This window comes from Chrysoperla carnea, chromosome 3, assembly GCF_905475395.1.
Source record: "Chrysoperla carnea chromosome 3, inChrCarn1.1, whole genome shotgun sequence".
NCBI lineage: Eukaryota > Metazoa > Arthropoda > Insecta > Neuroptera > Chrysopidae > Chrysoperla > Chrysoperla carnea.
The window spans coordinates 34,119,898-34,408,255 of record NC_058339.1 but is presented as its reverse complement, the minus strand read 5'-3'; the positions used below and the strand labels follow the sequence as shown (position 1 = coordinate 34,408,255).

The window sequence follows — 288,358 nt, the reverse complement described above, 5'->3', positions numbered from 1 at the left end:
ATTGATAATGCTTTTTCGAAATTTTATTATTTTATACACTTTAAAAGCCCAATAAATTTGTAAAACTAAGATTTGATAAACCTCTTGTAGATAATACAAATTTTTGATGATAGAACATCTTATGTAGCGAAATATTTTTCGTTGTTCAAACATTCATTTCATTGATTTTATTTTTTTTATATATATTAAAAGCAGTATCCCATGAACTTAGCATTATTCCCGATAGAAAAATTAGTGAAAACAAACCAATTAACTGCATTAATTTTTTAAATATCCTGTATAGAAGATAGTGTTAAATGCAAGTTCTTACATTATTTTTAATAAATTAAAAAATTTTAATAACCCAAACAATAAGGGCGGATATTTTAGTTTTCCGGGTTTTTCGAGTTTTTCGAAATTTTGTCCTAATTTTCTCCCTCATGGGTCAACAATGAGGTTTACGAAAAAATGTTTTTAACAAAAGCTGTTGTTCGTAACATCACTATTTTTAAGCGTTACAATCATGGGGCTAAAATTAATATACTTTGACATTTATTTCATATAAACATGGTATAAAAACATGCAACAAACAAAGCTGTTAATTTTTTTCGTATGGATCATACTTGAACGCCTGAACTATAGGAATTCATAGCATACTTATTCAACATGTAAATTTACTACCACATACATACAGTAATATATCTGATTACATCTTCTTGAAAGTGTTGAATACTCCTTTGCAATATACATGGATTCGATATACTCTACACATAGAAAAACATTTTATACATGTACGAACATAGATGAGTCTCATAAGGTTTGACCGTTCGATGTCGTTGTTATCCTCGGGGAATGTAAAACGTGCCATGTCACCAACAACTATCTCACCATATCGCATACCTCGTCTATACACATACTCAAGTTCTTCTCGGTCGGTTGAGTTTAAGCTAAAACACTCTTCACTGTGATAATAGTAGTCTAAAAGCACGGGGTGTGTATATCATAGAGATTATTCATAAGACTTAAGAAACATGAACATGTGAATATGACTTATTTTTTTTCTCTTTTCTATAAACATTTTTTTTTTGAACTTGTAGGCAATCATCTCTTTCTTAGATCATCATTCGTTTTATCTTAAACAAATCTGACACATATGTTTCTTATAAATTTTCCTAGGTCATCTGGAGTTACTCTTCGACCACCTGTCATTACTTTACGGGCAATATGTCAGACCAGATTCAATTACTTACTTTTATATTAAATACTTTTGTATTAAACAAATATAACAAAGTTTTCAAATAATTCACCTGGAAGTGTTTTATTGCATCCAACCTACGGGATGTAGAACGTTATCTCCCCATTTTATTATTCAAGTTAAGTTGGTGGACTTGAAATTTCGCAAGGAGGAATAGGAGAAAGGTTTAGTTTCTCCCGAAAAAAAAGAAAGCTTCGTGTCAAATTTCTAGTCTTGAAATGGTTGTCAAATGCCAGTCCTCTTTGATTCTATAACAAAGACAAAAAGTTTATAAATACTATCATTTTTTTTTTTAGTATCTCTTTTGTCAATACACAACCAGTACTTTTATAGTACACACAACTATGCAATGATTGTGTTTTGGTTATATTATCGCATGGTAGTAACCCATTGACTATGATCGTCCAACTTACGACCATGGTAATAGTAACCAACAACAACGTTTAGCTTTGTAAACGACCAAACACCGTATATATACCCTAGACCAGACCAGATATATATTATAAATGGTATTACTTGTGAACTGTTGCACTAGGTTAGTATTACAATAATATTATATACCCTGATGATGATCTTTGTATATCTGTTTCTGTATACATCCAACATACAAACATCGTCTTCATGCTTATTATTAAATGTCTATTTATGTTATTTCATAAGAGTTTTGAAGATGATTGTCGTTTAGTTTTTATTTTAAATAATATAAAATGGTATCATTTTGTAGCAAACATAAACGTTTTATTTTGTTTGTACATATTTAATTCATAAGAATCTTCAACTGAACATGAAAGAAGAATAAAGAAAGCTTATTGTTTTATAAATAATGAAACTTATGTACAATACTCAAAACGATAGGGCTTTTCTTGTATTAACGTGGTTGTCTTGCTACAATATTGTCCAAAATTTTTGTATTATATATGCAGTACGAGTAATATATAAGCTTGCAGTGAAACGAGTTATAATTTTGTAACTGAAGTTAACACATAGACTGACTGATTTATACAATTTCTAGGGGGCTTCTAGACATGATGTAAGAATGCAGTTTTCGGCATTCGACGCAAAAGTGCTCAAAGCTAATGGAAAAAATCGAAAAACTTCGGAGGTTGAAACAATTTTTTCATTTCAACCTCCCGGCTTTTTATTTTTAGTCATTTTATTTTTCAACAGTTTTAAAACATTGCGTATGAAGCAATTATTATGATTTAAATTCAAATTGATTCAATCCTTATCACGGAAAAAAACTTAAACTTACAGAAGAAACAGTTAAAACAGATCATATAATATTATATAAGGCACATACATTTATATAATAATGTATGATAGTGTGAAAAGACTTAAATGCCTTTAAACGATTGAGAATAAATACATACAAAGCATACACGCTATTTTATATATGTACTAGCTTGATACCCGCCCGCTTCACTGGACTTTCAAGTAAAAACCACCGCTTCATAGCCTTCACCTCTCTTGATCTTATTTATCTCTCTTCCATAACATTTAAAGATTGTTTTACGCAGCTAAAAGGTATGCACAGTTTTCAATTTTTTTATTTTCATAATTCATGGAGTATATTAGAAAAGATGGTCTTGAATTGTCTGACATTTACCATTTTAAATTTTTACAGAGTTCTTTAATTTATGGTTCAAAAAGATTATCATAGATCTGTTCCATCTATAATCATCATTTTGAACCATAAATTAAAGATTTCTGTAAAAATTTAAAATAGTAAATGTCAAATTATAGATAGTTTTTTTTTTTAAATTATTATATTAATATATCTTTATAAATTAAAGCACATGTGTTATTCTGATGTATGGGCTATTTTACTGTACAGTTTCATTAAAAACCATTGTCTCGTTTTAGCGTGATAGCGTATCAAACAGACAAACAAACTAACAAACATCCTTACTTTCACATTTATAATATATAGGGAAGGGATAAACTACATATTACTATAAACATTTACAAAAGAGTGTATATATTAGTACTACAATCCTATACCACATGACTGTCTCTGTAGTATTAAAGCTTATTTCCTCCTTTTAAATGGATTTCATGATTTTATTTTTCAATTTACACATTTCTAATTCATATTTTTACGTCTTCCTGAAACTAAAATGAACGTACTTTGTTATGTAAACTACGTATAGTCTGTTGTTGATATTTTTCGAAAGATCTTGACAAATTATCTTTTTGGTCATAATTCATCAAAATCCGTTAATGGTAATAAAATAAGTAGCTTATTTTTAATATGCCGAGAAAATAGGTTAAAATATTGTATGGCGGTCTCCAATTTAGAGCCGTAAAGGTCATATTAAACTAACTTGTTCATTGCTTTTGCACATTTAACTAGAAAATGATCAAGGTTTTTGGTATTTTTACAAGACTAAGATAATTTTATCAAAGCCGAGTCCTTGTTGTTAAGGTCCAAAAGTTAAGGTCCCTGTTGTTAAGGTCGACACGAAACATAAAGACGGAAGAAAAGCTAATTTTATATAAATGAACCATCCGTTATCAATAAATACTCAGTAATCCTACAAATATTCGTTTAGAGTCTTGAAAGTTAAATATTTGATTTGTTCTTTAATAATAAAATGGTTGCTTGATTTAAGCCACTGTTTAGTTTGTTTAGATCGATCAAAACTTTTTTTATATAACATTTTTATAAATTAAAGTCGTTTTATACATTTAAATATTCGTAGGGAAAAAATTTAGAAGGGAAAAACTTTTTTTAGAAAATACATGTTATTACAGTTGTAGCATTACGTGAATGAATACGTAAATCGCTTCATATAACTAACATCCATAAATAATACAACAACAACAACAAAATATACATCCACAAGAAATATAATAAATTCATATAAAACTTTTTTTTATTGAATATACATAAAAAAAATTGATGTGTACACTATATAACTTCCTTGTACGCAGTCCAATTGAATTAAGTGCCGCGAGGTGCAACTAGAGGCTACAGCAATCCTAAATACATAGTCAACTGAATTTTAAAACTATAAATGATACTAGCTGTATACGGCCGTGCTTCGCTGTTGTACATTATGGATGCATGGAAGAAGTTGAGAAGTTTTTTTTATGTTGCCACCTTTTATACCAATAAAGTTCCAATAATGTTTAAATATTCTATGGCTAATTTTGACGTTTGACGTCAGTATCGGTGTGAACGCCATGCTGTAGACTGTATTGACGGAATAGTAACATTAGCAATAGTTATGACGGACGAATCAATACAGTATGGGCGTCCGGTTTATACTGGTTGATGACACCCACAATACTTCTGGTGGATAGCACTATTCAATATTGTAATATTACTTATGCTGACATAGATACTATGTGTATATGTTCTGCCCCTATAAAATCATCATTTCTTACCATGTAGATTAAATAAGAGGCTTAAATCAAAATTTTAACATTCTGCAACAAATACCTTTGAGTAATACTTGCGTAGACAAAACGCCCAAATAGGAAAAAGTAAATACTTCAGGAATGCTCATCAGGAATGATAAGTGGCATTGAAAATGAAAGTTAAAGAGATGTCGAAAATTTAGGAAGGAAATACAAAGGTGGGGGTGTACAAATACATGTAACAACAGTCGTGAATCTAAAATTCCTTAGGTTAATGGATTCAAGCATGCTCAAAATGAATATTTTCATCGAAAACACACCACAAATTTTTCGTGATTGCTATACTTCCTTTACACAAGGAAGTAAACAAAAAAAAAGATTGTACAAGAATTTATTTTCATAAGACTACCGAAACAGCAACAACAAAAACTGAAAGAAATATTGTAATAAAACTAGAAAACGAAAACAAATCACGTTTCATACAAAGTTTTTCTTGAATTTGTTCATAAAGTGCCCTGAAGACGAGAAGTAGAACTTCTCGCTTTGTACATAAAATTATAGTACTAGATGTTCCAGGATAATTAATATCTCTTTTATTAACATTTGTATACAAAAATTGCAAGGGGTATAAGAGTACTGCCACTTGTATTCGAAAACGTCACTGTAATATATTGTGTTAAAAGCCTGTTTAACTGTTTAAAGCTTCTCTTTGTAATATTAAACATTTTTGGAGATGCTTACTGAATCTAATATCTATTTACGTATTACCTCTTTAGCTCCGTTCATTTAGAAACATCGTCATTCCTCAATTTACTTGGACGGCAGCTACGATCGATCATTTATGGAGCCTAATTATGATAGCAGATTCCTGGTTTTTTCTATTGTTCTGCAGACTACGTGCTTCCTATGATTTTCCTTTTATCGATAATGTACTATCGTGTTTGATTAGTGATAAGAGAGAGTCTTAAATCTTCATGTAATCCATTCCTGCATCGAACCTTTTAATCTAGTTTCAAGTTTATCGACATAAACGCGGTAATGATCTGTAATTATCATAAATGAGTCTTTTGCACGGATCTTTCATATAAATTGATTGATTTTTTTTCTTGTGAAGGATACATGAGGTTGACATCTATCTGGAAACGGTTTTGAGAATATTCTTTCAGGTGCTCTGATTTTCGCTACTGAAGTAGAAATGAATAACGTCTTCCATCTGAGGACACTTGCGTTAACTAACGGTGAATTCGCGCTTTTAAAGTAACCGAATTTCTATCTCGCAAATTAAAATAACATTATTTAATTATAAAACTAAATGATTTAAACTGATCATCAAATAGTAAACGGAGTGAGCACCATGGTCTTCACTAGCTTGAAATACTTCATTCTTCCTAATTTCAATAAGAAATGAAATATGAATAGTCCATCCTATTTGAAATCCAAGTCGCTATCCAAATGTGATCTGAGTATAGTACTTTTGTTGTTATTTAATCGAATACTCTTCTAATCAAATAAATAAATACTTTAATTGCCAGACAAAAAAATCGGAAAATAAAAAATTTCGCTGGTCAAATCCAGATTATTTTCTTATAATCTGAGAACAAGCCTGTTGATTGTTTGTTCTTCATGTTTGGCTTTTTGAAAACAAAGCTGAAATGGATTAATGTATTTTAAAATCCAGTTTAGCGTAAATGATATTTTCGCCTAGAACATGGTGTATAACAAATATTATAGTTGGTTGTTCAAACCAAGTAATGTAACCTTGTCCAATTTCAACTAACTATATTTGTTGCTATAAAACGTTTTGTCTACAATAAGAGAAGAGGTCTATTATATTTGCTGTCCTCTCCAACTCTCAATGTAGTGTTATTTTTTTATGATCGTGTCATTCAAATAAAAACAGAAAAACACATAGAAATATGTTTTGATACAAAAACTATGGTAGGTAGGTGTGGGTATAGTTTTTCAAAATCATTTCATTTTATACTAGAATTTTTACAACTTTATTCATATTTTCATATCAAATACTATAAAATCAGGTGACCTCAAATATTATACAGTAAAAATTGGTTATAACGATGAAACGGAAAGGTCCAAACCAAATCCCTTTTATATAAACCCGTAAGTCACATGTATAAGCAAACAAATAAACGTCAGCATTCAAAATAAGATGAGCATAGTTTTTGAAATAAATACCACGATACTCGAAATCAAATTGTTGAATTAAAATTGATTTTGCTAAATATTGATTTCGATTGCAACGCAACCATCGTCAGTAGCTACGCTAAATTTATTCAAGTAAGTTAAGTTAAAAGTAAATATGTAAAGCATTATCAACAAATTACAGTAACACTTATAGAAATAAAATTATCACAAAACTGAAAAATAAATTTTTCAAAACCGCCAAACTTTTTAAAACATTTCACAACAAATTATTTAACATTTCTGTGAGTTGTATTATGCATTTTGTTAAAATATATCCCCTTAAGGACCAACAAAAAATTTTATTGTGGATCCTCTTTCATTATGGGGCCTGAAGGGGATACATTTTAACAAAATATAGTATGAATATGTTTGACAACTATCTTTTTCTACATGCAGATAATTTTTTGACACAGAATATACATACTTTTTTAGTTAAACAAAACATAATACAATTAGAACCTTTTATGGTTTATTTAAGTCTTATTAACTTGCATATACGACTAATTGTCATTGGAATTAGTAAACATAGATCATAAAAATGTACATATCCCTTATAACTAACGACTTACTGTTATTACGACAACATAGCTGTTGATCCCATTAACATCGTCATTATCGATTTTGAATATAGACAAGGACATGGTTCTTAGAATTTATAGAAAGTTTTCTATTTTGATTATTTCTTTCAGTAAATTTATAGCCCTTATAGCGTCTTTATAAGGCCTAAATTCATATGAATACTTTTAATATTCTGTTTCAAGTCTTTCTTGATAGCTCGAAATACTGTGGAATTTACTATTTCATTTTCCATTTGAAAAATTTTTGAAAAAGTAATTCACCATCAGAAACTATGCAGAATCAAATGAAAATTCCAATAAATTAATTTTTTTTTTTTTAATTATACTGTATTTGAAACAACTTGGTCATTTATACAGTAATTATACACAAGTTTTAAATTATTAATAAGTGATATAAAAATCACTCTATATAGATATTTGTACTGTTAATTTGCTATAGTTTGTTCACTAGTTTTGTTTGGTGAAGAAAGGTAAGTAGATTTTGAATTTTCTTGTGATCGTTGGAAAGAACATCTTCGATGGTATTTGTTAGTTTGGTACCATTTCTTTCTTTTTGATATATTATGTGTTTTTCGGTGATGGGCTGATTGCACGCGCAGCTTATAACCTGATCGATTAAATCCAAAAGTTTTCTAAAAGTTACATTTTGTTTTAGGAGACATTTGTTGCTTGGCTGCTTCCATCATATTGATTGTAGCTGGTCTTGTGTTTTAAACGTTATCCATGGCATGCCCCTTCAAAAAAACTGTTGCTGATCCAGCAGAGTATTTAGAAAATGGTTCTTCTTTTTTCTTGTGGGTAAGTGAGTGATCATGATCTTTAGGAATTGCTTTTTCGAACATTCTGAACGGTTCCTGTCTTACATTTTATATAAGAGGAAGTATGTAGTCAAAAAAAATTCCCTGAGATGAAGAACACTTTATAACAAAAAAATTCCGTAAATTTCTAGCTTCAAAGCACAAATAATTTTTTAGTTATTGAAATTTTTTAGTTATTGAAATCAAAATATTTTCGTTTAATGATTATTACGAACAATTAATAGTCTAACTAATATTTACTGACCTCGCTGAATTTATTTGGAAAAAAATATACATATATAAAAATTCGAATAATTAAATTAAAAACTACGATAGTCAGCCATCATTGAACAAAATAATACCCCTATTTTTTCCAATCCAGTCTATTTATTACACTTTAAAAAAAAAAAAAAAAAACTAAAAAAAAGAAAATAAAACACACATACATAGAATACGTACTCATGTACAAAAGGACATTTTGAAAATCGATGTTACAAAAAAAAAAAAAAAAAAACGATATAAAATTACTGACTGTTCATCCATTACACAACATCCACTAGGTTGGAGAGAACTTTAAAATTCTAGGAGTATGATGATAGTAGCAACACCTCCTAAAGAGAATGCATGCACAATATATGCATCTATGCACGATATGTGTGTATATGTGTGTAAAGGGTGGTAGGGGGAGGTGCATCCATACACAATTTGTGTTAAGAGAGAGATGTCGATGTGAACATGAAAGCTTTTAAATATTTTTCCTCTTTATTTTTCACCTATTAATGTTCGGTATGAAGTCAGACAGATAGACTGGTGTAGAATATACTCACACTCTGATATTCGAGATTGGTAGATTCGTATGGCTGTAAGAGTGATTGATTTGGAGTTTTGCGGCACTAGAAAGAAATGAGATTACTACTATACACTATTACTGTTTTAATATAATGTTGTTCGAGTTGCCTACAATAAAGAGATGTAACATTATAACGTACATATAGTTTTGTGGATGAAATTTTTTTCACCACAAGGTCTTTAATTTAATTATGGAAATGGAAGGTTTTAAATATATTATAGAAATTAAAAAATGACTAGGTATCAACTTAAGTTTTATCAAAATTGGAGAAAAAAAAATTTCGATTTTTTGCAATTTTTTTTCGGATACCCCTGCGAAAAAATCGAGAAAAACGCAAAAAAAAATTTCGTTTTGGAATTTGTTGAAACCCGATGGATGGGGTAACTTTGATCCAAAAATTATAAAAATCAGATTAATTTAATGCTTCGATGCAAAGTTTCTGAGATAGCGCAATATTTGAATCGATTTTAGTCCGTATCTCAAAAACCATTCGACCTGTCAACAAATGCACCCGATTTTTGTGCTTTTTGGGTCAAAATTACCTTATATACTGAGTTTTATCGAAATAGAAGAATTTTTTTTCGATTTTTTGCAATTTTTTTAAGGGGTACGTACCCCTTCGAAAAAATCGTGAAAATCGGAAAAAAAAATATGTTTCTGAATTTGTTGAAACTCGGTGGATGGGATAATTCTGATCCAAAAAGTATAAAAATCAGGTTAATTTATTGATTGGATGTAGAGTTTCTGAGATATCCCAATATTTTGATCGATTTTAGTCCGTATCTCAAAAAATATTCGACCAGTCAACAAATTCACTCGATTTTTGTACTTTTTGGGTCAAAATTACCTTATATACTGAGTATTATCGAAATTTTAGGTAACAAATTTTTTCGACTTTTTGCAATTTTTTTAAAGGGTACCTTTTCGAAAAAATCGAGAAACACGCAATAAAAAATGTATCTTATATTGTTGATTTTTTACTGTGAAAGGCATTGTATCACAAAATTTTTCTTCGTGTATATTAGATATTATCCAATGAATTCCTAATGGGTAATGTTCCCGATTAAATGGAATAGTTAAGGTTTATGGTTTATTAATTTTAGAAATCTTATTCAACTGTTACAATATGACGTTTAGCTTTTCTCTGGTATTTTTATAATACTGTGGTGGTTTAAGAAAGCGTTTCGTAACAACTTTAAGTAATTTGTTTGTATCCAAACTATTAAAAAATAATAGTCTTTCTATAATTAACAAAGCCCACCTTTTTCAATATTTCCACACCTAAAAAAATTACATAAAATGTTGAAGAATGTGAAAAAATGGGAAAAATTAACAAACCATTAAAGATAATGATCACTTCCATAATCATTCGTTTTTCCAACTCGTTATTTAAAAAAACATTAAATTTATGAGAGATATTCGGTCTATTAGTTTATGAAAACGTGTAAATTGAGTGACTATTTTACGTGTAGGGTTGTGCAGAGAAGTGTGCAATATTAAAAATGCTTTAAAACAACGCGATAAGCGCTGTAAATAAAAAACCAACTTTTCCAGATAATTTTTTACTATCTTAAATACATACCTAACCTATTCGAAAAGAAAATTATCTCAGTTGTTTCCTATTAATTATTAGTTTTCCAATGAATCAATTATTGTACTTTAACTAAGTCAAGAAAATTGTTTTTTTCACTCAATTGAGTAAATTGTGTGTCTAACAACATCAATTGAGTGATTACATAAAAAATCATGTAAAATGTAAATATCATGTAAAAAATCTGAGTTCTTAAAATAGCTCCACTAAGGTGAACATTCTTTTAGGCCATTACAATCTTCAAGCGAACAAATTATTTATCATATTCCTCAGGATTTGAACCATCTTTACCGTTTTTTCTGTGCCTCAATTGTGTTGCTGGTCAATTATCATGGTACAGTTTCAATTCTTCTTGAAATAAATTCATAGAAAAGTCGCAAGTTGAAGGTAAATTGAAAACTTATTGAATTAACTTTCTAAAGACACAATTTTCAATTTACTTAAAAATTAAATTTGATTTTCATTAATAATTTTTCATCATCACCTTTGGAAAAATCGATTGGTTTTTATTTTACAGCATTTTCAAAATCGCGCACTTCTCTCCCTTACCTTGTATTTATTGCAAAGAAGATCTATATATATTAGTACCATATGGATTGATTGGTGATAGTGATGGGTTCATTAATCAAGTTTAAACACGATAAATTTTTTTAGTATATAATTCTCTCTACCGTAATTTAGGTATGTTTCTAGACTGTATTCTGGAAAATGTTATATATAAATTTTATATTAGTCTCATTTAATATATATTTATTTTATGTTTAAATTGTTCCTATATTACAATTCAGTTTATTTTAAAACCATTTTTAGAATATTGATGAATATTCAAAAATAATAATTAAAATAAATCTAGGATATGAATATAATGAAATTATTTACTATTATTTTTAAAATGTTATATATTATAAATACCGCGACTTAAAATTGTGCGAATACGTAGAAAATGGATGTCTTTATCTTACAATTACTATTTGACTAACGCCGTTCTTTTTCAGAAGGTGGGGATTTTCAAAAGCATTCAAATAAAAAACCACATTGACATAGGTGCTTGTGACGGTAAAATGAAACTTAAATAGAGACAAATTTTTTGAAACTGAGTAATTTATTGTTTATTAGGTATTATAATAACATTACCAAAATCTGTGGCCTGTACCAATATGAGCAAAATTTAAAAATCGCTTGAATAACAAATTCTGAAACATTGTCAAAATTTGTATGCAAAGAGAGTGCTTTCTAATCGAATATGTCCTAAATAATTTAAGTTTAAATTAATTTGCATAAGGTGAACGCCAAAAACTTGGTTTCACCTTAATTAATGGGCTACACAATATTAGAATTTTTGAAGACACTCTCAAATTTTGGTTATTTTCATTAAGTAAATTGTCGTAGTACATAGTCGGTGTGGTACTGAAGTCGTATGAATGCGACAACTGTAGTCCACACGACTAACTTCCCAGAGGAGAAAAAAACATTAAAAAAGGTCTTGTTACCCTTCATAGATTATTCTTCAAATATGTACTGCAGCTAGTGCTGGAACGATCATTATCTCCATAGATAAATTATGTATTTTTTCCACTTTTCAAATTCTGTTTATTCAATTTTTTCAAGTCTTTTTATTATCATTAAAAAACGGGCAAAGTAATTCTGCTGAAAACTCTTTCAGTTCTTAAATACGCGATATTGTGTCGAATAAGCCAAATCATGTGTTAATGTCATAACTGGTTCTCGAGATAATCGACACGAAAGAATCCGAACGAACATACGCAAATACGTATCTCACTGTCAAAAAAATGGCACAGTTAAAACATTCTAAGCGTACTCATCATATGTTATGTTATAATAGTAAACCTTAGAATGTTTTAAAACGAGCATTTTTTGTGACATTGAGTGTACATACACACACACACAGACACCGCATTGAAAAGGTTTGATTCGGATATTGCAGCCTTGAAACAGCGGAAATATGTAAGACTGACGAAAAAAAACACTAGCCATATTAATACATATAAATATTATACCTATCTAGAAAGAATATTTTTGAAATTGAATGCATGCATTAATGACATTTTCTGATCCGTGCCAAACTTTTAACCCATTTTTTTTATGGTGGTTTAAAATAAAGCAGACTGAGTGAGATAATTAGCCACTTAATCAGCCTTTATTTTTGGAAATTTCATTCACTACAGTTTTCATATTGCTTTTGTTTTGTAGGTCTGGACTTGAATACCAAATGGTTTTTGAAGTAGATTTAAATAATAGTAATAATAATGTAACCGGATATTACTAATAAAACAACAAAAAATCTGAAACCAATTATAAATTAATAACAACTATTGTTGTTACAGCCCTTGAGAATTGTTATATTGTTTTAAATAAGCAAACAACAAATAAAAAAAGCGATCAAGTATGAAATTATTTTACTGTTCTGTAGATATCGCTCGTGTGTGCTTTTATGTATTTGGAACAGTGAATAATTATTGGCTGATTTTGAGGATTAAAAACAGTGAGTCATTTAAAAAACAAAATCTGTTCACTTTAAAATGTTAAATATGTGGATGAGCGATCTTTGCTCGGTATTTTTTTTAGTTATAAAGACACAAAGTTTTGAATATAAATACCAATTTGAATGTCCCAGTAATGTACTTTATTTTGTTAACTACGATATACACCAATAGATGTCAGAAAGAGTCCTAATTTTCAGTGTATGTTTCAGTTTTTCAGGAAAATGAAACCTAATTAGATCGACTCTTCGCCCCAAAAAACCCCTGCACACCCATTTTTATGACATAATTTTTGAATGTTTAGCTAGGTAACAGTTTCAAATTATGGTGGCATCAATTATAAGCGGTAGTTGACCATACCTGAACAAAATAAGAATCCCATATTTATAAATTGTTAGCCTGCCCCTTTTGAGAAGATTTTCAATATAGGAAAATTTGATTGCTTAATTAATTACTCATCGCAAGAATTTTTGAGGTGTATTATATATAAAGTGTAAGTATATAAATAAAACGTACTATACTAATACCTTCAAAACTGTAGTTATAACGCTCTCGACTATAAGAGGAACTGGTTATAACGACCAAACTGACAGATGCCGACCGAATTTCTGTATAAACATATATTAAAATGTATTGACTATATCAACATCGGTTATAAATTGGCTATACCGACTTATATTCATTGGAATTATAAGCCGACATATTGGCTTTAATGACCAACATATGTACAATCACGAACATAGTATTTCAGTTAAACAAAACTACATCACGGTACTATTTTGAACATTAGAAAATTTATTTTCGGCCTTATTTATATAAATACCAGTAATAACGTCTAATTGGACTGTATCGAAATTAAATACCTGCTGGTTTAGTAATAAGTGTAAAAATATATTTCTTCTTTTAGCTTCTTTAAGCGTTTTATTATTGGTCTAGTTAATATATCGATACTGAATCCTATATTTTAAAGCATATTAATAACATAGTTAATTTAAAATATCATGTTTGGTTTAAATTTAATTTTAAATTATTAACAAGACATAATGATTTATGATTGCTTGTATTAAATCATTTTATGGCATTTTTCATATTATATTTGCATGTGTCTATTAGACCGTGAGCCCATAATGAAGGGAAATTTTTATTCTTTTTTCTACTAAGAATTGTAAAAGATGAGTTTGGTTTTAAAGAAAATTTGGACAGTCAGAATTTTCACCCGGGAGAATTTACTACCAATTTACTCAGTACAACACGTGAACCATGCGGCTTAAAGTTTGCAAAAAGGCAGCCAAAGTTTAAAAGGGTTTAAAAATGGGTTTATGTATTGCTAATAACTTTTTTTAACGAATACTGCAGAAAATCTGATAACTCGATACCATAAATTTAATACAACAAATTTTTATACCAATACAACAGTTAAAACTTCAAATATCTTTATACCAAAACATATGAATCTTCAAACGGACAGACAAAAAGAAATTTCATTTCATTATGGGCTCACAGACTGCATCATGTACGTATGTATGAGTATATGTAAAATTCGAATATTATTTACTGACTATTAAGTTCTCGCGAGATAGAATGATATACGTACAATAGACAAGGAGTTATTAGCAAAAAAAACTGACAAATTGCATTCCAATTTGAAAGATTTTATGGCAATGATTGCAGGGATTGTACGGAAAAATGTAGTATGAAAAACAAAATTGGAATGTGTGTATTTAAGATAGACTGTACACATATACTTCTCAGAATCATCCTAAATCTCCCTAATCCTAAACTAAATCAAATAAGATATATATACAAAGAATATATACAAAGAATACCAATTTTAAGTTATGGGAAATCCATGTTTTTTCGATTACTGGACGTTTAAGATTATCGAGTGTTATCTGATTACAATTTGAATATTAATTTAGAAATTTCCAAAATTGTATTTCTTTCCCTCTTAGTAACGACCTTAATCCTTAAACACCAAAACCCGCTTACATATTAAATTTCGATCCAATCACTCTCAAAATTAAAGTAAAATAAGTGCGTGCATAAATAGGCGTATGTCTATCTCTTTAATGCAATTTCCGACATAGATTTCCGTCAATATGCTTACATTTAAGAAAGTTTGATCAATATGCCATTTAGTTGCAGTATATTTTTTCCACTCGCACTTGGTCTATATTATTACATCAATTGTGCAGTACTAGCTAGTTAGTGTTCGATGCACTGTATTCTAATAAAAATATTTTAATGATTTTATTAGAGAACAATTAATCCATAATTAAATAATTTGATACTTTCAATATTGAATGAAGTAATACATATTTAATTTTATAGTATTATGTACATGGATTTTTAATTTAAAAAATGATGGAATGACTGTTTACTGAATTACTCATTCATTATTTAATGAGCTGAATTGATTATTTCTGGATTATAATTGAAAAAAAATTGAATTAACTATGGATTTGTACGTAGTAAAAACGCAAGTACGTGCTCCCGCCTTGATTAACACACTCACTCTAAGATACAAAAGTATTTCATACCTGCATAAGTTCAATAAAGAAAGAAATGTCCTCAAATCAGCCGTTGTAAAATAAACTCTCGAAGACGTTGCCAATTCTCGTACAAATGTGGGGAAATTTAGTGTACACGTATCAGACGGATAACGTTTAATGGCTTCAGATCAAAGATTCTAGTGGCATCAATTGTCTTGGAGCCTAAAAAAGAATTCACATTTTGGAAGATGGAGTTCATCCTATTTTGAATATATAAAATATGTGATACCATAAAGAATGTTATAGAAAATTCTTCCTGCCACAAGAACGAACATTTTTTTTCTTTTTACATCAAAATATAATAAAGAAATACAAACCTTCTTACTTCAATCATAACTGCCACTATGCACTGTCGTTCGTCGTATATTTTTATCCTTTCGACTTTCCTAACTATGTTTTATACGTTCGAAAAACTCTTACTCAAACTGATATTGCCATCGCGCATACATACACATATTATGCATACATACTAATACCAAACAAACAGTTGCGGATGTGATCAATAAAGATTAGACCAATTAATTCTTCTTATTTTCGGAATAACTTATGTATTTTTAATTTTAAAAACAGTTTTTTTGACGTGGAAGGATTTTGACCTCACGGCCTTCCTTATGAGGGGCGGGTATCGTGACCACAAGTCCACGACCTCATTATGCATAATACTATCATGTCAAGACAATAAACTATAAATAAAAGTAGGTCGGTCGGTCGGTGTCAGATGCTCTTTTTTGTCTAACCGCCATCCACCAAACCAGCGATAAAGAACGTATTTCCAATAATAAATTGTTAGTTACTGAACTTTTCTTCCAAAATTTTTTGTTGATATATTTTGGAAGAATTCAAACTGCCTCTTGGGGTTTTTCCTAAAAATTGTAAATATTTCTTTAAATATCAAATATTCAACAAGTGTATATTAAGCAAATGGCTTGATGAGCTTAAGCTAATCCCAAACATATTATAATTTTTAAATTAGTCGATATGGTAAATGTTACAGTCAAAGCTTTTTGCCGTTTAAAAATACTAATAAAGTTTCAAATAATTACGAGTGAAATTTACAAAATATAAAAAAGCGCCGCTAAAATACTCTCCAAATCGGTTTATCCGTTCAGACAGACACTCAGACAGACAGATAGACACGCATAGCGGTCAAACTTATAACAATCTTAAACATATAAATTCAATTAAAGAATTCGTTCACGATTTATTCGCGATGTTCGATAAGCTTTATTGGATGAGCTTATTTGGATTGAAAGATTTTGATAGTTGACTGAAATCAATCTCAAGCTATCATCATAAACTCACTTTAAGTAGAGGTTGTTACGATTTTGAGATCGCTTACAAAAACTTTCCATCAGACATTTAATACTAAGAGCAGCACAGCACTGAACAGTGTCGTGAAGTATTTTCGTTAAAGTTTGTTTAGATTCGCATATTTAAATATTCATTTTTCAGATAAATTTACATACATATGGGACACAAAATGATATTCCGTATTTACTTTGAATTTTAAATTATGTTGTAATCATATTCAAGAATTAAATCAGAATTTTCTCTATACTTAATATATATTTATTATATGATGTGTATAATATTATATAATGAAAAAAAAATGTATAAAATAAAAGTTTAAATAAAAATTTTAACCTCTAGAAATTATTTATTAAATTAATAATATACTTCAATTAAAAAAGTACGTATCTTCTGGCCACATTTCACTTCAGAAAGAACAACTTTTGCCACTTGTTTGTTTTGTAGAATAGCAACAATTTTTAAAATTGTAAGAACGATTTAAAAAAAAAAAAAAAAATTCATACTTGCGGTTTGTTGCAACTACTTTTACAGCGCCACCTTGTTGGTATGATTTGAACCTGCTTAACCTTACAAAGTTATTTTTTATAGGTAGAAAATACTGTGTACTGAGCTTTCGACTAATAATCGAGGAAACAAAACCGAAAAAACAGTCTAACCGAGGAATTGACTCCTCGTCAGTTGATTTTTATGTGAGCCAGTGGAAAATGTTTGTCTGACTGTACTCAACAAAGTCACACACATGCGTAAATTGGGCTTTTTCGATTTACCCATAAAGGGTGTGACAAAAGTACCATACTTCCAAAAAACCACAATCCCTCTATTTAAAATTAAAAAAGACGATTGGATTTCTTCATATTTTTGACAATTTTCAGCTTTTTTTTATCCTTGACTTTATTTACTTAACGTTTTTGGCGAAAGTAAAGATTATTTTGTGGTTGCGGTCAAAAATTTTATGTGAAATCCATTAGAAATTATGTTTTGGACGACTATATGTATTTTTTATTCGTGACAATTTTCACTAAAACCGTTATTGATATATAATCTTTTTTTTTTTTTTTTTTGGACGGATTTTTGCCGAAAATTCCATACTGACGAAAATGAAAATTATTTTGAAGTTTTGGTCACTACTTTGATTTGAAAACCATAGGAAAATATTTTTGACGTGTGTGACACACACGATAAGGCCGCCAACATTCTGACCTAGTGTCGTTATATACTATTTATATTAAGAATATTAATTTCTTCTGGAATATTGAGTAACCATTAGTGATGGCGCGATAGACAACAGAATCGAGAATACGCCAATGAGAAGTGTGACAAAAATAAGAAACATCATTGTTTCTAATTCGACAAACAGGCAATAGATATTCGAGAGACAGACACGATAATCTATCTCGATAAAACTTCTTCTCGATAAAAGTACTTTTCACAAAAAAGGTGAAGTGCAAAGATCCGAACTTCCATATCCCAATTCCTATTCCTATTCCTAATACCAATGTATAATACCATCAAATTACTATCGTAAAACACACTCTAGACAACTACAATAAAATAGACAATAATGATAGTAATAGAGGAAAATGGGTTAAGGTAGTTCCTCCGCGACCGTCCAGTCAAAAAGTTTTGGACTAATACTATCATTCAGTGCATTAACTGTGCTATGACTATTATACATATACCATATATTATTTTCAAAAGACTGTAGTTCCTCACTACTGATTCTAGTATACATATAAACACACACACTATGACATATGCCTTTAACATTAGTCTTCATATCTTTTCCACAAAAATCATCGCTAAAACGAGTTATTTATTTAAGTTTTTTATCGAAACTATATGGTAAATAATTTTTATTTTTATTTATATATTTTCTAAATATAGTATTCTACATTATATTAGTTTTTCATAGAGATGGTGGACGTCATTCATTGGTAAATAAATATAATATTTGTAAATTTGTGTATTTTTATACACTTCTCCCATGTACACGTACAAATTGCGTCACTTTTAATTGCTAATATCTCATGTATGGCATGGTAAATCATCTTCTAATTTTAACAGCAAGTGTATTATGAATTAAATATTTTATATTCTGAGTTTTGAGAAATTCTTGGAATATCACTTTCGTGTAGGTACTACCTTAATAAGACTTAACGTAGGTGGTAATGGAAGCTTCTAAAATTGGCACGCATAAGTTGGTGCCTACATTCGAGAACTATAAAATTTACATCATGGTCACCGGTCGCCGTTCGCTTTTGTGGAGATGAAGAGAAGAAGTTTAATTCCTGAGTCGTTGTTTAATAATTCCAATTTTTCACCCACAATAATTATTAAGTAGTACTTTAATTATTCTGCTATTAATTGAATGTAAATGTATAATGTATTTCATAAATTTTACGATAGTTACCTACTTGACTCCTATTATTCCAGGTATAATTTTGTTGTTAGAAATTAGTAGCTATTAATGTATATATATATATATATATATATATACATATATATATGTGGCTAATACACAGATAATGAAATATTTAAGTGTCCAATAAAATAGAAGTATACAACAAAAACTAACGTTTTTTCTCATAAGTTTTCCTGATATGCCTTCAATTTTTCCATCCTCCCCTAATAATAATAATACAATATATGTGTTCTGTATGCAAAAATAAAAATAAAAAAGAATCATATAATATTTTCATTCATAAATCATAAATTACAGAAGTAATACACATTAAATATTTACTTATCTAAATGCAAATACGATGTAACAGAGAAATATTACAGTAGACAATCAGTTATATAAATAACGAATATTTTTTTTACCATAGTACAATCATTTTAGAAGTTTAGTTCACCAAAAAACAAATTATGCTTCTTCTTAGTCATAAATAAGTATATTGGCCGTTAATATAATGTCTCCATATATACCTACTTTACTGTTCCAAGTGGGATTTCTAAAACACATTAGTAAAAGACCTTTTGCAATTTATTATTTTGTGTAGGTTTAGTATATTCTGTCAGCCATATCCACATTCAACGCCACTGTCATATCTAAAATAAAACTTCGGGAAACCCGAACTTGTTCTCAAAAAGAGCGGTTATGGATTGAGCGTAAAATAGCTTCAAATTTTTAGAAATTTTTCTGTATTGTACAAATATGTTTCCTGACCTCTCAATTTCATTCTTTGAGCTCGCGATTGAGCCAAAAATGGCAAATAATAATATTTTGGTCCTCGTTTGCAAATGATAAACTTATTTTTAGAAGATGTTATTAGTATTTATTTTACTAAGCGGGATTAAAAAATTCCAATACAATGTATTTAAATGCTGTAATTGTGTTGGTTTTGCAAACTCTTTCTATACAGGATATTTCAACAATTAAGGCAGTCAATTTTTTGTTTCACTTGTTTTTTATTATTTATAGTTTTTGTGTTTTTTGTTTTTTAATTTATAAAACAGTAACACATAATTGTTTTGCATCTAAAAATAGGTATGATATTAATTTTGTGTAGGTGGAGCAAATGAATGTGTGTCTATGTATGGTCTATGTATAACACAGGTGAATGTTATATATGTACGAAAATCTTATAGTCCACATATTCAACTTTCTAGATGATAAAACTCCTTTCTATAACTGCCTTAAACACTTCAATATTAATTATTGTTCTGCAACAGAGCTGTGTGGCTAAAAGGTAAACTACTCGCTTTATATGTCAGAAATGCAACCCAAAAAGCAAAATCCAGCCCTTGAAAAAAAATTTTTTTTCATGTTATAACAAATTCATAAAATTTATTATCGTAAGTATTTCTGCAAATATTATTTTTACAGTGATTTTCTTTAACTATTATTATCCAAATTTCCAGTTTTTAAATACTAATAGCATAAATTTCAATTTTTATTTTGCTAATAAAAAGGTTCGAGTTTTCAAGGACTACCGTGTGAAAGTTCTTCAAAATCACTCTTACATAAAACGTTACTTCCGAATGAAATGAATAGAATGTCTCGATTTTCATTGCCGGGTAGGACCTTTTTTAATAAACTTAAAAACATGTATATTCAAAATTTGTCTAGTTTCTTTCGAAGTGTTTTGTAAAATATATCCCCTCCTCACACTAAAGATACTGAAATCAAAGACGTAAAAAGTTTCAGGTGTCTAGTTTCGATTTCAGATTTTTGCGTTGGAAGCGTATATATTGGATTGAATCAACTAAACCTTTCAAATTATTATAGAAAGATGTTGAATATAGATATACAAACTTTCATTTCCAAGAAACAATAAACTTTTGTTTTATGCTGGAGTGAAGATCTCAAGCAACGAACACATACCTTTTAATTTTATCATATTTCTTTCACAGAAGATCGGCTTGTTAAGTCTCCTTTATACTCTCGCGAAAAAGCCCAAAGTTGAGTGAGATACTTATGACGTCTCGCCTGTCCTCACCTCGCCATGTGTGACTTTACTAAAAAGGCTTTTATTGTACCCGAATCATAGGCAACGCGAAGCAGCTAGATGAGTACAGGGAGTTAGCTATATCTCAATATTGTCGTGATTAATTGGACAAGTACAAAATTTTGAATTTATACAAAATAAAAACCATTTTTTTATTTTTTGATAAGTTTTAAGGCAAACCGTACGCTTGTCTAGGAAATAAAAATTCTTGAAAAATGAAAAATGAAATATACGATTTTAAGATAAATGTGTTTTTTTTCAACCTCTGAGGGAATTCGCTTAGCTAACGCAGCTTCTGCGCTACGAATTTTTTTTCTTGTAATAACATGAAGATAATTACTAGCTACACGCATAGCGTCCTACCGAAGCAGTTATTGCCACTTCGATGTCAGCTACAGCAATCAGATTTAAAGAAAGTAAGACGAGAATATGGTAATGAGGGGTTAGGTTTTGCATTTAAAAAATTTAAAAAATAATAATAATGTTCACCCCATATAAATCAGCACAGTACCTTAAAATTATAATGATGAATATTATTAAAACCATAATAATTATGCAATGATGTAACTAACCTAAAGTTTGTGTGTATCCGTGTTTGGTGTATATGTGTGTATAGCTGCATGCAATTTCTCATAAATAAACTTTTAAACAAAAGTTATTGTTGTTCATGAACTTTAATTAAAACCACATGTACATATATACATATATGCATATATATACGCATATAGGGTGCCCTAAAAATACCATACAATTAAAATCTACATCATTTCTGCGGTAGAATGTTGGCAACGAAAAAACAAAGATATCGTGATAGTTGACAGTTAAGAATTATGAAAATGCAAGGTATCGAAAACAACCCGATTTCATTTATAGAAAGATCTCTATAGCTACATACTTTCTGAAAATAGATCACCGAGATTATACAACTTGTACACGGGTGGATTTTTGGATCACAAAATCAATGTTAATAGTGGGTGAGAGAGTGAGCGAAGTTTGCGTATAGTGTTGTATATAAATATTCATTCTTTTTCATTCATTTTTCGCCCTATTAGCTCAGTTGGTTAAGGCGTAACCAATTCCGGGTTCGATTCCCGCCGTCGCAACAAAATTAATTTAATTAATATTTGTTATGGGCTGATGTAGTGCATGGTAAATGCATGAAGGAGGTACAATCAGTTTCTGAGGAGGTAATGAATGAAATTATCAGCGAAAAGATGGTAAAACACATATATGGTATCACAATGGGCTCTATAGCCTAAATATAACCTAACCTAACCTAACCTTTTCATTCATTTTACACTAAAAGATAATGTTTTTGAAGAGTATCAGTAATTAATTATAATATTTCTGTCAACACACAGTATATAAAGAATTACAATTATAATCTGACATAGATTTCGAAACTTATATGTGCAAGTGGGATAAACAATATAATGAGGTACAAAAGTAATTCTAACTATTAATAATTACGATTATAAAAAAAATTATTGCCTTCTTACATTAATGGTTAAAAGTCTATAAAGAAGGTTATTTTATATTTTTAAGGTTTTACTTATCTACCATCAGTTTATTCTGAGTAACTTATCTTTGACCACCTCAACCGTAAACAAAAAGAAGGGTTTCACCCCGAAAAATGAGATTGAAAAATCTAGGATGATTATACTATGGATCGAAAAATTATATGAAAAAGTTTTATATCCCAGAAGAAATCTGATGACTTAGTCTGAAAAAAAATTATGATATTTTAGAGAATCAACATGAGTTTTAAAGATTAAAGTGAACCCGTTAAACAAACAGGGATTTTTACAAGCCTTGAAAAGTCACAATGCAGACATTTGAAACTAGCAAGATTTGTAGGCTACCATTGTAGACCTTGGAACATGGGTGTTGATACAAATACTGCTATGTATTTTTTTTATAAGTTTAAATGTTAAAATACTAGCGTATATAACCATCATTGAAGTTTCAGTAATTTAGTTTCCAATTGACTAACATACAGAGCGTCGAAATGAGCACAAGAAACTATAGTTTCAAATAATGACAAAAATAAATGAAAATATTATAAAAAATATGACAGTTGCATAATTTTAAACTTATCTTCAACAAAAAAACTATATGGTTTTATATAGTGCAACGAGAAGTTACATGCTATAATGAAAAAGAAAAAAAAATTGAAAAATTTTAATTACAATGTCATAAAAACAAACCTTCATAAAAAGTTTATGTTGATATTTGTTTTTCATAAAAAATAAATTTAATATACCTACCTCAAAATTTTATGAGACACATGTGAAAATGGAGACACACTGGTTTAATATCCCTGAAGACTCGTATAATTTTTGTACCAGGTGTATACCATGTAGGTCATAATAAAATTACTTTATGTTAAAAACTTTCGTATTTAATAAAATAATTTAGAATATTATTATTAAAAATTTATTTTACCCTGTTTTCAACAGTTCACATTTTTACTTCATTAATAACAAGATAGAGAAAATATGGAACAGAAGAAAATTTGGACAAAATATAGTTCTCGTCAGAACCAGGAGGTTTATAATAATTGTGAAATATCCATTAGTATACGTCATTATGGCTTTCAAATAGTATAATCTCGATGTGGCGTTCAAAATCCGTTTTATAAGTGAAATAGAAAATAAATTTTGAATTTTTTATTATTTCAAAATGCTTTATTTAACAATGCTCCCATATTTGAATTAGGTATCATAATTTTTGAAACCTTAAGAACCTTGCATTAGTTTCAATTTCTCGAATTTTAAAATGTTAACAATTCAATTTATTCCTATCTTTGTTTATTTTTATTTTTTTCAATTTAAGAAAAACTAATTTTTTATAGAGACTTTTCATAGAAACAAAGTTTTCATGGAAAACATAATGTATAATATGGTGTTTGTTAATATACTAAGGACACTTACGTTGGAAAATTAGGTCGTTAAATTATTAATTACTCATTATATTTTATACTAATATTTAAACACATAAGTATTCATCATATATTTTAATTATTAATTTAAATTAGGAAGTTAACTATTTTATATAAAAATTATTAATGGATTTATAAATTAAATATTATTATATTATTTACTCTCTAATAATATTTTATATAAAGTCTATAAAATTTTGCACTTGTTGTTAATTACAATTTTAATATCTAAGGTATATCATAGATAGTTGTTTAAATATCTTGAACATCCAATGTATTCATACTGCGAAAACGATTGAAATGGAATATGTTTTTAAACTAGTATTTTTAAACACATTTCAATTAGTTTACACATATTTTCTTAAATTTTATTTAAATACTTCTAACCTTTAAGGAAAACAGTTTGGACAGGAAAAATTAAGGAACTAGTGAACAAAATTTTATAATTACTAAAATTATATAAAATTTATTTTATTCGGTCGTAAATATAATGAATTTCAATAATTATTTTAAAACTAAATATTTTTATGATTGAACGAGCTATGAAATTTTACAAAATTTTTCCCAATGCGGGAAGTTTTGAAAGGTATTTTGTGTGTGCGTGTGTGTGTGTGTGTGTGTGTGTGCTGTAGTAGATTGGTAAAGCTAAGTTTGGTAATTACCAAGTAATTACCAAATGTTCCATGTTTATTTTGTCTACTGCTTATCTCAAAGGAAATTCGTTGGCAACATATTATGATCATACTTTAAATCTATTCACTAGTATGAAACTTGACATGTTTCACAGATTTTGATTTCAAACAGATTCTTTTGAAAAAGAAGGTGGTCAGCTACGGGAACTGCTAACGGAAATAAGTTACTATATATAAGTTATAAGAACTGCTAAAAAAGTTACCAGATATCGGAATCACTTTGTTAAAAGATAATTGCACAGCTTTAGTTATTATAAAAGAGGTGTCGTCTTTTCGATTAAAAAGTTTTGGTTTTTTAGGTTACGGTGTTATATCTCTAGCTATATTTATAGCATGTTGATGAAGCGAAACCATAAGACTTTATCCTACAAATCGTCTAGCGAAGTTTTCACTTCAAAACTATTTCCGTTAATTCAACGCTTAGAACATGAGTAAAGATTTTAATTTTTTCGTTGAATTTTCACTCTGCTCGCTTTCTACTATATTTAAAAAAAAAAGAGAAAATGAATCGCTTAAAAACAATATTAAATTAAATCAGAATTTTTAAAAATTTATTTTTTAATATTAATTAAAAAGTTATTAACATATATAATTGAAGTCATTCTACATTGTCTATATATATACTAAAACAGAAAACTTTCTATTGAATAGAAAGCACGAAAAGAGAATTTGGCACAATTATATATATAGATGCTTTGAAAATAGTTGATAGTCAGCTAATTTGTTTGAATAGTTTTCTACAATAATAATAGCTGTATAATAGAAATAAGGCGATATGGTATATATAGGTATATATAAACTATCTAGTGAGTCAGACGAATCAGAAAATAGCTTGTATAAGAGATCTCACTTTCACAACTGTTGAACATAATGAATCTTATTATATTCTATCAAAAGTTAGCTGTTGTATTATGCTTTTAAAAGCTTTATACTACTTTAGCATATTTATTATTGTACAACTAATGTTGTTATATTATTTTTGTAAGTATGTTTGTGTATGTATGTATGGAATAATATGCAAAAAAAAATGTATATTATATCACAATTGTATATGGAACTTATAAAAACTTGGTTTTAGTTATGTATCAGGTTGGCGAAAGAAAAATCAGATGAACCATCAGTGGTATAAAGTATGTCTCAGAAGTTCTTAGCCACCCTAAAGTGAGATCTTAGTGTGAGATTCCTTGGAGCTATGCCAGGTACAGAAAAGTATTTCCAGTAAGAAGAGTTTGTATGTGCGGTTCAAAGCTCTTCATCATAATTTCTGTAAGAGCTTTTTTGAATACTTTATTTAAAACTTTAGGCTTTCATATAAAACCCAAAATTTTATTCTTAAGCCAAAATTTTATACTTTATATAAGTTTGGAAAACCTTATAATTTAGAGGCTTGCAAAGGATTATAATATCAAAATTTATTGAGACGTAAATCTGTTACACCACTAAAAATATTATTGTTTAAAAAGTTTAAACTTATTTTCCAACATTTAAAGGAGTAAATTAGTTGAAATTTAATATTAATAATAATAAGAGAAAACATTTTACAATCATTTTTCACTCGAAAAATATTTTTCTTTTATTTTAATTCATTCTAAATCGTTAAAATAAAAACTTGAAAACAATTTTAATGTGAAATTCCAATTACCAGAATAACGCTACGTTTCAGTAAGTTCAACCGGGAACAATTTCGTGGACTAGTAGAAAAAAATTGAAAATTCTGCTACTTAAGCTGTAGCATTGAAAATCAAGCCAAAATGTCGCAAATTTTCCATGTAATCGGATGAATCCTATTCTAACTTTTTGAGCTTCGGGACACTTAAAGATATATTCTCAAAAACTCTCGTTTATTGTTTTTTCTTAAGTTTTTATTGCTTCCCTCATTTTAAGATAAAATTCCCGCCGTTGATTTGAATTTTCTAAACATTTTATGTTTAAGTTTCGAGATTATTACTGCACAAACAAATAAAAGTATAGTTGGAAATTGAATTATTGGAAAATAGAAAAATTGAAAATAACTAGCAACCAAAAAAGCAATATCAACTACTTTAATTGAAATGATTTTATAATTCCAAATATTGAAAACTTTTTTTTGATTTATTGAGTATAAATCGGATTACCTAAAAATTAAAGCACTTATTTTGGAAAAGGCATACATGGAAATTGATTGCAGTTTTTAATAATACATCAACAGAAAAAAAATTGTTGGAAATCATTTTTTGATTATTACATATTAAAAATTACTATAGAGAATATTAGATTAAAAGCAAACCGTAACAACAGGTAAACGTTTATCTTGAAAATACGCTTGTAGTTTAATTTGTCACTTGTTTCATTCACAGGGAAGTATTCATTAGAGAAGGAAATTGTTTGATACATTTTTAGGAAATAGAAAAGCTTTTTATTTCATTCATAGTCAACCGGACAAAATATAGACATTGGAAATTATAAATAAATCTATAAACTTGTTACTCAAAAATTTATCGACTTTTGTATCCTCAACACAAAAGGGAAAGATGTTGCACCTTGAGTCAAACGTACCTGAACCGATCGGTAGTTTCAAACATTCATTTCTTTTTACTGGATTCCATATTAAAATGAGGGTATTTTATCAGAATACAGGTAGGCTGAAGACTGGCTGTCAATGCGAAGCAAGGGAAAAGTGGTCATAGGGACTGCCGATAGAAGTGAAAACTTAGAACTTTTAGTATAAAATTTTAAATTTCATAATATTTGAATTAAAATTATCAACATTAATCTGGTTTTCACACTCCGAGCAACAATTATATTTATGTTTATATGGTCTTTGATTATTTAAATATATTACGGGCTATACAAGATTATGACAAAATATAAATACAATATCCCAATGAGTTTTAGATTACTCGTGGAAAATTTTAGTATAAAACTATTTCTTTAAAAAAACTTAAATGTTCATAATTTTCGAGAAAATTCTAATAAACAAGAAGATACTTGTAATACAAAACAGAAAGTGAGTGTAATCTTCAAAAGAATTGTTAATGGATTATTATTGGCCAAAGTGGATTTTCACTCACCAATGACTGGTCAAAGTGAATTCAAGTGAATTAAAAATCTTTTATAACATATTATTTATTAATCGAAATGAAAGCTCAATTACATTTTGATACTAATATAATAAAATTTTCATCCAATAAATTCGAGACCATTTACATGTTATCGTGCGAAAATTATTTCTCAAGTAATTTTGTTCTTCTTAACTATAAACTTTATTAGCTGTTTTATTATATTACGGCAGATAAAGCCCGTGACCTTCAATCTGCAGTGTTTTAAAATGATTATTTGTTTTAGAATATATGTCAAACTAACTTAAAGCTAACGAGTACCGGTTTCTATTCAATTTTTTGTCAAGAAAGACAGGAGATTCAGGTTTGTGATTGAATAATTATACATATAGTTTTTATTTGCCCTTGTAACTTGACACTCCACCCGAAATTTGTATCTATGCTTAACGAAACTTTTTTCAGCTCAATTTAAAAATTTATCAGAGATAAATCTTTTTATCTAGATGTCAGCATAGATAACTGCACTGAAGACATCTCCAATGAAAATGTGAACATTCGCAACGCGTCCACCAAAATTATACTTAAATAAGTTCTCAATAATACCTTATCTCTATATTTGTACTTGGCATCGTATCTCCCAAACGGGTGAATCAATCGTAACATGGTTTTGTGAATTTGAAGCCCGGTAATATCAGAAATATTATTTGAGACGCGTAATCAAACGTAGAGTGGATAAAAAAACACAAGCTTTTTTTCCAGTAATTGTGAAAATTTCAGCTAAGGAAAGGTTATTATTATAATTACCAAAAATATTTGTAATAATGCCAAAGTCAACCCTAGTAGCTAGTTTTAAGTTATAAGCTTGTAAGCTTAAAAATTTTCCGAAATATTTTCACTAAAAACAGCACTGCGATGAATTGAAATTTACCTTATATGACGCAGTTGAGTTACTTTATTAAATGTACTCAAGTAGGCCTACACACTTTTCACAATTTAAACCATACCATCCGCTTGGACACATATATTGAAACATTTTTAAATACTCTAACATGTAAATACACATTTTCGATAAATTATTGGAACACATGTAGTACTATACATTTTATCCAATAAATTTTAAGTATATGCGTTTAAAATCATATATAAACCAAACATGCGTTTATTTATGATAATTGAATGTTTTGTTTTGTTACAAACATATATGAATATATGGTACAACAATGTTTTAAATACACTAATCTCAAAGATACGCCTCAATTCACAGTTAATTTAATTTATTACTTTCTACAAGAAGAACCAACTCAAGGAAGAAAAGTGGTGCGTTGTTTGTTATAGTAGCGAAACAAAGTAGATTATATCAAAGTAACTAGTTTATTATCCGATAATAAAAAAGGTAATGTGTTGTACCTACCCTCAGATACAATGTATTTTAAATAAGTTTACGAATTGCATTTGCATTGAGTGGATTTATTTTTAAGTAAATAAGATCTAACATTTTGTAATGTTTTATGTTAATAGTAGTTTGATAACCACCCGCTTCACTGGGCTTAAAAGTAAAAATCACCGTTTTATAGCCTCCAACTCTCTTGATCTCACTTATCGCACTTCCAAAGCACTCGAACGGATTGTTTTACACAGCTAAAATATATGCACAGTTTTCAATTTTTTTAGGTGTAAAATAATCATAATTCATTGAGTATATCAAAAAAGATGGCCTTGAATTGTTTTGAAGACTTTAGAAGAAATCTATCAAGCCTCAAGAAAATTTTTGTTAATATATATATATTATAATATTCTTGATTCAAACAAAATATTTTTCTGTTGTGTGTTGTTTCCTAGTGGGAACTGTAAAGACTAGTTGTGAATAGAGTAAATATTGGAAAATACGAAAATTGAAACTACACTCTACCCTATACATTAAAATTACTTAAACATTTTCTAAGTATATTAAATTTTGTATAGGCGATTTAACCGAAAATTAAGTTTTCCGGGTTTATGAGATCGTTGTACTTTGGTTTTCTTAGCGGTATATGTATGTTATATAAGACATTAACTTTATATCTTAAAGGATCAATGAAAATCATTTTCCAATGCTTCAAACAATTTGTGGTTTATTATAATACATATTAATGTTTTGCTTAGAAAAGTTTAATTGTTATTATTTTTTATTGTTTTGGAAAAAAATAATATTCAGTTTTACGAAAAATAGCTTAGTGATAAGCCAGTAACAAAAGCAGTTGTTTTAGAACAGCTCCTTTATAATGGTGCTTTTATTTTTTAGTTGTATTCGACAAATTAACATTGAAAATAAATTAAACGTTTTGAAAATTGATATTCCAGCAAAAATTATTTTTAAAAAAATTTCAAGTTAAGATGTAGGTAACAGACGACAATCAATACGATTTACCATCAACATTTTGGAAATCAATATTTATTGGTCAAAGGATCGGTAAATTAAATTCTGTTTATCTCTTGAATTAAAACAAAAGTTTAGAAAAGTTATATAATTCTAAAAGAAAAGAAAAGAAAAAAGATGTTGTAATAAATAATAACGAAATAATGTTTCTTTTTTTTAATATTGACAAATTTTAAAAGAAAATGGTTTATCATTTTGCTTTGTGTGTTAAAAATTATAATATTTTTAAAGTAAAAATCTAAATATCTCTTTTCAACAAAGTTTCTACGAAAATAAGAAAAGATCTGATACTATTCCAACGATTGATTAAGTTTTCATCGAACTTGGCGTTCATCCTCTTGGATATCATGTTCTAATTCGAATGTGAAGAGTAAAACATTTTCAGCGCTTCTTTTTTTAAACTATTATAATTTGGAAAGTCCGACGATAAATATCTTAAGTCGTCAGCGTTGTGCCTTTTTCTGGGTAAGTTTATTAAAAAATATACTCATTTTACATATAGTTTCCCAAAATTTTTTTGCTTTTTCTAATGCTTGGAAAAAACAACAAAACAGATACAGTATTATACAGTATTAAGAGCGCCAAGGCAAGTTTAGACTTGTGGTTGAAATTATTTGTACCTTTTTGTTTTTACTTTGATGATTAATTTTGTTATAACTTCATGAATGTAAACGAAAAATAAGAATAAAATTTTTCGATATCTGCCTTGGTTTTCGAGCTAAATAATAAGTTTTTGATATTTTGAAAATTACTCCAGATATTGAACAATTTTTTTCTAACTTTTCCTCTTATATTGTTAAGTTATAAAATAATTCACCACCAAAATTGTATATATATATATTTTTTTTAATTTGTGTATCCAATACCGTGCTCATACATCCTTAATTAGTCGAGCACAACGGGTTTTTGTTTTCAATAGTTTACTAAGATTTTAACTTTAATTTAAATAGGTTTTAATTTCCACCGATTAGTTTTGGAGAAATGTATGAAAACATATCATCCATCTATCGTTTTCCCCTAACATAATGTTAAGTGTGCCTACTTTTGAATTGATTTATTTATTTTAATAATCGGTCAACCCCTTAAAATTTTCAAATTTAGTTAAATTTTTTTTTTCAGATTTAGACTGTTCATATAAACTGTCCAAGTTCATATAAAACAAATCAAGCCTCTCATCCAAAATGAATGTGCACCCGTACTTAATGACAGAACAACCTTAAGTTCCTAATAATATTAGTACATGATCATATAAATAATGATATTTTAATAATAATTAATAATGATATATTATAATTCATGTGAACTAATTTACTCTACACATATTTAGTTCCCAACTCAAGTGTATGTGAGTTTATTAATTAATTTTCAATGTATAGTGACGATATAACTTATACCAAAACTTATCACTATTAATAAATATACTTCTCAATCGATACATAATAATATATGTAAGGATTTTCGACGTTTTCGAGAATTTAATAACGTAGGTATAGAAAGTGGCTCCTCTGCCAGCACATGTAAGCTGAATTTTACATCAAGAGTTCTAAATTTTTTGTACAGAATTTTCGGGCTTATATAAAAGACTTGGGCCACTTTTTAAGTCTTGATGATATTGTCTTTTATTAAAAAAGTTAAGATTATTTGTATCTCCTATATATGAAATATGTTGGAAGGTGTTTAGTTATTTTAGTTAGTAACGTTTAGAAAAATTAATGCTTCAAGGAAAATTGTGGTATAGGTGTTCACAAAATAACCTAATTGGTTTATTTCCGCTTGTCAGTCGACCTGCACCCCTATTCATGAGCACGATAACTCAATAACAAAAAGAGTTAGCAAGTAGAAATTTAATAAGGTATTCGGGATGTAAAAATTGACTTTGAGATCGTAACTCAGAGATATAGCTTAGTTGGGTCCTAAGTTCGATGGGTCCTAAGGATCCGTAATAAAAAATGTATCTCAAAATTCCCTTATCCAAAATTAAGCCAATTTTTTAAAATATTTTTTGGTAAATATCTTTTTTTTCCAGCAAGGCATTGAATTAGGGCCAAATTTAAGCTGACATTTTCTCAAAAACTATACATAGTTGAAACTTATAGGTAGAAAGATAGAGAGTGGAAAATTTATAGGTAGCTTCAAACGTTGAGCCTAATGATTCTAATATGATATTAAGCCCATCCAATTGTCAAGGTCAATTTTTGGTGATGAATTTGGTTTGTTAAAGAATTCATTTCAAAGCTTGTAGATTCAAAAAAAAAAACATTAACGAGGGAAATGGGGACCATTTTAGCACTGACATTAATACTGTATATATACGGTATTATAACAATTAACTCAGTCAATTGTGTATTTTCACTTGCTTAATTATTTTCCGACTTTATACGAGTCTTAATTTTAGTAGGTCGATCAATAGATGCTTTCTTTGATTTCGTTGAAAAATTTGATAAATCAAAACGAAAGAAATATCAAAACTGAAGAAACAAACTATTATCTAGACACTTTCGCCTCGTCCTTTGTGAATATGTTTGATTGTTTGAATAGAAAATTAAGACTTTATCTGCGTAAAATACATTTCCGAAAAATGAAATACTCCTATATCAGCAATCAAATTTTCTATATGCTTCTGCGAATAAATGGAATCATTCCATTGTGAAATAACGTATATATTAAGTCTTTGTGGCCACCCGTTGTCATTTTCCCAATTTATTTGAAAGATAACGTTCTACACGGTCATCAAGTTATTAATCGGGCTGGACGACAAAAATGTTTGCTAACGTCGTGACGCCGGCTTTGAACCATCTTTCTTCATTCTAGCATGTATATAAATGTATTCGTATTAGTGTAGTATGTGAGAAGTAATAAGTCGAAGTGATATTTACGACGCCATATATTCATTCAACTGTTATATATAATATTTAAATAGTAATTTATGTTATTGTTTGTAATTTAAATTAAGTTAAATTGTCGATAGAGCTTATATAAGATTAAATAATTAATATAATAATAATAATTTTAAATAGTTGTTCTTGTTTATTTGTAGTTGCAAAAAATTTTGTTTATCTATAGGCACTTATCCACAATCGTTAAGAAAACAGCTTGGTAGGCCATTACGAAAAGACAAAGATTTCATTAAAAAGGCTAAGTTTAATTTTGTAACTACTTTCCGACTTAAATTTAGTAACTAGATTAATTGTAGTGATGAATTAAAAATTACTAGCGACCCGCCCCGGCTTTGCACAGGTGCAATGCTAATACTAAATACACTATAGAAAAACTGTGAACATTGTATATAAAAACATAGCGTTTGCAATGTATGCGGAAAAAATGTAATTATTTACGACATCACATTAGAAACCTCAAAAATAGCAGTACTTCTCCACTATTTAATGGATGTTATTATACATATAAATCTTCCTCTTGAATCACTCTATCTATTAAAAAAACCGCATCAAAATCCGTTGCGTAGTTTCAAAGATTTAAGCACACACAGGGACATAGGGACAGAGAAAGCGACTTTGTTTTATACTATGTAGTGATTATGTGTTCGACTGAAATAAACGAAAGCATTACTTCTGTTAAAAGGTAGAAACAAAACTATTCAACTATTTTAATGCACGAAAAAATTCATTGTACAGGGTTGTTCAGTAAGATGTTACCACATGTACCTACGTATTATTATTTAATTGTTTGCAAACGAAAATCTAATGCAAGCAGCCGCAGTATTAGTCAAAAAATATAATAGTTAAAGAAAAGAGGTGAAAATAAGCCCTACAAAATTTGTCTTTTACTGCGCAGACTAGCCCCCCATATACATTTTAAGGTAAGCTCAAGAGCAATAAAAATATTGACCCGCCCTATCATAAATTATAAAGTACTACCCATTTATAACGTATTATCTTATTACAAGCAGTGGCTCTCAAATAAGTTCGCTTGGTGTTTTTATTATGCGTGTAAAATATAATATTTTGTATTGGATTTACTTTAATTTACATTGGCGAATAAACTGCATGTTGTTCGTTTATTTTTCATTTATCTTTTGAATGTTTTGCTTGATTCTATTTTGATTTTTTTATTTTGGTTTTAAGTATTTAATGCTACACAAGAGAATTGCTAAAGCAAGCGATCGGTCTAGCTAATAATTTTTTAATAGTACAACAGTTATTAGCTTAATAGGTACATTTGAATCTCAAAATTATATTTAATTCAAAATAAATCTAGTCTAGTGTAGTTACAATATGTTTTTTTGCCGTTGGTTTGTCGTAGGTGTATGTAAAACTAATCATAAATATTTCAAACTAATCATAAATATTTTATGTTTTTCCTAACCATATTATTATAATTTAAGTGCCATAAAACTCACGGTACATCCTTTTCGTAATAATTTCTTTTTTTTACAAATTTTTATTGGTTTAAGGATGATGCATAATAATTATTGGATATTAAATAAAACTCCCCACTCAATTTCATTTTTCGAGGATATCCTGTGCTAAGGGCCAATAATTTTTGTAATCACTATACAAAATAATTTTGTTTTTATTCCATCAAAATTTTTCTTATTACAACAAATAAAAAAAATTATTTATATTACAAGTAACAAAACAAAGAAACAAAACATTTTGTTTACAAATTAAAAAACTTTTATTTATTGCATATAAAATTAAATTAAATAAGTTTTATGTAGAAAACGAGAAAAGAATGTCTAGAAGGGAATATATGGTAGGGATGAATTCTGTTGATAAGCCATTAAAAAAATTGTATTAAAATAAAAGAAACAAAACAAAGAATAAAATAAAATGTATGCACAAAAGTTTTATTAAATCTTAATTTGGTTTTGGAATAAATTAAATGGAGTATTTCTATAATATTCGAATTGAAGTAGATTTGCTAATATAAGAGACGCACTAGTTTTTTTTTGCCAGGACACCAAGTATTTGATAGAAAATGCTTTGAATTTACCCAAGTCAAAAAAATTTGTTTTGAAACTTAATTGTTACCATCATATTCAAATTTTACCCACATTTTAACGATAATTTTCGCAACAATCCACCTAATCATTCGAACTTATGAACAATACTAGCGTGATACTCACCCGATTTGCTGGACTTAAAAGTAAACATTGATAAAGAACACCGTGTTATAGCCTCCACCTCTCTTTCTCTCACTTATTCCTTTTCTATATCCCTCGAAAAAACGGTAGGGATTGTTTTACACAGGTAAGGTTATCAATTTTTTAAAATAGTCATAATTGATTGAGTATATCAGAAAAGATGGCCATGAAATGGTTAATATTGACTATTTTTACGGAAATCTGTAATTTATGGTAATATCAAATTAAATTAAATTTTTTAATTTTTGTTTTAAAATATATATTTTTTATAAATTAGAGCTCATGTGTTATTCTGATGTATAAGCTATATTATTGTTAAGTTTCATTCAAATCCATTCATTAGTTAACAACAAACATCCTTACTTTCACATTTATAATATATAGGGATAGGGATACCAAGAACTAATTGTGATAATTTGCGATGTACAGCAAAATATTCCTTTTCTTCAGCACGTGCAATGTTTTCATAATATACTTGAATTTCCCAAATAGATTCTGATCCGAGGTCAAAAATCAACAGTGTTGCTGAGCTTAAACAACTCATGCACCTAATTTTTTCCAGAAATAATGGATCAGTTGGAAAACAGAAAATGCAACTCGATTATATTAAAAGATTTATTAAATATGTCATGTTAATATCTTAAACAGTTTTGTTTTCATTTCCTTCACAGTTTTAAAAAAATTTATAGCTCTTATTTGCACAACCTTTAGTTACATCACAGTTTCACATATAAAAAATGATATTTGTTTTATGAAAATTGTGCTCGATGAATTTTTTTTTTTCGTATAGGCACCATATGATTGCTTGTGTACCAACTCGAAGCACTAGACTGAATAAATGAATGAAAATTCATTTTGTGAAAAAAAAAAAATGATTTGCAAAGCACCATCAATTCTGTTGTAAATGATGAGGTTGTCGGGGCTTGTTGCTCTTTGTGCTCGTATGACGACTTCGTCGTTTAAACACAACAACATAACACACTTTTTATCGTTTGTTCACAACGTCATTTTAGTTGTTTTATTATACCATGTATATATGAAATATACATAGTATATTAAGTTTAGTCCCAAGTTTGTAACGCTTAAAAATAATTATGCTAGGAAAAAAATTTTGTCGTAGGTGTTCATAAAATCACCTAATTAGTCCATTTCCGGTTGTCCGTCCGCCCGTCTGTGGACACGATAACTCAAAAAGGAAAAAGGATATCGAGCTGAAATTTTTACAGCGTACTCAGGACGTCAAAAGTGAGGTCAAGTTCGTAAATGAGCATCATAGGTTAATTGGGTCTTGGGTCCGCAGGACCCATCTTGTAAACCGTTAGAGATAGAACAAACGTTTAAATGTAAAAAATGTTCCTTATATAAAATTAAACAACTTTTGTTTGAAACATTTTTTCGTAAACCTCACAGTTTACCCGTGAGGGCGCCAATTGGGCGGAAATTTTATAATATGTACTATACTTGATTATCAGTTATGAATGTGTCACATGTTTGTATGTGTAATGTGATAAAGAAATCAACACTGACTATGCATGGTATTTCAACAATTAACCCAGTCAATTGTATGTTTTCACTTGTTTTTCGTTTTGTTTTGGTATAAATGCCAATATTGTAGTCGACTATGTAATTATTCTTGATACTTTAAAAATGTTTTCAAACCAATATTTTTTATTGCTCATACAAGCATAACAAATGAAATTTACAAAATTTAAAAAACCCCCCGACAAATCTTTCGGTTACATAACCCTTAGCTCGCACTTGAACTGTATATAAAAGAATACTCTCCATTAAATAACCTTTCAAACGAAACACATACCCACAGACACACACATATAGCAGTCAAACTTATAACACTCCTTTCTTTTAATTCGGGGTTAAATAGGGAATAATTTCATTGTGAATGCATCGATTGAACGACTCAGCTAAATATCAAAAGTAGGTTCAGTAGGTGAAGAAGAAAACAAAAAGATTATCAAAAAGGTAGCCATCTTAAAACGTCCCAACCAAAATGTAAACCCAACCAAAAATGTGTCAGTAAATATCTTAAACACGCTGAGAAATTAGGTCTATTCCTTCATTTCTATGAACGGAAAGATGAAAAAATTTTCTCATTTTTGTCACAGTTCAGTAAAGAGAAAAATACCACAAATTACAGGCCAAAAACAATAATCAGTAGGTAAACATTTTGTTTCTGTTCAATCATTTTGCTTTGTCTTCGCTATTATATAACCCATGACAAACTGATAATATTCCGTTATTTGAAAAGTGTTTTTAGCATTCATTTCATATTAATATTAAAGTAGAAAATGAGGACAATTCGCCCTTAATATTACAAAACAGTATGCGATATATATGTGCAACAAATTTTTTTTCGTATGGTTTTATCTGTATTAAAAATATGTTAAAAATTGAATATTTTTTATCGTTGCATATAATTTTATTTATTTATTTATTTTATTTTTTTTGTAAAACATGTACCATAATAGAAATAGTCCCTCTTTTAATTATGAATTGTATTTATGTGTATCTATGATCATTCAACCCGTATATAAAATGCTTTATTGTAATCAGAATTTATTTAGAGACCTTTTGTAACAAAAGTTTTTTTAAATAAAAAACTCGCTTAAACCGACCAGGCTTTTCTGTTGCTTTTTCCTATAATAATTATTAAGAGAGGAAATAAAATAGGTCTGGCAACTAAAGATTGCCCGAAAAAACTATCTTTATTTGCGTTTTTTTACCGACCATCTTTTATTATGACAACGGTTACCAGGACGAAAGTTTAACCATAATGGATTCATGCAAAATTCTATATTTTTTTTGAGTTTAATATTTCCCGTGAAAACGAGATGCAAGGTATTGATAGAGAGTCTTCGGTAAATATGCAACGACCTGTTTTGCAGCCACAAATATAAGGAATATAAATTTTTATATATAAGATTGTTACTGTAGTATCGTTTAATCAGACCAAGTTTTACTATCATATCTAGAATAGTGACAATAAAATATGTCAAATATGTTTTTGAATGTTAATTATTGGTCTTCAAAAAGACACTTTTAACTTCCAAGGTCCTTGTTTAAACAAAAAATTTATGGTCCGGTTAAACCTTTTCAGATAGCGATTAAATTCTAGAGTTCAAAATATAGCTAAAGTTTTTAAAAGTTTCAGTCAGATCTTTAACAGTCTTAGAAACAACTGGAAGTCTTTGAATTCCTAAATTGATTTCCCACACTTCAATTTTCGAAAAATTAAATTTTACCTAAATTACTGCAATTATGCATCCCCTAAAAACAAAATACTCCTTAAACTCTGAAACTGCAATAAAAGTGAGCAATATCTATAGTTCACTCAAAACCTACCTATTCTCTTTTTCCTCTTGGCAAGCCTTATCCATTTTTTTAAATCCTTAGTTTTCATATTTTTTTAAGGAAGAAGCATTTTTTTAATATCACAGATTCATTTAAGTGCTCAAACTATCTAAAATCTCTGTCCATCTCTCTATTCGAACAATAACTAATGACATCAAATATTCACTATGCCGGTTTAAACATTAATACATAAAAAAGTTATTTTTTACTAGTTCACTCATACAGTTGAACAGTTTTGTCGTAAATAATTATGTATCATAAATATCCTTCTATCCATTAAACATCAACTTCTATTTTTAGCCACCAGTTGTCGCATGACAAAATGATTTTCCCAATAGAAACTATAACCTCAAGTTCTTGAACGAATATGTTTTTGATTATGAGGCTGCAATTATCTTGATATGTATTTGCCTGTTGATCAAATATGAAAATTCTTCGAGCCTTACACTTCTATTTGGACCTTAATTATACAACATGAATTAAATTCAAAAATGCATTTCTATTTACACTCATGTAATCTAGACTACCAAACTCAACATGTCTGTGGTTAACAACCCAGAAATGCAGTTCTAGAATATATAATAAATATATGCATACATACACACAAACAAACATACATATTATACATTATTATTATAAATAAATCATTGAATTGCTGTTTTTGACAACAAAATAAATGATTTGTACTGTTACAAATCTTATTTATAACATATTATTATTTACTGTACTGTATATACAATCAAACAAATATATACAGGATGATTTTCTATAAAAAAGGTCATTAGTTTTTATATGGACCAATTATAGTACAGGACTCATCTGCTTACCGAATGAAAGTTATTTTTTATGATCCATGTCAAAAAAATATGGTCAGGACTACCTCATAAAATAAATTGGCAGTGCATAGTCGGTATGGTACTGAAGTCGTGTGAGTGCGACCCCTGTAGTCCACACGACTAACTTCCCAGAAGGGGGGAAAATATTTAAAAAAAAGATCTTGTTAGCCTGCTAAACGTGCTGTGCCACAGAAAGGTACATGATAATCGAAACACTCTAGATCATATAATTATTTTGTTATTTGTAAGCATGTTGAAGTTAGCGCAGCAAAAGTGAGAAAAAAAACTGCTTTTCACCCTGGAACAAAAAATACCAGATTCATATGATGTGCTAAGAGAAAATGATTTCTCTAAGAGAAGCTTTTGAAGTTTTCAATATTTTGATCGCATACATGTTATTACTAGGAGATACCCGTCGGCTTGCTGGGCAATTTCTCCTCTAGACTATCACGTTATAGCTCTCATTTATCCACCCTTTTGTTCACAATTTTATGAATTTTAATTTTTTTGGTGAGGAACTCTACTCTTTTGAAAATGAAGTTTTCCCCATGAAACTCAGACAATGTAACTTTCTATCGGTCCAATCATTAAATTAACCTGTTGAATAGTCTAAAAGTTTTTGAGATTCGGACTAAAATCGATCCAAATATCCATCTCTCGGTCCAAATCGAGAAATTTTTTGTATATTCAATTTTGATAAAACTCAGTAAATAAGGTAATTTTGACCCAAAAATACAAAAATCGGTGTGCATTAACATAGGTTTCCCATATACAAAATTCACATCCCCTGTTTAATCCCTTAAGGGATGAATTTCCAAAATTCCCTTCTTAGTGCTCATTTACGTCATTCAAGGTACGTGTGTACAAAGTTTCAGGCTTCTAGACCCAGCGGTTTGAGCTGTACGTTGATCGATCAGTCAACTTGAATAATTAGAATACAATTATAATAAATTAGATACAATTATCATTACTCCTACAGTTAAAGATGACGAACAGTTTTTTTGGAATCCGAGGAAGATAATTTAGATGAAATAGTGCTGGAGCAACTCTAAAGTACCATTGCAAGCAAATTGATTGAACTACGATTGAACTTAGCCTCCTTGTATTACTATGTTTATACAATTGCTTAAATTTTCATATTTTTAATATCATTTAAAATTACAATCTAGTTATTTGAGTATTAAACTATTATTACTTGTTCTTTACTATTATAAAAATTAACCATATCCTCAGTTATTTGGTTTATTGGTTTCTAGCGAGCACCCACTATATATGTTTAGTTAAATAATTCATTGTTATATGTGTGTTTGATGGTTAGTGATTATGGTGGTGTGTGTGTATTAGTATTAAATGGTATGTTGTGAAAAACTTTACACAATTTGGTAATCCAGATTAGCTCGAGAGAACAAAATTAAGTTCGAACGTAAATTTCACCCAGTTTTCACATGTGAGAAGCTCTATGACTATTCAAAAATAAAACTCTTGAAAAAAGGCCTGCAGATTGTTTATAACGTGACGTTGAAATTAAACAGGCCATAAACTAAACCCATGATTCGGAAACATTCATATAAAAAATGCCCATTTCTAGAACATACAAAGATTAAAGCAAGCACAAAATCAGGGAGAAGGCTTCGAAATTCGGCTTTTAAAACCATCAGTAGGTCGTTTATATCTAAAGCTTATCGGAACGCTTCAGTTGCTTAAACATCAAATATGAATAATATTTAACTAACTAACTTTTTATTTACATTTTTCGTTCTCATCACAGGTTTGATCTTATACCAGTAAATGTAGGAAGTTCAAAAATAGGAAGGCTGTTTTTTAAACATCAATGGCAATATTTTATAAAAGTTTGGAAAGAAGATTGGAATTTCAGCTTGCAGAATTTCAGCTCTATTTCGTTGACATCACTGATTGACGAAATTTTCCTAAAGTAAAAATAACATACTTATCCATTGATACGATGCGAAAATAATTTACTTGCATAAAATTTCCTCGAAAATATATATTAGAAACAAAAATTATACGAAATTTTAATTAAATTTTAAAATATGTGAAATACAACATAGATATTATGCTAATTATTATTCCGAAAAAATTATCATATTTTAAATTAGAAAATATATGAAATTAGTTATTTATTTATTTTTATTTTATTTTTTTTTAATATCATACTAAAATAAAATATGAAATGTTTATTTACACGCTAACTTTCATATTAATGATAATGATAAACACGTCCTTCAGATATATTAGTTTCTTCAACATTATTATATGTCCTACATAAATTAAGAAGCATTCTTGTATGCAAATTCTATCATTTTATTCATCAATCTTGTTTGAAAGAAACAAATGTTGAACTATTGACAATTTTAAGAGTTTTGTATTTGAAAAAAAAAACAAACAACTAAGCAAAATCATGATCTTTATCTTTATCTAAAACGGTCTAACGATAGTAATAAAAATGTTCAGTTATTGGAACTTTTAATGCTTGTAACATAAAACTGAAAAAAGTGATTTTTTGTCGAAAATAGGGAATTTTGCATAAGGTTTTATACCGAAAACAACCAATGGATATGAAAAGAAAAGTCGAGAATACTTATTTACTAGTCTATATGCATTAAACTATAGGTTAAACCTTTTTCACAGTATGACAAAAGTCCTGTAAAATAGACATGTTCGAGCAAATAATTTATGAGCAATGTTAGGTTGCACAATCTATGTATATAAAAGAAAATTTAACAAATGATGATAAAAGAAAATCTGAAATGATCTGAAAAATTAACTCACAACACAAACTGCTCTAGGTGAACAATCATCAATTTTTGCCATACCCCTATTTCCGAAATTAGGCCTCAGATCCAAATTTAGAAAATAATTTTTCTGTTGGTCTCGATTAGCTTATTTTCCGAAGGTAGATTTCTGCAGTCAATAACAGAACACGTTGTAAACAATATATTTTGTTAACGTGTAAATATCAATGGCTTTAAAGGCGAATAAAATAATCTCCATAATACGACATACTCTACATTTGGTGCTCAACAACATTGAAGCAACGAGCAAGAGCACACAAGCTTAGAGGCAGTGTGTGGTCTCATAGTATAATATGCGGTGGTGTGTATATATATATATATATATGCATAGTGAAAATGTAATGAATATCATATCACATTTTCACTTTAATGAACTTTGATCCTGGTTTGATAACACTAATTAAGTTTCAACCAGACGTGACAAAATTGGAATTTAGAGTGTAGAAAAAAAACTAATTTTTATTTTTTATATTTATTTTTTTTATAAATAAAAATAAATGAAGATGTATTTTGAATATTATGGCACATATCAAATATTAATGATGGAAATATGTAGTATTACATTATTCCATCAATAATAATCCACATGCCGACACAACAGTCCGTGTGATAGTCGTCAGTCAGTCAGTAACAGTCAGAGGTTGTCTGTTTTATATGTGTCGTAGTTGAATATTAGAGTAATAGAACATATAACGTACAAATCTTCACCGAATAGTACGATGGCCAAAAGAGGAAAAACCAAATGGGTCGCGACATTTAAGAGACAAGAATATGTAAATGTATCTTTTTTGAGTCAACTTGACCACGAATGTCTTTCGAAATCTGAAAATATCCGATGTTGCTTCGTGTAAGGAAATACAAAATGGCCATTTATTACTTGCTGTTAGTCCTAAATTCAATATTTTCATAAATAATAGCTAATGGTTTTTGATATGTGAGATTGAAAAACACAGACGTCACGCCAAAACTATTCCATATAGAAAGAAAGATGTTAAAAAAGATATGATGATGTAATCCTTAAAAATTCAAACGGGATTTTTCCGGGTTAGTAAACTTTCTTTACTTTGTACGAGCAATTAAACAAGGAATGTTTTGCTTAGACAACAAGAATATGTTAAAGAAAATATATTAAGCAAAATTTAAAACGTTTACAAAAGAAGAAAAGTTGATTTAAGAGTTGTCAACGGATAAGTACAGGAATGAAGATAATTTGTTTCAAAAAATAATCTTTAAATCGGTAAAAGTGATTACGATCCTCTTCGCTCGGCTTTTAAAAAACTTTTATTCGTTTTTAATAAACAAACTCTTGTTTGAAAGTAAAAAAAAAAATTTTGGAACAAAACAAAAATGGAAACAAACAGTGAAATTATATAAACAGGTATATCTAAAAGGTTTTCGATACTTTGAGAAAACAACATAAAAGTTGTTTCTTAGGCACCGTACTACATAACCCAAACCCAATTGTATGATCCAGTTTGGTACACTACATGTGATGCTTGCCCCATTGCTGCTGTGCTATTACTAAAAGTTCTCTCTATTCTCTCCTCATATAGTATGTGTTATATGTGTGTGCACATACCTCAGACTCATTGCTGCATGGCGTAGATAACTAATGACGCAATATTAAAATTCCTTTTTTGACGAAGTCGACCCCAGAGTAATTAGTTTTTCCTGTTATATTGTTTTACATATAACAATGAACTATATTTACAAAAAACGATTTGGGGATTATTATGTAATCAGTACCCGTTACAATCGTATCGGTACGTTACTAGTTACTTTTGATACATATTACCTAATAAAATTTCAATTGCTAAGATATTCGTCAGTTATATATTATATTCTAAATAAAAAACTTGAGTAAAAAAACTCGGAAAGTGGGAGTAACGAGATAAATTCGTGAGTAACGTTTCAGTACTCGTACTAGATGGCGTACCCATTACTTGGTATTCGGTAGGTACATATGGTTCGCTATGGTTTGCTACAGGATCTTGGCCAATTTCACGCACTGAGGACCGTATATAATGCTTTAAAAGTTTTTATCTTTTAAATGTACGATGTTTTTCAAGTTACAGTTTGAAAATGGAATTAGAGTCCGCCACATGTCATAACAAATGTAAGAGGAAAAATCAAATAAAAAGAATTCCAAGTTTTATTTATATTTTCATCCAAATGGATTTCCATACATTAAAGCTCTCTGTAATAAATAATTTCAAGTTCAGTGTACAATTCGTATATAATATAATACATATATATATATATATATTATTACTGAGTGAGATAAATGTATAATTTAGAAATAGGGAGAAAACAAGACACAAGAATTCCATTATAAATTTATAGATTTTTATAGTAATTAATTGAAAATGTCATAGAATTTTTATGAAAATAAAAACTTTAGTTGAAATTTAATTATTTATTTGAAGTAAAAATAATATACATAATAATATATATGAATGAATTTATTTGCAAAAATATTATTATTCAACTAAAGAAGCTAATGATTTTTTATGCTTTGTATGAAGGTGTTTCCGATTTGGGCGCTAACCAACGTGAGGGTCAATTCTGAAATATAATCAGTATCGTGTATAGTGATTTCAAAAATTTTCTTAGCTTAGAACATAGTTCTGCTTATAAAGTTTTGTATAGTATTACTCGTACAACTTGTGAAAATTCCTTGACATTTAGCGAAAAACAATCCAATTTTGATTTTTGTTTGTTTGATAGGTATTTTGATCGAAGGTGTTCTTAGCTGTATTTCAAAAAAAATCTTCTCAGCTGTTTAAAGACCACCACCCCTTTTCTTGTGGCTATCTAATTACTTAATAAAAAAAGACAAAATCGGTTTAGCGGCTTAGGATCTCCGAAAAACATAAATACACAGACACCCTAAACTTATAACACATCTTACATGGCATGCCAGTGTTTTCTTTCTGTGCTAAGTGATTGTGAGATGTGAATTTTTCTCCGTTTCATACTTTTTTGGTTATTTTTGTCTATTTCTATTTGCATATTTTATTTGGGCGCTAGCTTTTTTTGAAGAGTTTAAAATCATTCAGCGATGCTTATAACAATTATAATCATTTATTTATTGACAAAGAACATATTCTTGGCTTTAAAATTCCGGCAGAATAATCTATGACCTAAGAACACAACAGGTAATATAATAAAATTAACGCCCAAATAAGATATAAATACCCGTCTATCAGTCTGTCTACTTTAGAATCCCCACTCATCATGGTGAGTAGTTAATAAAATATATTTTATTAAATAGAATTAGATTATTTTTATCTATTCATGATGGATAGATATAATATTACATGACTTGAAAATGTATATTATATTTATTGTTATAACATAATTAAAAATGGAGCAAATCGAAAAAAGAATGTTTCTTATTTATTAACTGTCTTATTAATAATTTATTACGTTTTTAGTTGAAACAAATAAATTACTTTCAACACCCTCTCTCATGTTTTTACAACATAACAACTAAAACAGTAAATGAATTGTTCTCTATTTAACAAAAAAGATAAGCGTTTTTAAAAAAAAAATTTAATTTATTTATAACAAAAAGAAAATAACAAAAATTATTTTTCTAGAGGCTTCTACTATCTAGTATTTTTCAAAGCAATTTCAGAACTACATAAACTGCTAGATTTTTTTGCTGTTTTACAGTAAATAAAAGTTTCCCAATGAATGCTATTATTGTGTTATAATTTATAATTCATATTTTATTCTACTCACACTAAGGAATACCACAAGTTCTTTACACAATTACAGACAGGAACTATGATCTTATTTTATTATAGAAATTTTTAGAATATGGAAGTTTCCTGATGTGAAATTTGCCACATTACCCCTAAAATTGTAAAAGTAGACTTGAAAATTTGAAAGTTAAATTAAAATTGATAAACAAGAGAAGAAGACACAAAATTTCGAAGATTTTTGTCTGTCTCTCTTTTGAAAATCAAAGTTTTATATTTTATCTCTATGGTGATACCGTGCAATAACGTCAGTAGTCGATATTTTCGTCTTTGTTTAATAAGGAGTATTAAACGTTCATATTTTACGCATTTCTAAAGATTTTCGAAAATCAACTTCACTTTTCTCTCCGTGAAGTGAGAATTCTTTATCTGAAGTGATAAAAAAAATTAATTCAACATACTCATTGCACAAATTTGAAGTAAAACCGAACAGAATTGTGCAAGTTCAAAATGCTATTCCTCTCTCAAAATTTACAATAAAGTAATTCACACAATCACCAAATGATGTCAGATATTATACTGTTCCGAAAAATTTTGAAAATTATAAATATAACGATTCCCGGGATGGTAAATATTTACCCAAGCAGAAACTTTCAAAAAGATTTTTACTCACGTTAAATTAAAACGTTATATTAGATCCAAGTGGTTGAAAACTACATGCTCTGTCGAAGAATTATTGATTTCTTAACAGGTACGCATAAATCAAAAAATTTAAAAAAATGTAACCAACCTGTCTGTATTTCTTAAAGTAGCGGAATACATGGTCCCTTGACGCTGATCATAAAACAAGGAAGGTTCTTCAAAGTTTTAAGGACGACAACTATCGAACTTATAGCCAAAATATAGTGATAATTTTGGTTTTGTTATTTATGTTAAAGAAAAAATCCGTTAATTTTAATTGGATAGTTATTAAAATTTCAAGTTTTCAAGTAATCCCTCGATATCGAAAAAACCCTCAACTTAATCTTTTTTATTCATTGACAATTTTAATTAATAAATACAAAGAATACTTTTATTTTTTTTTAGGAAATTCTCTCCTTGATAAATTGAATATTTTACAAGAAACGATTTTCTATGGTATTCATTAGTGGCGTTCCAAATATTTAGAGAAAATGAGGGTTAGATAACACAACAGAATGCTGCTGAAACACACACATACTCACTTAAAGAAGAATGATAATAAAGATTTTCTTACAAATGGATTAATTTTAATTTGGGGGTTGGGAATGAATATTTAAACTACCCTGTTTAGCAATAAGGGAGTTATTTAAAACCGTTTTGCTTATTCATAAGAAATTTCTCGATTTTTTTTTTTCTAAATGGAAAATATAAAAATTGAAGTATAAACAATTCTTATATAAATTAGGCTTGTTGTTGAATACAAGAATAATACCAATTTGAATATCTCAAGTGACATGCATCTGATGTTTAAGAAAGATAATATGGTATTATTAAATCCGTATGAAAATAAATAAGGGGTTTAATTTTTCTGGAATATCTCATTTCTGTCGACAAAAGTTACAAAGCCCTAGAGCAGAAAAACAAAATATTAGTAAATAACAAAATTTCTTCATCTTTATAAATTTTTATTTTTATTAATGATTTTGATGTGTAAAAGAGTTGTTTTATGTATCAAACTTTGTGATAGTAAATATATCATTAATTTTAAAAATCTTTTTAACAGAAAATTGATTTTGAACCGCCCAAAACGATTTCAAACTGAAATCAGAGTCAACAAAAATTTCAAAATGAAAAACATAATTTTTAGACTATATTTTAAAAAATTTGTTAAGAATGTTTAAGAATAATTCCTCAAAATTTAATTTAATGTTTTTTTTCTGTAGCGCCGCAACTAACCTTAAATATAATGCCAAGGTATAAAGTGGAAATTGATATATTTCTGCCGTCAAAAAAGTTTTCAGCGAATCGTTTATTACTTACCTTCGAGGATTTACAAAACAATTACCTTAAATGTCAAACTAACAACAAAAAATCCTTAAATGCCCTTTCTTTTTATAGGAATTCAAATATGTTAAATGTACCCTGCCTCAAATAAATACTTTTCTGCCTTTTATGTACGAAGGTAGAAAAAGAATACTTTGTAATTTACAAGTAATCATAATATTTGTTTTTTTTCCTTTCCATCGAAGGTATTTCGTTATACAAATATGTACGAGGTATTGAGGTAATAAGAAAATGAAACATATATAATCCAAATATACATACATCTACAGGCACATTACGACACGGTTATTTGGAAAATGCTTATAGCCTAGGATATATTGGCACATTCGTAAAACATAACGCTGGTCGTACAGGAAGTGACTCTAGTTTTACCAATTTTTAGCGGATTTTATACAACTGACATTCATCCGACATGGATTTTATACTTTGTAATATTATTTAATCATGAATTGCTTGAGTCGGAAACTCCCATTAAAAATATTAGCATTCTTGAAACGTTTTGGAGATACGTTTAGAAATTTCTATGGTCATTTCTGAATAATGAATGCATTTTTGGTAGTTGATCCTTAACTTATGATAAAACTGGGTTGAAGTTAACGCGTTTATTTGGCTGTAAATGTACTTTTATATTTATTGAGTGAACGATTTCAATACTTTATTCAAGAAAATAAGTAGATAACTAACTCCTTAAAAATTTACTTGAATTAAGAAAATATTTACTGGCTACCATATTTAGCCCATATTTTTGTGCAACTAGAACTTTTATTTTACAGTGTATTAATTATGCAACTCATAAGATGGACAGGATATGGGAGGTAATGACCCCTATCACAGACTACTCCTGGCGTAGATTAAAGCGATAATATTGTGTAGTCGAAATCGATACTGTAGTATATATAAGAAATCACCAAAACTAAACCAAAACGAATAAATTGATTACACCAAAATTTATCTAGCTTCTACTTCTGGGGAAAAAAATGTTATACCATCAACCACAAGCCGTGAATTTAAAAATTTGTATTGTTATGATTTTTTTGATCTCCTTGAAAATTTAACACTTTCATGTATATTATATTAAGCGTGAAGCTTTATTTTACTTAAATTTAACATTCAAGACACTGAAGAACCATTGCTTTAAAGTAATGTTTGAATGTTTACGCCAGTAAACTCTAGACTTGGTTGAATACTACAATAACAAAAATAAAATATCTAAAAAAATTACTAAATTGAATTTTAAATGTAATTTTGTTTTTATTACTTTATTAAACAATTATTTTTTAATGATTTATGTGCAATTTTTATTTATATTTATTTTGTACCCATGTTTTGATTTGTTTTTGAAGTCATGTTATAAAATGAGATATTTTAATTGGAATGCATAAATAAACATGCTGATTATTTTATACTTTCTTTTGATAATTTAATTAAACGTAAAATTATTAAGCTAGTTTTAATTATTTAAGCAATTTAGTTTTGGAAAATGATCCTAATAGACAGGCAAATCACTGTGTAATTTTTGTACGGTTTATACTACCATTTTAAGATAAAATTTGAGGCAATATAGTGACTTTAAAAGGAGTTTAAAAACACTAGAGAATTTTTTTCTTGTCTCTGATTAGAAAAAATCTTAGCCATTTTGCAAGTGAAGTTTTGGTGATAATGATTAAAATATTACTTATACGGCGGGTAATATTCGAACACAAAATAATCCCAATTTCGTGTTTTTAGATTATTTAAGATATTAAGGACCCGAAAAATATAAAATCGATTTACGATTTTATATTTTTATTTAACAATTATACAAGTATTGTCCGAATTTTTTCCAGAATCTATTCAACAAGAAAGCTTTCGTAAAGGATTTTAGGCGATATCTCATAACCCACACTCTCAAACATTAAAGAAACAAAATTTTTGGGTCAAACTTATCCTGCAAGGTTAATCAAATTTATAGTAAAATATTTTTATGCTATCTTCTTGAATATTCAAAGGGTCGAATATTGTACTGTAAATAGCCATATATAATTCGAAAGTAAAACCATATTGTTAAGGTAGATCTTCAAACTACCTACATTTGAATAAAATATTTCAATATTGGTTCGGCCCAGTGAATATCTCTCAAGGGACAACAAAATTCAACATACATGACATTTTATATTCTAGATCCTTTGCCTTACTCTACTGGTTATATTAATTTGTATTATTTTCCAGAGCTTTTAAAAAACGCAAAAATGTTTGCTGTTTTACTTATTTTGACTAGCCAATCAGTTTGCAAGTTTTCACTTTCTATGCATAAAATCAACCCATCAATGAGTTGCGTCCCATCTTTGATGAGTTGCGTATAGTTTTGTTAATCATTTTCATTTTTAAATTAAACATGGTTGTATTATAATCAACATTTCTTTGAATTTCATAATAATAAAATGAATTAACAATCTGACAAGAAGTTGATATTATACACACACATATACATGGATTATATTATATGACTCCCTTGTGAGTTATTAAATTGGTTAGTTGTAAGTAATATATCAAGATTATTAATGAACTGTCCAAATATTTATTTAATTAATTTTATAAAGGGTAAGAGTCTAATGTACCTTGAATCATTCTGTGTTTCCCAGCCGATATTGATTCTAATTTGTATTGAAATGAAAATTTTTTTTTGTGATAACAACAATCTAATAAAAAAATAAAAAACCCGACTGAATTAAATATAAACTGAATAATCTTCAGTAGCTCTTGCAGGGTTAAAAAAAATCGATTGAAGTCTGAATCATTAAAATCGGCCCACGCGGTTTGTCTCTAGTGTGCCATATAGACACATCTATAAATATATAGGAGACTTTCTATAGATATAGATAGATAGATAGATAGATAGTCACTCATCACGATATCTCTGGAACTATAAGACCTAGAGACTTGAAATTTGGGAGGAATATTCCTTTTGCCAAGTAGAGGTCAGCTAAGAACGGATTTTACGAAATTCCACCCACAAGGGGGGTTGCGGGGGTGTTCATGAATAAAAAATTCATATTTTTCAATTATGGCTTTTAATAGTTTTAGTAGTTTTAATAACTTGGTCAGAATGTTTTAAATTACATTTAGAAATTTTTTTAACCTTCGGAGGGTAGAAAGGTGTAGCGAGAAAGTGGGAAGGAAATATCGAATATTTACAAATATACCTAAGTGGGGTATCAAATAAAAAAGCATGACGTGTACATTACAAAAATGTTATCCAACGCAAGGAAATGTGGAGGGAGGGGTGCAAGTGGGGATGTTGCCCAGCAAAGCGGGCGGGTAACAGCTAGTTAGATATATAGACTGATAAATACATTACCACTCTCTTGCGTTGCTCAGTCAGGTAAAAATTGGCGTGAAATGACTTATTTTCAGCGTTAAATTTAAATTATAAATAAGGAAGATCGACCAGTAAGTGGAGGTTTTATATTGGAAATTTCCCCTTCTCTAAAAATCTATTTTTTTTTTCTTAAATATTAATATTTTATGAAATATTGGTGAATAACTTTAACAATTTATGTGGTGAAAAACGCTTCTGACACATTTTTCGATACATCATGCCAAATCCAACGAGCTATCACACGTTTTTACGGCCAGTATTTCTAAATATTAACAATATGAACTTGTCGACTAGACTAGTGAGTATACCGTTGATTTTTGGGCAAGATGTATGTGATCTTAAATAAATGCTATGCCCAATGCTAAGTATTAGTAATTTGATCGAAATTTCAATTATTTATAATTATTAATTTGATCGAAATTTTCAAAAGAAGAGTTATTCAAAATTATAAAATAAAGCACTTAGTAATGTAACTACTTGCATTGGATTAAAATTATAAAAAATAAAACCAGATATAAATCTAAAAATATTCTTGAGCCAGCCGCAGAGCTCCATCAATAAACTTACATTTCGCCCTCATTATATATTTTTTAGATGTGTTTTTTATTGAAATTGGATTAATAGATGTCTTTTTCAATTTTTTTTTTGAAAAAAATGTAATATCTATATAAAAAGGACGGGATGGAAAATTGAAACGGCACTTTCAAAAAGGTAAATGGGACATCCTTAAAATTAATCCACTTTCAATTTTCTAACTTAATTTGAAGATGCTGATTAGATGCCTAAACTGCTTTACTTTAGAATTTAGATCAATCTGCAAACTTATATTCAACTTTCTAGCTCAACTTGGCTCAATTTTCAAGCACTATTATGATTGACAACAGTGGTTTTTCCGCTGGGACCCTTTCTCCAGTTTCTGAAATCAGTCTTCGTTTTTATGACGAAACCCGAGAAGTATCGAGAAAAAAATATATCTGACACCTGTAAAAACCCATAAATGGTTGTGATTATAAAATGCATCCATAACACACCCTCATAATTTCCCGTTGACTTACGATATAGTGCTTAAGTCTATATTTTCGAGGGGAATACGATTAAAAAATGTACAAAAACTAACTTAGATTTACTAAATGTTAAGTGGCGTATGTTATATGCATAATGAAAAACTTTAAATTATAGCATTCATTATAAGTTTTTAATTTTCCACTTAAAACGTAGGTTCGTTCTATTACCTAGTAGGTACTCAAACCTAATTATATCACATATAAGGACTAACAATAAAAGTGAATACATGATGTTGTGTAATATTTCTAGTTTCTCTTTCTGAAATAGTTGTCTTATACAAAGTTGTCCAAAAAGATGTTACCACGTAAATGGGAGAAAGAAATATTGTACAAATTATAGTGAAATGAAAATGCATACTTAAAAGGAATTTTTTTTAAATATTTTGTTGTAAAATATTCAAAGTAAAAAAAAGCAACAAAACGCTATCCTAGCAGTAAGCATGACACATCCTAGCATAAATAATGTAAATAACAATACTTATAGCTTTATTTAATTATATAAAATGGTTGATAACTTGAAGCCAAACTTTCTTGAAATGTAGACCGAATTGATTCAGTAGCTCATAAACAAGAAATTATCATGTATTATTTTACAAAACATTGCTAAGAAACAATTCTGTTCAAAATTTAAACCCTTGTTATAAATTAGTTATTATTCGCAACACGCTTTATTTCAAGAATTTCGACGGGATGTAATGACATACTACTTTATAAACACTTATAATTTTATGGATGGGCATAAGCCCATCTCTAAAATCAAATAAAATATACTAGACTATTTTCTAACAAGTTTAAATAAGTTATTATGTTAATTTACTATAAATATTATCGAAGATAATAAATGAGAACTCTTTCGATTTGTGCACCAATTTCCTAGACCTGTGTTTTGTATTTTATAAATATGTATTTCGACTAACAAGTAGTCATCATCAGTAAGAATTAGCTAGTCGTGATTACTCTTATTATGAATGTTACTCTTTGCTAATTTGGTGGCGGACTGCAGTGATGATGATGATTCTATACTGATGATTACTACTTGGTAATCGAAATACGTATTTATAAAATACAAAAAACAGATCTAGGAAATTGGGGCAAAAGTCAAAATTTATGTTAATTTGCATTTAAACAAGTGAAAACAAATAAGTGACTGAGTTAATTGTTGAAATACCATACATAGACAGTGTTGATTACTCTATCACACTATCATACATACATGGCACACCTATATAACTGATATGCCCATATAATACATACTATAAAGTTTACACCTAATTTGTGCCCTCACGGTAAGCTGTCATGTTTACGAAAAAAAGTTTCAAACAAAAGTTGGTTATTTTTTTATAAGGAATATTTTTTACATTTAAACTTTTGTTCTATCTTTAATGGTTTACAAGATCCAGTTGAAATATGTTGCTCATTTACGAACTCGAGCTCACTCATTACGTCTTGAGTACGCTATAAAATTTTTATCTTGATATCTCTTTTCGTTTTTGAGTAATCGTGATGACAGACGGACAGACGACAGACAGATGAGACAGGCAGACAGACAACCGGAAATGGACTTATTAGGTGATTCTATGAACACCTATACCAAAATTTTTTTCGTAGCAATATTCATAAACGTTACAAACTTGGGACTAAACTTAATATACCTTGCATATTACATATATGCATGGTATAAATATATTATTTATGTCATTTCGTCTTTTATTTTTCATTTTCTAATTCAGCAAGTTATTATTAATACAATTATAATTATTAATATTCAATAATTTTTATTTTTCATTTACAATACCAATTACATGTAAACAATTGAATCATAATCATATTTTAAATAAAACATGTGATTTATTGCCCAATTCCACTTAAAGTTTACACATAGTTTTAGAACAATCATTAAATTTGAAATGCGCATTTTAAAAGTAATCAGAGTTTATTTTAAGTTTTGTGTTTTAGTACTTCTCTCTTCGTTATAATGATATTTTAACATGTTTCGATTCTGGGAAAGCAATTCTAAGAACTATATTCGTTCGAGTATTTACTAATCTGAAGTGAAGGCATGTGTTAAAAAATTCAAAATCCAAATGAAACATTTTTGTTTCCAATTCATCAGTGTACAATAGATCATACAGATAACATTTGAATAAAGTTATTATTAGTACATAATGATTTTGTCAAATGATAAGCTAGAAATGAATGAGTGAATGAATAAATATTTCAATAATATAAAGCTATTGTATGTATGGAGTAAGAACAAGCAAGATAGACTTTGTGGAGGAAAATATAAACCAGCACGAATACGATTATTAGGATCATTTATTTTCTGTATACTTCATTATGTCCCCTAAAATACCAGCCAAGATACTGTGCTAGAACTTGGACAACTGAGACTCCGTCGACACGAGTTAATGAGGTCATAATGTTTTATTATTGACCACTGTTGCCACATACAATTATATATGTATCCATACAATTCTATAATTAGAGTAGTGTATCGTTACTGTGGAAACGCCTGCAATAAAACTCACGCACGGTGCGAATACCAACAAGAAAGTAAATACAGTAAAACACAGAATGGTGGAAGCGCAATTAAAATATGAAGTGTACGGTGTATTAATATGTACAACGTACTTATTTGCGCTCCCACCATAATTACTAAACTGTCTTTTTTAAGGCATTGTTTTATAAATAGTAAAATTTTTAATAATAGCATTGGAAATTTACAAAAATATTTTTTTCGGCTGCATGGGATATTTATGGTAGATGTTTTTTAATCTTATAAACATACCAAACTTATTAAAACTGATGGTATTGTCAATCCAATCCATAATTATCCATTTCATTCTATCATGTCATATTTTCTAGCAAAACTCATTTTGAAAAAATTGGACATTCAACGACTTGAAAAGAGGCTGGTAAAAATGATACTGACTCATTATACTGAAGATCGCGAGATCTTGGATATTTCAAATTATCAGTTTAACTTTATTGTATTTGAAATATGTTTATTTTAATCTTTGAAACATATTTTTCCTCTGTAAAATGGTCTTCCGAGCAAGTTTTCGCTTTTCATAATCTATATCTTTCAGGGGTTATCACAAAATAATAACGTATCGTTAGTTTGTTGGGATATGATCAACTGACAATTTCCGAGACTGCGACGTTCCCTTGGGAGTGATTTTTCCTGAATTCCGATAGTTTATTATTTTTTAAATGAATTTTGTAAGAAAACTTAATGTATAAGAAGTTTTTTAATATGTTACCCAGTATCAGTGGTACAGACCTGGATAATTGCTCTATTTTGTTCTACAATACCAACTTATCCGACCATGTTCCTATCATCAATACGAATATTGTTTAATATTGTTTCATTCAAACAAATATCAATGATTTGAGAGTATATATATGTGATTATTATTATTACTATATTTATGGTAATAATTTTTGATTGTTGACAATTTATGAATATATATGATGTAATTAATTCAATTACATTCCAATACATATTAATTTCAAATAAACTTCTCTGTAGTATGTACCTATCTAACTTTACAAAGATACAAACAGGTATGTTATGAATGAATTTAATGGAATATGTGATGAAACTTAACTCTCGAATCTTCGATTGACCTTATTCGCAAAAATTCTTATAAAAAATCAAATACAATTAAGAGAGAGCATCCTCAGAGTCGTGCATATCTGAAATTCTAATTTCTGAGCGAAAAATGTCTTATCTATAGATATAAGAATTCAAGCTAACTGATAGATCAATACACAGCTCAAACCGCTGGGTCTTGAAGCCTGAAATTTTGTACACACGTTCCTTGAATTATTAAAGTGAGTACTATGGTGATACCAATTTTTTATAATTTTTGAAGGGGTACCCTTTAGAAAAAATGGAGAAAAACGCATAAAAATTTTTGTTTTGGAATTTGATGAAACTCGGTGGATGGGGTAATTTTGATCTAAAAAGTATAAAAATCAAGTTAATTTAATGATTGGATGTATAGTTTCTGAGATATCGCAATATTTCGATCAAGTTCAGTCCATATCTCAAAAACTATTCGACCAGTCGTCAAATTCACCCGATTTTTGTACTTTTTGGGTCAAAATTACCTTATATAGTGAGTTTTATCGAAATTGGAGATACAAAAAATTTTTCGGTTTTTTGCAATTATTTTAAGGGAAAGAAAAAATTGAGAAAAACAAAATCAAGTTTTTCTTTTGGAATTTGATTAAACTCGGTGGATGGGGTAATTTTGATCCAAAAAGTATACCAATTACGTTAATTTAATGATTGGACCTATAGAAAGTTACAATGTCAGCGAGTAACATGGGCAAGACTTCTTTTTCAAAAAAGTTTAAGTTCCCCACCAAAAAATTAAAATCCATAAAATTGTGAACAAAAGGATGGATAGGTGAGAGCTATAACGTAATCGTCTAAAGGAGAAATTTCCCAGCAAAGCGGGCGGGTATCTGCTAGTCTGAATATAAATGTCAATTGAATTATTTTATGCTGGGCATTCTAAAAATATCAAATTCTTGTTGACCATACATGTTAAACTTAATTATGAAGTGTCTACCATTTTCTCACTTTAACATTTAAGTAATATTTTTAACAATAAGAATGTTATTGAAAAATTAAGTGATTTTTGACGTGTGATATAAATAAATAGGTTTCGAAAGATATTGGAGTTATGACTTTCAATATAAGTGACCAGCAATTCAACTGGGTCATACGTTGTTTAACAAGATTTATTTTACACGAGCATTTCTAGATGATTTGAAATATAAAATTTGACCTAAATAATATGACGGATGATGGCACCATAATCTTAATATTTAAAGTCATAGATTTTTTATATCATCTTTTACTTACTATATGTCTGTGTAATACATAAATTGAAGGAAACCGGAATAAATTTAAATGAGAAAATATATTCGGAATTGAAAGCATTGTAAGAGGGTGGTAATATATTCGTATTAAAATTTATTAGAAATATTTTGAATTGAATGTTTTTGTATACATACGAATTTGGATCGAATACATAGGTATCGTTACTTTTCTACCTTTACTATCATAAATTTTGGGTGTGTTTATATATTAATTAAATTCCATTAATTTAAATAAAGCACCTCTAAATTCTACTTTAATGCTCTATTTTAATGTCTTTTTCTACATACTATTCCAATATATACAGCCTGTCTTTTAAATTATTTTGTAAACAATAATGCATTACATTATATAACCAATATTATACAAAAATCAAATTGGATAACTGCCCGCTTCGCTAGACAGTGACAGTAAAGACTGATAAAAACCACCGTGCTACAGCCTCTACCTCTCTTGCTCTCACTTACCCCCCTTCCATAACGCTCGAAATATGGATAGTGATTGTTTAAAACAGGAAAACTATATTACAGTTTTAATTTCTTTTAAGTCTAAAATTGTCATTATCCATTGAGCATATCCGAACAGATGGCCATGAATTGTAGTTTTACCATTTTTACAGAATTCTTTAATTTATGATTCAAAATGATGCTCAACGTTGGCGCCCAGTGAGCGCCAGACTAAATATAATTCATTAATATTTTTTTTTGTAAATATATCTTTATAAATTATAGCCCATGTGCTAGTCTGATCAAAACCATTCAGTAGTTTTTCGTCAAAACGCCACAAACAAACATACTTTCTTTCACATTTATAATATATAGGATACGTAACACAGAGTATACATGGAGATATTCAAATCTAATAATATGTATGTTTAAAATTGTAATATTAATATTTTGTATTGATTCTCTTGAGAATATGAAACTATTTTTATCCTTGTTTGGTTTTAAAAACATACATACCAGACAGGTTTTTTATTATATTTAATGTTATTTTATTTTCCATATAAAGAAAAGAAGGAAAAATTATATATATTTTTCAAGTTCAAGTTCTTAATTTAAAATCTTGATACTAGTAATTTATTATTGATTGTATTTTTTTATGTCTTTGAATAAAATAACGTTTGGTTTTTTGGGTCAATGAAGTATACTAAGGGCAAGAATTAGAAGTTAATGATATTGTAACGCTGTAAAAGAACGCTTATGGTTGAGGTTATATAATACACAAAGTACACAAAAAAGTAATTTAAGTAAAACGCCAGTAAATGTAAGCGCCAATTTATTCTTAAAGAGTGAGAGCGCCCATAAGGAATAGAGATAGTGTAATAAGATTACATTTTCCTACTTAAGTACCCTTTGGGTAAAAGTGTGTATATATTATTGCAAAAAATACATAGCTTCATACAATTATTCTGCTTTGAATTCGGAACTTTCGTTAAACCGCTTTTTGTCAATATAAATTTCTTGATTTTTTTATTAATCTCGTACAAAACTTTTTGGATTAAAAAGTGAACAAAAGAACTTTAACTTGGGCCTTTCTTTTAATATTACCAACTAAATTTAAATTGATTTTTCAAATTGTATATTAAATTTTTTAGAAATGTTTATCCCAATGATTTTATACCCAAGATATGGTGTACGATCATTGTACACCATGATCACCCCATCAATCTGGTAATAAAAAATGAACACCTGGATTTTTTAACTTATTAACCTGAGATCATCTTTTTTTTAAAGTTCGATAATTGCTATACATGTCAAATATTTTAATTCAATTTTAATCATTTGCAATATGAAATTTTAATTATTTAATTTTAACTATTTGTACAGACAACGCGCCCAGTTTTTTTTATATGCAAATCAGGGGCCATCACACCATATACTACTACCCAGAATAATAATAATAATAATAATAAAATAAAAAAATAAACACATAAAACAAATTTTATAAATTAAAATTAATATTTACATACAAAGGATTATGATTAAACAATACATTTTTTTATATATTTTCATCTCTGTTTAGGTTCCCATCAAACAGACAACTCCTATATATGAACATATATTGTCCAACCCTGTTGTCCCACCACCGTCCACCAAACAACTGCTTGAAAAAAAGAACTAAAAAAAATTTTAAAAACGCTGTTTGTCTTTACACGCTAACCTTTAAATTAATTTTGAAAGAATTGTAGTCAAAGTACTGTTGATGCTTGAGTATGAAATAAGGGTAGATAAAAACAAAGTATTATTTCACAGATCCGTGAATCACTGACAATATTTTTTTCGAGTAAAATGTTGTTGTAAAAAAGTTGTTGGAACATTTGAATTTTTTAAATAAGTTAACTTTCAGAATGGATAGCTTCTTGTCATAGAAAGGCTACTTATCAATGAATAGATGATCACTTATTGAACCAATGATATTTGTTCAAATTGAAATGCAGTTGGTTACCCGTTCATTGATCGATCACAGTCTTGGATCTGGATGTAACAAAATTGTGACTATCACAAGTTACTATGCAATGATTTTTTTACAAAAATCTATTTCAGTCGAAGTTATTTTTTTTACTTCCAGTGACTGGTACCAAATTGGGAGAAAGTAACCTATCTATTAGTTAAAGAGCTTTAACTTGGAAACTAGAATTCGCGCATGCAGTTATGAAGCATATTTCTTGATACGCAAATTATCTGAGCGTTAGCATGTAACTAGGCATTTTATTTTAAAATAAATATTTAAAAAAACCAATTGATAGTACACATCACAAGTAACTTCCATGAATTATATGCTAAAGTAAATGAAGAAAATCATGCTGATGGATTACTTTAAATGGCTTTGCTCAAAAGTTCCACGAAATTATCGAAGTACGATGTAATTCAAACATGTTAAGTACGTAATGGCGTCTTAAGTATACGTAATAAAATTAATTTATGCGCTGTAAGACATTGGGTCTTTCAAGTATCAAAAATAAGGGTATTATAGTAATAAAAATCTTATGCCTAATTAACTTTTTTTTAAACAAACAATTGACTGTTGAGTTAATTGTTGAAATATCATGTATAGACAATGTTGATTACGGATTCTTTTGTTTGTCTACGTCATGTTAGTAAAAAAAGATAGCCACTCTAAGATAGCCACACAGAACTGATATTCCCATATAATGCATACAATATAATTTGCGCCTGATTAGGGCCCTCAAGGGTAAACAGTGATGTTTACGAAAAAATGTTTCATACAAAAGTTTTTATATTTAAACTTTTCTATATTTACGTTGAGTGAGTAGTTGGCATAGCAGCTAAAATCATGTACGGAAAGCTGTAAAATCGGAGCATTAATCTAATATATAAGTTGTATTCGTTAAATTAGCTGTTAATAAAATGTCCTTAAAACTCCAAAAGCAATAATTGAAGGGCAAGTTTCTGAAGTGCTTACTTCTAATCTTCTAGTCTTTAACGGGACCTATTTTTGGAATTTTTGAATCAAAATTATTCGAAAATGACTTTTTTCTAAATTGGGTAGAAACCAACGTTTCCAATTTTTTAAACTTGTATAGGGTTTTCACCCATTGAAAAAAATTGTGGAAATACCGAAAAAATCTACGAACTATCTAATTGTATTATGTATATGCATAATGTAAGTTACTTGATAAATTAAAATAGTTAATTTGAAACTTTATCGATCCATGCAACCGCGCTTGGTATGTTTGGAATATGCAATAAGTTGGAATAAATAATTTAAAGCTCGGAAAATTTCATATGCCTAACGCAAAAGAATCTATTGCAACAGTAATTTTATGACAAAACATTTATGGGAGTCAAAAAAAATTCAAAAAAAGAAAAAAAATTTTTAATAGAAAATATTAATTTTCCTCTATATAAATAGGGGTACAATGGTGTACCTCCTATACCACCGAATGCATATAGTAGTAGACTTTCAGTCGTGTGCGTCAAATATATACAGCTATATACAGTATGTACCCTCATATCCTACGCTCTCCTTAACCCCTACTTCTTTCATATGACGTATGCTGCCATGGAAACAGCCCAAATGACGTATCGATCGAGTGTATCTCACTTTGGTGTATAATAATAATAATAATGTTTTCTTTATTTAACATCAACATCACATATTATTACTTTTAACATCTCTCCACTACTTCTTTCTATCACTCAAACTCCTTTCAAAATCTAGAGCCCTCTTCCTTCTCCCTCCTGCGCTTCCTAATTCTTCTTCTCATTCCATCTGACTATGATATGCATGTATGTGTGTGTTTTTCTTTTCACAATTTTCGTAGGTTAGGTGGTAAGTTAACAACAACAACGTACATAATAAATACAAAAGATAGAAAAAGAAAAAAAGTGTTGCCGTGAAATATTCACATGACCTCTATGCAGGCCTTGGGATGTACTTATCTTAAACTATGTTAATAATTAGAGTGGCGTTTATTTAGCAAAAGGTCAGAGACTGGTCAGAAATTTGCGTTCACGAAACACACAAGACAAAAGAAATTATATTTGCCAGTATAAAAATTATCGTATCTCTATCACTAGTGAAATCGACTCAATTAAAAATTTGTAATACTCTCTGTTGAAATCCATCGCGCTTATATTCGAAAGGATATTTGGTGCCTAATATCGAATAGAGCTTTCTTGATTAGTGCCAAAGCAGACCATGCAATTGTGAGAATATTTAATAGAATAGAGCTTCCTTGAAGATACCTACTGATATTTACGGAGATCAGAAAGGTAAATGATTTTGAGGGCTCACTTGCTGACAGTATGCCTGCTTATCTTTGACTTAGACTAATATCGAAGTTCATATAATCACCAAAATATAGAATTCCCAATAGTCACGCATATACATTGACATAAGGTAGGAGAACAACATATTTTTGATATTAAGAAATCTTAGTAAGAAAACTTACAAAGAAAATATGAATTATTATATTTTGAAATGCCTAATAAATTGAACCAAACTAGCGTACCTTTGCTGAAAACAAATTGGTTCTTATACTCTGTATATATGTAATATACAATATCAAGGTATACTAGGTTTAGTCCCAAGCTTAAAAATATTGATGGTACGAACTAAATTTTGGTATAGGTGAAAATAAAGTCATATAAAATCCATTTCCGGCTACCTGTCTGTCCGTCCGTCTGAAATTTTAAAGCGTGCTCAGGATTTAAAAATTGAGGATAAGTTCATAAACGACCCACATTGGGTCTTGGATCCTGTAAACCGTTAGAGATAGGACAAAAGTTTATATGTAAAAGATGTTTCTTATAAAAAAATGAACAGCTTTTGTAAGAAACATTTGTTCGCCAAAATCAAAGTTTATCCATGAAGCCGCAAATTAGGACAAAATTTTGTTGTTCATTTTCTACAAAACTATTGAGTTGAAGATTTGCAGGTGGCTTCAACTAGTAGTCTTGTAAAATATTTCGTGAAAAAGTCTGTGACATCTCAAGTTTTCGAGCATTCATTTTTAAAGACGGCCAGGCCCAACACCGTATATTTTTTTACTTATTGAACTTAAATGGTACATGTGAAGCACGTTGAAACGACAAAATGGATTGGGATGAAATTTGGCATACAGATAGTTAAAAATCTGGATTAACATATAGAATACTTTATTTTTTCCTGCGTTCAACTCTAACGTCTATGCAGACTGACACTATCAGTTTCCGTCTGAATAGACGCTTGTTTCCATGAAATGGCAATAAATATAAATCTAAAAAATATTTTGATTGTAACCACTTAGGTAATATATTATAGGTATTATATTCTTGGTAATAGACTGATTTCTGCAAGTAGAATGAACAAAAAGTTTTTGCGCCCAAATCAGACTCAGTTTCTTACTTGGTTTCTATATCTACATCTTAGCATTTACATAGAGGTAGAAGAGAATGAATTTTCTGTATAGAAAAAAAAAAACAAAAAATAAAATATTCGCATTTCTTTTGAGAGAAAACTTACTCAAGGCTCTTTTAATATTCTGTTTCTCATTTCCTATATACCAATTTTATTAGTTGTGTGTATAAAAACAAAAAATTATTTTTTGTATATAAGACAATATGAGATAGATGAGACTTGTTTATGTGCTTAGTTGGTTTATTTGTTGTGTGTCTATCTCTATCATAAATGTACCAATTTTACATCATCATGGTTTTTATCTACTTTTTTTTTGTCTTAACCATTTACATAATACACATTAAATATTTAAGACTTTTTTTTTTGTTAGGTGCAATTGATATGCCTTATACACTCTCTTGTAAAGCAATAAAAATACCTAGGACCGGATTCACTTGAATCCTTAATCATATTTGATGCTATAGTGACATTTTGTGTAAAGGTTTAAATAAATTTCATACAAATAAAAAGTTCAATGAACTGAAAAGTTTCTTCCAAATATTTATAAAGTATTTTCAACACCGTTCTCGCCTCTCAAAATTAATATTGTTTGTTTGTATATACATGTAATATGATTTCATTGTTTCATGATTTAGGAAACACAATAGCGTCACAATAACACTCGCTTAAATGCATACATTCTAATGCTGTTTTTGCAAAGCTTTATTTTATTTATAAAAAATTATTCCATACAATCATCGAAATTGAAACAAATTCGATAATTGGATTAAATCCAGATATCGATACACCCGACTATCGAGACTCAATTGCATATGTAGATTTGCATAAATGAAATTTAGCTGGATCTTGGATAGGAATTTTGATTCGATCTCAATGAAGACATGGTTCCTGTTCAGAATCCAACCAGATTGAATCCAAATGAATGTGTAAGAATATGCGCTTGATCGATGTCCCGAAATATTTTTTGTAATCCAAGTTACATAGCTAAGGAATTAAAGCTCCGGTATGCTCGCAGTGTGACACTATATTTCTAAGCAATCCGATGATTTTTAAATTATATTTAATAAACAATGCAGTAGGTATAGCTGAATAGGAACATAAAAGTGCACCCAAGCATTAATCACGATCACATCATCTTGTATTTGGGATCAATGATCTAACCAAATAAACTAGCGAAGTAAACGAAATTTTGGTTTTAAAGAGCAGGCTAAGCACAGTATAGGTATTAATGAACTGGAGTTACGTTTCCCCAGAACAACGTCTGTCGGATATTCTAGTAGGGATATAAAATAATTTTCTACAATTTATTTCGTGCACTTCGACAAGAGGATTGTATAGCTATCTGGAATCCCACTGCATATGCATAGTATACGAATCATTTAAGTTGGTCTGTAAAAGTTTTTTTTGAAATTATTTCTATTCACAATAGTTCGTTCTACTTTAAATTGTTCCTTATTTATTCCAATATAAGGTTTTACTTCTCGATGCGTTCGTTATATGGTTTATAATGACAAAACTGATAAAAATGCGAGTGGAATATTTTGAAAGGAAAATGAAGTTTTATTATTTTTTTTTTATGATGCCATTATGTCTGATAGAATTGTAAATGTCTAACATAGAATACCTTGTGACTTTATTATTTTATATTTATAAATATATATACAATACACAGACATTCATTCAGTGTAATAGACATAAACTACCAATAAAATTAGCATTAAGTGAAAATAGAGATGGTTTTATATCATTAAAAATTATTTTTATTAAAATTAAAGTGGATTAAAAACTTAATAAATATGTATCCGAGCATCCCAACTGCTGAAAAAATAACTAAACTACCCGCTGGAGCCCTTTCAAACATATTTCTAACCTACGCCAATAATTTCGATTCGGTTTTACTTTAAAATATAACAATATGTTTTTTTTTTCTAAAATCTCATCGCCATTTCTGTCAGAACAAAGGCGAAAGTTCTTGATAAAAGGCTCATGAATTCTTAAAAACGCAGAAGTTCTTAAAGAAATCCAAACGCAATTTATCAGTTTTATTTCTGTTTTCTTTATCGGTTGTGTAAACGATGACCAGATCCTATTTGTGTCTGTTTTAAAAGGATTCTACGATTAATATGAGTGGGGTCAGAATCGGAGTCCTGATTAATTTTTCTGACTAGGGACATGTTTCGAACTATATTTAGTAATTGCTGAACTATATACCTGTCGTAAGAAGGGATTATCTGTCTTATTTAAAAATTTAAATTTAAATTACACACCCATAACTTAAAATGCTCCAGATTTATCTCGATTTATTTACCGATAAACTTATTTACCTTTGTCTTTTTATCATTCGTATCTGTCGTAATAATCTTCTCCTTCATAATCCCGATTTTTTGAAAAACTTTAATTTTCTAGAGATTTTGAATGTTCTGAAGTCTTTACAGTCTTTACAGGGATCTCTTAGCTCCCTAGAGAAACTAGATATTTTTCTTCCATTAAAAAAAATTACTATGGCAGGTTAACTAAATGGAAGACCTCAAAATGTCTCTTACAAATATTCGCAGACTTATTGAAATTGTTACCATTTGCAATATTTTTCAAAAGAGGTAGTTTTTTATATTTCTTCGATATATTATTTTATCTTGATTTCTTCAATCATTTTTACAGGTTCCGAATAAAAAAAATCTAGTCAGACGGTGGCGTGATAGTATAGTTATTATTTTTCTTCAGTAATTACATTCACTATCCATTAGTGGGAAAACAGACGTTAGTTCATAAAACAATGGAAAAATAGGCAAGTCGAAAATAAAAATACTTAAATTAATTGATATCAAGATTACCTTTTTTTTATATATACTATACCATACAGAGTGATGTCAGAGTCCATGTTACTAGAAGCTGCGGATTCAATTGCCGCGAATGCAACAGATCAAGTTCATCTTCCCCAAGTTATTCTTATTAAATTTTCTAGTGAGAAAAACAAATTGTTATGAGGCTAGCGTGTGATTGTACCATTTATTTTATAAATATAGCTACAGAGCCAAATTCTGGTGCCTAGTATTCTAGTGTTGTTTCAATATGTAGTATTTATATTGTAATGCACAAAATAACATTTGTGAAACAACTGATAGTTGAAATAAAAATTCCTTTAGGGATAAAACAATATTTATATAACATTTTTCCACAACCAAGTTATTTTTATTTTTCCTACATCGCTCAAGCGAGATGGCACTGCACAAACATACATTCTCCGTATACGGGAAGATGTAGTACCTAGAATCAAATTTCTCTTAATATGTTTTTTTAAAACCCATTATTTAGAATATAACAAAATGAATTGCTTCTTTTTGCTACAAAGTTATTCCTCAAGGCTATGTATTTTTGCCGAGAGTTTAAACATTGAACAACTCTCAATAAGAATGTATGAACAAAGGTACAAGATGTGTCAGCCATATTACATCGTCGTAATGTACCTATAATCATTTCTTCTCATAAGAACTCCTTTATACAGTCTTAGTGTTTGAAATATTGAAAATCTTACAAGTTTTGAATACAGAACTCCTCTCGCCTGAGAGTCTAATATCGGTTTCAACGCGTATTTTTGTTTATATTGACTGAATGAGACTACTTTTTCTCACCTTCACCACGTTAACCCAAAATTTAGTGCGTATTTATTGTTAATGTATGTACACTCTGTGTAACAAAAAATGCACGTGTTTTACCATTCTAACCGTTATAGCTATAACATTATATGTGAATTACATGTACTGTTATAGTAATATTACTAATTCTAAGAATGGTTCATCTTTGATTGCGTTTATTTTAACTTAAAGTGTAAGTCTTTTTAAGTTTTACCTTCTCACCGTTTTACGTTATTTTCAAATTGAAATTCAGCATAACAAGATATTCACCAATAAATATAATAGTAATTTAGTCAGAAAAATGTTATCGTACTTTACCTGAAAACAAGTCGACATGATAGTGATTCTCTACACTGCTTTCCTGCTAGTAACTAACTTTGTCCAAGTGTCAAGGTTCATTTATTTTATTCTTGGTACTATATTTTCCCTATATACAGATAGAAACACAGTAATTTATTTCAAATTTAAATTCAATTTTATAGAAAAAAAAAAATCATTGAGTAGATAGATACACAGAACAAACCGTGATGAGTATGACCTTGTGAAACTAGGCTGTCAACTTCTTAGTGAATTTAACTGTACTATTTCATTTCTTTTTTTATTCACCAAAAATTACAAAAGTTGGCACTTAGAATATATTATATTGTGAACTTGTTAACTTGTCTAAAAACTTTTGCGTGTTTTGTAGGTTTCATTTTCGTAAAATGTAGATTTTTATGGGGATCAACTTCCTTATTTAAAATTTTATTGTATCTCGTACCTTTTTGGACCTGAATTGACATTTAATGCAACCCGGAAAAGTAGGTTTAATCTGATGTCAGATTGGAACTATCTCATCAAACTCTGTAGCTTTTGTTTAAGTTATTTTTTGATTGGTTAACTACAAAACGAACTATTAGCCATAATAGATTAAAATGATCCCTCCTTTATATAGTGATCTTGCAGAAAATATTATAAAAAGTTCAAATGCAGCCTATTTTCTACGCCTGCATGCAAAAATTTTTATTTTGGACTGCATTTTTCTAGTGAAAGTTTTTTATCACTCTTCAATTTGACAGGAAATCTAAGGAAATTGATATCTCAGAAACAAAAGGGCCATCAAATCACAAAATTTTTCTATGGTTTACATTAAGTGAAAAGCAGCAACATAACAAAAAAAATTTTTAATGGGTATTATAACCTTGTAGACTGTTTAAAACATCGATTTGATTTTCAGGACACATGAAATTCTTTCTACCCAAGTGTTAAAATGAATATTTTCTCTTTTCAGTTAGTAAACGAAAAATTTTGAATGTTTACAATGCATACAAACGACTGGGTACTATTATTTACTGGGATGTGTGACTGTTCTCGTGTGTAATATTTATGAAATATTATTATTAGTCTCTTGGCAATTTTATTTTGAGATTTTTGATATATGAAATGAATCAATTATGATGATTTTTGAATATATCATACATTTATTTGGACGTACCTAATAGTTGATGAATTTTCATCGAAGTTTGGCAAAAGTAAATATAAAACCATACATTTTTATTCCATATACAGGGTGTGTTAAACATGATCTACGATTAAAAAAGTATAGCCTTAAATCAGACAGTTTAATGGCTTCTCATGAGAAAAATGCCGAAAGCATGAGTAGAAACTTAACAATATATTTATGGAAATGAGTTAAACCTTTATTAATGCTATCAAACGTGCTCATTTGAGGTGCAGAAGAAGAGTTTTATGTACCTAAATCAATTATTATTGACGTCAAAAGATTATTCTTAGGAGTTTAACTCGTTTTGGGGCAGGATTACTGGCTTCTCCTTCCGTAGAAATTTAAGCAGATTTGACTTAAAAAACGTAACACTTTAGCTTATATAAGAATATTTGAGGATTCTTGCAACGATTTTGTCATTTGAGGGAGGAAAAAGAAAATTAGAGAGCATCTCTTTTAGAAAAGAAAAGTCAATACTTCGCATGTGAGTAGAAATTTAAGTAGGAGTAGAAATTATTTAAATTAAAGAGGCTATATATGAGAATGAATGAGAGTGCTTTTAAATTGGACCATTTCGGATATGCAAAGAAATTCCATGTAGTTCAATCCTGAAGAGCTTTCAGACTGTTATCTCAGTATAGGATAAAGTTAAATGACCGCAAATATATAAAAAAAGCTCTTGTACTGTCGTTAAAGGATTTTTTTAAGGTTTTACTCTAGAAGGTGTGGGGATACTAATAAATTAATCCTTACAGGGGAAGTGGCCCGACTTCCTTCTAAATGTGAAATTTGATTTTAAAAAGTATTGAATGCAAAAAAGTATCATTTTATCATTTAAGGGTGAGTAGATTTTTTGGAAAGATCAAGCGATCACGATATTTTTATCCATGATTAAACGAAGTTTTGTTCTATTCATAAAAAGTTACTCTTTCTATTTATAAATTAAAAAATTATTGAAATTATAAAACAATAAATATATTTATTATCCTTACAGGCATATTAAATACAGTATCTATGTTTTATTTATATCCATCTCCCTTAAATACTTCTCATTCATATAAAAAGGAAAAAAAAAATTAAAATATGGCATACGATATATACAATTAAGTAGCAATTTATAATATTTGTGTCATAAAAACTTTATGCTATTAAAACTTGTGTAAGTTTAATAGTTTAGAGAAATGAGAGGAAAATAAATGAAGAAAAATATAATAATAATAATAACTACAGAAGAAAATTGTAGGAGAAGTTTTGACATCTCTTCTTATAAAATATACACATACATATGCATGTTATATGATTGTGGACAGAGCATGAATTCCGACATTAAGTAAAATAATATTACTCTCCTCTCACTTCTTGCAAGTTATACTTTTGGTGTAGCCAGTAAAATCTAATTAATAAAACATCTGACATCTGGAAATTTTGATTAACAAAAAGTTTGGACCTTTCCAACAGTATTCGTGGAAAGTGGAATCAAAGACTCGTATATATTTTTGTATATCAAGACGGTAAACTTCAAGTTTTTAGCAAATTGCCGAAGGAAATTCTAGCTAATGCTTTTGTACTGATGGTGGAATTTTGTTTGAAAAAATTTCTTCAAACAAATGTTCATCGATCTTACCTTCTAGATGTCAAGAATGGCCATCGTTAAAATGTATATATATATATATATATATATATATATATATATATATATATATATGTTTATGTGTCTGTAAACTCTCTAGCAGCAATTTAAGTACAATTTGAATAAAATTTGGTATCAAGAAGGGCTTTCATATTTGAAAGGTCAAGCTCGTTAATGAGAAAAATCGATCGGTAAACAGCTCCTGCGCTACTAATTTTATTTTTTAATGTTTGTGCGCTCACCGTTTACAAAGACACCCATCTTGCAAGTAGTAATGAATACGAGATCGGACTAAATTTTCTGTATCACGTCAGATGAAAAATTCTCACTTCACCATATCGCTATAGAGATTACATATAAAACTTTATTGTGCTAAAAAGAGATAGGTGATCTTTGATTGCTTATAACTTCGTTTTTTAATCAATTTTAATTTCACTTTCGAATTTCTCATGGTATCAAGTCCAGTTTTACAATTTTATGAAAATAAAAATATTTTTTGTCTTCAACTTTAAAAGCAGTTTTCATTCTGCACAAATCAAATCTTAGTATATCTTTTGATTAGTATAGAATTGTCATTAATATTTTATGGATAGGAATATTTTTACAGTAATTTACAAAAATTTCCATGATATATGTAAAATTTAACTAGGAAACAATAAAAGAGAATTTTTGTATGAAAATTAGTTTTCGTCATGTACTTGGTTTATATTTTATTCCTGTCAATTTTTATTATTTTCAAGCTTTTAGACGTCTTAAAGATACAAAAACACAAAAATATTTTATCCCGTTTCCCTTGGATCTTATGAAAATACGAAAATTGAACCATTTGTTCAGTAATCAATGATCTTATTTCCAATTGTAAAATAAAAGGCTTCTAGAATAGCTTCACTGCATTGTTTGCTTTTTTATTCAATGCTTTTTCTTTAGATCTTTGCCTGATTTCATATTTATACAGAACAAAATGCCTAAAAAATCCAAGTAGATTTCACTTTTCGTCGCCAATACACAAATATAGGGGGTGAGCACATACACATATAAACTTTATAATATACTTGCTAAAGTTAGTATTATCATGGTAGTGAATTGCTCGGGATATTTTCTGTTCAGTTTCATATCATTTGTTAAAGAAAACTTACTTATTATTATATATATTTATGTAGGTTTTCAAATAAGAGTAAAAGTTCTTTATTTTTCTTGATTATTCTTTACTCCTTGTGTTGTTCAACTGTTACACATTTTATTCAACATATGATCAAATTTTCATTTTGTTCTTTTTAGTTCTAATTTATTATTATTTTCACCAGTTGCAATTTTCATTATAAATCCAATAAAAGTGTTCTGATACTTCTTAATATATTTCGTGAAAAATTTACTTAGAACAAGATATTTAATAATTATTGCAGGCAGATATCTAATAAATATCCTATGAAAATGAGATTGGCTTTTTGCGATAAAGAGTAGGCTCTGTAAGTCTATGCACCAAAGCGGTGTGCAGCAAAATTACTTTAATTAAACAGAAGTTCCGTTTTCTCGTGAGCGAAAGAAATAAACAAGCTTCTTTTGTGAAACCATTTTAAGATATTCATATTGATAAAAGAAAATTTTTTTTTCATGTGCCAATTTTATTTACACTTTTTTTTTCTTCTTAATTTAAATTAATAAATGCTTTTATTTAAATTTTTATGATTGTTAAATTCATGAATATCTTATAATAATTTTAATATTCCCATTCTATAAAATAATAAAATTTAGTATATAAAATATTATAGTCGGGTAAAGTGTAGTACCAAGAAGCAAAATTTACAATGGTGTGATTCTTGTGATTATTATATATTAATTTTATATTTCCTATGTTTGAAACACTGTTATTCCTCAATACTTTGTGTATTTTTGATACTGTTGATAAAAACGACCACCAAATTTTGCAATATCATAACGTGGTGAGAACCATGGACACCTTTATGTGCCTAGAATGGCCCCTCTGGTACTTGAAGGTGGTCTCTTTAACGTGTAATCTTTACAATTCATTCTAATGAACACAATCATATTTATGTGATATTTATGTGATGTTTCCCACTGCGTTAAGCTAAATATGGTAACCAATAAAAAATATGAAAGAATAGTAAAATTGCGTGACACTTTGCTTGATCCTCTTTTCAAGTATGGCATACCAAAGTACTCACCAATAAGATTTAATTTAGATAGTACCGATGCACAAAATAATAACTCGTAAATAAACGAATAGATAAAATCTAATTTTGTGGCTAATGCATATGGGTAATCATTATCTACGTTTTTTATTTTCAGGTGCGTAAACTTTATCTACATATAACTGCTATTGTAACGGTATTGTATAAATCAAAGTATCCTATATAACAAATGCATAATTGGAAACCTAGGTAACTTCTATGAAAACTTGAATCAATGAAATCAGCTGGATAATTTTAACCTACCATCCAATTCTAGTATAAAAAATGTTTTTAATAAATTATTTAAATACATATAGATAGTGACCTTACAGTATCTCATAGACTGAAATATCTGTCGAGAAATTAGATCAATCCAAGCTACATTATATCCTTAGTACTTACATCTTACCCTAAAATACTAATAAATTTTAATTCAGTTTTATAATATATATTAATAAAAGTTTAAATATAGTAATATAAACATTACAAACGGCTTACACAAGAATATACAATTTTTGCACAACACATGAACATAATTTATGGACTAGCAATAACTGTCGATCACAGGATTCTGCTTAAGAATTGTTAGTGTGTATATGTACACACTAAGATACAATCAGTTTTAAAATTTCATGTAAAGTTGCCGCTAGGAAGCAAGGAACGATCTCTCTGATCTCAGATTTGTCAAATAAGTATTGTAAACTATAAAATATTTACTTCGTTAAGAGTGCAATTTTATCAAATTATTTCAATATTTTTTAGTAAAAATAATAATTTATTACGATTAGCAAATACTGTGTCAATCTTGATATTTTTGTGACTTTCATTTTTGGTCCAACCATCACCTATTCAACCTCATTTGTTTGTGTGACTACGTTAGCATAGCTGTATTACTTTTGTACAAAGACTACATCATTGTTTTCAAATAAAAAGTCTTGTATTTGAGCGTTGATAATTACCTTAAAATAATAGCATTCATATTAAATTTAACTTGAGGATTTGAGAGCACAGTTTTATAAGAAATAAATTCGCTTTTGAAAAACTTGTAGCTGAAGCAGAGTTAGAATTTGCTATGATATTCGATTTCTAGATTTTTTGAATTTAGAAAAATTCTGCGGTAAAATTAAAACTATTTATTTCAATATCGATTACAATAGTCTTTTATATAATATATTTTATAAAATAATAAAATCAAATTCTATATTTTTATTATATATATATTATATTATTTACACATTGGAAGTTGAAAATAATTCCAACGATAATATTATTTATTAGTCGTATCCGGTTGTATATTTTATATAAGAAATTTGATTTGTTTTCAGGTCAAGGTCTTACTTTTAATACTTTTAGAACTTCCTTCCTTAGCTACTCTTTTATTGATTTCATTGCGTCTTATAGTTTATTAAATGCATGATTTAATTTATTGTTTGGAACGAGTCTCCAAACTCAACAAATATAGAAAAGTAGACATTTCTTTAAAAAATCTACTTCACCTGTGTGTATTTAAGGAAACCATTGTATTATCAAATCACGATGGTCGAAAGGACAGTAGGGGCACGTGTGTTCAAATGGCATATGGTTAACTTTAAATAATTTTTTCGCACACTTAATGCTAGATCAGACATAAAATCAATAATTCGACGAATTATTTTAGTTAAAACTTAGAGACGAACGACTTAATCATGACAAAAAGTTATAATATTATTAATTAAGTATTTAATTATTTTCATTTTTAATTAAGCTATTTTTAACAATTCTCTCTTTTCTTGATTCAGTTAAAACCAGTAGTAAATCTTTTTAAAAATATATTATTAGACATCTTCATATATATTTCAAACCATTAAACACTCAGCATGATATCAGGAAATGCTACATGTATAAAAAAAAAAAGATCCATCGTAATAAACTATTTATATCATTTGTAAAAAGACGCAATAATTAATATTTTTTAATTAACATAGATAATTATTTCGAAAAAAAAAAGAAATAGAAAAAAAAAACTCATCAAAATTTAAATACATATTTAATTAAAATAATAAATCTGTAATTAAAAGCATTAATAATTAAATGTAGAAGATTAGAGTAAAAAAAGACAGTAAAAAGGGATAGATGTTCCATACATTTTATGATGTGTTTTCAATAAGGTATAAAGTGTTTTGAAAATTATTTGCGGCTCTCTCGTTCTTCTCGCATTTTCCGAGCAGAAAATTTTGTTATTGAAATGCAACTGAATGCAACTATTTAGAGGAACATGTTACACATCTAAAAAGAGAATGGTTATCTCTTGTTTACAGATTTAAAAAGTAAATGAGTAGACACTCAAACTAAACGAATTTATCAACATCGTCACAAAGGATTTGTCGTTTCAAATGATAAAACCTTAAACTGTAATGAAACGTAAGAAGTAGCGTTTGTGAAAAATATAATTTCTTGATTTTATTCCAATTGCTCAATCGTTTGTGTTTGCCTTGGGCACTTGATAAAAACTGACGTTTCAATGACGTCCGCATACTGCAAAATGGAGATGGTATGGACAGTTTTAATGTTCAAACTAGATGATTATAAGACTGTGCTTCGTCTAGATTCATGAAGTTTTAACAAAATTCCTCATCAAAATTGAAAATAAGGTACACATAATTTCAATCCAAAATCTAAAATTGCCTTGGTGCTCGTACTACTACCTTGGTGATCTTTCACCAGATTGATTCCCACCCATTGGATTGTCTGGTATTAATAAAACTATAGCTTCTCCTTAGGCTTCACTTTGAAGCATTTCCAGCTTTCATGCATTACCAATCTCTTGCAAACAATTTCGAAAGTGTTCATCTAAAATTATAGAACCCAGTTTCTCATTCTTTTACATTCAAAAAAAACACGCGTTAGGGAAAACAAATCTTAATTTTATTATTACACACAAAAAACGGTTTATTTTCAAAAAAAAAAGAAGACTATAACTGATGGCAATCAGTGTAAGAGCTTTAGATCTCTGCTACTTCAGTTTAGTTTTCACAACCACACAAAAATCTTTATTATTTTGTCGTATGCACTGCACATAGGTACGTTTATGTGAACGAGATTGTGTTAGTTTTTATATGTATAAAATATTTTGTTATATGTATGTATGTCGACTAAGAGTGTGATGAAAACGGCGTGCGACCATCATCCTACTAGGAAGGTGTAGCATCCTTGATGGTAGTAGTTCGTCTTCGTTACTATATGGTGCAGTACTGTTAACTATTCTCAGCGACAACAACACACAATCGCGGTTTGGAATTTAAAACTTTTCTATGAAATTGCATTAATATGATTTCTTATTGCATAGGAGCTTAAATTTATAAATTTGTATAGTAATTTTTGGGGTACTAAATTGATTATAATGTGACTATTCTCTTTTTGGTAATTGTGAGAATACAATTGCTAATGTTGTATATGGGTAGATCAATCAAATTGCCAAAATAATGATAATATGATTGGGATACTTAAATTATCAAAACAAAATTAATAAAGGAATACGTCACTACTTAAGTTATCAAAAAAGGAGGAGGTTTAACATTCGACTGTATTTTTTTATTATGTTACCTGAGAACTTTCGACTGGGTGAACATATTTTAACAATTCCTTTTCTATTTGAAAGCTAGTGCTGCCCGTGTGGTCCCATTTTAATAGTTTGCTACATTAACTTGGCTGACACCAAATCCAATAATTGTCGTATTTGATGCGACTTAAGTTAGTAGCGCGAACACCAAGGCAATTTTATATTTAGGGTTGAAATTATTTGTACCTTTTTTTCAACTTTGGTAATAAATTTTGTTATAACTTCGTGAATCTAGACGAAAAATAAGAATACAATTTTTCGATATCTGCCTTGGTTTTCGCCATATCGAATGCTAAATAATTAAAAGATTAGTACATCCTGAAAGTATTTATTATGCCTTTCATTTTTAAAGCGATTCAAAGCTTTAAATTACGACGTAAAATATTTTAAAGATGTCTGAAGGTTGTATTCGGTTAAGATCAAAATATAAGGAAAGGTCGTGGAAAAACTTCTTTAATTGAATTGCAACCGTTCCAAGGAGAGTAAAGAGGTGGCCGTTGTACCTCTACTATTCTGCTTGTACATACATATAGTTGACATCACAGAGTTGTTGTGTAGATGTATATGTAAAACTGTGTGTAGATGACATTTCTTTGAGTAAAAGTTTTTAATTATTTTCAACAGCACAAAACTAAACAAAATGAAATTTTCTCTGAAAATTCACTTATAAAATATTATAATAATAATAATAATAATAATGATAATAATGTGTTAAAATATAATTTTCATTTAAAAGTTTTTTCTAACTTAAATTACTTACGAATTTTCGTGTTGTTTAATTATAATATATGATTATGATTTTTTCTTTTATTTAATTTTTGAGAAAAATATAAATGTAATGCATACATCTAACAGTTTTATAGACAGATATCGCTATTTACTGGACAGCTATTAATAGACTATTGGAATGAGAGTCTTTTATCAGAAATTTTTTTATCAGAAATTTTAAGAGTAAACTGGTTGTTAATGAGTTTGCTTTTCGAATAAGCTAAAAATACATTTCATATTTTTTGATAAATGATACTTTCGACAAGTGAAATTTAAACAAAACCCCAGACTAATTTTTCGGGTACGGAACCCTATACTCGCACTTGAAACATATATATAAGACCACTCTTCATTCAAATACATTTTCTCTTAAAGCATTTTGAAGACCGTTGCCAATTTTTTAGTATTTTGGGTACGGAACCCTAAACTCGCACTTAGTAAGAACACTCTCCTTTTAATTACCTTTCAAACGAAACCAAAAGGGCGCTACGATGCCACAGACAGACACACACACATAGGGGTCAAACTTATAACACCCCTTTTTTTAGTTTGGGGGTTAAAAATCCTTGTTTACTGGTGTGTAAGTTGTTATAGCAGATTTCCGCTGGTAAAATAAAGTTAAATTTTGAGGAGATAAACTTGCAAATTAATATACCTTGGTCTTTTATTACTATTTTTTATGAATTACCAAGTAAAGGTAAACCAAGTATATATATATAAGTAGGCAAAAGAAGTCTCATTCACCGCAAGAAATTAAAAACACCAGGTAAAGCTAGCTATTGCTAGATCCCCAGAATACTGATTTCAGGTAAGAAATACAAGAAAAACATATAGAGAAGTGTAACGTCCTGTACCGTAATTCTCCCCTTTACTTTTACTTGGATTGCGGCCTTCGCCCAAGCACAACATTATTGAAGATACAAAATGAAAAGTCATAAATATGTGAAATTGCTTCGAGTAAAGAAAATCCAACAAAACCAAATAGAATCTACGGGTGAAGGGTAGTGAAATGCATAATTTTGTGAATATAAATATTGCAAAAGAAAATTCGAAAAAATAGAAATTTAACGTTGTTTTCTAATTTCGTTTTTTAACAAAATTGTTGTTAATTAAAGCAGTAACGCACTGTTGGATGCTGCCTTTAAACCTATTGGAGATTACTGAGAAAAGTAGTAGCTATTGAATAAAACAAAATTATGTTATTACTATCTACTACTTGAATTTGATATTTTACCCCAGAGGGTGGTTCATAAGGAATGGAGAAGGTAGATTTCTGTAAATTTGACATAAAATTTATAATCACCGACCCCAAAACTCTACGATTCTATTTTGGAGTGAATTACTTCAATTTTTGAAGTTGGGCCGCAATTTTTTTACCTTAGACCGCGCTGTGAGGCCGGACTCTTGGAACTTGGTCAAAAAAAAAAAAAAAATACAAAATATATAGCACTTTTGGTAGCACACCCTGACTAACAAATTAATTTTTTGAAAAAAAAGTAGACATCTACTATCTACTTTAGTACCAATAATATTTTCAGTTTTTTCTTTGCTCACAGTGTACCTTCGACATATCTAACATTGACGTCAAACTATTATATAAAAAAAAAAATACTGTTTCCAATTTGATATTGCAACTTACATATTTAAATTATTTAAAATATTCTTGTTGAAATTTATTTAGAGAAATGATTTATCACTTTGTTATTTGTTCACCCAAAAACTTTTAGAAAGGGGAAATTACATTTATACACTTATTTTAATCATGTTTTACACATTATAAACACATAAAATATTAATCATATTAAATATAGAAAGTGAATTGTCTATGAAAATTACCTTTATTTTCCATTAAACTATTAAATTTTTAATAACCTATTATATATGTATAAAAAATAAACACATTTGCTCTCATTTTAACCGAAAAAAAAATTATTTTAGGGGATTTTCCGTGATTAAAGTGAAAAAAGTATCTACAGTGTTATGTCTTACAAAAATACTTTTACCATTATTATGTAGCATGCATGTAACATAGAAACTTTCTCAATTCCTGACACTGAAAAAAACAGTACACAAAAAGACATTTCATGCGATACGGCGACTATATTTTCCTTACCTTCATGAATGAAGTTAGTACTAAATTGTCTAATGAATAATATAGAATACCAAACTTGATAGGAGTACATACAAAAATATCATAATGAAATGGCTTACAAAAATATTAAAAACATAATAATAAGTTACTCTGTAGAAAAAATAAGTTGATTCTTAATTTTTAAAATTTGGAACGTTTTTTTAAAGACTGTAAACTTACATTTTACAACACAGTTCTGTTTTGTTTTTTCAAAGAAGTGTTTTTGGAAGAAACAATCTAAATTATATTACTTTGTTTTTTATCTTTAAGGTCAGTTGAACTTATATTAATAACTAATAGTGGTAATTGGAATTTTCTTCTATCTAATGATTGGCTATTAACATGGGTTAATTTTCAAGTGACCCTGGGGATAAATTTTTCAACTTGAAAGCCACCATAACTTGAAAATATTCAAGCTGAACCAACTGATACATTTTTAATAATTTCGTTATTTCAAATGCGACGAATTTGTATATACTTCAATGTATTTAAAAATTCAGATAAAAAAGAAAACAAAGTAACTTTTGGTATCGACTTAAAAGGTGCTAAATATACGGTAATTTTCACAAAACTGTTAAAATTTTCAGATTATTAACGCAAATAGCATGATAAATAATCTTTTGGAGTGAGATTGTTTTTTTCTTCTTTTTTTTTTTTGATAAAAAACTACCTTTTTTTCTTTTTAAAAAACAGAATTTTTCAGCTTACATGTTTTTTTTTTCATATCATATATTGCAAGCCTACTTAACCTGCGAAAGCAAACATAACGATAAAAAATTTAATCTTAAAAAATTGAAGTTAAAAGTATATACTAAGGAGCTAAATTTTTGGAGCTTTAATCGAGAATCCTAGTGGTAGAAGCTATATTCGAGAATGTTAATAATTAGGATTAGTACAATTTGTAAGCTATATCGTTAACCGTTTATAATATATAAGGTAAGAAGAGTCCTTTTGGACGTTCTTATGTATAAAACTAAGAGGGATTTTATATGTGATTGCATGAACCTAGCTGAACACAACACACCATAACACACAGTACACATTCTTTCTTTGTTTTATACGTAAGAACGTCCATAAAAACTCTTCTTACTTCATGTATTTTATATGGCTAACGAAATCGCTTATAATCGGTATAAACTCTCTTTCTTCATTTAAAATGAGTAGTGATAAGTCTGCTTATTGCTGACCAGAGAATCATGTTAGAAACCGTATTTCTTAATGCCGTTAGGATAAATTATAATCTTTATAATTTTTAATCCTTATAAGGAGTAGCATAATCACCCCTTATATAGTCTATTTAACCTAGACACATATATTACGTATACATATTTAACCAGGAAATCAACTAGCAATAAAAAAACAGACGTTGAAATATAAAAAATATACACCGTACATGTGGGAGTGAAGAGGGGGTGATACTCTCATAATAATGATTATTGTATGAGAGAATTGTACATGAGTCAATAGACTATCGGCAATATTCATTTCAATATAACGAATTTGTCATTCATCCTCGAAATTGAACAGGAGCTTTATTCACTCGTTGTTAGGTACCTATACTGTTCTCTCTGATTGAAATGAAAATTGGGTGTGCGCTCAAGTGAAATGAAAAAAAAAAAAAAAAAAACATTTATTTCATAAAGAAGAATATTTCATTGCATACATTCATACATAAAAACTCCAGAGCAGATCGACATAACGCAAGTAAACATTATTAATAATTTTTAAACGTTTCTTTTTTAATTTAAAAAAAAAAAAATTTCTGGTTAGTATGTACAAAATAAATTATACAGCAAAAAACATATATGACGACATTGCCATGATGATTTTCTATTCAGATCCCTATATATTATAAATGCGAAAGTATGCATGTTTGTTTGTTTGTTTGTTTGTTTGTTACGCTTTCACGCTAAAACTAGCGAATGGTTTTTAATGAAACTGTACAGGAAATATAGCATATACTTCAGAATAACACATGAGATATAATTTATAAAGATATATTAATAACAAACAAACAAAAAATTAAAAATTATTTTAATTTGATATTTGACGTTACCATAAATTACAGATTTCTGTAAAAATAGTCAATATGAAATATTTCACGGCCGTCTTCTCTGACATACTCAATGAATAATTACTATTATATATTTAAAAAAATAGAAAACCATACACGAATTTTACCTGTGTAAAACAATCCTTACCATTATTTCGAGTGTTAAAGAAAGGGGATAAGCGAAAGCAATCATTATCAATCTTTACATTTAAACCCAGCAAAGCGGGTGGGTATCACTCTAGTACAAAATAAAATCATTCAACATGTATATACTTGGGTCATATTTGAGTCAGGAACATTTTCATTCCTTCCGGGACAGGGCTCCTGGAGAAAAACAGCAAAGTACAACTAATGCTTGGAGGCGGTAATGAAGCCTTAAATGTATCTTCACATTTCCAATTCGTTTACATTTAAAGAAAGAATAATGGATTCGCGCATTCTGCCGATATTAACCTATGCCACAGTGACTTCGGCATTGAGTAGAGCTGACTACAATAACATGTCAGAACGTTATGGAAAAAGTAAAATGAATATTAAACTTATGCAAAAAATTGCATCATTAACAAGATACCAATTAAAGATATCACATCTGTTAAATGATTAAAATGGCGTTGAGCCGGAGATATTGCGCAACCAAAAGACGACCGAAGGACTATCAAAAAAGGTATATCAATGCGTAGATGACACAATGATCTGAAATTTTCATCGCTAGATAAAAAAGAAGTCCTGGAAGAGGAAACTCTCTATCAGGGTCAGTTTAGTCAGGTAGTTTACGTGACTGATGTCTTTTTATTAAACCATGAAATGTCTGTCTAGCTGCCTAAAATTTGAATTTGGTGTTTCTTTAGAAAAAAATATAAATAAAAATATAAAGATTTTGTGTTAGTATATTTTAACCACGTTGTGGTTGGATCGATCTCGAATTGGGTACGAAAATGCATAGTTACTTGATAGATTTCTTCGATTTCGCAACAGACAGATTTCACTATAAAAGAATTTGTCGGTTGAATATATGATTCTCGGGTATAATATTAAAATAAAAATGAATTCTCTACACGAAGGTATAAATGAGTCTATTATGTCAATATCATAAATTTTTTATTAAATATATAATTTTTTTTTCATTCATTTCTAACATAACTCCTATATATACACATATTTTTTCATGTAAAATAAATAATAAAATCGATATTTTTTTTTCGAATTGAGAGTTTGAAATAATATTAGTTTTATTTATTTTTTATATCACGCGTGTAAGAGCGAATGATATTTAATAAAATATATATATAGAAAAAAATATGTATGTTGGTTTCTTCATTTAAAAAACATCACACCTTAGTTATTGATTAATAGCTAATAATACTGAGTGATGAGAAATGAATATGTTCGAAATAAAGGTTGATTTGTATTATACAATAGAAAAAGATTCTTGGAGAAAAATATTTAACTGGCGTATTCGACCGGTCGTGACGTATGCCTGCATGAAGGATGCCGAACATGGAGCCTAACCAATCTTAGTATACGCAAACTAGAAACCTGCCAACACAGCATGGAACGGAGCATACTCTACATTAAAATAAAAGATAAAATAAAACTAGACCAAAATTAAGGAACTAATAAATTGGCAGTACATAGTCGGTGTGGTACTGAAGTCGTGTGAGTGCGAACCCTGTAATCCACACGACTAACTTCCCAGAGGGGAAACACATTAAAAAAAGGTCTTGTAAGCCATTATAGATTATTCTTCGAACATGTACTGCAGCTTATGCTGGAACGACCATTATCTCGATAGATAAATGATGTGGTTTATCCACTTTTCAGATTCCGTTTAACTACCGTTAAAAAACGGCTCAACTAATTCTGCTGAAAACTGTTTCAGTTCTTAAATACGCGATTAAGCGCCGAATAAGCCAAGTCACGTATATATTGTGTACTCCTCGAATATTTATCGTCGATCTGTCGTATAAATTCTCGTAACGTTCAGTTTTTCTTGTATTTCGTGACATCACTTAGTATCAGACATTCGTGGCGGTACTTAAGCTTTTACTGAGAACTTTTTTTTTAGAAAATTTAAAATACGGGACAATAAAAAGAACATAAAATAGTTCATGCAAGCTGCGAGGACTTTTGTTCACATTTTCACAGTTCATTCCACATTATTTTCGACACCTTTAAAAGATCCATTGTTCTTTAGAAAAGAAAGAAGTGCGGTTATGGTGTTCTGTTTTCGAAGAAGTGTAAAATGGGGTGAAATAGGCCAAACTGCGTGATGGTTTTCTGTCTTATTTTTTTGCTCTGACGAACATATAAGCGGAAGTCTAACCAGTTTGGATGAATCTTCTATTTTTGCAAGAGTTTTCATTTATCTTGTATTTTAAATATTATAAGACAATTTTGACACACGTGTGGTCGGAGCTTTAAAATTTACTTTGAAGAATAGCAAATCATTCGGTTATAGTGTGATTCAACCATTATTATATCATTAAAATAATATTTTATTTATAGTTAGTAGAAATATAATAATTGATAATGATGCAATAAAATCATATTAATAAACACAACTGTTCATTATAAACAATTTAATTTTATTATTTAATAAACGGGTGTGTTTAGGTTTTAGTTGTAGCTTCACTACTATATAGTCAGTATACGATCAATCAGTCAACAACAAGGCAGCTCTTTAAGAGTTTTTGTATATTTATTTTATTTCACTAATATAATAATACATAAAACAAATAGTGTATAATAATAAATTTTCCTATAAATAAAACAACACAAAATGCAAATAATCAATAGAATATACAAGTCGTTTTGCATAAGCCCTTTAAAGATCAATTCCTAACCTTTCTGATTATTACCAGAATCATCATAATATCGTGATCGATAATTTCATGATTTATTTTTATTTCTTTTGAAGTTCAATTTGATTATATTTATATATAATAATAATTCAATTGCAATACATTATTTATACATTTCTTTAAGATTACTTAAATAAACTATTCAGCAAATTACAAAGCTATCAACAAGGCTATTCCACAAACAAATTTTTATCCAGCTGTCATATACCTACACAACTACTCATTATATTTTATTTTTAACCGACGAAAAAGGAAGAAATTTTTATAGTCAACCCGTATCCTTTTTTTTTTAAGACCAGGCATAACTTTTTTCACAATAGTCCGATTACGAGAATTTTTTTTATTAGATGGAGTAAATTTTGAAGTTGTAGCATATAAAGTATTGGTTTGAAGTTGGTAAAGTGTAATAAAATAAGAAATGTTTGATTGTTTACCAACTGAATTTTCATCTGTGAACCGATTATTATGTATTGTGGACCGATTTTGAAAAAATTTATTTCAAAGGGTATAATATATATCAAAATCCGTTCAGTAGTTTTTAAGATATGGACTAATACTAATCACTGACTTTGTTTATTACGTACAAAGGTAACTTAAACTTTCTAAAAAGCATCAATTTTTGCAACAAAAAGAATCAACAGAAAATACCCACAAAAAATAGTAATTTTTTAAAATTGAAATTGAAAAGGTACTACACCTAATTTCAATGGTAGCAGAATTACAAAATTTTTACTTTGAGATCGTATAAGCTCTTGCATATTTACTTTGAACACATTTTAAAACTTCAGTTTTTTGTAACATAAGTATCTATTTCTATTAAGAGCGTTTATGTAACTTTAATTCCACAAACAAGCATCTTTCTCAAAAAAAGCGTGTTGGCTTAAAAAAAAAAACTTCGTAATTTACATTATTTTACAAATGTATTAATAATTTTATATATTTTCAAGTATGCATAAAATGCATAAAAATATAATAATTTTTCAATTGTACATAAAATTCAATATTTGTGGAAGTCCAAAAAGATTTTGAGGGTGTATGTTAGAAAAGTATCGAATCAGTATTTAAGGTAAATCTGTTTTGAATGTATAAAAGAAAGGGGGGTGGGTATACAATGTAACAGGTTGGCTGATAAGTCCCCGGTCTGACACATAAATGGCGTCGCTAGTATTAAATGCATATTATTTTTATATAGTACCAACCTTCAAATGATTCGTGTCAAAATTTGACGTCTGTAAGTCAATTAGTTTGTGAGATAGAGCGTCTTTTGTGAAGCAACTTTTGTTATTGTGAAAAAAATGGAAAAAATGGAATTTCGTGTTTTGATAAAATACTGTTTTCTGAAGGGAAAAAATACAGAGTCCGGAAACTCATTATCAAGCCAAGTTTTTGCTTCCACTGTATTTTTTCCCTTCAGAAAACAGTATTTTATCAAAACACGAAATTCCTTTTTTTCCATTTTTTTCACAATAACAAAAGTTGCTTCACAAAAGACGCTCTATCTCACAAACTAATTGACTTACAGACGTCAAATTTTGACACGAATCATTTGAAGGTTGGTACTATATAAAAATAATATGCATTTAATACTAGCGACGCCATTTATGTGTCAGACCGGGGACTTATCAGCCAACCTATTATATACCTCAAAATATGCAAGCAGGTGTTTTCGGGGTGAAAACACTAACTATATCAGAAAGTTAACAAATGTCGATATTCACTACTATGTTAACATTACTAAATGATAATTAATGTTATTTGTAATTAGCATTTATGGTGCTAATTATTTGTGTTGTTGCATATACATATATATACAATATTATATAAAATACTATGAATCTCCTATATAATTATTAACCAATGAATATCATCAAATATTAGTGTGATTATTATGATTATTCCTATATTATGTTGGTAATATAGAAAACCACTTTAATATAATCAAATTTAATTATTAGCAATCATATAGTTTTATAATGTAATATATTATAATAATATCAACATGCACAATTATCATATTTTAATTTATAAAATATTATATCATATTTTTAATATTTAATATAAAAAATTTATGAAATATCTTGCTTTGAAAAGTATAAATAAATTACATACAGAGAAACAGACCTTTGATTCTAAATATCTCAAAAACTATTCAACACAGTTTGTGACCACGATACTTTTAATTAGCATATTAAGAACTATCTTCTATCAAATCTTCAGTCAATTTAGCCAAAAGCCATTCCTCAACGATCGTCCTAATTTGCTAGGTTGTAAGAAAATTTATTTTGTAATCTTGTACTAGACTCAGATTTACAACGTTTATTAAATTCAACATTCTGAATAACTTCAGTGGTGGTCTTAAAAATATCATTTTGCTGTTACAAGTTGTGATCGAGTTACTGTAATTCCCTGCAAAATAAATAAAGTATTCACAGAAGCAAACACAAAGTAGTAGCTATTTTTCTATATCTAACGTGCTCAAAATACACTTCGTATATAGTCCTCCTCGAAACTCTCACAAGAAGTATTTTTTACTCCAATATGCACATTTGTATTCAAGATAATTTTAAAGGTTCAATTTGATTGAGCATTATTTTACACACATGGTCGTACAATAACTAATAAAAAAATGCAATATAATAAAATTAACTCCACTGTACATTTATTTATTCCAACAAATAGACATAAACAATTAAATAAATTATTCCATATGTTTAAAATCTGTGCAAGGATATATTTCTTTTTAAATGGATAAACATATCCCAATAGACTATTTGTTATTTGTGTTGATCTAATAACTAAAGAAGAAAATGAGTCTAAATTCGACTCGACATTTTTTGTACATTCTAGTTATGAAATTCAGTGAATTAACAATAATACAATGGTTTTTAACCTATATTAAATGGAACAGAGAAAATATTTTAAGTTTTAAGTTATAAGTTTTAGATTTATGAAAAACGACTGAAAACTGAGTGTGCATGTCTGCATGGAAGAAATAAAATATTCGATTTGTTAATCCAGATGATAAACCATCTGTATCCCAATTTCATCCCAATCTGTTCAACCTTCTCAGCATAATTGTGTAAACACAAACAAGCAATGTTAAAATATAAACTTCTCACGATTCCGGAGTTCCTTATATATCACATAGAATTTGATAGGATCCTGGGACCAGAATTTACAACTGAGTCTATGAAAAAAAGCCTTCTCGTAAACAATTTACACATATCACTCTAAAACCGTTAATATTTATTAATTTGCAATTTTATTTCTCACCAGGATCCTGAGATTTGACAAAACCATCAAGCTAGGTGAGAAAAGATAAATGGTATATACTGGCTCTTTCGTTTGTTTTAAAAGATTTACATCTGACTTCTAAAAATCTCTTCTTGATTTTTCAATGCGCTTTAATGGTATTTTTCGACTAGGAATCAAAGGAACTCGTAACGTATTCGTTGTAAGTTAACTTAACTATACTAATAGGTACATACAGAGTAACTTTTTTAAAAGGTTTTCATCCTTATGTTTCGAAAACACTATGGAAGATCATTTTAGGGGAAATGGAAATACAGTATTTAGTTATTTTATACTGAAATGAAAATAGATATTTTTGTAGATTATTTTTATATGTCGCAAAAAAGCAAAGTTATTTGCAGTTTATTTCATGGTATTTTCAGGTTAAAAATTTTTCTAAATTTTCATACTTTTTAGAGCGTGATTTTGTATTCGTTGGGGTTTTAGTTTTTTGAACTATTTAATTTTTATAAAAAATCATCCTGCATATTTCAAATAGGTTTTATTTATGTACATAGATAGTCAGTCTAGTTACTATTATTGCATGTGCCATATCATTAAATATTGTTAAGTTTGATATAATTACACACATAGGCATATATTATTATAAATATAAATGTATAATAACATATAAATTAATATTATAGTTTGAATATTTAAGATTTCATTTATTATATTTTTCATTTAAATAAAATATCTTCTATGTTATATGCATATGATATATATAACTATTTAAAGTCTTAAATTAGTTATATTTATACCGTTATCTATAATTACACACCTTTAATTTTAACTTCAACTATAACCCCGTTCTTCACTTGTTTGTCTGTACTCCTTGTTATTTTACCATATTATGATTATTTCTAATTATCAGGGTCGGTTTTTTTATTTTATTTTTTTTATTTGGTTTTCATTTACTTTTGTGTGTGTGTGTGTGTAGATTCGATGGTTTTATTAACCCCCAACTAAAAAAATGGGGTTTTATAAGTTTAACAGCTATGTGTGTGTATCTGTGTGTTTGTCTGGCTGTGGTATCGTAGCGTCTAAACGGATGAACCGATTTTCATTTTTTTGGTTTCATTTGAAAGATAATTTAACGGAGAGTGTTCTTACTTTCAAATGCAATCTTTGTGTTGTATATACGAAAAAACGAAAAAATTGGCGATGATCTTCAAAATCAATTCAGTTTGGATAAGGCATGACATATAATTTTAATATATAAATAATTACTATGGAAATGAATGGTCAAATAAATCTGGCTCCATTCATTTCGAAAAGTGAAATGGTAAGATAATTAGGTAATTCAAAACAATATGCTGTTTTCTATCTAAATTACTTCTTACGTTAATTTTGGTACACGCTCTATTAATGCATTCTGTACATACATTTTTGAAATTGATTATTATTGGTTGGGCAGATGGTTCTTAAAATGTTACTGACACAAAATCTCATCGTGGCTCAGTTTCAAGAGTTCTTGAGGTATAAAATTCTTAAAAGGTACCAATATTCCTCGAACCTTTAACATGGTTCAGAAAGAACGATTCTAAATCCAACTCTAAGAGTAGACGACCCAATTGTCTCAATCTTCTGCTTGTGTCAGAGGTATCTCTCACAGTTAGGATAGGTGAGGTTGTATTGGCTGTGCGCGAGGAACACACTTAGGTCATAGTTCTGCTGATAATTTCATTTATCAGCTTCTCATTTATTTTCAGATTCTCAATACATCTCCTTCATGCATATACGATGCACTACACTAGCATATTACAACTATTAATTAAATTATTTATTATTGTGACGGCGGAAATAAAATCCGCTACCCTAAGCATACCGCTCACGGAGTTGGCTACGTTGAAACCAACTAAGCCATTACTTCAGTAGTGCCTTTAACAACCGCTATTAAAATTCAAGGAAGGGAAATAATATTTACAGGACATTCCCGATTGTATTCAGATCCCATTTGGTCTTGGAGTATTATATAGACTTTTCTTAAGATGTTTTCGCTCCAAAACAGCTTGCAATTTACACAAATAAATCAGTACCGTAATTTTGAATACACATCTGTACAATGTATTAATAAAACTTATAATTATATCGTTTATAATGATTTTAAATACTCATTATTTTATTTGATTGCCTGATGGTATAATAATATCCGTCTAACATGTTCGTAGGATTGTTCATATGGTCAATACCCATAATATACACATACATAATACATATATCTCCTATTTCTATCGTATTATTATGATGGTTTATTAAACATTATGTACACATAATTTTCCTGTTTCCCATAAAAATATCCATGCTTGTTGTATGTTCTGTATATGTGATATGATATTTTATTAACATAATTATTAACGTGTTATGTTTTTAATTATCTATCAATAATTTTTGGGTTCAAAAAGTCATTTTAATTATTATTCAAATCATCACATCAAAAATTACATTGCCTGTTTATGATGTGATTTGAAATTTAACAGATTTTGATTCTTTTCACAGATTTTTGTTTTAGATATTTCGAGAATCAATATACGAGTTACATTAAAACAATACCATAAATTTTAATATTTATTTTTAACCCTCGAACCAAAAAAGGGGTGTTATAGGTTTGACTGCTATATGTGTGTGTCTGTGTGTCTGTGTGTTTGTCTGTCTGTGGCATCGTAGCCCCTAAACGGATGAACCGATTATAATTTCTTTGGTTATTTTTTAATGGTAATTTAACGGATAGTGTTCTTAGCTATGTTTCATGTGCGAGCTTTGAGTTTTGTTATTATGGAAATGAATGGTCAAATAAATGGCTCAATTCATTTCGAAATTAAGTGAAATGATAAAATAATTAGGTAATTCAGAACAATAATTCAAAAGTCAACTCAAATATTTCAATTTCAATTAAAATATTTCCAAAAATTTGTCCCATTAAATGATAGCTCTCTAAGTATCCTTTACATCTCATCATGTCCTTGACCATCACTTTGATAATGATTTAAGAAGGAGGGTATTATCTGTGCGTCCGTGTGTTTCTCAGTGACATTGTAGTCCTTTTATCAGCCTCATTTTATTGCAAAGTTTCGGAAAATCGGTTCACAAAAAAAATTTTAAATTTTAAATTTTTAAATTTTGTAAATTTCACTTGTTTAACAATTAATCACCCGTTAATACACATTTTATGAAAACTTAATATCGATTCTCAGTACGGTTTAGGAGAAATTAAATATTAATATCTATAGTTTTGCTTAAAAAGAGCTCTTTTACCAAAAATCGCTGTCTTCAATAGTTAATTTCTCATAAACTTAACAGAGAATCCATATTAATTTACTGGAGTAAATCTAAGCAAAAAAAGGCTATTATATGGATTAAAAGTTCGAGCAGCGAAACTTTGGGGGTTTTCTTTTCACATCAAAATAAGTATTTTTTGAAATTTTTTACTTTCCCGGAGTGGTGCAACATGTTTAAAAAACAAAATGGCGTCAAAAATGAAATTTTTTTCAGAAATTTTATCATTTTTATTTTATATTCGCAAAAGGAGACATTGGTGCATATCCAAATTTGGTAGGTTTGTAGTCCATGTTAAGAACTACTCCTCATAATTTTTTGGTGGGGTTTCGTCCCTTCCCCTCCCAGTTATATATATATGTATACATACATATGGTAAAACAGTTCATTTGACTATAACTTGAAAAATGTTCGATTGATTTTAATGAAACTAATATCAATAGTAGGTTTTATTACTTACAACTTTCGGTTAAAATTTTAGCGAAATCCGTTAAATAGTTCGGCCAAAATTTCCAATTTAGGGAATTATTTAAAATGGCTGCCATTTTATGCCATTTTGTCCTACGAGGTTAAATTTTTTTTTAAATTGTAGCATTTTTTATTATCTTTCGATTTTATAATAAGTGGCTTACCCGTAAAATGACTCCTTGATCCATATTTTTGCGAAAAACGGAAAATTTAACACTTTCTGGAAATAATTGTTTGGGGGGTGTATGGACTGGCTTTGGGGGGTGTTTTTTGCTTTGGAATGAGAAAACTATTTTTAAAAGAGGTCTATATGGTTTAAAGAAAAATTTTTAAGTTTTAACCCCCGCGCTGTTAGGGGGAAGGGGTGTATAAAATAAATGTATCTTAAAAGATTTTAAAATGAGATCAAAATAGTTTAAAATGCTAAAGTAACCCAAAATTTTAGATGCTTTTATTAATATAGCACTTTTTACAACATCCACCCCTTCCCCTCCCGCTTTCATATTTTTTGCAAATTCAAAATTTTTATGACGTATAAAGGGGTTTTTTGGGTCGCTGATCTCATTTGGTCTTGGAGTATTATATAGACTTTTCTTAAGATGTTTTCGCTCCAAAACAGCTTGCAATTTACACAAATAAATCAGTACCGTAATTTTGAATACACATCTGTACAATGTATTAATAAAACTTATAATTATATCGTTTATAATGATTTTAAATACTCATTATTTTATTTGATTGCCTGATGGTATAATAATATCCGTCTAACATGTTCGTAGGATTGTTCATATGGTCAATACCCATAATATACACATACATAATACATATATCTCCTATTTCTATCGTATTATTATGATGGTTTATTAAACATTATGTACACATAATTTTCCTGTTTCCCATAAAAATATCCATGCTTGTTGTATGTTCTGTATATGTGATATGATATTTTATTAACATAATTATTAACGTGTTATGTTTTTAATTATCTATCAATAATTTTTGGGTTCAAAAAGTCATTTTAATTATTATTCAAATCATCACATCAAAAATTACATTGCCTGTTTATGATGTGATTTGAAATTTAACAGATTTTGATTCTTTTCACAGATTTTTGTTTTAGATATTTCGAGAATCAATATACGAGTTACATTAAAACAATACCATAAATTTTAATATTTATTTTTAACCCTCGAACCAAAAAAGGGGTGTTATAGGTTTGACTGCTATATGTGTGTGTCTGTGTGTCTGTGTGTTTGTCTGTCTGTGGCATCGTAGCCCCTAAACGGATGAACCGATTATAATTTCTTTGGTTATTTTTTAATGGTAATTTAACGGATAGTGTTCTTAGCTATGTTTCATGTGCGAGCTTTGAGTTTTGTTATTATGGAAATGAATGGTCAAATAAATGGCTCAATTCATTTCGAAATTAAGTGAAATGATAAAATAATTAGGTAATTCAGAACAATAATTCAAAAGTCAACTCAAATATTTCAATTTCAATTAAAATATTTCCAAAAATTTGTCCCATTAAATGATAGCTCTCTAAGTATCCTTTACATCTCATCATGTCCTTGACCATCACTTTGATAATGATTTAAGAAGGAGGGTATTATCTGTGCGTCCGTGTGTTTCTCAGTGACATTGTAGTCCTTTTATCAGCCTCATTTTATTGCAAAGTTTCGGAAAATCGGTTCACAAAAAAAATTTTAAATTTTAAATTTTTAAATTTTGTAAATTTCACTTGTTTAACAATTAATCACCCGTTAATACACATTTTATGAAAACTTAATATCGATTCTCAGTACGGTTTAGGAGAAATTAAATATTAATATCTATAGTTTTGCTTAAAAAGAGCTCTTTTACCAAAAATCGCTGTCTTCAATAGTTAATTTCTCATAAACTTAACAGAGAATCCATATTAATTTACTGGAGTAAATCTAAGCAAAAAAAGGCTATTATATGGATTAAAAGTTCGAGCAGCGAAACTTTGGGGGTTTTCTTTTCACATCAAAATAAGTATTTTTTGAAATTTTTTACTTTCCCGGAGTGGTGCAACATGTTTAAAAAACAAAATGGCGTCAAAAATGAAATTTTTTTCAGAAATTTTATCATTTTTATTTTATATTCGCAAAAGGAGACATTGGTGCATATCCAAATTTGGTAGGTTTGTAGTCCATGTTAAGAACTACTCCTCATAATTTTTTGGTGGGGTTTCGTCCCTTCCCCTCCCAGTTATATATATATGTATACATACATATGGTAAAACAGTTCATTTGACTATAACTTGAAAAATGTTCGATTGATTTTAATGAAACTAATATCAATAGTAGGTTTTATTACTTACAACTTTCGGTTAAAATTTTAGCGAAATCCGTTAAATAGTTCGGCCAAAATTTCCAATTTAGGGAATTATTTAAAATGGCTGCCATTTTATGCCATTTTGTCCTACGAGGTTAAATTTTTTTTTAAATTGTAGCATTTTTTATTATCTTTCGATTTTATAATAAGTGGCTTACCCGTAAAATGACTCCTTGATCCATATTTTTGCGAAAAACGGAAAATTTAACACTTTCTGGAAATAATTGTTTGGGGGGTGTATGGACTGGCTTTGGGGGGTGTTTTTTGCTTTGGAATGAGAAAACTATTTTTAAAAGAGGTCTATATGGTTTAAAGAAAAATTTTTAAGTTTTAACCCCCGCGCTGTTAGGGGGAAGGGGTGTATAAAATAAATGTATCTTAAAAGATTTTAAAATGAGATCAAAATAGTTTAAAATGCTAAAGTAACCCAAAATTTTAGATGCTTTTATTAATATAGCACTTTTTACAACATCCACCCCTTCCCCTCCCGCTTTCATATTTTTTGCAAATTCAAAATTTTTATGACGTATAAAGGGGTTTTTTGGGTCGCTGATCTCGAATTTTGCAATAGATTATCAAAAACAATTGTAATATTTTTAGGGGGTGTACTTATTTGGGCCAAAAGTTCGAGATCAGCGACCCCCAAAACCCCTTTATACGTCATAAAAATTTTGAATTTGCAAAAAATATGAAAGCGGGAGGGGAAGGGGTGGATGTTGTAAAAGTGCTATATTAATAAAAGCATCTAAAATTTTGGGTTACTTTAGCATTTTAAACTATTTTGACCTCTTTTTAAAATCTTTTAAGATACATTTATTTTATACACCCCTTCCCCCTAACAGCGCGGGGGTTAAAACTTAAAAATTTTTCTTTAAACCATATAGACCTCTTTTAAAAATAGTTTTCTCATGCCAAAGCAAAAAACACCCCCCAAAGCCAGTCCATACACCCCCCAAACAATTATTTCCAGAAAGTGTTAAATTTTCCGTTTTTCGCAAAAATATGGATCAAGGAGTCATTTTACGGGTAAGCCACTTATTATAAAATCGAAAGATAATAAAAAATGCTACAATTTAAAAAAAAATTTAACCTCGTAGGACAAAATGGCATAAAATGGCAGCCATTTTAAATAATTCCCTAAATTGGAAATTTTAGCCGAACTATTTAACGGATTTCGCTAAAATTTTAACCGAAAGTTGTAAGTAATAAAACCTACTATTGATATTAGTTTCATTAAAATCAATCGAATATTTTTCAAGTTATAGTCAAATGAACTGTTTTACCATATGTATGTATACATATATATATAACTGGGAGGGGAAGGGACGAAACCCCACCAAAAAATTATGAGGAGTAGTTCTTAACATGGACTACAAACCTACCAAATTTGGATATGCACCAATGTCTCCTTTTGCGAATATAAAATAAAAATGATAAAATTTCTGAAAAAAATTTCATTTTTGACGCCATTTTGTTTTTTAAACATGTTGCACCACTCCGGGAAAGTAAAAAATTTCAAAAAATACTTATTTTGATGTGAAAAGAAAAACCCCAAAGTTTCACTGCTCGAACTTTTAATCCATACACAAGGCGTAATTTCACTCTACTAATTTTTCACAAGAGTGCAATAAAAGGTGATCAATTGATCCATGAAATTTTTTATTTTTTTTTTCGTTTTCAATTTTACACGTATATTGGATCGCAAAATACTTAATTGTTGTATATATCTTTTTATATTTCCGTTTCAAAATTTGTGTTTAAAAATAAAGGTATTTACTAAGAAAATGGAGAGCTAGCAATCGCATAACATGTGATTGGATAATAATACAATATGACGATATAAAAATAGAAATATGCTGGGAATTTTGTGAAACGAAATAAATTTTACGTTCTCTTAACTTTCGTGTGTTAAGGGATTGTTGCGAAAATATTTTAATTTTATTAAGAATTAATTTTATCACTTTAGTTTTAATACTTGCTTGTTACTTCCTTTCTAGTACCTAACGCAGGGATGTTGAAAGTTTTTTTTAAAGAGCTTGAAAAGAAACTTGGACGTGAAAGAAGAAAATTGGATTCAGCACCCTTTAAAATATTTTACTAAAAATATGCCAAGCAGCTGACAAATTTTTTTTTTGTAAACCTGTGTAATTTATTATAATATTTCTTATAAAACAGCAAATTATAACAATTGAATGTTAATAATAATATTAAACTACGTTTATTTGCTATTTTTTGGGTATAAAATAAATTGCGCATAACTTTTTTTTGGTGAATAGAAAAAACAAAAATTTTATTATTTATATCAATGTTTTGTTTTTGTAGTTTCCTACATTCTAATTTATTTTTTCGGATTCCGTTTCATAAATTTTATCATTCTCACACAAGGTGCTGCAAATGATTTAAGAACTTTTGTTTTACCGAAACTTCTACATTATCTTCAGATTCTCACATATCTGAGAAAGAAGTTGGACTATCCTGGTTTAAAAACAAAAAGGAATTGTACCGTTTGAGAACTACTATGCCATAAATACAGAACAAGAAACAAAGAATTATATTATTAGTCATTTGTTATTTATGGGCCGTAGCAATCTGCATCAGTCCAACTTTGAAGTAAAAGTTGGTGTTAATTTCAATTCAACTGAAGATTCGTTTCTTCATAAAAAGTGCACAGATCTTCAATTAATTATATCTCCATTTCGTTTGTGCACTGGGCTCTAAACGGCCCAGTGTTTTGAAGGCCTTTCATATGGTAATGCAAGTTAATTATAGTGAGAGTACAGTTGAAGGCATTAATATTATCCGACTACGAACGGCCTCCATAAGCGTAATCAAAATACTGGTACGCATCTCTCAGCTGTGTTAGGTTGATCTCAAAGAGCTTAAATATGTTGACGTCAAATATGTTCCCCTATTTCTAAATAGGTCCAAATGATTGAAATACAGATACCTTGGTCGGTGACCTTTAAACAAATAGAAATGTGAGAGTGCCTTCTTATGACAACCGCTGCAATGTAACCTAACCATACCCATTTCTTAGCTCATTGAACCGCTCACAATTATTGTTCGGTAAACAAAGTTACATAACCAAATAAACATTAAAACTGCATACTTTACAGGACACACAATTTTTATTTCCTAAAATAAACATCACATCTATACAATAATAATGTCTACGGCTTTATAAAAAAAAAAAAAAACAATAATAAAAAAAAAAGAAAAAGAGTTATTTTCTCTCTTACAAATACAAATACAACGGTAAAACAACAATACAATGTTAGAGCTAGAACTACCAATGGTTTTTTTTTCCGTACGATAAAAAATTTCAATACTATAAATTAAATGTACCCCATTTGGCTATCGAATAATAATAGTAGACAATACTCAAATATATATAGTGAAAAGTGTATTGTTAGTATATTTTACAATCACATTCGTATATATATTAAGAGGAGAGATATCATTCTACAAATTTTTTTTTCGCTACATATAGTCACTCGGTAGCGTACTTGAAGTAAAGCGTGATTTTTTTCGTCGAGAAAACGTGATAAAATTTGTACCGTGTATACATTGGACTGCGATGTAATATATAATAATAATAATAATAATAATAATAATAATAATAATGGGGTTTAACCTCCTATTTTCTGCCATACGCCTATAACAGAGGCCACCCACATCATTATTTTTTAATCTTTATTTATTAAATTACATTCATTTTTTCAATTACTCCTTAGACTGCTCAGCCATTTAGGCTCTTGCGATGTAGTGAGTCATGACCCTTCGTTTTCAAAAGTCAATTCGTTCATGTTTATTTTCTTTGTATTGTATCATGAACATACTCCATTTTGGCCTAGTAAGTAGAATGTGGTTTTACTTACTAAATCGAAAGGAGTTTATTTGAAAGAGTGATTTCAAACTGCTTTTCTCTCTTCGAAAATGGTGTTACATCATCCTATCACTCACTTCATATCCTAATAAAATGAGAATAATACCTACCACCTCAGAATATTAAGCGCAATGTTTGTCAAGTTGGATCTACTTGTTGAAATTCCATGTCTTCAATATCATTAATTTCGATAACTATAATAGTCCGAAGTAAAATCCAACGACAAAACAACAAGAAAGTGCTAATGACAATCCCGGACATATGAAAGAATTCAAACATCTACTTAGATTTTTTATATTATCTTGAATTCCTGGTGTATATGCCATCCACGCCTGTGGTCGGATCTTATCAGCAAATATAATAAATTTTAATTTTCAGTAGGCATCATAAGCGATCTCTAAAGAAATTTGAAATGCAAAAAACCGGACCTTATGATGATGATATTGGTATACAAATTCCAACCATGGCAAAAAAATCAACGAATATAATAGTTATAAACAATAATTTTGCAGGGTCTAATTTATTTGAAGCAGATTTCCAAGAATTGTACAATATGGATATCACGTGAGTTAAATATACATAAAATTATGAAGTCTAGCATGTGACCAATCATATTTTTTTAGCAGATCATACTGACCCCTTCCCTAAGTTGATTCAAGTTCTAATAGCAACTACTATCCGCCTATGAGGATGGTAAGCCTACACAATTTTTCTGTTCACAATTATGCTATTAGTAGGACTGCTCTGTGTACTATTCGACATCTCATTCAAATTGAACGATTGGTACCTATTGGAATGAGTTGTATATTCTTTCTGTGCTCACACAATCAGAGAAAAGTTTTGTAAAAAAAACTTTTTTATTAAATAATAAGCAATCTTGGAAGTGGAAATTAACATTCAATCCTACAGAGGTTTGAACACTAGACCTCTGCAATCTCATCAGTTATACATTTATAGATGATTAATTCGATTTGTGTATACGAACAGTGAAATTACATATTGATTGTTTTATTAATGAAATTAATTCACTTAATGAACTAATAAATTTTGATGAATTTAAACTTGAAAATAAGTTTATTTAGGTTTATTTTAACATAGAAAGTACGAAGTTATTGGCTAAAATCACTTATGAATCAGAGCTCTCGAAAAATACCGCAAAGTTCAAATGTTAAATTCGATTAACATTGCTTAACATGCTTAACATTGGTGTTATAGTAAAACAGTAGGTAGATGATATGTTTTTACAGATTTCTCCAAAACTTGTCGGTGTAAATTAAAAAAAAAAACTATTTAAATTAAAATATAGCGTTAAAAACAAAAAAACAATCCATTGTGCCCGACTAATTAAGTATGTATGTTACACAAATTAAAAAAATTATTTTTTTTTCAATTTTGGTGAGTTATGTCATAACTTGACGATATAAGACGAAAAGTAAGAATACAATTTTATGATTTTTAATTATTTAGCCTTCGCTATGTCGAAAACTAAGGTAGATATCGACAAATTTTTTTCTTATTTTTCGTCTACATTCATGAAGTTATAACAGAATTCTTCATTAAAACTGAAATAAGATATAAGATATTATTATTGCAACCCTAAATCTAAAATTGCCTTTGTACTAACTTAAGTCGCCTCAAATACGACAATATTAAAATATCTTACATAATTCAATATATCTTATAAAATTCATAAAAAAGACGTTCAAAAAAAATTTCATAGAAATTTCCTTAAAGGCAAATTTTAACATCAAGAAAAACGATGCCACTCATGCAAAGGTAAAACGCGTTCCAAATATTCTAGATATACAGTATCACAGCTGAGGTCATATTTGAAATTCAATAAGTTGTTAACATTGCAATCTGAATAGACAGACAACGCAATCTGATAGTTAAGATTCTCGAAATTTTTACACTCAGTAAATCTGTTTTAACCAACCCTAGTGGCTCAGAATACAAAATAATTGAATAAATAGTTATAATGGGCTGATGTATTGCATGGTATATACTCAGCCACTCAAAAAAATCGAGAAGCTGATAATCCGCGGATTACTGATAGATCTCGTGATCTACCAAAACACTCTCTTGGAAAATGTTAACAAAATTATGGCTTTTTCAATAAACCTGGACGGCTTACTGCCCCAAATGTATTATCTTAATTTTTCGTAACCTTTAATTGATTCATCTTGTATACTTATGTTCCAAGGAAAACAAGCTGTACACAGAAAAATTATATGAAAATGGCGCAATACAACATATATTGTTGTTTTTATTCAACGAAAATATTATTTTCAAATAGGAAAAACAACAAATAATACAACTTAAAATGCCAGTAACCATATAATATAATCAAAATTTATGTATGTGTCCCACTATTGTATACATATAGCCTAGCTTCAACCCTAACTGCCCACCAACCCTTTCATTTCCAACTCGCCCACCCACTACTAACATGTACAATAATATCTTTCACACAAATTACGATCGCATACAATTTTCTATTTTTATTTTTGTTGTTGTTTTATGAACAAATTCTGTCATTGATAGCTTCTAAAACATAGTACCTATATATTTATATATATTTTTTATCAATAATCGTTTCAGATAAGTACTTTGGGTATAAAATATTATGACCAATGTATGTCGTGAAATACAACGAAGTGTCTATTAACACGGTTACATAAGAAAACATCGTTTTGAAATTTTTAACGTGATTAGCGTCATTTTAAGTATAAAATCTGGACAAAAGCCTTTTGTATCGTATATATTATTAATAGATAAGTACCTGGATGACCGAGCTTTGCTCGGTATTTGGTGAGTTAAAAGACACAAATTTTATCGCTAATATAAGAACCATTTAAAATGTCTGCACACAAATACCAATTTGAATGTCCCGGTAATGTACTTATTTCGTTAACTACGATAAACACCAATAGATGTCAGAAAGAGTCATATTTTGCAGTTTGTTTCAGTTTTTCCTGAAAACAAGGATAAAACGAGACTTTCTAAAAATTAAACCTAGCTAGATGGATTTTTCGCCCCAAAAAACCCCGCAGACTCATTTTCATAAAAGCAAAAAAGTTTATTTAACTCAAGTGAATTATTCGCAGAGCAATTGCGTATCTGAAGGGAATACAAATAAGTAAGTTTGCTAAGCTTTTGAAAAAAACCGTAAATAATGATAAAAAAATATTTAGCACCATTTTTTATTTCTCAAGTTTATCTTAAAATTATTTAAAACTTACTTGATACCCGCCCACTTTGTTGGGCTTAAAAATACTCATCCCTCTCCAAACAGGAGTAGAAATTGTTTTACACAGGTAAAAAATATGGAACTTCAGAAAAAAGCATTATTTACGTGTAAGTCATTTTTGACACTATTTGCGCGTTAGCTTGTACATAGCAACCGTAGAAAAAAAAACAGGTTATTGTAAGTGAAAATAATGGTTTATTTGTATGTGATATTTATTTCCTTTTTCCTGGGTACCTCTACCAATAATTTTAATATTGTTATTGGCATGTTTATTTGTGAAGTTTGTTGAGATAATACCTCTCTCACCACACGCATACATACCTACGATGGATCTCATACAAACACCGTTTGTTTGGTTCGCGTTGTTTTTTTTAGTGTACCCGGAAAAAAAGTGTTTTGTCCTGTAGTTGTTTTAGGTATAATATTTTGTTTTAATGTGGTGATAATTCATTGATCGTATAAACTGACAATCGTAAAGCAGTAAGCGTATGATATTTTTTTATATATGATTTACGATTGTTGATTTATCTTAAATATATTGACAATAGAGAATATATAAATATTTTTTTATCATAATTAATGTTTAATAAATTTGAGTGTTCGGAAAAGGTTTGAATCACTACTACAATATTTTAACAAAGATAAATTTTTAAATGAATGAATATGAAATAAATAAATACTGAAGATAAATTTTAACTGATAATACTTATGGCAGTTCTCTGTGGTTCCCATATTTCCAAAACTCTATTGCCTAAATTCCTAAACAATTTTTAAAATCCTCCAACTTAAACAACTGATTTAGATAATAAAAATGTTTATAAATTTTACTATAAAGTCGCCGACATGTAATTCAGAATCTGTTTAGAACAACGTTGCGCAGAAAATTTGGTTTATCAAACTTTTAAGAATATGCGAACCAGTTTTCAGATATGAATGATTAAAAATAAAAATATTCACAATCAAACAGTTTAAATTTATTTAATGCCACTGAATGCCAAATTTATGTTTAACTTATTGGACTTACAAAATTATAAAAAAATAAAAAAATTGGGGTAGGTTGAGAAAGGGAAGGAACATTGCCGGACAAATTTTTTAATTGAAAATCTCACTCCTTAAAAAAAAATGAAAACAAAATATAAATTCCTTTTTTATGAATTTGTCTACATACATTTACACCTTTATTTATTAACACAAAAAGTAAAATAAAAAACATAAAATTGTGTAAACAAATATAATATTAATAAGTTTACATAACATTATATATTAGTTGTTCGCATCACTAAGGGCCCTTACGTAATGCTGAAAAGAGTTTTTCAGATATTGAAGGGGAAATGATTGTGGGATAAGTGATGATCTTACTTAAATAAAGTTAGTTTGAAATCCAAAATTTAAGTACGTAGGCAAGCATTTTTGAATGCCACTTTCCTTAAAAAAACTTTTATCTTAAATTATATGCTCAATCACAAATTATTTGCATTTTTAACAACTAAAAACTTAATAGATTTTTTTTTAAAAGGATATACAGGTTGGCCCTTTTAATCTTTTCACCTTAATATCTTGTTTTGTAGTGCCACCAATCAAAAAATAACTTGCAGAGTTTGATGAAGGACATCATAACACACATATTCGTACATTAGATTAGACCTAGCTTTACGGGTTTCTTGAAAAGACAATTTAGATCCTAAACGGTAAGAAATAGAATATGACTTTTTTGGAAGTTGATCCTCATAAAATAACTAACATTTTTTGTTTAAGCATTTTCCGTAGTTTGCGTGCTTTCTTACGATTAAATAGAATAATAATTTTACTTGCTCCAAATTTGCTCGAAAAGCTTACGTTTTTTCTAAATTTCTTTAAACAAAAATTAACATTTGTTACCAAAAAATAAGCATTTTCAGTCGTAAACTTGTTAGGCGCTCAACAATTTTTTAAGATTTGTAAAATATAACGCCCGTCTAGTAATATTTTTATTAATAATTCAGGTTCCCATTAATGTATCGAGGCACGGCAGATTTGTACTTCTTAAGTATTAAGATTTATAAAAATAGTTCAACATTAACTTTTTTTAGAACCCTCTATACATCATTACTGCTCTATGTGTGTCTGTCTACCTATAAAGGTGGGTGGAGTAGTGTTGATAAGGGTAGGTAAAATATTGTAATGTTTATTTTCTTCAATTAAATTGATATCAATTAAAAATTGTAACAAAGATTGAAACCAACAAAAAACCAATTAAGTTAAATCAATATTAATATTTCATGGAAAATAACAATAAAAGAAGAAAATGCAGCAGGAAAAATAAAACACTCTTCCATCCATAACCATCACCACTTATACTACTACACATCACCTAACAAAAATATTTTCTCTCTTTTTATAATGGTATTTCACCGCAGTCATACATTGCATAAATCGTCGCACATTTCACTCATCCAATAACGTTAGAGAAGAGCATCTCACGTTTGTGATTCAACAAAATAGTGTACATTTTATGATTCATTTTTTCGTTAGAAAACCAAGCTAAAAAAACATTTGCATTTGTCCTAGTTTGGCTACAATTTTGATTGGAAATTTAAATCGAATACAAATTGTAGATTTATCCGTTATATTAAAGTGCTTTCTTTATAGATATTAACTTTACTGCAGCATCTTGTACGAAGATTACATAGCCACGTACTATTATTCTTTACCTCGAAGGTATTCCTTTTTCTTTGAAATAGAAGAGAACATTCTACTGTTCGGGCTATGCTGGCATTTTCTTGAATAAAAGAGCACGGAAGAAAACAAAAACCGTTGTTGCGTCGATTGTAAGCACTTTTATATTATTATTATTATGAAAGCACTGGGAAATAACACTGCAGAATGATCTTAGTTAAAGACACATTTAATCTGATTATCTACAAATTCGTAGTCAGATTTTCCAAAAACATGTCGAAGAACTTTCCCGATTAAGAGCATCAAAAACATTACCTTGAAATCGGCCATTAATATATGTCATGCTTTTTTATGGAAATGAATGTCTTGCGCAAAGTCTGCATGATTATTATACAGCATTTTACAACACATAACTGATTACATAGGCGCACTCCACAAGAAATCAACGGATAATTTACCTTATTACCTCAAGCCAAGGAATTCAACTCTGTAGAATTGATGGTACTTTTCGTAGAAAAAGTCGTGTATGGACTTAATATTTTGAGAAATACCCCCATTATAATTAACTGTTGGCTTTGCTTGGTATCATGAAGACTTCTGTTAAATTGCATGTTTCTTTGGTAAAGTAATTTTATAAAATGTATAGCTTTATGCATATATGAAAGTTACTTGATTCTATGCAAAAATGTATCAGTACCAGGTGTGGTTTCAATGTAAAAAAATTATTTTCATATGATGAATTAAATCAGGAACAGACAGTTCTTTACTTTAACTTATATTTCAAGATAGCTGATGTTGATATTCCTCAAAAAAAAAAGAAAAAGAACAAACGGATAGTCCCAAAATTGATTTTCATTTAGTTTAATATTGTCTTGCTAATTAAAACTTATTATATAAATGTTGACTACCAATTTGAATATTGTAGTACATCCGTTAGCTTGGTTCACTCGTGATGAATATTCGCTGAAATGCTCATATTTAAAATACGTATGTCTAAAAAAACAACTGATAAGAGTAAAGATAAAACAAACCTTTTAGGTAAATACTTTATGGTTTAGTTTACTTGTTATAATTAAAACATTAAAGTAGTCAAATATCTTTGTAAATGGAAGGTGAATGAATTGCAATACAATTTATATTTTTTACTACCGGAATTTCTATTTTACATATTTTTAGAAAAGTTTGAAGTAGTATAGAGTGGCACAAAAAGAAATCACACAAATTTTTCCAAATTATCTTTTTTATTTCTTAAAGGTCGTACATTTACGGGACTTGTTGACAGTTTAAAAAGTGACAAAGAACGAGGTTCAGCGTGGGATTAAATGGAACATATAAATTGATATTTTTCAAAAATAACATCGATAAGTACAAAAGTGCTTCAAACTTTTACAAGAGTTTTGAATCAATTATTGAAACTTTTGACAGAATAATTGTTCAATTTCCTATTCATTTAAAATTATTTAAAATTTACATACTGTTTCAATATGGACGCACAAAGCAAAATAGGTTGTTGAATGAACGTCCTTAAACTTTATAAAAAAACATTTAAGAAAATTGAGTACTAAATAAATTTAACTCCATTCTTAAGACATAATGTTTTCATGTCAATATTTATTTACTAGACAAATTTTCTTAGCAAACAGTAGATCCTATTTTATTTTCATCTAACATTTTTTCTATATTTTTCTTTCATTTAGCTAGCCACAATTCGGTGGATACCTCAGCACCAGAAGTGTTTTTGATGAAACAATATTGAAAAATTCTAAAAACGAATTCGGCAAGATGTTGAACTATGTAAAACTTTACTAAATTACAACCGATAGTTTAGAAAAATTGATGGGATTTTACTACATTTTCAAAATCACTCACTTCCCGGCCCACTCTATATTTCGTCTTCTCTTCAACCTTTAAGTTTCTTTGCAATGCTCTTACGTAGCAACTGGTGTCAATCTGATGGCATTTTCATTTGCTAGGCATCAAGGAGAAAAATTTACGTAGTTGAAAAGCGTGTTTGTAGACTTTGGTAGCCGTTAAACAAAACAATTTGAATTTTCGAATTCATTACAATAATGTTCTCACTCTGGAAAGCTAAGAAAAAATAATTAATGACTTCCTTTCAATCTTGCATTTTAATTTCTATTTCGATTTTAATTTCTATAAATTTTTGTGTACACATAAAAGTAACGCTGTAAGAAAATCTCCAAAAGTGTGAATTAAAAAAAACATGAATTCATAATAAATCCTTGCACATCCTATCAATAATTTATCACATCCTATCAAATTTTATACATCGATAGTTTATAAAAGTATAGAAAAATCCTAACTTCTTTTTGAAAATCGTATAAACGCATATTTCATAAAAAAAACCTAGCGATCAATTGAATTACGATTTAAAAAAAAGTTTATTAATTTTATCGTTTTTAAACTGATTGAAATAACTTTTTAAACAATTTTCCAAAACTGGTTTCGTATTAATGCAAATTAAAATCATGCGATTAAAAAGATTATGCAATATTTAAAATAAAAAATATAAAAGGATTTATCCAAAGATACTTTTTAACTTTTGACAAAAAAAAAAGTGGTATATATGAAAGGATATTATATGGTGTTCCATACACTACGATGTCGATGCAAGTGTTATGTCTGCCTGTACCAAACGTTGACTAACATACTGTTTCATTTTTTTTCGCTCTATGAAGAACTTTTTCAGTTAACCAATCTTTGGATGAATGTCACATCTATTCATTTTTATTCAATAGTTGCGACAAAAAAATTGTCTTTCAGCTGTCGCTTGACAAATATGAAAAATTACAATGTTTCAATAGTAATTATTTTTCGGGAAAATTCTATATCATATTTATTTTGATCATACCCCATTTAAAAACTCTTTGAAAACTTACAAACTACCGCTGTTTTCTTATGTACTGTGTTAGCAATAAATAGGTGGTAGATAAAAAATAAGATCGAAAAATTAGCCACTCGGGAGGTGAGTTAAATAAACACGATTGGATCTTTTGTGAGACAATGTTTTGTGATCTTGTTCCGTGGATAAATTCTTCTAAAAGTCTTTTCATTCTATTTTTTGCATCAGGCGTAGTCAAATAATTTTATACCTCAAACAGAAAAAAAGGACCAACAGGGAATAATTCTGATGTTGAATACGCAATATTACCCAAAAAATTTTAAAACTAGAGTTGATACAATGACAAAATTTGAAAGTGAAATTGATTAAAAAACAAAATAAAATTTTATGTGTAATCTCTATGGCGATACCCACGTAGGTAGGACGTCACTAGTGGGTATCGTCCTCTTTGTTTAATTAGAAATTTTAAACGTTATCTTGCATACCAGTAATGATTTTTAAAAACCAACTTCACTTTTCTATTCGTAAAGTGAGAATTCTTCATCTGAAGTGAACAAAAAATTTAGTTCGATCGCCTATTGCAAGAAAATATATTCTTTATATGGTTTGCTTAAATTTTTAAGCAGTTTAATACTTATTTTCTTGAATTAAATGTCTAAAACGTTATTACTTAAGAAATATTTACTTGATAAGAATGTTAACAGTCAATAAAACGCGTTTACTTAAGTCCTATAATTTTTTTACTGTGCACCTTATACATATAATACAAAACTACAAAACCTTACCTACAATATTTATATATGAAACAAATGGCTTTAGATCGGCTTTGATACAAAAATTCCATTTCAAATATAAAAATTTTCAACAGAGAACATGGTTGGTGGTTCTACACTAGGTACTACTGATGACGATGATGATGTAGAAAATAAAACTATGTAAACAGGATGAGAAAATAAATAAAATTTCAAATATTAATCCCTCAGATGAGAACATTTTTTCGCGTAAATAAAAATTATAATTAAATTCGTGCTTTTGTCCTGCATTTTACAATATCATTGATGTGTGAGTGAATAAATGAAATGAATTTTTTTCTACTTTCTATCTCTCTTTTTTCTATCATCATCATCATCATGTGATTTTTTTTATTATTAACTTTCTGAACAAAGTTCTTGTATTCGCCCCGAAAAACTGTATTCATTCTTTTATGATATATTTGTAGACTTGCCCCTAGCCCGGGATGGGGCTCATATAGCAATTAAGCGGATTTACAACGATTAAAAATTTTTCTCAAAAATCTGAGCGCCTTTTAAGTCAATACGACATAGAAAAATGCATTTATCATTCGCATATGGATCAGTTACTTAGCTTAAATTTAAAACCGATCATGTGGAAAATGATCGTGCTTTTGATAAGCATATACTTTTGTTTAAAAGGCTGTTTCCCTAAAATATATAAAAATCCGGAGACTATTCATCAGTTTTATGGCATATTTTTATTATGAAAACAAATTTTTACATTTGTTTCAAATTTTTGCGTACTTAATATAAGTCAACATCCCTTATACATGATACTTTTAATAACTTCAGCCGTCTCAACACATTATCCCACGTAACATATTGGGACGAGATTGAACACTTTCTCTTGTTATTAACGCACATTACGCATTTTCCCTAACCTGTGTTATTCTATTTGCATGTTTGTATATAGCATACACAAATAGTTCACACTGCTCATATAAGTGATACAAATTCCATATTTTTATTTTGAAACAAAATTTTTACTTTTGTTAAGACTTTTGTGTTATTTTCTCAGTTAATATAAAAAAAACTGGAAAAATTAATTTTCAAAAGGAAATTTGAAGAAAATGAATTATCATATAACATGTCAATAAAAATATAATAGTTATTTACGATACTAGTGGAATAACAGCAATATGAACGTATACCTGCGAAATTTTCACAACGAGTGCAAAACACGAGTTGAACAATCGCAGAAAAACATTAATAATGCGTTATCACACGTATATCGTACAAAACTTTATCAACCCCTCCCAAATGTGAAAATAAACAATAATTATTATTTAAAACTTGCCACGATTTATTGAGAAAAATAGAAAATAAAAAAAGTTACTAGTAGCTATACTTGTTGTTAGTTTTCATATTGACAGTAATTTGGAGTGTGGTTAATGAATTCAGGCACTTGGGTGGTATTTTTCCCAAGCATGTTTACTGCGTGAGAAAAGTATTTCTTATCACACGGGCGTAAATAAATGAACTTAATCAGGTAGTCATGGATTCAAACGGACAAGGTCCATATATCCACGGCTTGATATTTCTTTTTTTTTTTTTGGTAATATTATTCATTCAACCTATAATTTTATATATAATCTTTCTATTCTCTTCTATTTTATATACAAATGTTATATGATTAGATAAAGATAAAAACTATATAAAATAATTATTTTTTCTAATTTTATATCTGAATCTAGTTTGGAATTTAATAAAGGTACTCTTGAATAAAATATCATAATTCCTTTTAAATATTGGATATATTATACATATACATACATACTTACATCCATTCAGATATACATACATGCGTAGTCTGTGAGCTCTGAACAGGAATTATAGAATCACTTAAAAAAATTATGATAATATCCATGCAGATTCATTAGGTTTTCATCTAAGAAAAATGAATGGATATTTCTGAGCCTTGAACTTGAAGACATTGAGATTAATTATTATTACATTTGGGAAAACTAAATATCACCGTTATTCTACCGTTTGAAGAAGATTAAATTGAAGAGTTAAAAAAGTATTATATTTAAGTGGAAAGGTGGTCGACAATGAGCTGTGGTTGACAATGAGCTTACTATTAAACAAACTAAATTTTTCCTATAAAAATAAGGATGGATATTTTTAAATAACCCATTTTAAAAACAAGTTATTTATCTAAAGAACGATATTTTAAAATTATTTAAAATGTATTAAAGTTTTCAAGAAAATTAAAGATGGTCGATAAGGAGATTTTAAAATACTCACATCACTTTCAAATTTATAGATCAAGGAAGCATACTGTTTCAAAATCGATCAGTACAGTCGCGTCAATGAATGTGTTGACTCGTGACTCCTCAATAACAGCTCGTTTTTGATGATTTTCTTTTCAAAATGATACTTTTTGTATATTATTTAAAATCTGAACGATTTCAGCGGGGAAAAGAGGATAAATTTCGAAAAATCCTTTCTTAAATGACACACACAGTATAAAATCAATACCGTCGCGAAATTTTAAACTCCTATCATTACCGATTTAGGCTAGGCGTTGATATATCAGTCGGGACATTTCCTTTTCACCCTCCAGATAATTTCTCCCCACTATGCTTATGAATGCAAATAAATGCTTCTTACATATTCGCACCGTGCGTGAGTTTTATAGGAGACGCATGGTAACGATACACTACTTTAATTATAGAATTGTATTGATGCATATATAATTGTATGGATTGCATTTATGACCTACATTGAAAATTTAATATTATTATCTCACAAATTTAAATAAATAATTATGATAATTTATATTTAAAAATAATATTTGTGCAATTTAATTTCTTATTTTCACAATTTTTAATGCATTAAGTTTAATTAATAAGTGTTTTTCAATAATTTTAATTTGACATTTTCTATACGATTAACATGTAAAGAACTGCAAATAAGTCATAACAGCCTCCTTTATCGCCAAAATTTTTCACTGGAAGCACTGGCATCAATTTTATTGTCCATACCATGACTACGCACACAACGAATATATAAATTTGCTTATTTGCAAATAAATGCTTCAAAAGTTAGTAGGTAATGCTCTCAATAAATAAAATGTTGGTACATTTTTTACTCGTAATAGTACTCATCGCTAATGAAAAATATTTTTTAACGATGTAAATATATATTTAAAACGGAGCTACCCGGACTATTGTGAAATATATCCAATTTTCTAAATAAAAATAGTTAGTTATTTGATCTAGACATAAAACAATAAATTACTATTAGTAATTTTATTTGATTCAGAATATACTACAAACTCGTGAGCAGCAGAACTTCATCACTGAAATAATATTTCTCCCTCATGGAATATTTCTTACTGGTAGATTATACTGATGATGGAACATATATATCTATATACGTTTAAGTGTCTGTTAATTCTGTAGCGGCTGCAATTTAAGTTCGATTAGAATAAAATTTGGTATCAAGAAGGGTTTTGGTATTTGAAAGGTCAAGTTCGGGAATGACAAAAATCGACATATAAACAAGGGGTATTTTTTAATTAGTTTTAAGCAAAATATTACTTTTGTAGTTTTTTCTCTAGACACTTAGTTGTCGAAATAAAAATTCTTGGAAAATTAAAAATGCAATACTCGATTTTAAGAAAAAATGTTTTATTTTTTCAATCTCTGAGGGAATTCACTTAGCTAACGCAGCTCCAACGCTACCAATATTTTGTATTAAATTGATGTTTTGCCTTTTTTCAAACACATATGCCTTCAAATAAAACTGCTTGAAACATTATTTTGTTGTATAAAATGGGGCTGAGAAGTTACCACTTCAAAAGGCACATTCTTGACACTAACTCAATTTATATATCAATTGCCAATCCTCCATAGCGTGAAAAAACGCAAAAAAGCACGATTTTATCTTATCAAAAAGGAGAATAGAGAAATTAATACTCCCCCAAAAAACCTTCAAGATACTAACTCAACCCAAACACTAGGTGAACCTTCAATCTCAGTTTTCAGTAGCTGCAGAGGAGTGCAAAGCTTTAAAAGTCACACAAATTTTTGATACATCCTACATCCAACCAACGCTCTACCAGTTTCTAAAACGTATCCTCGCTTTTTAACAACATATTTCTAACTAAAAACATTTAGAATTTCAGCTTATACAGTGCATTATAGTTTATATTTTTGGGAAAAATATGACTAAATACAATTCTCAATTATTGACTTTAATTGAAGTATTATGCATCAAGCTACAATACGCCAATAAAATTGTAGAACAATTTATTAATTGTTTATACAGAATTTTTATACCTATCGTACTAACAACAATTCAATCTATTTTTAAATTTATTCCTTTTGCAAATAAAATAATTAAAAGTACGTAAAATTGACTAATGGACTTATGCTACACTTTATCACTCACTCATCCGAGAGCTTGCAATATTTTCAGAGACTTTATTTAAGAGATTTCAAACATTTTATTAATTTAAATTTCTGACTTTTTTCCTTATTGAACTTAAGTAAGGACGAAGTATGACTTGCATCTGGGACCGGTTGTGTTAAGTAATACTGGTTACGTGCTAGTAAAGCGGCTTGAAAACTTTTCATGACGTTAGTAGCTCCAATACCAAACTCGAAGACGATGACATTTTTGGACGAACTGAATGGTAATTTGAGTTGATGTTAAAAATGGAATAAATTAAACAAAGGAGTCAATTATACAGTGTGTTCATTTCAAAAGTATCCACCCTGTATAACTCTTGACCTGATGTGATAATTGTTTTCCATTTAGATATCAAGGAGGGAGTTCAAAATGGTTCTCTAGAGAATTTTCACCAATTCATACCTATCCACTCCAACTTTTAAATTTCAACTAGCACCCCCTACCTTGCGATACGTCATTTGAAAAGGCATACAATTCTCTCTTCAACCATTGTAAAAAAATGAAATCGATCCATCAGTTCTTAAGATTACACAGAAGATGGAAGGTATGAATTCCTTATTTGGGTAGTCTACCTTAAGAACCAATTGATCGATTTCATTTTTTGTATCACGGTTGAAAAGAAAATTGTATGTGGTATGCCGTATGAAATTTCAAAGTTGGGCCGAGTGAGAATGGAGGGATGAAACCTGAAATTTTCAAGGTATGTACCATTTCGAACTTCCTCGTCGATATGTAAATAGGCATGTTTTCATTCAAAATAATATTAACATCTGATCAAGAGTTATTAAGGATAAGAACCATCCATTTTCTGTGTAGTTTATCTTAAGAACCAATCGATCGATCTCAATTTTTTTACTATGGTTGAATAGAAACGTATACCCTTTCAAATGATATATAACAAGGTAGAGGCTCGATTAACTATTACTTTTTGCGAAACAAATTGAATATTGACGCCGCGCCACTTATACAACAATTGACAACACATTTATTTTATAAAAATGTTTGAAGTATTTTCTAGAAATCTTTTTTTTTCTAGTGTCACAAGACTAGTTGAAGCTACCTAAAAATTTTCAACTCTCTATCGTTTGTAGTTTTGGAAAAAATGGACACCAAAGTTGTGCCTTAATTTACGTATTCACGGAAATACAATAATATTTACAGAATAATACTGGAGTAAATCTAAGCAAAAAAAGGCTATTATATGGATTAAAAGTTCGAGCAGCGAAACTTTGGGGGTTTTCTTTTCACATCAAAATAAGTATTTTTTGAAATTTTTTACTTTCCCGGAGTGGTGCAACATGTTTAAAAAACAAAATGGCGTCAAAAATGAAATTTTTTTCAGAAATTTTATCATTTTTATTTTATATTCGCAAAAGGAGACATTGGTGCATATCCAAATTTGGTAGGTTTGTAGTCCATGTTAAGAACTACTCCTCATAATTTTTTGGTGGGGTTTCGTCCCTTCCCCTCCCAGTTATATATATATGTATACATACATATGGTAAAACAGTTCATTTGACTATAACTTGAAAAATGTTCGATTGATTTTAATGAAACTAATATCAATAGTAGGTTTTATTACTTACAACTTTCGGTTAAAATTTTAGCGAAATCCGTTAAATAGTTCGGCCAAAATTTCCAATTTAGGGAATTATTTAAAATGGCTGCCATTTTATGCCATTTTGTCCTACGAGGTTAAATTTTTTTTTAAATTGTAGCATTTTTTATTATCTTTCGATTTTATAATAAGTGGCTTACCCGTAAAATGACTCCTTGATCCATATTTTTGCGAAAAACGGAAAATTTAACACTTTCTGGAAATAATTGTTTGGGGGGTGTATGGACTGGCTTTGGGGGGTGTTTTTTGCTTTGGAATGAGAAAACTATTTTTAAAAGAGGTCTATATGGTTTAAAGAAAAATTTTTAAGTTTTAACCCCCGCGCTGTTAGGGGGAAGGGGTGTATAAAATAAATGTATCTTAAAAGATTTTAAAATGAGATCAAAATAGTTTAAAATGCTAAAGTAACCCAAAATTTTAGATGCTTTTATTAATATAGCACTTTTTACAACATCCACCCCTTCCCCTCCCGCTTTCATATTTTTTGCAAATTCAAAATTTTTATGACGTATAAAGGGGTTTTTTGGGTCGCTGATCTCGAATTTTGCAATAGATTATCAAAAACAATTGTAATATTTTTAGGGGGTGTACTTATTTGGGCCAAAAGTTCGAGATCAGCGACCCCCAAAACCCCTTTATACGTCATAAAAATTTTGAATTTGCAAAAAATATGAAAGCGGGAGGGGAAGGGGTGGATGTTGTAAAAGTGCTATATTAATAAAAGCATCTAAAATTTTGGGTTACTTTAGCATTTTAAACTATTTTGACCTCTTTTTAAAATCTTTTAAGATACATTTATTTTATACACCCCTTCCCCCTAACAGCGCGGGGGTTAAAACTTAAAAATTTTTCTTTAAACCATATAGACCTCTTTTAAAAATAGTTTTCTCATGCCAAAGCAAAAAACACCCCCCAAAGCCAGTCCATACACCCCCCAAACAATTATTTCCAGAAAGTGTTAAATTTTCCGTTTTTCGCAAAAATATGGATCAAGGAGTCATTTTACGGGTAAGCCACTTATTATAAAATCGAAAGATAATAAAAAATGCTACAATTTAAAAAAAAATTTAACCTCGTAGGACAAAATGGCATAAAATGGCAGCCATTTTAAATAATTCCCTAAATTGGAAATTTTAGCCGAACTATTTAACGGATTTCGCTAAAATTTTAACCGAAAGTTGTAAGTAATAAAACCTACTATTGATATTAGTTTCATTAAAATCAATCGAATATTTTTCAAGTTATAGTCAAATGAACTGTTTTACCATATGTATGTATACATATATATATAACTGGGAGGGGAAGGGACGAAACCCCACCAAAAAATTATGAGGAGTAGTTCTTAACATGGACTACAAACCTACCAAATTTGGATATGCACCAATGTCTCCTTTTGCGAATATAAAATAAAAATGATAAAATTTCTGAAAAAAATTTCATTTTTGACGCCATTTTGTTTTTTAAACATGTTGCACCACTCCGGGAAAGTAAAAAATTTCAAAAAATACTTATTTTGATGTGAAAAGAAAAACCCCAAAGTTTCACTGCTCGAACTTTTAATCCATACACAAGGCGTAATTTCACTCTACTATAATGTTTCAAAAAAAGTTCTTTATTTTTTATAAAAAAGAAAATTTACATTTATACTTTTGCTTTATCGCTTACGTCTTATAAGATTATTGCCTTAAACTCCATTCCTTAAAATGTTGAACTCTGTATTTTTGCCAACTTTGGACTGCACCGTGCAGTCCGCCACCAAATTAGCAAAGAGTAACATTCACTAGCTAATTCTTACTGATGATGACTACTTGGTAGTCGAAAATACGTATTTTAAAAATACAAAAAACTGATCTAGGAAATTGGGGCAAAAATCGAAATTTATTTCGACATATCCTAGAGTTCTCATTTATTATCTTCGATAATATTTATATCATAATTGAAGATATAAAACATAAATTTATTAATAATAAGTAACACATACCAACTAAATTTAATAAATATTAGGTATTAACTCGTGTCTTGTAGTACCAAGTTTAAAAGAGTAATCATTTATCACAAAAAGTATGTAATAAAATATTTGTAATATTTTTAGGCTATTTCGCATGTTAAATTTATAATATTTAGTGGTAGGTATGTGATGAAAAGTTAGTAGCGTGTTGATATTTGAATATTAGCACCTTATATTAATGAATATTAAACACGAAAAGTTTTATTATACAAAAATGTTTAGAAAATTCGTTATTTATTCATATTGAAAATTAATGAGTATTTTTACTCAACATAAATAAATTAAAAAATTAATTTTCCATAGGTCTGTACTGAAAAGTAGAGAAATTCACTTCGAAATCATATAGAAAAAAAATTTTTAATTATTTTTTTATTATCTGTTTTAATTATTTTTTATTGTGTTTATTTAAAGTCGCTGTGGCAACCCAAGTCCTTTTCGACTGCACTTAAATAAACCACTTGGATAAACTTATAGGTGAACAAATAACAGGCGAGAATATTTGGTTCTATATATTAGCAGATAAGTTTCAATGACGTCCTGGGCATGTCTCGATGATGTGGCTTACGGAGACTGGTTTGTTGGATGCTGGGCATGTTTTGGGGGTGGTCTTACTCAAGAGAAATCCATGAAAGAATGCCGTATGTAAAATTCTCAGTCTAGTGATATAGCACTGGTCCTCTCTTCTCTGAGTGTATGGTCTTGATTCAGTTACATTGTTTCTGCTTTTGTGGAGCTGAGACTGACTGTTAGACCAGCGAATGTTCCATTCGTTGGTGATGTGATTCTTTACTGCCTTTTTGAATTTTAATTATTGTTTTATTAATATCATAGCATATCAGTTTAAAAATATTTATTTTGTTTCTGTTGTCGAAAATCATCATAAAATTAATTTTATTTTCGACAAATTAGAGTCGATGTTTTGATCATACATAACAACTACAATTTCTGGGGGAAAACTATTTTTCAGTCACTATATTAAATTTTTGCGTAGCTTTAGATTGAGATGAAACAACTTTGAAACAAAATTTAAACTTTGGACGATTTTAAAAAGGGAAACGAATTTTTAGGAGAATCTTACTTTTCTTTGAATGATTTTTATTTGAATGACGTTTGAGAAATATTTCCAAATAAACAGGACGTAAATTTCATGAAATGATATTCTTAATAACAAAAACTGATCGTGATATCCTAAAGGAAAAAGGTGTAGACAAAAAATTTAAATGACACAACAACCAAATAATCAAAACAAAAAAAGACCACTATTATTATTAACAATAAAAACGATTTATTTGTAAATAATAAATAAATAATCCATTGACTTTATCAATGACTTAAATCTAAAGTCATCTATAAATAATTTTAAAATAAAAACTTTTTAAATACATGTAAATTTTGGGTGAAATTCTTCTGTGACCTACTTTTTTAGAATTTTGATTACAACAAGAATGATTATTATATATTTTATTTGTCAAATTAGACTATGTTATTCATTAATGATTATTTATTATCGATTACCAATAATTTAACATATCATTTTGTTTAACAATATAACAACAATATCCCTATATTTGATTTTAATCAATAATTAACATTAATTTATTTCTTCTTTGTAATAAATATCCCAATTCAAATGACTCAACAATAATATCTTATTATTATTCTTAAAAATATAAAGACATTAAATGATATCAATTTAGCTTCGAAAGTTTTTTGAATTAGCCGTTTTATATGTAATTTCTTTAGTTTAAAATTACAAATTGCAGATATTTTAATTAGTTTTAGAAATATGATGAAGATGATGTAAACTAGTCCAGCTAATAAGTTAGTTTCAAGCGTAAACATTGTCAAAGTTTAAAAAGGCTCTTAATGCAATAAACATGTATCAACTTATGTATCTACGATTAGCTTCCGTAATGCAATTAGCAAAAAATGGTTAAATACTGCAAATGGCCAATAATAAATAATATAACAAACATATTCTTAAATTCTGTAAAAATAACCTTATTTACTAAAATAAATAAAAACATTAAAGAAATTAAATTATAATAAGATTGTTTATAAAAAATAACAAAGAAAAATGTTACAAAATTCATTATAAACAATAAAAATAAACAGTAAACAAGCAACTTTAAGAAAAGCTTTTCTTGTAATTACTTTTTTTTTTATTAATTTTATGAGGATTTTTTTAATATAACTTGTTATGCGCGGTGCTGGTACTGACTAGAAAAACAGCACAAAAATGAAGTACTATTTTCTTATTCGTTTCATCTTTGTAGAAGATATCACACATACAGTGAAAACACAATCAAACTTCAGTATGATAGTTTTCTATTTAGTGTAGAGAATTGTTGTAGCTATTTACCAACTTTTAACCTTATCTCACCCATGTTAGGTGTAAAAACTTTTTTTTTTTTTGTTAAAAATTTTTAATAGCATAGCAGATAAATGGAAGTTATTTAAAAATGAAAATTTTCCTTTAAAGTTTTTATTTTTATCTTAACATTAAAACAGAAAATATTTCACGGATAAAAAACTTTTTGAGAGGAATATTTTATATAAAATAGCTAATTTTTAGATATGTTGCAACATACATTACGATTCCTTTCACTTGCAGCTAGCCCAGAACTTATTCAATCTCAATTTAACTCAGTTAAGAAATTGATTCAGATTTTAAAAAACTTACTTTTTAAATACAAAAAACAACACTAGTAAAGTATTTCTGGCGGATGACCTTTGTTTTCGTGTTTTATTTTTTCTAAAACGTTGGTTTAGCAGAAATAGTAGGAGGACTGGTATACAATTTTGGGTAGGTGTTTCAGGCGTTGTAAAAATTCGTCAGATACCTTTTCCATAATATTATAATATAAAAATGCAGACCTGGTTGGAGGGTAGCGATATCTTTAGAATCACTTCTTTACTATCAAACATAAAATTTTTGGTTGCCAAAAATATCTTTGAGGCAACTTGTAATTTTATTAAAAGTGGATTTAAATATTATTCCTTAAACTTACCTATCAGTCGACAGGTAAATAGAATCTAAATTTTCGCTTCATAACGAACTCAACGCCTAAAATACAAAACATTTAGATTTTTATTTGAATGTTTTATCGTAACATGAGTACATCAAGAGGGGAAATTTTATATGTTTTTCAATTTATACAAGAAAGCAATAAGGCAATTGAGAACAAAATTTTTTTATTTAAGTATTTTATATAACATTTTTGACTTGACAGTGTAACGATTTTTACAATTTTGGAAACATATCAATCATATTCATTAAAGTTCCATTCCTAATTTGAAAAATTCACTTGATTCATCTTGCAATATCTTGAAAATAATTTTGAACTTGTTTTATGCCTAAACATTCTCTAAAACAAAACCTAAAACTAATTCAAACAGAACCAATGAAATAAATGTTGACTGTTCTCCAAAACAAACAAAAAATCTTCTCAAATTTCGTTCATACAACACACCATAAATAATTGATATTAATTTGTTGAAGTAATTTTTGATCCTGGAACAAATTCCTGTAAAAATAGAATTGACTATAATTAGCCTATCACAAATCTTGAAAAAAAAATATTATTACGGAAAACTAGAATTTCAAAATTGTTTTTATGAAACATTGAAAATTCACAAAACAGATACTTTTTTCAGAATAGTAGAACAGCGACAAATCCGTAAAATCAACTTTCTGTTGAAAAAGCCTGTATGTTTAGACTCAACCGTGAAAATAACAAAGTGAGTTTTTAAAGCACATCATTTTTCTGTGTTCGATCATTTGACTTTGCTTAAGTTAAATATTAAGCAAGATTTAATTGTGCTATTAGGCTCGAAAACTCAATTTCCAAGATTAGTACGAAAAGTAACGGACAGGGAAAAAGTAATTTTATTGATTTATCTCAAATAATCTCATTATAAATTTTCCTGGTTTTAAGACACTTTTAGCGGTTTTTAAAACAGAAAATTTATGAGGTTGAATATACCGATATTTATCGTGGATAATCCAGTAGCATGCCTACGATTCCTTTTGTGAAAAATAGTACACAACGATTTTGTACTTAGTTTAAAACATATTCGGCGCTTAAAATTCAAAATACAGTGCAACCTCGATATAACGAATCTGAAGGGAACCAGTAAATATTCGTTATATCAAGTAATTCGTTAAACTGAGGTTTGTTATATTGAGGTTAAGTTGGTCTAAAATTCGTTATAAAGAGGAAAAAAGTGTCGGAACCTCTCGCGACATGAATTACATGCTATGGAGTATACTAACTTTCATATATTGGTGGGACTTTATACGTTATATAAAGGTTTTGAATTGACGAATTTCGTTATATAGAGGTATTTAAATTTTTTATGTAGTTGAAAATTCGTTATATAGAGGCTGTTCGCAAAAAATATTCGTAATGTAGAGGTATATTTTATATTGACTCTTATGGACAATTCAAGGGGATTGCGAAAAATTCGTTAAATCGAGGAATTCGTTATATTGAGGTTCGTTATATTAAGGTTGCACTGTATCACGTCTATCCATAATTTAAAACCTTTATCTACCGAAAGAAAAATATGACAAATAATTTCATACAATTAATCTTGACACCGGTTAACTTTTCATAACATTCCAAATGAAAAAATTTTACGTCAAAAAAAATACATTTATTTTAAATTAAGTCTGCCGCCATCTACAAAATCGCTACCAAAATTGACAGTTCAAGCTTTACGATCCAAGCTTGAATAACGGATATTACTAAAAGTATCGTAGTATTAAGGTAGTCTCTTATTTAAAAATTACGGCTACTCCTTAAGCGAGTTTTTAAATTTACCGTCGGTTTTCAAAAAATTTACCTTAGGTTTTAGTTCGTAATATTTCAATCAATTTGTCATTTCATAGAAATTTAAGAATGTAGAATTTTAATTAACCTGAAATAGAGTAGAAAAATGGGTTAAATAAAAATGGATTTATAGTGAAAAAAATTGACAATTCGAAGAAACAACTTCTCAATTTCACTTATAAAAACACATAATGAATGTTAGTGGTTACTTACAATTTCAAATCAGTAGTAAAGAAATTAAAACCAAAAAATTTTAAACGTTTTTAATTCAATATTGTGTCAATTTTAAATATAAAAAAAATTTGACAATGATTTTGATTTAACAAAATATTGAAATAAAATAATATTAAATCGTTATGGGCTACAATAATAATACATTTGACAATTTGAATATCTATAGAAATTTTATGCTGATTTCAAACCTGCCTGTTTTGATCAGTTTTCAAAAATAAATTATTACTAAAACTATTTTTTATCATAGAACTTTTATAGTTCTATGAGTCAACACAACAAAATCTAAAACTAAATCTAACTTTTTTCATTTTCCAGTTATGGCCCAGTGACAATTTAAATTTATGAGCAGTTCAAGAATGCGAGGCGACTTTACCTACCACCATAACAGCTTTGTTTTACTTTGGGCCAGGAAACTTTTCCATGTGTGTGTTGCCTGTTATTTATGGTACGAAAGCTGGTAATGTTTCCAAAGTTTATTTTGACTGCTTATTTTCGGATATTTCTTTCCTTATTGAATTTAAGTAGATATTAAGTAAGTACGTCTTGAATCTGAGAGTAATTGCGTTAACTAACGGTGGATGCGCGTTAGTAAAGCAACCTAATTTCGGCCTGGCAAATTAAAATTACAATCTTTGATTAAAAAAAAAAATTGTTCATATTAAAATTACAGTCATATTAAAATGATTTGAAAACGTTTCTTTTCTAATTATTATTAGATGTTGGCAAAGACAAAAAGAGCAATTATTGAAAGCGTATGATAAATGATGTTAAAATATTAATTAATAATTTTTGAAATCAACATTTTAATGAATGTAGGTAGTAGATGCAACAACCACTCTTATGATGCTAGATCTACTTCATTACTGCATAATTTCCATAAGAAAAGATAAATATCCAAAATCTAGCCGACTTAAAATGAAGTTTTTCGAGGCGATGTCAGTTATTATATCATTAATGAAAAATGAAATGTCAAATGCCATGATCTTATCTCTTAAAAGAGAGCACATACAAGCCTACGTTATTTTTATTGTCTTAATTTCTTATAATGTCTATATATTTTTTAAGAAGCAAAAGGACTGTAAAAATATAAAAATAATGTATCATGAAAACATTTGACCTTTTTTTCGAAAATTACCATAAAGCTTTCATAATCATGATAAATAAATAAGGAAATTTGCAACAAAATAAAATAACAAAAAAATAATCATAAAAATAACAAATAATATTTTTCTATATTAAGTTCGACATTATTGCCGAATTTTAATCAGATAAAATCAAAATAGTTATAATATTTTGAGATTTATGGCTTGTAAATAAAATAAATTGGTACTCGTCGATATCACCAAACATTTATTTCGATTTAATTTCAATATATTGTACATATACGAACACATTTACATGGAAATTCGTCAATATTTTCCCATTTTCATAGAGGAAATTATTATTATTATTATACATATACGAAACGAGAAACCAGTTGATAAATCAATGGTAGGTATGATTGATTTTAATACAAATTCTACTATATTTATACAATAAGAAACCTATCTGTGATTTAATATGTTAATTCCACACCGCATATGAAGTTAATATGAAGACAGACAAAAGACAGGCAAAAAGTCATTCCAAATAGAAATCCTTTCTAGCGAAGAAACCGCAAAGACAGCCAATACAATGTTTTCATCCATCTGTGGCCTGATGTGCTCAGAAATGAACAAAAAAAAAAAAAAAACGAATACAACAAAAATTTATAAATAAATCTGTTTATAGGAGGGTCTCGATAATCCGGATTCAATAAACAAAATAAGTTTTTTTTTATTTAAATAATGAATCAAAACAATACTTTTAAAAATTTTTGATATGTCATAGTAAGGGAGACACAACCGATATTTTTAGCCCAATAGGTTGAGTATCTACGGTCAAATGGGACATTTCAAATTATGATTACAGGTCCTTCCTGTATCAGATTACAGGAAGGTCCGGTATAAAAAATAAAATAAAAGTTACTATAGGATTGCCATTATTTTAAAGAACAACGTTTATTCTATGATGTTCTAAATTAATAAGCACAAAGTACAAAATTTTGAATTTTTTCAAAATAAAAAGTAATTTTGATCAGTTTTTATCAGACAGTTTTTGATCAGTACTCTTGTGATTTTTTCTCTAGGCGCTTAGTTTTCGTGATAAAAATTCTTGGAGAATAAAAATGTAATATTAATAATTAAATATGTAATGTATTATTTTCTAAATCTCTTAAGAGGGAATTCTCTTAGCTAACGCAGCTCCTGCGCTATGAATTTTTTGAAATGCAAAAGTCAGAACTACTGTTATATATAGGGAATTCCATTCAGACCGATCAAACTTTATAATTTAATATTATATATATTATGATACTTTAACAATTTTTTTTGTACATTAACTTTCAGTATTCAATGGTATTATCTATGAAATTAGACATGACCAATGGGTTTGCTGGATCTATATGTAAAATGTCAATTTTTTGATCGAACAGTTTATGGAATATGAAAGGACAATGCAAATTGTAGATACATCGAATAGTTAAGAAAATTGTATATAATATACACACTATATATAACACAGCATAAGCAATAAAATCAAATGATATAGGGAAGTGATATTATACTAATAAATTATGACTTTTTTACAAAAAAAAAATATTATTATATTTGAAAATTGAATATTTTGTAATTTTCAAACAAATATTGTTTTTTTTTTTAGTAGCACTTAGTTATTCAGTAAAGTTATTCGATTAATTTGAAATAAATCAAAATCAATATTTAAAATTTTTAGAATAGTAACAAAACCTTCTTAAATGGAAATATAGCATCATAGGTGATCCATTTTAATCAAGCCAGGCATTAAATGTTTCGTACAAATTTGTGTTGTTTGGAGGAAATAAATTCCTGACATCAAATTTACAAAAAAAAAAAACAGCTAAAAAATATACTTCCAAGTAAAAAAAATGACGTTTTCATTTGATCTTGAAACCGTCCAATTATAACAAATCGAATATCGGGACGAATTTTCTTCCCACAAATGTTGAAAAGTTTGTACAAAGCATGTAAATATAATAATAATAATGGGGGTTTAACCTCCGTTTTTGCGACGTATGTCTAATCACAGAGGCCAACCACATCATTATTTGTCAATCTTTATTTATTGAATTACAAACATATATTACAAAAAATGTACTACAAAGTTCGCCTTTTCCAAGGCAAATGCCTGACTCGATAATATGGATCACCCTGAGTATTGATGTTCAAAAAATTTAAATATCATTTTAAAAAGAACGATTGGATTTGAAAATACTTTCAATATATTATGTTTTTTTTATTATGTATCCCAAAACTATCGCATTAGATAACGGTGCTCTTCTAACACTGTAATTCTTTGCCACTCTTTTGTTCACTTTACATACAAAATTTTTCATTTACATCTTACTTGAATTTTCACAGGCCAAGTAATCAATCATATCGGTAAATATAAAAAAGAAAATACTTAATAATAAAAACTTTGTTATATTTTTTTAATATTAAAAAACACTCATTTTTCCCGTTATTACATAAATAATGTCTCCCAGTTATTAAAAATAATATAGAATCGCATCACGCTGTATACGCTTACACTTAACAGGTAATAAAGTTTTAAGTAAACAGTTTATCTTAATTTAATGATATTCAAGGTATGAAAAAATATAACATGTGGACTACATTATACATATATTATATTTTTGGTTGAATATTAATAAAAAGTAAAAAAAAGGCATGTAATCCTAATAAAAAGTTATAAATTTTAGTTTGTTCGTAAATATTATATATGCACATAACATGTACAAAGTGGCCTTACATAATTTTTTTATTGCAAGACTATGGATAAATTCCTAATTATATGATTTCTGTAAGTATACAGATAGTTCTGATACCAGAAACTCAAAACTGAGAAATATGTTATGTTAAACTTATGTCGATGTAAATCTACGTGATAATTAAAATAGCCCCAGTCCTAACCATTTTCCAAATGCTTTTTTTCTAAAACAATGCATTTTTTATAAGAAAACTCAAAACCTAATTCACCGCAAAGGACAATCTTAATCAAATTACCTATTTAAAAAAAATCAAAGTCGGTTCATTCATTTAAGTGCTACGTTGCCACAAAATTAGGTCTGATCGATTGTCTGTGAATCGTTTTTTTTTTAAAGGTTATTTGATCAAGAGTGTTTTAAGTTATGTTTCAAGAACATCTACCCAATCTACTAAACTATGCACTTGAAACGTAGCACACATTATGAACACTCTCGATCAAAAATATTTCAAACAAAAAGGAAATCAAAATTAGTTCATCCGTTTAGGAGCTACGATGCCACAGACAGACATATTGATATACAGATGCACAAACACATTCAATTTATAACAGCCCTCTTTTTAGGCGGAGATTACTAATATGAATTTAACCAATCAGTATACTATCAATGAGCAATGACCACGATTATTTTTATACCATGTATATATGAAATATACATAGTATATTAAGTTTCGTCCCAAGTTTGTATCGCTTAAAAATATTGATGCTACGAAAAAAATTTTGGTATAGGTGTTCATAGAATCACCTAATTAGTACATTTCCGGTTGTCCGTCCGCCCGCCCGTCTGTGGACACGATAACTCAAAAACGAAAAAAGATATCGAGCTGAAATTTTTACAGCGTTCTCAGGACGTAAAAAGTGAGGTCAAGTTCGAAAATGAGCATCATAGGTCAATTGGGTCTTGGGTCCGTAGGACCCATCTTGTAAACCGTTAGAGGTAGAACAAAAGTTTAAATATAAAAAATGTTCCTTATAAAAAATAAACAACTTTTGTTTGAAACATTTTTTCGTAAACATCACTGTTTTCCCGTGTGGGGCCCAAGTAGGCGGAAATTTTATAGTATGCACTATACTTGAATATCAGTTATGTATGTGTCACATGTATGTATGTGTTATGTGATAAAGGAATCAACACTGACTATGCATGGTATTTCAACAATTAACTCAGTCAATTGTTTGTTTTCACTTGTTATTTTAAAAATTAATTCGATACTGATAAATTTATCGATTTTAATAACATGAACTAATTCAAAATTCACATTTTAAGAAATTATTATTATATTATATATTGAATGTAAATTCGAATGAGAGTTCAGTTTATAAACTTTAACTTTCTGGACAAGCGCCACAACTAATTGATTTTTTATCAAGGTTTACAATACTTTTGGCAAAAATATAAGCTAGTGATAATCATTTACTAGCAGTAGAAAAATACACATTAGCTTACAAAATATTGAAGGATATTATTTGTATTTTATATTAAACGATTTTTTTACGTATCAAACTTCCTTCATAAAAGTTTTTAAAAAAGTTAATAGGACACTCGGTTCATATAAAATATAAAGTTAAAATTGATAAAATATTGCGAAACTTTTCAAAACGAAAATTGCACCCATGCATAATTCATAAAGTACACAAGCGTGGGTAATAGCAATGTGAAATATAATTCTAATGATGAAAAAAAAACACCTCTAATTCTTACATAAATATTGTTTTTTTTATATCTAACCGAAACTAACTCATTCCAGCAATTTCACTTCAATAAACCTCATTTTTGTGAGGGCAGTGTCTTTTTTACAGGGTTGGTTTATTTGTACATACAAAGGTGACACATATTTTATTAAATTTTTAAAATTAAGCACAGAAGCAACGTATGCATACATATTTTGCTTAATGAGTAGTACTTCATTTCAGATACCTTGAGTTCGAGCTTTTTATTTAATTTATATAACATATCACTCTTATTATATCTAAATAAGAGAAATAATTTTAATAGATTATTCTTTAATGATGATTGTTTGTTAATGCCTAAACGCCTTAATGACCACCGTCATCACTGTTTCACGTTGTTTCTTTTTTTTGCTTTTGTTTTGTTTTGTTTTGTTGTTTGCTATTTTTTCCACATTTTATTTAAATATATTCATTAATTTATATTAAATGCAATAAATAAATAAATAAAATTTGTTTCCTATTTTATTACTGTCTAATTTAAAAACAAATTAATGGGCCTTAATACATAAAATTTGATGTAAATGGTAAGTAATAAGTAATAAGTAAGTGAGATAGAATATAACATAGTGTGAAAGTGAGTGAACAACTGAATTTAGTGTTATTTTCACTTCCATCGTACATGTAAGCTTCGAAATTTTCTTTCGAATACGATTCGTTAAATTTTTCTGTAAGCTTTTCGCTGTAATTGCCTTATAATCTGCCCTCACTTAATGAATTTGTTTTTTTTAAATGAATGCTAGCAGTTACCCACCCGCATAATTGAAAGTTTGTGGAATTATAAAACTAAATTATGCATAAGGCACCCATAAAAAAGCTGTCCATTTAAAAAGTTTTGGCTCAATTTTTTGACTAAAAAAAATACACATACAAAAAAAAAACATGGAACCTTTCAAAAAATTTGAAAATCGAGGATTTCTGGTTAATTCTGTGTTTCTGAGCTACCTCGACTTGAATAATGAAATGATATTTAGGGTGATATAAACGAAACATATAGGACGAAGGTCAAATATTTGATCCCATAAACAATAAATGGTTACTTCTAAGGAACTGTTAAAAATAAATATTTTGTTACAATCGATAGATTAGTTTTTTTTCTGAATAGTGAGTTTCAAGTAGCGTTTTGACGTCAGAAAGTTGGTTTTCCTTGTATTTTAAATGGTTACTGGACAATGAAACAATTAACGGGAAAGTAAATTTCCCGTATCGTTTCACACAATATATTATATTTGTCCGAAGTTGGACGATATTGTTCAATATAATTCAGAAAAAATAACATATGCATTAAGTAGGAAAAACACATTCCCGGACTCCTGCGGTTCCTGAGGAAATTGAGCAAATTCCATAGTCGTCCGAGAGTGTATTGCTTTTCTAACTAAATACACAAACTACTATTTGTCAACGCTGTATTACAAACTTCAAACAAGAATTTCTACCTATTTCATAAAAAAAATTCCTACAGAAATATCTATTTGGCTTCTGTATTCAATGGAAGTGTTAACATGATGTATTAGATGCAATATTAGTTCTGTCTCTCTTGTTTATATTACATACTATATATTTTATATGCACAACGTGATGTTAAGACACGCACGTGACATCAATACATTATTTCCTTCTAATACAGCAACACTATACATACATACGAACAATATTATTCAGTTTAGCTACTTAGAAATTTCCTCATGACTGATTTCGCATCTATTTTCACCCATTTTTTTTTTCGTTGTTGTTTTCCTTCTTTTATTTTCATATTTTACAAATGAAAATTATTATTATTGTTATCATAAATATTTGACTTTAAAAAATATAAATAAAAATTTGTTAGTATTCATGTTTTAAATACAATTTTATTAGGAACGGAAATTTTTTTAATTCTAGTTATTTCCCATGAAAAAAACTGAGAGCTAGAAAACAAAAACCCTTATATAAAGCCGTTTTTTGTCCGTTTTCAAAAAATTCATAAATGTTTTTAAAAATCTCTAAAATATGTACATCTAAAAAATTTGTTTGAATGTATTTGCGTATTTTTATATTTAATGAAAAATCTTAGCCACGTATGAAAAATTCCAATCTGAGGGTTTGCATGCAATTATGCAAACCAAATTTCATTACAGGAAATAGTTGCAAAATAAGGCTATCGTTCGCAAGCATTCTCATTTATACAGTATGGGTCATGGGCTACACTTTTTAGGATATCTAACCGAAATTTGATCTTTAAACTGATAGGGACAATTCTCAATATTTTGCTTAAAAATTTTTAATTTTTCCATTTAGACTGTGTTATTTCGTTTACCCTATCTACTTACTGTAGAAAATACATTAAGTGAAATAATAATTTTATAATTTTCAATTGGTAATGAATAAATATTAACTCGTACAAATATAGTTGAAAAGATACAACAAGAATATTTTCATTGTCATTTTATCGACCATTAGAAATGTAATAAAAATTCGTCACATAAAAATAGTAAACGTTCTAACAAATAAATGGCATGCATATCTGGCTGATGGGTACACTTCGCTAATTGCGTCTTATTCAAGGAGCTTTTTCTTATTTTACTTTTTTTTTTGAGTACAAAACATAGGATTGTTTACTGTCTTCTTGAAAAGCGACTGATTTATGCATTGAAATAATGAAAATTATTACAATATTTGTTAAAAACACATAAAAATTTAATTAAACAAAAATCAAATTAAATATAAGAAAGCATACATAAAATATATCCGAAAATAATATAAGTAATATATTAGTCATAGTATTCTAATAGAAATGTAAAATGGAAACACGTTATGGTGGATATATCCTTTATACGATATTTCAATATCTTTCTGATTTACTAATAGTTATTTACGACACTAGTGGGATAACAGCATTATTAACGTACGCCTGCGGAAAACTTTATCTAAGTCACAACATGTGAAAATAAACTAAAATTATTATTTAAAATTTATAAAGGAAAGCCGTTTTCCAGATAAGAATGGTTATAGTTATAATTGAATTTCAAGCACTGCGATTATACCCTCTACTCAATCGATTTGAAATTTGGATAAGTTATAGGTATTCATATTCTGCCTGCCTTGGGTGCTTAATTTACAGGATTTTCGAAAAATGAAAGCACCCAGGGCAGGTAAAATATGAATACCTATAACATATCCAAATTTCAAATCGATGAAGTATAGAGTATAATCATGCTTGAAATTTAATTGAAACTTTAACCATTTTTATCTGGAAAACCTCTTTCCTGTATAAATTTTTTTCCCACCAATGAATATTTAAGAGGATTCTTAAAAAAATTATAAAGTTTCACGGCAATCAAAACTGTATATAGAATAGTTTTAAGTAAGCTATCCATTTTCTATAGCCCAATTTCACTGAAAAACTTATGAGTCTTATGCTTCTAATACATTTCAAAACGTATAGGTAAGTAATATACAATTTTTATTTCGATTTTCATGGGTAAATCAATAATTTTTTATCAGAAAGTTAAAATATTATTGTAACACTAATAATACTACACATGTAAGTAAAATGTTAAGGGAAAGAAAAAGGTACATATTATATACATACAAACAACTGAAAACGAAGCACATGTCGAATTTCACTCAAGTGGTAATAAATTTTATAAGCAATGAACAGAAATCGGTCTCTACTGACTCATAAATGTTTTATTTCCAAGCAATATGTTGTGTCCGGGGTGTCATAACGACATCCTCTTCCATCCATACAACAACACCTCTGTATAATGTATAGAAAAGCATCTGCATATATGTATAGAATGTAAGGCAAACCATGTATAAGAGAAGAAAACATTCATTGGATTGTGTATGTATGACGTGTACATACACCATTTTAACACCCAAAAATATTTAGAAGAAAATTTTTCGCTGTTTAGTCACACGATAACGTGATAATAGTTATTTTTAATACACGTTAGTAATAGTACCTATGCTTAGAATTTGTAAATTAACACAAATGAAATTTACATAATTTTAGAAACCCCCGACAAATTTTTCGTTTACGGAACCCTATGCTCGCATTTTAAACATATATAAGAACACTCCCCATGAAATTACATTTGTTCTTAGAACCTCCTCCTAACTGAAACGATTTTCAGAACCATGGCCTGTTTTTTAATTATTTCGGGTGCGCAACTCTAAACTCACACTTTAAACATAGCTAAGAACACCTCCATTAAATTATCTTTCAAAGTAATAAAAACAATCCTAATCGGTTCATCCGATTAGGCGCTTCCATGCCACAAACAGCCAGACACACGCACACACATAAAGCGATCAAACTTATAACACCACTTTTTTAGATCGGGGGTTAAAAAATTGTAAGAAGGAAATAGCTTCGTTATTACTTATCTTAGTAGCACTTTTTCACGCATAAAAATGATAGTAGGTATCTCATTTTTGCACCCTCTGTATTGAGTTTTGGTGAGTATCACGCAAACCAACCAGAATGCTTTTAAAACTTGGGAGTTTTTTCAATCAATGGGAAAATAATTTTTCTACGCCAATTAAAATAGCACTATCATGGTTTAAGCACAGGCTTAAAAAGAATGACGATAAAAGGCGATAACATCATCAGTTTCCTAAAAAGTTTCAACTATGTAGAAACCAAAACGTACAAAAACTTATAGTATCTATTCAATGTTCTTTTTTTTAAATTTTCACACAATTTAAATTGATCGGAACTATTGTCACACACTTTGAATCGACTTTAAACCGGTATATAGGGCACTAAACTTATCATTTTTAAACTTTTTTTCTATATTTTATTCAACTATAAATTTTATATGCCACGATCCTTTTCTCTTCCCCCCCCCCAGGCCAACTAACTTGCAGAAGACTCCAATATTTTTAAGAAGTACATTTCATTCTTAATTTTATCTTTAATTAATTACTTTGCTAGCGTGTAAATACACATGTATAATTTTCAACATCGATATAAATACATCTATATATGTAACGTCAACGATATTATTTAATAAAATTTGCAAGTTTATATTATTAAGTAAAATTTATATGTAGTGACTTGTTTTATAAATTAATTATTTTCTGTTATATTTTATTAATTAAATACACCGTGTTCTGTTATTAACTGCAGAAACCTAACTTTTCAAAATAAGCTCATCAAGAGCAACAAAAAAACTCTTTTCCAAATTTCGATCTGAGCCTTAATTTGGGAGCTACAGGTATGACAAAAATTGATAAATTTGATTATTCATTGGCTGTCATTCGATAACCAGTAACCAATGATAATCAGAAGATATTAGTAAATTTTTTTTAAATAATATTCAACTGAGGTAGGGATTTTTAGAAATTATAACATGATTTGATTCGTTTATATTATTTTGCAAAAGCATTACATTATTGTACGTAAACAAATAAACTATGTGACAATGGGTGTGGTTTGCTTGCTTAGATCCAATGATAAATTGTTTACTTATAATTATTATTATTTTCTAAGAATAATCTAAGAATAAAAATATTTAAATTATAAAAAGTGGGACAATTTAATAATTTTATACATTTTTTGTTTTTTATTATTCTGAGAAAATAATAATACTTATAAGTAAACAATTTATCATTGGACGTAAACAAGCAAACCACACCCATTGTCACATAGTTTGTTTGTTTAAGTACAATAATTTAATGTTTTTGCAAAATAATATAAACGAATCAAATCATGATATAAATTGTTTGTTTTTGTAGATATTTTCTTAAAAGTTAAAAATAAAACTTAATGTAATTTCTAATAAAATAAACTTGGATTACTCCTAATTTAAAATGACAACTTTACTACATTAATAAGTTTAACTTAATTAAATATTTTTTATAAAATTTTTCCGTATATTTTTTTGCAATTTATATTCGATGATAAAATGAGATAGATAAATTCAACAAAGATATTATCTTATTCTTTATTAGTAGCCATCGCGTATCGTCCTAACTATAATAATATTGTGATAGTATTTTTATATTAGCTAAAAAATTATCCAAGTATAGCTATTAAATTTAATGGTTGTTGTATTACTTCACTATATAGCGTAGGGTAATGTATAGTACTTCGGATCATTTTCGAGATCGTTTCTTGAAAGATATTGCTACCAATGAGACAAACACACAGCTATCAAAACACAGTTTACGTACCAAGCAATTGCAAGTAGCCTTGAGAGTGATGGTCTATGTGCATTTCAGTTTAGAGTTTCAAGATAAAAAAATTTGGTTTTATTATTCCTTTATTTGTAAGTTTATCTATTGTGTTTGAAGTCGCAATGAAACTAAGCCAGCGCTTATTGGTAGCTAATCTGTTATGTCATACTTGAATTTTAAACATAACGTTAACGTTTGAAGATTTATAGAAAGGACCTTCATGTACCTTTGATCAAAATGGGTATCTATACAGACTAAATATTAAAATTATAATCTCCTTTGTTATAGGTTACTATAATTAGAGATAAAAAAAAGTATGTTGGTCTTATTCATTACAAGTCAATAAAGTTGCGGTTGAAGGAGTTACTACTGGTTTTCAATGTTTTATGTTAAAAAAAAGCGCCTTCTAGTGCAGTCGGTGCATCATGATCTTGTTTCGTGAATCACAACTTAATTTAAGATTTTATCCTTGAGCTATTTAATATGGCATAGTGTTTAAGAATAATAAGAGATGACAGGGTGATTGACATTATTTTATAAATATAAGTTTATGGATGGACATATAGGTCTATGGTTTGTATACTAGGCTTACATAAAAAATTTAATACTCTTTTCTAACAAACATTCAAATTTCCTTATTAATTATTATTATTCAATAATTTGCATTTGACATTTACTATACCAGTCACATGTAAACAGTTAAAAAATAGTCATATTTTAAATAAACCGTATGATTTATTGCTAATTTAATAAGAGGGTAGCGCTGCAATCGATTCAGTTGTCCCCTCCACTTACTTTACGTATGACGAATAAAAATAGAATATTTTCATTCTAACATTTTACTTAAGTAAATAAATGTAAATTACCAGGCACGACACTCTTCCCTACTAGCGTAATATAGAGAAGAAGGAGAAGTAATAAAAAATTAAGTTTTCATTTTAACGGAAAATATGTTTTCTATGTTATTATTATTATTTTTATTTCATTGAGTTTTTATTACAAATTTTTACATTTATGTATACCAATTGCTTAATTAAAATTTTATTTGATATTATAAATTATATTATACAATATATTTATTATTGTATAAATATATGATGGTGTCATAAAATTAATATTGCTATTTCTTGCTCGAACAAAAACAAAATAAAGGAAAGATATAAATTATAAATTGATATTGTACTGTTTTAAAAAATTATTTTTAATCGAATTCGAAGTTCGAATTAAAAATTTAATTCGAACTTCTTTGATATAGTAATATTTTTCGAAATTAATCAAACGCAATGCGACAATTAATTGAAACAAATTGATGATATTTGTTGTGTTGTGTTTGATTAGGTATAAATTAGGTATTTTGTTTTTATACCATGTATATATGAAATATAAATATTATCGAAGATAATAAATGAGAACTCTAGGATATTTCGAAATAAATTTCGATTTTTGCCCCAATTTCCTAGATCAGTTTTTTGTATTTTATAAATACGTATTTCGACTACCAAGTAGTCATCATCAGTAAGAATTAGCTAGTCGTGATTACTCTTATTATGAATGTTACTCTTTGCTAATTTGCTGCAGTTCACGTACTGATATTCAGCACTGTCTATTAGAATATTTGCGCAATTAGCGTAGTCAATTGTTTATTTCCACTTGTTTTTTTATACGAAACTGAAATGACTGTGCTTAATGCAAACCAATTCTTTAAACTATTAAAATTTAACTGCACTCCAAGTCCCAAATATATCACTTTATTTGTGTTAAATGTAAAAAATGTTCCTTATAAAAAAATAAACAACTTTTGTTTGAAACATTTTTTCGTAAACATCACTGTTTACCCGTGAGAGTGCAAATCATGCGCAAATTGTAAAGTATGTATTATATAGGAATATCAGTTATATATGTGTGACATGTATGTATGTGTAATGTGACAGAGTAATCAACACTTCCTATACATTCTATTTCAACAATTAACTTAGTCAATTGTTTGTTTTCACTTGTTATTAAGTAAAATCCAAAATGTTTGAATACTTCACTTCCGAAATTCGTCTTAATCCTTTAGATTTAAATCCTTTAATCACTTCAATAGTTAAACTATTTTAATGTACCTACTCTTCATCACCCCTTCTAATAATCCCCCTTTTATACAAATAATATAATGGACGCATAAAAAATTTCCAATATTCAAAAAAAATAAAAATAAAGAATATAAAAACATAAAGAAATAAAAAACGTTCAATATATAATATGTATATCCAATATACAATAACCTGATATTGGAGACATAGTAATAAATTTAATATACATAACAGCGCGCGATACTCAAATAAAAGTGAGAGATGTTTAATTTTATTTGGTTATCAAATATTCGATATGTCTCATCTGGGAATGATAATCATATAAAATACATACATTCATATAAGTTTGTTCTTTTATATCACCATTAGACAAGTACAAAGTAGTTGATATTTTGTGAATTTATAACCGAAAACCACAATAGGGTATTCTACTCTTTTTGAAAAAGTACCTCAAAATGTTGATTTTGCTAATAAAAAGCCACCAAAAATTTATTTCGGAAAAATACACACGCTTTCTTGCCAAAAACTTAAATTAAATTTTAAATCTTTTTTAATTTGATGACGTAATATGGTTATCATTATACTTAATTACACAAATAAGTTTGACAGATATATTCATAGACATCTGATTATAATAAATATAAATACTTATTACCTATGTATATATTATTCCCAGCTGTCTACACTGAACTAACTGATGGTCTATGGCTCATACCGATATGACATCACAGCAGGGCTTGTCCGCGTTTTAGGTCACGTGATTACATTTTTTTTTCAAAATTACGATTTTAAATTTTAATATTTTTAAAGAAAAATGTGCTTTTATTACTCGAAATCAGAATATTTAAGGATATTTTTACATAAATTTTAAGTTTTTTCAAATTTCATAATTTATTTTTGATTAACGATAATATCCTATTCAGCACTTTTTCAAAGTTCACCGCAGAGAGGTGGACTTTTTCTAATCTTTACAGCTCCTTGGACTTGAACTAATGTCAGGGGAGTGTAATTTAAACTCATTTGAACGTTTACAAGTATGAGATTTTGAAAATGGGCCATCTTAAGCGCCGTTTCCTTTCTCCCTCAATTTCCCTTGGTCTGACATTAAAAGGTTAGCATAAGACATAAAGTCAATAATTTAAAAGTGCTTTGTACTTAAAATATAATATGCATATAACTATCTCATTTCAACTAACATTTAAACATATCTATTTAGTGCAGTCATCATATCAAACCATTGGTACTATTATTCAACTACTATTTTCATACATTTATGGATACTATGTATATATGTTCCTATACATACATTTGTATTGCGAAAGTAATATTAAATTTTTATAAGAAAAGAAGGGAAAAGTAAAAGAAACTAAAAAAACACGACAAATTCTCTTCTTTCATGAGTAATATAGGTTTATGGCTTCCATCTGTAAGATTACTTTAGACATTTATACTTTTTCTATATTTTTTTTTTTCATTTTTATCTTTACTCCTCAAAGTGGACTTTCCTCTTCTTTAGTGAAAGGATGATATACAAATTTTTTTATACATTCTTGTAAAATATCAAAAAAAATGCATGAATTTACCAATTCAAACCGTGCGTGAGTTTTATAGGAGGCGTTTCCATGATAACGATACACTTCTTTAATTATAGATTTGTATGGATGCATATATAATTGTTTGGAATGCATTTAAATGCTATTCATAATTATGACTTGACATTGAAAATTTAAATATATAAAGAACTGGAACATGTTAAGAACTGGACATTAGTCATAACAGCCTCCTTTAGAGCCAAAATTGTTCACTGGAAGCGTTGGCATCGATTTTATTGTCCCTACCCTGACTACGCACACAACGAATATGAAAAATTTAAAAGCAAACAGAATTTTAAAGTTCTCAAACCACGATTAAACAAGTGAACGGGTGAACCGTGAGATCATAATGAAGCAAAGTTTCCTCAATCGTTTGTCTTTTTGAGTAGTAGTAAAAGTAAGTTACAAAAAAAATTTAAATTTTAATCAAGATTCGAATTATGAAAAATTCATTCTTCAAAGGGGTGAAAGTTTATATGAAACTATGTCATTTTTGAAGTTAGAAATGCAAAACTTGATATATGAGTTCATGGTTTGAGACAAAAGTTTATTTTACTTTATTCATAAAAATTCATTCTTTAAGAGGGTCCAATTTGTGTATGTAAATTCGTCATTTTTGAATTAACTACTTAACCGATTTTAAAAATTATTTCACCTATAATAAGTTACAATGCAGAGTTTCTGAGGTATCGCAATATTTGGATTGATTTTAGTCCGTATCTCAAAACCTATTCGACCATTCAACAAATGCACCCGATTTATGTACTTTTGGGTCAAAACTACCTTATGTACTGAGTTTTATCGAAATTGAAGAGAAAAAAAATTTTCCCCTTTGTTGGGTGCCCCTTTGAAAAAATCGAGAAAAACGCAAAATAAATTTTGTTTTGGAATTTAATGAAACTCGGTAGATGGATGGGGTAATTTTGATCCAAAATTTTTAGTAGGAGTATAACGATTCAGATAAATAATTATGCGGAGGTAGTGTACATGCAAGGTGTACCTACATAGTATTATTTTATAATGAAATAGAAAAATTTATTTTTCATTTATTGTTATTACTCGTTTCACAGTTAAATAGTTCACAAGTATATCCAATAAAACCAAATAACCCATTCGTAGAACATTATTAATTCTTTCAATATACCACACACCTACACATTCTGATTGGGTGGATGTAATCTGAGCGTTTTGTGATTAAACCATCGTGTGATTATTATTAATTGTAATGAGCTTTGTTAAAAGCTGGAAATGCTTTAATTGAAACTATTAAGCGTGATTAATAGGCTTTCAATTTCGAAGTTAAGTAAAAAGCCCCTAAATTTGCTCTGAAATTCACCGAACCTAGCCATGAAAGCTACCGCAAGCCATTGATAATACTCTATATCAAAATATATATATGAGGAAGATCAGTGCCGGATTAACCCATGTTGATTTCTAGGCAATCTGAAATTCAAGAGGCAATCTGAAATTCAAGTCTTCGTAAATAACTTAGCACCCCTTGCGTGCCCTTCTCATATAATTTGCCTTTTTTTAGTCTTTTTCAATCAACTTGGTGTCCTTCTTTTTTTTCTCTTTTGACTTTCCGCCAAATGGATTACCTGTCATTGAGGCAGAGCTACCCCATTTCAATTCTACCTTCTTGCTCTATTACGTATTCATAAGGCAGACGAAATACGAAATGTCACCCGAAATTATAAAACGTGGAAAGTTACTTTGCAAGCCAGGCTATCTTTTCGTTTTCAGCAGAACTACTTTTTCAAGAACTTACTATACCATGTATATATGAAATATACATCGTATATTAAGTTTAGTCTCAGCTTTGTAACTCAAAAACGAAAAAAGATAGCAAGCTGAAATTGAGCAACATAGGTCAATTGGGTCTTTGGTCCGTAGGACCCATCTTGTAAACCGTTAGAGATAGAACAAAAGTTTGAAACATTTTTTTGTAAACATCACTGTTTACTCACGAGGACACACATTAGATGCAAATTTTATAGTATGTATTAATATGGGATTATCAGTTATATTATGTATGTGTGGCATGTATAGGTATATAATGTGTAATGTGATCAACACTGCCTACACATGGTATTTCAACAATTAACTCAATCAATCGTTAGTTTTCACTTGTTGTGTCTTTAAGATAACATTATTCTCACTTCACGAAATTTTATACTTATTAACATAATTATGTTTAATCGAAATTTTAATGCAATATTTTAGACCTATAAGAAAATGGTAAATATTGCCCAGATGAAATATATATTTGTCGTCACACTTTCGACACAACACCACAATATGTTGTTGGTTGTTTGGTTAAAAATAAACATCAAATAAGATAATACAACACAACATAAATATATGAATAAAGTGTATACATAAATAAACTTTTCATACAAAAGAAAATTGTTATTTCCTGTCGTATAAAAGTTTTCACTTGTGTAATAAAACTTATGCATTTTATTTCTTATTTAAGGATTTGTTTAATAAAAAAAAAACTAACAGCTCTAGTTCTCTCTATGTATGTATTATACCTCAAAAATAAAAAGGAATCTTATACGTTTATGGAAGATTTGTAACATAAAAATGTTTTTAGTAATCCAACTGAACCAAAATTATATAAATATGGTCAAAATCGGTTATAATGACATTGAAGGAACCAAAAATTTTGGTTGTTATAAGCGAAATGTTCATTTTTATATAAAGATGAAAGTAGTGTTATAGGTGAAATGTCAACTTATAATTTCAATGAATATTGTTCACTATAGCCGATATATCGTTATAATCGATGCTCTTATAGCCGATCCATTTATACATGTTTTTATAGAGTATGAACTTAAACACGGTGTTGAATGTAGAACGTTTGATTTCTTGAATAAGCTCATAAAAACAAAGGAAAAAGTTGTTTACCAATTTTGCATCTGAAGGCTAATTTAGAAGATTATTTGATTATCAAATTATCGCACTATATTATTATATTATTTTTAGAGAACAACAACAATTAATATTATAAAGCCTCCGTCCTTCATGTACCAGGAGCTAGAAGTATTTGCTTTACGTCCTTGACAATTATAATTTGTCAATAGTTTTTATTGATTTTGAGGTTGAAATTATTCAGCAACTCACGTTGCGATTAAAATTACCTATAATTACATATAAATGCCGATACTCATATATACAGAGCCAAGAAAACTTCTTCTGTCCTATTTCTATTTTTAACGACGATTTTAGATTTTAATAAAAATTCTATAATCTCATAATCAGATGTCGACTAATTTGAGGATGGCTGCAAATAAATATATTTCACATTATCAACTAGTATTCATAAGTCATGTAGAGTTTTTCCTAATTTAAAATAAAATAATTACAATTTTTTAATCCCAAATTTATTGAAATGACAGAAGAAGAATCATAAAATGAAAATTGTATGAAAATAACTAATTTAATTTTAAAAATTCATAGAAAACAAATATAAGATTTTGTGTGTGTAATCAGTATTTTATTTATTTATGTATAAAAAAAAAGTCTCTCATCCCCATATAGGTTTGGAGGCCCATCAATTTTTATTCTTAAATAAACAAAATTATATTCCTTTTTAACCCATATTATTACAATTATCCTTCTTATATAAGATTATATGTATATATAAAATAATATTACATATACTACATTATATATTTTCCATTTCACTTCATCTTATATCCTTCATGCTAATAATCATCGTCATCTCATCAAAAGAATGAGTTTTATTTTCGTGGTTTGTTTTAAACTTCGGAGATTTTTCTAAGCAAAATTATTGGAGTCCACTTAAAAACAAATCTTCGTTGAAAACGATGATATAGTTGAAATCCAAAAATTACTTTGATCGAAAATAAAAGAAATTCTTGAACAGTTAACGATTAAAAGAGAGGTTTTCAGTGTATGACAATCAAGTAAAATTATTTTCAATAATCAATATCTTGAATACTTATAATATTTCTAATCTACAATGCATCTCGATTTTTGTACTTCTTGGGGTCTTATTTTACTTAAAGTAAGCACTCCCTTAAGAAGTTTGGGCTCCTATAAAATTGGGAAGACAGTTCTAAAATGACAAGTTTTTTTGGCTTATTTTTCTTTCTAGTCTTCATGCAAATAGAATTTTAGCCAATTTATCTTAAGATAATAATTTTCTCCAAAATTGAAATAATTTTGCAAATTTATCTCGAAAGGTTCAAAAGACACCATCTTATCCACTTTTGTCAAAACACACAAACAATTATATAAGAACTATAACTTAGATTAAAGATTAAATTAATAAGTGTTCTTGGCTTAATGAGTTGTCTAATTTCAGAACAATTGATGCGATAACGGAGGAAAGTGGAAAGGCTCTTTTTCCAAAAATTATCCGATCGTGGCCAGAGAAAATCTCATCTTCTTGATACTATCCGAAAGTACCATACAAGTTTGGTGCATCTACATCCTCGTAAATCGAGAGTTAAAGCAGTAAAGTTTTAGGATAATTTTTTCCAGTTAACATGTAGTTCGAATTTTTCCCAAATAATAAAAAGAAAATATCCTTCTTTTATGAATATTATTTTTGAATATGAATATTAAGTTTTTCTAAAATTCGATCCCAGATAAATTCAGAAAGATAAAACAGACTTCTGTATGTGTAGACGTATATTATCATCCCTACTCTCCTTCATTCAACCCCTATACAATCATCTTATTCCCATGTTATTCCCGCAGCAGTCAACATTTTACAGTACCTTAGCTTGGCTATAGTATGTTTAAATGACGATATTATTATTATTATTATTTTCATTTAATTAATTCCACGTTGTTTACTTTTAATTAACGTAATTAACGATTATAAAAAGAGTTTTTTCTTTTTATTATTATTATTATTATTATATTATTTGTATATATTATATGTGTTTATTTTAATAAATTTACCTTACAATTTGTGTATATATTTATTTTAATTTTTATAATTTAAATTTAATTCAAATTTAAATATAAAATATTATTCTTTTATTAAATGTATTATTTTAAAAAGAGACTGAAAATTTGTTAAAATGTAGATAATAAACTTTTTTCTAGTTTAATCTTTCCGCACTTTTGCTTATAATATAACGCTTTTGCTTTTACATTCATAAATTGGACGAAAACACTTATAAATATCAAAGCTTTCGTAACAAAAAAAAAAAATTTCAAAGGGTTTTCCATCAATTCAAAATGTTTCGCTGTCATTTACAGAATATGCATAAAACTTGAATATTATTTTTCGTTTCACGGAAATTTATAATATTTTTAGTTTCAGAACATTTTTTAATATTGTACAAGATTCCAATCCAATCCAACAGACGCTGCAGCCAGGAGTGGGCTTTAGCCTTTTCGACCACTCGAAAGAGTGCTCGGTCCTTGACAGCGGATCCCCCAGTGACTCGCATCACCTTCAGGTCGTCGATAACTTGGTCCAACCATCTGAGTCGAGGCCTTCCTCTACTTCGTGTGGCGTACACTTTGGCATACAATTGTCCAGTATTCGAGTAAAGTAGAGGCAAGTCCAAAATTTTCATAGTAATTTAAACCGAAATTTTTTTTTTACGTTATTGGGTAGGTAGCCCTATGGTCAACCCTCCTCTTTTATCCAAGCTTGGGACTGGCATAGACACTTGCATGAGCAGCTACCTAAGGCGGAGTTTTTATACAAGCTTCAGTTCTAAGAATTCAACACAATTTTAGATAAAAATTAAAAAGTTTTGTCAAATTTTTTTTGTAAAATTTTTCACATATTTATTTTCTACTATTTCTTTTTATACCCTGCATATCCAATATAATATGTATCACAATTTCAATATATTGGAAACAATAAGTAATGTTACAGGAATAACACTTAAAATGTTATAAAAGATGCGCTTTTAATGTTACAATTTATATATTGTAAGGAATATTCAATTTTTACCAACTAAATGTATGTAAGTTTAATGGAAAATTACTAACGCTGAAAAATATTGATCGTATAGATACGGGATAGAAGAAACAACACAAAACATATTTGTTTTAAGAAACATCTTTTGTTTGAAACAGTTTTCCATTAATTTTTCTATGAATACCTAATAACTATACCTATAAATCCCCACCAATCTTTTATAAAATCGAATTTTGAATTAATTCTTCCATTTAAGCTTCATTTTTAAAACAGTTCAAAATACACTAGACAAATGAATGACAAATTTAGTATATTTAAAATAATACAGATGAAAAGTACTTTATATAACACGCATCTCATGTCACAAGGGCATTGTAAATGTCACACAAGGAATCGTCGTAGACAAAGCTTTTATCCTTCTCATGATCCTTTTTCAGCTATATTTGTTTGTGTATTGTATATGTATTAACAAAATCCTTCTTCAAGGAAACGTAGCTATTGGTTTTCTAATGTAAGTACTACTGTGGTTTAAAATAGGTTGTTGTGAACGCCATATATAACATTAGCATTAGTTATGGCGGGCTAGTCAATGTAGTATGCGCGTACGACTCATAATGGTTGGCGATGCGCAGAATACTTCTGGAGGAAAGGTGTATTCAATACTGTAAAATTACTTATTCTAACATATAACTATAGTATCTGTCTCTATACCACACCAGCATTGTAGTAAACGCCATGCACTTTTTTGTAAAATTTTTGATTCCATGTTGAGTTTGATATACAGAATCCAATTGGCCTGCACAATTGGCATAAAATTGACTTTCTAATGAACCCGATCAGAGCAATTAATATAATTATTACATATCTTAAATTTCAATTAAAATATTAGGTATACCTTCGTATAAAACGCCTTTATTTTTATTACAAATTTTGCCTAACGAATAAAACCTATTACCTACATTTGATTATTTAAACGTTAATGATATCGTAAATTTTTACTTCACCTTTTACAATATTACAAAACTATACTTTTCTAATTTTATTGGTAATTATTCTTAAAAGTAAATTCGCTAAGTTTACGCAATTTCTGATGAAGATTTAATAAATTTAGAGAGTATTATTATAGTAAAATGTATATTATATTATGCTTGTATTATGGGTATGTTCTCTCTAACCTCAAACCATAATAATATTAAATTTATATTAGCTTAGAATTTGGACCTACCACAATTTAAATAACATTTACCCTGATTTTTAGTATATTTATCAAATTGTAAGCTATTTGAAATAATTTTACTATATGTCCTAAGTGATAATGATCCCTCAAGGTAAAATGATTACTCGTTGTTATAAGTAATCCATTAAAGTCTTCTAGTATAATTATCGATAGATGGTTTCCGCGCGATCAAATTAATCGTTCAACAAAGATTTACTGCTAATGATTTATGGTAAGACAAATTTCAAGGAGAAATTTCTTTTTTTTTATTAGTTTTGCTGGCTGGCTGTTTTTACTCTTATAATTTTTACTCTTATCTTATATATTTAAACGAGCAATTCTTGTATATATATATATATATATATATATATATATATATATATATATATATATATATATTACATATATATTACATATATACATATATATATATATACATATATATATATATATATATATATATATATATATCGTTGGAGCCATTTCCAAGATCGTTGATATATATATATATCAACGATCTTGGAAATGGCTCCAACGATTTTCATGAAAATGAGTATGTAGGGGTTTTTTGGGGCGATAAGTCGATCTACCTAGGTTTCATTTATCAGAAATGTCCTTTTATCCGTCTTTTCATGAAAAATTCATCAGACATCTATTGGTGTATAACGTAGTTAATGAAATACAATGCAAATTATAACATAACAAAAAGGAGGCGTTTGAGTAGTCTAAAGTGAAAAAATTCATCAGACATCTATTGGTGTATAACGTAGTTAATGAAATACAATGCAAATTATAACATAACAAAAAGGAGGCGTTTGAGTAGTCTAAAGTGAAAAATATGACTCTTGCTGACATCTATTGGCGAATAACCGAGCAAAGCTCGGTCATCCAGATATTATATATTATAACACTAATTTATTATAGGCGTATAATAAATTTTAAGGTATATGTTTATGACGAAATTCAAATATGTCGTTACGGGTAAAATGATCCCCTTTATATAGGCTAAAATGATCCCTATTTTGTGTGTCAAATTATAATAGATAAAATGGTCCCCCATCATGTAACGAGTCTTGTATGTATTGATTTAGATGAATTTACCAGTGATTTTTGTTTTCATACTAATCGTTGATGCATTGTAAAAGAACAGTTAGTATTTTATGTGAACTGTTTGATAACAAATGCAATGGGATCATTTTACCCAATCTCCTTAATTTGAACAGATAGATCAAAAGAAATTAACATACCAATACACACGCACACATACTTCTCCGAATTGGTGTTTATGCCTTATCCTGTCCATGAAGCGTACAAATATGTTGAAAATTTCGATTTCGAAAATCGGACCCACTATAATAATTTCCTATACTGGGAAGTTAAAAATGCTTATTTTTTGACAAAACTTTTTATAATCGTTACCCAAATTACCTACATTCTGTAACCACATAATAAGAACATTGTAAACTTGTCAAAAAGGATTATCTAATTTTAATATTCAAATTTTTTAATCGTATTCAAATTAGGCGATTTAAAAAAAAAATTATTTACCCTATGCAGATGGGTTTTTTTTGTATTATCAATTCTAATAAAATTATGACTACTAGACTCAGGTATTAAAAAAAAAAATTGGTTTGAATAATCAAAATTGTCCATTTGTTAAAAGCACAAATATTAAAAAAAAAATAAAATAAAATTATCTTTATTATTATTTATTTACTTCAAATAAATAATAATTATTGAAACTTATACAGGATGATTTAAAATAATCATTAAATTTATGTTATAGATGAGATCTGGTTAAAATTGGAATGGTACACTTATTAATAAACCAAATATAAGCATATCGATTCCAACTAGAGAAATTTAAATACATAAGTATACTGATCAAAAAATTCAAAAGAGTAAATTTTAATCACACCAAATTTGTTCAGAAATTTCAAATAGCCACATCTACGCGAAAAATTATCAAATCTATATCACAATGCGGGACAGATTTATTATTTCAGGTGATTCGTCTTTTTTAACTCAACTGTGACAATGTTAATTTGACTATGAATAGCTCGATCACAAAACCTCGAACTGAAATGAATAAAGCAACGTATTTTAAAGAAAGTTAAGAAGTGTTCGTTGTTTTTATTCGGTTGGTTGCAAGTCCATAAAAAATCAAGGTATATTTGTTCTTATCATTCCCTCGAGATAGAACGTTAAAGTATGAAAAAAACTATTAATGCATTTAAAAAATGGAAAGTACAATCTTTCAAATGAGTTAAGGATAATCACATCCAATCATTTTTCAGTAAGATATACAATGAAACATCGACAACTCGAATCTCAAGAAAATACTAAGAATTTTGACTTTGTGAGTTTTCGACTTAAAAAATAGCTCTCATACAGAGACTTATAGAGTAAATATGTAGGTAAAGGTACTATCAATACCTCGGAGGAAAAAACAATTTGTACGAGTCACAAAGTCTTAATAATTCGAGATATCGCGTAATTAGTGGATCAGCGGAAGGGAATGGTATTTTTGTTTGACTTACTCAGGATTACGATTTATCGAGGAGTTATCGAAGTCCCGTTGTAGATGTAGAATTCTTTTTTTACCTAGCAATTACTTCACTTGAAGTAATTAGAAAAAGAAAAATAATATTTTTTTAGGTATATTCTTTAATGAATCGTACAGTACCTCATATTGATGCTCTTTTTAAGAAGATCAATAAAAATGTAAGCTTAATCTTTAACGGTTGTTTAAAAAACTATTAGTTGCTACATAAAGAATACAAAATAAAAAATCATTTTATTTGACAAACCTTTCAATTGAATCACCCAAATTCAATTGTTGATAAATACAATTTCTAAAGAATAAAAATATGAAAGAATTTAATTTAAATATTACTATTATTGTACCTATAGGGGATAAATATGAGATAAATGTTATAAAAGTAACAAATTTCATGCATATATAATTTTATTTGTAGCAAATAATAACAGAAATTTTATTTAGAATCAAATTGTATCTAAAATTGTTACCCTTGTATGTTACTTGTATAATAATGCGTGCCAGTTGCATAATTTGTATTAAGGAAATAACTGGCATATTCATAAATGAGATTAGTATTTACAAATTTTGCTAATTTGTAAGACTATATATTCTAGGATATAGCACGAACCCTAATTGTCTAACGAGTAGTAAATAAGCGTCTAAGTCGATGTGGAGCATTTTCTGTTATTTAACAAATATATTGCAGATCGGCCATTTTCGAGATAAAAGAAAAGGAGCAAATAATATGAGTAAAAATTGAGAAAAATTTCTCTGCCGCTTACCAAATAAGCTCTCTAATAATCGCACAAACGTTGCATACTACTAGCAGACATAAAATAAAACAGCAAAAATCAATCAATAGATAATGTAAAACCAAGTCGCATCCGTCTGCGTGTCCCTAATTCCTATATGTATGCTTAGATCTTTAAAAATACGCAAACGGATTTTGATACGGCTTTCTAATAGATAGAGGTTCAAAAGGAAGGTTTTTATGTATAATACATGCATAATATAGTAGAGGAAGTGTGCATCGATTAAGCTCAAATATTGGCAAGATATACAATCATCTCTAAGGCTTGCTTTTATCTTTTTTAACCTTCTAGGGGTGGAAAGATGGAGCGAGCAAAATGGGGATGAATAATCAAATATTATCAAACATATTTTATCTGATATCCAAGTGGGGTATCACAAAGACTATAGGATAGACAAGAAGCAGAAGTATAATTATAAGTGACATCTGGAGTCTGAGGCGATCAACTATTAAGTTTGTCGGCCTTTGCGGGTATGGCTATTAAGTTTAACTACTTTGCGGGGGTGACTATTAACTATTAAGTTTGAAAGCCTGACTCGGTAGAGGCGCTGAAACTCGTATACTACGATTTTACATTAGCTCATATGGGCTGCTTCTCCTCTATCCTAATGCTCTTTGGGGTATCATATAAAAGAACATGACGTGTACATAACAAAACTGTATTTCCTACGTAAGGGAGTATGGGGGTAGGGGTGAAAGTGGGGATGTTGCCCAGCAAAACGGGCAGTTCACAGCTAGTACAGTAATATCTCGAACTAGCTCGATTAATGGGACAAGTGTTATTTACGTACATCGAATACATCTTTGAATAATGTGCAGGAGATAATGTATAAAACAGGAATATCTAGAAATCGTATAGCTGTAAAATTGCGTAAGTCAAAGCAGTTTAAGAAGAGGTATTACTGTTTTGCACACATTTAATATTTGAAATGTTCCAACAATAGATACTTTCTCAAATTATTCGAAATTATATAATAAATATAAAAAAGCAAAACTAGAAACTTACGACATTTAGATTTTAGGAGAAAAGGTCAAATTTTACTATTCAGATTATTTATTTTATGATAAAATTTTGAAAAATTATAAAAATAAGGTAGTAAAAATTAATAATTTCTCAAATGAAATGTAGATTATCGAAAGAATTTATGGCAAAGAATCAAACTAACTATGCATTATAATAAAATAATATTTTTATAGATTGTTGAGACTGGTTTCGGTCTGTTGATCATACATACATTTTTTGATTTATTTGAATTCAACATAGTTTCTTCTGGCCACAACCGACAACAATTCATTCTCCTCTCTTGAAAACTTTACCTTCAATATAGGTAATATTTTTACAGAGAGTATCAGAATACATGGTGAATAATCTAGGGGGTGATATGAACTCGTTGGGTTTATGTTGAGATAACAAAATTATTTGTTGAACTGTTAAAAATATAGAGCCAAGCCACAAGATCGAGCAAAACATTTAATAGCAAATTTTTTATCATAAAAATACCAACGACTTGTTTTGCAATGTAATTTTTCGAACACCCGATTAATTCGGTACGATATGCAAAGTTTCTAACGCCTGTAGCTTCGAAAGGGCCTGTTTCAAAACACATTCGTCGTACCAAAATGCTTGTTTCGGTGTACCCCTTCGCTCCGTAAATGATTGGCCATTTATTCTGATACACCAAGTTTTGGTGACATCGTCATAATATTCCAATACCGCGCCATTGGTATTGTCGTATCAAATATACGCGCCTTAGGCACCATGTCCAGCGTTGTGTTGTTGCTGTCGTCGTCTCAGTTGTGTGTCCACCTTTTTGTTGCAGAAGAACTATGTCGCAGTGATCGGTTTGCCACAAATCATATAGACATTATGTCAAGCATTAAAATGTTTTATATAAATCAAATTGTTGACCATTGTTTTAATAAAAAATACAAAACAAATATTAAAAAATATATGTATGTATGCACATAAGACAAACCAGTATGGAAATCATATTGCAATTGAATAATGGTTTTGTTGTTATTCTTCTTCAATAAACGACATTGGGCGTACCTATGGAATAAAAATTTCGAATAAAATTTATGCTTTTTGAACTTTACAGTAAATCTAGACAGTGCATGTGATTGATATTATCAATATCATTATCATCGATTTTTAGATTGAAGTGTAGTTTAAAAAAAACTCTCTCCGGATTTTTTCAAAATTAAATAAAAAATAAGTTAATTTTCATACATAAATATAGTTAATAAACCGGGATGCATCGGAAAAGTTGAGAAACAGCACCGATTTTAATGAATCTTTTTGTAACGTGTCTATAGGATCGCAAGGAACATTCAGCCAAATTAGTCATAGGAAAGAACAGTGCCCCTGCGGATGTAGTCTAAATTTTTTTTTTTTAAATGATTATTTTGCCTTAAAATTCTTATCAAGTACATATTTTTGATCGATGAATACGAATCTCCAAAGGGTATTTTCGATCAGTGATAACAAATCCGATGTCAGAGATTACACGGATTGTGTTACGTCTTCCGAAAATCTCGCTGTTTTTGATAGTAATTAAAAATTAAATATTTTTTTCTAAAAATATTTACTACATTACAGTTATAAGCCAAAATAAACACCTGAAAACAATTTTGGACTACATATGACCCCCGCTGGAGATCTTTGCAAAAAGTTTCATTAAAATCGATGTTGTTTCACAACATATTTTTAATGGGTCGTATAAACACCATTTAATAATCCCAAAGCACCTTAATCCTTTTTATGGACTGTATAAATACCATTTAACAATCTGATATGGTTTTGGAAACAATTTAGGGCTACAAAATCCTTTTTTTTTTGGAGCGATAGCTCCGATTTTAGAGGCGTATCTCCTGTCTCCGGTTGTCGATGAAACAAAATTAATCTCTGGTAAATAATTTACTGTATTTTTTTATATACAAATTGAAGACGCATGTAAGAAAGTAATAAGTTGTCAAGAATAAAAAAAAAAATAAAGAAATTGAATAATTTATTCTTAGCATAATTGCGAAGACCTAAAAGAAATGTAATCTCCGGTTTTAGTGGTATGAACCCCGGCTTTTTAAAATTTTGATTTGGCAGCCCTAAACCAATTAAAACTCTAATTCATTATTTATAAAAATTGAAGAATTCCAATGTTTTTAGAGTCTATCTAGTATATTATTATAAACCTGTCGTTTATTTATCTCTTTACTAGAATATTAGAATATTTAACAAGAACACAGTGGCATTCGAACACGATAAGTTATTTCATCCTGAAGTTACACTCAGAACATGTCTTTCTATGTATATAAAGAGGACATGTAGGATTTGTATATCCTTAATATTATTTAACATATCCCAGTAGAGGATTTTTTTTTATTATTTACTTTTATGATTATTTGTAACTGAATTTGTTTTTTTATTTTGTTGACAATTTTTTTTTTAAATAAATTGTACATATAAATATTGTTAGTCGTGACTTTAGCCTTGTTTTGTATATTTTTAGTATTCTGTAACATAAAATATGCAGGACATTATTTTAAAACTTTAATATAAATTATATCCAACAATTGTTTTTCATATTATTTTTAAAAAACTATTATATAAATATATTTTTGAACATGGCGGTTGAGTAGTTAAAAAATGAACTTGTGAATTGAAATCTTAGCTATGTGTTTGATAACTTAGTCAAAATGAACAATTTCTTTATTATAATAAGTATAAAATAGTTTAAAAAACTAAAAAACACGGTTTTAGCACGCACTAAAAATTACAAAAGTGCATTCTCAAGTAGCCTGTCCGCCATCTTGGACGTCCGCTATATTGGATTTAAGTTTATTTTACTATTTTACTATTTTTTTCGTATTCCTGGCAGCAAACCCTTTCATTTGATATCCATATCATGGGGGTGGATTTCAAACAGCCAGTCCGCCATCTTGGAGAGGCCGCCATATTGGATTTTTAATGACGTTTCTTAGCTAGTCATATATTGTCATCAGAACTCAGACCGTGTGCAAAAGATCATCCTAATCGAAGACCGGGAAGTGGGTCAAATTAAGATTTCAAGATTTTTTTACATACAAACATAGTTAGTTACAAGTGAAGCTAATAAAAGCGTGGTAAAAAGACAGTCGATTGTCTAACCAGTGGTAGGTCAGGCATTGCTGATGCGAGTAATGCCCTCGGGCTAGCCTCTCTGCTAATAAAGCGCTGAAAAAGCAAATTATTTTTTTTAAATGTCATAAGCAAATGAAAGTGTTGCGTCACACCATGCCAAACGCTATTTTATTTATTGTCATCTACAAAAATGATGGTTTGCTTACAATCCCTCGGGACTAAATTTTTAAGGTAATCATAACTTGGAACAGATTTTAATCGGTGGCAGCGTTTGTACAGATCGTTAATAGGCTTTTCCACTCCGAATAATTCGGATAAATAAGAGTTTCTAAAGATTAATCTTGATATGTAGATAACAAAACAAAAAATTAACTTTTATAAAAAATATAGCTTATTATTTTTAGAAAATAAATTCTGTAAAATTAGGCATTCAGTCACGTGACGGCAAACACCAATCAGAAAGTGTTACATCACGCCATGTCAAACGCTATTTGATTTATTGGCATCTACAAAAATGGTGGTTTACTTACAATCCCTCGGGATTAAATTTTATACCATGTATGTATGAAATATACATAGTATATTAAGTTTAGTCCAAGTTTGTAACGCTTAAAAATATTGATGCTACGAAAAAAATTTTGGTATAGGTAAATCGATCGGAAATCGATCCAAAATATCGTTTTTTTCGTAAATTACCGGCTAATCGCCAAATAAACTCGATTTTTGAAAACCCCTTGAAAAAATTGCAAAAAATCGATACAAATTTATCGTCTCCAATTTCGATAAAACTCTGTATATAAGGTAATTTTGACCCAAAAAATACAAAAATCGGTTTCATTTAACGATTGGGCGAATAATTCTCGAGATAATACTGGAAATCGATCCGAAATGTCGTTTTTTTCGAAAATTACTCGGCCAATCGCCAAATAAACGCGATTTTTGAATTTCTTGGGTCAAAATTACCTTATAAACTGAGTTTCATCAAATTCCGAAAAAAATAATTTTTTACGATTTTTTCGAATTTTTCTAAGAGGTCGTAAGGTCATTTGGGTCTTTGCTCCGTAGGACCTATCTTGTAAAACGTTATAGATAGAACAAAAATTTAAATGTAAAAAATGTTCCTTATAAAATATTAAACAACATTTTTTCGTAAATATCACTGTTTACCCGTGAGAGCACAAAATTGTATAGTATGTATGTTATGGTTATATCAGTTATAGTATCAGACACAGTAATCAACACTGTCCATACATGGTATTTCGACAATTAACTCAGTCAATTGTTTGTTTTCTCTTGTTTAAGGTAATTTTTCTCGTTCCCTGGTTACCCGCAAAAAAAAAATTATATATATTGGGATGTTGAATTTTACATTTTTGCCCGTTCATCAAAGTCTGTTAACGCGGATACACCATCTTTTTCAGTAGATTAAATAAGCAGAAAAAACTAAAACATTTAATTAAATTTTATCTAATTATAATAGACATTTTTTTCTATTCAATTTTAGAATATTGTGGGATTACTAACTAATAAGATCATTGAATAAAAGGTCTTTATCTAATAAAGCGTTATTCATTTTTTGCATTAAAAAAAGCGATACCTATAAATTTTAAAATCTTTCCAACTCATTGAACAGAACAATAGATTGTCATCAATATAATAAAATATACAAATACCTACTTTCGTGGAATTATGTTTTTTAACTGTCTGGCTTTTTTAAGAAAAAAAAAACTTTAAAAAAAAAAGACTACTAGACAGAAATTTTGTATAATCTTCTAAAAATTACATTCGTCCTCTATTTCAAAATGAATAGGGTAAAACATATCTATTTACATTTTGGTTGGAAATTGAGCCCTCATTCCGAAAACTATTCCACTTCCAGATCACTTTATAATCAAAGTAAGAATAACAAGTGAAGACAAACAATTGACTGAGTTAATTGTTGAAATACCATGCATAGACAGTGTTGATGACGCAGTCGTTTGTTTTTCTGTCGTCACGTAAGTAAAGAAAGATAATCCACACACACATAACTGATATTCGCATATTAATACATACCTCTATAAAATAACACGAGGGCACATAATTTGCGCCCTCGTGGGTAAACAGTGGTGTTACAAAAAAATGTTTCAAACAAAAGTTGTTTATTTGTTTATAAGGAACATTTATGTTGCTCATTTACGAACTCAACCTCACTTTTTACGTCCTAAGCACGCTATAAAAATTTCAGCATGATATATATCTTTTCGTTTTTAAGCTATCGTACTTACGGACAGACCGACAGGCAGACAACGGGAAATGGATTAATTAGGTGATTTGTTCGTAGCATGAATATTTCTAAGCGTTACAAACTTGGAACTAAACTTAATATACTATGATATATTTCATATATACCTACATGGTATAAAAACAAGCGCTACTCACATGCGGTATAGAAATTTTCAGAGAAATGCGTTTTTATCATCCGAATTTAAGAGAATTTACTTAGAAAAGATCAATAATTATTGTTGTACTAAAGATAACATTTCGCAAAAACTTCTTCAAATTTCTATTGATCTTACATAGGAATCTCGAGTAACCATGAAAACAAATTTTTTCGAAATCGCTGGACAATAGAGAAGTGCCCCTTGTTAGGCGCAAGGCCCTGGTGAAGGATTGTATTAAATTAAAAAATTGAATTAATTAATCTATCACAAAATACATTTATTTATTCAACAAATTTTTCAACTAAAAATTATTAACAAACACAAATTGAATTAAAGAAAAATAAGATTTATATAAAATTAATTATAAATAGAAAATTCAAAACTAAACGAATTTATTCTCTAATCAATATAAGGCAAATATAAAGATTGCACAAATTTGTATTTATCGTCATTTGACCATTTTTCAGTTGGATCCTCCGTATTGCAATTTTCCAATATTTTATTATGTTTATGTTTTTCGTTTAAGGAGATCAATAAACATTTATTTTGAAGCAAATTTTTTAATTTTTCCTTATTTATATTTTCAAATTTGTGAACTTTTAATTCATACCTGTGGAAAAAAAAATTAAATTTGTAATATTCCACGCTATAGATTTTAGGATTAGGTCACAAGAAAGTCAAAAGTAAGAAAGCACATTATCAATGTGCGAGACCTTAAGTTAGGTTACCATTACGTGTTTTACCACCTTTCCGCTGATAATTTCATTTATCAGCTCCTCAATTATTTCTAGAGGCTGAGTACACCTCCTTCATGCATATACCATGCATTACACCAGCCCATCACAACTATTAAATAATTTTTTTTTGTAACGACGAGAATCAAACGCGTTACTCTAGGCATAGAGCAAGCAAGGCCGTAATAAAGACGGAGAAGAATTTTGCTATAAACAATATTTTATATTTTACCTCTGTATTAAATAATCAATAAATTCCTTCTGATTTCTTTCTTGAGTGTTATTTTCGATATAAATAGCCTCAAGCTTATGTTTTCTTTTGGTGATATCCTTCGACATAGCTCCATGGCACAAATGAAGATGAATCATGGTTTCAATAGTACCATTTAACCATACGATTACATTCGTTCTATTAAAAATAAATTTTCTAATTAAAAAGCCAAATTAGATGGTTATATTACTTACAAATTAACTTCGTTTATTCTTTCATATGTTGACTTTATATTTGACGTCTGTAAACCTGCTATGGCTCGAATAATTTTATTGTTCGTGTCATCCAGTGGTTTGTCATCATAAGATGTGAAATGATCCTTCAATTCTGTTTGTACTTCTTGGAAAGCTTTCTCCAAATCCTCTTTATTTTGCGAATCCATTGATATTTTTACCTTATAATAACTGTAGATAGAATTTATCATAATTTGTTAATTGGAAATTTAAACGACTATTTTCGATTTTACTATAATATATTATTGTTAAAAACAATTTGAGCAAAAAACAAAATAAAAGTGTTCAAGTGTTAAACGAAAATATAAAAATAAAATGTTGAATTTAAATTTAAAGTTGGAAATAAAATATATCAGACCAACTGTCAAAACTTCGACATCTTCTAATTTTACGATACCAAACACATATATTTATGTCATTGGAATTTTGTATATTTTCGAGGATGAATTTATATATATATATAAAATTTTTTTTTTGTTTGTTAATTACTACTAAAAATAATTTTCAGTGCTATTTACCGATGTTCAACTTCAGGATATGATCCAAAATCAACATTTGGATTTTGACGAACTAATTTGTTTAACGAATTAACAATATCTACTTCAGTACTTTTAAGATAAACGGATTTCGAATAAAATTTAGTTTTTGATTCACCAAACTGTAAACTGCTAACTAAAGTGAACAAATATCGACAAAATAATGGTATGCCTGGAAATATATACACGTTATGCACAGATACATTGGGAAAATTTGATCGTTTTCCGGTTATTTTATCAAAACCAAATGTTAATTTTGCTGATATTGGAACCTAAAAGAGATCGTAGACGTTTTTATTATAACTATATAACGAATTTTAAAAATAATTTTAAATATTTACCATTGCTAATTTTTGGCCAGCTGAAATACTTTCTGGCGTTGTGTAAAAGTTTCTTACTAATGTCAAAATCTCAGGATGAAGATGGAGTGGTTCGTTAAAAGCCTTTGCCACAGCTATGAGGGAAAGAAATCTAAATCAATACAATTCTTGTAAACGAGAAGTCGTACAGCTTACCTTCATAAGTAACATCATCATGAGTTGTACCGATTCCACCTGATGTTAACACATAGGTAAAGGAATCAGAAAATAATTTTACTTCTTTTGATATTAAATCTACATCATCAGGTAGTACTGAAATCTATAACATGAATACATGCAAGTTCATTATGAGTTAAAATAAGTAATTAATTCCGGTAAGAGTTTACCCGAGCAACTTTAATTCCGCAATCATATAATCCTTTGCATAGAAATTGTGTGTTCGTGTCTAAGACTTGCCCTTTAATGATCTCATTTCCAGTTACTAAATTATAATAAATACATTTAATATTTAATAATAAATAAAACTACCTTTAATTTGTTAACCTATAATTCCAGCTGTTCGATGTGTATCTTTCACATTTTGACAGTAATTTCTAATAAAATTTGTCTTGAATTTTGGAAACTGAAATTTAAATAATTTTATTGAGTGGAATCCCATTAAAATTTGAAACGATCAAACAAATGTCACATTGTTGTAACCTAATTTTTTTTAAAAATATTTTTGAATATAAATGTTATTTCTTTCTTAGTCATCAGAGGGCTATGCTAGTTATGAATGATAATAGTGACATCTATACTTCCAAATGTTAAACTATCGCAAAGAGACCATTTTATTTCAGGTAAGAAGATAAACACATCGATTTGAAAAACTAATTTACAGAGGGCGAGGCCTGAGACGTTTCTTTTAGGATATTATGTTTAGAGTTCGACAAGTAGTACAGCCGCCAAGGGCGATTCGCTTAATATTCGTTGTACCTTTATAGCCTTTTGCTAGTAAGTAAATATTTTGACCGTCTGATTTCGAATTTTAAAGCGACTCTTTGGTAAGTCTCAGAATCAATTGTCTAAAGCAATTTTTATCAACAAATGTATGTAATCCTACTAAATTTGAGTCATAATTTTAAAATTAGTCATCAAAATTAACCTAGCTCTAATAGGTTTTAAGAAAGTGGAGTTCTTGTCCCGGAATTAAGCATGTAAGTGATAGCTAGGGAAAAATTGACATAACAACTGAAAAGAATGACCCAAAATTATTGGATTTCAAAAAAAATTCCAATAAGATCGGATCAAATTAGTCTGTGTTATCAAAAATCGAATTTTTTAACTTTATGACGTCATCAGAATCCAAAAAATTTAATTTTGCTCTATCACATCCAAATTTTATCCAATTTTGATAAACTTGGTATGTAATCCTACTAAAATTGGGTCATACTTTTCAAATCTGCCATCAAAATTATCCTAGCTCTGATAGGTTTCAAGAATGTGGAGTCCTGATCCCGGAATTAAGCACGTAAGTGCTAGCTAGGGAAAAATTGACATAACAACTGAAAAGAATGACCCAAAATTAGTGGATTTCAAAAAAAATTCCAATAAGATCGGATCAAATTAGCCTGTGTTATCAAAAAATCGAATTTTTTAACTTTATGACGTCATCAGAATCCAAAAAAATTAATTTTGCTCTATCACATCCAAATTTTATACAATTTTGATAAACTTAGTATGTAATCCTACTAAAATTGGGTCATACTTTTCAAATCTGCCATCAAAATTATCCTAGCTCTGATAGGTTTCAAGGATGTGGAGTCCTGCTCCCGGAATTAAGCACGTAAGTGATAGCTAGGGAAAGATTGACATCACAACTGAAAAGAATGACACAATATTAGTAGGTTTCAAAAAAAATTCCAATAAGATCGGATTAAATTTGCCTGTGTTATCAAAAAATCGAATTTTTTAACTTTATGACGTCATCAGAATCCAAAAATTTTAATTTTACTCTATCACATCCAAATTTTATCCAATTTTGATAAACTTAGTATGTAATCCTACTAAAATTGGGTCATACTTTTCAAATCTGCCATCAAAATTATCCTAGCTCTGATAGGTTTCAAGAATGTGGAGTCCTGATCCCGGAATTAAGCACATAAGTGATAGCTAGGGAAAAATTGACATCACAACTGAAAAGAATGACCCAAAATTAGTGGGTTTCAAAAAAAATTCCAATAAGATCGGATTAAATTTGCCTGTGTTATCAAAAAATCGAATTTTTAACTTTATGACGTCATCAGAATCCAAAAAATTTAATTTTTCTCTATCACATCCAAATTTTATCCAATTTTGATAAACTTAGTATGTAATCCTACTAAAATTGGGCCATACTTTTCAAATCTGCCATCAAAATTATCCTAGCAATGATAGGTTTGAAGAATGTGGAGTCTTGATCCCGGAATTAAGCACGTAAGTGATAGCTAGGGAAAAATTGACATCACAACTAAAAAGAATGACCGAAAATTAGTGGGTTTCCAATAAGAAAAAAATTCCAATAAGATCGGATTAAATTTGCCTGTGTTATCAAAAAAATCGTTTACAAGATGAAACCGTTAGATATAACGCAAGTTCGAATCTTAAAAACGACCTTCTTATGAAAAAATAAACTTTTTTTGAAACATTTTTTCGTAAATTTCACTGTTTACCCGTGAGAGCGTAAATGAGGACAAAACTTTGGTGTTCATTTTTTCCATAACTATAAAAGATAAGCAGTTGCAGGTAGCTTCAACTAGAGGGCTTGTGAAAGATTCTCAAAAAATGAAAAAAATATTAGAAAATACCTACCTACTTTCTTATTTATTAAAAATTAGAAAAATCAATTGTTTGTTTTCTTTGGGTAGAACTATGTTAACTATGATATATGATATTAAAAAGACCACAAAATATGGCAATTTAACGACGCCAAAACCGAAAAATATAGCCAGCGGGAAACTAAATTGGAAAAATGAAAAAAAAAAAAAAATCGACATCGATATATTGCATAAAAAAGGACACTTTTATTTATAAATATTCTTTTCATACCAATATGCTCCTTAACCTATGCAAAAATACAACAACAAATTAAATATGTTATACCAAAAATTGTTTTATTTCAAAATATTCGTAATATAAAATTATTAAAATACATGGTATAATAATTAATTGTAAAAAAAAGGAATATCACATCATTAAAATTAATTAATTACAGTAATAATGATGTGATATTCACAATAAAATAAATGTAGGCCCTAAAATTATTTGAAAATAAATATTAATTAAACAGTTTATGTTTTGGCACTTTATACAATATTTATTAAAGAAAAAAATGGTATGAAAATATTTATTCAAATATATTATGTGTACAGAGAATTATTGGCATATTTTTGGCACAATTTCCCAGTTAATTTCTAGGCCTATATTCATTTTCTTTGTAAATATATATTTATAAAACAATTTCATTCAGATCACACGGGTTAAGGAGATGTCTTTACAATAATATCTCTCATCATCCTTAAAATGGTCCGGTTTTTCAACAAACAGTTTCAACTATATACAAAAAGTTAACGGAGCGTTAACTTTATAATATTTAGTTAACCAATAAATTGAAAGACTTGACCAACTTGGTTATGTATTTTACAATCAAAAAGAAAGTAATTTGTTGCAAAATATTTAACAATTTTTTTTTTCTTATAAATACGATTTTTTATTTGATAAATACTACGAAATTTTTATTAATAATTCTATAAACTAATGGTATTGAGCATCGAATGTCTAAAAAAAAGAAAAAAAATAAGAAAAATATAAATATACAATTAAAAACTGAATAATCTCAGCGTTCAAGAAGTAGAAAATTTAAATATTAAAATTAAAAAATAATTAAATCGTATAGCGACATATATTTATATAAAATTTAACTAATTTGGTTCTTTTTCTACGAATCAAACTACTGAGATCAATTGAAAATTGGATACTCAATAACATATTAAATAAATTTAAGATAAGATTGTTTTTCAATTCTGAGTTAATATAATAATATGTATATAACAACCATTTGCCCACCACAAGAATATTAACTCAAAGTTTTAATTTATGTAATCTTACCAAAAATTTGTTCCGGAAAAAATTATTTATATATATATAATAATATTACAGTATATAGAGGCATATTTTGAGTAAGTCATAAGATTGATTGATTTTAGACAATATATCCATATACAAAAGTGACATATTGAAAATTTTTGATTATATAAATTTTGGTAAAAAAAGTTTTCTACTAATTTGGATTTGACTATATATATATAATAATTCGAATAATAAATATACACACATCCAAATTTGAGTACATTAATTGCATTAATTGTGTGGGTGTGGGTGGGAAATTGTGGAGGGGGGAGTACGATCACTTTTTTTAAATATTTTTTTTATTGCACAGTATGTATTATCAAAATTTAAAAAAAAAACACACGCGCACCAACGATGTATATAAAAATGTTAATATAAATAAAAATTAATGGTCACAAAAGGCACAACAATATATACCTAATAAGTCTTTAGTTTTTTTTTTAATTCTTATATAAAATCAAAATTGGCACCTGAACATCAAGAAAAATCAAAAAATCGCGTATGCATTATTTTTTAAAGTCATTTTTCCTATTAATTATTATCACTGTGTAATCACGTGACTCTAAAAAATTATTAAATCAGCACCACTTTATTGGGTTCGTTTTTCATTACTGATACTTCATCTTCTTGCTCCAGTACGACTAGTGGCTACGGCTGCAATCATCTGTTGTATCATTGGTTGTGGACTACATACTTTTGGATCACATTTCATTTGACCATCACCTCCACATCTGTAAAATAATTATAGTTTTTACATTTAATTATGAATTTTTAGAAACAAAACAATTTAAATTTGGAATAAAATACTTACGTGCAATGTAAACATGGTCCAGATTTTGATTTGACTACTTCACCAACTTGATAAGCTTTGCCTTGTATTTGACAACCTCTTCTTGAAGCTGCACCTTTATACGCGTGATGTAAAAAGTGTGGTGGTAACGTTGTTGTTGTGGTTGTAGTAGTTGTCGTTACATTTAAAACGGTTGCCATAGAAACAGGACACTCATATCTGGGACAACAGAAACCATTAATTGGTTCTTCGTGGCATCCTGGAATTGGTGGTGGACAACTTTGTTGTAAACATATAATATCACTACGGAAACAGAAACAAAAATCGCAAGGATCGTCCCGTGGAATTTGTTGTGCGGAAACGTATACTTTTCCACCATATCGACATGTACCAGGTCCAAACGCTGTACTATCATCTTCATCGTAATCATCTGTTTCTGGTGGGTATGGATATTGTTGTGGCATTTGGCCAAAATCATCAGGGTGTTGTGGTTGATAATCTGGCTTGACCGGTTTCTGAGATTCTTCGTCTGGAATACGTGGTGGTGACGTAACGTTTAATGAATCTTGTGTAGAATAAGATGATTGAGTTGTAGATGACTCGAAAACTGAGCCCGAAGTTGATACTTCTTGTGAAGGCTCTTCTGATGGCTCTGGAGATTGTTCAATTGGCACTTGTACGTAATCAGGTTCTTGAGATGATATTGATGGTACATCTGATGTTTGTTTATCATCTTGCGCTGGTTTCAATTCTCCGTCGGAAATATCTTCATGAACGGTTACAATTTCATCTGACTTTTCTGTTGATACTTGTGGTGTACTAGTTGATAACTCTGGAAGTTTTGAAACAGTTGTAATTTCCATAGCATCATCTTTGGTACTACTTGATTCTTGCTTGATCGTAGTTGTTATTGGAGCCTCTGTTACTTCAGGCTCAATGTTTTCTTCAGATGTAAGAGTTGAAAGTTCAGGTAAGGCATCTACAGTTGTTTGTTCAGAAGGTATATGTACTGGAACACTTGGTTTAACCCCTTCTTGTTCAACTGGTAAACTTGCAGCTGATTGATCTTCAGTAGGATATTTGGTAGTAATATCACCGGTAACTGATTCGCCTGTTTCTTTTGAAGATTCTTCAACTTCTGAAACTTCGGTTACTGACAATACAGGTTCAGGTTCTTCAAGTTTATCACCAGACACTTCATTGATTGGACTTCCTTCACTCGAAGTGTCAAGTTTCTGTACTTCTGATTGAGTAGTAGTATCGAGTTCTGAACTTATTTCTCCTCCAGTTTCTTGGTTACTATCAGGTATCGTGTCTTTAGGAGTGGCTTCTGTTTGAAGATTGTCTGAAGCAAGAATAGTTGTTTGTTCTGGAGAAATTGGTTGACTTTCAGTTGAAATTTCGACCAATTTATTTTCAGTTGTTTCAGATATGGGTTGTTCTTCACTGGACGTTTGTTGTTTTTCTTCTGAGGATTCTTCAATAGATGTTTTAATTGTTGTTGGTTCTAAATATTGAGTTGTGGCTTTTGGTATCTCTTCTGTTACTTTTTCTTCAAGTTGAACATTACTTTCTTGATCAGCACCAAGAACTTCAGGTTCTATAGAAGTTTCTGTGTGTTCTTCTCCTATTACTTGTTCACTAGAAGTTTCAACACTCACAGCGACCGTTACAGGTTGTTCAGTTTGTTCCTTTTCAATTTCTTCTGATTCGTCAACTAAGTTTATTCGGTTATCAATTTCATTTGGTGAAGTTTCGCTAGACTGTTCAATATTTTCTTGTGAATTATCGGGAGTGACAGTAGTTTCAAATATCTTGATATCTTCGGTAGGTTCATTAACCGACAGTGACTCACCATCTTCTGGTTTTTGTATGTCTTTAGGTTCATCTGTTATAATTTCGTTAGCTTCTGTTGAAATATCAGCTACAGAGGGTTCTTGTTCAAATTCTGGTTTCTGAGATGCAATATCTGTTTGTGAAATTACTTCATTTGTAAGTGTAGTACGTTCCTCTAATGGAATGCTTGTTGAAGTTTCGGAAATATGTTCTTCTGGAATTAACTCATTTTCATTATCTGGTACATGTGGAATTCTGTCTTCAGCTAACGTTGTACTCTCAACTTCTGTAGCAGCATCATGTGGTTTTTCTGTCTCTTGATTTTCTTCTACAGGCGTAATGGTAGAATGTTCAGATACTATATCTGCATCTGGTATTGCATTTGCTTCGCTTTCTAGAGGCTTATCTGTTTGTGTTTCTGGTACAGATGCCCCAATATCTGTCTTAGGAGTTTCGCTTTCACTGCCTGATTCCGTTGCTTCTTTGATTATGTCTGTTGAAATTTCTGTGACTTCAAAAAGCGTTTGTACAGTAACCGAAGGTTCTTCAGTTGGTGATACACTAGCCTCTGGCTTTTCTGTTTCTACAATATTACTTTCAGTCACTTCTGTTTCTTCTACTTTAACAGGAAGGTCTGTAACAGAATCTGGTGCAACCCGATCTGTTACTTTCTGTTCTAGGTATTCGGTACTAGTTTCTACAGGTAAAACAGGAGCTACAGTTTCGGCTCTTGTATCATCTGAAGGAATAGAAGCGGTATAATCTGGTATCTCTTCATTTGAATCACTTGAAGAAATTGGAAGTGAAGTGGATTTGGATTCGTCTTCATCTAAAAGTTTTTCTGTCACCGGTTGTACAGGGATATTATCAAATGTTGGAATTTCATTTTCATCATGACTAATTGGTTGAGCTCCTGTTGTTACACTTTCTTGTACATCTTGTGATGTTACCGTGATTTCTTCTTCGGCAATAGGTGCTGAGGTTACATCTTTGTCTTGTTCAATGTCTGGTATTTTTGTTGATTCTAGTGGTACTTCAGGCACTTCATTAGATTCCTCAATATCAACTTCTTTACTTGGTTTCGTTGAAATATCTCCTAACTCAATTATGAAGTGTTCAGTTTCAGTTTCTTGAACTTTAACACCTTCAGTCGAAATTTCTGAAATGAACTCGGTAGTTTTTTCTACATCAATATTTTCTTGACTTGGAACTGTTGTATACGAATCTTCAGGTTTCTTGCTAGGAATTGCTTCTGGTTTAGAAGTGTATAATACTTCATTTTCATCTTGAGGGAATGATTCAGATGGCGTTTTACTGGTTTGTGTTGTAACATCAATGCTTGCATGTTCGGTGGTTATTTCAGGTACAGATATTTCTGGTTCAGTAGATATTTCTCCGGAAGGTATTTCATTTGAATCGATTCCGCTGGTATCTGTTGGTACAGATTCTGGGATAGCAGTACTTGATTCTACTTCAACTTGTACAGGTATATTTTCATGTGAAGAAGTGGTTGGTAATATTTCATTAGGATAATCACTGGTTGTTAATTCAACAGGAACTTCAACGGGTTGTTCATGTTTAATAGTTATAAGCTCTGGTTGCTCAGACGATACTTCAGTTTCAAGAGGTAAATCAGATTTTTCGGTTATTGAATCCAATTTAGGTGTAGTATTAGAAACTTCACCTTCAGTATCTTCATGTTCAATAGTGTCTATTGGCCCTAGCCGTTCTGTTGCAAGTTCAACTTCAGTTTCTGTAACAGATGATTCTGTAATTTTATCGATGGGTGTGCCAATTAATCCAGAGGTGCTTTCATCAGCAGGAGTGTCTTTTGAAGGTGAAATTTCATCGGTTTCACTTTCTACTGTGTCAACTGGACTCTGTGTAGGAATATTGTTATCTTTATCAGGTATCTCGGTTGAAATATCTTCTTCAAGAGGTACCACAGGCACTATTACATCTGGTATAGATTCAGATTCTTTGGTTGTTTCTGGTTCTGGAGTGGCTTCAGTCTGTGCTACGTCACCAGGAATATTTTCAACTTCAGGAAGTTTCTCTAATATATGACTATCTGATGGTGGAGTTTTACCTTCTGTTCCTTCTGTGAAATAAAAATTGGCGAATTAATATATTTAAAAAAAAATATGCATGATCTTATAATGCACAAATACTTACCACAATTATATGTTGGACAACAATTGTCATCTCCATGGAATATTGGCATACATTTAACCATATCTGATGGTGGAGGACTACATTCGATCATTTCACATTGAACAATGCTACTGATACACTTGCAACTCAATTGGCAAGGATTTGTTGGCTGTACAATAGAATTATTTGCATAGGTAACATCATCGACAAGACAGTCTCCTTCACCTGGAATTACATGATGTTCACTTTGTAGCAATACATTTTCAGTTGATACTTCTGGTTTTGGCTCGTCAACTACAATTGGTGCTTCAGTTTTTTGTGATTCTTCTTCTGGTTGTGAAGTTAATTTGTCTTCACCTACAGGAATAGTTTTTGTTACATCTTCTTCTGTTGAACTAATCTCACTAACACCTTCAGGTTGTTTCAATAGTTCAGTTGATTGTGTTGTTTCTTTTTCCTGACTGATTGATGGTTGTTCTTCGGGTATTCCTGCAGCACTAATATCGATATTAGGTTCTGTTGGGGATTCAGTTGATTGTTGTAATTCAGTTTCGGGTTTTATGTGATGAGTTGTAACATCCTCTAGAGATTCAGGAACTTCAGTTATTGGACCTTGTACATCAACTGATTCTGGTGGTGGATTTTCTGTACCTTGGCTATCTTCTCCACGAGTTTGATCAATTTCATTGCTTGGAGTTTGTTCAATTTCTTTTTGTGCGTCTGTCACGCCTGTCTCTAACGTTTCACTTTCAATGGGTTTTTCAGATATTCCAGGAGCTTCATCTTCGCTCGCGGTTGTTTTTTCCGATGTGCCTACCGTGTCTTCCACAATCGGTTTTTCAGATGATTCAGGGGCTTCATCTTCATTGTCTGCAGGCTTTTCTGCCATTTCAGGTGATTCTTCTCCAGTCAGGATAGTTTTTTCAGTTAATTCAGGAACAGTTTCTGTGGTGTCAGCAGGTATTTCCGAAGTTTCAAAAACTTGCCCTTCAGTGTCAACCGATTTTTCAGTGACTTCAGAAAGTTTGTCTTCACTATCAGTAGGTTTTTCAGTGCTTTCGAGGATTTTGTCTTCACTTTCCACAGGTTTTTCAGTGGCCTCTGGAACTTGTTCTGTATTTTCAATAGGCGTCTCAGAAGTTTCAAGAGATGGTATTTCACCATCAGTTGGTTTTTCAGTTACTTCAGAAATTTGTTCTTGCACATCGACTGACTTTTCAGTTGTTACAGCGATTGAGTCCTCACCATCTACTGATTTCTCAGATGTTACAGCAACTAGTTCTGCATCATCAGCTGGTTTTTCAGATGTTACATCAACTAGTTCTTCATCATCGGCTGGTTTTTCAGATGTTACAGCAACTATTTCTTCATCCTCAGCTGGTTTTTCAGATGTTACAGCAACAGGTTCTTCGACATCTACTGGTTTTTCAGATGTTACAGCAACAGGTTCTTCAACATCTACTGGTTTTTCAGATGTTTCAGTAATTTGTTCTTGTTCATCGACTGGTTTTTCAGATGTAAAAGCAACAGGTTCTTCAACATCTACAGGTTTTTCAGATGTTTCAGGAATTTGTTCTTGTTCATCGGCTGGTTTTTCAGATGTTATAGAGACAGATTCTTCAACATCTACTGGTTTTTCAGATGTTTCAGGAATTTGTTCTTGTTCATCGGCTGGTTTTTCAGATGTTATAGAGACAGATTCTTCACCATCGCTTGGTTTTCCATAAACTTCAGTGACATAAATCCTTTCATCTGGTTTTTCCGTTTCTTGCTGTTCAATGAATGAAGAAGGTTCTTCGGATGTTACTGAATCTATTTCTGAACTATGAACTGGTTTTTCAGATATATCTTCTTGTTCACTAGTACCAACTGGTTGTTCAGATTCATGTTCTTCGCCATCAGGAGTTTTCTCGGTTACTATTCTTTGTTCATCACTTGTATCATATTTGTCGGTTGTTGCAAGCTCATTTTCAATAGCCTCTACAGGTTTCTCTGATGTATCTGGTTTAATTCCGTCGCTTTCTACAGGTTTGTCACTCGTTTCTGGTTGGCTACTACCTTCGGATGGGGTTTCGGTTGAGTATGGTGTGATTTCATTACTTTCAGTCTTATCATATTCACCTTCTTGAACATCAGGGAATCTGTCAGATATTATCGGTTGTGTTGATATTTCAGGTTGAATATCACTTTCTGGTTGTTTTTCCGTTACACTAAGTTCTTGCTCTTGAATACTATTATCAATTGGTTCTTCTATTTCTTGAGAATGATCAGTTTCAACTGATTTCTCGGAAGTTTCTAATTGATTGTCGTCTGCATATGGAGTTGTTTCGGGTGTATATTCAGAACCGGGTTTTTCAGAAACCTCTGGTTGTTCGTCAGCTTGAGATGGTTCCTTATATGTTTCTTCTGTATGGTCAGAAATCTGTGGAATTTCAGATTCTTCATCATGACCTTCGGTTGGTTTTTCTGATGTTTCAACTTCTTGTTCTTCGCCAGAAAGAGGATTTACAGTCGTTTCAATTTGTTCACCAGGTGGTAAATGTTTTTCAGTCGATCCAAATTCACTGTATAAAGGTTTCTCAGTTGTTTCGCTATCGATTGATTTTTCACTTGTTTCTGGCTGGTTTTCTACTGGTATTTCTGGTACTTCATTTTCTTGTTCAATAGCTTTTTCTGTTGTTACATCTTGTTCAAAAACGACTGGTTCAGACCCTAATTCTGTGCTGACTTCAATAGGAATTTGTTCATCTATATCTTTTCGGTCGTCTGAAGACAAATTGATATTCTCAGTTGTATGAGGAATTTCAACATCAGAAACGTTGGTATCAACATTTTCTACAGTGTGTCCGAGCTCACTATCTTTTTCACTGCTTGAGGTAGAATCCACTGCAATGCTTTGTTCGGTTATTGTTTCTGGAAGAATATTCTTGGGTTCGTCAGTCGTTAAGCTAACTTTTTCAGTGATATCTGTTGCTTCAGATTCTGATTTGACTGTTGTTTGTTCTTCGTGATATTTATCTTCCGTGTGTTCTTCAGTTATTAAATCTGATGAAGGTGTTGTATGTTTAGCAGTTTCAGGGCTAGGTGTTAAATCTTGATCGAGTTCCGATTCGGATGTATCTTTATCATCACTTACAACAGCTTGAATATCGGGAACTCTTGTTGATTCATCAATAGTTTGTTCAGTTGCAGGAGCTTTATCACCGCTGACATCTATTGGTTGAATGGCATCACTATCAGATTCTAAAGCTGGTGCCGTTGTTGATGGTTCTAAACTTTCACTTTCTGGTTTACTATGCTCAGTGGTAATAACATCTTCTGCAAGCCGAGTAGAATCTTCACTGGCCACCGAACTTGTTTCTTCTTTTGGAGGTGATAATTCGTCTTCTGGTTTTGATACCGATGGTGCAGGTGTTTCTTCAACATTTACTGATTCTGTTACAATTTCTTTTGGTAGATCATCGTATATGCGTGTGATAAGTTCTTCGCCACTAAAGTCATGACTAGAAGTTGATTGATCATCTACACTAATTTCAGGTTTAGGTGTTTCACTTTCTTGGTCAATTTTTCCTTGCTCTAAAATTTGATTTTCACCTTCAGCTACAGCTAAATTATATTTGGTGGTATCTTCAGAATGAATCATATCAGGGATGTCAGTCGGTTTTTGTTCATCTAAAGCTTGGCTTGAGGTAGTAACACCGAGTCCATCTGAATCTGGAGATGTAACATCATGACTTAATTTTTCTATTGGTTCTGTTGTTGCAGGGGCATGTTCATATTTATCGGTGGTAGTATCTTTTTCTTGTGGTAGATTTAATTTTATGTCTTCAGTTGCTACTTCTTCTGGTTCAGGTGATTTACTTAACTCATCTACATTTATATGCTCTGTGGTATGTTCAGCTGTAGGTAAAGATTCAGTTTCTGCAATACCAGAATCATCTGCTTTGTGCAATTTATCAACTGTAGGTGCAACCTCACCCTCCAAAGGATATTTGCTTTCCGTTGAGACTTCTTCATTAGTTAATGCTGTAGTTAGTTCATCACTTGGACTTAACGTAGTAGTAAATGTTGCATTATCACACTCGTATTCTGGACAACATTGACCTTCTCGTGGAATTGCAACACAATTTGTTCCAGTTTTTTCCATTGGTTGACCACATTCTTGAACCGCACAAACAATTTCACCTCTCATACAATAGCAGTGTTCACATGCATTTTCTGTTTTCATTAATTCACCGTCGCTATATACACTACTGTTATATTTACAATCTGTTGAAGCTCCAGGTGACATCGTAGTGGTAAGAAGTAAACCAGAACTGACTGTTGTTTCTAGAAGATATTCTTCTTCTCGATCTGTAAATTAATAGCAATCCGGTTAGTAATTTTAACAAATTATCATGGATTTGCAAGATAAAGAATTTGTGAATAAAACAAAGCAAGCTTTGATATATTGAACGTGTAAAAAAAATATCCAATACTTTGTTTGAGTAAATCAAAAACGCAATGTTTTTAAAACAAAAAAATGGAATAAATTTTTTTAATATGGAGATATTTGGAGCCGTAATGTCTAAAATATGGTTGGCAATGTTATTTACCAATCTTAGAGAGGATGTGGAGCCTTCATAACAATATTAAAAACTTACCACAATCATATCGAACTGGACAACATACGCCATCTTGATATACTGGTTTACATCCTTGAACGTGTAATGTACATTCTTGCATAATACATGTGGTCTTATTTCGTATACAATAACAAAGTTCACAAGGTTTGCTGGGATCAGAGGGAACACGTGCACCATCGGAGTAAAATAATTCGTTTACTGTACATCCATAGTTATCTAAGTGTCCTAGTTCCGTTGAATCTGTTGCCGCTGATGGTGAAGCTGTCGTTGATGTTAATAAATGCACTGGCACTTCGGGACATGTGATTACTGGACAACATTGATCTTCACGTTTTTCAATCTTACAATTTTCACCAATAGCTTTTGTAAATGGACATACTCGTAAATAACACATTAACATACGATTATGGCATGTACAATTTAAACAGGGTTCGTTCGTTAATATCCTATCGCCTTCATCATAATGTTGAAAATTATAATAACAGCCATTGTTGAGTTCTGAAAATTAAAAAGAAAATGTTTTTAATAAAAAAGGTTAATTTTAAATTATTGTTGTTAAGGGCACTAAAGTCATGTGGCAATAATGGGCAGATTCATATAATACTTGATGAAGGATAATTTATTTGAATGAATTGATATTTAATTCTTACAGACCTATGAACTCATAATGAAGAAAAAATTGTGGGTTTCGTTTTATTTGCTTGGAAGTTTAGTAAAGATTAGTGTGATAACTAATAAAAGTGTGGTACCCCTAATGGGGCGATTTAATATCAATCAAATTTTTGGACGATGTTTTGGGTGTGGCTTAAATGGGAAAAGAAAGTTGCAAAATTTCCCCATATTTGGAAGTATTGTGTTGTCAATGGTTTATAACATTTAAAGAAAACTCTAAAGGTATAAGATACAACTTTGCTTTAATTTCGATTTTCGGCATCTGTAAAAGTCAATAAAATTGAGAACAGAATTCGAAGTTAAGTAAGTACCTGCTTGAGTAAATAGTTCAAAGTAACTGAGATAACTAAATTCTTTTATGTTTCAAAATAACAATTCAGTCAGTTAATTTTAAGGCGGCTGAAGTTAGGATATTTCTTTCCTTATTGAATTCACGTAGATATTAAATATTCTTGTGTCTGCGAGCGGTTGCGCTAATTAAGTGGGTTGCTAAAAGGCTATGAAAAATATTAAATTTGTGCAAATTCTTGATTAAAGAAGAAGATAAAATAACCTTAGTCATTGACCGTTTCAATTAAATTTACCTAACAGTAGTATTTAATTATGAATTATTTAATATTTTTCAACAACTAAAATAATAAAAAAAAAAAAAAAAAAAAAAAAAAAAAACAAGAAGAAATATGAAATTAACTAATTGAACACGAATTGATAAACATAATATTATTACAAAAATTTTTATAATATCACAATAAACAAATATATGGGTAAATAGCGTAAATAAACAGCGTGGTGTTTAGTTTGTTTACTAATTGTTAATATAATTAGAATTTAATATATCTCATCATCACGATATGGCCTTAAATCATTTCAACCTTGCCTTAAGGTGAATGTTTTAAGGCAATAAAATATTAACTATTAGTCAGTTTTATTCAATATTTTTTATTTATTTGCTTAGATTACGCAAATTTTTATACCATGAAATATGAAATATATCAAGGTATACAAAGTTTAGTCCCAAGTTTGTAACGCTAAAAATATTGATGCTATGAATATAATTTTGGTAGTTTATAAAATCCATTTACGGTTGTCCATCTGAATGTCTGTCTGTCTGCCCATCCGAACACAAACTTGAAAACTGGAATGGCTGCACATGTAGTTATTGTTCATTTTCAAATTTAGAATAATAGATTGAAGGCATAGTTTCAAGTTTAAGTATAATTCGCAGAACTATTTTTAAAATTTACTAGTAAATCTGGCTAAAGACTACTAATATGTCAAACTTGAGAATACATAAAAATAGACTGGAATTACCTTGGGGCTACCATATTTATTATATAATAGACAACTTGATTCCTAGTGAAAACCAACATTTGTTATAAAAGTATACAATAATATCTGCCGTCTTGATGCAAGACTCGATATTGAAACGCCATTCAGAGGGATGATCTAAAGCCACAAAATTGAAACAATTCCTTGAAGAATTTCTGCCTGTTTCTCGTGTAGTGATGATCCCGCTGGATCTGCCTGCCAGTTTACACTAAATTTCATACACCCTTTGAAATCGTAGTTTGATATAATCCTCTGGATTTTTCTCTTAAAGGATACCTGGCAGAGGTTCATTTTGGTTGAAAGTAATTAATTACTGGGATAGAGGTATCGTTTTAATCCTCATAATTTGTCTAATCTGAAATTAACTCCAATTCTTTGAGTACGATTAACATAATTCTAACGTTTGCCTGACCACATAATATTTTGTATGTTATAAACGTAACGTATCAAAGTCAAATTAAAATCACACAGATTAAACCACATTAATTATGGCTAATAATTATTTGATGATTTCCTGGATCATATATACGAGGATCATAAGTGTTTAATCATGATTAAAAAATTATCTATAACCATTATCATGTGTAATGAGTTTTTTTTAAACACTATTTTTAGATGACAAGCAAACTACTTATAAGGTAATATTATTAAAATCCTTGGACAAAAAATTTGGTTTAAGACACTCATTTTACCTCAAAGTTAAGTTTGAATATAAAAATGTATTGATAACTGAAATTGACATAACTAATTATAATTTTTTTGGCAAATATTTGGGTTAATTAAAGACCATGTATTATTTAATATGGAGAACACGAAAGTACATTTTAATAAATTATTAGCTAAAGAGAATGTTATGGCCATATACAATGTAAATAAAAGATTAAATCGACTTTTTATTAAGCTTTTATGGTGACACATTGACGAATAAAAATTTAATAATCAAGGGGGTGATAAGATGCACCAAAACAAGTAATTTTGTGTCTGGAAACGTTCTCCTTCAGAACTTTAATTCTTAGAAATTTTCCATATCGTGTCGAATTTCTGTCAAATTCGTTTTTTAAAGACATGTTTCAAACAAACCTTCGTTTCATTTTGTGGATATTTATTCTAAAATCATTTTTGCTTTTTAAATCTTTCTAGCGAATTTCCGAAGGAAATGGAGCTATTGCTTTTGTACTCATGCTGGAATTTTGGAAAATTTTTTTCAAATGTTCATCGATCCTATTTGAAAGGTCAAGCTCGTTAATGAAAAAAATCGACCGATAAACAAGGAGTCTGGGTCTGTAAATACAAAATATTTTTCAGAAAAATTTTGTTTATTTCGGTAAACGGATTCGGTAAAAATTCGAGGTGTTAAAAATTTCTAACGCATGTTGCTCTGAAGGGGAAGGGGAAAATATTTATTTTCTATTTTTCATAAAATAGTTCTTTCAAGTTGACTGTGATTTCTTATCAATTGAATTCGTGTTGCTGCTACATTAACAATACTGTTTTGTATTTCGAATTGTGGGAATGTGGGCAGATAAATCATTCGTATTAGAATCAAAATTCCAAAGTTTTGGTTCAAATGAGATTAACAAAATTTCTGTATGTATAGAGGTAAAACTTCATTCGTGTGATATATGGTTTTTAAAATTATATACACTTTTTTGCAGTAATTAAATAATTTTTGTTCGTCTGACTGCTTATGATATTAAATTTATGAAAACAATAAATATACAAAACTATTAATTAGCTAAGTATAATTATGACCAAAAAATTTGACTAAGATTATAAAAAAAATCAATAAAAATTGTATACGTTATTATTAATAATATTTAAACTTTTTTTTTTCGATTATTACGTATCATTATTTTGTTAGTTTTTTATTTAGGACTACAAACCAGAAAAGTTTTAATTTGAAGCCTTGAACTTATGGTAAAGATTACCTGAACATAATATATTTTCCGTATATGTCTCTCTAAAATAATCATCTCGGGTCAGGGTAATAAAAATTTTTTAAAGTTTACTTTGATCCCGAGTGTGTTTCAAAAACTATAATTGATGATCAATTATATGAGTCAATGTTCTTAAAGATTTTATATTTAAAAAGCAAAAAAAGGAAATTTTAATGATATTTTGGCAAATTGAGAATCACGGGTTGATATTTATTTGAATCAATGTTTAATGAAGGAGTTATTTGTTTCTAATAATTAATTAGATTAATTGGTGTGAAAATTATATATTTATGAACGATTATTTTATCCCGTATATTATTAAGGAACTCTTAAAAAAACTAATCCCCATCCCGGTCCTAAAAATCACCAACTGATAAAGGTTCTGAGTTTAAGAAAATCTTCTATCGATACCTAAAATGATTCTAGTTTTTGTGTAATATTTATGAAAATTTTGTTTTTGTTTTCTTTATAGAAACTATTTTATATCTAGTAATGAATAATCATGATCTGAACAAAATTTACGGTTATTTAAATGTAATATAAAGTCTGTGGAGTTTTAAGTTAATTATGGAATATTTAAGACACTACCCAGAGCACTGAAATGGATTACTCAAAGTTAATTTTACCTATGGTTCCACAAGTCTGAGTCGATTGATAATAAATTATGTTCTTGATATATTCGTAATATCAATACTTGAAGTATTCTAGAGTTTCGGCAAGTATTTAACCTCTCCGCCCCCAAATGAAGTATGAGCATGTACACAGCATCAATATTTTATATTATCATCATATTTAATTTTGTTTGAATGAATGATAATTACTGAATTATATTTCTAAAGGTAGGTATATGCTCCGTTAGTCAAGCTATAAAGACATCCTTACTAGCAATGAATTTATTGGGATATTTGTTTTTGTATCCGTAAAGTTAAATGATAACTTACCTTCGTGTAACGCTTCTAAGCCAGTTTCATGTTCGTATACGGGAGCTGCAAAAAAAAAAAAAAGAAAATTATTTTCATAAACACCAAATGATAATGAAATTAAAAGCTCCAAGAATTATCATAAATATGTAATCTCAAGCATTATTATTAATTTTTTTGTACATATGATCGTTAGTTCGCTTAAAGACTCTAACAAGAATTAATAACTAAGACAGGTCACTGCCATAAGGTCTTTAGCACCACTTTTATAAAAGAAGTACATATACACAGGTATTATGAACACTTCAATTTTATTATTGTGTGTAGAAGATGATGATGAATGCACAACATAAAATAATCAACATACCACAACAAAGTCAAGTGAATTCTTACCATTAGTTTATAGTGCAACTGACTTAAGTAAATAACAACATTACTTAAGTACTTGAACTTGAGTACGCGTCCAGAGATATAGTACTTATTTGTGACTCTTGTTGTTAAATCAATGTAAAAATAAATTCTAATTAATAAAAATTCGAAAGTTTTTCATTTTTGCTTTTTATGATTCTTTCAATTATTATTCATCGATAGGCAAAACAATTTCTAACTATAATTGTCTATAAAAAGAGAATCCTTATTTCGATTCACAATAGGCAAAGAACCCAGTTTTTCGTACTTTGGATCTTAAGGTATTTCGATACCAAAACAAACGTGTTAAGAAAAACCTGAAATTTTGTGTGTCCATTAATGAGTAATGATATGAATTTTTCACAAGATACGTATATTAGGATGATTAATTGAAAAAGAATGTTTCAACTTTTTTGAATCATTTTCATAAAAGCCTATTTTATGAGTAAACTTTTGGTGTCGACTTCGGTTTATTTTTATGAAAACTTCTTTAAAATAACATAACAATGGAAGTGAAAAGAAATACTACACTAAATTTTAAGTCAGTAAAATTGAAAACCTTTAGGAACGAACAAATTAACTAAATAATAAAGACCGTCTGGTGGTACCGTTTGTATAAGACGTATTTATACCTAGCGTAATACTACTAACATATTGTTGTAAAAGAATATCAAGTTACGTTTTTTAACAGAAAAAAGTCAAATAAATCATACACATAACAGAAATAAAATAAAAAAGATTGAGAAAACACGTTTGACAAGAGCGCCCAGCAAATGAATGCAAAGAAATAACAATAATAATCATAATTTGAAGCTGAAAGAAACCACCAACAAGTATGTAACAATGATCTTAGCCTAGAATGTATGGGTGTTGGAAAACTGAAGTGGATTTGGATGGACAAAGCCAATTCAAAACATAGTACTGATTATGAAAGTCCCACAATCGAGATAGCGAATTATTTTAAATTGCGTATAACAAAATCGCTTAGAAAATTTTAATAGCTTATAACAAAACGAAATTTTTTGCAATCGTACACATGTTCTGAAGACATTTTAATCGATTTTGAACAAGAGCTGAAATAGTCAAATGTAAAATTTTTAAATTATAGTTTTTTATATTGATTATCAACTATATTGTGAAAAGCCAGAAAAATGTTATGTTTAACGGGGGCTAGGGTGGGCAAACTAGTATTTATTATAAGATTAAATACCTATATCTCCTCTACCTATGCAAGGAAAATCATCAAAAAGTTACCGTCTAATAATAAGGGTTTTTAAAATCGTATTTTTTCGGAAACAATTTTTTTTTTCGAGATGGCATTACCCACATTACTTAGTCTAACTTGTATTGTGTTGTAAATAAAACACTATATTGTACATATAATATCGGCGCTTCGAGAAGAACACAGAAGAGTGTGTATGGCAAAATAAACCACCAACAAAGGTTACAACCAACGTCGATGTTTATGTTGATTTCATAACGTTCGGTGACTGGGCCAACGAACGAGACATTCACACACATTATACACCAATATTTATATATCCAGGTCATAAAACTTAACTAAGCATCATCAACATGGTATGGTTGTCCTAAAATTAACAAAAATGTCATTCATGAATAAATGTATAAAACATAAAAAACAAGAAGACATTCAGGCGACTTAAAAGATCTTTTGACTTTATTTTGTTAGTCAGCATTCTGATGAATGAATTTGTTTTGGATTACTTTAACTGTTTTGTAATAAAATTAATCGATTAATCAAGAGAACTTTGTCGGTATGAATTAGATTATTTCGTAGACAAGTAAATTATTAAAAATAGATGAAAATTCTATTTGGAGTAAAATTCGATTAATTTTATCGTTATTTTACTTATCATTGTCATTATGAATTGAGGTAATAGTAATTACTCTGCAGAGAGAAACTCCAGAAATCTTTGGTCTTTTATTAAATTTTATAATAATTGCCTAATACAGTTTGATTTGGTTAAATAAACGATAGCCTGGGCGAATTTGCGAAATAGTCGCAAGTCGACAAACTCAAACGAACCAACACCTAATTACAACAATACTGCGGGTCTATAAAATTTTTGGTAAATTTTTTCCGAATAAAACTCGAACAAGTCTAAGTCAGTTGAAGTTACAGTAACTTATTTGAGAATGCAATATTCATTAATGACTTTGGTCGCCAAAGGAGTTTTTATAGTTTTTACGTGTGTAATTTGGTGTTATTTTAACAAATTATTGGAAGTATTTTTTCACGAGTAACTTCAAAAATGTATAAATCAATACATTATAATTCTTCAGCAATATACTTTTTCTATACATGAAATATTATCTGCGTAAAAATTACATCACTGAATTACACAGTCCGCAGAAAGTAATGGAGTATCAATATACTTATCACTAAAGCTACTAAATATATAAAAGTATAGAAATCAAACAACGTTAAATTAAAAAAAATTATAATTAACGTCTTTCATTTGGGCATTATTTTATCTCATGATATAAAAAAAAATCCATACATAATAAATAATAATAAAAAGAATGATGATACATAATTTGTGTTTTATGGCCAGATTTTTGGTTTTATTAATGGATATGAATATACAGAACGAATGAATTCTAACTGTTTATAGTCAAATTAGCCAGTGGACGTTCTTCGTACGTTCCAAATATTATTATTATATAATACTTATAGACATTATACACGCATTCAATTCGATTCTAACTGTATATACATAAATAATCATAAAAATATTTATTAAAATAAAAAATCAAAAAAATGAAAAACGATGCCTGCAGGTTATGCAACTTTAAAATAAAAAATACTATTTCTAAAAATAACTTTGCTATATTACTATTAATAGTTTGTTACATAAACTATTATTATGATTACGAAATCAAATTTTTATTATTATTAATATTAGTTTTTTATTTTTAAAGATAAGAAATATGCACTAAATATATATCTCAGCACTATGCGTACGAATTTAAATAATTAGTTATATATTTAAAAAAGAGAAAAAAAACGTTGTGTGTATATTTAAAACAAATTAATGTAATTTTTTTTCACTATAACTTGTCAGTTTATATAAATAATTTATATGTACAACGCGAGAAAAGATTAATTTATTATGCGCGTAAGACAGGCAACGAATTTAATTCATTCTTTTAATGAAAATTGTATTTTATTATATTGAAAATATAAATTTGATTGTATCAAAAATTCAGGTAATAAACTAAAAATAATTCGGAATACACATGGATCCTTTAAGAAGCTTCATCAGCTTTCCTTTCTTGCACAAGACATAGATATCTGCTCCTTGATACATTTATTCATATACTTTATGATATTCCCAACCAGATCGTAAAATGTTGTTTGTATTTTGTTTATTTTTAATTAAAAAACTACAAATTTTTAATTAAGTAATGTTTTTCGGTTATAATTTATGCTTAAGAACATATTTTATTGCAATCTACTCAGGATATATCGATTTTTTAAATTTTTAATATCGTCATCTAGTTTATAGCGTTCTTTTAATCTGGTGAATTCCAGTAGTGAATGTACCATGACAAAAAAATGAAATTGTTTATAGCTAATTTATCATAGTTGGTTAAGTTCGATTCCCACCGTCGCAACAAAATTAATTTAATTAATAGTTGTGATGGGCTGGTGTAGTGCATGGTATATGCATGGTATATGCATGGAAGAGGTGCACCGAGTCTCTGAAATTGAGGAGATGATAAATGAAATTATCAGCGGAAAGATGATAAAACTCATTTACGGTATCACAATGGGCTCTATAGCCTAAGTGTGTCCTTAGTGGGCAGCCTTTATAACCTAACTGGCAAATAGAAACAAATGAAAATATGTTTCTTAATTTTTTTGAAGATTTAATTGTATTATTTTATGATGTTTTAAAACAAACATCGATCTTTGAAACTGAAATTCCATCTAGATATTGGAATTCAAGTAAAATGTCTAGGAAATACACAATTATTTACATGTTAGGATCCTAAAAAAATGGTGAAAGAGTTTGGCCGATGAATTTATTTGTTTTGATGCATATTTACTACGCCAGAGGACAGAGTGTAGTAAAAAAACTTTTAAGGAAACATAAGGCTTTAATATAAAAAACTATCGTTCTCATGAGCTTTCATTAGAAGATAACAGATTATTTTTCCGTATGTTAGTCAAACACACCAAAAGATAATTAAGTACTTACCAGAAGATACAAAAGAAATATACGGTAAGAGGAATACGTGATTGTATGATTCATATTCGCTGTATTTAGTAGGGAAATGAACTTTATTGATTTCCAAGATCACGATTTATCAATCTTGTTGATCAAAACAATAAAATGAAACGTCCAAACATTCATAAAAATTGAAAATCAAAATCAAAAGAATATTTTATTACTACCTTTAATTATATATCAATTATGCTATTGAGAGGTTCAATTTAAATCAATTTTACAATTATAATCATCTTTTTAAAATAATATAAATTTAAACAAAAAAATGGGTAAGTCATGAAATTATAGTTTTTACCTCCATGTAATAAATAATGTTTTGAAAAACTAAAACATGAGGTTACGAATCGTTGATAAGATTTTGCTATCATGAGAAATCCTCAATTGCGTGCCAAAATTATTTTGTAATTCAAATTGAGCATTGTAGAAGATGCTCTCTTTGTCAATAGAAATGAAGCTTTTTATATTTTTAAACAATTTTTCATTATATTTTTTCTAATAGTTTGCATATCACAGCGATCGATAGCTTTTTAATTTAATGTCTTTTCAATCTTGATATAATAAATACGTTTGTAAAATGGTGGAAGCGCATATAAAAACATGTATAAGATCTTTTTATTGAATGACAGAATTGGATTTGAATATGAACAGATTTTATTTAAATTCATTATTTCATAAAAAAAATATTTGCAATATTTCATCTCTATATATTTTAAATGCGAAAGTAAGCATGTTTGTTTGTTTGTATAGCTCACACTACAGAATAACACATAATTTATAAAAATATATTAATAAAAATAAAAAAAATTTAAAAATTAATTTAATTTGACATTACCATAAATTACAGATATCTGTAAAAATAGTCATTATAAAATGTTTCAAGGAAATCTATTCTGATGTACTCAATAAATAATTACGACTATTATACATTTAAAAAAATAGAAAACCATACATATATTTTACGTGTGTATAGAAAGGGGACAAGGGAGAGCAATCTTTATTATGTACTTTTAAACCCAGCGAAACGGGTGGGTATCACTCTAGTCAATAATAAATAAAAGTATAGTTGGTTGTAAAAGTAATTTTTGGAAATTAAATGCAAATTCTAATTGTTAAATCATTGTTAAATCATTTTACTTTAATCTCTATTTCCCAATTTAATTTCGAATGTGGTATGAACTAAACTAAAAAATGTCAATTGGAAAACTGTTCTTTTTAGCATTAAAACTATTTTTCACACAAATTTTCATTTTAAACTTACAGACTGTGTCAAATTTACAGTGAATCAATTACGGATGTGAACAATGCAATCAAGTTAATATTCTTTCTTTATCTTCCCTACAATTTTTATCCCAAAATGTATTTCCATTAATAAGTTAAATTAAGTTCCGTTGCTCACTATTTTCATTATAACTAATTCCACCTGACTATAATAGTTTTATTAACTATAAGGTATGTATTTAAGCATTATGAAATCAATAAAATAATTTTCATATCATACAATAAATTAAAAACTGGTTGTAAATCAAACTATGCATACTTTTAATATTATTTATCTTTGTCTTACAACTAGAGGCAACCAATATTTTATTCTTTTGATTGTGTTATGCATTTATTATTAAATATTATTCATAGGTATAAAGAGTGATTAAAAATGGGTTATAAATTTTTGAATTTAAATGTAAAACAAAACGGTAAGAGATATCAATATGATTTATTATTTTTATTTTTGACTAAGACATTATGCCATGGCATTTTTATTTAAAAATAAATAAGTGTATATTATAATTTTTCCGAGATTAAGGAAAATTTTCATCTTCAAATATACGATCAAATAACACCTCCATACCACACTTTTATTTTTGTAAAAGTGATTCATGAACATATTTTTACCGTAAAGAGGCATGTGGGATTTCTTAGCTCAAAAGATTTTTTTTGTGTTTAAATACGTTATTTCAAGAAAAAATCGATATTGTCAATTTTCGCTTAAACGGCTTCGTGAATATGTAAAACTATCGTTTGAGTTAAGAATGACGTAAATAGTCATATTTAGAAGTTTGAAGTTGTAAATAGATCATACATATTGATTGCCATGGCAAAATTAAACAAAAATCATATTTTGGTATCTCATACTCTTATGTTATCATTTAAATTTTTTTGATCACCTTTATATATATAATTGCAGGTCACTAACTTAATCAAATTATTATAGTGTTGAATTATTATTGTTTAATAATAATTTATAATTTATATAATAAAATGATTCATATCATTTTGTATTATTTTTGTTCGATTATTTATTTGAATAAATATATTGTTAACTGAGGATTTTTATTTTGATAAAAAAACACCATCAAATCTGGCTTTTAATCTTAAGAAAATTCGTGACATTCATTCGTCGCATAAACCGTAAGCGTTTACCGTATATGAAAATTTATACATAACTGAGATGACGTTAAAGTCATGATATATCTGGGATCTTGCATACCTTACTCAGGAAAAACGTTAGTACATCACTTCATATTTTAAAGCCATTGTGTTTTTGCTTTTTGTTTGCTATTTTTTACAGCGTTAATTTATAAATTAAGAAATTTATATTTCATCAATATCAATTTATTGCCTAATCATAAATATCTAAAAAATGAAATCATTTTTTTTGAAGACTTAGACTTATGTTTCATCCTGTCTATACTAGTGCCAATTCTGGGATAGAACATTAGCAACGATCTAACAATAAGTTAACTTATTTATCAACTCAAGTGGCTTAGTTGGTTACATCGTAACCATTTCTGTAAGCGGTTTACCTAGGGTAGCGGATTCGATTCCCTCGTGTGTCCCTCGTGGACAGTCAATTCAACCTCACCTAACCTATTCATAATTTAACGTTACATTTTGCACCAAAATAGAAAATTTGAAACAATTTTTAACGGTGCGACATTCGTAGAAACACCATAATAGTTAAATTATTAATATTATTTGACTTTTTTTATTCAGAATGAAGTTATTTTGCTTCGTAACTAGTATAAAGATAAAAATTAAAATAAATTTCTTGAAAATATTAAACTGTAAGTGATATTATTAAATTGTAAAAATATTATGTTAAATAATATTTTTCTCTTATTTGACAGAGAAAATAGCTTATTTAATTAAAATGATTTTCCATATAATCATATAAACATATATATCTACATATTAAAAGTAAAATCATGTAATAGGAAAATGGAAGGAAACATGATGCAATTTTCCATTACTAGAATTAGAGGAAAAATATCTATATCTGTACACTATACATATATATATTGAATAGTCATGTATTTTTTTTTTCGTACCAAGCAGGCAACAGCTAACGGGGATTATTCATAGTTTATTGAAGAGTATATTTTTTCCAAGAGTATTTCTAGCTGTATACGGACAATAATATTTTCATTGATGTATTGGATGTTTTAGTATTGATTGGCAAAGTTTTGATTTGTTTCCCAAGAATAAAGAAATGTATTTCACCAATCCAGCGTCTTTTTTCAATTATTTTGAATAAATTACATTGTTTCTGGAAGGTTAACAATAAAACAACCGGATTTCCGGAAAATTGTGCCTATAAATTCAGATAACTGTAAATACTCCATTGTTTTATTAAAAGGATGCTTATCAAAACTAATCTCGAAAATATTTTGTAATTCAATTTTTACCTGCTTATGTAAGAATGTGATTATGTTCTGGAAGATCTGTCGAGGATAGCAAGGGTTCCGTAGGGTAACACTGATTACCGTATTTCAAAAAAAGCTTATTCCTTTAGCTGAGGAAGGGCATGTGCCTCTTTTTTAACATCGAAGAATGGGGCTTGTTTTATGTTTGTATGCACCCCTTTTGTATATATCCTTTCGCCGGAAATATTACGTTTTGAAAAGTATTAAAATAAGGCTACGCTTAGGTCATGTGTTTATAAATAGAAGTAGATAAATTTTTTATGGAAATAGGCCCATATGGAGTTCTGTGTTTACAGTCGTTATCAGACTATTTAACTTTTTTATTTTCGATTATAATTACGTGGTCAAGGAAGCGACCCTGAAACATTCAGTACCTGCATATAACAAACATCTATGCACCACTACTCTAGAGTATATATAGAGTATTGCAATGAGATCTTTAATCCCTTATGAATAAAATATAAATAGATTTTGGGGGCGTTATAGTTGATTGAAGCTTTCATATTATCATGAATAAAATGCATTGAACGTTATGTGGTGGGTATATGATAATACATTATATAGAGATGAATCAATCGATTACTAACTAACAAAACTACTTGTAGGTGATTTATTTTGCACATGTGTGTATGTACAGGATGATTTGTTGGCTTATCAAGTAGTTGTATAATACAGCTGATGATATAGTAAGATAAATAGTAAATATGGGACTGTAGTCTATATCATTTGTCAGAAAGTTATTCTGAGATCGATAGTAATAGGTCATTTTTTGGTGTAGATGTTAACTAATAGTTGGCTTAGTCTTGTTTTCATTTTTCCATGTTGTATGAGGTCAATATTTTATCTAGTCGAACAGGACCAACTTCAAGACTATGAAAGTCTATGTCACCTTCTTCCTTCTATCCGACTATATTTTTATTGCTCAGCTAGCAAATCATCCTGTATAGCTAGTCGTATACAAATAAAATTCATTGAAAATTGGTTTGGTTGTATATACTAAAAATGTGTCTGTGTTTATTCAGACATAATAAATTCCTTTTTAATCCTCACTAATAAATGTTATGGGTTGATGGTTATACGGTTATGTTAAAAAATCGAGTAGAGTTTGGTAGTTTATTTGATAAATTATGTTCCATTTGCGGATCAATCCATGTTATCCGTATTTAAATACATCATATCCATAAAATTAGTGGCTATTTAGATTGTTAATTTGGTAAATATAAAATTTTATATTATGAGTCTAAATTTGTAAATTTTATTTATGGGTATTTATTTTTATACATCTCGATAATATCTACATAATTATTAATTTTGGACTTCGATCAAAAATTTGAATATGTCCAAATCTAAGAAATGAAATGTTGCAGTAACGAGTAAGCATCAATGAATCTAAGAAATTTTAAACTGGTCTCGGTGTTCGCATTCTATGAATAGAAATATTTTATGAAATTGGCGGTAGCGACTATAAAAGAGTTTCAAGAGATAAAGTAACTGTAGTTTAAGGAACAGTGTAAGATAGACGACCGCCCAAAGTTGAAAAAATCTACGTAATATGATGACTAACTTGGTTTTCCATAGAAACGCGTACGTCATATTACTGGATTTATTTTAAAATTCTGTTAAGCAAAGTTAAATGCATGCTTTTCAATGAAACTTAACAATTTAAGTTGTTAAAAATACCATTTATTTAATTGAGTTAAAATACAATTCATAATTTTCTTGAAAATATAATTTATGTAATTTTCTTAAATACTTTTTAATGTATTTTAAGATGGGAAATTTGGAACTTTTTCAAAATCACACACTTCTATGCACCACTTTGAATAAAAATAAGAAAAATCAGTATTCACACAAACGAACTTAAAAATAAACTTTATAAATAGAAAATAATTTTTCTATAATGAAAATTTATCATAGAAATAAAAACGGTTTACAAAAGGAATTATCAAACAATGTAATATTGTGCTTACAAATTTATTGTTTATATAAATAAGTCATACGATACGAAATTTTCACTAAGGGATGACAAAACAAATCATTATCTGCAGTGTTTCCACCCACACTGAACTATAAATAAATAAATCATGATTCTGTTGTATACAACATAGATACATTCAGATACACCAGATACAAGTTCGACCAAGACGATTGATCTCTATATATTATAAATGCGAAAGTAAGAATGTTTGTTTGCTTGTTTGTTTGTTACGCTTTCACGCCAAAACTAGCGAATGGTTTTAATGAAACTGTACAGCAATATAGCTCATACTTCAGAATAACACATGAGATATAATTCAAGGATATATTAATAAAAAAAAAATTAATTCCATTTGACATTACCATAAATTAGTGATTTCTGTAAAAGTAGTCATTTGATATTACCATAAATTACAGATTTCTGCAAAAATAGTCAATATAAAATATTTTACGGCCATATTTTCTGATATACTATTATACATTTAAAAAATAGAAAACCATACATATATTTTATCTGTGTAAAACAAACCGTACTATTTTTTCGAGTGTTATAGAAAGGGGATAAGTGAGAGCAATTTTTATCAATCTTTACTTTTAAACTCAGCGAAGCGGCTGGGTATCACTCTAGTACATAATAAAAATGTAATCATGTTATATAAATAATATGAAGTGAAGTGTAACAATATATAAAATAAACTTGATTGAAATTGCCAAGAGAATCATCAATTCCTTTTCTATTCATTATATTTATTGTGAGGGTACCGAAAATGGAAGTACATGTGTTTAGACAGTTTTTCATTCAACAATATTTTCCTTACACCAACACAGATTTTCTTTTTACATTGTATGTAGTTGGTACCTATGTAAATAAAAGAAAAAAGGTTTGTTTACTCATGAGAGTACCTACGGCAAATACGGTATTATTCTGTTTACAAATAGAATATAAAGTCAAACGTGCAAATAAGATAAATTTTTACACACAGATTTGTCAACCTTTTTTTTTGTAGAAAATAAATTTTTCTAGGTAGAAAGGTAAAATACAGATTGAAAAAACAAATGCCAACGACCGGGATTTACTATTATGTATATATTGTACGAAGTTAAAAAATCCTGGGTTTTGTTAGAAGAAAAAAGTTTTATATAGACAAAACAGAATGACTATCTATTATCTAATAGTACTGTCCTTATAGAACGCAGCAGACACTTTCCTAATCTTTTTTAGGTTTATTTTATTAGACCATTTATCTATCTAGGGGATCCGAAAAAATTTATATGTATGTTATTTTCGCAAGTTTTTAATTTTTAAATATTAAGTTGGAGAATTAATCGTTAATTTTAAAGCTTCCAATAACATGAATAATTACACTGTTCAATTATAGTTGTTTATACTGGGATCGGTCACTAAATAATTAGACAAAGAAAGTTATTTTTTTTGATTCGACTTATTAATTAATACACAAAATTAAAATCTTTGGTAATGCTTTTAGTTTTTGTCTCGAAATTTTATAATCAGCCACTCTCATCGACGTTTTTTTCATAAGTATATTTGATATATGTGTTTCGAAATAAATAAGTTTAATCTATTTTCATTGAAAAATTTCATACAATTTTTATACCAAAGAAGGCAAAAAAATTATTTCCACAAAGAATAATATATTGTTTCATTAAAAATGTTGTATTTTTTGGGAAGAACTGTACAGGGTATCAAAATAAAGACGATGAACTATAATTGAACGAATAAATCATTATTTATATTTTCATATTCTCATTAATTTGTGAAAAAGATGAATCACATACATCACAAATATGTCTAACACAGAAGAGATGGCTTACAATAAACGAAGTTTTGGGTACAGCATGTTTGCTCGTAGTCAAATAGAAAATATAATATATCACAAAAATACGAAAATAGTTAGGGGAAGAAATTTTTTTTATAAAAGAAGGAATTATTGTACTAAATCTCTGTGTATATACACATTCGAATTAAAGTATTTAGGTGATTTTATTGTGTATGGGAGATAGGATTTCCATGCATCTGTCGTTAGTTAAATTTTTATTTATTTTAAGTAATTAAATGAAATTTTAATCTGCCTTAACGGAAAATAATTAGGGGAGGTCAGATTCAATGCAATTAACGAGATTTTATGATTGTAGGACTTCGACTGCAGACTCATCTTAAGTGTTATACTTACATATTACTATTTTTTTCACAAATTCTAACTCAAATCAAAAGTTTTTAATAAACTTTCTTGTCATTTCGATGATACGTGTGTGTAGAACTTTATTAATTTTTTGCGCATCTTAAAATTACACAAGTATATATAATAAAACAGTAAAGCACGTGTTTAATTCACGTCAGACAGATATGGTTGAATAATTTTGCTTGAATATTTAAAAAATTTCGATTAAATAATAATAAAAAAACCTACAGATAAAAGACAATTTATTAATAATAATAAAATAAAAGTTATTAATATCAATTTTTTTAAATTATACATTTAAAAAGGTACACACTTATTTTTTTAAATAAATATTTTATTAATTTGAAAAGAATTTCATTTATTTATCTTTAGTAATTATTATATTATTTAAATTAAATGACGCTTGCAAATCTACATAAGTCTAATATATTATTAAATAATCTTGAAAAGAAATGAAATGAAAATACTTGTTATTAAATGTTTTTATTTCATTAAAATTCAATTAAGTAATTTAAGATTAAATTATATAAAATTAGGAAAAAGTGCTCCTGGAAAATATTTTTTCCTCTCTTTACAAAAACTCCTCGAATTTTACTATAAAACAACTGAACTCTAAATAGATGAGTGGCATTTTTAACCGACTTTAAAAAAGGATAAGGTTCATAATTGGACTTAATTTTGTTTAAATGTTTGTTACCTCAGAACTTTCGACTAGGTGAACCGATTTTGATTTTTTTTTTATTTGAAAGTGGTACTTTTCGTGTGGTCCCATTTCAATTTCGTTCAGTTTTGACAATGGCATCCATGAGAAAACCATATAATTCTTAAAGCATTATGTGCGCTACAAATAGATGAATAACTCATTATCACGCTAACCAATGACAAATTAGTTAGTGTACTTCAGATTCACTAAAACTCACAAAATAAAAACACCGACTTCAAAAAAAAAAAAACTGAACCAAAATAAATTAATATGCACTAAAAAGTAAAAATGCAGTTAAAATTATTGTTATTTTTAGAGTTAGTGTCAGCGAAGGAAATGTAGCAAACTGTTCTGTCCCAGTGGTTCCTTTGGCTTACATCCCAGTATGCAATGCTTTCAATGCACTTTTCAATGAACTTTAAGCAAAAAAACTATTGACAAGTTTTTCAGGTATGGAACCCTAAAATTACACTTGAAGCATTGCTAAGAACACTTTCTATTAAATAATCTTTTTCAAGTTGAACCGTTTAAAAATGAATGTCCTTTATTTTCACACACGATTTCAGTAACGTTTGCAACTTCAATAAAATTCAAACTTGACAACTTCAATAAAATTAAATATCTATTAAAAATCAAAATGAAATAAAAATATTTAACAAATATATGTTAATATATAAAATTAAATAATAAATATTTGAAGAAAAAAAAACAGTTATAAATGATTAAATAACTGCATTAAAGAATGATATAAATATGTTATTTACAATTGTGTGTTAATTCTTCTCTGCTTATATCATCTACAAAAGACCAAAATACCTTTTTTTTTATTTTGATAATGCTCTATTAACTTGTTTTGGAAATGTTCACATACATATTTTATATTTTGGTCATAACAATAAATAAATTGATTGTAATATGTTTATTTCTTTTAATGGCACTGGTTTTGTTGGGTTTATTGGTTTACATTCATCATAATATTTTTCTCCGTTATAATTTTATTTTATGGTTTACAAACATGTTAATTTATGAATTAAACATTTATTTTGGAAGGTGTAAAAGTTATAAAATAATTAATCAATGAGTATTTTTCTAAATTGATTTTTTGTTGTGATTGGGTTTCATGGTCATGAAAACAATATTTCTATAAAGTTTTTATATGATAATTCAATTGGCTTCGTGGCTTCGTAGCGCCTGAACGGGTGAACCGATTTTAATTTTTTTGGTTTCATTTGAAAGGCAATTTAAAAGAGAGTGTTTTTAGTTGTAAGTATGTTTCAAATGCAAGCTAAGGTTTCCGTATCCGAAAAAACTAAAAAATTGGCGACGATTATCAATAGGTAATTCAAAACAATAATTCAAAAGAACAAAGTCAGCTCAAATATTTCAATTTCAATTAAAATATTTCAAAAAGTTTGTCCCAAAAAATGATAGCTCTATAAGTATCCTTTTCATCTCATGTTTAGTGTTTATCTGTGCGTTTATGTGTTTCTCAAGTGGCATCGTAGCCCCTAAACGGTTGAACCGATTTGATTGAGAACATTTCATAGCAAAGTTTCCAAAAATCGGTAGTCAAGTTCTTCTATGTACACTTGGTTTTGTTCCTTCATATACTACAGTTATTCATAAGATGCAGAGACTATTTTAGTGCAGTTCCAACACGCAGTGGTGATGTTTTATCAGTTTCGATGCTATTGAATTTATTTGCAAATAATTCATAACTATGGTACAAAACCATGACCAAAATTCAATAATTTCTGTGAATTTATTAAATTAATGACCTATCTATAAATGAAATATTTACTATAAAAATAAAAAAAAAATTGTAAAAGGTCAATGGTCAATAATGATCAATCAGTATAATATATCTCAACACAGTGGATAAATAAACCACCCATAAAGGTATATAAATACAAGGAGGCATCTCTCATGATAAATGAATGGGTCATCAATTTTCATGTCTACAAAGTGTATTTAACAATTTGATGTTGTGAACACCAGAGATAGAATATACAAACACATCAATTCGTATAAAATCAATCATTTAGTTAATGTGACATAAACTGTATTTTATTTTTTAAGAATCACACAGTAATTATTATTTTAAACGATATCTTTTTATCTTCGCAAATTAATCATTGATAGAACGAAAGATACATGAACTTCGATGACAAAGTAAAAAACTTGATGCCATTTCTAGGTCAAAGATTGTTTATTCGTTGTGTGTGTAGTCATGGTAGGGACAATAAAATCGTTGCCAGCACTTCCAGTTAAAAATTTTTGACGATAAAGGAGGCTGTTATGACTAATTTGCAATTCTTAACATGTTAATGTTATAGAAAATGTCAAATTAAAATTATTGAAAAATACTAATTAATTAAATTTAATGCATTAAAAATTGTGAAAATAAGAAATCAAATTGCACAAATATTATTTTTCAAATGTAAATTATCAAAATTATTTATTTAAATTTGTGAGACAATATATTAAATTTTCAATGCAAGACATAAATGCAATCCATACACTTATATATACATCTATACTTCTTTAATTAAAGTAGTGTATCGTTACCATGGAAACGCTTCCAATAAAACTCACGCACGGCGCGAATATAACAGAGTCATATACGATTTTTTGTGTTAGTATATTGTCGATAGTGTAACTATTTTATATGGGTATAAACAAACAATCAAAAATAAAATTTAACAAGTATCAAAATGATTCGATTTTTGATATTATTTTCAACATAATGTAAGAATCGAAAGTAAAATTTACCAAAAATGCCCCACACGTAAAACAACATGGCTTTAGTGATGAGTATTTAGAACGATTGTATTTTATGGTGGAAACGCATGGAAGAAATATGTTTTAAAACAATTCTATTACTCTTATTGTAATTAATTAGTAGTTTTTAATTAGAAACCGAAAAAGTGTTTTAAAATTCGATGATGCAAAGTCGTATCGCTTTCAAAAGTATAAAGATGATAGACAAATAATAGTTTATATATTCTTATCTATAAAAATCTTTCTGGATAATGTAAACATCTCACTATGATCCCGCGATTAATTGATTTGATAAGGTTTTAATATCTTTAAAATAATATAATCGTTCAAGTTGATTTTATGTAAATCGATCGAAATTTTAATAAATATAATAATATAAATATTTTAAATTTATGGTAATTTATTCCTTTCAATTTTTACCTCTATATTTGGCTTGAACGAAGGATATCTATGGAGATCTATTCCATATGCAAAGAACTTTTTCAAAGGGATATTTTCGTTTTATGATATTTCAAAAATTACAATTTTAAGTATATAATTTTACAGGCTATGAAAATCATTCGGCTATTCTTGATCGACGGTTTCGACAGCCGCGATGTCGCTCATTGTGGCATATTTGCGGTGATGTGGGAACTATTTGAAACTCTTGGAAAAGTTAAGCATGATAATATCCTTAACTGTAGAGAGAAAAACATAGTTTTACAAAATTAACCCGTTAGTGAATTTAAAAAAAAAATCTAGTGGTGTTGTGGGACACCCGTCAGGACCTATATTATGCTCGTACAAATTGACAGATATAAAAAGATTTTTACATTTTCGATTCATACAATTGAATCGATTGTATGTAATTTTTATATATAGTGTTTCCAGGTCTAAAACATAATCAGTTCATAAATCGAAATATTAACTTTTATATGGCCAAACTATTTCTGTATATTGAAGTCTGCAGACGCTTTGTGCTCAAACTACATATTTACATTATGCATTTAATTTGTCTTAAGAGACGTAGGGAGTCAAGTGTAAGTAGCCAATACAGTACTTTTAAATCGTTTTCTGACATATTAATGCATTTTTAAACAAAGCATTTTTCAAGTATTTGAAAAATGTTTTTTTCTCTTCAAAACTGATTTATGTCAAAAAAAAAAACGGTGTGTTTGTGTTAATGACCTTGTACAAAAAAAACCCACTTCTTATTTTAATTGAAGGCATCACATATTAATATTCAAATGTAAAAACATCTATGTAAATGTGATCGAACGTGATTCGAAATACGTAATAATTACTTGAATTCCGAATAAAATATCACAAAGACAAAACATGTCAATAATATGATGTTTTACTATTATTTCCATTATTTTTAAGGTGGCTTACTGGTCTGCTTGAACTATAACAAATATAATTCCTAATAAAGTATTTCAATTATACCATTTGCAAATAATTTTGATTATTTTATTCTGTACCATAAACTACTATCGTGATATTGCATTTAATTGGTGTCTTCATCTGAATCTATTTATATAACAAATGTTTTATCCTATGCCTGGTGCTACACGGAATCGTGCAAATTTGAAAACGTTGCAAAATAAAAATAAATCCATTAGATTAGGTTATATTGACTGTCTACGAAGAACACAGTCAGGCTATAGAGCCCATTGTGATACCATATATGTGTTTTACCACCTTTCCGCTGATAATTTCATTTACTAGCCCCTCAATTTCAGAGGCTAAGTGTACCTCCTTCATGCATATATCATGCACTATACCAGCCCATCACAACTATTAATTAAATTAATTATATTGTGACGGCGGGAATCGAACACGCTACCTTAAGCTTACCGCGGACGGAATTGATTACGCCTTAACCAATTGAGCTGACAGGACGACCATTTTTCCAAAAATTTTTTTATTACCATATTAAAGCGTTAAAGAAAATTACAAAAATTGAATTTTTAAGTAATTAATTCACTTAAAAATACAATTAATAGATTTTCTTTCAAAGATTTTTGTTTTACAGCGTTTTTAAAATCGCTCATTTCTCTGCTTCAACCAATTTATATTCGAAACTTCTCACCCTATAGAAATGATACTGTATAAATAAAATGAAAATTTACATTATACAAACATTATTTATTTGGTGTGATATATATTATTGCATTAATTATTTTTACACCCTCTGTATTTTAAATTCGCCAATATTTTTATCTACCCTAATGGTTTTATTTTATTTTGATATTGCAAAACAATGTTAAGCATTGCAATATAAAAGCTATTATTGAAATTCCTAATCCAGTTTTAAGGATCGTATTTTTTCTATAAATATCATTTTGTAAGTGGAAATTGAAGAAAATACATTTATTGTCTACAAATTTTTTAGAATAATAAACACTCCTATCAATTTTTAGCAGTACTAATAATCTATTTGGCCTGTGATAGTTTTATTTTCATTTTCAAGCCAGTCAAAGTGGGGTTCGCTGTTTGCTTAAAAATGTTTCATATGAGAGAGCCAATCTCAAGCAATGCATAATCAATTAAATAAAAAGTTCTTGAGGTAATAATAAAATTCCATGGGTAATAAATAAAATTCCTACCGAATAACTGAACAGTAGAGTATGCCTGTTAGGATTAGAATAATTATTAAAAAATTCGATCAAAATCTGATATTACGAACAAGTTTATATTAATATTACCTCCCATAAGTTTGCGGTATAAATCATTTATAACTTCTGGAAAATATTTTATAATAATAATCTTTCAAGATTTCAAACTAATTTAAATATGTCATATTAATATGATCAATGATGTATTTGCTAGGTGATTTCAATCTAATTTCAATGTTCGATTCAATAAAACTGAATCAATGTTAATCAAGTTAATATTTTTATAATCATGTCGACATTCAGTTTTTTTCAATATTTTTCAGTTTCCTAATTTGCTGAAACTGTTGATTCTTTTTACACAAAACTAAGAGTTTAAATAAACTTAGTTGACAAATCAAAAGAATCAATTCGTTTAAAGTTATGAAATATTTTTAATTTCGATAAGAATGGTAATTTTATGGTTCAGATAGATAGATTCGACTATATATTAGGGTCATTCGGAAGCCAGTCATCGAAGTTTCTATCAAGTATAGAGTCAGTTTGCAGATTCATATTTCTCACACACTTGATTGCGTGATAATTTTTAACCCCCGAACCAAAAAAAGGAGTGTTATAAGTTTGACCGCTATGTGTATGTGTGTATGTGTGTGTGTGTGTGTGTGTGTGTGTGTGTGTGTGTGTGTGTGTGTGTGTGTGTGTGTGTGTGTGTGTGTGTGTGTGTGTGTGTCTGTCTGTCTGTCCACGTTTCAGTGGCATTCTAGTACCTAAACGAATGAACCGAATTTGATTTGTTTTGTTTCATTTGAAAGGTACTTTAATGGAGAGTGTTCTTAGCTCTGTTTAACTGATGAACTGTGTAGAAATTTGTGTGCCTCAACTAGACTTCAACGACTAGTCACGTTTTAAAATCAAAACTTACCATTTTGAAGTTTGAAATATAATTTCCAAAAATACATATCAATTTTCATATTGGCAAATTAAGTATTTACAGTAAGTTTTATCTTCCAGTTTTGGACGAGTTCATTGATACCATTAATTTATCATATTCATAAGCACGATATTATGATAAGTACTTACAAAAAAAATTCTTTTTCTTAAGGATTGAATGATATGTCTGTTTGTGAGGTGAAGATTGTTAGTTAATACACATAGACAACTCTTTTAAATATGCAAATTACAATCGTAAATATTATTTTAAACATTAAATGTTTAACTGTTTTTGAAGTACTTATAATTTCAAAACTTGATGTTGTGTGTGAAGTTTTTATAAAAAAAATCTAATTTTTTTTTTTTTATAAATAAATCTTTAAATATTTATTTATTCGTGTAAATTCTCTGTCAGTCAAAACGGAAAGAAATTATTTGTAATTATGAATTTTGCAACGTAAGTCATATAATTAAATTATTCATAAATAATTATAATAATCCACTTTAAGAATCATTGACTTGAACAAATATCATGAAGATAAAGGTTTTTGAAACTTTGGATTTTAAAAAAAAATTAAGTTTAATTAATTGTCTGGTTGAAATAATGAAAATTCTTTATATTCAAAATTAATATATATTCTTTACGGTTAGATTATGATTTGTGAATTATTCAGATAAGATTGTGACGTTCTGTATGTTTAACCCACGAGCTAAAAAAGGGGTCTTATAAGTTTGACTGCTATATGTGTGTGTGTCTGAATTTGTATTTGAAAGGTATTTTAAGTGAGATTTTTCTTAATTTCAATATGAAGAATATATTTATGTTGATCAATTAATAAATTAGATCGATTAGTTTAGTTCTGAAATCGCTGAAAATACTCCAGCACTCAAGCATGATTTTATGGATTATCTAGCTAAAATCATTTTCCTCTTTTAAGTTTTATTGTACAGTAAAATCACATAAAGTTCGATAGAGAGGAGGTGGCTTGTATTTTGATATTCAACTTTCTTTAGGAAGTTCTTAAATTCCAAATTGCATAAACGAAAGGTGGATTGATGAAAAAAATTTTCACTTCCGTCTTAGCTAAAGGCAGTTTTAAGATAGAAAATAATTCAGTCTTTCAAAAATCTTACAGTTTTCTAAGACTTCCTATGGCCAAATGATTATTTTACCTTCCGAAAAATACGAAAAGTTTAATTTAAATAAACCAACTATATTTTATGGTTTTAGGGAAAGCAAATGCATGACCTTTAATTTCAAGAATCTTAAGAAGAAATTCAAGGGATGTTTTAAGATATTTCATAAATAAAGAATTTAAAAAGTGAATGTTTTAAATATATATATTAAATCAATGTTACAAATACCACTTTCAATTTCACTTAACAAACTTAACAACAAAGAGTGTGTTGGTACCTGAAATGAAACTGAAATTTATATCCATGTTATTTAAAATATTATGTAAAATATGTTTTCAAAAAAACCTACACAAAGTGTGTTCTTAGTGTCAGTGTCAGTATTTTATATGTATGTACCTATATTAAGATGTACAGGTAATATATACCTATGTATATCATTATTACATATTAAAATATCTGTTTTGTATCGTCCTTACAATGGGTAGAGTGATTATAAATGGTTGTAGCTACAAAACATACTTGAAATAACAAAATTATTTTCAACTAGAGTGATACCCACCCGCTTCGCTAGGTTTAATAGTAAAGATTGATAAAGATTGCTCTCCCTTTCTATAACACTCGAAATAATGGTAAGGATTTTTTACACAGATAAAATATATGTATGGTTTTCTATTTTTTAAATGTATAATAGTCGTAATTATTCATTGAGTATATCAGAAAAGATGGCCGTGAAATATTTTATATTGCCTATTTTTACAGAAATCTGTAATTTATGGTAATGTCAAATGACTACTTTTACAGAAATCTGTAATTTATGGTAATTTCAAATTAAACAAATTTTTAAATTTTTTTTACTTTTTATTAATATAACTTTATAAATTATATATAATGTGTTATTCTGAAGTATGAGCTATAATGCTGAACAGTTTCATTAAAAACTATTCGCTAGTTTTAGCGTGAAAGCAAAACAAACAAACAAACAAATACTCATTCTTACTTTCACATTTATAATATATAGGGGTAGAGAGAGTAGACTTTGATATGGTTAAGTTTTCAACACAAAATATATCAAAGAATCTTTCGTAATCAATAAATAGTATAAAACAAAGGCGCTTACCGGTATATGTACCTATCATGTACGCTTAGATCTTTAAAACTACGCAACAGATTTGGATGCGGTTCTTTTAATAGTTAGAGTGATTCAAGAGGAAGGTTTTTATGTATAATACAACTTTAAATTATTAGAAAATTAAGGAAAGGGGTAGGGGGGAGTTGATTGGAAAATATCAGATAGCCGATTCATCTCAATGTTCTAATCTTCATTATTTTTGATCTCTCAGTATTGAAACAAGAAGAAGCCTTCGTAAAATATCTTGAACACTTATAGTTTTAAACGATTACTTTAAATAATACATAATGTTATGTTATAAGTAACATAGATAAGTATATGTATTATACAGAGGTGTTTTATTGTATTGTATGTTTACAACTGACATATTAATTTACTATTTCAATTGATATGTTTTTATCATTGTCTTATAAACATGGCATTCGTTAAATGCAGCTTCATCAGCGTTATTATTTTTATATTACTTATACTTTTATTTATCAACGTTTTTATTCAGTTTACACTTTTATAAGCATTTTGATATTTGATAATAATAATCCCCACAACCCCTTCTAGGGCGAGATTAGGTTTCCGTACCTAAAAAAACTAAAAACTTGGCGATGATCATCAAAATCGATTCAGTTTAGAAAGGCATGACATATAATTTTAGTATATAAATAATTATTATAGAAATGAATGGTCAAACAAACCTGTCTCAATTCTTTTCGAAAAGTGAAATAGTTAAATAATTATAGGTAATTCAAAACAATAATTCAAAAGAACAAAGTCAAATCAAATATTTCAATTTCAATTAAAATATTGCCAAAAATTTGTCTCAAAAAATCATAGCTCTCTAAATATCTTTTTCATCTCATCTGATGTCCTTGACCATCACTTTGATATTGATTTAATAAGGAGTGTTATAAGTTTAAAGTGCTTATATGGGCATCTGTGTGTTTCTCTGTGGCATCGTAGTCCCTAAACGATCGAACCGACTCGATTGAGAACATTTTATAGCAAAGTTTCAAAAAATCGATTTACAAGGAATGAATCGCATTTGTTGGGGGTTTTTTAAATTTTGTAAATTTCACTTGCAATAATAAATATAATAATTTCGTTTGATGATTGAATTTGCACTTTATATTTTTTTTTGGAATACGCAAACGTTTCCTGTATTTTAAGGACTTTATTACACATTAAATCTTATCGAACGGTTTTTTTTTTATGCTTTCCAACAGCATTAAATGTGATTAATAACAATTAAGTAAAATAACACATAAATTAATTTTAAAGCATTAAAAATTTATTATTGTTTATTATTAAATAATAATATTAAATAATAAAATATTTTATAATAATTCTACAATACTTAAAGGCCTAAAAGGCAAATAATATTTATCTAACTATTTAGTTTTACGATCGTTGCTGTATAAAACATGTATAAGAAGGTACGTACTATCTATATAAGTATTATTATAACTTGTTGAACTCAATACCGGTGTTCGAACCCACACACACATTTTCTATGTGATATTCGTACGTCCCAACAACACATAATATTATTATGTGAGATGATACACCGTATGTAGTAATATCTTTTGGTCATCTTTAATGTCATCATTTTACTTCGTTTTAAAACCTTCTTCTTGTACGAACAATTGTTTACAACAATCAGCAGAATTATAAGAAAAATACTTTTTATTCATTTTACAGTATGTATCAGAATTTATCGTTCAAGAGATTGTTATTTTTAACCCCCGAGCTAAAAAAAGGGGTGTTATAAGTTTGGCCGATATGTGTGTGTTTATCTGTCTGTGGCATCGTAGTGCCTGAACGGATAAACAGATTTTATTTTTTTTTTGTTTTCTTTTGAATGACATATAAATAATTACTATGGAAATGGAATGGTCAAATAAACCTGTTTCAATTCATTTCGAAAAGTGAAATGGTTAGAAAATTTGGTAATTTAAAACAATCATTCAAAAGAACAAAGTCAACTCAAATATTTCAATTTCAATCAAAATATTTCCAAAAATTTGTGTCAAAAAATGGTAGCTCAGTGGCATTGGGTTTCTCAGTGGCATCGTAGCCCCTAAACGATCGAACCGACTCGATTTAGAACATTTTATAGCAATGTTTCCAAAAATCGGTTTACAAAGAATACCATTCATATGAGAATAGTATGTTCTTGAACAAATTAAAATATTATTGAAATATTTTAATTTCTTCAAGTTTTGGATTAATAAGCTATGATTGAAATTTCTATATACTAACCAAAATGAGGACTGATTTGATTTAATTTTTATTAGGTAAATATTACATCTAGCTGATTTCTTTTAAGGAGATAGTTTTTCGAATACGTTTCAAGAGAATTGTGTTTCCCAACTGCAAACTGAACTAATCCAAATTAATTTCGAACAAGTTTATACATTATATATTGTAAAGACAGTGAGTGAGTGTTATTAAAAATATACTCTCCCATCGATCTGTTACAATCAATAAATATTAAACGAATAAATACTCAACTCTTCTTATATTATTATACCATTTTACGATTTATTTATTCACTACAAATCTGTTATAGAAAACGTGTCTTGCTTGTTTTATACACTCATGCGATTGTGTCTTTTCTATTTGTTATTTTGTTAAGAAAAAAAAATCGTCATCGATGATGAAGAAGATGTTCCGCTGAACATGTTTTCAAATTATTATTATCCGCGTATAACATATTTTCATTTTATATTCTATGAAATGTGTATGTGTATTATTCTATAAAATTGATTTCCTGGATTGCAATCGTTGCCATGTTCGGTTACATTTAACATGACAGAAGTACTAATACAAATATGTTATATGTTCTTTAATATTTTATAATATAGTTAAACCGACAATAATACAACCGGGCATAATTTTGTATCTGTAAAAAAATAACAAAATTGATAGTCGAGGCTGGTTCTATTTTAATATAATAAAAAAAAAAAAAACGAGGACAGATACGGTTTCATGTCCATATGTTAACAATTACAAGTATAAATATATAAGAATGGAAACTGACTGATCGATCAACGCACAGCTGACACCACTGGGTCTAGAAGCCTGAACTTTTGTACACACGTTCCTTAAGAAACATAATTGAGCAGCAATTTTTGGAAATGCATCCCCTAAAAGGCTCAAAAGGGGATGTGAATTTTGTATATGGGAACTGCATGTTAATAATCTTATATCTTTGAAAAAAACAAGAATAACGTAAAAAAAATTTTGTTTTGGAATTTGATGAAACTCGGAGGATTAATTTTGATCTAAATAGTACAAAAATAAGGTTAATTTAATGATTGGATGCAGAGTTTCTAAGATATCATAATATTTGGATCTATTTTAGTCCGTATCTCAAAAACGATTCGACCAGTCATCAAATGCATTCGATTTTTGTACTTTTTGGGTAAAAATTAAATATGCTCAGTTTTATCGAAATTGAAGAAAAAAAAATTTCTCGATTCTTCGCACTTCTTTTAAGGGGTACTGACTGAAGAAACAATGTATAACAGTAACATGCATTTTATTTATTTATAAACAGATTAGATAAGATCAAAATAAACATCATAATAAAAATCACCATAGTTAAATTGAAATCACCAATAAAAGTTAAATTAAAAAACTTAAAAAGCGGGTTTTTAAAGATTTTAATCTCAATAAAAATATGATTATTGGACGATAAACTCTCACAATGTTTGGCATTACGGAAATAACAATTTAATTAAGAACATAAAAGTTACATGGTTTTGAAAGAGTTAACGTACGAATTATTTATGCAAAAGAAAAAAATAAATAAATAAACATAATATTATGCAAATTAAAAATCTTTTAAAAAAGATGCTAAGTATGTGTATTTTTAATTAAAAAATCTATTGAAAAAAAAAATTATTTTATTTATAAAGTAAAAATTGGTACAGTAAAATTTTTTATATTCCCCATCAATATGTCTATCACATTGAACAGTCATAGTAATTATTACAATCTGACATTATAGACTTGGATACCCTGACATCAAATTTCAAACCATTTGTTTCAGTATGTCAACCCTTGAATAGTTCGAATAGGGTATTATCGTTACTCAAAAATAAATTATGAAATTTGAAAAAAAGTTAAAATTTATGTAAAAATATACTTAAATATTCTGATTTCGAGTCATAAAACCACAATTTTCTTTTAAAATATTAAAATTAAAAATCGTAATTTTTAAACTGTATATCACGTGACCTAAAACGCGGGCAAGCCTTGCTGTGATGTCATATCGGTATGAGCCATAGACCATCAATTAGTTCAGTGTAGACAGCTGGGTATAATATATCCATAGATAATAAGTATTTATATTTATTATAATCAGATGTCTATGAGTATATTTGTCAAACTTATTTGTGTTATTTTGTGTAATGACACCGATATTACGTCATCAAATTGGATGCCCACGTTTTTGACAGTTTAAAAAAGGTTTAAAATTAACTTTAGTTTTTGGCAAGAAAGCTTGTGTATTTTTCCGAAATAAGTTTTTGATGACTTTTTATTAGCAAAATAAACATTTTGAAGTACTTTCAAAAATAGTAGAATACTCTATTATGTTGTTATATTGATATAAAAATTATGGTAATAGTGCTGATCGTTGGTGCGAAATCGAAGAACGATTAAAGAACATGAAGAAAGGTGGAATATTTGCGATGGTATGGGTGTGATTTGAATCCACCGCAAAAGTTTTCTATGATGATTTTCTTGAATGGCGGTAAGGAAATATTAGTTATAAAATCTTATGAAAAAAACAGTGCCTGTAAACTATCAGCGCATCATTTCATTTTCTTTAGAGTTTTGTGTCAGTGTCTCCAAGTTTACTTTTTTTTAAATTAATTAATTTATGTGTAAATTATAATATACAATAAATTAATCTACAATCTCATAATTAATGTCGTTTAACAAGTTTATTTTTTGCTTTAATTTTTTTAAGTAGTATTATCAATTAAATTGTTTAAATAGCTGTTTGAAATTAATTATAAATGTTTATAATTAATTATCTGCACTCAGATCACTTGGGTTTCTATAATAAATTAATAGTTAAAATTTTTTTTATCTAGATATTTTATGACGGATTTGATGAATTTATTTTAATTCAATAAATTAATAAATTATTTATGTTTACATCAAAACCTAGCTTATTGCAAAGTGAAACTTTTCGAAAACTAAAATGTAAAAAAACTTTTCAGAAACTAAGATAACTTTCGTGAGAATGGATACGATTTAAGTTTAAGCAGTAAAGGCAATTAATTCTTCCTTTATTATAATGAGAAATGACAATTTATAATATCAAAAGTTGCTGTCTTTATTTTATCGTCGTTTCTACAAATGTATTGTATTTTTACAAAGAATATAATTTTTTAAGCTATTCTCGTTTCGTTATGCTAAAGAAATATATAACTTCCTTGATGCGTACATTGAAATATACACACTTCTCTCTAATTTCTGTTTCTAAGCAATACCGCAAATATTTCTATGCAAAAATTTTCTTATCAAACTGTTTATTGACGAAATAATCAGCCTACAATTACTTTGCATATTTTTCAAAAACAAGGAGTAAATTATTTTTCTGAAAAAATATATAAAAAAATAATATCAATAAAAAAAACTAAATAATAACAATGATTATATTAATGATTGATATATATTATACATAATATTTTATTTTTAAATATTTTTATAAAACTTGTCGGTCAAGTTTAAAAATAGCAATTCTTGTGTGTGTGTGTGTGTGTGTTTGTATGTGCAAGAAGTTGTATAAGATTATAATAAGTAAGTAGTTTGTATGAATATTTTTTTTTTACTTCATTCTTTTTGTTTTCATTATCATACTTAATTATCTTTCCTATCGTTGTAGTAAAAACTATGTACACAATGCAGTGGCGCATAGACAAATCATAACTAAATACTCAGAATCTACGAAGAGTGTTTATATTTTATGATGGTACCGATAAATTAATTATCATAACAGTTTTGACTTCCTGATTTGAACTTCAAAGATTGTAATTTTAGACATTGAAAAAAGATTATTTTGGTATCGGGATTTTAAATATTTCTTCTACTTTATTAATCTCAAAATTGAAATTAGATATACGGATGTCTATGAGTATTTTAATACTTATCTAAAAGTCTGACCAAACCGAGAGTAACGTGATTGAGCCAAGGTAAACAATATTTACTACGTTACATTTCGCAATTATTATTCGATTTTTTCGCTTCGCCCAGACTTAGTTTGTATTTTATATACTGAGAGACATTTTACACATTTAAGGTGGCTCCAGCATACACTTCTCGACTGGTTTTTGTCAAAGTTTGCGATTTTCCATTCAAAGCATGTAAAACTCATTGTTCTCCCAGCTACTGTTTACGATATTATCAAATTCTCTCAACAGAATTGAAAAAAAAAGAAACAGTAGTTTTATTTTTGACGTAAATTAGTCAAAATTGGGAATGTAAGTATAATTATCTCGTACTTTCTTCGTCTTTCGTTCTTTCTTCTCGGTGTATTTCTTTAGGGATTTAATAGCAAGCCCTATGGAGTTCTCAAAGAAATTTTTCGTTAAGGTCAGTTGAAATAAATGTTACCATAGCTTTTGCTTAGGAACTGGAAATATCCACTAGTCGTTTTTCATTTATACTCTCTGTAATCAATTTCTGAAAGAATTCTCCCATGCAGATCAAATCGAATCATTATTATACAGGCAAGAATTAACTTCTTCGTAACTTTTTTGGCCGCCAACCAAGTTTCAATTGTATTAGTAACGCCACTGCTATTGTAAAATTAATCATAGTACATAAATTAGTGAAAGTGTACATAAAAATACATAATAATAACAAACTTCAATCGCTGTAAGAAGTGGAAGTCTTTTTGTTTTTTTCTTTACTTGCTGCGTTCTATAATAGTTCATCGTCGTTTTAGCCTAAAGGTTAATACACACCATGTAATATTTTTTAATAATGATGCGTTTTGTAAAAAAAAATACATTAAATAAATAATATGCTTTTTTATAAATAAAATTATTTACATAATATATTATTTAATATTTTTGTTGGGTGTTACTTGAATGTTTAATAAAAATATAAATTAAAGTGCATTAAATTTTTTTTAAATTTATAGTGAGTAGAATTGATCTATGAACTTAACCTTGTTCACGGTAAAATTGATATTGAAAATTTTGTATTGTTCGGATTGGTCTCAAATTCTCATTGGTACTGTTTAATAAAATGAAAAAAAGGCGTCGCCAGTGAGGTGTTAAAGGTACACATTTTGTCAAAAATTTGTTGATTTTTGATTGAACAAAAACTCTTGAAATAACCTGCTTAAAAGAATGATTGTATGGTTCATATACTTAAAAAGATTTTGATAAGCTCCTTGAATGGAATTCATTAAATTATTATGCACTATTAGAATTTACAATCTAATTCTCGATATTATTTACCTGAATATCGAACATAGCATCAAAGACAATATAAAAAAACTTGGAATGCTACTTTTAATTTCCCAACGGAAACAATTAGACAAAATGTTTAGAAGAAATTGTATATCAGCTCAAGAAATCGCACACTTATTTCATATAAAACATAAAATAAATAACCTTGCAAGTGATTATACAGTTGAGTTTGATGAGTATATAAAGAACACATATTTCAATTTGTATAAAGATATTGAAATATATAAATTACGTAATTTTACAAAAATAATTGGTTGGGAATGTTATTATAAAATGAAATATTTTTTTTTTTGTAAAAAAATGTATAAAAAACCAGATCGTTTGTTGCTTTAAGTATTATTACAAAATAAAAGTGATATTAATTGAAATATCCGGAATAGATTTTAATTAAATTATAATTATAACTGACTTCAAAAAGCAGAAACTTTAAGTTAGGCATAACAGTTTTCATGCTTTGAAAACTTGAATTAATTGATTTTAATTTATGAAAATTTGAAGATTATTTTCTTTAAATAAATGTCATATAAGGTGACTTTTGAATTTAAACTGCGCGCGTGTGTTGTGTATTATGAATAAATTCCGCCCGGCCAAACTGTCAACAAGGAATATTATTTGAACGTTATGCGTCATTTGCGTAACGTTATCCGCCTAAAAGTTAAGCCGGAATTGTGGAATGACAATTCATGGTTTTTACGCCACGATAATTCACCATCCCATACTGCACTCATAATTTATGATCATTTCGTCAAAAACTCAACCCACATCGTTCCGCAATCACCTGGCGCCGTGCCACTTCTGGCTGTTCAGCAAGTTCAAAAGATCGCTCCGGGGACACCGTTTTGATACGATAGAGGAGATTCAAACCGCAGCGAAGACGTAACTAAAGGCAATCCGGGAAAGTAACTACATCTAGTGTTTCAAAGATTGGAAAATCCGTTGGCATAAGTGCATTGCATCTGGAGGGGATTACTTTGAAGGGGATGAAATTGATTTGGAAGAATAAATAAAGAATTTTCAAAATAAATACAATGTCACCTTATTTTTTGGACACAGTTACTTTATAAATCGAACTGTGTTTTTTTTTTTTTAAATTGCTTGTACGATCAGAAGCGGTTACTAAATTTGATTCTGTATAAAGTAACAGCATAGTTTTTTTATGATAAATGTTATACATATTGCTTTTAAACTAAGGATTGTTTCATCAGAATGGCTTTAAATTATCTTTGTTTGACGACACTAACGAAGAGTTTTTCTTCAACAGCAAATTTTATTTGTTCTTGAATTCAGTGCAATTTTTTCCAAAAAGTTATTCGTAATTCAGTGTTCTTAAAGATGTACACATGCAAATGACACATACTAAGTACGAATCCACTAAATAAACAGTTCATTTAAATGACTTGTTCAACAGGTTCGTTTGGAATGGTAGAATATTATTATTATTATTAATATTAGATAATATTTGAAAAAAAAAAACAACAAATTGTTTGATTTACTTAAAACAACACTTAATGTGTCATTAACTGTTTATTGAAAAATAGAATGTTTCCGAGGAGGATGTAACGGATTTTTTGATGTTAAAAATAGAATCTTTTTCTATTAAAAAAAAAAAGAATTACGTGACGTCAGAATGTACAAGGCTTTTTATATAACCACTAAGGTCATCAGACTTGACCAAAAAAATTAGACAATTTATTTTTTACAGCATTGAATGTCTGACTTTGGTCTGATCATTCTAATTCTTTTACGTCTATGATTTCTTCCGTGTCACTCGTAAATAAAATTTTGCACAGTCTTATGTTGATTAAGAAAAGAGGACATGGTAAAGACTTTTGGTTGAAAAAAATGACATGGTGAAGATTGCAAATAATAGAAAAGTTAAATAGGGATTTAATAAATATTGAATATTACAACTTTTGCTCGGTATTCGTTATTTAAAAATTTTTGATCGTTTAAGGAGCCCACATTTTTATAATTACTTTGATAATTAATTTGGTAATTTAATAGTTACAGGTTAATCTAATGAAATCGTGTTTTATGTGAAAAATTCTTTATAATTCACACTGAAAGTAAAAGGCAGCACTGAAAGTAAAAGGCAGCAGCTCTGACTCAACACTCGAAAGCTTTCGAATACAAACAATAAAAGAAAGAACGTCGTTGAAGGTTCAATTATAGAATCACAATCATATCTGGTTGAAATTTCCTTGCCAAATACCGATGTTTTGAATTGCATAAGAAAACATTTGTTTGAAGTGCAAAATTTGAAGTTTAATTTCCCGTTTATGCATACAATAGATAGTGGATTTTCATGTAAGAATTTCCAGTTGTGATTATTAAAAAGCAAATGACGTCACTGTGTGTAAATAAAAGTTTTAATGCAACTTTTTTTCAAGTGGCCTAGTAAAACAAAAATCGAAGCGATTTTTATTATTATTACATTACCACTACGGAGCATCATCATCTTTTACGTGCTATGTCTCTCACAATAAAACAGAGAACAGTTCGTTGACCGGATGAGGAATTAAAACATCCGCAAACTTGAGATTCCAGTTTGACCAGAGAGCAAACGACGCACACAAGAAATACATACATTTTTATTCATATAAATACATATGGATTGTATAGGTATATGTATTTGTGTATGCATCAAATACCTAACTGTCCATTCTATATTATAAAATACAGAAAAAAAAAAATGTTATACAAAAATTTTTATTTTTGCCAAAAAGTTGTTACATATATTTTTTAAAGACATTTTTATAAAAACAAAAAAATAAAATTAAATAAACCGTAATATATATGTCTTTTATATTAATTACAGGTTATTCCATTTATAAGTTTTGTGAAGTGAAGATATTATTCCATTTTAGTGAAACCACCAGTATTTGGCTCTTTAAATTTTTTCGTATCGACAGTCTATGAATCGAAAATTTCATGCCTTGAGAAAGTAATGACAGTGTAAGTGAAATATTTTTTTTAAAAAGTGGTGTTACCAAATTCTTATTTATTATGGTTGCATAATTTTTTTGATCCTCGATCCTGCCAAAAGGTGAGCGTTATAAGTTTGAAGCAACTAACTGTCCTTGTCTTTGTCTGATATCGTATGTCCAAAATATATACCCATTTAAATTTTCAATTTGGCATATATACAATGTTACGGAAGCGCTGAGAAGAATAAAACATTTGAAATCCTAGTTTTACTTTTTTTGTTTAAATATTACATTTTTCTTTTTTCCCGAGGAACTGTATTTCGATTAAAGCTTATTTTTATTGTTTTCAGTAAAATGGATTCAATAACTTCTACAGATTTCTGTAACTGGTTTCTGGCTCTTGATTATCTTGGTTATCTCGGAGATTTAACACTTTATGTTTCTAATTTATGCAGCTACAAGAATAGGACCTTTCAATTTCATAGATGAAAATAGAAATTCATTTTTATTTATAAAAAGAAAGCAATGCTTATGCAGGTGCAGAACGGTACGCAGTCTGACTGAGTTATAAGGCGATTAAGGTTAATTGCATTTGATCTCACTCATGGAGCTTTCCACAAATACATCGGAATTAAAATATTGGAAAGTAGTTAGTAAAATTAAATTTGACAAGAATTAAATAAAGCAAAAGGTTAAAATTTTACTAAGATTAGGTGGTCGATTTAATTTGAATACTTCTTAAAAATTGTTAAAAAGTTTCTTGTTTATTGGCAAGCAAACAGTATTTATTTGATTAATTACAGAAGTAAGCAAATATTTATATAAAAAAAATTTCTTAAAAATTTCACTAAATATTGTTTAAAACAAAAAAACAAACAAGTTTTTTAATCAAAACTTTTATTAACCGTATGTTTTGCAAATGAAATAACAGTTGATTAATTCATTTAAAAGTTTGTGTTCAAAAGTAAATGACATTTTAACTACCTTAAATTTTTTTGTTTGTTTATAAAGTAATTACTGTTTTAATTTTTTCTGGTCATAATATTTTTGGCCAAACTTCTTTTTTCCTTTCAAAAAAGTATATTCTCGTTCATTTTGCTACTACAACAAAGTATATAATTGAATTCGCGTCTGTAATAATAATAATAATAATTCTGAATCCGTTATATTTGAAGTGCATAACACTACTTCTTCTATATTCTTTATATACTTATACACTTCAATCATCATTATTGTAGTTTAAGAAGAAAAGAGTTATTCGAATACGTTCAAGAATGAATAACATTCAATCCTCATGACATTATATAAGCAGGTTATCAATCAATCATAACACCATTATTTATCATTATATTATTGAGTTATTAATTTTTAATTTTTTTTGTGTGTGTGTTAAAACTTGTCAATTTTTTTACTTCTAGATGTAATTATTTTGTCTTAGGCAGAGGTATTGCTTTGAAATCGATCACGTCAATTTAAAGGTCTTCTTGGACTCAAAATATGAACGTACAATGTTCAATGGTCAGAGATCATGATTTATTTTTTCCATCAAACAAGGGGTTGGAAGGTAGTACTCACAGAAGTAAGTATAAAAAGTTTTGTGACTTTTGTGCCTAAATGAATATTTCGCGAGATTGCCTAGGTTATCATGTTCATAAGGATAATTAACACAGAAAACTTCCATTTTCTAAGATATGGCAAATGATTTTCCTCACAAAGGAGTGAACCGAAATTTGTTAGGATTCATACGATTTCCAAAACTTGACAAAGACGTAAAGAAAACCATGCTGCTTTTCTTTTTCAATTGTTTCTCTACCCTCCACGCCCATTTTTACCTTGTCTCTGGATGGAATTCTAAAGGAGTCGAAGTTTTGCAAAATTTACCACATAGTTTTGAATTTGATTCGAATGTTTTAATATTTATAAACTGTCGAGATGGGTATTTTAGAGTAAATATCTGGCGGTCATATTAATTGATCTGTTGGTCTGTTCTGTATATAGAGGTCTTGTGACGTTTATATATATTATTTTAGATTTAATATTAAAGTTGTCATTTTTATTAAAAACAGATCTATCATTAAATAATAGAATTCCATTATGTGTTTGTTAGACGTGAGATGTGAGAGCCGTTTCAAATAATTTAATTTCATAAATATTTTGACAAACAGATGAGATGGTTTGCATATTTTTTAGAGTGTGACAAAAATATTTAGATGTAATGAAATAAATATTTATCAGTATGCATTTTTTGTAGTAAAAAAGATTTCCTAAGGCTATTATGAATTCCTAGTTCTATTACGAACTTTTTAAATGGTTTTGTACCCCTGACAGTGTAAAAAATTTCTCTGGGAACAGAAACGCGACCGTTCAAAGAATGATGACACTACAATAATTTAATATGTTTGTCCGAATATCCTGAGTAGGATCTTCAGAATTACCGAATTTATAATATAAATAATTCATATAATTCTGGTGGAAGCGCACATAACATTCCACAATAGAAATCAAAAATAGTTTAAAAAAGTAAAAAACGATAAATTAATTTTTTATCTTAATCACTAAATAATATAATTTTTGAACTTATAAAAATAATTTCTTGCTTAGTTCAGTTATTAACAAAATCGTGATTTTTTAGAATCTGATATATACTTTTTTCTGTGGTTATCTGAGATACTATTTATATGAAGATTGAAGGCGTTCACACTAGATATTTTCAAAAATTATATTAATATTAATTGATTGATAAGATAATTAATATAGAAAACAATATGTACTAAAAAAAAAGTAAAATTCCATACCATCATTTTTATATAAAAATGATATATAAAATATTTCAAAGTAATATATCATTTATTGACATAAAAATTACACATAAAACAGTTAGTTATCTTATCGATAGATACTAAAGTCTTATGATTATAGAAGAAATACGGATAAATTCCATCAAAACACCACATCTCACACAGTGGCGGATTTATAGATTTGCCGCCCGTAGGCTATTCAATTTTTGCCGCCTCTAAATTTTGATATCTTAGTTCACAATCATATCAATTATCTATTAATAAAATTGCAATTTTATGATTTGTGCTCCATTATCCTCATTACATGAACTTTTCCCGTATGGTTAGTATCATCGAGAACTATGGTACCGTGTTAGATCCTTGATTATTTTTACAGCAAAGAATTATCAAAAAACAATATTTTATGCAAAAAATATCTCAAACATGTACCAATTTTAAAGTAAGTTAAGGTATTTGTATTTTCTAAAAAAGTTGGCTTTGTGAAAAAGTTAACAAATGTAAACATTCAATTTAAATAATTCGTGTACGACATAAGCGCTTAAGGCATGATCATTTAGATTTTCCAAACTTTTTCTTACTACAAATAAAATAATTAACTGATAAAATGTATCCATTTTCTAATCCGCAAATTGTCTAACTTCATATTTAGTAGAGGGAATTTTTTTATTGTCATGTTGCAATCGTTCAAATATCAGTTATTCGATTGATTTAAACAAAAAGACTATACTTATTCTGAATCTCTATAAGATATCGAACTAGTTTTTTATTTAATAAAAATTAGTCAGTATTTTTTACGCATAAAGAAATAACTTTCTGGAATAGAATTTGACAGCAATCATGATTAGACCATCGATATTGTATCAAGATTGAATTGTGTATGGAGATCTCATAATTATTTAGGTATACGGAGAAAAAATTAAAGTAATTATCAGTGAAGAAATATGTAAAAATAACTAAATTTCGACTATAATATGGAATCGCTATTGCGATATTCTAAAAATTCATGATCATTACATTATAATCAAAAGCGTTTAGCAATTGTTTATGCAGAGATTTTGAGATATTTATTATTTAGCACTGTATATAGGACTATATTTCGGTTTTTGTTGAATATTTTAATTCCTCTATCATTTTTGAAATTCGTATTTTGTGTGTGCATTATAATTTTTTCTAAATTTTGTCAATCGAAATAAAAAATTTATGAACTAAATTTGCCGCCCTAGGCTCCAGCCTACTCAGCCTGCTGGTAAATCCGCCACTGATCTCACATCATCTTGACTAAGTATTATGATTTGATAACATTATATATATTATTGATTGTATGTTGTATAGTTGACATAAGGTCAGTCATTGATTTTCACACGAATATTATAGATAAATTCCAATATTACCTTATATATAACGGTATACGCAAAAACTTACTTTATCATATTATAGATATTGATAGATAGATATAGATGGTAAAGTGTATAATATTAGTTTTTTTTTATTGAAATGAAATCGCTTTGAAAAAAGTTAAAATTGTCAAAACAATTTTAATATCATTTTATTGGTCACAACGTGTTTGTGGCTTGATTCAATTATTCTTTTAACGTATTTACAGAAAACCAATATTTTGATATATAGTGTTGTGTTCCCTATTATGGGACTCATGGAATTACTCAAATTTGAAGCTAGACTTCGATGAGGCGGGATTTGAGCACCACATAATAGATTTGATTGATCTCTAGTTTTAGGCCCTTTTAGAGTTCCAAAGGACTCTTCTCTTAAGATTTTTATTCTGTTTTGATACTTTAATTGTCTGAATGGAGATATTAGCAAAATAAGCTTCTTTAATATAAATACATAAACACAATGTGAGAGCAGAGAAGTGTGCGATTTTGAAAAAGTTATCAACCAAAAATAGTAAGTATTTAAGAAAATTACATAAAGTGAATTGTAAATTTACTTATTAGGTTAATTAGGTTAATTTATTAGATCTAACATCTAGGCATTTTTTGTTGTGTGCGTTATAGAGTATTGGAGAAGAAAGAAAGTGTAAGAAATATAACCGACCACCAACCGATGGGATGGAACTGATAATCTGTGTAAGAATAAATACTTTTTTCATGTAATTTAGGTTATTAAAACGATATTTTACTTAATATAGTAAGGTTACAAATGCAATTTATACCTAATTAACTTGAAAGTACAATTTATGTAATTTTCTTAAAGCTGTTTTATTTTAAGATTTTGAAAATAATTAGGAAAAATTGACGGACTTTTGTTTTACAATATTTTCAAAATTGCTCAATTCTGTCCTAGGCTGAACAAATAATTATAATGGAATTTGGGAATTTCCTCGAGTTTTTGATCCCTTAATTAAAAACGATTACATCAGTAAGATAATTTTCGTAATGACGAAATATATTTATGTCTGTGTGTATATAGAATTTCAATTACAATCATAATTTCATAATGATTTAATTAAAATATTTATATTCAGATTTGTTACCATAAAAATATTTTTGACTAGTTAAAACTGTTTTTGCACACAGACAAAATTATTACAATTCGATTCAGACATGTTTAAAATTTATTATTAAGCAAAATTTTTTTATTAATGTATAATGATAAATATCCGTTAATAAAATATTATTATTATAGATTTTTGCATTTGTTGTGCTGTGTGGTGATGATGAATCATAAAAGGAATCTTCAATTATAATTCACAATTTAAAAAACAGTTTGATATAAATTTTTTTTAAATATTAATATTAATCAAAATAATATTCGTTCTTTATCATTTATAATATTGATTAATAAAGATTGTGTTAAGTCACATGGTAGCGTGTTTATATTTCTTATTTATTTTAGTTCTTGCATCAAGTATGATGTTTTTGAACAACGCAATTCTTCTAGAAAAGCGAGGAAGAATAGTCAGTGCATAATAATCTCATTGAGATATATAGGAGATATAAAAGCATTGTTTTCAGCCAATTTACTTATTGACTTTTTGGGCTGTTATATTTTGATAGGATTCTATGGGAATTCATTGGCCGAGTCGTAAAAAAGTACTTCCATTCATTAAATTTTGATTTTAACAAAACTCATCGTGAATTTTTAACATTACTTATATCTAGTGAATAGACTAAGCAATGAATCATATATCAATTTATAATTGCTTTATATTTCTTGCTTACAATCATAAAAATAAATTTGAATTAAAAATATATTCATCTAATGTAATTGATTTTCAAGGTAATTTTATCACGGTAAATTTTTTGCTTAGAGATGATACTCTTAATCATTTAGAGTAAAATCAGCAGGCTACTTTTTTTTATATGTATATTGTATAGTCTACAAATTGATGTTAGAAGGCAGTCCGATATTTATACTTAATTTTCGGTTAAAACTTTAAAGAAAACTTTTCAAATAAATGATTTGATACTGAGCTTAGCACATATTTAATGCAAATTTAAGACTTATATGGTTTCCTCGTGGATGCCATTGTCAGAACTGGACCAAAGTGAAATAATGGGACCACACGGGAAGTACCAGCTTTCAAACAAAAAAGAATCATTAAAATCGGTTCACTCAGTCGAAAGTTCTGAAGTAACAAACATAAAAAAATACAGTCGAATTGTGAACCTCTTCTGTTTGAAGTCGGTTAAAAATTAGACATTAGATCTTTCTTTTCATATCAAAAAGTTTTGAAAATACGTTTTCTTTTAAAATACGAGCGATATAAGTTGGGTGTCTGTAAATAGAGTAAGCCTGGTTAAATCGTGGTCTTTCGGTAACATAGTCAAGCTTCGCACCCTAGAATTTGTTGAATTCTCAATGCATCATCGCGTTTCTTGACTAAATCCATAACAAGGATAATAAAAAGACTAAACATCTTAGAATAAAACAGTTTTATAAATTTTTGTCGATCGTAATCAATCATCTTATACATAATTTTTCTTAAAAGATTCTTTTAGCTTTGCTAACAACATCCATCACTCATCAACTACACCAATATAATGTAGACACTTCACGTATAAACACACATTCATACGGTTATGGTTAACTAATTTTTTAACCTATTGTATAATCATCACATATTATATATTAGGTGTAGTTTTAGTACTAATGTACTACTAATTCTAATTCCTGCACATATCAAAATGTTCATAAGTTATATTGTTCATTTTGTTATTTTGTTCCATTGCCACAAGAAAACAATATAAATTTATGTATGATAATTGAAAATTCCACTAATGGTGTGACCTTTACAGTAAACTATTCAACAACAAACAGAGTCAAAACTTTTTCATATAATTGCATGTCATGTACTAATAACAGTGAATTGTATATTTGTTTGTAAATTTTACACTCATTAAATCAAAATTCTTTGTTTTGTTCATCAATTTGGAAAAATCCATGTTTGAGGATTGACCAAACGATAAATAGATGTCTAGCAGACTAAAAAATCTAAACTTCTAACGGCTTAAGCTCTCAATGGAAGCCTTTCTGGTCACATGTTCTGCATATCGAAATATTTTATTAGTGTACTTTATCATCCCAACAGGACTATTTATTCTGATACACTCGGTTTATTTTGTATCTTTAAAGATAATTCACTGACGTTAAAAACTATGGAAGATGATATAAATATAATATAATATTTATTAAGGATATAAATTTAAAAGATGTAAAATTGAGCCTAACATTTTTTACATTCGAAAACTCTAATAGCCGAGGTGTTCTATTTCATGACGTTCAGGAAGTCTATTAATAAAACCCCGTTTTGTCAAGGATCACATAAAATAAATTTTGCTTTCCTTATGGAATTACAACCGATCCAAAATTTTAAAGCTATTAAAAAATTTTCCGACCGTAATAAATTTCCATAAATTTTGAAAGAATTCTTGCCTAGTAAAAAAAACAATGACGTAATGAAGGTCATAATACGTTATGTGCAAATATTAAGTTAATTGCCTCGCGCATTGTATTTGGAAAAAATTTATGTGATCGGATATTACATCAATTTGAATAATTCTTCAGAATCTACTCATCATCGTCTACATATCAATTTCCTGGTAGGGCGAAAATAAAATTATTTTTATTTTTTAATTAATTTTTGACGTAATACAATTGTTTAAATAATAACACCATTTTAAACCAATTATAAAATATTTTATTTTATTTCCATTGAAATAAGAAACGACGCAAATATATAACACATTGTGTTATTTGAAACTGTATCCAATAATATATGATCTGGGACAGACAGCTATTTGATATTAATTTGATAAAATCAATAAATTTTATTTTATAGATTAATGAAACTAAAATCTAGCGTTAAATTTGTATCAATAATTGTTTGAATTCCCCGTTATTTATATACAAAATCTATGTTGGAATGAAATAATACTGATTCAAAAACTCGAACATTGAATGAATGTAGTTCTTTTACATGTCATAGCAGTTACAAACACTTTCACAGCTCCTGCTTGAGGTTTTCGGTGGTTATTAAAAAACGAATCATGCTTAAATTAATTCTTCAATTAAATCGTAATGATTTCTGAAAAAAAGTTGCTTAGCCCTGAATATTGATGATAATTCTGAGAATGAGTAATTTGATACGATTAAGAGAATAATTTTTTAAAATCAAATTTGTTTTAAAAAAAAAAAAAAAGAGTTTTTTATATTTACTTACCAGCGAATGCTTGCTGCGTGAAAATACTACATATCATAATAAATATGACACCAAATATCAGTGAGGGTCCAGGACCCCAACCTAACGCCGTCATGGCGTTTAATCTTCTATTAACTGAAACAAAATAAAGAGAAAAAAAATTACTTTATTTATACAAATGGGTTACGTGTCTTACTTAACTATTGAAGTCTCCATGTTATATGTATACGTATATAGATATTGTTTATATTATAAGCTTAGAGTTGATTTATTATTTAAAACAATGTGATAAATTACTTATGGAAAAATGCTTTATTGGATAAATTTTTATATTGACAATGGATTTAATTCATGTTTACGCTTACCGCGAAGAGAGGGAGAGTATAGTTTTCTTATTTCATTAAAATTATGATAGATTGAAAATTAATGTTTTGAAATTTAGATAAACGGGACTGATATTGTCATTTCCACCTCAATTTACAATGAAATTTTCGCAAAAGATCAAATTGATGATTTTTTGTCCTAATATATTTAATTTTTTCGACCGAATAAAAATTGAAAATCGTCCTTGTTTTGGAGGCCAAAATTTCAATCTTAACAAAATATATATGGAATAGTGAAACGGGGCATACGATTGACTCTAAAATATAATTGATATTTAGATTAGAAATTTACCTTTGAGAGATAAATTTAAAATATTTTTAGTTCAAAGAATTGAATTTGATTTTGACCCTGAATTGGATTTGATATTTAAGCCTCAGAAAAGGTAAAGAAATTGAAGTTATTAATTTCCTCAATTCGAGTTTTTTTTTGTTTTCTGAACTGAGACAGTGAAGCTTGATACTTTTTGAAGGCCTATCTTAAAAGTGTCTACCCTTGAATGATGAGAATTCATTAATTTCTGTTATTAATATTCGAAAACTGTATTTATTTAAAACAAACATGATAAATAATCAAAAATTATGTATTTATGTCTGCTTGCAAATGATTTGAGTAAATAATATTATATACATAAATAAAAACAACAATTATATTGGCCTTCAAGATTGGACGATTTCCAAGAGACAGGTAGGTTACTTTTTAATACGGGAGAACAGAAATATCAACGTTCTCCCGTATTGTGAAAAGATGAATCATTCAAACATAAATATTTGTTTAAAATGCTAATTTATCTACATCAATGCATATAATAATTATTGTATTATGAATTCATTTGCAAGCAATATTTATTTCAAATATTGCTTAATATTTAAGTAAAATAAATACATTAAGGTGGTTGGTTTAATGATTTTAAGCAATTACTGTTTTACAAATATCTGATTTTTATTCCTTAGTATTTTTGTTTGAAGCGCGTATATTTAGCATTTATGATGCATAACTTGCTATACGACTCTTTAGCTCTTAAATTATGAGCTATCGTGAACAAAATACACATCACCAACAATATAACATCGATAAAATATTCAATTAGCATATGCAGGCCAACAATTTTGTTATTAAATCGAATTCTCAAAAAGAATTTTCCAAATTGTTTGCAATTATGATTTGCTTTTTTGCTTTGTTATCAATGATATTTCAATACAAAATATTTTGTTGTTTAATTCTTAAGCACAGATAAGTAATAATTTTAATTACAATTTTTTCACTTGAATTATAAAACCTTGATGATTAAATATAAAGACAATAATTAAAAGATTTTTGTCAACTAAGTGGTATTCAGGAAATTATTGCTAATGTTAATTTAATTAATCATAAATAATTGATTATGTAAGCACATAAAAATACATAATAATTAAATTAGAATAATTATTGAGAAAATATCATCTCTCTTATGTGTTTCTATTAATAATTATTTTATTATTTGATGAATGTTAATGTTTAAATAATTTAATTTGATACTCATTTTACATTGCACTTTTCAAGGCAATGTAAAATGAGATTCTCATGTTTTTAAGGTACAGATATGATTAAATCAACAAAGAACCTAATGGTCCGGAAGATATACACTAAAGTCTATGATAAATGTCTTCGCCAAGGTTTCAATATCAACAAAAAGTTAAAGAACTTTTTCGCCAAGGCTGCACCAAGAAACAAATAGGTAGCGATAGAATTTCCCTGCTATTTTGTATCACTATTTTCCAATTTCCCTCAATCGCAAGAATGGTATACTCCTCAAATTTTTTTTACTATATTGTGTTTAATGAAGGCAAGTGGGCAAAATTAAGTGTCAAATGCTATTTGCCTGTCCATTTTTCGGGATACAGCCATATAGAAAACGCCTGGTGGATGGAAATGTCCTTCCTGATTAAGGTAGAGATACCGAATGTTGGCAAAAACCACAGTTTTCAATTATGTTTAGTAATTTTATACTTCCAGAGTGCTCCTATTTACTGAAATTCCACGTTTAAGGTGGAGAGGTAGGGTAATGAAAGAGGGATGTATTGGAAAGTGTATACAAAAAGCATTAATTGCAAGTAGGTCCCTAACATAAAATAATAATCAATAACTATTAGTATCATCTAATTTAATTATAGAATTTCTTCCGCTTATATATTTTCTACGAAAAAATACAAAAAAAAAAAACGTTAATGAAACCAATTTTGTTCAAAGTAGCATGAAATTAAATTTTTAAATTATTCTTACAAACCACAATAATAATTATTATCGACAATAATCCACAAAAAAAAAAAAGATCTTTAAAAACCGAATAATTACATCATATTGATGCTCGATTATGATGATGAAATAAACGTATTAAAAAAATGTAATAAACTTGGAAAAAAACCAAAAACCGTTATCAGAAAAAAAATTATAGGTACATAATACATACGTACTATTTATGTGTGCAATGAACAACAAAAATTTTAAGTAATAAACCATTATATCCATTTATATTACAAAATTTTAACAATGTGGTCTCATAACCATCGGCCACTGTTGTGTCTGCGTACATAAATATTAAAAATATAATTTTGTATGCTTCCCACGACATCTATATACAATCATCCTATGTTGACCAAATTATTTATAGAAACCCCAATCAATTTCAACCAATATTTTTAAAACAAATTTTCTTGTTATTGTTTTTTATTTAATGGTCATAAATCTAAAGGATTTTATGAAATATATGATCCTTAAATCATTTAGAAAACCACGTTTTGTGATTACAAGCGTCAGGAGCTACGCACAATGTTTTGGTTTTGTACCAAATCGTATGAATCGTATTATTATTACAACTATGTTCCTTGTTAAAAATTTTGCTCTATCTTTTAGCAAATGTCAAAATTTACTTCTATCCAAGTATTTATTTAAAATCACCCAATATAATCAATATAATTGATATCTTATTGTAATGGATAATTTTTAGTGGAATTTTTATTTCTTCTCATAGTAAAAAAGCTTGAGATACAGACCTATAACAGACCTATAAAATTTTGACAGATAATTTTCTAAGCAGTTCAAGTGATTTATATTCTGTACATTAATAGTTAGCCTTACAAGGTTCGGAAAGTATCCTTACTTTTCAAAATATAAAGTTAAGGAAATCTGGTTTACTTCAAGTAAGCATTCTAGGACCAAATAAATGAAAATAATTGTATTAATAAATGTGTCGGTATAAAAACATTTAAAGATTAATTAGCTCTATAGTGAGCATCCGTAGACAACGTGGCATGGTTAAGACGATGATAGATTAGTGTTAGCTACGCTGAGCTACGCCAGTTGACGGTCAATGAAATTGAGCTACGAAATTTTCTTGATATATCGATCTTTGTCACAATGAAAGTAATTTGCGATTTAAGTTGCGGTATATGGATATTTAATTTCAAACATTGGCTTCAGAAAATACGTCTTCTTGACATGATAATAAAAAACTACGTTCCTTCTGCGAGAAGGATCACAATAAAGATTGAAGGGGGAAGTTCCAAAGATGCGTTAGCTAATCGAATTAATCATAAATTGAATAAATAATTTTTATTTTAAAAACTAAGCGCCTAGAGAAAAAATCCCACTTACATTTTTGCTTAAAACTGATCAAAAAGTACAAAAATATTTTTTATTTTTAAATATTTTCTATTTTGTGCAACCCTCACCCCTTTATCTTTATCGATTTTTCTCATTAACGAACTTGACCTTCCAAATACCAAAACTCTTCTTGATATCAAGTTTTATTCACACGGAGTTCAATAAACGCCGCTAGAGAGTTTACAGATACATAAACGTATAGACTCATACATATAATTTTTCAAAATTTCATCATCGGTACAAAAGCAATAGCTCCATTTTCTTCGGAAATTCGCTAAAAAAATTCTATAAATGGTCCGTTTGAACACATAGAGGTCACCAAAATCATATAAAGTATTTTTTAATACAGTTAACTTGTTGCAAGAGAGCTTATTACAAGGTCTTTGTGTGATACAGTTTATTAAATAATTTATATATAAATATATATATATATATATAAATTATGTTAATAATTTATGTTGGATGAGATTATTATTCTTAACAAAAAATAAAAAAAAAACCACAAAGCTAAGTAATAACCTTATATGTATGTTAATTGAATTTCTTATTACCATATGCATAGCAGCATCATATTTTATAATATGTATATTTTTATGCATAATCATTCATTGAAATATAACGTCAGGATATTCATATTGCTAGCTAATTTATTAATTACTTTCAATAAATACTGTAAATATTTTTATATACGGTGCCTAATAGCATTTTGAAACGGTTTTTTTTTTTTAAATTTTTTTTAAAAACGAGTGAAAACGAACACTTGACTGAGTTAATTGTTGAAATACCGTGTATAGACTGTGTTGATTACACTGTCACATTACACTTGCATACATGTCACATATATATAACTGATATTCCCATGTATTATACTATATAATTTGCGTCTAATTTTCGCTCTCACGGGGAAACAGTGATGTTTACGAAAAAATTTTTCGTAGCATCAATATTTTTAAGCGTTACAAACTTGGGACTAAACTTAGTATACCTTGGATATTACATATATACATGGTATAAAAATACGAAAACAATGTTTGTTGTTATTCATGTCACACACAAAGGAATTTCTTTCTTTCTGATTACGTTTGTAATTTTTTATCAATTTTAACGACAACTAGGAAGCTTTTCTTTGCGCTCATGTTGTGCAAATATTGTGCAGATAAAAGTGGTTTATGCAATCTTTGGAATAAACTATTGTATAATCACAAACAAGTTAAAAAATATATTTAGTTTTGTTCAAAATCATATATAATGAATCATTTACCAGATTATCAGTTAATTTTTGAAAAAGAATTTGAAAGTAAGTGATGGTACCAAGTCCTTAGTATCTGTGTGCTCAAAGCTTTGAAATCATATGATATTTTAAAATCTGTGAGGTCACGTGAAGAAACCACGTGAATTTTGGGCTAAAACGCTTTTATTGGAAAAAATAAATTTAGCCTTTCAGTAAATTATTCTAAAGAAAATAAGTAGCTTACAATTTATTCCTTATTTTATAATTAAAATGTTAGAATATTTTAACAAAATTCTAAATTTTTACTTTGTATGCATATTTTTTCTACTTTGTATGAATAATTTTTCTACTTTTTGAAATACTCTACCCGCGCGCAAACTGTCGGTGGCTACTACTTTTTAAACATGAAATAAACATAAATATCCTCTGTTCTCTGTACATGAAACTTGATTTGGACTAATCATAATTGGTATCTTGGAATATAGTTAGAAGTTATCACACATTATGATAGTCTCGAGCAGTTTGAGTAATAGATAAATCATCCGTAGAAACTTAGAAAACGGTTAAGAAAAACTTGAAGGTGAAGTCCACCATTGAAGAATATTGATTAATCTCCTAGCCCTTATAATGTTTTCACAACTTAGTGAACTAGTTTCATTTGACTAGTCAACAGGATTCATCTAGTAAAATAAATAAATAAATACGAAATATATATATTTTATATTATAAATATAATGGACATTACTTGTACACATATTGTATTATATAGGTACAGGCACCTATAATGTGTTATATTGTGAATTATTTCGTGGGAATTGTAAATGTTTTATTTGTTTGTCACGTTTTAAACATTATCAATTGGACTGGGCATTAATATGTATTAGTTTGTACGTACCTATTAGACCGTGTGTCTATAATAAAACGAAATTTTTATGATTCTTCTTGACGGGCTTTTGGAGAGTTGATAAAGGCAAATTTTTTTAATAAAAAATAGTATTTGATAGGAAATATTCCAGATTTTTTTTTGCTTTAACAAAAATTCGTTCATGTAATAAACACCATCAAGATAACAGCCATCAATGATTTGTTTGTGTCTCTTTCTAGCACAATAGAATTTAACATGGGTTCTTATGGTAAATTTAGTGTATGACATCAAATACTATCTCCGATTTCTCTGTCTCATTAGCCGTTAAAAGTGCTTATATCATGCTTTTTTTTTACCAATTTTAATTTTAATTTTGGCATCTCTTATATGATATTTTCTAATTTTGTTACGATATGTAAAAAAATTTCGTGTTAAGATATTTAGCTCGTGTATTGAATTTATGGAAATTGAGTTTTTTTGTCTTATAGGGTACTTCCTTTAATCTGACGTATGGGTTAAAAGAAAGTTATCACTAACAAGATACGTGAAAAAAAGCCTAACTGACGAAAACGTTGAAAATAGATTTTTTTTTACAATTAAATCCATTTTTCAACTTTTTCGTCAGTTGCACACTGTCTGCCATTTTTTAATGTATTGAGTTGCCAACAAGTATCTTATAGCAGAAACGGCAGAAAAATTCAACTCACAAAGCAAAGTAAAAACTTCAATTTTCTTCATTACGAAACTTTTCTTTAACAATCGTCAGACAAATAAAAGAATACATAAAAGACAGACGAATAGACTCCTGGAAATTTCGGAGACAAACAGAATCATTATGGTGTCAAGGTCTACATGTATGAATGTGTGTATGTATTTAATGTATGTTTGGTGATGATTGACCTGACTCCTTTAATATACGTCATTATTACATTACGGACATTAATTTTATATTATAATATGTTAATTTAAAATTAAATATTATGTAAAATTATTATTAAATTCTACGAAAATTATATAAAAATATACTTATATAGAAATATTTGGCATAGTTACAAGTTATAACTCCAATATTAAAGTGTTAATATACATTTTAATTAAATTGATCGTTGAAAGGTTATTGAAAAATATAAGAATCGAAAACTATATTTGATGTTATTGATTTTGCGTTTTTTAGCTAATTTTAGTCTAATATTTATTTATCAAAAATTAAGTATAAATATGGTGGGAGCGCAAGTAAATGTAAATATTTTCAGATATGAAAATCGTTAATTGCCATCGGCCCTTTCCAGAATTATTTCGACTTTTTAAAGGGGTCCAAATCATATTCAAAGTTTCCGTTACATACTAACATACTAACCAACGTACTAACATAGATATGAAGATAATAAAATCGTGTTAAAAAATATAACTATTTGAAAAATATTTTTGTCAATGTTCAATTTCTTATTTTCATTATTTGGATGAGTCATTATATCATGTATGATATTCAATATTGAATATTATAAGGAAATTCTTATATATTTTGTAGGTCATTTATTAAATTATCATTGATTTTCCTGTCAAAATGTGTTTGTGGTATTTATAAATTATTCAATATAATAAAATTGAAAAGATTTTATCATATTCCGTATTTAATTAATAATATCGATTAGCATAACACAATTTACAGTTATTTTATCTATTCATGTACAATTTGTGAATATTTTCCAGAAAATAAAATGATTAATTTATATGAACTGCAAAGTAAGTTTTGTCTAAAAGTTATTCTGATATGTTTGATACGAGAGTTTTTAATCTTAAAATTTGATAGCTTCAGTTTAAATCGGAAAGCTGTTATTATTTGAATAATGATGTAATTTTATTGAATGTTTTATGAAAAACCGATACCTCATGAGGTTTTTAACTAGAATATCTGCTTGTATTAAAACACCAAGATAAGTGAATTCTTACACAGTAAAAAGAATTATGTTACCAAGAAATTATACAGCAAGTTAATATTTTCTTAAACCAAGGAAATATCTACCATTGCAACTGGTAGACTAACTAACTGTGTGTTTTTGAAACTTTTATTTCCATGAATTTTGAAATTTCAAAATCATTTCCATGAAAATTGCCCTTGTAGGTATATTTAAGGTACAATATCTCTGATACTTTAAACGGTAAAATTTGACTTAATAAAAAGGTAGGTACCTTTGATTTAAAACTTTTTTTTTTGAATATATATCCATCATTTAAGAAAACCACAAAAATATAATAAACTTTGGGCTTGGTCTATTATTTAGAAGAAAAAAAAACAAAAACAGAAAATTAGTAATTATATACTTTTTTTTTTATTAAATAAAAAAAATTCACTTTGCTGATTCGTTTAATTATATTATGTTAAACACAAAATCATGTTATCTATTTAGTAACAATTTGTTTTCATTAAAAAAGCAACAAAAACTCTTATTATTATTAAATAAAAATAATAATAATAGCAAGAAAAAAAATTCTATAAAAATATTTTTTCTAAATAAAAAGAATAATTCAACAGTTAACGAAGTGTGTAAGTGAATCTTTTAATTATTTATAGATTAGAAGGTTAAATAATTGCAAAAAAATAACTATTATCATGAAGTGAGTACTTTAATATAGTAATTATATTGTTTGTCATAGGTGTATATAAATCGTCTATCTGTCTGTTGTCCATTTATTTATTATTGTTGGTTCGTCACACCGGATAATATGTGTTTATGATGAAAAAAAGCGTTTATTTTTATTTAATATATATGAGATGAAAAACCTGTTGAAAAATAACCGGAATTGTGTTTTTGGATCAATACTTTTTTAATGAGAATAATCATCTATAAGTTTACATGAGTTATCGTTATGAATATTTATGACAGAGGTATCCTGTGTTTATTTGGATAATACACTAATAAATTAATAAAATTCTCAGTAAAATAGTCCTTGGAAGAATAACGAAACTAAAACTGTTAAGAATCAATTTCAATTAGCTCCATTTATTTTCAAAATTTCTCAAAAGAAAAAACACAAAGGAACAAAATACCAGATGACCTGGTAAGACAGCGCGAAGATAACAGTCTCACCACAATTTCACCGATCAACACGTTAAATAAGGTAGAGCTATGTATGAAATTATCTGTAAAAACAGATGAACACATGGCAAAAACTCGAAGATTGTTGTATACTCAGAACCTTGTGCTTCGTGATAAATACAATTGGAAGGAGCAACAAAAAACAGAGATAATAAAAATAATGATATGTGTAATTCAAGATGAAGGACTAGGTCACATCTTATGTTACAGATTCTTAAGTGAAATTACTGAGCAGTTCAGACCAAACGCTGGAAGCTTTAACTTACTTAATCAATATACTAATATGAAATCAACCCTTTTACAAAGGACAGAGAATATTCAAGATAATTTTACATACATATGATGAAGTCTTTGATCATTACCGTTAGATATCGCGTATTAAATGATACACCTAATTACATTAGAAAAGTAACTGTTCAAAGGCTGTTTTTTTGCACGTATTACAAAATTTTTTACTATATTATTTTTTTTATATTTTTTATAAATTTTACTTGCGCTTAGATATTGTGATTTTTCAATAAAAATTTCTTTTTAGTTTGAACGTTTATCCTCGAACAGTATATTTCAAAATATCTTTATCTTTATCGTTTCAGTTAACTTTAATTGGTATTCATAAGACTCGTGCGAAAGTTTATTAAATATTTGTAAGAAATTTTTTGGTATTTCCAATTTGTGTTCAACATATTCAGTTCATTTGTGGAATAATTGTGTTTCGAATTGAAATTGCTAAAATTTGTACAACAAAAAAGGCGTGGTTTGTATGATTCTTTAGAAACAAATATATTCATAACTCATTAATTAAGTAATGTCATCAATAAATTTTCAGTTATTTTCTACGATGTTTATGGTAGAATCCGTTACGATGCGGTAAAAATCTGACAGTGATTTTAGCTTAGTCTTCAAGCTCTTTTAGTAAATTCAAGTTAACAAATAAGAAGAATAAGAACAATTGATAGTTATGCTTATGTGGAAGCCCGAATAATTATGCTTATATGGAAGAAAGAAAGAAAGAAAACTGTTAATAATAAAGTTATTTTTCGCTTAAAATTTTTTATGATGAAACGACGCTGAATGACAAAATAAGTCACTGTTATATCACATTTCTTAAAATATTTTTTGGTCCCTGTACAATCAACGCAGCGAAAAGGATAAATTTTATCTGCAATATTTTAGGTACTAATCATCTATAATTAATATTCTTGCAAAAACGCGGTAGATTTTGTTGGATTAATAATAAAAGTAATAATTATGATTGCAAATAAAATCAATTAATTAATACAAAATAATTAATAAATTATTCAAAATATTGCTTGAAAATGTATAAATAATTAGTAATGTTAACTTATTGTTTTCTTATATAAGAAAATATTTTATTAAATACCTGATTAGTTGCATGATAAATATCTATACATTTATCAATAGCACGTCATGCAATCTTTTTTTTTTGAGGAACTATTACAGGGTTATTTGAAAAAAGTACATTTTTTTAAAGATGAGTCAAGCAAAATATTAATAAAAGAAACTTCTAGGTTAGATGAAATGGGTGATGTTATTTTAAAATTCTACCGGATTTAAATTTTTTTTGTCAATGAATTCAGGAGATAGTTCTGGTTTCTTTCTCATCGATTAAATCATCCTAATATTACCCCTTTCTTATGCAGAAAGCAATGTTAGGTACGCGCAGGACAAACAAATATTTCTTCAGTCTTGCCAAAGAGACTATTGTCCCAGTCCTCTACTATCAGTGTAACAGACTGAGAAGAGAGACAGTTTTCAGAAATCCGATTATGGAAGGAATCCACTTTACTTATACTCACACAAAATATATCGTAATTTACTCGCACTGTCATCCGATAGTTAGTCAACATGTTTGTTTAAACCTCGTCCGGATTTTTAATACACGAATCACGCAGTATTAGAAATATTTCTATACCAATCTACCGTCTGTGTCACAGGCAAGCAAATAGGGGTTATTAATCTGCCATGCAGAATTTTAACCAGCTAATTAATAACTATCTAAATCATTTGATTCAGAAATTTTGCATGGCTAAACAAATATTCAAAAACATCGTTGTTTGAAGGAATAATGTTACGATAAACTTAAAAAAACCGTTTGAATTCATTTTGGAAAGATGGTATCCACGTCATCTAACCCGTTCAAAGATTTAAACATACTTATGTTTGTTTAACACCAATCCAGTGAGACGTAATTGAAATCTATCTGACCTTGCCTGATTAGAACAAAATGATGAAAAAACACGAAAAAAATGTTAATATTAATTTTTAATGTTATTATTATTATTAAAACAAAGAGAGTGAAAAAAATTATTTCTAATATATAATTTATTTTGATTAAATTCCTATTAATTTAAACAATTATAAGAATGTAGTAAACTAAACTCCATATAATATATTAGATTACTAATAAGATAATTATATCTAATTATATAATTATATATTATATGTTTGTATACATATGACGCCATATAATTGTATGTAAAATTTTGATCTTAAAATATTATTGTTTCAAAATATATATTTGAGTCTTCTTCTTTATTTTAATAATTATTTTTTTTGAAGAAGGAAAAAAAATTTAAAAAAAATTACTAATTAAATATCAAAAAATGTAAACATCCACCGATTAGTAATTACATATCACCCGAAATTGTTGTAGCTGTCGATAACGTGTAACAGATTGATTTTTACGATTATAAATTTATATTTTTATATTCGTTGCATGTCTACTTGACTAAAAAGAAACTGTTTTTAATAAATAATCGTTTGGGACAAAGTAAATAAACTGTAATACAAAAACCTATATTTTTGTTGATGTGCATCAATTTTTAGTTCTTAAGGATGTTTGAGTATATTAATCGTATATGAGGAAAATAAAGCTTCATTACGCTGCATACGGAATTGTAAAACAACTTACAATGCCAAATTGCACAAAAAAAATGTGTAAAAATAATACATGTCTTTTTACGGCAAAGATCGTAAGCATTGTCTTAGTTTTTTAAATTATTTAAATTATGGGATTGCAAATACATTTGATAATGCGGTATTTCACTCTATAATGGTCTATATATGAAACAGTTTTTTTAGAGTACAGTAAAATGATATACCTAAGTAGTATTTTCTTTGAGTTGGTAGCGCCAAATTATACTCTTTCCGATACCGTGTTAATATATCTCAAAGTTGACTTTAATAAATAGAGCACTCTGTACTAGATAAACAAATCATTTAAACGCCAATAAAATATAGGTCTATAGCGTTAAGAAGTTTGTGTTTGCTCGTGAAAGACTGCATGTACATTCTTAACCATTAAATTGTCTCCAAGAATTTATTTTTTTTTAAATATATGTTACCTCAGAACTTTCGACTGAGTAAACCGATTTTGATGATTTATCTGTTTAAAACCTGGTACTTTCTGTGTCGTCCCATTTCATTTTGGTTCAGTTTTGACAACGGCATCCATGAGAAAACAAGAGGGCGAATAATCAATATCACGCCAACCGATTTCGATCATTCTTTTCTTAGTGACAAATTAGTTAGTATACTTCAGATTCACTAAAAATCACAAAAAAAAAAAAAAAAAATTTAACAAAAAGAAAACCGACTTCAAAAGAAAAACTTTTCCAAAATAAAATAATATGCATATTGTTATTTTTGGAGTCGGTGTCAGCCAACCTAATGTAGCAAACTGTTCTATCAGAGTTGTTTCCTTGGCTGACACCAACTCCAAAAATAACAATAATTTTAACTTCATTATAGGTATTATCGTTATTTTTTTTACTTTTTAGTGCATATTAATTTATTTTGGAAAAGTTTTTCATTTGAAGTCTTTTTGTTAAAAGTTTTTTGTTCATATGTGCCTACATACATTCTAGTTATAAATAATTTAACTATAATATTCTATTGTATGTAAGAAGTATATCATTAACAATATCATAATAATAATACAAATAATATACTTTATTTATTTATTTACAATAAATACTTTTAAAGTACCTATTTAGTACTCATATGTAAGTATAATAAACGCCATTATTAATTATATGTACCTTATATTCGTATTTAAAAAGTAAATACTTAATAATTCATAAAATATTATTATATAATATGCTTATTACATTCATAAGGAAGTATTTATTAGCTGTTGTTTCATCTAAAATATGTCTTTTTTATAATAAATAATATATATGATGAATAATATAATAATAAATATATTGAGGAAATAAAGTTTGTTTAACACATAAGTTTTTCATTATCAATAAAAATATATGAATTCCAATATGATATATTCTTTTATCTTGTATTTATTAATAACTTTAAAATTTATTTATTTTAATTTTTTTTTTTACTATCATGTTAATAAAAGACATTAATGAGGAGGTTTTTAATTTGAATTTATCAATGAAATTGAGTTTATTGAATTAATATTGATTTTTGTTGTCATTGCAGATAAAAATTCGTAAACAGTTTGTATAAACTTATTTTTCAAAAGTAGTGTACGTTTTTTTCCTTTGGTCTGGTTTCGCGCTTTTTGTGTGAGAAGTAGTTTATGTATTTTAATTTTCAAAAGTTCAAGTAAAATATACCTTTTATTTATTATTTTACAGTGCTTATATGAGAAATTAATTTAGTTGTGAAGTAACTTCAATGCTACACGGAGCTTTATCAAATAGACTTGGTGCTAACGAAGTAACAACCTATAAAATTTATATATAGTAGCGATTATATATAGTAAATCCCGGCTTACAGTGAAATTCTATTTGTGACACTCAAAACAAGACGAGACAGATATACTGAAGTATAATAGTGGCAGGAGGTAAAAGTTTTTTTCAATAATTTGCGTGATTTTGATTTTTGTCTTGCACTTGATTTTTAACACTCTCTTCATAGCTTCATACTCTTCCAAACGTCGGATTAACTCGAATTTTGGAATACTTATTAAGGACCCATGACAATAATTTAATAAATTTATTTGATAATCCTGATCAAGATTATCGATTTCCATATCTTAAAATATATACATTTATTTGCGCTCCCACCTTTTATTATACCGAATTTTTGTTAATAGTCTACAAAACTAAAAAACACATAATAAATAATAGTTTGCAAAAATTAAATAACACGCTATAGTAACAAGCTCTATTACATTACACATACATACATGTCACACATATATAATTAATATTCTCTATATAATACATTCTCAGTTTACAATTTGCGCATAATTTGCGCTCTCACGGGTAAAGAGTGATGTTTACGAAAAAATGTTTCAAACAAAAGTTGGTTATTTTTTTATAAGGATATCTCTATTCGTTTTTGAGTAATCGTGATGATAGATAGACAGACATACAACCGGAAATGGACTAACTAGGTGTTCATTTTATGAACACCCATACCAAAATTTTGTTCATAGTGTCAATATTTTAAAGCGTTACATACTTGGCACTAAACTTAGTATACCTTGGTATACTTAAAATACATGGTATAAAAAGTGTAATTAAATATGTTTATCACATTCTTACGCAACAATCAATGATTTGAAGTATTTTTAACACTCTTAATTAATGACACATATCATACGAATGTTAAAATAGTAATAAGAGTAAATAGGTAATTTTTCTACAACTTCTCATACAATACACACATATCACATACAAACACATACATAGCCCATTAGGTTATGTTTTTTTAACGGTGTTTCTTATTTGCTAAATAAATAAATATTTTATGAATGTTAAAAAAATAATAAAGACTAGTATTTAAATATTGTATGTCTATGATGATGCATTGACAAATATATTCAATTTACATACTAATAAAAAAATATTTTTAATTGATTTCAATATGCAGAAATAATGTTTTCATAATAATTGTTATTATATAGGTAGAGGTATACTCAATGTCACAAAAAATGCTCGTTTTAAAACATTCTAAGTGTTACTATTATAACATAACATATGATGCTTACGCTTAGAATGTTTTAACTGTGGCACTTTTTCTGACAGTGAGTGTATGTGTGAATATTATAAATTAATATGCATTTTATATGAAATAATAATGATTGATATTTTGTATGTAAGTGTGTTTTTATACCATGAATATATGAAATATGTCGCCCTATTAGCTCAGTTGATTAAGGCGTAACAAATTCTGTCCGCGGCATGCTTAGGGTAGCGGGTTCTATTCCCGCCATCGCAACAAAATTAATTTAATTAATACTTGTGATATGATGGTGTATCTGATGATGTATGCACTCAGCCTATGAAATTGAGGATCTGATAAATGAAATTATCAGCGGAAAGGTGGTAAAACACATATATGGGTATCACAATGAGCTCTATAGCTTAAGTGTGTCCTTCGTGGACAGCCAATATAACCTATACTAACCTTATATATGGAATATATCAAGTAACTTCCAAGTTTGAAACGCTTTAAAATATTGATGATACGAACAAAATTTTGGTAAAGGTGTTCATAACATCACCTTTCAAGTACATGTCCGGTTGTCCGTCTGTGATCACTATAACTCAAAAACAAAAAGATATATCAAGCTGAAATTTTTAAAGCGTGCGCAGAACGTAAAAAGACAGTTTGTAAATGAGCAACATAGACCATCTTTTAAACCGTTTGAGATAGAACAAAAAATTAAATATAAAACAATGTTTTTTATAAAAAAATTAACAACTTTTGTTTGAAACATTTCTTCGTAAACATCACTGTTAACCCGTCAGGGCGCAAATTAGCTTATAACATTATTGGGTATGTGTTATATGAAAATATTATTTATGTGTGTGTACATAATCAAAGAGTGGCTATCTTTCTTTATTTAGAGGACGTAAAAAAATCAACGATTGCGGAGTCAGTACTGTCTATACACCGAATTTTAACAGTTAATTCTGTCAATTGTTTGTTTTCACTTGTTACAAATGATAGCGGTGAATGGTGAAATATTTTTAATGAGAATAATCGAAAATATTTGTGACGGATGTCACAAATTTATTAGAATAGGTTGTGTATTGTAGAATTGAGATTTTATTTTTTATTTTTTAATAAACTATAATAGAAGAGGGCTACATGTAAATGATTAAATAGTTATTTGCCAAGGCTTTAATGGTATGACCTAATTTAAACATTCATCAATATTTCTGAGATCTCTTCTATAAAAATATATTTTAATTCGAAAAAAGATAAAACAAAAAATCATGATTAAAATAAAAAATCCTTGACAAAAAAGTATTGACCACTTTGCGTTTATAAAATTAATGGAAGTTGTTCGGAATCTGAAGTTGTCCGTGAAATAACAAACAGATTTCTTGACACAACTTGTACAATAAATTGTAATAAAAACTGTACGATAGAGAAAATATATTGAAAATTGTTACATAATATTAGCTAGAAGAGTAAGTGCGATATACCTATATGGTAATAAAATATATATGCAGTTGAATAAAATGATTGGAGGAGTATCGTATTGAATGGCAAATATGTGGTAAATAGAGCATGAAAAATGTTTTAATTGAATATTTCCTGATAATCATATTGGTTTTGTTTTGTGGATTATTTTATTTGAGTTTGAACAGTATGTGTGAGATACTTGTTTATTTTTAATCAATAAATTTTAATATAAAAAAAAGTTTTTTATTTCTTGTGCATATTTCAAATTTATCTTTTTTATACCATGTATATGAAATATTCATAGTATATAAAGTTTAGTTCCAAGTTTGTAACGCATAGAAATATTAATACTATGAACAAAATTTTGGCATTGGTGTTAAAATAAAAATCACCTAATTAGTCCATTTCTGGATGTCTGTCTGTCGTTTGTCTTTCGTCTGTCTGTCCGCCTGTCATCACGATTACTCAAAAATGAAAAGAGATATCAAGCTGAAATTTTTATAGCGTGCTGTGCTTAAAACGTAAAACATGAGGTCAAGTTCGTAAATGAGCCACATAAGCCAATTGGGTCTTGGTTCGTAGGACCCATCTTCTAAGCCGTTAGAGATAGAACAAAATTTTAAATGTAAAAAATGTTCCTTTTTAAAAAGTAAACAACTAAGTTTTTTTAAAGTTTATAATATTTTTCTTTATAGACTAAGCATGCAATTAAGATCTAAATTTGCAATTAAAATAAAAATATTAAAATTTATTCTATAAAACTACTGATAACATATTTTTTTTAACATTTATATATAACAAAATTTGAATAAAAATGATATGAAAACGTAAAAACATTTTTAGAATAACAGAATTATAAACTATTATTTTGTAACTACTTGGTTTTTATTTTGTTTTGTGGCAACAGAGATTAATGACATAAAATTATCATATCTAAGTAATATCTCCACCTAAAGAGGAACGGTTTTATTAAAACTTTTCATATAAATTATGTACAAATAGGTTTTTGATAGCCAATTTTATGCTATATAAATGTAATTCATCTATAAAGTTTTTACTTAGTCCATTACTATTTTAATGTCATAAACAGTTGATACCGAAATTTATGAGATAATTTCAAATCAATTATGTAAGTTCTTTTAAAAACATCTGTTTTTCATTCGGAATCAATTTGATTTGTTTCTAAAATTTTCAATAGTGAATTGATAATTAATAGGAATCAAATTTAACCATTTGAAAAATATCTTAATAAAAGTTTTAATGAATATTAATTAAGGATATAACGAGTTTCTGTTTAAGGGGTAGTAATGAGCTTTATTAAATGCTGAAAATTGTTTGGGGATATGATTGAAGTGACATTTATCATGTTACCTCTATACTTTTTAAACTGCACCTCAACCTATGATTTTTTAGCAGAACAATATAATTTCTAATGGGCCTTCTAGTGAATATTGACGCACTTGACTATGATTTTAAGTCTAGCCTATTTTCGAGATAGTATTGGTTCTTATCGATAATTCTTGTTGATATTATTTGAACTTAAAATACGAAAATATTAAATCTATCCAATTCTTCGAAGTGCAAAAACTATGATTTCTAAAGAGATGAACATGCAATGAACAAATCACCATAAATTTTCAAGATAAAAAACACCCTCACAGTGTTTGAAAGAATAAATAGTTAAATTGAGCGTCATAAACTCAAATTACCCGCTTTATTGTTTTTGATGCTCTAAATACGTGGCTCGCAAAAAATTTCCCTAGGAAATTCAATGAGTAAAATTTTAGAATTAAGGTTGTATATAAAGTATTTTCTATCGCTTTTTCATCGTTACCTTAAATAATGTACCGCTATTAAAGACCAGGGAATAAGTTGCTTTTCAATGAATTACCATAAACAGCATACTCAACATATATTTTTGTCAAGTTATTTGTGTTAAATAACTCACCTGAAACAATACAAAAATTCATAATTAATAATTATTAAAAAATTTTTACTTAAGTTATGTAAAGAGGTAAATTCTTTAAAACTCGAAATTTAATTAACAATTAAAGTTAATTAAATCATTAATCAAAAATTATATAATTGACTTATAAGGTAAAAAAAAAAGATTCCGAAATTTGTCGAAAAGGCGCTAACAATACAAGCAAATTATAAAATTTCATGATTATTTGACAATTGTTTTGGTTGCTTCGTTCTTAAAATACAAACTTATACAGCCCAATTACAAACACGGTATTGTATATTTCTAGGACTGCTCTTGGCAATATAGATATCAAAATATAAACAGTGTAAATATCTATTGGTTTCAAATTTCCTAAAAATTATCAATGTAACTTAATTAAATATAAGTTCTGTTAGAGTTATGATGTTGTTTTAAAGAATGAAGTTTGTTTAGTTTTAATATTTCCATATATAAAAGAATACATACCCAGGGACACTGTGTTTGTACAAAATCAGTAATAATCAACTTATACAACTTTTTTACAGAGAAAACATGAATTATATAAAAATAAACAGAAAATAAAAATATTATATGAATATAAAAAACCGTTGTTTTCAACTTGTGACTATAATATACATATACAGAGCGATTTTTTTTAAATACAATTTTCAGCTAATTTTTCCAAGAAGAAAAGTGAAGAGCAATACTGTTTTCGATAAAAGTTGTTTTCTGCAAGAAAGGACCAGAACCTGCTACATAAAATTTTACAGTTCCTTTTAAAAAAACGGAATTATCCTCTGGTTCTGGAAGGCAACCTAAAAAAATAGTACTATACATATTTTTTCATTCCCCTCGAAAATTACATTGTAATTTACAGTTTTTTAAATTCCAAGCCGTTTTGAAATATTTATCTAGAAATTAAAAAAATCACCCTGTATAAACTTTCCTCAGCATTGGCTTTAGTAAAAATAGAGTCAATGTAATCAAGTCATAAAATTCATCTTCAAAGATACATAAATATTCGTTAAAAATAGATTTATGAATGACAAAATATGTGAATTGCAAGTGCAACTTTAATGTTCTGTCCAGATGGGATCGATAAAGTTTTTATGATGATCAACAAAAAAAAGTCGTTCGACACAAAAATATTTGCTTGAAACAGTTTGATTGATGGTTTACATACTAGGATAGGGTGTCGTAGTAAAGTTATACATCGAAAATGAAATTTTTGGTAGAAGAGTTTGTAACGAAGAGTTTCTTTAAGAAAAAAGACATAAACTTGTTAAAGACATTTTGATTGATGGCCTGTCATTTACAATAAATACTTGAAACTATTTGGTATCATCATAATGAAGTTACTATCGAAAATGAAATTTCTCCAATTAAATTCGTTCCTGCAAGTAACCATGTTTTTATCGTTATATTCGTAATTTTTATAGACACAGTCACGATTCGTAATCGATACATCAAAATTTTTAAAACAGAATTTACTGAATTTCCTGCAAACTCTAGAAAAGTTGGCCTCCATCTATATAAATATTTCTTTCGAATTTTGATTTCATTAGTCTTTTCTAACAAAACTTTCGGAACCAAGAGATATCTTAATAAGAGCAAAATGACTATAAAATGTGAAACATTAGACTTAAATTTACTTGAAAATTGTAGAAAATTTCGGCTAATTAAATAATTCCAAATCAATATTTTTTTTATCCCGTATTAAAGCTTAACTGAATAAATTGAATTGAAACGCAGTTAAAACATTAAACAACTACAAACATGTATTTTAAAATTTAGAATATTGTAAATTATTATTGAACTTGTACCTTGTTTAATGAAAGAAAAAAAAAAAAAACAAACAAAATAAAATAATTAATAAAATAAAACCTTGTTAAGACTACCTAGCCATCGACTTAAGTACATAATTCATTATATTAATTAATAACTTCATGACATATATTCATAAGGAAATCCGTATTAAAAGTCATTTTATTCTAATGAATCTTCATAAATTTATGTGTTTTAATTACTATAAAATAATTATAAATGTAGACAAAAATAAAATAAGTATATATTGATTAACAAGATTTTATTAATCGATAATGTCAATCTAATGCCGCCTCAACTCAACGTACATGTTTTATAAAAGAGTTTTGTATTTTATGTAATATGTTGTTGCCCCGTTAAAAGTAATTCAATCCGTACTTGGACTTGGGTTAGTTATATAGTGAAGAATATAGTGACAAGTCGCTACAATACCCTATAGCCTATATATAATAGCGTACATATGTAGACAAAATGTTTAAATAAACTTTACACAGAATCGATAATAATTCCTTTTTATTAGAATAATTTTACAACCTGCGTACAATGTAATAATACAATATTTCCAATAAAAAAATGTTTGAGGAATTTTTACCAGTACATATTGACTCTGAATTATAGATATCTTCCGTTCATTTCATAATAAAAAAAATTGTCTGAAACATTAAATTAAAACATAAAAACTAATCATAAAATAAAAAGTGCTAACGAGAGACTTCGTCCAATATTTGGAATTTATTTTTCAAAATAGAACTAACATGAACAGCAAAAAATTAAAACAAATAATTTTAAATCTTCCTAAAACAAACAATTTTTAAAGACAAGCTTTTGTTAAATACAACGTGTTAGAAAGTAAATTTTTTTATAAAAAAAGGTCCCAATTTTTTTAAGTGTCTGTTTCAAACACTCGGTTTCAAGGCTAAGCTAAGATGTCTACTTCAATAAACTAAAACAGTTTCGAAGCTGCTTATATATTCTTCACCGCGCTCCCACCATAATCGTCTTTCGCAACTTATTTTCAATTTCCAAGATGTAGTAACATGACTAAAATTATATCTTGTAGGTAATCAGAGTAGCATTGCTTGGTTTTAAAAAAATTGTATTTCCCAAAGTGTGTTTTACCAAACTTTACATACACAGCTTAAATATTTTTAGCAAAATTTAGAATTGACATATTTTGTCAAACTGTTTTCTTTAGAGAGGAATGCTTAGGTAGTTTGAGTGTGTATGCGATGGCGTTTTGTATAAGGACGTTTTCTCAAACCATGCCCAGTCAATATGTGATATCTAAAAGATGCTTTTAAACAAACATTATTCAGCTTTAACCTTTTGTATGATAACGTTTTTGAATGATCGATGTGCATTGTTATGATTTAAGTGCGATAAATTTTGCGAGATTAGAGTGTGTTTGGGTGTGTTATTTTTGTGTTTCGCTGTACTTGTGACAACCAACACATCTACATTTTATTCTAACAGTACTTATAAAAATAAAAATGTGTATCGATATTGTGAATGTGTGTACACTTATTTTATCGAATATTTATTGATTTTTCCATAATTTTTGATATTTTGTGATTCTATATAAAATATAAAACAAAAAGTTTTCTACAAAAGATCCGTTAGATTTTATTCCTTTAAAATGTCATTTGAAATTTATTTATATGCAAAATATTTTATATAATTTTATTAATAATATTTATGGTTATATGTAACATCAATACAATGCCGTCTTCTTTGATTTTTTTCAACTTGAGGACATGGTCAAGTTTCCTTAGTGGGGAAAATTGATTTATTTTATCAAATATGAATGATCTTTGTTTGCTTTCTATGTTTTATCATTTCCGACTTCATCTTCGATATGTTCTTGATTGAAGAAGAGCAAAGTTTCAAATGTTAAATATCGATTTCTATTTGACTGGCATCTTCTGAGGTCTGTCAAGAGAATTTTTTAGATAATTATCAAATTTTTTACCGCGATGGCTTTTACTTTTTAGATAATGTAAATGAATCTGTAGTCAGAAAAGTAAAGATCATAAAAAGCAATAGAATTAATTTATCTTATTTTTATAAGTTTAGTTAATAAGCTTTGTAAAGTTAACCTATAGTGACTGCATACACTAAGACGTAGATTTTAAGATCTGGTGTTATAATAAACGAGGTTGGCTTATTCCCAGCAGGAATTAAGAACAATTATCTCATTATGATGACAGAGAAGGTGAGAATTCTAGGTTCTTAGGTTCGCACATTACGTGAATAAAAGGGTAGGTATTGTACAGCTTTTTCAACAGATTTAAACGAAGTATTGTGCTGTTGATATCATTCTTTTAAAATTGAAGACAAAATAAAACTTTCAAGATAGGTAGAACGAATTATAAAGTCTTCTTAATATGGATCCGTGGCCTATTTTTCAGTTTGTCTTGTGCTTGGATAAAATTTAATTTGCTTTGGTATGAATTAACGGTAGATCTTGTCCTATCCAACAAAAACATGATTAAAGTATACATAAAATCCGACCAAGCTGCGTTTGTATTCAAGGCCATCCTATAAATATATTATTTCAAGTAAGTAATAAATAATATATTATAAATCTTGTTGCAATGAAAAGTACATAAAATTTTGTGTTTTTTTCCGTTTTTAATGCAACAAATGTGGGAGGAAGATTATGTTTTAATGTTTGTTTGATGCAGTTATGGTGGTTTTCAAAGTCTAAGCAAAATACACATACGACAACAAAACGATCTTGTCGTTAACATAACATATCATATACACGTATGGAATATTATATATATGTTACAGCCAATACTCATCGCCTGTAAGAATTGGATCAGTCCGAAAAAAAATCAAAATCGATATTAAGTGCAGTTACCCAAACAAACAAAAAATATATGTAAAAGAATTTTTTTTTATTGGACATTTACCAGAAAGAACTATAACGCTCAGACTCCATATTTTTGTGATTTGAAATGTAAATTATCGAACCAAAAATTTGAAAAATTTATGAGACAAATTTATGCCTGTTTTACCAAAAGAATTAATAAAAAAAATTAAACGTATGTTTTTTTTCGTAAAAAAAAACAAGAATACAATATTGCATTGTTCATACTTAAAATGCATCGATTGACGGAAGCGTCCAGTCAATATTAATTCTGACTGATTTTTCCAAAAAATCCATCTCTACTTTAGGCTGCAGTCAAATTGATATTGAGTATAATCTGCAGTCAATGTCTGTTATAACTGTTTTTTTCTAACTAGTATTCATGACTGGTAATGCATTTTGATTGTAACATATATATAAATATATTAGCTTTGGTCCGTTCAGAGCAACCAAACAACCGCCTAGGGAGTGGTGAAGCCCACCCGCAAAGTACTCTTGGACAACATTGTGCGAATTGTGTATATGTACAATATTGTGGTGTAATGCATCAAGCCAGCATATAAAAACTGTGGGTGAATTGAAATCTACATATGTAAATGAATGCAGCCACTTTTTCTAAATAATTTTTGTGTTAATATCTATGTGTCGTTGTGATCTATTTTGCATATGCGATTATTTATTGATTATTGATAAATTGAAAATCTGCTATTTTTAACACTTTTGTTTTAAAGCGTGGGTTACATTCACAACAAAGAACTGTTCTCTTACAAAGAAGTTTTCTTACGGTAGTACGAACAGCAAGGTAATTTTAGATTTGGGGTTGAAATTAATCTTATTTTTAACTTTGATGTATTTTGCGGCTTTTTATCGTCCGTTATGACGTCTAATGTGAGCATGACATCATATTATTATGTGGATTTTCTGCGTATTGTTTGCGGGTCCGAGGAATATTTAAGAAAAAATTAAGATCGATGATCGGTTAAGCAGTTGAGAAATAATAGCAACTGAGCGGTTACATAATGAAAAATATTTACTACTTCAAAAATATGTTTTTTAAATAATTAATATTTAAAGTCGTCATATTAAAATCATTAACAACTAACACCGTCAGTCAACTCAACTTCTTGCGGTACATATTTTAATTCATGTGGTTTTTTTAATATCTGCGCTTTTTTAGTAGAGTACGGATGGTTCTTTTTAATATATTTTAAACGTGTTATTTATTTATGAGACAAAAAACTCGTTGAAAAGTTAACGGTATACCTGTTTTTTGGAAACAAACTAATTGCAGTTATCAGCGAAACGATAACAGAGGTGATTATTTGGGAATCTACATAACTACCTGCCATAGATATTTTTCAATAATCATTGGAGCTTCTAAAATATCCATGTGGAAACCTTAGGTCTAAGAGATCTTGAATTAAGTGAGTTTGTAGGTAAGGCAGGTAATATGATCCTTTACAACTGCAATTTCTGTTTAGATATCAGGAGATATCTATATATCAGAGGACAGAGGAAATTCGAGGCAATGATAAATATATGATGAGCAATTTTAAAGTTTTAAAATATTCTGAAAAAAAAATCTTTTAACATACACATAATATAAAATACTATTTAATTTAAAATTACTGTTATTATAATTTTGTGGTTTTCGGTTTAATTTCGGTTCGACTTATGCTATAACATTCATATTTTACTCATAATATAATATTAAAAAAACTCTAAAAATGTTCAAATATACGTCACTTCGTCTAACAGTTTATAATGTTTATAAATAACTTGGCATGTTACAGATAGAAGTGGTAATCGATTTTACCTATATGATTTTATTAGCTAATAATTTTTTTTATAGTATAACTGTTTTCTATGTAAAATTTTTTGAAGCGGAAGTTGGTGGTTAATGTATGTATATTTATGATTTTTAAATATTGAATGGTTAGAAAAAATACATCATAAAATGTTTATTTAAAATAAAATATGTGAGAAAAATACAACCTTTTTAGAAAAAAAATTTTTTTTCACTGGATTTTAGGAAAACTAGAGTACATATTATAATTGAAAAATATGATATTTTTATTGAAATCAAATTTTCAAATCAGTAGACAGTAGGCCTTGGAGCAATTTTAAAGTCATTTATAAGAGTGTTTTTTATTAGATTTAAAGCACAAAATCATTCTTAAAGATGCTGAAAATATGAAAACTTTTATTTTATCATAATCTTATTCTTACGTACAGACTTTAAAAAATAAAAAAAAAGTGAAATATTTTAATTTATTTTATTCTGTTATTCAAGCTTTGTTCTATTAAAATCAATAGTTTGACGTAAAATTTTCACTCTCAAACACTATCTAAAGCACTATATACTCTAGCTAAAACTAGTTAGCCTCTAGTTATAGCTAGCTCTCTTCAACTTAAGTCTTCAAGCTAATCTAGCAGTGCTTTCTATAGCGACATCAGGTAAATGTTGCCTTTTAATCGATCTAGATCTGTTTTACTAAGTTAAAAACCTGACTTGAAGTAAGCCGGCTTACTTGGCTGATGATATTATTGTAATAAGTAAATATTTCTTGAGTCAATGATCGTAATACTTCAAAAAAAATAAGTATTTGAATGCTTAAAAATTTCCTTGAGTCAATATTAATATTTACTTGCTACATTTTGAAAACAAATTTGCTTACAACTAGTTCTTTTATTAACATTGTAGGCTACAGTGTATACATGCTCGATTCCTTCATTATGAAAGACAATAAGAATCGTTTCGAAAAATTGCAAGTAGAGGAATTTCACTATTTGATATATTCACGCGAAGAAAGACGAGTACGCATTAAATCAGAAAATGTTTCGGAAAAATATACAATTTTAATATATAAAGAAAAGAAATTATTTTATCGCTTTTATAATTTTTTTTTTTTTTAATATAATTTGTATTCAGACACAAATTGATCAATATCATGAATGTAGGTTTATATAGAGGTATTCGAACAATAAACGTATAGTTCTATGTATAAATCTATGTATGTATGTATGTATGAAACTTTGTGAATGAATTTAAATATATAAAAACTGTTGTAGAACTTTACTAAAGGTAAACTAAAGTAAAGAGACGTAAGGTGATATTTCTGTGACGACTTTAACTGGTACTAAAAACAATTTTATTATTTTATTCAATTAATATAAAGAGTTTCATACAATTCTTATTATTTCTATACAATAAGAGTACATTTCTAATAAATTGAACAGAAAAATAATTTTCAAATTTTTGGAAATATTGTCATTCACCAATTATGAAAGTAATTTAGGATTAATTGACTACAGTTAAAGAAACGAACTTTAAAGGAAAGTAAACATAGCAAAGTGGTCCTATACTTAATTGGGAAAAAAACGATTTTTCTGCATTTCTTATTTATACAATTTTCGGATAAAAATAATGCAGGGTTAATAACTGAACGAACTGCTTGAAGTTAAAATAAGAAATACATTTTGAATGTTTTCAAATTATTTGGCAAATACTATTTTCAAATATTTTGGCTCCAATACTGGTTTAAAAAAAAATTAAATGAAAAAAAGCAGCTATTATTGATGATAAAAAATTGTTTATAGATATAATGGAGTCTAAATAATTTGTGTTATAATTTATAAATTAACTTTAAACGATATTGAGGAGGTATATTAGACGAATAAATATAATTTGCACTAATATTTTTTTATGACTTAATTCATAGGTTGAACGTAAATTATAATCTATTTCAGAAAGATAGTCATTAGTATTTTTATATTCAATTTCCTGCGATTAATATAATCATTTATCAATTTTTTTTTCTGTTGTTTTAGAGACTTGAAATTATTGTTACTATTAAAAAACGATTTATATTTAATCGAATTTCGTTTAAGTAGCTATGTAATAAAAAATCTTCGATATAAGAAATATACGTAGGTACATTGAAGGACGAGTTTCCATATGTATAGAATTGTTTTAATCTTTGGATTATAATAATTAGGATTAAACAGATTATATAGGTAATCGTTGAATTATATATTTGAGTAGATATATAATTTCAAATTGCATCCGTAGATTAGCTTAGTTTAAGCCAATCAAGGCATGCATTTAGGTTAGAAAAGTAGGAGAGTTAAAAATAGAGATATAAAAGCTACCATATCGCGTTAGTGAACGCGGATAAAAATCGCCGAAGAAGAAATTTTTTTAGTTTTTAGCGAAAATTAAAATAATCAACTGCATGAACTTCGTGGTTTATTGTTTAATTAACACGTCTAAGTTATTTAAATTTCCATACTGATATTGTCAATTCATAAACGCTTTTTATATGTTAATCGAAGAATAATCAATTTTTATTCTCGTAATAATTATTACGTGTAAATGTTTGAAAAATTTTCTTTATTACTCAATGATTATATTCTTTCATCTAATAAATGAATATATAAAGGTACTTCGCGTTCGTTTGTACTCTTTAAGAGGTAGATTATTATTTTATAAATATGTTGGTCGTAATTTTTTCTACTCATAAATTTATATTTCTTTGTTATTGAACTTGCTTAGAGTGAAATGTGTCTGATCATTGACTTTTTAGTGCCTAGATGTATTGTACATATAGAATTTTATTGCATACATTCCATCTATACACAATATATTGAAAGAAATTACAATGAATGTTGTTATAGACGTAAATATATTATATAAATATATTTGATTTTTTATTTTTGTTTTTATTTTCTTATAGAAACTTAGAATTTTTGTCTCGAAAATTGAAATAAAAAAGTTCTATGTTTGTTTATAGGTGTCTAAAATGTTTTAACGTTTTCTAAAGGATGTATAGTCACAATAGGCTATAACGACATTAAAGGGAGTCACAATTTTTGTTATAACCGATGAGTCGTTATAAGTGGTAGGATCAATTTTCCCTTGGTCGCTATAATCGATAAATAAGTTAAAAAGGGTCAAAATTATAATGTAGTTTTGTTGAACTGACTCTGGTTTTGTTTAACACGTAAAATGGTGACTATAACCAATATGTCGGTTTATAATTTCAATAAATAGATCGCTTTAGTCGATATGACTGGAACCCTAAACTCGAACTTGAAACATACCAAAGAACACTTAGGATCAAATTGCTTTTGAAACAAACAAAAAATCAAAATCGGTTCATGTATTTGGCAGCTTTGATGCCATAGGCACATAGATACACAGACACACGCGTCAAACCTTGTAGTAGTAGGTTAAAATTGAGGTGGAAATATTTTTCAAAAAAGTTAAATTACATAAAATTGAAAATTTTAAATGAAAATTAGCATAATTAGGTAGTTATTGGTCTGACCTCTCAATGTCATATACACTACGACTTTTTTATTTGATTTTACAACGATAGTTAAAGGTCCATTGTATAAAGTATGTGTATTGTACTTTTTATAAATTGTGTAAAAATTTACAATACCTACAACAATGCTTTTCAGCTTTGAGTAAATTTTTTCATTGTTACGTAATAATGAGCCAAGGAATGAAAAAAAATCTAAATTTGTTCGTAATCAGTCACACTTTATGTTTTTTATTCGTTCGATTTGCAATTTTTCCTTTCAGAAATCGTCGAAACTTACATAATTTCTTGAATAACAAATTATCGTTTTAAACATTTTGATATTGAAATTTCACCGATTGTAATGTCGTTAAACCATTATAATTTTAATAATCGGGATAGATAAAGTAGTGTAACTTTAGAAAAAAAGCAATTTCTATAATTTAAATTTGATGAAATGGAAAATCGTTTCGTAAATAATTTATGAGAAGAAACCAATATCTCAAACAAAAAGTTTAGATAACTTTTGAAAATCAGTTGCATTCAGAATAAATTTCCAATAAATTTACCACGTGAAATGTTCCGAAATTTTTGTAATTTGTATTTTCTTTGAAATATTTTACGGAAAAAATTAAATTCTCAACTCACATAGAAAGTATCGACCAAGAAAAGGCCAAGCTGACGTTTTCGAGGTTCCGTATCAGAAATATATCACATATAAAAATGACCCAACATAATATTACTGGCTAGAGAGATACAAAAGCATTTTATATAACAACTTCGCTAAATATTAGCACGGTTACTTTTAGCGTAAAATAAAATTTTTCGATGCTGTTTAAAGCTTTCTGCAAACTGCTCCCTATCTGCATGTCCTAAGGACAACAATGATAGTATGCTAAAGAACATCAACGGGCTTAAAACAAAAAGACTTGAAGATGAGATAAGAATGAAGGTTTCAGTCTTTAGAATTAATTAGTAAACGATATACTTAGTGTATAGACTGAAATTTCACGAAATTAATTGAATAGAAAATTCTCCCGACATACGATTTTTGACAATTTTCGTTACTAAGCTACTGATTCCTAAAATTATTACAAAGTAAGGGATAGGTTTGGTTTCATAAATACAGAGGGGTTACTCCTACATTCTTTGTTTTTGTTGTAGAATATCAAGTGTAATTCTCATATATATATGAAGTTATTTTGCGAACCCTACACACGAAAACAACAAGATGAGATAATAAACCTATATGTTGCGGAAACACACAGAATACAGAGGAAAACGCAGGTTGTTTGTGATATACAAGCTTTTATTTTTATAATCCTATGTATAAAAATAAATGACTTCTCAAGGACTTTCACTATATACTTGTGTTCGTTGTCAATGTTGTTCATATATTAATGAATTTTCACCCTTCTAAAATGCGTGGAGAAAATAGTGTGCTGGTGGAAGCAAGGAAAATATATTTTTGATCAATTATTAGAATTGCTAGAGGTATATTTTCTCAATGTTATACCTACTTCAAATAATTGAATTTATTTAGAATAAACTCGATTTATTTTTTAATGAAAATGGGTTGACAAATCAAATTTTTGATATTAATTAGTCAAATGGTTTTGTCATTTCTATATGTGTAATTATTTTAAGTGTTTTTCTACATAGATGAAGATTAATTAATTCACGTATCATTAATTTTGAGAAAGTGACATTCAAAAACAGAACATGTTTGAAATGTCATTGTTTTTAGGGAACAAAAAAATGCACATTGTTGATACAGATATTCACTAACTGAGCTTGTCAAGATGTTTTCCCTAATATACAAATAATATAACAGGCTTCCATCTCCTTATAACTTTTTTTAAGTTTACTACATAAGTGGCTTAATAATTGCTGTACAAATCTTAAAATCTGATAGCCCTATTGGGAGTCGGGAACACTGAGAACGCTGAGATTTTTAAAGTATAGGGTATAAGCACAATTTTTAACTGAGCTTTTCATTGTTGACATGGTTTCAAGTTAATATGCCTTGTATTATTTTCAATGTATCGTACATCGGACATTGTGTTTTGTCAGGTGTCGTATTCGTTGTGTGCATAGTCATGGTAGGGACAATAAAATCGATGCGAGCGCTTCCAGTGAAAAATTTTGGCGATAAAGGAGGCTGATATGACTAATTTGCAGTTCTTAATCATTTATGTTAATCTTATAGAAAATGTCAAATTAAAATTTTTGAAAAAAACTAATTAATTAAACTTAATGCATTAAAAATTGTGAAAATAAGAAATCAAATTGCACAAATATTATTTTTCTAATGTAAATTATCATAATTATTTATTTAAATTTGTGAGACAATAATATTAAATTTTCAATGTAAGTCATAAATGCAATCCATACAATTATTTATGCATCCTTACAATTCTATAATTAAAGTAGTGTATCGTTCCCATGGAAACGTCTCCTATAAAACTCACGCACGGTGCGAAAAAAAAGATTTTGAACTTGTTTTGGATATTTATCTTGCTATTAGAACCTCAAAAAATCGATAAAAAGTTATTGATAAGTTACGTTTTCTCAGATTTTTTTAAAGTTTATTAGCAATAATTTATTGCGAAATAAATTTCATCAAACCCATTATTATTTTTGTATATTGTTTAGATATCCTCAAATTTATTTTATTTCGCTATGACTATCATCAAAATACGAAAAATATTTGAAAAATTTTGATCTAATATAATTTTAATATAATGTTAATTGATATTTAAATATTTTTATTATTAAACATCTATTATTAAATTCCGTTATAAATAATAATTTCACTTTGACGAGTTTTATTATTAATTTAATAATATGAAATTATTTGAATCAATTTATTGACTAGAAAAAATTAAATTAACGGCATTAAAAACATATTATGGGATGTTGTTTGTCAACATTTTAAAATATGGAATTAAAACTTATTTTGTTGTCTTTATTAAGTGGGCGTTATATGTGCATTTTAAAAACAGAGGTGAAAGTAAAAAAAATACATTTCTATTTCTAGAAAAATTAAAAGTGTACGGTAATTACTTTCTTCCTTATTTAAAATATGCAAAGAGCCAACCTATGTTACCATGTTAGTAATTTTTTAATTGATCTTGAAAAGATAATGAGTTTGCGAGATAATACATTTACGTAGGGATTTTAATCATTTGCTCAGAAATTGCCCAATAAATTAATAAAGAAAGCACACACTTGGTAGGAGAGATTAGCCTTGATTTTTTTTAAAGATATCTTATACAGACACACAGATAAACACTTTAAACTTATAACACTACATCTTAAATCATTATCAAAGTAATGGTCAAGGGCATCAGATGAGATTAAAAGGATACTTTGAGAGCTATTATTTTTGGGACAAATTTTTGGAAATATTTTAATTGAAATTGAAATATTTGAGTTGAGTTTGTGCTTTTGAATTACTGTTTAGAATACCTAATTATTTTAACATTTATTTGACTATTCATTTGCATAGTAATTATTTATATGTTAAAATTATACGCCATGCCTTTTCCAAACTGAATCGGTTTTGAAGATCATCGCCAAGTTTTTAGTTTTTCGAGAATGAAGCTCGCACTTAAAACAAAGCTAAGATCACTCTCCGTTAAATTATCTTTCAAATGAAACCGAAAAAAAATTAAAATCGGTTCATCCGTTTAGGCGCTACGATGCCACAGACAGACAAACACACATACACAACTTATAACACCTCTTTTTTTAATTCGGGGGTTAAAAAGGACATAAAATGAAAATTATATAAAGACCAAGCATACACTAATTATCATAGCATCACCTCAGTTAGTCTTAAGGCGAAAATTAAAAATACTTTCACGGCAATAAAAATTAAAAATTCTCTTGTAAAAAATCCGAACATGAAACTTGATTGATAAGAAAATATTCGTGTATAATAAATATTTTACACAAGTTATTTAATAATATATTTTTAATTAAACAATTTCCACCGGTTGAAGGTTTTATAATAAACATACCCGGTATGCATTTCCACCATTTATAAATCATAACATTGTAACATTATAAATTACACAAACTCGACAAATGTTTTCCATCTCAAAATACATAATTCCCAAATGTAATATAATTATTGTTTGTATGTTGTTTTTGAAAACACGAAAACTGTCTGTGTTAATTATAAAATGAAAATACTTAACTGCTACCTTCATATTATGTAATTATTACAGTAAAATCAGTTCATTGCTGCTAAAAAAGTGGAATCACACTTTAGAAGCACCCGCTTGCCCGTTTAAATTGGACGTAAAATTTTTTATTTCTTTCTGAAGTTTTTCCTTGTGCTCTTGAAGTACGAAAGTTTCCTGACTTACGATGGAGACCTGGTAAATGTTGTAAATTTTATCGCCTAACATACACACATTCAGATCACTGATCGATTGGTAAGTCATCCTGAATTGTACAAGTCAGGTTAGTTTAAAGAAGTACCAAAGTATGCTTGTTTCTTTGAGGACCCTTTAGATTTTGTCAATTCAATATGCTTTCTTATTACTCAGAAAATGAAATAAGATCCAGCACCATGAAATGGGCCAACTGAAAAGTATACTTGTTGGAACTATGTTCTTTATCGCTGCTTTATAACTGTCAAGTTGTATTTTTAGACGAAAAATTTTATATTTTATCATTTAAAAAGATTGAGTTGTAAAAGTTATCAGAAGTTAAAGAAAATAGAGATAATTTAAAGTAAGTACAATTCAATTTTATGTTATGTCATAATAAAATACCTAACCAAACCAAACGTAATATACTCACATGTTGTGTTGACTAATAAATTAGATGTCTTTTTTAAACTAATACTACAATTATTTCATACAGTAAAAACTTAAAGTAGCTAAAAAATTAAATTGTTTAAAGAAACAAACAATGATTTGATTTTTGAAATTAATACCAATAATTTTTAGAAAAATATCTTGTAAATAAAAAAGTAAGCCCTACATTTATGTTGTACCAAGATACGAAAGGAATATAGTTCCTACCGGGTGTTCCACGGCATGAATATTGAACAATGAACATCACCTAAGGGTAGTTTTATGGCAGAAAATTATTGAAAAAATACTCATCAAACTTTGATAAATTCTAAAACTATCCGAAATAGATGGCTCCGTAAAAATCTAAAGGATTCACTGTACAACTGTTGTTTGCCTCTGTTGCGTATATGATTTGTTGCATGGCTGGCGTTAATTAGTTTCTACAAACTGTGAGTTTCTAAGTAACCAAGTAACAAGATGATATTATTTTAGTTCATATCTTTCCTAGTCCCCTGACAATGATATTCTCTACTACGTTCTGTAGTATACACAAACACATACCTACGTACTTATACAAAAACATCGGTTGACTGACGACGTTCATTGGTTGAAGTTGAGGGTTGATGCTGATGATATCCCCAACGGCGGCGTCCTTTAGAATAAACTTAGCATAACGTTTCCCATCCATATGTCAACCATTTATTTCTTTCTGGAGATTTATAGAGGGTGTTATGGTTCATTACCTTTTTCTTTTCCTACATCGTAAAAGTACTATGTAGCTATGAAATAATGAGCTTATGTATATGATTTTTATAGGATTTGTTAGCGATATCTCTTTTTACCGAACGCATTTACAACGTACAAATTTGTTTCGACATGCATCAGAAAAAAATTGTTGGAGATTTTCTTGGAATTACGTGAGAACAGATATATATCGTTTTTTTTTTCGTCATCTAGAAATGTTTAATATGAATTACTTTCGCGTTATAAACAATATTTTAATGCATAGGGAAAGAAAAATTGACAAAATTTACCATATTGAAAAATAAACAACCTAGTGGTTGGAATATATAACTATTTTACCTACGAAACAGAAGTTTCTGAACAGTTTTCTGTGCGAAAAATAGCAAACTTATAATAGCGTATGCAAATTTACTATTTCTCGCATAGTTTATTGTAATTGACAATTCTTGGACAACTTCAACACTTATTATACAATAGGTATATTATTTAAAAAGTCAAAATTAAAAAATAATGTCGCTTGTGTTCGCGCTTTCAGTGCCTAGTTCTTTAAATTTATTTAATAACTGTTAAATTAATGCAAAAATTAGCTGTAACAGCATTTATACATATTTGTTTCGTGTATGAACTTTATTTTAGAGAGTTGCCATAGTAACAACACATTATTTTATGAATATTATTTTATGAATGGATCTATAAGTCTTTGGATTGTATATGTTTTTTACAATGAAAAGTCAATACTATTTTCTAACAAATTTAAATAAGGTATTATGTTAATTTATACTTTCAAAATATTATTTGTGCAATTGCTATTTTTCAATAATTTTAATATGACATTTACCATCTCATTTATATGTAAACAATTGAAAATTACTCATATTTTAAATAAAACACATGATTTATTACAAATTTTATAAGATAACAGCGCTGCGTTCGATTTAGCTGCCCCCTCCAACTACTCTGCTCCCTGCCAATAGTCTTGGCACTCATGTAATATCTAAAAGGTAGTTAATTATATTATTTTTGAGGAAATATTTGCACGTCCAAATTATGCTTAGAAAATCGTTTTCCTTATTTTAAAAAAGCAAAGTTGATGTTGAAATATATATTTGTGTTACAATGTAATTTATGAAATAATATACTTCAACTTCAAATTGCTTTTTATGAAACAATTGCTATAGAAATATTGTTGAATCAATACCTAATTAATAAAACTTAAAAAATATAAACATAAAATTTATTGCCATATTAAATAAGAAATATTTGACGTAAAAATTTACTTTATTTATTTATTTTGTTTTTTTGTTAACTTAAAAAAAAAAAACAATTTCATAAAACGAAATCTAATACATACACAGAAATATTATTATGGAAAAATTTGTGTTAGTAGGTACCATAGCTTTAAATAATATAAGACTTAGTTTTTTCTGTTGTTAAATCGCCTTCAATTACCTTAGATATTATTTTTGTTATATCAGAAAATAATAATAATAATTAAATCCTACGGCTATTTTTGCTATACCTATACATAAATCGCGAACCAAAGTAAATCTATATGTATGAATAGAAAAAAAAAACGTAAATACTAATTTAAGAATAAAAATTAAAAAAAAAAATATTTCTCTGGAAGGTGTTTTGTATATTTGTTGATGAGTACTAATTTTCTCGATAATTATGCAATAATTATTGAAATTTAGATATCCATTATGGAAGATAAAATATATATTTCAATGGATATTTTTTGCTTCGTGTTATTTTTTATATTATTTCCATATAATTAGAGTTAAAATATGTATATTTATATATCTGGTGATTTATGTCATTGGGGGACAAATCATTTCCTTAACGATTCAAATTTCGGGGAAAAATTAAAATAGAAGAAACTTTACATTGAGATATTTTCTGAGAAACATATCGAGGGCACATAAAATATTCTATTCTATTGATTTCTATTCTTGTCTATTAATTTCATAAAAACTTAGTAATGCTTACAGAAGAACAGAAGCATAATAAAGCAAGGCACTAAATCTAAATTATTAGGAAAAACCAACAAATCAGTAAAATCCCGATAATTATTGGATTAGATTAGTAGATGTATATAAGTGTTCAACGAATTACGATATTCATATTATGATGTGAGTGGTTTTCGCGGATATATTTTGTTCAATTCAACAAAGTAATGTTTATACTTTTGTACATAACTGGACTGTATCCGAACGCTTATAGTAAAAAACCTAAAATTATTTTGTGTAAAAGTGATTATAAATTGCCGATTATAAATTTCAAATAAAATGTTTATAGTTTGTTAAAAACTCTATTTGTAGTTAGGACTTAATATGCATTTCGTAAACTTAATTTATTAATCGGTTTTCAGTTTAAGATTTATTTTGTATCAGCGCAAAAAAGTTCCTAAGAAGTAACTTTAACTTTGTCTCTTTGAAAATTTGTGCTTTGGCATTCGTGTGTTTAGAAATGAATTCCAAAATAAAAATTTATATTTACTACACGTGTATAACGTTTGAATTGATGACGGGTTTTTTCATACTTCTTTAAAACATTCAAATTTTACGAAAAATATTTGACTTTTGAATGGTACTTTTTATATACGCCTAATTTTTTTAAAATATAACCGATTTCAATTGATTGATTTGAAATATTTTTTCAAAAACAAATATTTATTTTTTTGTTTTTGTTAAACATAAACGAAATATGATCAATTTTTATTGTAATGTCGTAAAAATAAAGTAATATTGTAAACAATAATAACAAGACCTAGATGAATTTGTTATCGTACTTTTTTTACTGGTTTTCGTAAAAAAATTTTAAAACTGAAAGAATTCAGCTTAAATGGGTAATAAAATTTAGAACCAAGCTTCGGAAACGTTGAGTATTGCCATAAGATTGAAGCATAATTTCAAAACTTTGCTGTTATTTAGTCGTTTCAATATCATAAGTTATTTTTCTAGTAAAATTCTACCCGCTTCCGTTTTCGAATCAGAAAACTGATTAAAGTTCATCTTTAATTATGCTTAAATTAAACTTTCATCTTTAATTATGCTAGTAAAACTGTATGAAATAAGATATTTTTACAGTTTACACCATATAAGCCAAATGGCAACAACTCGAGACGAGGATTTGAATATGGGAATTGTATAAATCGAATAAAGTCCATAATTGACGAAAAAAGACACATTCTCGTCACATTTCCTCTTCTGGCAATACAAAAGTTTTTGTTTCTAGTTTTATGATTCATACAATCATCAAAATATTTTTGTTTATATTTAATAGAAATAAATAAATAAATAATAAAAACAATATTCACATTAAAAATCATAAGTGATATAAATTACATAAACATTACGGTAAATTCAGTTTAATTTTTTGTTCTTCATATAAAATAAATCGTAAACTTTCTTTACCCATCGAGCCTCAAGTTCATTGCAACCATATAATAATAACAATTTCAAAAGAAATATAAAATAATAATAATAATAATATTAAAAAAGATTATATAATTATGAACAAATAATACTACAATTGAATATTGTTCACATTATGAAACAAATGAATGGAATAAAAATATCAGTAGTTCTCAAACAAAAACAAAAATGTATGTATTTTTACTATTTAATATATTACAGTGAAAAAAGTTATTCGCATAATTATAATCCCAACCAAGATCAACAACCTTAGAAACAAAACATAACAAAAAAAAAAAGATTATAATCTTTTCAAGATTATATGTATATAGAACTTCCGGTCACTGATACCGATATAACTTGCGGAGGTCTAGTAAAAATGTAGTATGTACTGCAGGCATGGGCGAGTTATTTTAAGTCAAAGTCACCGTTGTTAAAACTTTATTGAGTGCCATAAACTTTATAGCTCCTAGGGGAGGAAGCAAGACGGGTATACGACTCTTCTACCTATCTCAGTTTCTCTAATAGTAATGAGATAATAATAATAATGGGGTTTAACCTCCGTTTCTCTGACATATACGCCTATAACAGAGGCCACCCACATCATTATTTGTGAATCTTTATTTATTTAATTACAAATTATATTTACAATTACATTTTTGATGTGGGTGGAGTCGGTTACTACGTTCTTATCCAAGCGACGACAATGTGATCAATTCTGCACTCCCATTAATTATAATTGTTCACACTGCCGCTGCCTGGATTCGAACCCGCAACCTAAGTCTAAGTAAACTTACGGTCTATAACTAATGCCTTAGACCGCTCGGCCACTTAGGCTCTTAGTAATGAGATAGGTAGAAAAAAAAATGTTATCTCTTTGTCTTACTCGTATTATTGTATGACATTGGTTAGGTTGTCGCTGTCTTGCTCGTTATTTAGTTAGAGAAGTGTTAGGGACATCTCTAAGTCACATTTGCCCATGCCTGATGTATTTATTTTATGACACTGTAAAATTTCTAGACTAATTAAATATGTAACCGATTATAATTCATTTTATTTTTGTGATTAATGACATATGTTTGACAAATTTCTTTTTCACATACACCGTTCCATCTTCGTTTTTTGTTCTTTCAAGTTCAAAGCCCCCGTTTAAAATTTCCGGAATTAAAATTAGAATGTAATGGTAATTTTACGAGAGTTTGGAAAATTTTAAAAACGTTTGAAGTGTAATTACTCAAAAGTATATAATATAAGCATAGTTTTTCTAACTTAAACATTTACGTTCAAAGTTCAAAAATATAAATTTTTGATCAATCAATGTAAATATTAAGACAGGAAAATTTGTAGAGGATGAAGTGCAATAATTGCTTGTTCTAAAAATTTCCGTTTGACTAAGAACAGTAAAAAATTTCAAAATTACACATCAAAATTAATGAAGTCGTATCTCGTGAAAGGTAGATTGAATCCAAAAACTGCAATCGATGAATAATTGCTTAAGCCTTCTGGGATACTCTGTATATAACTTCACTATAACTCCCCTCCCCTCAGTCCAGAATCTCGTGGAGTATTCTCGACGAGTATAATCGCTAAGGCTATCTCATTGCTATAATTCGAAGAAATCGAAGTGGGAATAGGGACGAAAAAAACTTTTTCAGCACAGTTCAACAAGAGCGAGGTATGCTATCCAAAATAAATACTTTCATTTGGGGAACTTTTTAAAACGGGATTGGAATTTTCAAAATTCAGTCGGACATTTGAACATATGAAAATTTTATGTCAATTTCCTATCAATCAAAAAGTATTGTGTATAAAATCCACCTTAAGGAGCGAGTGATTGTAAAACATGTTATATAATAATGAGTTTGGATTCTATATTTTAAGTCTCTAAAACTATTGACCTGCTCAACAATTAAAAATTTTTTGTTTGCATAAAATATATTATTTTCATTGTTTAATTCTTTTTTACAGCATTTAAAATTGTTAATTGAATTAAATTTTATGGGTACATAATAAAATTTTACTTAATATTTGTTTTTTTCTCTTGTGTTTTAAAGATATTTTATTCTACCGGCTAATATCAAATACACACTTCTAAGTTCATTTACACCCGTATTATAGTACTAGTGTGAGACTTTATTGTACGTGTTTATAGAATAATATTGCAATATTGATATGTTCATATAGTAATTTTTAATATTATAAAATGTACGAGTTAAATACCCGTTGAAAGATTAACGGAGGTATGCATTTTGAAAGATAAACCCAGTCTTTTTAAATTAATGGTGAAATGATTTATTGAAATGCCACTTGCATAGTTGTTCATTGCAGCCTCGTTATCGGAAAACAAGATATTTCCATTGCTCCCTATTGTTAAAAAAAAATTAAATACAGATTATTAAAATACGAACTAAGAACTGTCTGGATTCTTATTTTTTCCTTTGCAAATCACTTCATATTGTATATTGTATATCGATAATTGTATGTCGATAATTGTACCGATGCCAGTGCTTCCAGTGTACAATTTTGGCGTTAAAGGAGGCTGTTATGACTAATTTGCAATTCTTTACATGTTAATGTTACAGAAAATGTAAAATTAAAATTATTGAAAAACACTAATTAATTAAACGGTGCGAATAACGAAATTGTCTGTCCATGCTTTAGCACTTTATTTTATGTCGTATATCGAAAAACAACGAAATTGAATAACCATGTTACTCCGTGGTATTATATAATGTTTAAATCAAAGCAAATATTCCACAAAAACTCTTTTGGATATTTTCAGTTTAAATATCCAATATTCAATCATTCTGTACTAGTGCAAAGTATATATTGAGTATTATTAAAACTTTTTATTTTGTAGAAAAAGGGAAAAAAACCTATGCAATTGTTTTATGACTTTAAGATATATAATAGCTTAGTTTTTTCCTTTTTTTGTTGTTGTTGTTGCTTTAGTGTGTTATAATGTAGGTATAATTATCTTTGCTAATTATAGCCATCATATTATCTTGTTGTTTATATTCAGAATAGATATTAACATTTATTTAATGTTTTCAAGTCTGTCTGTTTATATCTGGTCTAGTCGGTGTTGAATGTCTTGTTGCTTGCAATCTTTTGTGAAGAAGTCTTGCACATTTTAGTGTTAAATTACATTAATTATAATAATATTTTGTTTTATAGCGTGCAAATAATAAATTTAATTTATTTTATTTTTCATAATTTTTAATTTTTTTTTTAAGCTTATTTAATTTTGGTGGAATTTAACTTAATGTGTGTAATATTTGTGAAATATCACTGTTTAAGGAACTGTACATCCTTGATCTTCAATGTTGTCACTAAAGAGCACAATAGACTCTATAGAAATTAACAAATCAATAAAAAACACACGAAAAGGTTGAAAAAAATTAAAATTAAAACTTGTGCAAAACCGGTTGCGCATCATCTCATGAAAATATTAAACTATGTTTCAATTAAAAGATTTAGGTAATTAATTAATTTTTGGTCTGGAAGGATATCAAAGGACGAATAAACAAGTATTGCATCCTGAACCCTTAAAATAAATTGAATAACCTGAACACGCATGAATGTACTTCATAAACAAAATATAATTTATATTTGTAAATTATTTATATAAAAAATTAAATTATTATCATAATATAAAACTAATTCGAACGATGTTGATAAATTCTGAAATATTTGCATGGAATTATTAGTAAATAATAATTAATTATTATTGAAAAATTTATTAATTGAATTGATACTTTATTGATAATTTTAATTTATGTGTAATTTCTATAAATATAATTTGACACATATGAGGGATATTATTAAATTTAATTTCCTTTTAATTAGTAAATTAATTTTATATTAATTAGATGTTTATTATTCATTATCAGATATAATTAAGTAAAGTGTTTAATGATTTTGATATTGTATTATCCAAATTCCCAACTTTAAAGATTACAAACTGAATACTTTGTAGTATATCTAACTATTTATTTAAATTTGTAAATTCTTTGTTTAACGAAAGTAATCTAGCAAAAAATTCAATACTTCAAAATGACCAAACATCATTCTGAGGTGTCCATTGAAGAAATTGCTCTATAAAAACACGCTCAGTTGCCAAAAATACCGTTTTTGTATTATTTTGGTCAATTTTACTCTTAAAGATTTTACGCAAATTGAAAGCAGAAATATTTTCCAGATTCTTTAAAATTTTTCAAGGTTTCAAATCTCTAAAAATCGGAAAAATCACCAAAAATTCAAAAATCGTGTTTATTTATTACTAGAGTGTGATATAATTGAGAAATACTCCAACTCTGACGAAAAGCTTTCATTTCTTAGAATTCCATAAAAAATAAATATAAAAGTAGCTAACGTTTTACATTGAAGTGAGCTTAAAGTTTTTACAGCGATTTTTACTCGCTGGATTCGAATTTGTTTTAGTCAATCATACATTGAAATTCAATACGTCTATTGTAATAATTTTGAACAACCAGTTTTTTTTCCCCGAACTAAAAAAAAAGGAGTGTTTTGTGTGTGTCTGTCTGTGGCATCGTAGCGCTAAACGGGAGAACCAATTATGATTTTTTTGGTTTTGTTTAAAAGGTAATTTAATTGAGAGTGGTCTTATAATTAAAGTAATTTAATGGAGAGTGTTTTAAGGAGTAGGATTCCGTACCCAAAAAACTGTTTAATCTTAAAAAACCCTAATTTATTTTTAACGTTTTTTGTATGTATAATTATTAATAAAATATTGAAGAAGTAACTATCAAGGTCATATTTTATGTATATTAAATCATTAATTCATAAATAATAAATTAATAAAATAGAGTTGCATACATAAATATTGTAATATTTATTATTTTAATATAAATATTACAATAAATAGACTAAAGTATAAGAAGTGTGTATATATGCATGATGGGTTCACTAGATAGCAGTAATCTAGAAGTAAAATGTGTTCTCAGTCGTGAAAGTATTAAGTAAGATTAACTTATGTATTATAAATAAGTAGAGATTGTTGTCTTATGTTATTATTATTAAACTCTTTCAAGTGCGCTCGCTGAAGATCAAGTTCATTATTTAAATCTTTTTATATTTTATTTATTATTTAATAATAAATACATGCGGTAATCTGACTTTGACTAAATAAAAACTTTCACTGCCAACACAATACATTAAATTACTATATTTTGCATAATTTAATAATATATTATTATTATTTTTTATTAATAAATATTAATTTTTTGATTATACAGCAGTTATTATGTATATTATTTGGTTAATTATTAATTATTTTTGATCTTGAACGAGAAAATTTTTTTGTTTATTTTATATTATTTAGAAAAGATTGGAAAATAAATTTATTTAACCTTGAAAAAATTGCAATAGAAGCAAGGTATTGTAAGTTTTCGGATTGACCATCTTTATAATATATCGAAATGCATGTCTTTGCAACTTAACTCTAATTTGACTGTTATTTTTCAAAACGAGTGTAAAACCCGATTTAAGTACTTCCATGATCTTAATCATTTTAAGGCATTTAGGTCCCGGACCAAAAAGATCAGAATATTAAATAAATAGAGCTACATTAAAACTGTTGGGATATAGTTTTTCATACATTTCATTATCCAACAAATTTTTGTAAATTCAATCACAAAATTGTTGAAATTTTTGAGGTCATACATGTCACGGCATTAGTACACGATGAATATTTTTTAAAGATAATTGAAAAAAATAAACACAATTTATTTTATTGTATTTATAAAATGCTTTTTGCGTTTATAAACTCGTTACGCTTAATTTTAATAAACATAATATTATACACAATAAAATTAGTATAAATATAAAATTATCATATGTGAAAAATATTTAAAATTTCCATCTTACCTTTGTTGAATTTGAAGACTATTATATGAGATTATAATGGAAATCTGTAAAAAAAATAAAAACAATAATTATTGTTAATTAAATATTTAAATTTTAAAAAGAAGTAATCACAACTTCAGCTAACGGTGTTAAATTTATTCAAAATATTCTTTTTTTTAAATACTGTTTTTTTGTGTGTTTATATTAATTTTGCAATGAACTGTTACGTTTGAACAGTTAGTACACGTGTTTGTGCATAATTTTCTAATTAAATATTAAAAAAAAAACAATATTTAACTAAGTAATTATAAATAAAAAAAAGTAAAATGATACATCGGCTCCGGTTAGTTAAGTTTTTTAGTTGTCAGAAATTAAAAGTATAATTTTTTTAACAATTTATTTATTTACTCGTTTTTAAACTTTCATTTGATTTTTAAATAGTTCGCTGCTTAGAACTTTTAAAGCAAGGCTATTAAAAAATTTAAAAATCGAAAATGTTTGATCGATTTATTTATTTTTTGACGAAATTTTTTCAAACTAGAATAAAGTTTTATAATTCACATTCAAAATGCGTCTATTTTATTAACATTTTGTGTATTTGCCAGTTTTCTCGATTTGTCGATTTGTTAAGATTAAGCCTATGCTGCTATAAATACTTTTATGAATTAAATTACTAACACGAAGAAATTTTTATTACGTATTACGGTACCTTCTATTTTCTGATTAGATAACAGTTATTTCTAATATTTTTAGAACATTTACCCTTTCATGAATGTTATTTCGTATGTCAATGGCATATAAAATTACAAAAATGATTTGATATTTTATAAATTGATTAATTTATTATAACGCCTACAACAACAAATAACAGAAAAATATATTATTAAAGAGTTTGTCGACCTGATTTATGATTGATTAGTTTTAAAATATATTGAATGTTAAAATTTATGAGATCACATGTGAAGAGAATTCATTCAATAGTTTTATAAAGAAAAAGTGAAGCCACGGTTGGAATAAGCTATAGAGTACAGACCAATATCTTAGACAATAACTTTAAAAATAAGTAAATTATTGATTTATTATAGCCTAACTTATTTCTGTTTTGTAATCACTTATCACAGTTTTGTTTATAATAATCGCGCAAATCCAAATTTTACATTTTTGAAAAATAAATTATCCTTTCTTTTAAACTACTCTTATATATCCAGATATATATATAACATACATTTTTAAGTGATAGAGGATTTTTCAAAATGTTAAGATATAATGTTTTTGAGTTTCAAGACGAATGACAGCAACTTTCTATCATACATATTTAAATACACAGAGTTCACAGGTATTAAAAATAAGAATAATTGTAAAGGAAATACTTTATAATGATGATTAACAGTTAAATTAGCAAATAAATAACTAAATTAGCTAAGGAAATTCTATGAATGATGAATTGTAAGAATCATTTTATAATTATGTATATATATGTTGGTATTAAATATAAACGATTGATTCTAACAGAGTCATATGTATTGTTATTAGAAAATAAAATATAAATTATCGATTTATTAAACGTATTTGTATTGAAATTTATTAGTTAAACTAATCAACAAATGTTATTTTTTATTAACTATTTTTATTACTAATCTGATAAAAAATACTGTATGTTCCAAAAGTAATGTGCGATTTACCCAACCCAAGATTAAATTTAATAATAATAAATTTCTTAAACGCAGAGTTATTTGGAAGTAGAATCTTTGCAATTTAAAACTTTTTGTCTCAAATTCTGGGTAGTTAATATTTCGAGAAATGTATTATCAAGAGCATCAGAGTGCATTCACCTAGTCTAAATAGACAGACATACAAAAATGTGGCCTAAATTTTTTATATCCTCTGGCAACCTCAAATAAGATTGCATGCAATATCAGTTATGGGGGGTTTCCACATAGGTAGGTATATTGCAAACGTCATTAGTAATACACATGAAATTCGTCATTTAAAATTTAAACTAATTTTTAAGAGTTCGTTATTTACAGTAATGCGATTTCTTAGAAATTTATACTATTTTGTTAAAAAAACACGATTTGCGCCATCATTCATCAAAAAACTTTCTTTAATCATTCCATTTTTCTTTTTTATCTTTCGGAAAAAATGTTTAACTGTAAAACAAAATGCTGAAGACAGGATAGCCTCAACTTTTGATAAATGTATTTGTGACAGTAAATGTGTTCCCAAAATTTACATTTTAAAGTTGAATACGTTAAGAAGCTTACTTCTTTATTAGATAATTATCGTAACATTATCAAAATCCTTATCATGGTACCGGTAAGTATCTTTTTGCATTGTGCTGATTGCATGATCTTAAATTTTTGTAAATGAATAATCGAGCATACCATTTTTCAGTATAGTTTGCAAAGTTAAAAGATTCTTGTTTTATCGAAATGTAATGTTTTGCAATTGATTTTGCAACAAGTTTCATTTAGTTATTGAATACTTATTTTTTTTTGTGTGGTAACTACAAAAAAGTTAACTTGTTTATGATACACTGCACATAAAAATACTCTTATAATATATTAAAATTGTATATTTTATAATATATAGGTTTATAATATATATTAAAACTAAAAACTACAAGAAACAGGTATTTTATCCAGAAGCTTTTCATTGTTTATTTAGACAATGAATGTCTACACTTTACCACAGTATATACGTATGCATGCATGTATGTATTATACGTTGTCTATCTTTGTCAAATTGTCTAGATATTGTTTGTCTCTGTTAATATTACATGTATCCTTACAGAAGAAATCAGGTAAAATGTTGTGCCTTGATTATAATATACCTTGGATCTCCTTTCAATTTTCTGAAGGAGATTCTTATCTCTGATACAGCAATTGCAAGCAAATAAAGCTAATCAGAAGGCAACCAACCGAGAGAAGGATTATACATTTGTTTTTAATAAAGATCAACAAATAATGATGTGAGTGGCCTCTCTTATAGGCATATATGTCAGAGAAACGGAGGCTAAACCTCATTATCATTTGTTGATTAATACATTTGTTTTTGTTTTCAAGTGAAGTAGAAATTAAATTTTTTTTTTCTGAAACTGTTAAACATAACGTAAAGTTTGGAGTTTCATGTACCTTCAATTAAAGGTATTCTGCCTTTTGTTATTAAAAAAATCAGTTGACCTTGTGACGACAACCTGTGCCTCATAATAGAGCTTTATTAACAAGCTCAAACTGAGTTTCACCAGGCGTGAAATAAATAGATGCATATTAAGGAACCATAGTAATTTAAAACAATACTGTTCAAATGTATGAATGAACTGTCTAAAAATAAATACTCAACTCTCTTAATGTCTAGTAATTTTCTCGAAAAACTTGTTGAGTTTCTAATGTAGCAATCACAAAAACAAAATAAAACATATGAATATCGCGATCTAAGGTACAGTACCCAACCATATCCTTACAGGCGATATACTAGAAATATAAAAAAGAAGATTATATTATATTATATTATTTATTTATTTTATCAGAGGTGGTATATTTTTAATATCATAATAATAAGGCTTATTTAGGATAATCATTGTTAACGGAAGTAGCACTTTAATATTTGAACTTTTCCCTATATTCTAGTCATTTATTATTCACTGAATAATGTGTTTGTGCACGCCGAAAGAGGAATTAAAACATCTGCTCTACATAAATCCAAAAGCATTCTATTGCATATTCGCAAATCCATCGAATGATATTTAATTAAAATTTGCAAAATTTTTTTAGTACACTGTTTTATTGATAGTGGGGCAAAATAATTTGTTTTTGACTTATCTTCGCGCTGAAATAAGAAAGAGTCCAGGTGTCAAAATCACGGCAATCTCATAAGCGTTGTTACTAAATGTTGCCTACATACCCATTGATCAGATTACACGAGTTTTTTTTTTTATAAATAATCCAAAAAAGTATATGCTAGGAAATCAAAAAAAAAATTTCCTTTTATTTTTTTAATAAAATCGAAATTGTGTCGTCAAATCAATTTGTATGCAGTTTATTTTTTCCCATAAAAGAAATATTCAGGGCTTTTAAAATTTTGTACCTATTTTTTTGTGATTCAATCTAAGATCATTTAAACGAAGGATATTATGAAGTGTTGTTGTTACTGGTGCCGTAAAAGTTTTACAAATATTTTTTAAATCGAGGTAAAAAACAAATATTAACTTAAGACATCAGTTATGTGCAGTATCTTTAAACATTTATTAAGTATTAAAAACTAGTTTCTTTTATTCCTTTCATTTTTTAAGTAAAATTCTTTTCATATTTTAAAAAGAAATATTTTATTGAAATAAAAATCATATTAGATAATTGGGAAAAACTTTCACATAATTGTAAAGATAAGATGTTTCTGGAATAAGATAAAAATTAATATAAATTGCAGCAATAGTTTCTCAACGTGTTACGATGATCGGAAAATATATCTGCCGTAGTATGTCTGTCTAACCAAAGTAAAAACTCCGCAAATCGCCACTGTTTTAATAGAATTCACATTGCAAAAAAAAAATACAACCACTGTGAATATAATAAAAATAATAATAATGTGTTCACTGTATATACATTAAACTGCATTAAAGTTGGCATCACATAATATTATTTTATAAAGCCCAAAGAGATGCTGCAAAAAAAAAATTATTGTAAACGACTACAGCATAGGCCAGGCGAACATCGTCTTGCGAAATGTAAAAATGGCAAGAGAGGCAACAGTCACAACACAACAACTGAACAATAACTATAGCACATTATTGAATATTTCATGAGAGAGTCGAGCCGATCAACTCTATAATATAAAAGTCTTCACTACTAAAAAGTCACATACTTTTTTTTTGTATTTCGTTTTGTAATTTTTTTTTGTCCATTTTTTGCTGCTGTTGTTATATTCCTTGGTTACAAATGCAGATAACATTGGTATGCGCCGATGTGTGCAGAGTAAGTACTGTTTATATCAAAATAGGAATTTATTTGATTATACCTCCACAGGGTGTAACGCTGTCCACGGAGGACATTTATCCGAGCCATATGGAGGAGAATCACGTTCCACAGTGGAGTGTTTATATCAAATTTCTGGTCAAAATATAATGAACAAACACAGTAAACATAAATTGAATGACACGGTAAATCGAGAATTGCAACAATAATAACATGTATTCCTAAGAGCAGGTAGATTGCGGCTTACAAAATAGGCAGGTGGTTAGGCTGATGTAACTCAAGTGACCGGCTTTTGATGAAAAAAAGAGATGACTTTTGACCAGATATTTGGTATAAATACTCCACTATGCGTTGGCTTGGATCACTATAGTAGCTTCAGATAGATATACCTTAGTAGTTCACGGGCCAAATACAAAGGCAATTGGTCCGTTTCACCGCGGGTTCTAAAAGTGCTATTTATTATTCTGCTGCCTCAGAGTATTTCTGATTTTGCTCAGAACACGTCTTCTTGTTTGAAATAGTTGACACAAAAGAAGTATATTCCTGTCCGCTTAATATTCGATCCGCACATTTAGCAAAAGTAATATTCTCTCTCTATTCATGAAGGATGACAATTTATGCCACGCTTGATATATTCAAGTGTTCCAAGTGGTTTTTTAACGAAGTACAGCAAATAAGCAAGTTTGATGCTGTGTTTCATTGATTATCAATCCAGTAGCCTGGAGATTTGTAAATTTCTACTGGACACAGAACTTTTAACCCGAGTTGCAGTTCATAAAAGCAAAAAGTTGATTTACCCTGATGATATTTCAAAAAAACAAAACCACTTATCACTATCAAGTAAGCTGAAATTCGACAAAATATTGTATTATGGTTCAAATACTTAAATTATTTAATAATAATTTAAGTATTTGAACCATCATTTGATAAATAAAACTGCGCTTTGACTCTGTATAACGAGTAGCCATTGTGGAATTCCTCTTTTCCAGCAGGGGTAATTCGATTCACTAAGCCTCGAATGTAAAGCATAAAACTGAAAAATACTCTATAATCAATAAAAACGAAGCAATCCTACACTTGAAATTCTCAATAAAATCATTGAATAAAATTTCGATTTTTATTTGATTTGAATCAAATCGAATTATTCTGATTTAAAAAAAAAAAAAAAAATAGATGTATATAGACATATACTTGCAAAAATTGAATATGGATTTGTTCGTATATTTCAAATGAAATGGCTAACAATATTGTATGTTATACTCTGGGTAGACGTTAAGACGGTAAGGAGACAACGAAAGATTCTGTCGCAGACACAATGAAAACATACATTCATACTGCTTATAACAAATACATTTAGATAAAACATGTATTTATTATATACATTTTTATCCCGAAGGTGGGGTAGTAGTTTTATCGTACAGTTCAATTCTCTTTTGAACAGTATCGATGACGCATCGTTTGAAGAATGATACAAATCGGTATCGAGTTGTAGTTGTTAATTATTTAGGCTTTTAAAAACTCTCTTCGTCTAAATTTAATGCCATTGCCAATATACTAGCTTTTCAGATAACCTAACTTCCCATATCCCATGTTTTTACAATTTTATGCATGTTTTTGTTGTTATTGTTGTTTTTTTAATTTTGAATAAACGACTGCAATGTATTTTCTCTGTTTTTTGTTTTTAGAATTTAATTAAAACATTAAAAAACTGTTTTTGTTTTCACATTTCATTTAATTGTTATTACCTTTTAAAAAACTGTTAAAAATACGCTTCGAAATAAAATAACGCAAACGTACGTGCTTCCCTCAATAAATTTATACGTTTTTTTGTGTTGCTGTTAACAGATAAAAATTTAATTATTAGTGAATTTCCTAAGGAAATGGAACTATTGTTTTTGTACTGATGATGGAATAATGAAAAAATTTCTTTAAATGTACATCGATCCTACCCAATAGATTTCCTTTGGAAAATCGCTAATAATTAAATTTCTTTTTGAGACCCTCTCGAACGGTCTCAATTTAAGGCCGATTTGAATAAAATTTGGTATCAAGAAGAGTTTTGGAATTTGAAAGGTCAAGATCGTTAACAAGAAAAATAGACCGCTAAACAAAGGGTGAAGGGTGCGCAAAGCACAAAATTTTTTTTTCTTAATAAAATAATTTTGTATTTTTGGCCAGTTTAAAGGTTTTCTGAGGGAATTTAAATAGCTAACGCCGCTCGTGCCCTACGAATTTTTTTTTAAGTATATTCTTTCCAGTGTGATAAATTTAAAAATTAAAAGCGTTCTATTTATTTATTTTCTATTTATCTATTTATTTATATAAATATTTGTTTCCAAAATTTTGTTTTTCACTCTAAAAAGGGATCCTAAACAATGTAAAAAACCAAAAAATGACTTAATTTTTATCGTAGTGGGTTCCTAAATTTATTTATCAAGATTATTTTTTTAAAAACTATTTGAAAAGAAGTACGTAAGCTGTTAAAGTATTCATTGCAAAAATTATAAATTATTGCAAAAAAAATACTATAAAATTTCATTGAAAAATTTTATAAAGATATAAATCACCTACACGCTTTTCATAATATGACGTATGCTAGTTTGTTAAATACCTAGGTGCACAAAACCATATCCCACTTTATAAAAAAAATTTTAAAGATTAAAAAAAATTTAAATTAAATATGCAAAACAATTTTTTTAAAGATTATTTGTTCATAACATTATAAAATCGTAATGAAATGACAGAAAAAATTTATTATTTTTTGCTTTTTTTGTGAATTGTTTGAAAACAAATGATCGAAGCAATTAATAGATTATCGATTCTTAAATAATATTTTCAATGACATTGAATAGTTGATAAAAGTTAAAATGTTTTTATAAAAATATGCGTTTATTTGTAAAATATTATTAATTTTTTATAACATATCATTTACGCAATGACGTATACTGAGTGCCCTGCGTTTATTAATCTATGATACAGAGAATACGAAAGGCTATAAAAGGCTATTTGGCTTTTTGAAATTATTGCCATTAGTAGTGATATTTGTATCAATTATGAGTTTGAAAAACAAGTTTTCTTAGTTTGAGAAAAAAGAAAAAGATTTTTTATTCAACAACTCGAAATTAAATTTTTTATTTTGGTGCTATCTATCAAGAGCTTGAAAACGGTTTGGATTGGTTTGTGATGAAATAAAAATATAAAGCTAAGCCATTACGATTTAGTTTTTGGTTTAGCCACAGCCTGATCGTAAGTCACGATTGACTATAGTTTTTAAACAAACTAAAATCCAAATTTCTTAGTCCGAAAATGGGAGAATTTTCTTAACTCTTCCTTGAACAGCTTTAGTTAAAATGTTTCAGTATATTTTGCCATATTAACGAACCATTTTATTTCACAAAATAGTTAAAAGGAAACACTTTTTATGGATTATGAAAATACCATTTAATAATCGGAGATGGTTTCTAGAAACTATTCAACAAATACACTATTATGCGCAAAAAAAGAAAATTTTCTGTTCCTCCTGAATTTAATTCCTAACAGTTGATGTACAAAGACATGGCAAGAGCCGAATGGCACGACTGATTGTCGTTTCCGCGCAATATGACAACGATACTATTCACGGTTTTCAAAATCTTCCATGGAAACATAAAGGAGTAATCATATAATATTGGCAACTTAATTTTTATCCGAAGCAATTTATACCACTAAATTCTATTTATTTGCAGGCCCTTTAAAACAATTTTTTTTTTTTTTAAATGTGGAAATAATCAATTTTCCAAGATCTTTGCTTAAGAGGCAATTTAATCATTTGTAAGCTAATACTTAATTGATATTGGATAGAGACACGAGTAAAACATCCTTAAAATTATTATAACTACTCATTGACTAAATCTAAAAATACCCGACGTAAAAAGTGAATCATTTCTTGGTTAATAGCAAAAGTGTCAAACGCTATTATATTTTTTGGTGGAAGCGCAAGGAAGCAAGTTGTTTCAATATAAGATAGTTCTAAAGTTCTGTATATTAAAAATTATAAAAAACATTATTATAAAATTTTTCACAAGGATTTTTAACACCGTACATAGAATATCTCTGAATTACAAGTTGTGTTATGCAGAGGTAAAACTCAAAATTGAAATAAAACAAACGTCAATAACAATTAATGTTCGTACTGTCAAGTACCGTATAAATAAAATAAAGTAATATAATACGCAAAATATATGCAAATAGAATCTAAATATGTTTTGACTATTAAGATCGATCCAGTTAACTTCCAAAATAAACAGTTATTAAATATCAAAACTTGACTTTTTGATATCATATATACATTCATACATACATACATATATTCATACAAAATAACAAAATAGATAGACCAAAAGTCGTCGAGTCAGCAATTTTATACTCTAAATTGTTCTATATGAATTGAATATATAAATGTTTTGTTCACCAAAAAGTTAATTAAAATTATATTTTTATTAATGTAGGATAAATCATTTGTGTACGAATGTTTATTTATTTATTTATTTTTTTTTTTAAACGGAATTATAACTGTTAAAAAATATAATAATACAATTAATATCAATCCTTAGGGCGTTTAATACATCTACTGTACGCTTGACACGAATATTATAGGTTATGTTATAAACATTTTAATATCAATCATAAGTTTATCTGTCTGTCTGACGATGAAACAAATCCCTCCTTCAATAATAATGCAAATTTAAATTAAAAGATTCATCATTTTATTTACATTTATTTATTTATAGTATCAGTTTTAATAAGTACTTCCGATGGTATATTTATATACATATATAGTATATCGGAAGTGAAGGGTGTGATATGTCTCACACTCATAGGTTACAAAAGTTCATAAATTTTTCTGTTATGCAATTTTATTGTCTATGATCTCATTTTGTTTTTCATCTCGTTTTGATGACAAATAAAAGTAAAATTTTGTTGTAGTACCTATAATAAATAACATCCTACACATAAAAAATTAGTTTATTTTTTAATACTTATTAATCTAAATTTGTTTGTAATATATTTAATTGTACCTAAATTTGTTTATAAATATAAAAAGTTTCGAAAATATTGAAGATAGAAAGAGGAAAATTTTAAATTTCGAATCAATTAGCTTGAGTTTTTAATACTGAGCACGCAATTTAAGAAAAGCCCAGTCAGAAACGATCACCAATAAAAAAAATTAACAATTGATTGAAGAAAATCTTGAGTAGATTACTGTTTAGAAAATTTAATAAGATTACCTTTTATACAATAGAAAAAATTTTCATGAAATTTATGATAATGTAACACATATAAAAATTCATATAAAAAGGTATATGTGCTTATACTTCATACATCGAAGATCGAGTTTATACTATAGCATTGCTAACTTTACCAAGAAATTGCCCATAGTTGGTTGGCAAACATTTATTTATGTTCCCATGAACCTTCGAGTTAAAAGCTCCTTTTAGGAGGAATCTATCATTTATCTGTAAATTACATGCTCGGGTTGCACTATCTTCATTGAAAAACCAAAGTTGGATATCCTTGATAACTTTTTTTTTTGACGAAATTATCAAGAAATTGCCGAAGCATAAAGCTATTTTTTTATATATTATTTACAATCGTACATAATTTTGTCAAAAGAATTGAACATAAGAATTAATTCATCAATATAAAACCTTCAACATTTTACGAACTCTTTTCATTATTGCAGGGTAACGGGTACTTAAGATAAGTCATAATAGATAAATAGAAAAATTGAGTAGGTTTAAATAAATCTTGTTTAACTATTATTTTACCAAATATGTGCTAAAATGTTCCTAATTATAAATTTATTACTTTGGAAGGCGGGTGGCTTAAGTCATATTATGAGTAAATTATGAGTTAAATAGATTAACAATAGATACTTAAATTTAATGAATTTTGCAATTAAGCAATCAAGTATTATATTTTTTTAAGTTTTTTATAATTAATGTTTTAGTACAGCAACAAAAAAAACTGATTCTAGGAATACCAGAATTTGCAGTTATTCTAAACTTGTTTGAACAATAAAAAATAAAATTGTAATACTAACACATTTCTACAATAAAACTATTTTTTTTACAATAATTTACGGTAACAGACAAATTTAACCTCGGTTAAGGTCAATGTTTTTAATGTGTTAAAAACTAGTTTAATTACTTAACAATATTTATTTTCGTATAATAAATGGCGTCGATGAATATTTAATTTTTATAAAAAGATAAATAATAAATAAAACACTACAACATCCGATATAAGTGTTGGTTTTTAAAGACACTCTTTAAGGTTTAGCTGTGCAACGATATAAGGGGTCAGAGGGCTTCATGTTTGTTTTAGCACTTTGCACACATATGTCATCCGACAAAAGGCCATTTTTGCTTTTTTGAAATTCTTCTTTTAAACACATATCGTTTTAAATTTATTCCCACGAGAAATTTTTTTTATTCTTACTAAGCTTTTTGTTTTAAAAAGAAACAATTCGATTAAATAATTAAAATTTGTTGGTTTTTTTAAAAATAGCTTTGATGTAGGTCTTTTAAACTTAACAGTGTTAAAAAAATGTAAAAGAATTATCAAAGATTCGATTAATTTTTGTGGAATGACGTATGTAATTGTTTATCAATATTAAAATAATTGAAGCGTGTAGAAGACAATTGTAATTAATTATTTGAAAAATAAAATTTAAAACATTCAATTAATTGTATTAACCCGGTTATATACAAAAATAATCGATGAAATGGTTAATTTATATTAAATAATATACCTTTTGTTTAAGTATTATTCAAAAAAAATTCTTTTTTCTAAACAAATATATAATCAATAAAGAATTTATAAAATGATAAATATTTCTATTGATTCGGGTAATTAATAATAAAAAAGATTAATTATAACAAGTTTAAAAAATTTTTATATAATTAATAAAAACAATATTTTTCAATGTTTAAAAACTAAAAATTATAAAATTCCAAAACAATTTTTTTTTGTTTGGAAATTTCAGTTTCTTTTACAAAAAGAAATGCAAGAGTTATCAATATTTTATAAACTTGGTATAAAAATAGACTCTAAATTAACTGAAATGAAATGTCAGATTTCTTGTAACTATTTTGTGGAACTGATCAATTAAAATTGATTGTACTTGAAAAATATAAATAAAGTAGAATAAATTTTATCATGAATATAATAAAACTAGCACATTTGACTCTACTCACACACACCTTTCCAAGTTTAACACACAAAATTAACATAAAAAAGTTTTTGTCAATTATTGTAATAAACAATTTTACACACATGTAATATAAATGTTATTACATTATGTAAATGTACACACGTCGAAATCAATTGACTTATTATTATAGAAATAAATAATTGTAAATACATACTCAAACAGAACAGACATGCTATAATTATTAAATAAAGTCTTTAATAAAACAATTCAATCGAAAATATTACAAAACGATTTAAGAATGTTTAATTAAAATTTAAAAAAAAAAAGGAATTTTTTTCTCATCGTAATAAAGGCTAAAAATAATTTTATTTATTTTTAATTTTTTTTATATTTAATCTATGAATTATTAATTATTTCTTATAAAGGCAATTTTCTTACACCAAGTTCAATGTCAAAAGTTTTTGGAAAAATTTTTTTTTTCACTAATTAAAAATTATTTTTTAATTTATTTTTATATAATTCCAATTATATAAAAACTGAAGTTCAAATTATTAAAATTAAAAAAAATTATATAAAACTATCATATAATATTCGATTTAATTATTTCGATATATTCTAGTTATATATTATCTGTATATATTTTTAATTAAATCAAAATTCAAATATATAAATTATTTTGAAATTCAATATACTCGAAACAACAAAACTCGATTAGGTGTTCATATAACAACACATAAACAGTGCAAAACTTGATATTGGATTTCTAACACATAAATACCACAATACTCGAAACAAAATAAATTAAATTATTTAATTTAGAAATAAATAAAAATTATTGTCTTGTTTTTTATTTAATTTTTTTTTTTTTTTTTGTAATTTTTTCGACATAGATTTAGAATATTTCGAAGAGATATTAATTTTAATTAATTTTTGGTGTAGAATAATAATTATTATTTTATTCCAATATTTAAAATAATTTTATTTCGAAATAAGTTGTCATTTGAAAAAGTATGTCTAATTTCGATCTCAACAAAAATGCACAAGAACAATTTAAATTTCAAAATGCTCCGATATAAAATAAATTAAATTTAATTGATTAAATTATTATTATTTCGAGGTATTCGGTATAAATATCGAGCAATTATATAAATATTTTCTTTATAGTTTCAATATTTTTCTTAAAAACTAAATCAAAATTTTTTTGGCAAACTTACCAATTTTCTGAATGGTGTCCCAAAATAAAAAAATCGTCGAAAAATACAAAAATAATCACGGATCACACAATTCACAAAAAAAAAAAATTGCCGAAATTTTTTAAAAAATTTATTATTATTAGGCGACTATGAAAAATTTATTTTATTTTTTTTTTAAATTCGATTAAAAAGTAAAAACTGCGGTATGATCCGATGATCTCGTCCGTGTGACTGAGCGGCGAGTGTATCTTCCTATGTGTTAGCGAGTCAAGCGTTGCACATCGAATGAATACTATACACTACCAACTAAAATATTATGTAGTGATGATTCTTTAGGCAACTAACTACCAAACACTAGATGAAAAAGAACGAACTTATATTATATACAAACACTTTTATAAAACTCTACAACTATATAGTGTATCCGTATCCGGAGGTGTAGTGCGACGTCGCTTTTATTGTATATGGATGTTGTGTAGTGTAATACTACTCTGCTGGTAGTTTTGTTGTGTACCAGAGAGTTGCTATTTGATGATGAGATATTATAAAACTAAACTATACTCTAAAACCCAACACAGAGTATAGTAACAACATCAGTGGAGACGTCTAAAGTGTACGACGCCACGATTTAATGTGAACTCGCGCGATTTAGTTTATGCCGACTATAAATACTCCTAACATTTAAGGTATATATATGTATTTGGTTTATAATGCATATGATATGTGACATAGGCGGGGGTTATATCGGTTATAGTTACACCTGATTGGATAAAACAAATATTATACATCTAGAATTTTACTTTTCTAGTTTGTCTCATGCAATTTTATTCATCGTCGTCGATATGAGTTTATGTATACGATGGATACCGAGTAATTTCTTATAGTTTTGAGCTTATTCATGGTAATTTCTTAAAATTGAGCCGAACTTTTGAATTTGTACTTCTGACACGAATATATTTTTAGGAAAACGAATTTAAAAACATTTTTTCGCTTTTATTTATTATTTTGTGTTAATTGTTACTAGTTTTAATGATAAAGTTCATTTTAGGTATATTTTCGGGTAGTGTAAATATTTCAAAGACTATTTTTACTCACCGTAAATTCTAAATAATTGATTAAGTTTAAGTTTTGCCTAGAATATACCTTTCAAATTTTTGTATTTTATCGTCAAGCAGTTTTGTAATTAAACTGTTTATGAATATGTTATAAATTCAGGTTTAAATTTCGATTTACTATTTTTTTGTGCTTTTATTCGGTTTTACTGTATTTGTATATTACCATTAAATTTTACTTTTTTTCTATGAAGCCGATTTTCAAGTAACTTGACGTAAGTTTATCCAAATAGCGGAAGTTGAAAAAACATAAAACAAAACAAAAATGGTGGAAGCGCATGGAAGAAGTTCTGAAAGTTGATACGTTAATTACTTTTCGAATAAGTAATAATGACTTTTTAAGAGAAACTTTAGTTATAAATTTGAGTGTGTATGTGTTTTTTTCGAATTCTGTTATTTGGATTAAATAATTGTGGATTGATTAGCCATGACGATCATAAAGCTAGAAAAATAGTATGCATTTATTAATATGAGACCTTGGTCAAACCTAAATGAAATTACCATCGAATAAACCATACAATTCTTTATAAATATTTGTTTTCCTTCCACCTGTAAAAGAATGTCTTTTCGGATTTACCAATCAGAAGAACCGATTTCAATGGGATTTTTATAACGGGTTTTGGTGGTTTATGGTTGGGCCTGATGTCATAAAATAAATTTAAAAATTATATAGCTCTTTTCAAATTTTATTGTACTCTGATAAATATTAAAATGTGGAAGCGCAGGAATAATTCAATAATACCCCTTTTCCTCCGGTGTTAAAAGGATGCTGTTTTACAAAAGAAGTTTTTTTACAAATTCATTGGAGCACAAATGTCTTAAAAAGAAAATTATTTTGAGACTTAAGACTTAATTTTTGCCTGATCTTAAATCAAAAACCTTCAAATCTATTCACATTTTCTTTTCTATTCACAGACATTTTTTCACATTTTCCTTTTCTAATTTAATTTCCAATTTTAATATCTTCATATTTTGAAATTATTTTATATCCTAAAAATATTGTACTAGGTTCAAAATGTAACGACCTAGTAATCAGAAAAAAAAATTAAAATTCAATTAGGTGAATAAAAATTACAACACAATTTAAAAATCATAAATTAGACTACTATAATGGTTTTTTTTTAGAATTAATTTTTCTTAATAATTTTATTGCTTCCAAAATAGTAGCTAATAAATTTTTGGATATCATAATATCCATTTGACTTATTGTCATGGGTTCTTAAATAACATTTATTGTTTGATAATAAACATTGGATTATAGTTCTAAAAATAAAAACTTATGATATGCTTTCATGAATGTAGCACAAAGCCCTTTCAAAAATAAATTGTAATATTAACAAAAAGTATTTGTAGCGGAGTTTTTTTAAGTGTAATATTTATTAGATTTTTTCAAATGAAATTCTTTAAAATCACCGAATATGATTGTAATCAATTTTTTCGAAGCTTAGTTGCATTTTTTAAGTGGATTATCAAAAATTTATTAACCTGTAAGATATTTTTCTGATGTTAAAGTCTGTTTTTGATTTTGTTACAAATGAACTCTCAGTGAGTTTGACCCTCAGAAAATTTTATATTTATTGTTAAGCAATGAAAATATTTTTCACTCAAATTCCTACCATAGAAATTGTACGTAATCAAAAAGTACGGTTTTTCCGACTCAAATAGAATACTAAAAATATGGTGCAAGCGTTACATTATTGTATTTGGCACTTGCCGATGGTACGAAAATTGTATAAACATATAATTTATTCTTGGAGCTATAATTGTTCCCGAAACTTTTCCTACCCATAAAAGCGGAAAAGGTTAATTGTGTGAACTTTCGCAACTTTTTCGTAATATTCATTTTATTCAACAAATACTATATATATTTTCTATGATTTTCTAGTTGATATACACGAACGGTTTATATTAATAAAATCTGTTCTAATACGTACTTAATTTGAAGACAAGATTATATTTAAAAGTACTTACGTATGCGTTTGTTCACATTCGAAGTTTAAAATATATAATCTTGTTATTTAAGTTACCCCATTCATATTTGAATGAATTAGTTGATATTCAAATCTAAATAGCGTAATGTTGAAAAGTGTATTTTGGAAATAATTTACTGTATATGTCAAAAAAATATGTAGGGCCTTGTTTGGAATACTAACGTAGCTCAATTTGTAAAGTATCTTTGGATATATGATTTAGGGTGCGCAGAATATAAAATGAATGAAGTGTTGGAATAATTTTAATTTTGGCAAGTTATTTTATAAAAGGCTGAAAGCTTGGAACATGCCCCAAGGCAGGAAGTGATCAAAATCATGTACATGGGTTGACATATCAAATGTTCCTCACATTGTAGAAACTTTTTAGTAGCCATAAACTGTTTCGCTACCAATTCTGTCTCTCTGTTCTGTTATCCCCATCGAAACAACCCATCACGTGTGCTATTTTCTTCTTTGTTTCGATACCATAGTTGACGGTCTCTAGGACTAAAAAATCAATTGCAAACTGCACAAAAAACGACGATAGTGGACATTTATTCGATTCCACATTGTAAATAAAATATGTTCGAGTTTAATTAGATCTCGAATAAGAAAATACAAATCAGAGGAATACATAATTAATTCATTTTCTATATGAAATAACAGTATTTTCAGAATATAGTAAAATCCATCTGATATATATTTTCAAAAGAAAATTAAATCAGAGCAAATTTCCGATCGATCAATATATATAAATAATATTACTTTAATGAATTTATTTAATGAGATTTTTCCTTTTTCCTAATTTAATTGATGTGTTTTTAAAGAGAATTATATATATTATACGTGTTTGCTTAAACTTGAGAAGTTTCTACGAATATTTTACAAAACCACTAAGGAAATCTTTGTAATACATGGACTTTATACTGTTGTGGAATGTGTATTCATATACCGTTTTAATATATAATAAAGACGCCACTTAATTATATGATGAGGGAAATATTTCAAAGAAGTTACTGAAAGAAATTTTAAAATAATTTTTACACCTACGTTGTCCTTATTAATCATCAATCAATAATTTTATATCAGATATTCTATCTTGGAAAATACGTTGGTGAGTCTGATATTGGTAATCAAAATAATAACACGAGAATTACCGTTTCATGAATATATGTAACAATAATTTATCGAAAAATTTTAATCTCGTGAGTTTTTGTTTCGTTCTTCTCTAAGATTTGAATGAAATAATGCAAGAAAATTTGAATAAAATCACACAATCTAATCAGATTAAAAAAATCGTTTTTCTAATGCAATCGAGTTAAAATTAGTTTTAATTTAAGTTATTTAAGAGAGTGATATCATCGTACGTTACGCGCTCTAGTGTATTTAACCCAATCACGTATTTGGGTCGAAGGTAAAAAATTATATGCATGCCGTTTTGTAATATTGAGAAATTTTGTAATACTGCAGAAAAATGTAATGAGTATCGGTAGACGCTTCACACTTTGTCTATCTATATTGATTGATATATCGATATTGAGCAATAAGTTTCTTTCTTCTTCCTCATTAAAAATTCCTCATAAAACGCTCTCGAGACTCAAACTCTCAACCCAATCTTTATGTTTTTGCCTTGCGTTTGCTGGTTATTTGGAATAAATAAATTATAAAAAAGGGAGTCTAAGACAAACACAGATTTGACATTTGGATTGAAAAATTTCTTTCAATTTCCTGCATTTAATAATGTCTGACGCGGTGTTAGCAACGGCGAATCTATTTGGCACTTATAATTTGAAAAAAGTTGACATAAAATGAATTTTTTTCGTGACGAAACTACCTCTTATACTATTTTGTTGACTAGGTATGCCTTCATCGAAATTAAGACTATGTTGGAATTTTTATTATAATAAATAATCCAATTCAACGAATTAAGAGTAATTGAGATAAATTTTTGAATAAATAAAAAACCCCTTTTACATAATATTACAAATGTTTGATCATCTTAAATTTTTCCTATAAAAATTTTATCGTAATAAGTAACTTAGTGAGTAGTTATTACTATTATTGACGTTTTAACAATACATTGATTACTAAGCAATACGAACATAAGTACATGCACGTAAATAAATGCAAAACATTACTACATACCTGGTGAATTCTTCTCTTTTTAAATCAGAATGTTATGTATAATATAATATTTATACATATATGTGATGACTTATGATAATACATAATTTTATAAAACCTGTTTTACTTTATAATAAGTGTATAGTATAGGCTTTCTAGACTGATTATTGGAAAATTGATGTTGAAACAAAAAAAAAATGCGGTGGAGAATCTCCCGTTTCAAGAATATCATTACAAAAACAAATGAAAACGTTAAATATATACAATTTTATTAATTTACTTTTCTAAATCTGTATTAAACATATAATCTGTTTTTGATTGGTCACCTAAATAATGTTATAAAATAATAAGTTTAAATAATTAAAGTTTATAAATTTTTGTTCGTTTGGCAGATAACAGAAAAGTAATGAATTTGGTTAGTATTAAGAAGGATATGACACATACATACACACAAAACATACCTCATACTGTTACGTGACGATTTCTACGAGTTATTTCACCATGGCAAGCCACCTTAAGAAATTTCCTTCCAATAATTTACGTCTGCTTTTACACGACTACAGTTAATCAAAAATGAGAATTGAAGCCAATTAATCAAGCTCAACATATGAGAAGCAATTTTAACTTTGAGTAAATATTTGGATTTCATCTATTTTTCGTATTTATTTTCATCTTTTACGAAATAGGATTTCAATTTTTAAGTTTATTTTTATTTTCAAAGCGCTTTCTCAGCTTCAAGAAAATGAACTTTCTTAGGTAGATAGTAAATATTGGAATTGATCTGATTTTAATGTAATGCAGTAATTATATTAAAAGCTTTGTTTAAGTTGAAATACTCAGACATTTCGAAGTTTTTAATCGATGATTTTACAAATACTTATTTAAATATAATATTTAAGAATACAATTTATTGATAGAAGAGAAATACGAGAAAATCCACAGGAATAGGGAAGGAAAGGGCAGAAATAGAGGTGAAAATTTATAGGAAAGAAAAGCTTCATCACATAAGGGAATAAATTAAACATATGGTAATCATGTGATGAATGCAAAAATAAACAAAAGTAAAAGATTGAAAATGATAGGATGGTACTAAGAATACGAACAGAGCCTATAATTATTTAGATTTAAAAAAATGGCCTATGATATGTTGTTTTCAGTCATAAAAACTGCTAAAATGAAATTTGGATGAGCCAGGCTATTGGTATATATTTTTTTAAACTTATTAACCCTGAACTAAAATTTATTAATCATCAATGAATAAATTACAAATCGTGGTATATTGATGATGGAATTATTATTATTGAATCAGTATGAAGAAGATATAACCTATTCATAATTTGAAGGAATCTTAGAGCTGTTGTAGTTTTTTTTTTATTGTAATATCTATAAAAATGATTAGTTTTACAACATAAACATATTATAAATATTGATGAAGCTTCCGTGTAAATAAATTTTTAATGTATTTCATTTTTCGATTTTAAAATATATTCTCTATTTGTAAAGTGTTTGTTGTATTATTGAATAATTTACATAAATTAGTATAACAAATTGAGTGTTTATGACCAAACACACAAGAAGCAAATAATCAATACAACAATCAAATTAATCAAAAGTTTTATGGAGCTATTCTTAATCCAAAGATTTCTTGAATAAGATGTTACACGTAGCCATAGTTAGTAGTAAATCAATTTATATTATCACCGTTATTGTAACTCGGATATGAAGAACTTTTAAAATTGACTACAGCTTATTATCTCACTTATTACTATAGTTTTCATCATCGTTTCCCAACAGAATAGTTTTTTCAATTAAGTTCTCAGATACTTTTCATTTATATAAATTTGGTACAGTTGCCCAAGTATAGATAAACTTTATTGAATTAATTGGATAAAAGATAAAATCAAAAAGATAAATTTTTTTGCTAAAAAACATTTTTAACATTAAAGAAACAATATAATTATTCATTTCGGTCATATCACTTCACTGAGCTTAAAAGTAAATACCACCGCTTTAAAGCCTCTACCTCTCTTGATCTCATTTATTTCCCTTCCATAACACTGGAAGGAATTGCTTTACACAGATAAAATATTTGCACAATTTTTAATTTTTTTAAGTGTTTAATAGTCATAATTCATTGAGTATATCAGAAAAGAAGGCCATGTTTTGTTTGACATTTACTATTATACATTTTTACAGAAATCTTTAATTTACTTTTTTTTTTTTAAATATATCTTTATAAATTATAGCACATGTGTTATTCTGATGTATAAGCTATATTATTGTACAGTTTCATTCAAATCCACCCCCTAGTTTTTGCATAAAAGCGTTACAAGCAGACAAACAAACAAACAAGCATCCTTACTTTCAGATTAATAATACATAGGGATATATGTTTACTCACGTGCATATGTTAACGCACGAGCACAGAAATATTTTAAAAAGTATAAATTTATAAAATAAACGCATTTTTTTAAATAATACCTACTTACTCAATGTCATATTTTCAAAATAATTTATTTAATCATTTTTTGGAAAATTCATATTTATTTTCATTTACAGGTATAATAAGTACCAGTGAACGCGAAATTATTGATAAAAATTTTTTACTGAGAAATGTTTTGGTGTTTTTAAAAAATATTGTTTTAATTGCAGGGTCACTTGATCTTGGGTAAAATCGATTGTTTTTTGCGTCACTTATTTATTATTAGTAAGTTTAAAGATTATTCGAGTAATTACGATATGCATGAGAAGAAAAAAGGAAAACGTGAATCCTGGTCCCTCTGATAGATTAAAGATTCTTTTAAAATTATATTACAAATGGCATACATATAATATCAGAAATTTTCGAGTTCCATCTATTTCTAAAATAGTAACTTTATACTTCTTAAATCCAAATTTTGATAGCGGTATGAATTGGGTTGAATTGTTTATGTGAAAATGTAAAGAAAATTATTTTAAACGTTTAATTAACAAACTGTTAGAAACTCACGTATTATATTTTAAAGAAAGGCAATCGTTTTTGTTTAACTCTATAATCATTTAGTCAATAAGAGTAGAATTTTCTTTTCAAAATAATTTAAAATATTACCATACATATTAGACATAATTTTGCATTAATAATATCTAACAACATTACGTTGTAGGTCTCGTAAGCAACAAAAAATTAAATAGTACAATAGATGAAAATATTGATCGGAACGACTATAATATAGATATGAACTCTTCACAATTAATGTAATAAATTTTATTTTGAAAATATTTGAAATAGTTTTAAAACCAATATTTTCTTTATCAATACGTTTACTTTTATTAATATATCTTTATATATTTAATTTTTTCTATGAATAAACGTTATTGTAATTGCATTTTGAAATTCATTCATAAATACAAATACAAATGTGACATACCATCGACTATCAAAGTTTATTATAGAAAGTTGAGATTAAATTAAAATTAGGTTATTTATATAAGCCTGGCACTAGACAGAATATGACCGTTCGACACATGCGGTGCTCTGTTGAGTGCCTTATAAAGTAGTTTTTTTCATTTTTAAATAATTATATGATTTTCGTCTAGAATAAATGCTACTAGTTTCCGAGTTGCATTTTCAAATCCATTCAATTTTCAATCCAAGTTGCTTAGTTGGATAAATCAATAAAATTTGGTGTAAATAAGCTAAATCCGTACGTGGTATGGTCACAGCACACATTAATTTAATAAATATAGTTGTGATGGGTTGGTGTTGTGAATTGTCTATACATGTACTCAGCTTCTCTACATATAAGAGAAGCTGATAATCGGCGGATTATCAAATGAAAGGTACCGAAATAGGTCCTATGGAGTGTCAGCCCCTGTCCCGTGAACATCCAATATACCCTAAGCTTACCTAATCCTGTATTGCCAAAACTTTCAAAATTTGCAATGACAGTAAAATAATTCATTGTGATTAGAAAAATAAATAAATAAACAAATTTGTCGAAAAAGAAAAAAATTAAGAACTTAAACCGACCATAGACAACAGGCCGATATATTTAACGAATTGCTATAATCACTGTATCATCTATAACATATTATATTATTATACTTCTGGTTGCTGTTTAAACATAATAGATCATGTTTATTTTTTGACAAGTAATTTTTCATTTTATACAAAAAGATTAACATAAAATATAATAACATACAATATTTATCTACATATTACATTCTACTTTTAATCTATATATTAACAATTATTGGTATTAACTCGACTTTAACATGGCAGACGACTGACTATACCACCAAAGATTGCAAACCATTGAATGAGTGTATGAAGGCTTTTACATTTTTGCACATTTTATGCACCAAAACAGATGTTTTATATTTTATAGAAAAAATTTTTAACAATATAATAAAATTTACAGTAATTTTTATGTATAACTTGAACAATTTTTAATATGATTTATATAAAATATATATATCACTAACGGGGCAGCTGGTATTTATCTGTCTGGGTTAAATGATAAGTATATTTGCTTGGTAGAGAAGCTTATGAGAAGTAGGTAATATTAGAATAAGAATAAATTATATAATTACTTCTTAATCTTCTTGAAATGAAATATTTGTTAGATAATTTTATCATTTATCTAAACTTCTGAAATCCATTCACTGAAAAACTAAAATAAAAATTTGATTCAGAGATTTTCTTACACGAAAGGATTTAGTAAATAGTGCAGCCAATGTGTGGTAGAGTGATGCAGCACTTCTTTCAAAGAATGGCAATTTGTATCCGGATCCCTAGCGGATCCCTAGTTTGGGCACTAGGATGTCACAGACAGGCAAATAGACAGACATACTCGCACATATAGTGGCGAAATTTAAACCCCCCCCCCTTTTTTTTGAGTTCGGGGGTTAAAAAAATATTTTTTTTTTATAACTTATGGACATATTTTGACATTCACGAAATTGTTTTGAAAAATGATTTCCTTGATCTTAAGGTAAAATTACATCTAGTAATAATCTTCTTTTCAAAAAATATTCCACTTTTCCAAAATAAACTGTTTTACTGGAACTTTCATTCATATTTGTAAACCACTCCCAAAGTAGGAAATTGAATTAATAATGATTATTTTTTTCTCTTCTAAGAAAATTATCGTTCTTTTAAGTTTGATGATGACGTCAGTAAGGTTAAAACTCTTGAACTTTAATATTGTATTGATTCCATGTATATAGCTACCTCACCGTTTGGGTATTTTTTTGTTTTTTACAATAGGCCATGTAATAATTTTTTGTTTGTTTCTGATTGATTTGAATCATTGCATAATAAAACATATAGAATCAATATTAAGTGCCCTTGATTTACTGTATTTTTATAAAATAGTAATAGTATCACTATAACTAAAGATTGGATTTTATATCTTCTCTGTAGGCTATATATATATAACTTATTGATTTTAGTCATATGAAGGCTATATTGGGCTAAGCTCGAAGGCAAAGTATAATTTCAATATCAATAGTTTTTATACCATGTATATACGAAATATATCAAGGTATACTAAGTTAAGTGCCAACTTTGTCAAGCTTAAAAATATTGATACTACGAATAAAATTTTGATATAGGTGTTCTTAAAATCATTTAATTAGTGCATTTTCGGTTGTCTGTCGGACTGTCCGTCTGCCCTCCTACGACACCATAACGTAAAAACGCAAAAACATATCAGGCTCGAAAATAAGCAATTTAAACCACTGGGTCTTGGGTCCGTAGGATCCATCTTGTAAATCGTTAATACAAAAACTTATACAAAAATAAACAACTTTTGTTGAATACATTTTTTCGTAAGCATCACTGATTCCTCGTGGGAGCGCAATTAATTAGAAACATTTATATAGTATGTTTACAGATACGTATTGTATATATTTTAAATTTATACGTCACATTTATAATATATGTGTTTGTTTATTACTATATCCACGGAGGAAGTAAGAGAAAAGATACTCTTATAATTTTGTGTGTAAGAGAGGCTTCTTTCTTTACTTACATGACGTAAAAAAACAAACCATTGCTTGAGCAACATTGTCTTTTTTTTTTAGTTTTTAATAACGAACGACACGTAAATTTTTTAAATGCTTCGTTTTTGCTGTAATTGATATAAAAATTTTTACGATAAGGAGAAAGATGAAAAGCTGACTAACTTTCTGCTCGTTACTTTTGAGCGTCTCCCGAGCGTCTGCGAGCTAACAATCGATATGTTGGGTTATTTGTGTTGGTTTTTTATCGGATTATAAGTTGAGTTTGCATCAAGAAATGCCTCTGGGATTGTCAACTACTCAACCCGCTTGTCCTTTTTTATGTCAAAATATCATGAATGTTGCGATTTTTATGAATTTACGTACCGCTGGAGCCAAATACAAATGAGCTAGAGGTTTCTTTGTTAACAGCATTTTTTTTAAATTGTTTCATGTATTAAGAAACGTGAAAAGGCAGGAAACTTCAAATCAAATGCATCAAATATTGAATATAGAAACAAATCATATAACTTCGTCTTATGAGGAGAAAAATTTGAAGCAAGTGATGGAGCCAAGACAAATTTCTCTTTCAAGCAAAATTTTATTCATAATATAAGATATTTGTTATAAACAAAAATTCAGAAATCGAAGCTTAAACCATAATTTATAAAAAAAATTACAAATATACACTCATTTAAAAATTATTTATTAAGAAAATATAAAATTAACCTTGTTAATTTTTGTAACATGACAATTTAAGCAGTTAATAAATAATTTTTATTAAAAATTTTATTATATCTATGTAAATAATAACATTTATTTAGTGTAAATTTTGAAGAAAAAAAAAAATTGACGTAATATCATATTATAAAAATATAAAATATATAAACCTTCTATATTTTGAGAAAATAAGAAATGTATGCATTTATTGAATTTTGTTTAAATATTGATATTAATTTACATTATTAGATATTTAACTAATTTAAAAAAAATAATGAATCAATGAAAATGTACCGACTTTATTTGTGCTTATTTGGAATTTCTGTATTATATGACCTCGTTGAATTGTGATATTGTGATGTCATTACAGAATTCCTTACGCACTAGTCTAAGGAAACTTAGACAAATAATATATTTATGTGTTTTTCAAAAAAATTACACATCAGGAAAGTACTTTAAATATCAATTTTAGTTTAGTTTTCCGTTTGATATTTGCTGATGATTAATAAAGTATATCTTACATTTGGCTGAATTAATCAGCTCAGTACCTTTGGATATTAAATCTTTACAATTTGTTCTCATCTCAGCTGATAGATAGGTACTTTATTTCCGCAATATTTTCGGTGCGACAAATATTTATTTGTTAAAACTTCACGTACCCAAATACTATTTGAATGTGGGAAGTTAAATTGGCTTAAATTATATTAGATTATATATATGTTAGGAGTAATGTCTTAGAATGTCTTTTTTACTGCAGAAAGTTTGATCTATTTATTCCAGGAGTCTTTACTTGAGTGGAGAATGATAAAATCTATAGCAATTTGTCATTGTACGAAAAATTGCGCGAAAAGGAAGGACTAATCCCTTCACTCATTAAAAAAAGTATTGTGTTGAACTTTCTCACACACTCAAACGACATAAATTATCTTTTTTCTATTTCGAAAATTAAGATAAAATGTACCCCAAAGGTCTTTACACAACTTAAACATATTTCAGTTTACTTAGAGACATCCATTTAGAAATATTAATTGTGGGTGACTAATTTTCTCTTATTGTCATTGGACAAATAAAGCAATAGCGAAATAATTTTACCGAAACAAGTAAACTAAATTGTCTCTATAAATGTATAAAGTTTTAAAATTTTTTGCATATAATAACAACTAGACCAATATATCAAAAACAATATTTAAAAAAAAAACTGTAACGTAATTAACTATTTTAACAAATATGAGTCCCTTTGGTCTACTTTTCGCTAATATTATTAAATATCTTGCACATAAAACTATTGTACACCAGAGTAGCAACTTATAACATATATTTTAATATTGGGACGTATAATCATAGAGTAAAAGTTCATACAGAGTTGAATCATTTGGAAAAGATGAAATGAAAATGTTATCCATATTTATTTAAGATGGCAGACAAATAGTTTAATATGGTAGCCACGAGAATCCCTTGAAAATCTCGTGATAATCACAATAAAAATTATTGATCGGAATATGATTAAACTTGATATATGTTAAAACAAAACATTGAATAATTTTGACACAAAATATACAAAAATCGATTTCGTTTATGGATTGGATGTATATGTTCCTAATTTACTAAAATATGTATACCTTAATATTGAAAATGCTATAAGGAAATATTTTTATTTACGTGGTATGTAGAAATATACCGATTTAATCGTCAAATAGCTGAGTCTTCGGGCTAATTAATTCTTACGTTTGAAATAAAATAGCTTCATTTCTATATGCGTATACTTACTATATAATACAACGAACTTAAAACATAAAACGTATATTTTAATATGAATTGTACAGTGTACAACAGTGAATGGTTATTGTAATATTTTGATTATAAATGGGATATAATATTGTACGTTAGTTTTAATAGATGCACCAAGAGATTATACTGTTTTTGGTTCATATGGTTGTAGGTATGGTAATGTGTAGTACCCGAGATACAATTTACTTTGAAGTCCTGCGAGATCGCAATTATTAAACAAAATTTACTTACTAGATGGTTAGCAATAGAGATATCTATAAGCCATATTGTGTTTCGTGTTTTAAATCATATTTAAGCTAAATAACTGCTTATTGGTGTATATTTTTACCCCGAATTAAAAAAAGAGGTGTTATAAGTATGACCGCTATGTGTGTGTGTCTGTGTGTTTGTCTGTCTGTCTAGCGCCTAAACAGATGAACTGATTTTAATTTTTTTGGTTTCATTTGAAAGGTAATTTAACGGAAAGTGTGCTAGCTTAGAGTACCGTTTTCGAAAAAACAAAAAATTGGCGATGATCTTCAAAATCGATTCAGTTTGGAAAAAGCATGACGTATAATTTTAACATATAAATAATTACTATGAAAATGAATTGTCAAATAAACCTGGCTCAATTCATTTTGGAAAGTGAAACGTTAAAATAATTAGGTAATTCAAAAGAATAAGTCAAAAGAACAAGGTCAACTCAAATATTTCAATTTCAATGAAAATATTTCCAAAAAATTATCCCAAAAAAATGATAGCTTTCTAAGTATCCTTTTCATCTCATTTGATGTCCTTGAAAGAGTGTTATAAGTTTAAAGTGTTTATCTGTGTATCTGTGTTTCTCAGTGGCATCGTAGCCCTTAAACGGTCGAACCGCCTTGATTAAGAGCATTTTTATAGCTATGTTTCCAAAAATAGGTTTACATGGAATAAATCTCATTTGTCGAGGGTTTTTTAAATTTTGAAAATATCACTTGTGTTATACCAATTTTCAAGAATTTTCAATGAGTAATATGGAACGGTAGCTGTTTTATATTCTATCTTGTTGGAGTTAAGAATGGAATTAGAAAATACTCAATTAGTAAATTTTGATCCATGGTACTACTCTTTTCCCAACAATATTATATGGGAGTGGTGTACTATTGTACACGATTCATGGATACATCAACAATATGGGTACATTTATAATATAAAAATATGTAACCAATGGGTCCCTTAAAATATTTATATACCATAGATAGGTTTAAATAATATTTGCATGTACATCAACAGAATAATAATTTGGTTCGATAATAAATGCGTAAAAAAGTTTTTCAAGGTGTAAGGTCTACATATTTTCCAACTTTGTACTAAGGATTGAACGTGATTAGGAATATAGAGGATATACGGGCAATAAATAATCAGTCCAATATAGGGCAGTGCTTGTAATGTTCGTCAGACGATTTGAGACCTCCAGAAGATACGAAAATAGTTTTTGCAATAGTAAGAATTTTCACTGGAACGATATCTCTCTTAGATTGAATATGTTACTGATATTTGATAATATTATTATTGATTAATTGATTATTGATAATATTAATAACTTAGTAAATCGGAAAAGGAAATTCAATAAATTAACCTGATTTTTATACTTTTTGCGATTTTGCGACAGCAAAAATTTTTTTTCGATTTTCTCGATTTTTTCAAAGGGGTAGGAAAAATTGCAAAAAATTGAAAAAATTTTTTTATGTCCAATTTCGTTAAAACTCAGTATATAAGGTAATTTTGACCCAAAAAGTACAAATATAGGGTGTATTTGTTGACTGGTCGAATAGTTTTTGAGATACGGGCTAAAATCGATTAAAATATTGCGATATCTCAGAAACTCTGCATCCAATCATTAAATTAACCTGATTTTTATACTTTTTGAATCAAAATTACCCCATCCACTGAGTTTCATCAAATTCCAAAACAAAATTTTTTCTGCGAGTTTCTCGATTTTTTCAAAGGGGAAAAATTTTTTGTTTTCTCCAATTTCGATAAAACTCAGTTTAGAAGGTAATTTTGACCCAAAAAGTACGAAAAAAGGGTGTATTTGTTGACTGATCGAATAGTGTTTGACGTACGGGATAAAATCGATCCAAATATTGCGATATCTCAGAAACTCTGCATCCAATCAAGTTTCAAGTTTCAGCTGTGCGTTGATCGACCAATCCACTTCCATTTTTATATGTATAAATAAGATTGTTTTTGGAAAAAAGTAATACTTTTTCTTTAAGAAATAAGCCAAACAGATTTGGCTAGTAAAATCATTTCATTATATTATCTAATAGTAAGAAGGACATAATTAAAATTTTTACATTCATTTGCAGGAAACCCAAACGCGAAAATTTTTCTTCTTTTGAAATATATTGTTTATTAAATAAACATCTAACATTCTTTCAAATGTGCTGAAAAATTGTTTAAAATTTAAAAATTGTTTAAACAATTTATTTTTAATGCAATAATATACCTTAAGAGCGTTCTAGGTTCTAAATTCTATTTAAATATAAAATATTCTAAAAAAAATGTATCACAGATACAATATTGTATATATATGAATAATTTGGACTAAAATGTGTAGAACACAGTCAGAGAGCCGGTGGCGGTTTGTCTGTATTCAATAAGAGGATGATAAAGAACGATAGAGAATAAACCCTGGTTACATAGTGATGTTGGCCACCAAGCACAATACAACATACACATTTAGTCCATACCCATTCATTCGGTACCAAAAAAATAAATAACTGACGCACATACACACATCTCTTTTACACCCCCGCCCCATATACTCTTTCTACACGAATCACCATGTGCATATGTTGTTGATTTAAAGGGCATTATTTGTATTGTCTGATGATATGTGTGTTGGATTGCATTGCATTTTTGAAATTTGATATGAGAACAGTATAATACATACAAGTTAGATAAAAACTAAAAGAGAGACCTTATTTTTGCAAAAAGTACTTTTTAAATAAGAAGTTGTGGTAGATAAAATCTTCACGGTTCAGGATAATAAGTTTTAAAATATTATCCGGCCATGCGTTTCTGTAGCCCAAACTACCACGCTAAAACTGGACCGAATTGTGAATCTAAACCAATCACGAAACCACTTGAACACACATACACGCAATTTTATCAAAATCGGTCCAGACGTTTAAGAAAATCATTATAAATTGTAATATAATTATTTACTTTATCAATTAGGTATAAATTTAACATAGAAAATTTTGTTTTAAGACCATAAAAATCCAAAATTATTGTGTGAATATTAAACCCACAAAAAGCGTAGAAAATTATAGTGAAAATTTATTGCTATAACTTTGTTGCAAATAAAAATTTACATTGAAGTTAGTAAATACGAGACTTACAGAAAAAAAATCTTTTCAAATAAAATTCTGGGAAATTTCTTTCTCGGCGTCTTCGTTCAGGTAAAATATTATAAAAATTTGTGTTCTTTTCTCTTTTACCTTAAATCACGTCATTACAAGCTCCAATTTGTATGAAATTTCAACAAATCGCTTATTCAGAACTTCTAAACATGTGTCTCTGTCAGAAAATAAGTTATTTTGTGTAAATGTTTAAGAATAAAATTTTTAGAAATGTGTTTTTAATTACTTTTCAAGTTTATTAATCAAATCGTATTGATTAATAATTCATATCAACATACAAATGAGTAAATTTTGGTACAATCAGGTACCAATTACCATGTTCAATTGTTCAAGTTTGTTTGTATATGTAATAGTGAAATGTTTAGAACAGTAAGTGCAGTGATTTTTTCTGTAGAAGGTTATTACCAAGAAAAAATATTTTGTTAAAATATTATTTAATACATCACAAACTTAAAACAGTTAAAAAAACCTTGATCCGTACTTATTTTTTAAAAATAATTAAAGTTATTACTTTGGTAAAATTATTATGGAAATTAGAATACTGTCATAATTAGTGGGTTTAACACAATAAATCATTCAATATATTATTGAAATATCCGAAATTTTGTCAAATTTTCAAAATTTTGTACGCTTGATACCTTTAACTGAAATTGTCCACTCAATAAAAAGTAAAATTGTTCATGGACCCTAATAAGCGACAAAAAAATTATTGTAGAAAAGTAAAAATATATTAATCACCAATTTTATCTTAAACTAGCGACAATTTAAAGCAACACCACGACAATAAGATGAGTAATAAAACAAGAAAAAAATTAAGTTAATTATACAAGCAAAGCATTTAAAAATTTCGCATGCGTTTTTTGACCATGCACTTTTTGTCATCTGCTAAATTAAACAAACATAAACAGTGATGCGGTAAAGATGAGTTGTAATTCTGAAAATTACACTAGGCAATGATGATTGGGATGTAATAAGATTTGATACA

At 28.0% G+C, this 288,358-nt stretch overlaps 2 protein-coding genes and 1 long non-coding RNA gene across 3 annotated transcripts; all 3 read right to left on the bottom strand.

The window, feature by feature from the left end:
* Positions 1-118,137: 118,137 nt before the first annotated feature.
* LOC123296865 lies at positions 118,138-119,892 on the bottom strand. The gene is made up of 3 exons (XR_006535205.1): positions 119,832-119,892; positions 119,632-119,706; positions 118,138-118,310 (listed from the first exon to the last, which is right to left on the bottom strand). It is a non-coding gene; the product is annotated as an uncharacterized LOC123296865 (long non-coding RNA).
* Positions 119,893-152,719: 32,827 nt separating this feature from the next.
* On the bottom strand, positions 152,720-155,122 carry LOC123295993 (FAD synthase-like). The gene is made up of 8 exons (XM_044877454.1): positions 154,958-155,122; positions 154,801-154,895; positions 154,610-154,733; positions 154,436-154,548; positions 154,077-154,366; positions 153,520-153,729; positions 153,287-153,463; positions 152,720-152,930 (listed from the first exon to the last, which is right to left on the bottom strand). Exons 1-8 carry the CDS (start codon positions 155,070-155,072, stop codon positions 152,720-152,722), a joined length of 1,335 nt encoding a protein of 444 aa, XP_044733389.1. The 5' UTR covers positions 155,073-155,122.
* Positions 155,123-159,099: 3,977 nt separating this feature from the next.
* Positions 159,100-270,319, bottom strand: LOC123296859 (titin). Its single transcript, XM_044878535.1, has 8 exons — positions 270,307-270,319; positions 256,949-256,992; positions 213,539-213,652; positions 172,845-172,889; positions 167,984-168,463; positions 163,362-167,693; positions 159,372-163,287; positions 159,100-159,291 (listed from the first exon to the last, which is right to left on the bottom strand). The coding sequence occupies exons 3-8, from the start codon at positions 213,630-213,632 to the stop codon at positions 159,180-159,182; spliced, it is 8,979 nt and encodes a 2,992-aa protein (XP_044734470.1). The 5' UTR covers positions 213,633-213,652; positions 256,949-256,992; positions 270,307-270,319; the 3' UTR covers positions 159,100-159,179.
* Between the last annotated feature and the right edge of the window lie 18,039 nt (positions 270,320-288,358).

What these genes read in the sequence shown, in the direction of transcription:
- LOC123295993 (XM_044877454.1), bottom strand. Translation starts at nt 155,072, where the DNA reads ATGGGATTCCACTCAATAAAATTATTTAAATTTCAGTTTCCAAAATTC. An exon ending in TATCCTGAAGTTGAACATCG is followed by an intron (nt 153,730 to 154,076) that starts GTAAATAGCACT and finishes TTCTATCTACAG; the next exon opens with TTATTATAAGGTAAAAATAT. An exon ending in AGAATAAACGAAGTTAATTT is followed by an intron (nt 153,464 to 153,519) that starts GTAAGTAATATA and finishes TATTTTTAATAG; the next exon opens with AACGAATGTAATCGTATGGT.
- LOC123296859 (XM_044878535.1), bottom strand. Translation starts at nt 213,632, where the DNA reads ATGACGGCGTTAGGTTGGGGTCCTGGACCCTCACTGATATTTGGTGTC. An exon ending in CACGCAGCAAGCATTCGCTG is followed by an intron (nt 172,890 to 213,538) that starts GTAAGTAAATAT and finishes TTTTTTTTGCAG; the next exon opens with CTCCCGTATACGAACATGAA. An exon ending in TTGTCCAACATATAATTGTG is followed by an intron (nt 163,288 to 163,361) that starts GTAAGTATTTGT and finishes TTTATTTCACAG; the next exon opens with AAGGAACAGAAGGTAAAACT.